This window comes from Nipponia nippon, unplaced genomic scaffold (genome assembly GCF_047370975.1).
Source record: "Nipponia nippon isolate SJK-2023a ecotype South Korea unplaced genomic scaffold, ASM4737097v1 scaffold_13, whole genome shotgun sequence".
In the NCBI taxonomy this organism is placed as follows: domain Eukaryota; kingdom Metazoa; phylum Chordata; class Aves; order Pelecaniformes; family Threskiornithidae; genus Nipponia; species Nipponia nippon.
The window spans coordinates 14,513,519-14,797,107 of NW_028262324.1; the positions used below are offsets into that span (position 1 = coordinate 14,513,519).

General features: G+C 45.5%; 6 protein-coding genes and 1 long non-coding RNA gene across 30 annotated transcripts in view; 4 read left to right on the forward strand and 3 right to left on the reverse strand.

Moving 5' to 3' along the window:
- The window catches only part of LOC148056557 (uncharacterized), an 11,938-nt gene extending 3,076 nt beyond the window's left edge, over positions 1 to 8,862 (reverse strand). The window contains exons 1-2 of the long non-coding RNA XR_015703050.1: positions 8,729 to 8,862; positions 3,045 to 3,118 (exon numbers count right to left, since the gene is read on the reverse strand). This is a non-coding gene — a long non-coding RNA (uncharacterized LOC148056557). The remainder of the gene's footprint in view (positions 1 to 3,044; positions 3,119 to 8,728) is intronic.
- A 53,410-nt stretch (positions 8,863 to 62,272) lies between these two features.
- On the reverse strand, positions 62,273 to 98,526 carry YTHDF1 (YTH N6-methyladenosine RNA binding protein F1). Of its 5 annotated transcripts, XR_015703003.1 has the most exons (6): positions 98,133 to 98,526; positions 97,684 to 97,708; positions 96,031 to 96,110; positions 89,924 to 91,450; positions 84,739 to 84,847; positions 82,212 to 83,696 (listed from the first exon to the last, which is right to left on the reverse strand). XR_015703003.1 is itself a non-coding variant. In XM_087750012.1 (5 exons), exons 1-5 carry the CDS (start codon positions 98,157 to 98,159, stop codon positions 62,506 to 62,508), a joined length of 1,719 nt encoding a protein of 572 aa, XP_087606138.1. In that variant the 5' UTR covers positions 98,160 to 98,526; the 3' UTR covers positions 62,276 to 62,505. The 5 variants fall into 5 exon arrangements, 4 of the variants coding, with proteins under 4 accessions (XP_087606141.1, XP_087606138.1, XP_009471687.1 ...); XM_087750012.1 differs by lacking the exons at positions 82,212 to 83,696; positions 84,739 to 84,847 and adding an exon at positions 62,276 to 62,565; XM_009473412.2 differs by lacking the exon at positions 84,739 to 84,847.
- A 7,820-nt stretch (positions 98,527 to 106,346) lies between these two features.
- On the forward strand, positions 106,347 to 117,106 carry BIRC7 (baculoviral IAP repeat containing 7). 3 transcript variants are annotated; one of them, XM_087749939.1, is made up of 8 exons: positions 106,347 to 106,473; positions 108,851 to 109,379; positions 111,569 to 111,668; positions 112,966 to 113,047; positions 113,149 to 113,194; positions 114,169 to 114,387; positions 115,361 to 115,432; positions 115,930 to 117,106. In XM_087749939.1, exons 2-8 carry the CDS (start codon positions 108,860 to 108,862, stop codon positions 116,130 to 116,132), a joined length of 1,242 nt encoding a protein of 413 aa, XP_087606065.1. In that variant the 5' UTR covers positions 106,347 to 106,473; positions 108,851 to 108,859; the 3' UTR covers positions 116,133 to 117,106. The 3 variants fall into 3 exon arrangements, with proteins under 3 accessions (XP_087606065.1, XP_087606066.1, XP_009471718.1); XM_087749940.1 differs by having other exon boundaries at positions 114,352 to 114,387; XM_009473443.2 differs by lacking the exon at positions 114,169 to 114,387.
- A 2,509-nt stretch (positions 117,107 to 119,615) lies between these two features.
- On the reverse strand, positions 119,616 to 171,876 carry NKAIN4 (sodium/potassium transporting ATPase interacting 4). 4 transcript variants are annotated; one of them, XR_015703071.1, is made up of 8 exons: positions 171,473 to 171,874; positions 145,970 to 146,107; positions 145,387 to 145,467; positions 136,981 to 137,178; positions 129,179 to 129,239; positions 125,954 to 126,038; positions 121,423 to 121,508; positions 119,616 to 120,942 (listed from the first exon to the last, which is right to left on the reverse strand). XR_015703071.1 is itself a non-coding variant. In XM_087750320.1 (7 exons), the coding sequence occupies exons 1-7, from the start codon at positions 171,524 to 171,526 to the stop codon at positions 120,933 to 120,935; spliced, it is 627 nt and encodes a 208-aa protein (XP_087606446.1). In that variant the 5' UTR covers positions 171,527 to 171,873; the 3' UTR covers positions 119,616 to 120,932. The 4 variants fall into 4 exon arrangements, 3 of the variants coding, with proteins under 3 accessions (XP_087606446.1, XP_087606447.1, XP_087606444.1); XM_087750320.1 differs by lacking the exon at positions 121,423 to 121,508 and having other exon boundaries at positions 171,473 to 171,873; XM_087750318.1 differs by lacking the exons at positions 119,616 to 120,942; positions 121,423 to 121,508 and adding an exon at positions 125,556 to 125,860 and having other exon boundaries at positions 171,473 to 171,876.
- Positions 171,877 to 182,645: 10,769 nt separating this feature from the next.
- On the forward strand, positions 182,646 to 206,444 carry ARFGAP1 (ARF GTPase activating protein 1). Of its 8 annotated transcripts, none has more exons than XM_087749857.1 (15): positions 182,646 to 182,785; positions 183,019 to 183,150; positions 186,771 to 186,834; positions 187,763 to 187,872; positions 189,398 to 189,569; positions 190,777 to 190,877; positions 191,644 to 191,733; positions 192,419 to 192,515; positions 195,230 to 195,286; positions 196,311 to 196,343; positions 197,680 to 197,709; positions 199,587 to 199,643; positions 201,681 to 201,740; positions 202,942 to 203,012; positions 203,492 to 206,444. In XM_087749857.1, the coding sequence occupies exons 3-15, from the start codon at positions 186,775 to 186,777 to the stop codon at positions 203,844 to 203,846; spliced, it is 1,293 nt and encodes a 430-aa protein (XP_087605983.1). In that variant the 5' UTR covers positions 182,646 to 182,785; positions 183,019 to 183,150; positions 186,771 to 186,774; the 3' UTR covers positions 203,847 to 206,444. The 8 variants fall into 8 exon arrangements, with proteins under 8 accessions (XP_087605983.1, XP_087605985.1, XP_087605987.1 ...); XM_087749859.1 differs by having other exon boundaries at positions 191,647 to 191,733; XM_087749858.1 differs by having other exon boundaries at positions 182,653 to 182,761.
- Positions 206,445 to 208,156: 1,712 nt separating this feature from the next.
- On the forward strand, positions 208,157 to 237,310 carry LOC104020042 (DEP domain-containing mTOR-interacting protein). Of its 5 annotated transcripts, XM_087749853.1 has the most exons (12): positions 208,157 to 208,676; positions 214,155 to 214,880; positions 215,629 to 215,807; positions 218,650 to 219,077; positions 227,035 to 227,213; positions 230,384 to 230,507; positions 231,777 to 231,955; positions 232,582 to 232,767; positions 233,146 to 233,286; positions 234,216 to 234,286; positions 235,757 to 235,861; positions 237,032 to 237,310. In XM_087749853.1, exons 3-12 carry the CDS (start codon positions 215,760 to 215,762, stop codon positions 237,155 to 237,157), a joined length of 1,587 nt encoding a protein of 528 aa, XP_087605979.1. In that variant the 5' UTR covers positions 208,157 to 208,676; positions 214,155 to 214,880; positions 215,629 to 215,759; the 3' UTR covers positions 237,158 to 237,310. The 5 variants fall into 5 exon arrangements, 4 of the variants coding, with proteins under 4 accessions (XP_087605979.1, XP_087605980.1, XP_009471682.1 ...); XR_015702956.1 differs by lacking the exon at positions 237,032 to 237,310 and having other exon boundaries at positions 208,186 to 208,676; positions 232,610 to 232,767; positions 235,757 to 235,820; XM_087749854.1 differs by lacking the exons at positions 208,157 to 208,676; positions 214,155 to 214,880; positions 215,629 to 215,807 and adding an exon at positions 217,050 to 217,127.
- Positions 237,311 to 239,960: 2,650 nt separating this feature from the next.
- The window catches only part of COL20A1 (collagen type XX alpha 1 chain), a 52,758-nt gene continuing 9,129 nt past the window's right edge, over positions 239,961 to 283,589 (forward strand). For 2 of the 4 annotated variants that reach the window (XM_087749714.1, XM_087749712.1), the window contains exons 1-30: positions 239,961 to 240,093; positions 243,627 to 243,711; positions 246,182 to 246,292; positions 248,014 to 248,157; positions 248,399 to 248,557; positions 249,516 to 249,716; positions 250,963 to 251,118; positions 251,852 to 251,971; positions 252,143 to 252,307; positions 253,855 to 254,019; positions 255,371 to 255,543; positions 256,206 to 256,335; positions 256,841 to 256,986; positions 258,332 to 258,455; positions 258,931 to 259,070; positions 259,286 to 259,415; positions 259,943 to 260,085; positions 261,224 to 261,356; positions 267,571 to 267,713; positions 268,361 to 268,490; positions 268,793 to 268,849; positions 271,627 to 271,665; positions 273,607 to 273,745; positions 275,945 to 276,087; positions 276,463 to 276,572; positions 277,338 to 277,496; positions 279,531 to 279,608; positions 280,236 to 280,322; positions 282,493 to 282,546; positions 283,524 to 283,589. The exon at positions 283,524 to 283,589 is cut by the window's right edge and continues 30 nt beyond it. In XM_087749714.1, the coding sequence (XP_087605840.1) occupies positions 243,639 to 243,711; positions 246,182 to 246,292; positions 248,014 to 248,157; positions 248,399 to 248,557; positions 249,516 to 249,716; positions 250,963 to 251,118; positions 251,852 to 251,971; positions 252,143 to 252,307; positions 253,855 to 254,019; positions 255,371 to 255,543; positions 256,206 to 256,335; positions 256,841 to 256,986; positions 258,332 to 258,455; positions 258,931 to 259,070; positions 259,286 to 259,415; positions 259,943 to 260,085; positions 261,224 to 261,356; positions 267,571 to 267,713; positions 268,361 to 268,490; positions 268,793 to 268,849; positions 271,627 to 271,665; positions 273,607 to 273,745; positions 275,945 to 276,087; positions 276,463 to 276,572; positions 277,338 to 277,496; positions 279,531 to 279,608; positions 280,236 to 280,322; positions 282,493 to 282,546; positions 283,524 to 283,589 (3,618 nt within the window). In that variant the 5' untranslated portion in view covers positions 239,961 to 240,093; positions 243,627 to 243,638. The remainder of the gene's footprint in view (positions 240,094 to 243,626; positions 243,712 to 246,181; positions 246,293 to 248,013; positions 248,158 to 248,398; positions 248,558 to 249,515; positions 249,717 to 250,962; positions 251,119 to 251,851; positions 251,972 to 252,142; positions 252,308 to 253,854; positions 254,020 to 255,370; positions 255,544 to 256,205; positions 256,336 to 256,840; positions 256,987 to 258,331; positions 258,456 to 258,930; positions 259,071 to 259,285; positions 259,416 to 259,942; positions 260,086 to 261,223; positions 261,357 to 267,570; positions 267,714 to 268,360; positions 268,491 to 268,792; positions 268,850 to 271,626; positions 271,666 to 273,606; positions 273,746 to 275,944; positions 276,088 to 276,462; positions 276,573 to 277,337; positions 277,497 to 279,530; positions 279,609 to 280,235; positions 280,323 to 282,492; positions 282,547 to 283,523) is intronic. The other 2 variants (XM_087749715.1, XM_087749716.1) reach the window with 2 other exon arrangements.

Sequence of the window (283,589 nt, forward strand, 5' to 3'; positions counted from 1 at the left end):
CCATGCAGGTGTTAGTGTAAAGTTCAGCGGCACAAAGCATGCCTAAGATCAGTGCAATGCCATTGCCTCACGTTAATGTACTATTCCTGCGATTACTGCAAAGTCAGGATGGTCCCAGTTGTCACTGAAAACATTTTGGGGGGTTCTGCTGTGACAAGCACCATCCTTGCTCTCATTACGGGTCAGTGAAATCATAGGTGTTCCTGTACAATGACCAAAATCAACATAGTACCAACACGACTAATACTGAAACCACCCACAGTAATTAAGATGTCAATTAAAAAAAGCTCTTGTAATCATTACAAATGAAGATGTTGTATTGGCTGGGAGAGGTCGTCCTGGGACAGGTAGAAAAAGAAGCACCTAGCTTTCTGACCCAGCTCCTACCACACACTCACCAACCCCCACGTGCCGAGACCTGCCCAGCACACAACAGAGCCAAAGCTCCCCAGAAACGTCGTGTTGGTCATCATCGCTCCACAGCTCATTTGAAAAAACAAATCCTTCAATGGGTAAGCAAGCAAATAACAAATAAATGAACTGGTGGTGTTTCTGCTTGATTTTTCAAAAATACCTACCGCTGTGGTAGACAACTCAGGTGGGGTCTCCGATGTCTAATAAAGGTGGAAATGTGCAGTTCCCTTCCCTTCTGGGGGAGCAGTGATGGGGTCTCCCCTCTCCCCCACTGCCCATGCTGGAAGACTTGTAGCAATTAAATACCATTGAGACTTCTACCTCTGTCAAAACTGGTAGAAATTAGCTGACAGGCTTGAAAAATATTATGGAAACTGATAGACAGAAACACCTACACACTGCTTGGGATGGCACAGAACTGCTTTCCTGAGAAAACTAGGCTAAAAATGAAAATGGTCAGTCCCTGAGCAGGTCAAGCCGTGGATATGAGCCTGTTGGTAACAGGCTGACAGATTCCCTGTGGAGGCAGACAGCTCTCCCGAGATTCATCAAGCGATGTAAGAGAGAAGGATTTGGTTTAGAGTAAAACGCTAAGCCACGCACAAGGGTTTAAGATGACAATTCTTCCTAAGACTAACCTCAGTCAGCAGTTTCACAGAGTAGCTCTGACCTTGCAATCAGCACGTTGCGGACTCAAGTCCCACGCTTGTGCCCAAAGGTCCAACCTAGAAGCTGAAGCAGCTACTTTTCTACCCATAGTTCTTATCTTACTGGTGTGTAAAGTCAGGATACAACAAAACTTTTAAAAGACACCCTACTAAGAAAGTCATCAACAAACATTACTTTTCATTGATTTAACGACAGCACAGCGTACCACCATAACAATTGGACAAAGGTTTTTTCACAAAAGTTTGCAGAGATTCCTGGGTATTTTTTCAGCTAAGAAAAATCACCAGGAGCTTCCACAAAGGACTTCGAGATGGCAAAGCTGAACATTCATCACCAGCAGATCAGGGAGCAGATGGAAAAACCACGGTAAGGGGTTGCACCGCGTTTGCTGTTTCTTTAAGTCGCTGATGGATTCACACATGATGCAACTAGACATAACACAGCACTTGCATCTTCCTGCATCAGTGATTCTGCAGACATAGATCTTCCCACCCTCCTCTTCCCTGTTCCAAGGCCCAGACATTTTTTTGTCTGCAACTGGATACAATCATGTTCTGCATACAAGCCCAGCAAAACAAAACATCCCATTTTCAGTTCACAGAGCTGCCATGGCAGAAATAAATATTATTTTGTTTGTTGGGTTTTCTTTCTGGTTGCTGACGTTTTGTGTTCCAAAATCGTTGTTCTGCACAACAATTTAACAAAACGTATTCTTCCTGATTCAAGACTTTGCAGCTAGCTGCGTAGTAGCTGGGTTCTCATTGAAAAAGCCAACCCTTCCAAGCCAAAACCCAAACTTCTTTGAAATCTCAACCTCTAGAGAACTTTGTAAATCAGCAAATCTAAGACAAGCACTGGGCCTCCTTCCAGTTTCAGCCGGCAGCCACCAAACACAAGATCCTTGCAGCACTGCCACGGTTTGCAAGAAGAAGATAACACCCTTGGTTTTGCCTTTCTGCTCAGAGCACGCCATGGCTGAGGGAAGGGTGCTGGGCACAGACTAACCCATTCCTTATTCCCACTCTGAACTCTGTCTGCAACTGATAGCAGCATCACTCAGGAGGCACAGTAGCAACTGCCTGTCTGGCTGATGTCCCCAGGAGTTTAGGATAAAACATCCAGCAGCGCAATGGCCTTGCACCGACTACTGTGGCCACCTTGTGTTTTCAGAAGCACGTCACTTGATGTTGCTGGATCAAGTCAGGGGATGAGCCCTCTTTGGAAGAAAAACCTGCCCAAGTTTGGGCTCTATGATCCTGACATAGACTTACCAAGCTCAAGCGCTTGTAAAGGAGCCTGAACTCTGTTGGCAGGGGGCAGCTTCAGGAATTAGCATCTTCTTTTTCCCTCCCTTCTCACTTCAATTGCCTGATCTGGTGGTAATTTTCCTCTCCCTGGTGCCTCCCTCCCCATCCTTTCCTTCTCTTTTCCCACCCTGTCAGCCAATGACAAAAATAGAGATGAGAAAAGACACAATTGCATAAAAGAAGGGATTTTTTCCATCTTTAATCACAGAGGGGGATTGTTTTGCACGCCATCTCACTGCAAAAGCACCGCAGGTTAGGCAGGTAAGATTTGGAGGGAGGCTGTGCAATGCATCGAACCGAGCCTGCCCCTTGACCTCCAGCCCCTGCCTGCTCTGCCTTCAGCTTTATTGAAGGCACCGGGCGTGAAATGGTACCAGTGATGATGCTTTGCGCTTTTCTAAGCAGCCTTTGTGTGGAAGGAGTAGTTATATCAAATCTGCACCCTACGTGGTGTGCTTACCTTTAATGGGCATACCTGGGGAGGAATAGGTCCCTGGTTTTGCATCACTAATAAAAAAAGTACGTTTCTGTGCAGACACGGGCTCTGTAGCTCAGCAGATACAATGCTGCTGTACTCCAAGCTCAGAATCCATTTAAAGAAACCTGAGTTACTGACAACTTAAGAATGAATAAAAAAAATTAATTGATGCTTACCTTGGATTTTGGCTGGTTGGGCTTGGGGGTTTCTTTTTACCTAACAGGGACTCCTTTCACTGGGCTTCTTGTAGCTAGAATAAAAAAAAAAAGAAGAAAAAAATATTGTAAGAACAAATCAAAAGAAGAAATTACATCAGCATGCCACTTAAAAAGCTCTACTCATTTTATGGTTTATTTTGATTTTTGCTTAGTATTACAGCTGATCAGACTAAACTTTGCAAAAAAAATATTCATCATAGGTATATCTTCATTTTTGTTGGAAAACATCAGTGCTCTGATCTCTATTCACTTGAAGGGTGAAGTATTCACCTCTCCTTCCAGCCCCTTCCTTCCTCACCTTTTGCCACATTTGAAACAGAAGCTGGTCCCAGAACAACTGGGACATCTCATTACATTCACCTGGGCACTTTATCACCAGACTCAGTGTATTTCTCTGCTCCCCAACTGGACAATAAAAACCACACAAGGTTAACAAGAGATGAATTTCCAGGTACCATCAAGCACAACTTTCAGGACGATCGCCCATACAAATCAGGGCGATCTCCTCCAGCTCCACCAACACTACGGCAAACCAGACCATTTTCAAACGCAAAGTGAAGGAGCAGAGGTGGGTCCTCTGAGCAGCACGTGCTGCTTTCTCTCGTGAATGGGTGCCCATTGACTTTTACTTCTCCTCTGTGCTGATGTCCAAGCTGAAGGATCCTCTCCTTCACCTCCATGCATCCTACGGTCATTTGTACCAGCACAAACTACATTCAAACCGAAGCACCGAGAGGAAGATACCAAGCCCATGGCACTACCAGCCTAAGGGACAGTGCCACAACGCTCAGTGTTTGATTGTACGTTCCCCATATGAAATTAATTGATCATGTCTTTTCAATGGACCACCTACAGCCCTCAGTTTAACCAGATGGAAGCAGAGAGACTCCAGAGATTTGAATCAACAAAATATGATTACAAAAATAAAATTATTCCCATTATGATTTTTTTTTTAAATGAATACTACTCAGTAGGGCTACATAAATTATTTGCTCTGGAGTACTTTGGTCTGGACTTCTTAAATACATTTGAGAAGTTGCCCAAAACAACTTTTTTTTTAGAAAGATGGATTTATCAAGATTACAAATTTCCCCTGGAAATTCACTGTAAGTATTTTTTTAACCTACTTTTCTTCCTCGCTCCCTCCCCAGGAGCTCTTTGTCTCACATCAGTGCTCTGCCACTCTCAGCTCCTATGACTCCTTCTGCCTCAATGCTTCATGGGATAAAATGATCCTTACCAGCAACTCTGATAAAGCTGGTTTAAAGCAGCCTTTCTTGATTCATGCATTTCACAATTCCTCTCTCCCCTCCACTCTTGCAGCTGTAATTACTGGTGGATTTCATTTTATTACAACCAAACAAAACAACAAACCACAAACACCTAAAAGGCATCGTAAAACCCTCTCCCCCCACAATCTCCATCTCTCCCTGCCAGAAATGACCCCAGTGATCTGTGCTCAGGATGGCAGCAGGGCTGCCCGAGCCAGATGGGAGCTGCTGAAGACCTCAGAGATCAAGCCACCAGCCTTCAATTTTGACATTTGGTCGTGGGTGGCAGATTTCTTCCTTTCACACTTAAAAATGTTGAAAACCACAGTAGCTCTGTTTGAAGGGGAATCGGAGGCTGATTAACCTTATCTTGTTATGTGCAGATGCAGATGTTGAGGAACAATTTCCCACCCACAGCGGTCAGAACCAGTCTTTGGACCATTACCCAACGCACAATATGCCATCCTGAGCCCTAAACCCTCCATATGCTGCACAGACCTCTGATGGGGTTTTGGTGCTGTTCAGCACATGGGAATCAGTGGAGAATAAGGTTTGCTCCTTCCTATGCCACCCTACAACTGCTCTGGAAACCAACCCTGAATATCTCTAAATTTTTAGCATCATTGCAAAACATTTTCCTGATGGGCCAAAAAAGCAGCCCCCTCTCCCATGCCCCGCTCCCCCCAGGGTGCGATGCTGGGCCCGCGGGACCTTTGCTGGTACAGAGGGCAGGAGTGAGGACAACTCTCCCCTTTTTCTTTTTTGAAATAAGGAAGATCCTTCTTCATGTGCTCTTATTAAACCATGTGCCTGCACTGTGAGCTCAAAATGACACTTTTGAATAATTTAAGATAACGATAATAGAAACATTAAAAAAAACTCTCGTAGAGACCAAACCCGATTCCTCTCGCAGCTTGTGAATTAGTTTTTCACTTGTAGCCACTTCTGCTCTATCTTAAGAGCTATAAAAAAAAGCACGATAGAAGGGAATATTAGGAAATCACTAATGCTTTTTTGAAAGCACCTATTGCTCAATCTTCTGCAGTACTATTTCTGGATTCCTGTGCAACTTTCTTCTTTACCCCGAGTGTTTTACAAGACACCTCGCACACTCACAGCCCAGTCCAAAGAGGACAGGTTGATCTTGTGCATTTTCCCCTCCAGCTATTTTGTTCCATTGGAGATGATGCCTCACTAGGTCAGGACTTTTTTTGTTTAAGGAATGAGCATTATTTACAAGACAACATTAACCATTTGGATTTCCCAGCTCCAAAATTCCTTGCAGGCATTCTGAATATATCAGGGTTTTCTTCTTTTAAATTCTATTTTTAAAGCTAGGAATGCTGGGTCTGACACAGCTGGGGGCTTTCCTGCTTTTTCACATTTTGCTTTCAGGAAGGCAGAAACACAAGCTACTCCTAAAACACCGGGATCAGGACATCATCTTTTCCCCAGCAACATCTGGAATATTAACAGACTGGAGCGGGGTTGGAGTTGCGTTGGCTGAACCAATCTCCGGCAGGAGCCTCCCCCCCTCGCAAGAAGGGAAAAGCAGCCGCGAACGTGAGAAGCGGCAGACGCGCTCACCGCTGCCTGACTCCAGTTTCATGCCTGCACTTCTCCATTGATTTACGGGGCAGCTCATTTCCAGACCCACCTCCTTCAGGAGGAGGAACTTCAACTCGATGTGAATAATAGGGTCCTATATCTCTTAAAGCAGTCGCTGCTTCTTTCCACGGTGAGGGGGTGTGTGGAGAATTATGGCGAAGAGAACTATTTCTCCTCCCTTTGGATAGGTCTGGAAATGAACCGCACAGCCAGAGAGCTGGCGCATTTTGCATTATTTAAAAAAAAAAAAAAAAAAAAGATGTAAAGCCCATAACCCAAAACCCAGCTCGAGATGACAAGGAGGAGATCCCACAACCCACTCCTGTTGTTAAAGTCGCACAATAGGAGACACGCACGCCTTCCGCCCATTCAATCTCTCCCTTACATCTATATATCTATATACACATGCCCCACAAAGGCATATTTTCTACGTTAAGCCTATGGATTACTGGCTCAGGCCCTTAGAAAAAAAAAATTAAAAAAAATTGTTGCCAAGGCAACAAGCCAGGGGTTGCTATGGCATCTTGGAGCCGAGCAGCTGGGCCAATCCCCGCTCCCTGCGAGCTGGGAAGGCGCAAAGCCTCTAAATTTAATGTCAGTGCAGAGAGGAAGGGAAGCTGTTGAGGCATGCATGATGCTGAGCGTGCGCTTGCTAAATGCGGACAACATGGCCCCCATGATTAGGACCAGCACACTAATGAATATTCATTGGGCTGATTAAAGCAAAGTCAATTAACTACTTGACTGCTTGATTTTTTGCTGGATTTTAGTAATCTCTTTTAACCATTTTGCCACTGGGGATGCTCTTGTTCTCCCCTTCATCTCCCTCTTTCCTCCTCTATATTTCCTTACACTGGCAATTAGGGTTTAGATTTTTTTTTCTTGTCTTTATGCTTTTCACTGACAAGAACCTATCCTACTCAGATTTTACGGCTCACTTTATTCCACCAGTAAATCATGTTCTTCTAGGGTCACTGTCTTCCGCTACAGTTGTAGGTAAGCCAGAAGGTCACAGATTTCCATCAAGTTTTTAAATCTCACGTGCAATTTAATTCCAAATCCACGGCTAAGCAATAATGCTGATTTTCTACTTCACAGTGGGATTCCCCCCCAACACCACGGCCCTTTGTTTTATAACACAGAGAGTTGCTGTGAGCCAGGTCAAGGGCTGCGGAATATTTTTTTTTTATTCTGATTTGCAAGATCAGGATTCCTTCAGACGGACGACTCAGACCGAATGTTCTAGGAAACCTAAAGGGATCCTAAAATAAAACAACAATTCATTAAAAATGGTTTTCAATTTAGAGAGATGTCTTTCTCCCAGTGCAGTAGTGATGTAATAAGACTGCAAAGAGGACTGCATATTTTATAAAGATCATTTTTCAGAATGTGCCTGCAAACTAAAACATGTGATTAAATTAAAAATAAATGAAAAATTGTTGGCCAAAAAAAAAAAAATCCACAGTTGCGAATTCAGCCCTTACAACTTAACCTGGGAAAATACATTCATTTTCATCATGTTCTTTGGCTTGTTTTGAAAACTCCCTTTCAGGTTCTTGTATTACGTATACAGAACTGTTTCAGGGAAAGATGCAGTTACATGATAGTTATGACTCTCCTGGAGGGGAGTTATTAATAGTTGTAAGTAATATATCTGATGGGTAGAGTGGAAATCCTGAACGTAATCACCCAGCATTTGGGCTCGTGTCTTTGTCAGCAATTGAAGCAAAAAAGATGCAGAAAAAGGCAGAGTCTACAGCGGGGCAGGGACAACGCTGACTTCCAATATTGCATATGCAATTCAGCTACTTGCAAGCAAAAAAAGGGGAAAAAGTAGCAGAAGAGGAATGAAGTGAGACAGAGTACAACTGAGTGGGGAAAGTTTGCGTTGTTTTTAACTGCAAACTAAAAAATAATTAATCTCCATTTTATAAACTCCATGTACATACAGGTTTCTCTATTATTTTGCTGGATAATACACATATTTACTTGTTTGTATAGATATATAGTCATAAAACAGATAGTTGCTTTTCCAGCATGCCACTAAAATGTGGAAAACAAGGAATTACAATGCTTTCCTACGCAAGTTGTATTCTGGGAGCACTACAATTTCCCTGCAAACTCGCTGTGTGTACATCATCCCTCTATTAACACCGTTATCCCAACTTTTAATCTTTTCATTTGCAACCAAACATTTAGCATCTGTTTGGACTCTACAAGTTGTTCGAGTTTCACCCCGCACGGGCTAATGCTGCTGGAAGGATGAAATCGCAGGCACGATTCGGTGTGCGCGTTCCCGGATTGCCGAGATGCCACCCTTCTTTCCAGGGCTTTACATTTCTGCCATCAAAATCAGAAATCTGCATAGCAACACTGAGCTCCGCGGGGTAACACATTTCATTTACCCAAATCTGAAGAAAACCACAACAAATAATTACCTATTTACAAATTACAAGAACAACAAAAGAAAAGAAGAACATGTTAAGAAAAGAAAACATGTTAAGCTGCCACATTCAATCAAAAGAAATATATATTGGGGGCTCTTTTTCAAACTAATACATTTTCATCTATGTACACAGGAAATCTCTTCACAGGGGGGCAATATGCAAACATAGATGTACACACACAAAGAAAAGTAGAATAATTCCATTCTTACAAAAAATTTAGAGAATTGGATTCAAATTTTAACTGGGTCACAAATGAAACGTAGTCAGCAACCTACAGTACAGGGAAAAAAAAGAAAAAAAGACGACAAAAACCCACCCCAGTGCCATGCAACTCAGCAGTCTGCAATTCCTGGTCATGAGAGGCCACAGCATTAGCCAGGCGGGGTGTTGCAGGTCAGGATTAAGACGCATTAACAAATTCATATGGAGGAAGCTTGCCCAGCACCTGCCCACAATTTGCCAATTCTCTTCGTCTCCCTTGCATGTGAATCAAAATCTCTTTTCTACTTGGAGGAGGATCTTTTTTTTTTAAAAATACTGTTATTCTGGGTAAAATTTGCATCCCTGAGCTGTGAAAAGCATTTTAGCTCAAAACCTACACAAGAGTAAGAACTACCCGATTATTGTGCTTATATTGTGAATGATACTGAGATAAAAAAATGCTCCAAGACGTGTGTGTGCACGCAGGCATACACACACATGCAGATAAATGACACTAAACAGCATCTATCCTGGTTCTAAGATATATGACAAATTCTATAAACTATTAAAAAGCAATCGCAAAAATACAAACCCCGAATCTACATCTGCACAATGGAAAATATTCTGACCGCAAACGCATTGCAGGAGCAGTAAATTCAGGGTTAAGTCTCTGGATTTCTGTTTGATACTCTCAGCCTTTCATCATGTCTCTATGAATTTTTATTCCTGCACTCTGGAGTAAATTAAGGCTGATGGTGTCAATACGGAGTTTTGAGCCCTATTTCGACATTTCTTATGTTTCACCTGTTTAATTCAGACCCTTTAAGTTTGATTTTTCAACAATTTAGGAGGAGGGCTCAGGGCTTTCTGATCCACTTTTGAAATGCCATATTTTCCAGGAGGCTATTTCCCATCTAACTCCCCCCCCCCAAGTCGTCCTGTGCACGTTGTGTCAAAGCAGTAGCCATTTTCCCAGGCAGAATAAATTCCTCGTTGTTCACTTCTAGCGACCTGATGGCTGATCAGCCCCCTCCAAACCGCCAAGAGCAGGAGCACCCCAAAGCTGTGGCGATCCTGAACTTTTGCATCTATCTGCTCTTGAAAAACAACCCCCTGAAACCCTTCAGGAAAAGCCTAGTGCGTTTGAGATTAAAAACGTGATGTGCCTGGGATTAAAGCAAAACACGTTTACAGACCTCGCAATGCTAACCAACCAGAAGAGTTATCTAATACGCAATACATGTGATTGCTTGAATAATATTACAGTAGACACCGCATCCCTTCCTTGCTGCGTGCATACCCCTCTCTGCATGCACACACATGGTATTTCTAATAGGATCTCTTCTCCCCTCTCTCTCTCTCCCCCGCTTTCACAATCTGTCGCTCTCCAATCTGCCCACTCTGCTCTATTTTCCCATCCAATATTCCCCCTCTAACACCTTCCCCTCCTCTTCAGCCCCCATCCTTGCTCCCTCCATCTTCCCCCTCCTCCAGGCTCTGTTATCGGCCACGTTAGCCCCAGCGCCGAGTTTCTGGCCCGTGGACATTCAAAGCAGTTAGCAGACAGGTTAAAAAAAAGGATAGGAAAAATTTCTCCCCCTACTACTAGCACTTAAATAACACGGTAACTAACTAGCTCCTCTAACAATTTGGTGCCTAAAATCAATTTTTCATAGCAATGGACTACATTATTAATACTCAATCTTAGTTGGTGCTATTTTATCGGAAACTTTACAAACAAGTTCACTATCGCTATCTCTGCTTTACGGAGGGGAAGAAACAGCAGAGGGAGGAAAAAGGCTTGGTCAGAGCTCCCCAGCAGGCTGGTAGCATAGCCTGAAATAAATTAGGTCTCCTGGGTTCCAGTCCAGTGCTCTACCCATTAGTCTCTGACTAAGAAACAAATGCAGAGAGGCCAGAAAATGCGTAAATTGAAGCAACACTTCACTGTTCCTTGTAGTCTGTAGAATAATTACGAGATGCAGATGTAGCTAGAGATGCCTGAGGCTTTGGTGATCCCAGGGATACATTTATAAGATCTGGCTTTTCCTCCAGATCATCCTGCTGCTCTTCTGCATTGCAGGAACTATTCACTTTGGCTGGAATTTGGCCCTAACTTGAGAAGCGCAGGACACAACCACATCTAAGTGGAGCAATTGGTTTAAGGAGTTCAGGGGAAGCATCAGGCTTTATCTAGGCCTGGAAGGATTAGGGAAATAAGTATTTAATTTCCCAGAAAAGAACAAGCTTGCGGCCAGCTTGAGTGTGCTTATACACGGACACATACATGCACACATGAGAACATGCCGAAAGCTCCACCACAGCACTCAAGAAGAGGGAGAAATAGGTTTTGTGTGGTGTGTAAGGTAGTGGTAGCTCTCACAAAGAAGGGAGACATATATAAATTCACACTCTTAACTTCTAGGACTACCCTTGTGGGTGCTCCTTGCTTCCCGCCATGCTGCACAGCTCATGGGGATGAGGATAACAATGACCCCATGGAGCGGTGGGCATGGCAGCAGCATCAAGTTCCAGCATGGAATGAGGAGATGCAGAGCAAGGACTGATTTAGGATCTAGTAGCATGAGGATCCTAGAAGATTATGATGCTCTTCTCCCCTTTCCAAAAGATAAAAGCACCTACAGCTAGGAAAATGAACGCTGCCACATACAGAAAGCATTAAAACCAGTAAAAAACTGATGCCATTCCTGCAGACCAAGCAAACACTGCATTTAAGAACAGTTTTAAATAGGGGAAAACTCCCAAAGCTCCTTAAAAGTCCAGAAAGCTGAGAGTTAAGTCCTTGTCCCTACTCTAAATTCACATCTACTACACATTATATTTAGACAGAGTAAAACACAGGGTAGCTGATATCATGGACTGTTGCAACGCAATGCCTGTATTGTACAGCAAGAGTGAGGGAGGGACTCACAGCTTTCAGCCAGACCTGTGCGCCACAGAACAAGGAGCTGCTCCAAAAGAGATGTTGTCCAGAAATCTCCTGTGCGGACCATGGTTGTGATGATGATTGCTGGAGGAGCCTCAGCTATTGAAGCTGTTCCCCTGCCTTCATCACTTCAGCACCTGCAGATCAGGCTCCCCAGTACGAAAGAGACATGGACATACTGGAGAAAGTTCAATGAAAGACCAGAAGGGTGATTAATAGACTGGAGCATCTCACATACAAGGAAAGGCTGAGAGCTGGGATTGTTTAGCCTGGAGAAGAGCGGGCTTGCAGGAATCTTACCAATGTATATAAATGCCTGAAGGGAGGGTACAAAGGGGACAGAGCCAGGCTCTTTTCAGTGGTGCCCAGCGACAGGACAAGAGGCAACAGGCACAAACTGAAACATGGGAGGTTCCCTCTAAACATCAGGAAATGATTTTTTTACTGTGAGGGTGACTGAGCACTGGCACAGGTTGCCCAGGGAGGTTGTGGAGTCTCCATCCTTGGAGATACTAAAAATAAATGTCTGGACCCAGTCCTGGACAACTGGTTCCAGGTGGCCCTGCTTGACCAGGGAGGTTGGACCAAATGACTCCATAGGTGCCTTCCAACCTCAGCCATGCTGTAATTGTATGAAATTTGCTTTTTTTTTTTTTAAAAAAAAAAAAAAAATCTTCATTATGAAATTCCAAACAAACATTTTGATGCACACTTTTCAAATATGGCTTTATAGACCATTTCTTTATTACAAAAGCAACAAACAGCTTTCTCAATCTGCAAAATTTCTGGTAAGACGGCTGTTCAGATTTCCTCACAATAGTGGCGCTGATGACTGAGAAACCTGAACAACCAGATCACCCGGGGACATCTCCTGTTCAAAACTTTGACGATCAAGCCTACAGCAAAGATTTTGTGCACATTCAGGCTTCTTTACCAACAGGATGGCCTCCTTGCCTTGGGCAAATGCATCTTTATAGAAGGAATCCAAGAAGAAATCAGCCACAATAAAGGCGTGAAATGTCACAGTAATTTTAAAAAGGGCTCCAAAGCTGAACCCAAGGACTACAGACTTGTAAATACAACTTGCATAGCTAGCAAAAAATATGTGCAATTATGTACACACACACAAATTCCCAAGATCTGTGGTAGATTTGTGAGGTGTGACTAATTCACCCAACACAAAGGCAACACATTGTGACATGACACTTGCATCTCTGAAAAGCTTCTGGCCACTTCCCTCTTCAAAAGCTCTTAAAGAAATGAAACTATTGTGATATAAGAGGGAACATCCCCTTCTAGATTCATAACTGGTTGCAACATGGGAAGCCAAAGACAGGGAGAAAAAGCTTTCACAGTGGGTGAAGTTGCCAGTAGATTGTCCTGAGCATCTTGGAGCTCATCTTGCTCAAGTGACCTGGGGAATGTCACAAACAGCAGGATGACAACGTCTGCAGCTGATGAAAAGTCATTTGAGAACCATTCCTCCTAAAAAAACAGTTGTTATTTATTTCTAAAAGATCTCGCTATACCTGATGGCAGAATAATAAAACAATGTCAGGAAGCAGAGATACAGAAAAAGAATAGCTGTATTTGTCAGGAGGTCACTCCACAGTTGGACAGAGGGTGCTGGACCAGACAAACCCTCACCATGCCTCTTCGGTAACCCTGATACTTTGCATATCCCATTTGGTTGTTTCAGACCTTTTCCACCACCACAGGAGCACAAAGTTCATGTTACATATGACAACCAAGGTCTTCACTTCTAACTTGAAATAAATAGCCAGTGTCCCACAATATTTTTCTGGTATCCGCACTCTACAGGATTCTCAGCAATAAATTTTGTAGTCATCTGGATCTATGATTATGTGGTGGATGATATTTCTCCAATACAGGGTGAATGGAAACTTCATACAAGAGCAGACCTGAGGTCACCTTTGACTCCAGAAGTCTGCTGGACAGCCTGACAAGTTGGAGGCTAGCGAAAATGCAAGTACAGAAGGATTTTCTTGGTTGTCCTGCATATGTCATGCCCTTGCGCATCTCTGTTCTTGTGATTGATGACTACGCTCCAAAATGATGATATAGTGTAGAGCTGAGTCAGTTTTATCTTACAAATCTGTACAACTTCTGCATGCACACGGTCAGGTACTAAGAGCAGTCTGCCCAGAGATGGTGAGAAAAGAACTTTCCTCAGACCTGTCTGAAAAATTCCCGCTCTAGTTGATCCTGAGTAGGGTTTTCAAATCCCTTAAAACAGGCAAAACCAAAAAATTTTCCTGCATGAGAAAAGTGACACTGAGAAAACGTACACTAGGAAAGGACAGAAAGAGGAACTCTTTGAAATCAACTTGAAACCAGTTCCTGCTCTCTTGGGTTTGGTCATGGGTAACAACTTCCCTGTGCTAATACAAACACATTTGAAAATCAGGCTAGGGAGAGTCAAAAGCAGTGCCTCTGGCTTTAAGTAAGGACACAATCTTTTTAGTTCCTGGCGTGCACATGGGTGCCCAAAACCCAGAAGACTTCATGTCCTGCTGTCTTGTCCTGACAGTGGGTGCAAGAGGCTGTGCATTGTCTCACTCAATACTGCAGCCGACAAGACATCAAGACCCACCTAAAACCTCCAAGCCTCAGTGCATAGTTTATCCATGTGGAGACCCCAGCTCCAAGGAAGCCCTGAGATGCACCGCAGGTCAAATGTGCTCAACTTGCACAGACTTTTCAGAATCAGAGTAGCCCATCACCCATGCCAAGTATCTGCCCTTTGATTTCACCCACTCACCCAACAAACGCTTTGTGCTGCTCGGCACTTGCAGGACATGAAGCCACCCCTGCACTGAGCCAACCCCTTTCAACAAGTGCAACTGGGAGGCAGAAGCAGCACACAAGTGCGCTGGTGGAAACTCACCATGGCCCCGGCAGAGCCACGAGCGTGCACGTCACCTCTCCAGGAACTTGTTTGTATTCTTGGGAGAATGTTGAAAAATATCTCTGACCCCCAAACATTTACCTTTTGATCGGAGGTTTCCAATGTTGCTGTAGTGTATTAAAGCTGAGATGCTCATAAAAAAACCCTTTGTGTCAACATAGTAAATGACTCTAATTAGGCTGGTGGTGCAATGAAAATGCTTAATTCATTCTGATGAGGCAGAAGGAAGAGCTAAAATGTTTATAGACAATGGGTGAACAGGGAGATATAATGCTGAGTGCCAGCTTTAAATGCAAATTACCGCAGAAATCTTTCCCTCTCCACCATCCCATTCCTCCCCCTTCCTCTCTCTCTCTGTCGCCAGCACCACACTGTAATCTCCTAGTGCAGTAATTAGAAGTGAAAGGAGCCACATAGAGGGGCCTCTAAAGGCAACACTAAAGAGAATTACAGAAAAAAATACCTGCCTTTAATAGAAGACAGCACCATTTCCCAAAGTGCACCACCATTGCAGCACTTAGCATGGTGGTAGGATCAGAGGTGGTAATTTGGAGGGGTATTACTGAAATGGTATGTAAATTTGTTGCATTCCACCCCCATCTGAACCTGGCTTCATCTATAGTGTCTGTTCACAGGGTTGGGGCCACTTTGCCTTTTGGAAGGATGCCAGGCCAGCACCGACAAGCAAACATTTTGGGGAAGGCAGCTCTCGTGGTGTTTCTTCCCCTCATCAGAAGTATGGAGCTGCAAGTGGACAAGAACTGTAAGCTGGAAAAAACTCAGCCTGGAAATTGTTGAGACACAGTAAAGATGGAAACCTTGCAAGGTCATCCTTAGAAATGTTTCTCATCACACTTGCAGTATCTCAGCTTCTTTTAGAAGAGGAAAAATTATACATTTGGCAAGAAAGAAGAGGTGAGAGAATGGAAGAGGACAAAGAAGGGAGAGAAGGTAGCCAGTGTTTGGTTTGCATATAGGGTATGACACTTTTTTCTTTAGATGTTCTCATTTGAAACCTTTGGAATAGCTTTTCCTTGGGAGTTTAAGTGAAGAAATGCTCCTGCTGCCAACTTGACAGTGTCTCATGTTTTAGGATCTCCAGTATCAGCATGGACACAGCAGTGCACAGCAGCATACAGATGTGTCTCAGAGTTTCACATCTGGAGCCTGAGCTAAAATTGGGTTTTGTTTCATCTTCTGTGAATCAAGTGCTCTCAGTCCTGCTTCAGCACTGAACAGATCCCCTTTTCCTTCCCACACACAGGCACACAAATCACCCCAGTACAGCAGAAGGTCAGAACAGGAGACCAGAAAATCTGTCAGTCCTAGACTACAAGCCAAAAGAACTCCTAGTAAAAAGCTGCTGAAATTACATTTTGGATTGAAATCCTTTAAATAAAAATATTTTCTTTCCTCCTTGCAGTGGTAGTTGAATCTCAAGCTTGAGGAGAACAGGCAGTGCTCCAATGTACACAAGGGGAATAAGGCAGCCCTGGACTTTTGCCACCAGGACCTGAGCAGGGCAGAGGAAAGGGGCAGATATCAGGTAGAATTTTTGTGGGGACTGAATTTTATCATCTTTCCACTCTAACACGGTTGTGTTGTCAGTGGACAAGGTCATGGTCACTGTGTGCACATCATTTAACACCGTGCTCATCTCTCTAAGCAAGCCTGGTGACATGCCCTGCCCTTTTCTGCAGGTGGCCTGACCACAACAGCCAACTGGGCTTGCTTTTACTCAAGGGATATAACACCCTTTAGGAAAGCTGCAGGAGGCTGAGGTGTGCTGCTGGAGGTCAGTGGTCAGACCCCACTGCCAGAACACATTATGTTACCAACTCCCAATCAAGCTGGATTTCCTGACTTAAAATATTTTTATATGCTAAAAATACAAAGATGGTTTTTTTCCCCCTCCCTTAAGACCAGTATGCAGGAGGTCCAGCTACGTCCCAGAGCCTGGCCTAGGCAGAGTCACATTCCTGCAGACATGATGCCACATTTGGACATTGCATAAATACAATGGGGCACCCTCCTCTGCACACCTTCATCTGTGTACACAGGACCACAGAAGCCTGAGACAAAGGTGGACTTGGAAAAAGGCACGGCTTGCTTGTGCCTCTGATTCATTCCCAAGGCTCAGCTCAGCTCATTCATCAAAGATCTCCATCTGACCCGCAGAGCCACCTCAAACCCCTGGCGTGTAGGTGATGCTGGGCTCTCCTCGAGGATGCCCCTGGGCACAGCGCGGCGTGCCAACAGCTCCCTCTCCCCGAGCCGCGAGCTGAAGCATCCCACCGTCTCTTTCTCTCCCTCTCTGTGTTTGCTCAGTGAGACAGAAGCAATACCAGTTTGCAGCACAATAAACCATGTAAAGGAAGCATCAATTAACTAGAATACATGGATATAGTATTTAATTAACTGATAGGCTCACAGTTACCGTATGATGTCATGGAAACCTCGAATCTCCTGGGTGCCGCCTCACACATGCCAACCGGGAATTGGAGCCATCACAAATCCCATGTAAAGTTTGAATCCTGACATTTTTAATTAAAAAAAAAAGATTCTGACTCTCTTAAGTACCTTTTAATTGACATAAATGTGTGCACATCTTTGGTACTGCAGCAGCCCTGGGTGTGATGACTCTTGCAGAATGGAGGCCAGCAGCATTACTCACCCATTCAAGGCCACTGTCATTAACCATGGCTTTGTGTTAAGGAAGTAGAAGAATGAGCCCACAAGGCTCTAAGGAAATAAAAAGAGGGCAAAGTCATACTGGATGGGTTTTCAAGGATATACCAAGATAATACACTGCATTTACATTGCCTTTGACAGGAGGATCTCAAAGCACTTTGCAAAATAAAAATGCAAATATTTAAGGCTGATTTCCTGACTCCTAATACAGCGTGAAAGCATCATTTAAGTCTGTAACTTATTCAGTACCTTTTAGAGAAGCAACCTGTCTCACGTCAAATACAGAATAACGTAACCTCATCAATTTAAAAAGCAAGTGTTATTTTGCAGGATCTACAGCTAAGGAAACAGAAGCAAAAGGAGATTGGAGCCATTTGTCCAAAAGTCAATGGCTGTTGAGTGTCAGAGCAAGGAACAGAGCTGAGACACCCTAGCACATGCCTGTACCGACCGGTCGGGGCCAGGAGTGGTGGAAGAGGGACCAGCACCCTCACAGTACTGCTGTCAATGCCCAAGCACTGCCCCGGGATGTGCCGAGAGCTGCCGAGTATCCCTGCTCGCACCAGGTTTGTTGAGGCCTCTCGCGCTCCAGCAACACTAACTCTGCCTCCTCGAGTAACTGCTAAATAACGCAAAGGGCTAGTTTCCCAAGTCTCAGGCTGCTGTAGTAAGTATTGAAGCTGAATCTTTGCAGCCCATAAAAAAATACCAACAATCAGCCTCAACACTCCAACAGAAGCAATTTTACTTCTCTAGCTGTAAACATTAATACTTTCATTCCACTTACTGCAAGATATTTGTTGCCTGATACTAATTTTGTCCCAACAGCTTAAATTACAGGAAAAGTCCTATGTTAAAAACCATTAGGCTAAGACATATTGTATACCTTCCTTTAGTACTTTGACAATAGAACATTAGACTTAAATACACCGAGACAGGTAAGTACAGTATTATTTTCTGTGAATGAAGGTGCGCGCTCATTATAAGTATCCGTTGTCTCTGTTTATGTGCGAATTAGTTTATGGATTGTTCTTGACAGAGCTACAGCGCCCTCCCTTAAGGGCACTGCTGATATATTACCTTTGAAAGAGAATCACAATTTATTCATTCAAACACAGAGCTAAAGATAGATGTGCACTGGAATATTTTGAAATATTGCATTATATATAAAATGAAATAGGGGGAAGCTAAATTACACAGCTATAATTACTTAGAGTTCAGGTGGCATCGTAAATAATCTATTCACAACTCGCTCAGTGTTTATTATGTCACCAGAGCAATATAATTAACACGGTATAGATGGGAACCATGCAAGGCAGATGCCTAGTGTACCCAGATCAACCACACTATGACATAAGTATAAAAACACACAAACACATACTATGTCATTCAAGAAAACTCATATGAAAGTTGAGGAAAAAGAAAGAGAAAAAAGCAGCAGTTTGACAATTTGACAGTCTAGAGCACAAGTGTTATGAGGAGCAGCTGAGGGAGCTGGGGGTGCTCTGCTTGGAGAAGAGGAGGCTGAGGGGAGCCCTCATCGCTCTCTGCAACTGCCTGAAAGGAGGCTGGAGCCGGGGGGGTCGGTCTCTTCTCCCCAGGAACAAGCGATGGGACGAGAGGGAACGGCCTCAAGCTGCGCCAGGGCAGGTTTGGGTTGGGTATTAGGAAAAACTTCTTCCCCCAAAGGGCTGTCAGGCCCTGGCCCAGGCTGCCCAGGGCAGGGGCTGAGTCCCCATCCCTGGGGGGATTTAAAAGCCGGGGAGATGTGGTGCTTGGGGACATGGTTTAGTGGTGGCCTTGGCAGTGCTGGGTTAGCGGTTGGACTTGATCTTAAAGGTCTTTTCCAACCTAAACAGTTCTATAATCTTGAGACCTTAGTCCTGCTAACACCACCAGCACCTCTTTGGAATAGTCATAGTTAAATTTATAGGAATTCTCCAGTGTTTGCATTACAGGGGCATAGATGGTTTTGCATTGACTGTGTTCATGCTACCTCTGAAATTCTTTCTGTGCTGCTCTAGAATTGGCTTCCTGGCTGTTTGAAGTGTAATTGTTACAAGGAACAAGACGCTGCCAAACAAAACCTGGAATCTGCAAGTCATCATCCAGCCCTGCACCAGAAATGCATGCATTCAGATACCCAAATTGAATCGCTTGGAAATTATAAATAAGGTTTTAGGCAAAAACAAAAAAAAAAAAGATTAAGATCAGAATATATTCAAGGGGAAAGAACCAAAACATCAAAAGTCTCAATACAGTAGTTAAATTTGTAAGAAAACATTTCCTATTTTACCTAGAAATCCCAAAGTTTGTCCAGTCAAGTCCTGTTTCCAAAAATCTCTACTCACATGGTAAAATGTATATATACCTTGGCACTGGAGGAAAGTTTTGAAAACAAGTGAAGGTGCCTTTCACAGGCTCAAAGAAGGAATGAGATAAGCAGGTGGCAAACTTTCCATTAAAGAAACAGAAAGGTTAGAGGAATAGGTTTTCAAGAGAGTTTGCTTGGGGTATGACAGTGTGAGGGACTAGAAAATAACCTGCTTTTCTCCAAGCGCAAGGTGTCCTTAATGTTTCACTTGCTTGAATCATGACAATATTTTTAGGGTCTTTGAAAAGCAATTGGATTGGTGTTACTCCATTTCTGACTCACTCCTTTCCTTCCCATAACATTTTGCTGGTTGTCATTTCCCTATATATTATTTTTTTCCAATTTTGTTCTGTAGCAGGGAAAGCAAAGGGAAGAAATAGAGTGGGGAGCAAACTCCCACCATTTCCCCCCAAATTGGAGGTGAGTCAGAAATCAGATTTTTCCATTTGTACATTCTGCTTTTCACTGCTGTGATAACTATTTGTGGACAGTTTATTACACATTTCCCCATTGAAGAGAGACCCGATACAATATACCAGCAGAGAAACTCTGTACATTTGCTCTTTTACTGCTTTCTTGGTCAAATCTGTTTACTTTAGAGGCAAGAGGACTTTCCTCCCAGCCACCAGCTCTCCACTACTATTAAAAACCCCTCTCCAGACTTAATCGTACCCTCCGAATAGAAACCCGAGCAAGCCCTGGAGGACGCATCCTTGGAAGAGCTGCAGCCCAGCCTCCTGCAGCACTAACTTCAGCCTGAGATTTGAATACATGATTTATACTGTAGACTGGAAGATGCAAAAAAAAAAATCATCATTCCAGCCAGATTCAATGAAATCACAACTTCCTTTTTCCTGCAGTCAAATTACAGGTACAAACGATGTCCTTAAAGAGTTTTGGCCCAGCGCAGAGCTTGTTCTTGTCCTGCCTCGTCGCCTCGCAGCAGAGGTGCGAGCGGGCTGGCTCCCTGCTGCTGCCGGGGAGAAGATTCAGGAGGTTAGATGCAGAGCAGAGGCAAGTGCTGTGTCTTTTATTAAACAGCATCTGCCCTTCTTCTGGATATATTACTTTATGCCAAGTGGTGTGGATGATTTTTTTTAAGTAAAGAATATTTAACATCATATAAAAAGAAAAATGGTCCCTTAAATTATCTGTGGCATGTCCTCTGCGCTGTGGAGGAACAAAGCTCACTCTCCCAATGTGCTACACCAGAGTTCGGGAGCAGTGGTGACAGTCAGGAAAAAATTTATGGTCCCTGGGGAGAGATCTGCTAGGGTCCTGCAGAACAAGATAAAATATTTGAGGGTTGGTTTTTGTTTTTTTTTTCCCTTCTTCTCCACAGGGGTAGCAAAGATGAAAGATGTAAATCCTTTTCCCAGGGATCAAGACCCCACCAAAACACCTTCCCCTGCTGGAAGACGGACTTGGGTTTGCAGAGGGAAGTTAATAATCTGGTTTTGTTTCCATGATGCTCTTTTCTCTGTTCACATCGCAAGAAATTTTTCAGTGTGAACAGGAATTCTGCAAAGGTTAAAAACAAACTCTGGAAAAGGCAAAAGCAGCACACTGGGTTCCCTTCCCCTTGGGCCCCTCACGATTTTTTTCTTTTTTTGAGCATGAGCTCTTTGGGGCATACTTCACGATTAACATGATTCATGAACACTTGCAGAGGGCACTCTGTCCAGGTGTCACCAGGGAAGCCAACAAGCCTCCTGTTTTTAAATGCCTTTCACTGGCTGCTCCCTTGGGGCCAGGCTGAGCTCAGGACTCAGTTGGTGGTCACAGCTGGAGCGCGATGGGGAAGGCTTGGGTTATTTCTCTAGATCCCGCTCTCAAAAGACCAAACCCCCCACAAGCTGTCATTCCCAAGCCCTGCACTGAAAATTGATAAACCCTGCATGTTTGTACCAAAACAGTAACTGTTAGGTTTCCAGTGCTGGGGCAGAACAGCATCACACTTGCTGAACAGCTGCACCATCATTTTAGGTCTTCTACCCTCCCATGAGACAACCTCTTCCAAACTTGCCCAATTTCTTCCTCCAGAGAAGCATCACGGAGTAAAATCCTGCACCCTCACACCCATCCACAACACACACCACTGAAGAAAAAGGGCAGAGCCATTCAGGACCTGTGCTCTGCCACATGCTGGATGGGTGCCCGCTCTCCTCCAGCAGCTCTCTGGCCACCTTAGTGTGGTGCTGGGCTGGAGCCAAAGAACCCTGCTGAGAGCTACAGAAGAGGATATATCAGCAGAGCACATCGGCTTCAGCACCGAGCTGTACAAATGCAGCTGTGCAGCTGAGGGTCCAGAACTGGTTTTGCCCAGGCAGCTCAGAGCACTTGCAAAAAAAATACCAAAGCATGTACTTGCTCCAGCGAGCACCTGCTTGTACTGGGCACCATCGTTTCAGCATCTTGAAAGTGAAGACCAGAGTGCAATTGCAGCCACATCATCTTGGAGACAGGAGTCAGCCTGATCCAAAGTCCCCCCCAAGGAACAGTAGCTTTTCTGTAGGTTCAGTGGTGCTTTGGATCTGGCTTGTAACTCCTGTGTCACCACAACCCTTAGTATTGTCCTCTCATTTGCAAAGTTGTCTCCCTTGTCAGCCAGAACTGCCCAGAACAACTCAAACAGGTAAATTATTTAAAGTGCTGTTCCTGCCTCAAAAATCCACCATGGCTTATCTACTGAGTGCAACCCAAGCACATGGAGCACTGCCTTTAGCAGTCAGCAAGGTTCAAGAGTGACCACCCCAGAGGGACAATCTCTGGCTGATGCAAAGCACCAAAGGTTCATTTACTCCAGTAGTGCCATAGTAATTAATATTAGCTAAAAATCATCGTCTTTTTAAACACATCCTGTGAGCCGATAAATGCCTTCAATATTAAGTTCTTCATCCTGCATCACACTTCGTTTTACTACAGAACAAGGTAATAAACAGGGAGCTGATCGCCAGCATCAATGCTGCTCACACCTACCCACCAAGGAACCCTGCTTCTTGCAGGCTGCTGCAAACTGTATTCGGCACCACCTTGGGAGCAGGGACAAAAAGCCCAAAGTCAAGCCCATGCATAGGCTGGAGGAAAAACATTTGTGTCTCCAGGTGAAAAGGTTAAAAGCTACAAGCAGGTTTGCTGACCACCCAAAGCAAGCACAAGCAGCTACAGAGCATCTCTGGTCTCAGCCCGCTTAACTCCAACAGCACTTTTTTTTCCAAGCCCTCAAACAAAATCCCTCATCAAGGGACTGATTTCTCTGAAAATTAGCACATCAGCAAACTGCACATCCCGCTTTCTAGTAAGAAGATTTCAAAGACGGTTGCAGTCCCCCCTTTCTGCTGCAGGGAAGTGGAACTAATTACACACAGTTTTGAAGCATCACCGGGCCAGTTTTGCCCCCTGAGCTCCCACCGAGGCAGTCACAACACATCGGACAGTCTCTCAGCTACCCGAGCAGCAAGGCACTCCGGACAGAGCGACAACGTCGGTAATAGATTTGATCTTATTATATTCATTTAGAAAGATGTTTATGGCAGGCTGACATGAATTTCAATGCAAACCTCGCTCTCTTCCCATAGCATCTGCAACTCCCAGAACCTGCAAGTGGAAGCAAACATACTGTTCTTTAAAAATTGAAGATGTAGGTCAAAATGAAAAAATTGTTACTAGAGCCCAGCATTATCTGAGCTCTCTACAGTTCCACAGAGGTGTCCTGGTGTCTCAGCTCTCTTAAAAATAAGGGCTAACAATAAAGCCTGGTATTTGTGCATGGCTCATGAAGCTTCTTACAATGCTACAGATATAGAACAATCTCCATTTCACAAAGGACCCAGATCCTCAAATCTATGCAAGTATTTAGGCATTTACTTCTCAAGGCCAGTGAGCTCTAGTACACAAACAGCTGCAAGGCTATCGAGACTGAAAGGGTGAGGAGTCAAACCAGAAATGTTCCCCATCACAGAGCAAACCAAAAGCCTCATCCCCAAACACTGCCCAGGGTCTCCCAGGCCCCAGTCCTCCCCTATCACCCTTAGCTATAGCCAGTTCCCATCGTGGCAGCAGTTCAGATCAAGGCTAATTGTATTTGAATCTACAGGGTACCAATTTTCCAGCGAAGGGGTTTTAATCTAACATGCAGATCTCTTGTCTACATTCACGTCACCCCAGAGACCCATAACATAGGTCATTTGTGCATACACAATCTCGGTAATAGGATGCACAATTTTAAAATGGCTAAATCTGTAGAGAAGAAAAAAATGTTATTACAGGAGGAAAAAGAAAAGATTAGCTCACAGGCTGAGATCATGTTTGCCAAGTTTCCACCCAGAGAATTATTCCAGTACCGAATTCTATGCTACCAAAATAACGGGTTTATACGGCAGGCATTGTGCCAGCTTTTTGGCTATAATTATAGTGTTTTCCTCTCTCAAGTTCTTTATTGATATCTGGAATTTTTTTAAAAAAGGAGGAGGTGGAGAAGTGATTTTATACGTTCAACAAACTACAGCACCACTTGATGCAGTTAAAAACCGGGAAGTTTTAACAACCTGCCAGCCTCCAACTTCACAGGAAATGTCAGTGCCACCATCAGACTTAGAGAAACCCCAGGGATCCATTACTGCGGTTTGAAGATGTCCCTGCACTTCCCTTTTAAGTAAACGCCGGAGCTGCTTGCTTCATTCGGTTGCTGCTGTGCTGCACAATATTCCTTTGAGGAGATGCTTTGCAGTGACAAAATAACTGCTGACAATGTGAATACTGACTTCATTTTAATTTTGTTTTACATTTTCTTTGCTATGTTTTGATCCTAAAAATTTTGAGTGCAATTTTTTTATTATAATAAAGCAACTATTTATACAGTACCACAGAGTCATTTCATCGCTTCTCCCCCCACTCCTTTCCGTTTTTCCCCCCCATCCAAAGGGAGCGGGTTGTGAAGGCATGACGCATCCTCAGCGCGGTTTCGATAAAGAAAAGTGGAAGGGAAGAGAAGCACCCTAGAAAGAACATAAAGATCAGCAGTGACACAAACTAGAGCAACACTTGTTTTTTTGCAAGCTATAAAAACAAACATTGAAGAATGTGATGTCAACATGACTGTTAGGAAATCAAGCCCTTGCGACAGTCATCTCTTGTAGAAGATGCTCGTTTCCCATCCCATCTCCATCCTAAAAGGCAGCTGACAGCAGTAAGTCCCAGTTCAGGAAGCTCTCTTATTCAGGGATGCATTTGACTGAAGTCTCCATAAATTCCCTGAATCCAGGACATCATTATTACTTCTAAAAAACATGGCTCTTTCATCATCTTTTATAATCCTGGGAAACTTCTCCAGCCACCACCACTAAAATTAAAATTCCATCAGCCCTGAACCCAGGAACAATTAGCCCAGCTGAGTGATTCCCAATAGTCTTTCACATATAATAACCAATATCCAATATACCTCAACATTGTGAGGATCTCTGTAAATGAAGTGACATCTCTTGCTGGACAAAGCCTGGAAATGTTATCCTTCGGTGATAGGAATCCTAAGGGGACAACTATTCTCCCTCGTTCGAAAGCTTACTTAATTGTTCCAGTTGCTGGAAATTTTAAACAATTTCCCCACTCACTATGCCAAGTTGTGTTAAGCTCTTTGTCTGGCTGATATGCCAACCAAAGGCACAGGGAGATAAGGAGAGCTGTGGGAATTACACAAACCGACTTACACAGCGAGAGTTCCCTTGCCCAAGCTCCTTCCTTCAGCTTTGCCACTACTTTTACTACTTATTATTATTATCATCACATAACTGAAGCTAGCAGCTCTTTCACCTCCAGCACCTTGGCTACACTTAGACTAGAACGACTCTAAAAAGAGGACACTGCATTTAACAACTTTTTTGTTCATCTCTCTTCTATATTTGCTTTATTTTCCAGTAAAACTATATATATTTATCCTATTTACTTCAGTATTCCAACAGCAGAGTGGGTGTGCCAAAGGACATAGATTTACCTTCTGCATCTGCACTTACTTTCCCGGGTCAGATTTTCAGTGGTATAACAGTGGGAAGAAACTGATTTTCCAAGAACAAGCCAAGCCATAACAAACCAATCCTCTGGATTTTTGAGCAGATGGAAATAGTTTGTGCTCCTCTGATTCCCAAACAGCCCAATGGGTTCTCAGTAAGACCCTGCCCCTGGCTAGATAAACCAAAGGCCCCACATCACTAACATTAAGAAAATATGTTACTTGATGGCATTTATTCCTAGAAATTGTACCTTCTTGCAAAGTATGTCTTTACTGAGCGAAAACATTCTCCTTGCCCATCTCAACCATCTTTGCTGCCATCTGCCTAGACAAAAAGTTGGTGAAACCCTTTTCTAAGGTATCTCCTCCCAGGATCAAACTACAATGCAAAGGCCAGAGCATTTAGTAAGCGATTGTATTTCTGTAGCTCGCAGGTGCAAAGGTTGATCTATATTGGATTTTGGAAAGGGTAAATCTTCTCCAAGAAGCAGTCATAAGAATCATTACATTTAGTCATCTGTTGGGGGTTTTGCACCTTTAAATGGACCTTTCCCATCAGATCAATGAGCAGGTCATTAGCAATGTAGTGCGGGATCCTTCGAAGGGATTGATCTTGGATATGAAATAGGGTTGCACAACTTGCAAGCCTTCCTGGAGCTGGGAGAAGCCACTCTGTCGTCTCAGACCTTTCCCTCCACTCCCATGCACAGTTACTTATAAGCACGATCACACCTCTCCTTTTGCACCCAAATGATAGAGAAGCTGGTCCTTGGCCCGCGAACTCCCCCCTCTAGTTTTGACTGTAGGAAGCTGCCAAAGAGTTTAGCTTCAAGGACAAAACAAACCAATGAGCCAGCTCTTCTTTCCTCATTTGACCTCCTGATGGACTGCTTTTGCACACCACGTGGCTTTAGTTTCATCCCAAACCTTCACGTGACCATTTATATTTGTTTTAACATCACTGAAGTAGAAGCATCCAGTTTCCTGGTACTTTTTAAGCATCACTTCTTTGTGTAAAGCCAGTTCAACTCTGCATGAAGACAAACTTCAGGACAGACCTTCAAAATGGCATGAACTTGGGTCACTTCAGTGCTGACAACATTCCTAAAGGTTTGGAGAGCCAATATAATTGCAATATTGCATTCTGTTATGTTCTAGCTACACACTGTGACAAGAACATTTTCCTTCTCTATATCCCTTTTCCCCGTTATAACAATACCAGGATACAGAAGCACACAGACAGGAGGTGTCCTCTCTCTAAAAATCTTTTTCCTTCCTCCTCCAGGAAAAAAGCCAACAGGACCCAGGAATGACCAGAAGAAATTGCTCTGCACTCTACTAGTCCAAGCTTGTTACTAAGCTAAAAATCAGAATTGATGTCAAGACTGGTACCGGCCCACAAGTGTTTCTCCTCCAGAAAAATGATTTTGTAGAATTTCCTGATTTCCTATCACTTTAAAATGTTTTCAAGACTGAATTTTTTTTAAAAAGTGTTTGGGGGCAACAACTGAAACATTTCAGTTAAAAATAATTGAATTGTAGCTTGAAAAACCCCATAACACCTTTGCAAAAGCTTTTTCTAACAAGTTTTTTCTTTTCCAGAAAATATGAAGAATGTTGTGTACAGGTACTCATTCCACTGAAGAAAAGACATTTTCATTTTAAAAATACCTAAAATTATCTCTTCAGGAAACAGTTTTAAAAACATACTGATTCCCCCCCCTTTTTTTTTTTTTGAGTGACATCAGCAAGGACCAAGCAGGGCTAGCAGGACCTGCCCAGCTACCAGCTATACATGAAGCAGGGCATGTGTCTTCCATTGCAGCTTCAGTAGACAGGACCCCAATGTCCTTAGCCCTATCTATTTCAGCAGCACTACAGTGCTTTACAGCTGCAAACTTGGCCCATAGTCCCTACTCCCAGTCACTTAAAGGTCTGATTTGTCCCCTCCTTAATAAGTGGCTTCCCATAGCGAACAGTCCCACTGGGGACATCCAACCCAGAATCATCTGTAGCATTAGTCTCCTCCATGCCCCCTACAAGGTTTTTCCTGTGAATCAGTAATGCTCATCTCCCGACCTTAAACCGATTTCATGGTAGGATGGAGGCAACCAACAGTCTCCGATGTTGGCCTCCAATACGGTGTCACAAGCTTTGCCACTTCAGCAGGATGGGTGCTTGCCAGCAGGAGCAGGCAGCTCAGAATGCAGCCTATGTTCTTCCTTGAAAAAAAAAAAAATATTAGTTTTAAATGCAAGTCGCAGCTTATAAATGCCAAGAAATTCCTCTTGCCACATGAATGTTTCCAGAATGCTGTGCTGAATTAAATGGATTCAGCTTGCTTTCACATCCATGCATACAAAGAGACAGCTTGAAAGATAAATACGGTTAGGGGTGCAGACAGCTCTGGTCAGTGGACAATTAAGAATAGGAAGACAACCATGCCCGGGTAGCTTCAGATCCAGAGCACAAATTATTCCTGCTAGAGAATTCTGTTAGTAATATTTGCATCTTGCTAATAGAAATCCAATTACTCAGAACAACTCTGAGCACATTATCCATTTTTAGCAAAATTTGCCTTATTCTGCAAAGAGATTTTTGCTTCATCGTCACTTTACTTTTGTTCTCGCGGTCCTCTGGGATGCAGCATCCTTCAAGGACATGTCAGAGGAGCATGCTATCCCGTCATCCTCTCGCTTTGAGGCCTAGCAGCTGAATCACCCCCAGCCCTATTTTCTTTTGCAGTGTTAGATTAGCAAGAGGGCTTATGACCTGCCATCTGTCACTGCAGTCTGCTGACTGTGAGTCTCTGCTCTCTCTGCAACATTGCTGAGGAGGTGGAAGGCTTTGGGGGGGGAGGAGGGCGGGGGAAAGAGCCTTTTCATCCTGCTGCTGCTCCTTGCTCCAAAGCCATCCCTTAAAGCTGTAGCGTGCAAGCCCAACGGAGGATGCACCAGGCTCACCGGGGAGAAGAGAGACCCACCAAGGACTTTTTGTTTTAATGCAGCGACATTTGCTGTCCAGGGGCTTTCACGGCTTGACGACAAATCTAGCAGTACCTCGGAGGCAGCCTGCTCTGAACCTGCGGCTCCCGCATGCTGTTTGATCACACCTGCTGAAGCTTTCCCAGCCTTGCCAGGGAGAGCCAGGCAATGTGACCATGCATCTGGCTTCCTGGCAAGGAGAGGGCTGCCTCTGGCCCCACGCCAGCCCAGTCCATCTCCTCCTGAAAATAGTGCACCATTTAAAAAAAAAGCTGCACACACCCCTGCTTGCACAGACCCAGAGGACAGCTTTGTCACCCACCACGGATGGGAGATCCACGGACAGTGCTACGGGACCGGGAACCAGCCCGCAGGGTTTGGGGAGAAAGCAATACATCGACTGCTGAATTTTCCTGCTTGATTTAAAGTAATCTGGTTGCAAAGCTTCTGCCCTGAAGGAAGGAAGTAACTTTACATTGCAGCAAGGAGTCATAAGACAGCAACTCTCCTTGAAAGCTGAGGGAAAGAGTGTTCCCACCTCCTGTTGGTTTGCTTGAAAAAAAAAAAATCTCTGCATAACTTCTCCAGTATTTTCCACTGAGTCTCAGTATAATTGTACCAGAACCTACCGGCTCCATCCCCGCTAGAGCAGATGGAACTTTTTCAGATCTACTTATTTCTGTCTTAAAAATAAGACAATGTACAACAATGTGAGCAAACACCAAATCAGTCCAGTTGTGGTATCAGACTTCTCCCCACAGCAGATCCTTCAACCTCCTGTTCCTGAGATGGTTTCTACTTAAACATCTGGCCTATTTCAATGCCCAAAACCAAGCTCCCAGTTCCTCTGCTGGGATATGCTCTCAGGTCATTTCCCTGCAGCCTCTGGCAAGTGATCACTATTGCTGTAAAACCACAACATGTAAGGAAAACCCAGCAGCCTGACTATAAAAGACCTGATGTGGGACCTTGTGTGCCCTCACTAAGAGTGAACCTGCCCTGCTGCTTGGGGAGGAGCCCTCCAAACTGGCCTCCAGATACCGTCTGTCAGCATTGGGCTGCTCACATCCTCCTATGCCATATGAGAAGTCTCTGGAGATGTGTTTCTCCGGCTGAGAAAGAAGGACGGACTCAAGAACCAAAGGAAAGGACCAAGTTAAATTATTTCTCCAACCTGACATCCCCTGGGACTGTATCAGCCCAAGCTGATTCCACTTTGGAGATCCAAATAGTCTCAGCCAGACCCCTAGTAACTGGCAGCACAGAAGTTAATGGGATGCTGGGGGTAAGCTTGCCAAAGCATTTCTTTATACGGGGGCCCTTCCGTATCCACAGGTAAGTATGAAAATAAGTCTTGCACGTCATGGTCAGATGCCACGTCCTCCCATCCCTTTCCAAGCAGTGATCCATCCAGCAGATGGTATTGTTGACAAGGAGCCTGTGGAACTGGCACTGCCAGTCCTGCATTCCCCGCGGTGGTCCATGACCTCACCGTAGAGCTGTGTTCTGGATGTTGCTAGGCACATGTGGGTAGTCTGATGTTAGCAGGCAGATATTTCTAGAAATAAGATTATATCCTCCTAATTGATACCAGCAGTAAGTCCCACCAAGCTAGGGCTATCTTGCCCCTGGATGCCCCCATTCATGCCCTCTTTCAGCACATTTTGTCTGGATAGAGTACGGAGATTTTGACCACAGGGGCACCCAGAAACCCCAGACAGGTGGCCCCCGTGCATGCACAGATCATCTCAGTGCATTTGGGTTTGCTGCAAGTGGTCAAGCTATTTTTGCAGCATATGTGCAGCAGGCCTAACACAGCTTGAAAAATCACTGTACATGTGTTACACGGTGTATATGCACATATTTCTGTACAAGAAACCTCAATCAGGAGCATGACACCTTTTTATGATAAGACAGCAGGACCCAAACATCCAACACTGCTCTGAAGCCACGCATACAATTTGTGTGCACAGACACAGCAACAGTGTGCACAGGCATAAAATCAGCCGAGCTGCGTTATCCCCTCCAGCAACTCTGCATTCAGGGATACTGCAAAAACACAATAGCAAAAGAGGACAAAGGAGAAGGATGCGGGTTGTAAAATTTGGCATCAAAGCAGAAGCTGTTCAACTTCAGTTTTTCTAAGACAGTCCGGCCTCTTGCAGCCCAAGGAGTGCACAAGAGGGACCATGCAGAGCTGCCACTGAACGTTGCTGCTGCAAGTGATGCAGGCTAGACCCATGCACATGCTGTAGGACTCACTAAGGTACCTTGGATTTACCATTTCTGGACCCAGCCAGCCTATTTCAAACAACCCATGGAACAGCAATTACACCCAGGTACGTGATCAGGCAAAGCTGCAGGCAGAAGACAGGTTTCCAGCAAAAGCCCAAACTGCTTTGCCTGCCAAACGCAAGGATCATGCCAACACTTCCACATAGAAATGAACTGGTGAAACTTGCTGGGGTCCAAGTCTGGAGGGAAGACGACCATTCAGCCACTCTTCCTCTCCTTGAGGACCCATTACAACCCATTAAGCCATACTGGCTCCTCTTTGCACCAAAACCATAGAAGAAAGCAGCGCTCCAGGTTTTCCTGTGGATGTTTTGCAGCATGAACTGCACACATCAAATTCTTATGCGTTAGACATGCAGAGAAGCTGAAAAGTCATTTGGAAATAAGGAAGTGTATAAGTTACGCTAGCTTGAGGGCTCTAGTAATTTATGCACCGAGAATTTATACAGGTCATGTACCTATTTACTTTGCTGTGCTCTAAAAAAAATGCACAGTTACCTTAGCAACTTTAACATTGCAAGAGAGTACAGAGCTTTCTTAAAGAGACATTGTCAAGAGCAGTCAGCCTGACCAGCCGTTCCCCCGCTTTCCTCTGTGCTAGATCTGCTTTCACATGCATTTTCTTCCCTCAGATCAAATCTATGTTTTGTTATTTTAACAATGAACAACCCATCTCAGAACTCATTGACATCATCTAACAGTAAACAAAAATAAGCCTACCATGCACAAGAATGAGAAAACATCATAAAAAAATAGACAGAATTTACTCATTTCATCATCCTGACATGTTCTGAAAGCTTAAAATAATTTTTCAATTTGTGGAAATTGCCTAGACTCTATAAAAACATAAAGCATGCTAGTTACACCTCGGGGGCTTTCAGATTTTAAAAACACATTGTAGAGGAAATCTAATAAGCTGACTAGGCAATAAGCACCCAACCTCTCAAATTTGTTTTAGTTTAGTCTCCTTTCTCTCCAGGATTTTTCTCTAGATTTGTTCATGGAGAGTTTTTCCCAAAGCCAAATTAAAAGGGATTCTTAGAAAAGGCTGCCCAGTACCCAAAGTGCAGAAGTAACTATTCAGAAGAGAAACACCTTCTCTGCCCATCACAAGAGGACTGATCTGATACAGCGAGGCCCTACCAAGTCTGTTCCCAATCTTTCGTCAGCCCTGGGAAATATGTGAAAAATACCACAAACTAAGGAGAAGTGCTTGATAAATTCCCCACGCTCACAGTCCCAGAGAAGGATGGTGAAGTGTAGAGTCAGGATGTGGAGGAGAGCACGGCCACTCGCTCGGGGAAACAGGCAGCCCTGGCCTTTTTGAATCGAGTGCCCAGAACAAGTACTGACTGGTCCCAAGCACACCCAACACCAGCACAGTTTTCAGTTGGGCTTCAAAAACACAAACTTGCCACCCCGGACAACTCAAGGTGCACTTCATTAGCTAGCAAAAATCCTCCCTCTTCTGCTGCAGCTGTTAAAAGCAGAGTAAAGCAATGACAGGACACACCACAAACCAGGGAGGGACTCTGCTGCAGAAAACAACCATGATTTTGTTACAAAACCCTTAAGACCACAATCAGAAATGCTGCACTGTGGCACTGCTGGAATTTTGGCCCTTCTCTTCCTTCCTACCCACATCTGCAAGTCATTGCAAACTACAAAGCACACAATGAAATATCTTTTTCTCCATACCTAGATAACCACCATCCAGCTTTCAGTAAAAAAAAAAAAAAAAGATTTTTCTCCCAAACAATTCTGATTTTGCAAGCCTTAGAGAGCACACAATAGATTTTAAACAACAGCTTTTTTTTTAACAACTATAAACGTGATATATTTTCTGCAGCATCCTGTGAATATAGGAGGTGCCTCTTTTCTGCACACAAAGGTTGTGCGTGTTAAGCTGGAGTAGGGAGAGCAGGGAGGGAAGCTATAAACCTCCTGTTTTCTGGGCAACCACTTTATTCCTACACTATTAAAAGAGAGTCAAGTTGTGGCTCTTTTCAGTCACAGGGACAAAAAAAGACTTAGATAAGCAAGATGTTGACTCTCCCTGATGAGCAGTATATGCCTCCAATCAAATTCTACAGCAGTAGGCCCATACGGTTATATTTTAGATGGGTCGTGCCCGAGAATTAGGAGAAATATCTACCACAAAACCCAATTTCTTGCATATCTGACTGTCCGTTTTCCCGATAACCATAGAGCAACTTCAGGGCTTTATTTCAGGAAAAGATGTGGGAACAGGTCTCAGAAATCACCTCTGTAAACAGCATGAGTAGACTCCCTCCAAAGCAATAGGGCTGGGAATTCATTACTCTTTCCTCTTGCCCTTAAACACGACCAAACCTCAGTGATTTTCTTTTAGTATTGCACCCAGTTGTCCCATCCACATCCTATTGCCAAGACCGTTCAGAAGAGTCTCAGCAACAGCATCCGAAGGTCTTGTAACATGTTCTGCATCTGCAGACAGCGAGCAACGGGGGCAGCAGGGCAAGGAGCAAATACCCTGTTAACAGCCTCCCTTCACATCACACCCCCGTGGAAACCAACGGAGAGGCCGCATAGAAGATAATGCAACTTTAAGCCATATTGGCTGTTGCAAGGAAATGTCTCCTCTATATCCAACTTACAGACGTGCCGGCAGATCCGCACTGAGGAGCGAGGTCCCCGGGTTTCAGAGCCTCCTACACAAACAGCACGGCTACCATCTAACGCAGCATCCTGCCTGCCTTTCCTACCGAGGCACAAGCCTCGTACCCTCCCTTCTCCCACCGCCCTGGAGCGGAAGGAGTCTGGGAGAAGAGAGGAGGATGGGGAGAGGGTGGTTTGCACAAAGTCGCTCTGCTCCCCATCCTCCACCCCTCGTCCTTCCCTGCAAGCTTTTCTCCATAGAAGGAAGCAATCTGCCTCCTGTGCCCAGGTACCGCAGGCAGCGTGCCACTTTGCCAACGCACTGTCAGATCTGTGCCACGTCAGAACGAGCCCTACCACATTAATTCAACTTGGTGGATTAAAAAAAAAAAAAAATAAAAGAGGAAAGGCAGGACAAGGCATAGCAGATGGCTGAGGACAGATACTGCATCCCATTCTTTCTTGCTCTGCAAGAAAACAGCTTCACTCTCTGCTGTTTATCATGCTGCTCCTAGCTTTTTTTCTTTTTATCTAAAAAAAAAAAAAGCAGAAATTGGTGTCCAAATACCCAAGGTTTCCATGTTTTTGTTGCCCCCACTTAAATTTTGTGGATTTCCATCCCTGTTGCAGTTCTTCAGGCCACATGGCACAATGAGGGTGCGATTGCAATGAGATAATCACACCCTTGGGGTGTTATTAAGCACAAGGCTATGCCTCGTGTCTCTCGCTCTCCAGGGACGTGATTATATCATGATAACCAAACTCCCCAGAGACACCTTATTGCAATTATGACATTTCTTTCAGGTTTATGTATGAATACATTATTCAAGGAAATTACTTTGATCACCAGAAACTTCCACTTAGTGTTCAAATACTTAAACTGGATGGTTTACAGAAATGAAGTTCCTTCCTTACAGTGTTTGACAGGGAAAGAAACAGAGCTTTTAATCTGAGCAGAGCAGTACCAGGGCCTAATCACCCACATACAGAAACATTCTCTCTTACTTAGGATGGCAGTTTCTCAAATAACCAAACTAATCCAAATATTCAAACCACATTTCGGCTACTCCAACACCTGGAGAACTAGTCCAGCAAACCATTTCTCTAAAGAACAGCTTAAGATAAAAAGAATTAAAGATAGAGCTATTACCTTCTGATTTCATATCCACAAAGACCTGGGTGCTTCAAGGATCAGAAAGAAGAAGTAACAGCCTCTCTTACTGACCTTATAAACTCGGCTGCACCACTGAACTTGAGTGGTCCCACCTGTGTAAGGCCCCAGCATCACACCCAGGTGTTTCCAATGACCTCCAGTGGCTGTTTGCAAGGACTGGCCCAAATGCTCCACCAAAACTCGTTAGTTAAATGTGTCCACCTGCCTCCCTTGGTTATGGACATCTCTGCAGCAGCAGGAGCTGCTCGTACAGCTGGTTTTCTACTTCCATTGTGGTGCAAGAAAAAGCAGATCTACAATATCAAAGGGTTAAATAGTTGAGGGGTCACACAGAAGATAGGTCACACGAAAGGCCAGCACGGTGCCGCAGATGGATAGTGTTAGCTGATAAAAGGTGTGGCCAGAAGGTCTCCAAAGCCCATAAGGATTCTTCAGGGACCAACTGAATTAAAACAGAGAAGCAGAAATAACACCTGCACCCCAATAGCAATGAATATTCCCTAGAGACCTATGGACTTAGCAAGAGGGTACTGTGTATCTGTTCCTGTGTTTGTTTTCCTGACCTTGGCTAAGTGTTTATGAAATACATATTGGTTATTGATCACTCTCCCCGTTCCTCACCAGAGAGAACCCAACTGTTAATAGCACAGGTCTGGTGTCAGAGAAACACAGAAAACACACACATAAAAGAGGACACAGTCTAAGTGCTTAGCAGAAGAGATCAGAAAATGTACATCAAAAACTCAGTGGCATCATCCATAGGCTTTTTTTTCATAGTTTCTGTACAGCTGGGCTCTGTTCCCCATAGCGAGAGGGCACGGCAGCTGGGGGGGAAGCAAAGCTGCTTTCCCAGTGCCCAGCAACGCTTTTTGCTCCCTGCTCATAACAGCCCTGCTATCATTGCTGCTCTGAAAGCCAGCAAAAGCCAAATGCCTACACCACCTTATATGGAAACAAACATCAGTCCAAGGGGAGCAAAGAGTATGTATGTAGATTTTCACACTCCCTTTCAAATTAAAAAAAAAAAATTGTACCAGAAAAAGAATTGCTAATTAAACAAATTCTGGCAGTTTGGTTATATATTTTGTTTTTTAAAAAGTCCTGAATGGGATGGGAAATATAACAGGAGCTGAGGGTGCACAGTACAGCTGAACAGCCTACAATGAACGTTGCCTCTCTGGGTACTCAGTTAACATCTTAACGATGTTAGTCCTCCACTTGTGACCAACAGTCAAAGAAGAAACCTCAGCATTACTCCACATTTCCTATGCCAAGCCCGTCTTTCCTATGCAAAGTTTTAGTCCCCGATCGCCTGTCTTCTAAACATAACTGCATCCTGTCATGAGCTTTGATCTCTAAAACAGAGATCATCTCTAAACTTGCCAATGCTTGGGGGCCTCTAACTAGCTAACGCGCTGTAGCAGAGCTTCCTTGCAGAATGGTTTGAAAAAGCAGGTGTTAGGCTGTGGTGGGCTGTAAGGTAGTTCAACCTTTTCTTTGGGATTTGCCATCAAGCTTTAGGAAACAGCACATCTATGAAGCTCCTGACCCCCTTGTTCATGTTGGGTTTGATTTCTGTGGAGCTGCTTATGCTGATGTCTCTTTGGACCCAGGTGGCTGCCAGGAAAAGGTTTCTGCAGATACCAGAGGCCACAGACCATGCACTCATGCTCTTAAGGCCGTTACGTGCTTTGGAAAGCCCTGTCCTGCTGAGGAATAATGCTGTCGTGCACCTAAAAAACAGATTTTGTGATACAGTACCACCAGCAAATGGGAAACGCCAATGCTTCCAGTCTGCGTAAGACCTTCTGATAGCTACTGCGATTCTCCTGTGTCTTCCTCAGTCTTCCCACCACCTTCGGAGCCCATCACGCTCACACCTTTTATTCTGAATTTGAGAAGCAAGTGGAAGCGTCAGAAAATCTGTTACACAGGTGATGCCTCACTTACAACAGCCACGAGAACATTTCTGCCATGGAAGCCAAATATATATATAAAGTGCTAAAGATAATGACAGAGTGTGCATTATCAGCCTCTCATCGCTGTATAGTTATTGGGGATAAATCTGAATCTATGGTGAACTTCATATATCTCGCACCCATTGCTGGCTATCAGTGAAGGTGACTCCAGGCAGGGGCAGCTTATCTCCAATAGTTTACCAAGTTAATTGAAATGAGCTTAAAACCAGCTCAGATGATCAAATTCCTATACACACTACTTTGTTTCTCTCTCTTCTGCAATGTGATGAGTGATCTGCAGAATTACAATGCAACAGAAAGCACGATTGCCAAGAGAGCTGGTCAAACACATTCGAGGAGGGAAAGAACAGTGAGCTTGGTTAAGAAGTACACTTTACTGACAAACAATGCTTGCTACTTGAAAACATTGGATGATGATGATGACTAACAAAAATACTAATGCAAAATAGAACTATTATTAACATTACTGCAAACTAGTATTTACAACATTTGCACTGCTGCTCACCCAGACTTTTTCAAACAGTATTTTTCTTTACACTATGAATTTGAGCCAAAACCAAATGTTTATGTGTTAGCAGGGAAACTGCCTCTCGCTTATCCTGTTATCACAGAACTTACCTGCACGTGGGAAGCGATGCCATGAGGCTGAAGTGGCCAGTCCCACAAAAGACGTGACAAATAGCAGCCACGGTGTTTCCGTGCACCAGGGCTTGCTCGCGGAGACCACTGTGAATAACGAATAGATTCTTTCCCAGCCGAGCTCAGCTCTCTGTATCAATCTTAGTACTCATCCAATCACCAATTCTGCGCCTTTATTTGGCCAAAACCTTCTTTTTTTACACCTATACATTTACTCACGACCCACACTAACCTAGATGTGGTAGTCCATGCTTAAGCAAGGTAAACTGAAGCTGAAGTAGGTGCAGAGAAGGGCTACTTAGATGATGTGGGGAAACAGTCCCTTCTCTTGTAAAAGAGAGCAGGAGAGCCTGCCTTGTTTGGCCTTGCAAAGCTGAGGCCACGGGTGATGCCGGGGACTGTCTCCCCTGGTTTGGAAAGCTGCGAACACACATCACCATCCTGGAAAGCTGCTCAGACCTTTCCTCAAAGTGCCCACTGCCCATGATCATCACGAATGCCAATAATGAATACAATCTGTGTACAAGAAATGATCCTTTGGACAATTAGCAAGAGAAATAATAATTATATTTTTAAAAAGCACCTTCAGGAATCAGATCCTCTGTTTGCAATGGTTATATTGCTCAAGAGAAGATCTTACATCAATGTCTTTCTCAAAGCTAGACAACTCTCCTCATGGCAACAAATAAATGCACTTGTTATGGTGTACTTGGTTCTCATAAGGACAATTACGCAAGGACAGCATCAGTGCTGCCAGAAAATGAAATCAAGAGAGAGGAGTGAGTGGTTGCCAAAGCTGAGCCTGTACCTTATGAAATCTGATTCTCCCCCAAAGACACAACTCCAGCCCGGCAATATTTGCAAAGGTGACACAACTCACACCATGTTCCCGTGTTGTAAAATTCACTGAGGGCAGCAGAAGCCAAAAAAAAAAAAAATTCAAACACTCCAACATTTAAGGACCGGATTTTAAAATAAATGCACAATGAAAGGTTATGCCGTCATTAAAGAAATAACCAACACTTTACAGCACGAGTTAACACAGTGCAGCAGACACTTTGCATTTGCAGCTAATCTGCCAATGATTAAACGAGCTGTTATTGAGCATTTGCCCTGTTGAACTAGGTTTTTCTTATCCTTATTAATCATTCATTTTACACTACAGTAGCCTCCTGTCTTTAAGCAAAACATCTTTTTTTTTCTTTTCTTTTCTTTTTTTTTCAATAAGGCAAATTTAGCTTTTTTTTTTTCCTCTGGTGATGTCCTTTATGATCCCAAGAACAGATAGCTGAACAAAAGCATGAACAAAACCTGGGAGGGCTCTAAAGAGTGTGGGGAAGCAAATTCTTTTTGCACTAAAACTTAGGGAGTTAAAAGTAGAGGACATGGCTGGAGCCACTAAGCTCTGGTGTAAACACAGCCATTTAAGAGGATTTGCATACCATTTATTAACCTTCCGGAAGAACTACGCAGACCCCAGTCAGGGAAAACAACTGTGTACACATGTTGGTTTCATTCTTGTTATCGAAATATAGCTTCTGCCAGCCACCTCCGAGCGTTTTCCGCAGGCAGATAAATACAGGGACTGGGAAAGGGGTGGACAGATCCAGCCTCTTTCCTGTCCCTTTTGGGTTTCATGAAATCTGGAATTCATTTTTTAGCTACATTTCAGGAGGAAAGGTGTGAGCAGCCACCAGCTGTGCCGCAGATATTTGTTAAGGTACAGAAACGAAGGCGGTCCTGCGAGCCGGGCAGCCCCGTAGGGAAGGACCGTGGATGCTGTGTGGATGCGTCTGTGGATGCTGGGCGCTGGCGATGCCTCAGCCACAGCCAAGCACAGATCATCTGCAGTGCCAGGGGCTGTGGCAGAGCCCACAGCTCCTCCACCCATCCTCAGGCTCCTCCACAAGGTCCCAGTCCTGGCCTCATCCTAGTTCAGGATTTCTCCCTGCACCACCACAGTTTATGCTTCAGTTTCTTCAACAGCAAACGGGCACACCAACACCTCCTCTCCTCTGTTGGGCCCCCCAGATCTCTGGTGGCCACATAAGCAATGTGTCTTGCTGTCTTTTTTGTTGTTAACAGTCTATATTTACTACATAAATTTCAAGGTGCCTAATAAAAAATTCTCAACAGTGAATTTCACAACTGTCGGGAAAGAAAATCCTCTCTATATGGACATGTTACTGAGACTTTTTTTTGAGAAACATGGAGAAAATGAAAGCAAAAGACTGTCCCCACCACAGTAAGTACCTTTGTGCCCCCGCAGCCGTTAAGAGTAGACAGCAGGCGCACACACAAGATGGGGTGGGGGGGACGTTGGATGGAGATCTTCAGAAGGCACCAACTGCCCCAGCTTCCACTGCGCTTCAGTTGCACCTTTGCAAAAACTTCCCGCCTGCTTTCTCTTGGGGTAACGGTGCTTCACAGCGAGCAGCCAGATGGAATGGGATCATGCCACGGGTACAAAATACCCCGGGACTTAGGAGATCCAGATCCTCATCTCCATCCTACCACAAATTTGCACAGCTCCAGAGTCCCTCTGATTACATCTGCACTGCTAGCGGACACTTGGCCAGAGCCTTGATCACACAATCTACACATTTTTGGTGACAGTATCTTAAGCTGTGGCTGTTCCTGGTGTACCAGGACTTCATGAAGAAGGATGAAAGCCTCCGTTAAGGTAACAGAAAGGCCCAGATTTCCACCCCCAAGAGTGCTCTGCACCAGCGGTGCTGAGCTGTGCCAGTACGAACAGTGAAGACGTCAGCTGGGCTTGCATCGGGATGTGAGTGGGGATGAAGATCAAACATCATCGTGGACATAGTCAGAGATGTCAGGGAGCCCTTCCCTGCCATACACCCCCCCCTTACCTCAAAATTCAATACAAGGATGCTACCAGCTTAAAAAACAAACAGAAAAGAAACCTCGTTAGAAGACATTTCCCCGCCTTAGTTTCTGCTGGGTTTTCTTTTTTTTTTCACTTTAAACACGTTTCATTCACTTTCCATAAGGAAAATATGCTTCAGTTTAGAAGCTGGATTAACTAATAAATTTTTTTGCTTTCATATAACAGCATGTTGTATGTAATATTTACTTTGAAAGCACTGCATAGGAACAGGTTTAAAATAAAGCTCTATAATTGATTTTTCACTGATTTTTGGTTGAACTACAGGATCCATGCCATTGCTATGGGATTTTATAAAACCCTATTTCTATGTGCTTGTTCTTTGGGTCATAATTTATTTTAACAGTAACTTCTTTGAACTCTTAATGTAATAAAATCCTACTTCATAGTAGCTACACTACCACTAAAAATCTAGCAATGCCTTCCAAAAACCAAGGTGAACATGCAACTGAGGAAGAAAACCTGACATCCAATATGTTAGAGATATGTAGGAAAAGTGTAATTAATGTAAGACAGAAAGCGAAAAAGAAAGTAAGTAAGTTTTGAAATCTCTCCCAGCGATCACATACTTCACAGTGTAGTACAAATGCAGTTCCAACGGTTATTTTTAGCCTGGCACCCACGGGTATATTGTTACCCAGCCTGCTGCTAGAAGTAATTTTAAATATCTTTCTGAACAATCAAAGAAGATGCTATATTCAAGAACAGGCACAGAAGTCATCTTTATCTCACATTCTCCATGAGAACATTTGACCTTCCTGATTTGGGTTCATTTGACAAGAATTTGCTGGCTGCTTAAAGATCTGCATCTCATGTAGAATGATTATAATAAAAGTTCATATCACAAACCCTACACAGAATAGCATTCTCTTTACCTACGAAAAGGTGACATTTTCCAAGCTGTTACCTAGAGAGCAAAGGACAAATGGAAAAGATCAGTCACATAAAAGCAGCATTATCATAACATCCCATGGCAATTTCAGAGTTCTTTGAAGGCCAGATGCTTCTGCTCCATATCTAAATTTCCTATAATAAGAGACTCAATGGAAGCACAAAACATACCTGTGTCGCAAAGTAAAAAATCATGGCTATCCTACAATTTCAAGTAATTTTCTATTTGGAGTTGGACAATTTTTTCAGTGTGAAAGTGGTACAGTTTCCCTAGTGCGCCAGAGAGAGACAACAAAATATCATGGGTGAAGTTGAACAAAACACTATAGACAGATTGGAACCATTGAACTGGCTCAGCTGGACGGGAGCTGTGGCTAAGGAGTTGCAGCTGAGTCTGAATTTCCTCAAAGTGCAGGAATTGTCTGGCAGGATCCCATCTCATCCCTAACAGCTACTTCACAGCAAATGCAAGAAACCCCAGGACTGATAATCCAAACCCAACCTGCCTGTAGGGAAAGCTTCTTGGTGGTCTCTTCCTATGCCAAAGCACACAACTTCCAATGCTTTTTGAAAATGCTTGAGTCTACTGCAATATATTGGGTATATCTGTTGTTGGTGCTCAGCGTCCAGACTTTTGTGAAGCTTCCAAAGTTGGAAAATCAAGGTTTAGAGTGAAAACGAAGAAAAGTCAGTCCTTCGCAGGATCTGAGTGTGGTTTGGGCTCAGCGATGAGCAGCCCCTGGGTACACCCCCAGCAAGCTGACGTATTCCAAACTCTGCGAGCTTGATTTCCTTGCACAGATGGCAACCTTGCATGGAAGGTCCACAGCAAACTCTAAAACTGTCATTTCAACCCAACACTCATGTCGGTCCTGCCTGTCTTAGGGCAAAATCATGCCAGACTATCTGCAGGAGCTGGGGAAAGAGACTGGCTTTGGGAGAGCGTAAACTGACTTCACTGGAACTGCTGCCAAGCCAGGCTGGTGGAAATAAAAGGAAAATCACTGTCCTCCAGTTTTAATTCCCAAAGGAAGCAGAGCCTTTGCACAGCCCTGATTCCCACTTGCTTATCCAAAAGAAAGCAAAAACAATTAAGGAAGGCAGCGGATGTCATCCACAGAATCTAACCAATGCACATATCCACACATATCCACCTGGACTTGCTTTGCTAAATCATCTCAAAATACTAGCCGGTTTCCTTTTCTGGTAGTTGTTATTTTTTTATATATTTTGAAAAAAAAAGACGATTCTTCTATGATTTACAGTGGGGTTAAGGCAAATGTGAAGCCCATGTTAAGGCTGTTCATCTCATGATAAGGCAGCAAAAAGGTCAACAAATTACTCTCTCCCTAATGGTTCATTTGAACCAATGAAAACAGGATATTTTATCCTCCCAGGTCAGGCCTGCTTAGAAATCCTACGTCCCCTTCCCCCCTTCCCTCCTCAACCTCCCCCCATACCTCCTCCCTCTCTCCCACTCCCAGCCCCTTTCTTTTAACTCTCTATCTCTGATCCTCCAAGGTGACCTTTTCTCCCCCTCCTAATACCAAATTTTCTGGCTGAGTGACGCTGAGCGTTGCTGTCGCCCTGGCCGGGGGTGCCTCGGCTCCAGGGGCAGGACTCGAAGCTGCAGCCCCAGCCCGGGACGGGCTGTGCTACTCACTGGTACTGCTGGGCTGAGTGGGAAAAGAAACCAGAGCGAGAAAGATGGAAGGGGTAAAGCCCTACGGTTCCTGTCCTGCTTGGGAGAGGTTTATTTGGCAATCCGAGCCTCATCAGTTATAAACTCGCAGAGGATGAGCTAGGGTTCTTCTGCTTTAGCCGGAGCTGGAGCAGCAAGCGCTAACTGCCGCCTGTTAGGAATAGCTATCACATCTAATTGTTATCCCTGCTGCTGATCGAAGGGGGAAGTGGAGGGATGGGAAGTTCAGCCGGGTGACATGATGCAGTTTTAATGAGTCTCTCTTTTTCTTTTCCTTTTCTTCTTCCATTTCCCCCCCCCTCCCCGGCCTGGCTGTTTTAATATGGAAATATAGTAAATTCTAACAAAATAAGGCTGGCCCTTAGAGTACAGACCGAAGGCAAACCTGCAGGAGTCTTTCAGCAGTTGCAGGGCAGCAATAGCACTACAGAAGCAATTAGTTCCTGAAGTTCTTTAATACAGAGCCTTTGGAGGGGGTGGACACTAGATTAAGCCCTGCTTCATTTGCCTATTTATTCAGCTGTCAGAAAGCTGAAAGGGTTAAATTGTCTGTTGGAGAAGAAAGACTCCACAGAGCCAGCTCCAGGAGTGGCCGTCCCCAGCGAGCAGCCCTGGTGCAGACAACGCCGGCTCCATTGCAGCGCGGCTGGTTGCTGCAGTATGACCTCATGCATGAAATAGTTAAAAATGCACTATTCCCCCCCCCCCCCCAGCAGATGCAGTGTGCTGCATGGTGGGGCGTGCAGCAGAACCTGACTCAGCAAAGGCGCCTGATGTCAGAGCAGCCCCAGCGGTGCTGGAATTCACCCCAGCAGAGGCGGGCAAAGCTCGGGGCAGTCTGCACAGAAAGCCAAAAACACGCTCTGCAAAATTAGCCCAAGTTTAGAAAGAGAGAGTTGCTAAGCCGGGGTACATATCTGAAAAGGGGGAGAGGCTGGCATGCCGCAACGGACTCTCTGTCTCTAAATAACAGAGACTAAGCTCCACATTTGGATATGGTTTGTATTTATTGCCTTGTTTGCTTTTCCTTCCTTGCAGCCATGCGTGCATCTGAGTCGTGTATCTCAATGCTATAAAGAACCGATGCTCCCCTATATACCATATATTCCAGCTTGTATTTTCAACGTTTCACCAGAACTAGATTGGAAAAGTTAACGCTCCCAGTGAAGTTGTTTTGCTTTGTGTGCCTCGACGCACACACTCTGCATCAATTGTGCCTGTACCAGGGAGGGTTTTAATTACAGAATCATGTTTGTGGTGCATGACCGGTTTATTCCTAATATAGGTCACTAATTTGGGTTCTCTTTTGGCTGAAGTATCCCTTAGTGCTGTTTGCTGTAATGTCTGACAGCCTATATCCAATCCCAGAGCATTTGCTCTTTCTCTGCATTATTTGAGATACGAATCTGAGAGAATCTGGTTTCACGATCTAAGAAATGTCTGTGTTTAGTTGGTTGTTGCTCCAGGATTTTTTTCTTGAAGAATTAAAAACGTAACGTGTTCAAAGTGGATTTAGAGAAACAGCTCACATAGGATCGCTCACTCACACCCAGAGAAGGAATGCCAGCGCGTATGGAGTATGATAGCTCAAAACACAGAGATAGCATGTAATGCAATTCTGTTAGAGCATATCATTGAATTTTGTTAATATAATAACCTGAAATAAAGTATTAAGACAGATTGACATGCCTGGGTAGCACAGCTGAGGATTCAAATATTTAAATCTAACATGTTCTAGCTTGTTGCTGTTGAAATCAATGGAAGTTCTCCTTCACAGCTGATTGCAGTGGGGAAAAATGGATCCAGCTTATGTAGAATAATGACAGGAGGGGGAATGGGCAAGTTCAGCTCAGTTTGCAAATGTTGATTTCTTAGCTCTAATTTCTGTTTGGTTTTTTGTGTTTTTTTTTTTTTTTGTTAGAGGAGAAAAAAGGAAGTATTTTCTTCGCCATCCATAAATAAAACGGAAATCATCCCAATGCAAGGAAGGAGAGAGGGAAGAGAGCGAAAAACCTTTTTTACGTGCATCCTCTTTTCAAGCCTTAACGATGTAAATCTTCCTTAGCCTCTCTTTCCTATGTGCCACTTTAGCTACCCAAAGGATAAGACCATACCCTGCTGGAACCCGGGGATTCGCTGAGCCTGCTCACAACTGGCACGGAAACTTCAAAACATTTTTGAGCGCCAAGTCTGAAAACATAAATATAGAAAAAAAAAATTTGTAGCCTCACACTCAATTTCTGTGCGGTCACGTTTTCGTACCACTCCCCGACCTTTGTCAAAAGAGGATCATGAACAGGTATTCGCTCTCTCAGCTGCCTGCTAACATCATTTCTAATTTTTTTTCCAGGACTGCGCAGCTTTACGTTAACAATTTGGGTCTGGGCATTCATCCTCCAAACCGACTTCAAAAGACACTAACAAAAAGGCACTAGTTCCTATTTCCACCGAGACAACAGCGATGCCCCAGTTAATCACAGGAGAAGGAGGCTCCAACCCGGATCTTGGAAAGCTGAAAACTTTCAAAAAAGACTAAACCTGTTTCAAATTGTTTCTACAGAGGGTATTAGCAATTATCCCTCCCTAAGACCTTTTCCTTTGATTGACTTTAAACGTCATGAAAGTTTTGGGAAATATAAGACTTCCACTGTATTAAGAATCATGCAAACACGTTTAAAGCTAATGCAAATTTCCACACTAAAATCACACCACTTCAAAATGTTTTCTCAGATTAAAATCTGATTTTTCAAAAACAAAGCTGTAGCAGCTACAAAAGCAGACTGGAGAATTTTGCTAGAAATAAGCAGGAAACACCTCATTTTTCCTTCAAACAAAAGTAAATCAAATGGATTAATGAAGGGCTAGGAAAATCAACAGGAAGGGTCCTGACATTTCCAATAGGAGCTTTGAAGGGAAAGAAAATGGTAATTCCCAGACCTCCCAAAACAACCCAAAGAAATTCTTTCTGTGACAGATGCCTGGAAAGAGGCAAAATGCATCCTCCAAAATATTGCACCACCACTCAGGGAAGGGCAAGAGAAAACCATTCCACTATTTCCAGTCTCCTGACTGTAAATTCGACCTATCCTCCTCCCCACAGGATTTCAGTATTTTATCTACAAGGTTCCTATGGCTTGTTTAGTTCATGTGGTTTGTGTTTTGGGTTTTTTTTTTGCAATTACACGGGATAAAAATCATAGACCTTTTAGCTGCTGAAAATTTCCTGTACTGTAGCGCTGCTCGCAGCGTTCCTGGGAAGGTTCATCTTTTGTGGGAAACAAAGAGTTAGGGGGGGCAGATGGGAGCAGCCGCCCAGCCCTGCTCTCCCATCCCCGCCAGCATCCAGGGAAGGGAAAAGTCTCTTGCAGGGTGTGACCTTGACCGGGACGCTCCGTTTGCAGCTTCTCGGGAAAGCAAGGTCGCAGCCTCTGCTCTGGACGGCTCTTTCGGTTTCTGCTTTTACATTCACATCAGCCTCGCAGGGCGGCGGGGCTGGACGCTCACCAGCAAGCCACGGGAGAAAGTGTAACTTTGTGTTCCTCAGCTGGAGGAAAACATTGGGAATACAAATTGGAGCCCAAATCGTTTCCTGGTGTTATTTCACTGTAAATTTAAATGGCCCTGGCATTGTGAAGCTCTCTCATTTATTTTAAAAGCAGAAAAGATTTCTTCTACCCAAAAGTCATTCAGAGCGGGATGGAGAACAACCAGGACCTGGTTTGCTGTTTTCCTAACAACAGCCAAAGTCAGGGCTGCTTTTTTGCTAAATTGCAGAGGGGTTTAGGACACTTCTACTTCTCTTCCAAAGTAATCTCAATTTCTTTCTGTATTTCAAGAAGCTGTCCTACGTATCTTCTTCGTACATGACTCCTGGTACTCTGATGGGCCATTTACCCCTTTAAAACCCACCTGGGTTTTAAGTAGCAGTTTTGAGAGCCGTGCCTGTATTTCTTGTACGTGCCAAACATAAAGGTCCATTCAGAGGAATTCAGGATATTTGGGCAAATGTGGGGTCAATCTCCTGGTCACAAATGAAGTGCTCCTGTTGAGGACTATGCTGAGATACAAATAAATACTTAGCATTAACTTCCCTGCTTCTAGAGAAGGAAAAACAGGCTGGGAAAGGAGAAATGACCCAAAGACAAAGAACAGACCTGCCGGGAAGCTGAGCTTATTGCTCATGTTCCTGGCTGGCAGCCTCATCTCCTTACCACTACTCAAGCTCTACATCTTTGCAGGGTATGCAACTGGCATATGGAATTTTTAAAAGCAATTTTGTAAAGATGGTCTTCTATTTCTGTTCATGCCATAGCTTTTAATCCTGAGGCAGAAACAACCAATGCCTGAGTTTTGCATGCATGCATATGCATTACCTGGAAAAGGCAGGCGAATGTCAGTTTTGGGTTCCTACCAAAATCTTTCCTTAGCTGAGTTTTTCTCAGGAACTGGAGAACAGACAGAAGCAGAACCCTTAAAATATGTTTTGGGGATTTAAAATGCAAAATGCAGCCTTCCTGCCTTCCCCGCATATACTCGGGGTGAAATTCAGCACTCTCCATAACTCATAGATCACAGATGGAGCGCGAAGTGGCCAAGATGGACATCGTATCACAGAGGTGAATACCGAATTTGGGTACAAGCTCTTTGTTGGATAAAAAACACGTGCAGAGGGAGGTCGGAGCAACATAAAAGAAGGGACGAGAGATATTCTTGACTGACCTGCAATCATTTGAATACATGGGCTCAGACTTAGCCGTGCAGAAAGGCTCCAGCCCCTAGGCCAGTGCTGGATATTAACGACGCAGAAGAGATTTCAAGCTGTGCCTTCAGGGTTGGTGCTGGACTCTCTTTTGTCATATGTTCATATCTCCTTTGTATGCAACCCATTAGCCTAGGCTTGGCGTAGGGTGTCAGGTGTACGAATATAGCCACGCACATATTGCATCCACATGAGCGTACGGCATCTCTGCATTTTCGTGGATGCTCAGCAATTAGACAGGAATGCCTGTTGTTGGACTCTGTTATACATGGCTGAGAAATTCGGACCATCTGATTCACTTGTTTACTGCCCACTCCAACAGGAACTGGTCCTAAAATCTGGTAAAGCTGTAAACAGCGCTCATTCGATGAACTGAAAGGATGGATGTTTGTTCATATGTGTTCTTTTTGATGTTTATTGGCCTAACTGGCTTTTCATTAACTCAAGAGCTCTGCTATTTATTTTAATATTCTGAGCATTTATGACCTTGTAGCTATATCATCTTATTCTCTCTCTATATCTGTTCTAGGCCATCAACAGTTTGTTTTCATTTTCCTAACACTGGCTTTTAAAACTATTTGACCTGGTCCTACAAATTCCTACAGAGGAATTTTGAAAAATCTTTGAGGCTTGATCTTTTCTGGGCACAGACGCCTCACTGAAATTAGGGTTTGCATATTCAAGTGTAGAAATTAGATTTGTTGAAATCGTGCACAATAAAATAATGTTCTCCCCTTCTTTTAAACAAAGGAGTACTTGGCAAAAAGTCATTGGCTCTATTTGTATTTTTAGAATGTCATGGTTCACTTCCATAGGGTTTTATTCCAGTTCTGCTAAACTTTGGTGTGTGGACAAAGTTTGTCCTTCAGACACAGAGGGGAGAGAAGAAAGAGAAAAAAATAATAATAATTCACCCTTTTGTGAGTGAACGTCTCTTTTCCTTTACTATTTACTCAGATTCCAATCAATCACTTATTTCTTAACCTTTTAGAGGTTTATATCATCAAGATAGAAAAAGGTATTAAAAGCATGGATAACCATCACTTTCCCATTTGTGTCCTGTTTAGAAGCTTCCAGTCTTTGGATCAAACACCCCAGAGATATCGGTGTGGTCCATGTGTCAACCGTGCACCGCTCAGGATTGGGCTCTGCTAATACACAAGTGAATTCTCACACACGCGGAGAACAACAGAATCTGATGGGAAGAAAAAGTCCAAGAATAAAATCAGGCCATAAAACAACGAACTTTCTGCTGGACTAGAACTGTCTTGTCATGGGAAATGAGCAAACTGAAGAGGCTGAAAATTCAACTCGTCTCCCTTCATCAGAAGGTGGTGGGGACACGCAGGGATGCAGAGCTCTGGCGATCCCAGCTAAACCTAACGCAGCTCTTCAGGCACGGAAAACACCCTTCAGACTTTTCACTTCTTTGGTTTTCTTCTCACAATCTTTAGCCTCTCTTCTTTATTTGAGGGGGCGAAAAATCCACTTGGCATTTGCAAATGGCTGTGATCCAATGCAGGGAAGGGTCTCTACCGACGCCAGCCTCTCTGAGCCTTGGGAACTCCTTGTGCCATAATGAAACCACATCTGTTGCCAAGTGGGGAGTCAGTGAAGGATGGACGAGCGGGGAGATGCTTTCTCAGGCAGGCTGGGCTCTACTGCTCCACCAGTTAAACATCCATGTGCTGCACCATCTGGGGTGCGCGTTGGTCCAGTCACCTGCCCCAGACAGAGCGAGAGGATGGATCAGGGTAGTGTGAGGGCCATTTTGCAATGGATCAGCTGTTACAGAATAAGGGTAATGATCCTTTTTCAGCAGCATCTCACAAAAACCAGTATCACAAATGGGTGCCCTGGTTCCAACAAGAGGCTACCCCGGGCTTGGGAAAGCCCCGAGAAGTGGATGTAAAGGCAAACAATGAATCTCGTCACGGATTCATAGTAACAAGAGCCTACAGAAGTAGCACTCTTAACATTTCTTCAAGCTCTTAGAGCATCTTATGAGCAGATCATGGTATCGCTTGCTTTATGGGTCTGTGGAGGATCTGACTGGGTAAGAAATGCACATATTTAAGTTTATGGAAAGCTAAACCTAACACTTAGTGCCCAGCTAGGTACATGTTTAGTTCTTTGCATGATAAGGTATATTTCTGCCATATGGGGCATTTTGGCTGACCAAACCAGAATGAGTTCCCTAATTATTTAATTGCTATAGCAGGATGATACCTGTTATTAATACTATGAATAATAAACAATATGTCCAAAACTATAAACCACAAAAAGCAAGTCAGACAGATGCATGGGAAGAAAAAGAGGGATGTAAAAATCTATCCATCTTTAGTAAAGATGAAACAGTGGCACTGCAGGAGTCAGGGAAGTGGAAATATTGGGGAAAGAACAGTATGGTCCCTGCCTTATGCTGAATCTACGCAAACACACACCATACGAAATGGTCTCTGTCCTGAGGACTTAAAATTCGTGGCTTAGGCTGAGTGAGAAAATGCCTTTACGATGTCTGTCTCTCTCTCTTGTGTCTCACAGAGGGAGGATCTTTAGGGGTAGAAATAGCCAAGCCAGTGGATTTTATCGTCTCCAGCTGGATTTTCACCTCCATGCCCACCGAGAACAGCTTGCTCACAGAAAGGGCTTGCAGAGGGAGAGAGAGCAAGGACTGCCAGAGAGAAATAAAGGAGGAGCAGAGACCAATGCAAGGCAAAGAGAGAGCAAGAAGAGAAAGAAGCAGGACAAGGTCTCTGCTCATCTTTTTTGAGGGAGAATGGAGAGATGCCTTGGGAGGACAGGCAGGGTATGGATGGGCAGGGGGACAGGGTGGGAGAAGCCCAGCAGGGTAAGAGGCAGAGCTGGAAGTGATACAGAAAGGTTTCAGCGCTGGAGAGGGTGACATTCAACTGATCTTTCCCTGCTGGTGCTGCGCCGAGCCTGGACCTGACATCTCTGTGGGCAGGTCCTACACGGGCTCCCTGCCCCGGCCACCTCCCCAGCTGCTCCTTCTCATGTCTGTGTGCAGAGCAAGAGGAGGGACAACATCTATGTTTTATTTTTATGTAACAAAAGAGTGACTTGGATGGAAACCACTCAAGGTCTCCTAAACCACCCCCCAACCCATCTCCTGTCCTAGAAAAACCCTTTTGCCTTTGCTTTTTACCACCTCCACAAAACGAGAAGCAGAGGTCCCCTCGGTGCTGGAGCCTGGTGTGGATCCCCATCCCTCTCCCTACCACCCCCTGCCACCTCCAGCTCTGGAGGCGACGGGCCACATCTCCAGCAGCAAAGCCAGGGAAAGTGCTTTAACCCTCTGGATTTTCCCTGCGTGCCTTGGGAGAGGCTGGGAATTTTGGCAATGAGGAGGGGAAAAGAGGTGATAATAATAATAATAATAATAATAATAATAATAATAATAATAATAATAGTACCCAAACACAGAACTCCAGATGAATGAACTGCTCCAAGGTCACCTGGTAGATGGCATGGAGAGGGGTGGGACACACTTCCCTCCCTCCTCCCTGTCCTCTAATGAAAGATGCACTTTTACGTGCTGATTTACATTTGCACCAAGTTCTTTTAAGCGCAAAACAAATGCAGAAACTCCAGAGATATGCTGCACTGCTGAAAAAAATCTTTACTAAATAATTAGCATAGAGCATCCATTTCTATATGTAGGTTTTGCCAGGTTTACAAAATAATAGTAACAGATCTTGTGTAACAGGTTCAGGGCATTGGGTTTACACCTCATCCATAATTTCATCAAAATTGCCCAGCAAAATACATATTTTTTTATTCTAGTGTGTCGGTGACGACACAAGGAGAAAGAAGAAAGAAATCTCACCAGGGCAGCATGGACAGGAGTGCCTGTTTGTTCTGGACAGAATTGGAAGAAGAAGAAAAGCAATGGATCGCTGCTGTACATTAATTGTACAAGAAATGCAAAATGGCTGAAAATAGAGGAACGGTACTTATAAAGCTGTCTAGTTTTCAAAAGATCAAAGGCAGAGGTAGGGAAATAATCCATTGGACGTGTCTAATTGCAAAGCGTATATTGTAAAAAAAAAAATAATCTCTGGCTGTTTCACTTGCTTGCTGCCGTCTCGCACGGGGCTGTGCAAGCACTCACGGGGGAACGGCCCCAGTGGATGCTGCAGCCTTGCCTGCACCGCGCTGCCCGTGGTGCGGACGCGTGTGTCTCAGAGGGAGGACAAACGTGGAGCGTCTTTGGAGGAGAGAGCCCGGAGCAGGCCACCGGGCCGCTGGCTGTGACACCCCGGGCTGTGGCTCCGGGGACATGCCAGCTAGGTGCCACTTGGTGCTTGCTCAGAGGCAAAAGCCTCTGGGATGTAAATGCCCAAGCGCCTTTTTATGGGTGATGGGGAGAGGCTGGATCTCCTTGAAACCCCAACCTGCCAGCTCGCCTCCTCCTTCCCCCAAATGCTCGCTGGCCGGGTGGGCTCTGCAATTTATCCATCCCAAACTGCACCCACCCTCCCGCCAAATCCACCTACTGCTGTCCCCACTGCCCCGGGGCCCAGGGCAGAGGCCCCAAGCTGAGGGGAGCTCTGCAGGCTGGTGAGGGGACAGGAGCAGGCAGGGCAGGGACAGGCAGGGGCAAGGCAGGGCAGGTACAGGTTGGGACAGCCAGGGCAGGAGCTGGCAAGGCAGGGACAGGCAGGACAAGGCCAGGCACAAACAGGCAGGACAGGGACAGGCAGAGCAAGGACAGGGCAGGGACGAGCAGAACAGGGCAGGGCAGGGGCAGGCAGGGCAAGAATAGGCAGGGCAGAAGTACGCAGAGCAAAGGCAGGGAAGGACAGGCAGCGCAGGAGCACGCAGGGCAGGCAGGAACAGGCAGGGCAGGGACAGGCAGGGGTGGCTCTCGGGGAGCTGGGGCCGGGGGGGAAGGTGTCCCTGCCCCTGTGTTTTGGCAGACGGGCCGTGCCGCGGGCCGGCGGTGGGAGGGGGGCGGCGGAGACCCACCCTCTGCCGGAGGCAGCCGCGGAGGGCGGGGAGGGATGCCCGCAGCCCCGGGGGGGGCGAGGGGAGCCCCGGGGCCGGGACACCCCCCGTGCCCCCCCTCAGCGCTGCCGTCCCCCAGCTGCAAAGGGGCGAGAAAGCCCCTTCCCTCCCCGGTGCCCGGCCCGGCCCCGGGGCCGGTGGTCGCCCCAGGGCTCCCGGGCCCGGCGGCGGGGGCTGCGCGGGGAGCGGGGGGCGCAGCCGGCGGCTCCCCCCCGGGCCCGGGGCTCCGGCGGCCGCCGCCCCCTCACCTCGGAGCGGGCCGGGAGCTGGGGCAGCAGGCTCAAAAGAGCAATTTCACAATCGCATATTAAAATTAGGCTGGGCGGAATTGCATTTCCCCGTCCCTTTAATCCAATAAGTCAGAACTTCTTAACTGATTAATTACAAAATTAATGAGTAAAATGGCAGGGTTTCAGTGAGGTGGGATGGTAAGGGATTTTTTTTTTTCATGTTGTGCTCTTTAAAAAGACTGATGGAAATAAAGTTACCTCAAAGCATCAGGGTGCTTTGATGCCTATAATAGCAATTTAGTTATTACATTAATAGATTTCCTCTTTATTTTTAACTAGGCGTTGTTAAATATGTTCTTGTTTTGTCTGAACGAGGAATATTTGAGCTCGCAGTTTTCATTATACAATTTCTCCCCGCGCAAAGATTTATTTTGCATTATTCCTCCGCCTTAAATCTCAGCATTAAAGCGAGATTATCAGCACATTTCACGGGGAGAGCAGGACTGACAAAACTCCATCACCGTATATCACCCGGCGTTCCGCCAGCCAGCCTTGCAGCAGCAGAGCTGCTGTTTACAAACACGCTCTTCCCTCCAGAAACTACTGCATCAAACTTCGCACAACCAACCCCCGAGACTGAAACCTCTCCCCAGAATCCCAAATAGACGGGACTGATGGTTTGAGATAGCACCAAAGCGTCAGTTCAATGCATGCTGAACATTTGTATCCCCCCCCCCAAAACTCCGCTGGAGAAAATCCGGATCTGATGCTGCAGCAGCAAAGATGCAGTAGTTTTCCCCTCTCATAATGAACTCCGAGGTGCCTTCCTTTCGGCGGATTGTCATGCTTGTCACAGAGGAATCAAAGGCAGAGATGTCTGCCAGAGTGGTATTTGCAGGTATTTACACTTGATTTTTCCCCGGCAAAGCCACAGCGCGGGGCTGGCAGTGATGCTGCGGCTCGGGGGCTGCGGCGGCGGCGGCTCGGACCCGGCGCGGATGCTGCCGGGCTGTTTACGTCCTGCTGAAATTGTTTGGAAAGCTCTCTTTAATCAAACAGGCTTCTGCCTCCATTAGAGACCAATATTTTTAGGGCAAATATTTAAGGAGAGGTGAAACTTGAGGTGAGGGGGAGAGCTTTTTTTCCTTCTCAAAGCACTTCTGGTAAATAAAGGAAGAGGAAAATGGGACGACAGTGATGCCCAGTAAAGCACAAATGCGTGTTTGTCCCTTCAGCAGCTGCTGGGCGAGTGGAGCATCAGGAGCAGGAAGGTGCCTTTCCCCTTTACTGGGACCTTCCTTAGAGAGGTGGGCTGATTTTGTACGGGAGGGTGGAAAACCCACCATGACAACGCTTTTTTTCCCCCCTTTCCTTAGAGTAAAACAATCTCTCCAAAGCCCCCACGGCCAGGAGCACGTTCCTAGGGACGGCTCGGGATAAATGTATTCCCTAAAAGTAAAAAAAATTAAGACATTTGATGAAACGTGATTTTTTTCTAGGAAAAGGGGCTTCCCATCGCCTACCTGGTGGCACTACCTCATGTCACGCTGCTCTCCCAAACGCAGCTCTGAGTGTTGGAGTTACCTCCGGGAAGGGCGCGGGTTTGGAGGGGAGGGGGGTGCCGCGATGCTGCGGCCCGAGTGGGGCTCAGCCCTGCCCGTCCCCGGCTCATTCCCCGCTCCTCGGTGGAGGAATGACCATGCTAAAGCCCCTGCTCAGCTTCCGTGGGGAAAACCGAGGGGTACTACACCGAAATTAAGCGTGAAAGGGGGAAACACGGCTGTGGACACCTCCGACGGGGTTGCCGAGGCAGAGACGTGTCCTCGCGTGTATGGACAGACAGACAGCAGTGCAGACGTACCAGCTTGGTACCCACAGGAGCTATAGGAATTTAAAGATATATTCTGCAAAATATCTCCATAAACTAGATAGATACATATCACACGCACTGAATAAGCCGTGCAAGTTGTACAAACACAGCTGGAAAGATTTGGAGCAGGCAGGGCGTTACAAGCGCACACGGTGTGTAAACACACATGCAGCCTGGCCGTATAAATATACGGGCCACCCCAATTATATATGCATTAGAGAGAGAGAGAGAGAGAGAGATATAAAGCCCAGTGTGTTCGGTATAGCCATGCAAATGGGGGTAGAAAGTGCTGACAAGTGGGCAGCGTTGCACGCGTGGGAGATGGGCTGTGGCTGTGCCCACCGGCGCCGTGGGGACATTTGCTCCCGTTTTGCCCCCCACCCGAGGCAGATCCACGCTCGGCCGCGGGGCTGCCCCGAGCAGGCGTGGGGAGCAGGGCAGGGGTGCGGGGCCTGGGGGGTCAGGGGCTGTGCCGAGGTACAGGAGGGATCCTGAGCACCCCCCTCCTGCAACCCCCTGGCCGGGATAAACATCCACGGCTGGGCTGAGTGGGGGGACGCAGTGAAAGCAAAGCTGGAGGGATGGGGGGGGGAATCGTGGGGGGCTCTTGGAGGCCAGCACCAGCCGGAGGTGTCCCCAGCAAAGGGACAGCCCTTGCACCCTCTGCCCAGCGTTCAGGGCCCGTTCACAGCCACAGCCCCCTCCCACGGCCCTCGGTGCAGGCAGAGCCTGCGCCCGGTTTTCCAGAGCCGTTTACCAATATTTTGCAGAAATCCCATTAAACAAGTGACGAGCGGTATTTAAACATAGCACTGTAATTATTAATTCCCCCCACATCTCCCCGACTCGAATGCGAGGGTTTAATTGGCTCCAAGACGAGGAAGCTACAAGCAGTGTTATAAAATGAACTGACCCCGCGAAATGATGCAACATCTGGAGGCAGGGCAGCCAGGGAGGCAAGAGCATCTCTGCGGAGCATCCCTACGTGCAGGCAGGGCCCTACCGAGCCGCATCCCGGCTCCTGCCTCAGAAACCCCCGGCAGCCCTCAGAAACCCCCGAGCGTGGTAAGAAAGAGAAGCCCCTTGGCGCTTACCTGCCCGCAGCGAGGCACGTCCCCTCAGCACCTGCAGAAGAGGAGCCCTCTCCTTTCAAACAGCCCTAAAAAACTTCCCCTAAGTCCACCCGGGCGATTATTTTTTTAGAGCTAATCAAGGAAATAAAGTTAAAGAGGAGGAGAGTTCCTCTTGTTTGGGGTCTGATTTGGGGGAAGGAGGGGGTGGGGGGAGTTAAAGAGACCAGTTGCTGCCCACTGCTTTGACCAGTGAGGGATTCAACCCTTATTACCATTTTGTTTTTGTCCAGATTTGAAAGTAGGGCCCCCTGCATTCAAATCATCGCCCTCCATCGTTATTGTAAAGGACAGGCCTTAGTGGGCCCCCTTTGGATTGTCCTCCATTAACAATCCCTTCTTTTGTGGAGGTGTTTCTTTTTCTATTCACACACATCGCTGATGGTACTTCAGGCCCAGCTCTTAAAGAAACTGTTTGCAAAATTATACCTTTCCACACGCTACTCCACAAGGAAGCGGGGAACTGTAGTTAGGAAAACATTATTGAGGCTTCTAATTTAATTAAAAATGCTAAAGCTGGCAAAGAGGAAGGGAGAAAGGGAAAAAGAGTGTAAGAGTGCAAAAGCAGGAACCAGGTTTATTTTATTTTTAACCTCCGCGGCAGCACGTCCCGGGCGCTGCCCTGAACATCCAGGGTCTGGGTGTGCAGGGAAGCGCTCGCACTCCTGCCTGTGCACGCACGGCGTGCGCGCCCGCCCGCAGCCTGCCCACGGCTGTTCGTGGGCCCATGCTCCCGCGCCAAGGCACAGATGAGGCACCCAGATACCCTTAAGCGAATAATATTTTTAAAATGTGAATACAGCCTTGGACGTGCGTGGACAGACCCCGAGGGGCACGGCCGTGCAGCGGGCGCCTGCAGCTGCCTGGTGTAGGTGGGGGGGGGTTGCACATGTGCACCCCGTTAGTCTCCTCCTAAAAACCTCTTGCTTTAAGAGTTTAGGCTGAAATAAAGGTGGAGGAGCTGCACCCCGTTCAGCATCCTCACTAGCAGAAAGGCTCAGAAGCACGTCTGCAGCGAGGACGCCCTTCCTTTGGTTATTGTTGTTATCCCCGTCGCCAACAGATCTGTAAATGTTCAAAGAGCAACACGACTTTAAAAAAAATAATAATAATTCAGCTGGCGAAGCAGGGCAGAGCCTGACCTCTGGCTCCATGGATGAGTGCTTTGCTGGGACCCCTGCTGAGCCAATGTGGACCTTCAACATCAACTCAGAAATTGGTGTGATTTGCCTGGGAAACCAGCAGTCATAGAGCAACTGGCCTTGACAAGATGAAGAGGAAATGTATAGAAGACGTTTAATGGGTCGCAAAAGGAGGAGGGGGGAGAAACCCAGCCCGGAGTGCTGCATTTTGTATGTTTGGAGGGGCCCTTCTGCAGGAAGGGAAGAAGCAGGGCTGGGGAGGGGAGGCTTTCCCAAGCTGGGCTTCATTTCCCAGCCATCAGAAGTCATCCGGGAATGCTCTGCCCTGCAAAAGGTTATTTCCCTGTTCCTGGCTGGGACTTGGGCCCGGGCTGGGCTTCCAATAAAAACGGTGATTTCTTTAATGTCAGTGAATAGCTGAAGGCAGGCCGGCTGGTGAAGCTTTGTACATAGACGCACTGGGCTTGGATTATGCATGCCTAATCGCCTAATTTTCTTCGAGTGATCTGGATGCCGTACTCTTGGGCTGTGGAACATTTTATAAATAGCTGTGCTTGGAGTTAATATGATTTACTGGAGAGAGACCGGTTAAGCAATTCCCCACCTAAGTAGAGCAGTAATGAACAGGCTCTGGAGAAGATGCCTTCCCCACCGGCCTCAAGAGGGGGTGGGCAGGGAAGCAGGGATGCAGAGGGGTGATGTTTATTTGTGTGCGTGCACAGAGTGTCATTGATTTTTAATTGTATTAAAAGAATTGCAGTAGCCACAGGCTGCCTCTAGGATTGGACTTTTCCCTTAAATATGTACAGCGAAGCCGTGGCCTCCCCCTCCCGCTAACGCTTGCTGCTGCTGCAAAATCCCAGTGCGGGAGCGAGCGGGGACAGCAGAGCCCTGACCCCACTGCACGCCCCTTCCCCTTCCCTTTTCCCTTCCCCTTCCAGGAAGCCAAACCAAACCAGGAGGTGCCTGCACTGCCCCGGTCCCCATTCCTCCTGACCAGGGAACCTCCAGCTCTGGGGGGGTATCAGCAGAGCCTGGCTGACCCCTGCAGACTGGGAGCATCCCTGGGCCTGTCCCCCTCCACTGGGGAGGGGACAGTGGCTCCAGGCTTGGCCGGGAGAGTCGGCAGTGCCTGGAGACCCAGGGGAGCCGGGGGCACTGAGGGCAGGGACCCCCCCCCCCCCCCACTGAAGCCCTCAGCCAAGCCCTTAACCAAAGACCCTGTGATCTCGGCGAGGACAGCAGTGGGGACTCGGGCACAAGGACCTCTCTCCTCCCCATCTCCAGACAAAACCCACCCTGGGACAACATCCTGGGCCTTGGGGGAGCATTGCTGGGAGCAGGGGGGCTCCCTGGGGAAGGAGGGGGCGAGCAGAGGGTTAGAGACGATGAAAGCGACCTTCTTCACTTAGAAAAAGGAAAGAAGAGAAAATACATAAGCCTCAAAGCAAAAAAGCGGCGGTGGCATGGGGAAATTGTGAAATGCCTGTCCAAGGCTGGCCCTGGCTCTGCACAGCAGCCGGCGGAGGCTGGGGACGGGGATAAGGTGGTCGGGCCCGAGCCCCCAGCCTGGGCAGGCAGGGAGAGGGCAGCAAGCCCTGGCGAGGGGCTGCGTTTCAAGGGGGGAGATGGTGGCTCATTGCCCACATCCCACCCGAGAGGTAGGAGACACCTCGCCCTGCGCAGGGATGGGGAGAGGGTCCCCCATCCCCGCCGGGATGCACCCCTCACCCCAGCTGTGCCACCTCGGCCAGGGAGGGGCCGCGTACCCCCGTTATGCCGCGGCGGGGCGACCCCCAGGCGCAGGCCGGCTCCCCCCACACCGGGGGACGTCGGTCCCCGCTCCCAGCCCCGCTCGCACAAGCACAGCGTCCGTGCTGTACCGCGGGCACACAATAACCAGGAGCCTCCCCCCTCCCCAGCAGCTCCCAGCCCTCAGACGTGCCTTTGCGAGGTGACTGGGAAAAATTAGGCTGGAAACAGTCCTGTTGATTGATACAACCAAATAAACATCTCTAGGGAAAGGAGGGAAGGGGAAAAAAAAAAGCCTTTCTCCAGCGCAGAGCGCTGAGAGGGGAAGCAGGTAATTAGCTATGTGATGGAGCAATCCTCTCCTGCAGAGGAAATTCTTGACACCAGAATTCTGCCCTGCGAAACCATGTGTGACCCAAGTGAGGAATTTCCCCCCCCCCCCCCCTTTTAAAAATTAAGATCATTATATGTTTTTTAAATGTCAAGCCCGGGAACAAGTGGCGGGGGTGGGGGTTGGGGAGCTGTGGGCATTCTTCACTTCAGAAGCTTGAATGTTTCAAAGTTGCTGCTGTGCTGTTAGCTGATGGCTATTGTGTGTGTTTAAGGCTGGGGGGGGGCGCGGGGAGGGGGCTCGGACCCCCCGTCGGTGTGGATTTGCTGTCCAAAGACCGTTAGAAAGAGGCAAGAATGAATGAGATTGAATGGAATTGTAATGCACAAGGCCCTCCTCCTTTCTCAAGGAGCTGGGAGGCCAGGAAAGCGAGTCGTGGGGAGAGCAGGCAGCTTTCCTCCACATAGGAAGAGGCTTTGCAAATCAGCAAATTGTATATTTCTAGGGGAAGAGGGGAGGGAGGGAGGGGGCTTATTTATTTTTTTTATTACAGATCTGGAAAAAAAAAAAAAAAAAAGCCCTGCAGCAGCCAAGAAGACCAAAAGGAGACAGAGAGAGAAAAAGAGGGAGACGAGACTTGATAGAAAAATCTGATTCCCAAGCCTCTTGTAAGTGTAATTCCTTTCTAAGAAAATGAATTGCTTTCTAAGAAAAAGAAAAATATGTAGAATGCCTGAAATTATAGCAGGGACCAAACTCTGTTGGTCTCTTTCCTATGCAGCGAGATTTCTGGGGCAGAAACCAGAGGCCTAGAAGCTGCGAAACCTTTCTCTGAGATTTGAAAGAGACCTGGGCTTCATTTTAAAGAGATTTTGCTTTCTCCACCAGGCTGCGGGTCAGCTCCGAGGCGATGCTCGGGATGGCGACAGGGCACCGGCCGCCGAGCGCCGCTCCGGTACCTGGGCCGCATCCTGGTGGCAAACAAGCAGACAAAGACTGGTTTGTTATTGACTTATTCAGCAGAAATGAGGAGGGCGATGAATTTTTTGGGGTGTTTCGTGAGCGCTCCGCAGCGTGTGCGTGTGTGTGTGTGTACGTGTGTGTCACGCTGGCCGGGACAGGGCTGAGCGTACGTTTTCTACGGTTTGTTGTGCCGCAGTTGATTTCGGGTTCAATCTTGTGTATTTTTCTAATGTGGTCATCTATGCATGGCGGAGTCGGGGTTTGGAAATGGAAGGAAAGTGGAGGCATGTTGCTTGTCTCTGGGATTTCTTTGTTCGGGGAACAGTAGGTGGTAGGTTTAAAAAGGCAGAGAGCGAAAGAGGGGGAGAAGAAGAAAGAAAAGAAAAAGAAAAAAAAAACGGCCCTTTGCAAATCATCTGACTGTTTTCTTCCGGGATGTAGAAATGCTGCATTAGAGAATAAGGAAGGGCCGTGCTTAAGACAAAATGTCTCACTGGAAGTGTTAATAAAATAGCAGCCAGACCTCGGCTTGCTTTTAAAGCCTGCGACTGAGGAAGCGGCTGTGGGGCCGCGGGAGCGGGGGACAAGCCGGTGGGGGGATTTAATGGTAAACTTTAGAGGGGCCGAACTGTTGGTGGGGTTTGTTTTAAAGGAGAAATAAAACCCTGCCGCCAGCCCGCCAAGCAGGAGCGCTCCCCCACTGCCGGCTGACATCGCGAAGGCACCGGCCCGGGGCTTCGCGTTGACAGCAGGGTCAAAATACCCCATCCCCGCGTCCCTCCGCGGGGGGAGAAGTAAAATAAAAACCCGCGGGTGCTCGGGGAGGATTCACGGGGGGAAGAAAGAGGCAGGCGAAGGAGAGCGCTCTGCCGCACGGGTGACAGACAGACAGACAGACCGACCTCCTGCAGGGAGGTGAAGACCTCTCGGGAAGGGGGCACGAAGGAAAACACCTCTTTATGGGGAGAAACAACCACAAACCACCACCACCCCCCCCAGGACTGAACCGTGGGCCCCCGCTCACCGCCGCTGCCGGCTCCGCTCCTTCAATACCATGGACAGCGAAGCCGGGGCCGGGCCGGGCCGGGGCCGGGCCGGGGGCCGGGGCCGGGGGAGGCCGGGGCCGGGGGAGGCCGGGGCCGGGGGGAGGCCGCCCCGCCGCCCCCGCCGCCTCTCCCCGGCGGGCAGCATCCTCCGGGCTGGGCGCCGAGGCCGGCTCCGAGCCTCCCCTGGGGCTGGGCCCCGGGCAAACCCTCGGGATAAGAAGAGCGGTTTCCTCCGTGTTAATTTGTTTAGGTTGTTTTCTTTTAAATCGATAAAAGATTGAGAGCCTTGGACTGTCGGAGTAAATAGGTCAATATGGAATAGGCTCTAAATAAGCAGATTTTTTTTTTTTTTTAAGTTTCAGGAGATGAAAAGCTAAGGGAAAATTCCCTTCACTGCGTAACATCAAATACTGACTTTCCCCGGTTTGGTGCCTATGTCCTGAACTGCAGCGTTATAAAAGAGGAAGAGAAAAACGTCCACAAACAGGGACAGAGCTCACAGTGCTGTGGCTGCCTTTTAAATATGGCTCTTGAGCTCGGAAGGTGATATTTCCCCTCGCTGCAGAGTATTCCTCTTCGTTCGTCGGTAGCCAAACATGGCCCACCAGCTAGTCTTTTTTACAAACGGCTGTTTGGAGGCAGTTTCCCCCTCGGAGCCTGGTCTGGCATGGCACGGCTCTCGGGAAGGGAGACGCCATCCTCAGAACAATTGCTTTGCTGTGGTGGGGAAGGGATAGATCTCTCCCTTCCAGCGGTTATTACCCAGCTGTCCTGGAAATGCTCAGACTGCCGGGGCAGGGAGAGACTTCCAGAGCTGGAGCAAGATGCCTTCCATCACAACAATTGTACCCTGCCTCCCCCCGCCTGACCCCCTTCCTAAGAAGAAGGAAAATGCCACAGTGCATGGAAATACACCCAGGCAAATAAATCCTCGCCTGAAAGCTATTCTAGAGAATACGCATAGCACTGCTGGCCATAAAAGTTACTCTAGAGAGGGAATAAGGGTGTGTAGAAACCCACAGAGCTGCACCTCCCATCACAAAAGTCTGTGTGAGCGTGAGTGTGCGTGTATACACATTTTTTTTTGGGGGGGGGGGGTGTCTGGAGGGGGAGGATGGATAATTAGCAGTGAAGAAGCAGCTTGCTTACCAAAAATTAAACACACGCAAGGCTTCTAAGCAAGACCTCTCCTAGCTGGACATAGCCTGCTTGTTGTTAAACACGTTTTCTCTCCCCAGAGATGAAATTCGGCGGCCTTAGATAAATAAATAAATCCCGGTGCCCATTTCCATTGTAACAGCCGCCCCGTGATGAGGTCTGTAAGTTTAACCGACAAGAGCCGCAGCAAACCCATGTCTGACCGCTTTCCAGCTCGCAAAATGGATGTGGTGGAGGGATGTAGTGAGCCACCAGCGAAACGGGGAGCGCAGGACGCCGAGAGGGCCGGCGCGGCGGGGAGAGCCGCCCGGATGCCACCGCATAGGTCAGAGCAGGTTGAGGGCAGCGAATCTATAGGTGCTTTCGGCGTTTTCCAGGGTGGAAGTCTTAAAAAAAAAAAAAGAAAAAGAAAAAACGTGCTCTCTCAGTTTGTCACTTGGAAGTCAAAGCCATTTCCTTCCAGGTCCTCGCTCCTGTGAGTCTGTGCTCATGTAATATTAAGAAAAATCTAGCATTAAACCCCAAAATATAAAATTCCTATTGTATATTTAAAGGGAACCTCTTACTTTATATAACTCGGGACACATTGTCTCTTCTCAGAGAGAACGGGGGTGAAATCCTACACATTTCTTAAAAAAAAAAAAAAAAAAAAAAAGAAAACACGTTTTAAAATTACATCCATGTCAGCTTTAAAGAAAATTATCGCTGATGTCTTTTTGAGCTTGGAAATATAACTGTAGGATGCAGCTTTCCCCTCCCCCTCTGCCCCTCCACCCCCTCCCTTCCCAACCAAAAAAAAAAAAAAAAGAGAAAAAAAAAAAGAAAAAGCAACAGAATATATAAAGCTCCTCTGATTAACAGTTTAGGTGCAGAACCCTATTTATAGGGTACGCGCTCTCCTATAACGCCTCGATCCTCCAGCCCGTAGCGGTACGTTATTGATGCAGCTGCAAGTGCTCAAAGCTTAAACACTATTTTTCCGAAAGCCCCAGCAGCCTGCCCGGGAGGAAGGTGGGGACGGGCTGGCGATGGAGTCCTGAATGTTACTCCTCCAGTTTCAAGGACATCTTGCTGATGAGGATTTGGTTAATGGAGGAGAACTTATGTCCTAGCGGTGACGTCATTGGGTCCCAATGTAATCCTCTTGTGCTGAACCCAATCAGCAGATGTGCTGAGAGCCGGGATGCGGAGAAGAAGCTCTAATCCCTTAGACTGGATGAGATCAGCTGAAACAGCCAGGACTAGACCCCAAACCCCTCTGCTAGGAAGATCAAGAGAAAAGGGATAAATTGAGAGAGACGCCTCATAACCCCTTTAAAGAGCTTTGGAGAAGAGAAAGATGGGTGGTGCACCAAGTTCATCTTGCTTTTAAAGCCTAGCGGGAGCCTGGTTTTCACTCTGATGAGGTCTTTCTGCATTGTTCCAGGGCAGGAGGAGAGAGGAAAAAAAAAAAAAAAGAGAAAAGGAGAAAAAAAAAAAAAAGAGAGGAAAAAAAGTCTGAAATTCAAAGATAATGAGAGACTAGGCGCCTTTCTTATTCATCTCCAGCTTGCCTACACAAAAACAAGCGTCCTGAGCCACGGGAGGGCGTTTGCACTGGATCTGAGCGAGGCAGCGGAGTTTGTGCCGCCGGAGCCGCCGGGCGCTGCTTCCACCGGAGCGGGTAAATCTGCCCCGGGCTCGCCGAGCCGAGCCGAGCCGAGCCGAGCCGGGCCGGGCCGTGCCGGGCCGAGCCCTGCCGCGGGGTTCGGGCCACAGCGGCGGGAGAGCGACCCAGCTCTACTGCTAACCTGGAAGAGCATCAGGATTTTTTTCTCCCCTTGTGCAAGCAACCTTAATGGGCTTGTGATTTTCTTTTTTTCTCTCTTTTTTTTTTTTAGGTTTTTTTTGGTTTTGGACGAAAAGGAAGGGGAGGGGGGGGGGGGGGGAGGATTTTCAGACGCGGTATATAGAGAAAAATCGTCCTAAATTCATAAGGCGCCTCTAAGTCCGACGGCGATCAACGAAACCGGTTTAATTGCTTTAGCCTTTTCCGATCCCTCTCAATTTTTTTTTATTTATTTTTTTTTTTAAAGTGGAGCGATTATTGTGCCGAGCCGCGGCGGAGCGGAGAGATGGGAAACGCGTGTTTAACCTCCGCCGGTTTCCCTCCGAGAGGAGAGAAATCGGCCCCTTTGCATTGCGAGCAAAGAGAAAAACCACAGGAGCGGGATTTTCATTTTGCCCTGGGGAGGGAGCGGGGGTCCCCCGCCTCCCCCGCAGCCTCCCGGGGGCTCGGACGGCGGCGGCCCGGCGGGGGGACCCCGGGCCCGGGGGGGCTGGGAAGCAGCTCCCGGCGCTTTGCCGCGGCTCCTGCCTCCGTGCCGGGACGCATCGCACCGCACCGCACCGGCAGCCGGAGGTTTGTTGCGAGCTGTCCTCGGCGCTCTCGGCTTTTATTATTATCATTATTAATTATTATTATTATTACCAGCCGCATTTGTAGCGCTAGCAGGGCCGGGATGTGTCCGCCTGTCCGTCCCTCTGCCCGCGGGGCTGCTCCGCGCCCGGCGCTCAGCATCTGGCCGGGTGCGATGCGGCGGGGCGGCTGGCGGAGCCCGGGGGGGGGCCCGGGGGGCGATGCTGACCCCAGCAGGGCGAGGAGAGGGGGGGATGGCACCGGCACCCGGCCGCAAGGCAACCCCCTCCGCCCCCCCGGCCCCGCCGCGCCTCCGCGGCCGCCCCGGCGGCGGGGGGCCCCGGGCGGCGGGGAGGGAGGCCGGCGATCCCGGCGGGGTGGACCCTGCACTGACAGCCTCTCTCTCTCTCTTTCTCTCTCCCCACCCTCTCTCCCGCAAGCCCCGCTCGCCGCCTGCCCCGCTCCGAGCGGGGACAGCCCGAGCCCCTCTCTGCGTGTTCACAGCGGACCTTGATTTAATGTCCATACAATTAAGGCACGCGGTGAATGCCAAGAGAGGAGCCTCACAGCTTCATTTTCATGGAAATTGGGGACATAAACCCTCTAATTACACTTAACAACAGCCACGGAGCGATCTATGGAGCATCCTCGGCCTTTTGACAAATAGGAGTAACAATGCCGGCAGCGGCTGGCGGGGCAGCTGGCTCCTCGCATCGACGGGGGCACGGGGGGAGGCGGGGAGGGAGGCCCCGCTCCGGCAGCGCCGGGGCTTGCGGGGGCTCCCGGCGTACAAAGGGCAGGAGGAGCGGCAGGACAATGCGGGCAGGGCCGGGGGGGCCGCGGGCAGCGCGCGGGCCCGGGAGCGGGGCGGGGGCCGGGGGGGGGCGAGCGGCCCCTCGCTGCAGGGCGAGGGACCCCCCCCTGCAAAGGGACGCCCCCAGAGCCAGGGCCCCCTCTCCCATGCAAAGCGCCCCCCCCCCCTTCATAGCGCTGCACTCCGCAATGCTGTTCAGAAGCTCCCTGAAAAAACACCCGTTGGAGGGCTTTTTTGGGGAGGGGAGGGTGATTTTCGCTTTATTTTTTCGCTTGCCTTTTTTTATCTTTATTTTTGCCGTTGGCCCCTGCAGCCCTGCTCCCGCATCCTGGCCCCGCTCCTCCCTTGCGCGGGGGCTCGGCCACACGGCCCCCGCTGCGCTGCGGGGCCGCAACACGGCTCCGCGGTCCTGTCCTGCCTGACTGCCCTCATAGCCCCTTCGCCACTCAACTATTCACAGAACTAAATTATGAGCCCGCTTTTTTTCCAAAAGCCGGGTAGGTCCGGCAAGGCAAGGGGCTGCAGCACCGCAGCCGCCCCGTGCCACCTCCGGCCCCGTCGGGCTCCGTCACCGCAGCCTGCAAGGTGGGACGCATCCCCTTTCATGGTCTCCAGCGAGACTGCAGTAGCCCACATCGGTTCTTAGGTTAGGCTTTAGACCTCAATAAATCTCTGTTGTAAGACTCGTGTTTTCAGCTTCCTAAAGACACGCCGAGCCCCGAGTTTGAGCCTCCTGAGAGCTCAAGGGAAGATTTAATTATTTGGCTGCAAAAAGCCATATATAGCTGGATTCAGCCGCATACACACAACTCTCTGCACCCCCTCCCCGCTTCATCTCTGCTCCACTTTTATCAGCATTGCGTCTGTCCAAGGAACTGAGTCCATAGACATCTCCATCCTCCATCCCTGCAGCGCTTGACGTGGGACACACGACCTTGTCTGCAATGGAGATGGCAGTAGCAGAGCACCTTCCCTGTTTAGGAGAGGGGGAAAAGAAAAACCTTACTGTACTTTGTGGGATTGCTTGATTTCACGCTCGCCTGTGCAAAGCAGGCACTTTTAGGGAGGGCTCCTGGGGGAAGCGGGACAAGGAAAGGGAAGAAGCAGAGGACGCGGGCCTTGGAGGACGGCAGTGTGGCGTTGAGGAAGGTAGCTGCCCCCGCTCTCGAGGCCGTTCTGCAGCACAGGCATCGCACAACCGAGCAGTTGGGAACGGGTCATGCCTCCAACCCTGGCCAGAGGCAGGAGTGAGGAAGCACGCGATGCCCATACGGCTACATCCAGCGGTGCCGCAACCCGCTCCTCTCCTGCGGACCTGATCCTGAGCATTGCTCCAGCAAGGCCAGGTACCGTGTAACTGCAGAAGCTCACAGGGCAAGAGGCTGCAAGGTGCAGTAGGGCCCAGCTTCATCAGGAGGGCTCTAGAGGCACAGAGATCTTTAAGAGAAGCTGGATTTTTCCCCTCCCTCTTTCCCAGTAGATCAGCGCAAGTACCAAGGTGTCGGAGACCTGCTTGCTCCCACGTCCATCAAGCGCTGCAAGGTCACAGGACACATTTTGACCTCGTTTCCCCCCACCATAAGTCAGGGGCTATGCAGTGACTGCATTCACTGCTGGGGGAAGGGCTATCTGTACCACCCCGATTCTCCTCCATCCAACCCTGCAGGGGCAGATTTCCAGCCACGGGGCAGTTCTGCTCTTGAACAAGTCCTTGGCTCTTTGCAAAGCAGGTAGTGAGGGGTAAGAAGCCGAGTGCAGGGAGCCAGATGCCACTAAACCTAAAGCTGGCATTAAGAGACAGAAGGGAGCAAGTCACTCCAAGGTAATCTGCAGTGCAGCAGGAAAGCTGCTGGCTCCCTCCAGGGGCCACCAAGAGGCCAAGGACAGCTCTGAAGGAACGCAGGTACTGGGGGACTGCATCCTATGGGGTCCGATGGACCAGACCGGGCCTGGTCCCCAGACTGGGGCGCGAAGGGGATTAAGAACCAAGACCGATTGTGCCGAGATGGCGCAAGCCAAATCCTCGTCCTGGACCAGGTCCCCCTCCAGGTTTGCAGAGGAGGGAGTCGCACAGACTCCTCAACAAACAGGACTGCCTCGAATCTCAAACGTTCTCTCCTCCCCTGGGCTTCCAATGTGCCCCCTTCTTAGCCAAGGGGGGATTTAGGCAGTTAGATCACTTAGACGTAACCCTCTTCCCCCACACAAAGGCCCCTCCAACGCAACCACGCGTATTGCTCCAGCCCGCCTGGCGATAGCAGCCCCCAGCCCCGGGCTGCAGCTGGGGCTCTGCAGGAGAACTGCCCCGAGCGCGCTCCCCGCCGCGCGCGCTCGAGCCAACGGCTGCGGCGTGGCCGAGGGGGGCCGGTTCACACACACCCCACCAAGCACAGTCACGGGCCCCCGAGCTCTGGGGCCCCTGCACGGCGATGAGCCTTTCACACCAGTCTGAAATCAAGGGAGACAAGAGCACGAGCCAGCAAGAGTCAGATCAGCTATGGTTGGCGGATGGAAAAGCAAGAAAGGCCGGCGATGGAGCCGGCCATGGTTTCACTTCGCACATTTTCTGCTCCTATACTGACCCCTATTTGTTTAGGTAAGTCAAGGCTCAGTCGCCTGGGAGCGGAGGGTTATTGCACAGAGGCCTACGTATGTCCATAAATGTGCCCCCACCCTGCCTTCCATCAGGTTTTCTGCCCAGTGGTGGGATCCCATGTTCTCAGGGACATCGTCCCACTTCTGTGCCAAAGCCAGCTCTTTAGCCTTGGTTGCCAGTGATCCTACAGTGATTCCCGGCTGGCTCAGAGGCTCTGCTCAGGGTTCAGCTGGGAGCACCTCCTTCAGGAGGTCACACATCCTGCAGGCTGGTTAGATGCCAAAAGCCCCCAGAGCAACACCATCAGTCACACAGCAAGGACAGTACCAACCGCAAGCCACCTCCGATCCCAGGCAACACCTCCTTTTCATTCAGAAGGAGGATTTATCCTGTGCCAGTCATGGCTTTAGTGGAGTCAAATCCATTTTCCTGATGGAAAAGCCTTGGGGAATACAAGCTGGTCTTCGCAACGGTGGGCCTGGATCAGGCTGTTCCACGATGGAGTCACCACAGAGGACAAATTAGCATCTTATTTCCCCTGTACAGTTCCCCCACACTCAGGAGAGCTAAACATTTCCCCCCCCAAGAAAAGCACAGCTGGGTCCAAGCTGGGGGTAAGAAGGAAGATATACCTTCATCCCTCTAAGCACCCTTTCCTTGTAGATGTACATAAAGCACCGGTCTCCACTCCTTATTTACATGACAACTGGTCGGGGAATGGCTTTAAGTATGTCTGCCTCATCCTATAAAAGTCCTGACATCAGTTGTTAAGGACAGGTTAAAAAATATGTAACTTTGCTCTCAAATCACCACAGGGCAGATGGAGCTGTCTTGTCATCCTGCTGCGTGTGCCAGGGAGGCCTCAGGTTTGAGCTACGTCAAGAAATACAGGGACTGCCTGCAAATCGGATAAGGAGAAACAAAGCTGGGCAGAGGCCTGATCTCCAGGGAAGGCTGGATGACATGGGTGGGAAAACCTAAGAAAGAAAGAGGTTAGGGGAAAGAGGGTAACAGCCAAGTGCATAAAAGGCACTTTTATGCCTTTGGTAAGGGGAGGGAACCACCCGATTTCCATAGCTGTGTAGGTAGTCATGGGTCCGACCCACAGCAGGAATGATTCAGGTATTAGGAAAAGAGCTTTCTGGTGGAAAGGATAGAGAAGCACTGGAACAACCTGGGAAGGAGGAGAATATTCCTGCCTAGGGAAGACACTGAAGAAGCACCTAGCAGGAGTGCCAAGGTAGCACTGGTCCCTCCAGCCTTACCCAGGAGGTGCCACAAGCAGAAGGTGGCATCATTCACCTATTTCCTCCAGAGGAATGGAAAAGCCCCCAACCATCTTCACGTCTTTTCCTAAGCCCAAAGCGTTCGTCTGTGTCAGCACAGAGACCTGGAAAGGTACCACTGCTCGAGTGGCAATGACAGAGCGCAGTGCCTATAAAAGCCCAGGCTTGTCATCCTCGTGTAAGAACAAGGTTGAGGCATCCCCATAGAAGTGATCAAATTCAAGGTGTCATTTTTTTCCAGGAAGACAGAAATAGCATGTACCTGCATCAATCCTACGGAAATAATCCTACTTGGGATCACTTCCTCACACGCTTTGTCCCAAGCCAGCTCAAAACCAACTGACAGCATTACCAAGCTGTAATACCCCCAGGTGACATCCCAGAGGGACTGCTATTTTCTTTCACCTCCTAATAGCTCCCTTTCGATGAACTGCACACCTTCCTGGGTATGTCTGCAGAAACAGAGGAAAACAGCAATAATCTGATACGTATAGGATCATATATAGATATTATACAGCTGTACCTGCAGCTTTCTTCTCCCCTTGAAAAAGACATGCCCAGGGGACTTGCAGAGCCAGCCAGGGAAGGATTCAAAGCACTCACCCAAGGACCCTGGACTCTCTCTGCCCTACTCACTAGGGAGGGAAAAGGAGATTTTTTTAGGCTATCGGGACAATTCACCTCACCTGCAGCACAGCTTTCCCAGCCTGGGCTGCCAGAGTTTTGACACCAGAAGGTAAGGGACCCTCAGCAAGACAGCCTCCCGCACCGCAGAGCGCGCCTGGGCTTCAGAGCGGCTTTCCCCGTGCTGTTTGCAGAGTGGCTACGGAACTCGGGGACCGTTTTCACAGGCTGCTCTCCTAACCCTCTAAGTAACCCCATCGTCAGCTGCCGCCCAGCTTAAGCAGCCAATACCTGTTTAAACTTTTATCACCCTTATTACAAAGAGAGAAACAAGATAAAACCAGTTCCTGCAGAAGCAGAAGAAACAATAGCGGGACAAAGCCACGCTCCCTCTTGCAAAGGCCCAGGTGACCGCAGGATGGCACTACTGCCACTTCTCCTTGAGGGACATCAGGGCCTGGGCCAGGGACTGGAATCGGAGCGGAGAGGGCTGCTGCAGGCAGCGCTCCTGCGGATAACCCACCCGGCGTTTGGGCCTCCCAGGTGGTGCTTCTGTCACCTAACCGCCGATGAGCGACTCAGCATCCCGCAGCTCCGCGGGCACCGAGCGACGAATTCGGTTTCAAGACTGTGGCTTGAATTAAATTTCATTCTGAACTGGGGAGGCGATTCTGCCTCTTTCTGCTGGTCCGGCCTCACTCTCTCAGTGGCGAGAGCCACTGTAAATGAGAGCACTGTAAATGCTCTGGCATTTACAGAAAAAACCAGAAGCGATGTTCTACCAGATTCTTTCACCCTCAGCTTTTTAGTCCGTCGTCCCTGTCCCCCACTGGCTTTGCCACTCCGCCTCAGCTCTGCAGCCCTCTCGGCCTTACAGAGGAAAAGCGGCCAGGCGCCCTGCAGCAGCCTCTTACCCATCACCTCTGCTGCTGGTGCCTCCGGTCCCCTCTGCAGAGGGCAGGAGGCTCCTCGGCAAGGGGCAGGCTGCTCTCCCACAGCTTTCCTTCGGGTGGGAGGCATGGCTGCTGCTGTGCACAAGGTGGCACTAGCTCTCCATCTTAGCAAGAGGCTGCAGGGAGCAGCGGGAAAGGAGCTGCCGATGCGAGATGCAAAGCAGGCGTTGGGTTACTCCTCTGCGTCAGGAGATGCGCGCTCCGGCTCCTTCCCTGCACACCCTGGCCCCTCTCTGGATACTCAAAACACCAACCGACCTGCTCACGCGCGGGTCCTTTATCTTACAGGTAAAGATCCAAGACTGGATGCCAGGGCCACCACTTCTACGGATGCGCTGGATGTTGGCCAAGAGCTTGTGTCTAAAATGACAAGGCTGGAAGCGCGCAAGGAACATAACCTTTCCTGCTGGTCTGCAAAGTAGTGCTGCGATAAAGCAGACCGCGTGAAGCCCTTTCTCCCCATAAGGGTGGAAGGTTACGGTCTTCACCTAGCTCACCCTTAGCTGAGTAACTCGTTCTCCCTCCTTTCACTCATTTCCACAGGCTTCCCAACCGAGACACACACGAGCATGTTCCTTCCCTGGCTCCAGAGCCCCAGAGCCAGCCCAAGCCTCCCCTTCCCCAGCCTTGCCCCGCCTGGGTTAACTGGGGTACCCAGCCTCCAGGGAAACTGGATGGTCTTTAACAGTCCAGTGCACAGCGGTAACCTCCGATCTGCCCGCCCCCCTTATTCCAGGAAAGTTTGTATCCCTTCCCATATGGAAATGCCATCTTATTTAGTGATGTTCATGTTTTGTGCAAAGAAGTGATCAAAGGCTTGCCTGTAACTGCTGAGCTTGAGGTTAGCTATTGCATGACCCAGGAAGCTTGCTCCTAGCTCCCTTTTCTCCCAACAGCATCTCTAAATGAGTGAAATTTAAATGAGATCTACAGAAATCATCTGATGTGATGTGTCAAGTCTCTTGCATTCACATGAAAAAAAAAAAAAAAAAGAAGTAGAAGCAGGGGAAAGGAAGGGTATGTGCACATGAGATCATTTGTCAAAAGCTTGTACATCAGCTTGCAGGAGAGAGGTCTTGTATTGCATGCTTGTACACGGGCAGCGGGCAACATCCCTTTCAGAGGGGTTACTTCAGCTTGGCACCCTCCTAACAGTCATCCCACCGGGTCCTGCAGCAAGAAAGGTTGTGCAGTGTTGATGCCAAGGCACGAGGCTGCCAAATCTGGGGGCAACCAAGTTGCAGGCTTGGAGCATAAGGCGTGAGAAGCTGACACCTAAGTGTCTGGAAATAAAATAAGGGGAGGAACTGGGACGTAGCAAAGAAGCACTGGAACCTGGCCAGTGGAAGCGGAAGGACACGGTGGGCTCTTTTACTGTGCTGCCTGGCAGACTTCTGCTGTAGAGACTGTTCGCTGGCAGCACAAGGGTTTGCAGCACCTTGCTGCGTGCTTTGCTGGGGAGCTCTTGCAGCACCTTGGCTTGCAAACCCCAAGCGCCGAAGGCTTCCCCCTTTCCCAGTGCAGCTACCAAGTAATGGCTAGACAAAGTCAGACATTTACACTACCAAAATCCTGATGCAAAACTTTACCTCCCGAGAGCCTGTCATTTTGCAGCTAAATTCAGGTGCGGGCCCCAGAGATCGGAAAGCTTTTGGCATCATTACAGGAAAAGATCTAGAAGTGCTGTAGGAAGTTACATTCCAATTAGCTTCACGTCAATGGTGGGGTAAGCATTACAAAGCATTTAAAAGATCAAATGCAAAAGCACAGCTTGAGTAATAGGGACCAAGGTGGTTTCAGCTAGGAACAGTCGTGGTTAATCTGATGGAGCTCTTTGAGACTGTAACTGCTACAGCAGTCAAAGCGGAGGAAACAGGCAGAGCACAATTAGGTTTGCAGCATGCAGTGGACAAGGCTTTGCAAAAGAAGCTAATGACTGAGATGGGGAGTCCCAGAATAAGTGGATGTGCTGTGGCTTAATGCTCTGGAAATTGCCCAGAAACAAAGATGCAAGCAGGAAGGTATTAATGGAAACCTTTTATGTCAGAAGGAAATGATTCCTGGGATGGAGCAATCCAGCCAGCTTGTCTGGAGCAGGACAAAAGGCGGTAAGGTAAGACAGAGAGCTGCGTTTCGGTTCTGAACATCATGTTCCACGACCCCTCACGCCCCAAACAAACAATTCTCTCCTTTTATCAAACAGAGCTGCTGAAATTCTGCTTTTTGTATTCTCTCCCTCATTTTTCTGCTCTAATGGTGTTGGTTTTGTTTTGTTTTGTTTTTTTAAACAAAACCAGAAACTCCTTTCAGAGCAAACGGTGCCAGCAGCACGCACAGGCCCCATCTACGTGGGGATGGAACAGTCACGTGGCTGCGATCGCATCGCGGGAAGCCCGCGCGTGAGCTAGGCCAGATGGTGCTAACTGGGAGTTACACTCCCCACACCCTTCCCTTCATGCATTCCACAAATCTGCAGACAAACAGGAATGGGAGGTGAGGGACAGAAAGACCTCGTTTTGTACCTATTATCTTTGGTAGGAGTTTTGCAAGTGATGCATATGGGAACAAATTCCAGGCAAATGGCACCTAAAAACCATCTAACTTCATGGGGCTTTGTAACCGGAGAGCAGGGACATAAGAGAAAACTCCAGTCTTTGTCCTGATGGAGTAAAGATGAGTTTTTTAGCTGTAGTCCTTGAATCCTTGAATTGCTTGGCTGTTATACTGATGAGACAGACCGCTTCTCAGCTCTAGGTACATCAATTCCAAGACCCCAGCCAGAGGGGTTCCCTGCCTTCTGGAAGTCATCTTACCGTGGCAGCCAAGATTCAAGTTCATAAATCTGTGAGCTACTATTACCAAGCACGGTATAGGGGCAACTAAAAAGAAGAATTAAAACATGGTTGACTCCTGGAGCATTCAGCACAAGGGAAAAAGAAACGCAATCCTGACCCTAGAGCAGCAGAGGCCGCAGAAGTTCATGAATCCATTTGCCAGAGGAGGATGCGAGGCACCGCGGGAGCTCACCACAAAACTCTGTGACGCACTCAGTTTACTACAAACCAGCTTATTTTCACATGAATTTACTTCTCAATTCAACAGGTGTTAAGAACTCTTGGAACAATTTAGCAGTCATATCACGTCGCCTCAGAGTGATCCATGTATATCTATAAGTTTAAATTAACGCAAAGGCCTTGCCCTGTCACAAACATCTCTACAAAGGCATCCTAAACATGCAGTTGGACGTATGGAAAGAGCCAAAGCACGGACTAGCTCCCGTTGGCTCATCTGAGCTCTGCTGATCGCCACTGACATGGCAACGCCGTTAACTCTATCAGCAGCGACCAAATTAGCACCACCGAGACGATCAGGATCTCTGCAGTAGGATTCTTGGCATGCAGCTTGCTATCGCGTTTTCTCCAGCTTTGCTAATTCTGATCCTGTACCCTGCACTCGCTGTGCAAACTGTGCAGCCTGGGGTGTAAAACCAATCACGGAAACAAGGTACTTTGTTTTTTACCGTTAGGGTTCAATTAAAAAAAAAAAAAAAAAGTATGGGCAGGACTGTAATGGGAAGGGGAGCAGCCCTCAGTGACAGATAGCTGAAGTGTCTTAAGCCAGCTTTACTACTAGAGAAAAGATAATACTGAATAAAATCCTTCTTATCTTATCAGTGCTCTTACATTGTAAAAGAACTACTGAGCTTCGCAAACCCATTGCTTTTTTATTTATCTGCAAGTTCTTGCAGGAAGGAAAACCCCCCTCTCGTGGGTGGGCTGCGATCACCCAACGTGGGATGTGCTTTTCCAGCATGGGCAACTGGGCACCACACCAGACCCCTTCTCTGACAAAAGCATTCTAAAAATGTGAAAAAGGAGTTGGTTTCTCTGCTCTGTATCTCCGAGAACAGCCTCTGAGGGACACTCTGCCTCCTCCCTCCTCTGCGATTTTATTTCCTTTTTAATCATTCCACATTTCTCTTTGTTATCATCATTAATACTTCTAATGCATTTCTTACAAGAAACAGGGCGAGATTGCCAGCTAGTGGAAATCAGCAGTGCCTGGGGCCGTGCCAATTCGCTTCAGCTCAGCCACCCAGCACCAGTTACCACCTTTTCATTCATACGAAGAAAAAGCCAGCACTATTTCTTACTGTACCTCTCTTTGAAGCATACAAATACGTATACACGTATACATATCTATACGTAATATACACACCGATGTACATAAAAGCTACTGTCTAGTGGAGAAATCCCAGCGTTTATTCCAGAGCATGATTTCTTTGAAAAACTAATGGCTTATTGTGTGCAGAATGTTCTTATTCCACTGAGGATGAAAAGTGCCTTGCAGAATCAAGTCTGAGAAAGCTGCAAAACTGCATTGGAAACGATGACATTAGACCACAAAGAAAATCCATTTTAACTCTCCAGGACGGTGGGGCTCCCGTTTGCACAACTTTCCTGCGGGCAGAGGTGTCGGAGAGGTACTGCCTATAAATCCCCTTTCTCTGCGACGAGATGGCGCTTGTAACAAATCTTCCAAACGGACTGAACGTTCGCTGCAGTCACCGGGCAAGAGATGCTTTCTGCCGCTGGACGAATTTCACCAGACTGACTAATGGCACAGCTGGGTTCCTGGGAATAATTCAAATGGCTGCTTTATTGCTATATGAGCAACAACTGAGGCATGCTTTAATAGCCACCAGCCTCTCGGGAAAGCCCATGTGGGCTTCTCACTGCAGGTGTGCTGGTGAAGCTGATGACCACACGTACTACGCATCACCTGTTTTCCCTCCCCTCCTCCTATCTTTCCATTTATCACTAACATAACCACACCCTCACACCTCAAAAAACAACTCGGGACAAAAATCACAGAATTACTCTCACGTTTGCCACCCTGGCCCCCACTTTGCTCAGGTTTAGCCGCCCTGGCCCCCAGCATGCCTTCCTGTTCACACTGCAGAACTGACGGGGAGCCTCTCGTACGCTCCGCTTGCAGAGCAAGCTTTTCTACAGGCTTTTGACTACTCACACCCTCAATGGCCGGAGTAGTTCTGAACAAAAAACTGCGTATGTTCAATGACTGAAAAGCACAAAAGCACTGCTTCATGAATGCCTTGTATCTTTTTACTTACCCTCTTCATTACCTCTACGGGCCACTTACTTTCTAGAGCACCAGTCCATCAGGAGGAGGTGCCAAGAAGGAAAGGGGCTGCGTGCCCTCTCAAGTCGTAACACGGGTCATATTCACCGGAGCAGAGGATAATTCTGTGTATGTTCCCGAGGATGGCTGTGCCTCACAACCCACTCTCTTTTCACCAGGAGGCTTTTGAAATTTAAGAGGAGGAACCTCTGTGCAATTTGTCATCTGCAGGTTCACACCCTCGGTTGTATTTATTATTTAAAATAGACCCTAATGGATTAATAATAATAATAATTAAAAAAACCTGTCTAAAGATCACCCTGTCTGCCAGTCTTTTATGAATACTCTCCTTCTAGGGTTTATCTTCCCCTATCACATGCTTTGAAATAACTGAATTAGCAACATGCAGTTTTTTGCCATCCTCAGCAAGGTCAGCAAGTTAAGGAAAAATCTGAAATGATACCTGGCTCATAAAATCACTCTCCTTCCCCATCTAGTATTTTACTCACTATGGGCAGGTCACATTTCCCATAGGAGCTCATTAGTGCTGCTCTTTGCTCAGCATCAGGAAATCTTTTGGAGTTGTCTTTACTCCCAGCTGGTAAAAATGGCTTTTTGCGTCTTCTCCTGACTTACTGCCCACCACCCCCCCAGTTCTGAAGCGGCATTTTTAGAAAGGCAGAGCTTTTAGACCAAAAAATCCTGCTTCTAACCTTGATGATGACGCATGAACCATCAAGTTATGTGAACCGAGTGTACGGCTAAGGAGCAACGACAGACACCCTTACCAGACTAACGGGTTAAAACTAGGAACTCTTGTTCCTTGTCAGAGCAAACAAGGAATCATTACAGTTTTAACGTTGCGGTTGTAATTTCTGTTTTACAGAGGTCAAATATATAAAACTAGAGGATACAAAGAAGTCTCCCTCGCCTTCGCTTTTAAAATGCCGCACACCTGCTGGAGCGACGCAACACGCTGCTACACCTCCATAATTCTTTCTTTTGTTCCACATTTCTGTTGGCTGATCTAGCATTAATGAAAAAAGCAGAAATCACTACAGCACCCTGGCTCCAAAGCCTGAGCACTGCGAAATAAGCTAGCTTAGTTAAGCAGGTACTACATATAAATCAAGGCGCAACGAAAAAGCACTGAATTTGGCGTGATTGAGTGTATTACTGTCCAACTGCTGCACACAGTTCAGTTTCAGCAGACGACAATTCAGTATTTTGATTTCAAGAGAGATCTCAAAAAAGGTATGCAGCCATTTGCATGGGGACCGAAAAGGGTAAAATATGAAAAAAATTCCCACAACTTGCCAGTGGCTTAAGCCAGAAAACCCACTTTGGTATCTCAGAATCTAATAGCGTCCCAGAAAGGGAGCCCTTACTGGTAACTGCTTCCTTCGTAACATCTCCCCGACAGCAAGCAGCCTCCGTCCTCGGCCTCTTTAGGCTGCTACCCCTGGACACTGCTCTGCCTCGGAGCACCGAAAGGGAACTACAAAATACCTCCTTTAAGGACTAAATCATGCAATCTTTAAGCAGAACAGTTCCAAAGACTCACGGAATGGCACGGTTTTGTTATCTGTCCTACCCCGCACCTGCCTTCCAGGCTTTGTCCCATCTCAAACCCCAGCAGCAGGAACTGGAGGGATCACAGCTTTCATGTATTCCAGAGCCCCAGAAAGGCTTTGCACGAATAAAACAGCAGAACAGAGGTCTAGAAAGTTGACCAAATAGTTGCACTTAACACATTTCTAATTTTTCATGCCAGATAGCGATAAATGCCACTGACGTATTTATGAAATAAGATTATTACAGGCCAAAACATCAAAATACCTTGCCCTTCCACAGAAGCATTTTCGAGGGCTCCTGATAAGCAGCTTATTTAAAAGTGGCCCAAAGCCTCCGCTGACAGTTTTTGAGGTTACAAAAGCACTGGTTTGTTACAGACCTCTGAAGGATTCTTCCCCCTAAAAATCAGACTATCTGCGCTCAAATAATTGTATTCTGTCAGCATTTTACAAACGTATATGAAACAAGATTTACGTTAGAAAAGGATTTCCGTACATACCGATGGGGTAACAAAGCCGGATAGTCTCCATAAATCCCCAGACCTTCCACCATTCACTCTATTTCCTGAACGTGCCGATTATCCAGAAGTTTCACCCCAAAAGGAAGCCACTCTGCCAGCAAGTCTAACTTCAGACTGGCATGTGCGGAGCCTTTAACTGGGCAGTGAATCCCTAGCCAGGTGTAGACACTGATCTGCTTTGCTGCTTCGTTAGCCAAACGACACCCACCTGCCGCACCGTGCCCTCGGAAGCAGGCTGGACACTCCTCCAGCACAGGGCATTCAGTCGCAAGAACCAGCGTGTTCAGCTTCTCTGCCCTCAGTGTTGTCGGCTACCTAAAACGTGCTGCTACAGGAGAGCCAACAGCAGCAAGAACGCTTCCTACAGCAGCGGTTTCTAACTTAAGAGGGTTTACAGACCACTGACTTCCAGGGAGCTGCAGAGCTCTCTCAGAGAGTTAGATGGTATCAATAATCGGCTTGCTGAAGTTACAACTTGTAGATCCACAAGAGCAGAGCACAGAAACCAAAGCCAGGCTGCAGTTTACAATAATGCCATAAATGAGAATATAGCAGTGTAGCAGTACTTTAATGGAGGGACTACACAGAGGATACAAATGATGAAAAAAGCTCCCTAATGATATACATATAGATCGATATATCATTTACTGATAAAGTTTACTTTCTTCCTATTCTCAACCTGCAGAACGGAGGGGGGGATCAAGAAGGTTGTTTGTGATATGGATTACTGTCCAATGCATTGCATTAATAATCTAAAAGTACCTGGAGAACGCAGATTTGGCACAACAAGTATTTACACCTCTTTCACACTGTCTTAATTATTGAAACCACAGCAAAACACCAGATCCCATCGATTTAGCAGCAGTTGGACAACATTAGAAATGCATTTGGTGAAGACGTTACCAACTGTCTGTTGTCATGGGAACATCCCAGGTAAAAATAATTTCTTGAATAACTTATAAACAGACAGATGGCATAAAACCTCCTACGCTCTCCAAATTAAAGGAGAATCAGTAAAAGACAGTGTGGGTGCCAGTTCTACAGTCCTGCGCGTTGAAGAAAGCACGTCTCCGAGGTCTTCCGCACGCTGTCAGTCACTCACCTCGGGGACGCGAGCAGAAGGGAGATCAGGGACATTACAGGAAGGAAGAAGATGATGCAGAAGCCAAGCCTGCGCTCTCTTTATGTAGGATTTCCCAAGGGATTACAAAGGTGCCCTGAAATTACGATCCTACATAAAATAAGGAAATTAATCCAGGATCATACCAGGGAACAAAAGCTGTCCTTGGAATTCCTAAAGCCCTGCCCTGCTTATACTTTTGCTAGGAAATGAAAAATATTACAGATTCATCACATCACATATGCAACGCATCACTGCATATGCAATACGCAAGTCAATTTTAAAGGATTTTCTTCCTCAGAAGTTTTCTGAAGACAGGAAAGCTGTGAAATCAGCGACACTCATACACAAGGCAATCCCATTCACCCTCACGTTAGGTCAAAGCACCAATACCTGTCAACTGGAAGGAGTACTGTGAGAACAATGTCAGCTATCAAACAGTCCCTCCGACTGAACCGCATTACTCGTGAAATCCAAGACCTCCCTCTGCCAAGGCACACCCCAGTTCAGTCATTTCAACATTTTCACTCAACTCCCCTACTTCTAAAAATAGGCTGCACAAGAGCTGTTCGTTCCCAAAGGAACCGTGGACGAGGCAGGCTGCAGCCGAGGCGGTTATCCCAGGAAAAGCCCCAGCGACGCTCACACGACTCTTGGGCAGTATCACAAATTGCCATTAAACCCCTGCACTTTCCCCCAAATAGCCAGAGCTTTTTCCAAGTGAAACAGATTGTTCAACATAAAGAATTCAAAGTAAGAAAGACACCAGGACAAGGAGCATTAGATCAAAGCACACTTTTCCCCCATTAGATACTATTTGTGCTTCATTTTTGCATTTATCTGCTACTTTAAGTAAGCTTCCCTCGCTCCCCCAACTACTCTTCTCAACAGGTGTCCAAGACAAGGGCAGAAACGTTACAACAGTTATTTTGCTTCTGATAGTTTTGTAGTATCTTTGCCTACCAGTTTTTTAATGCCCACATTTACTGGAATTTCCATCTTCCCTGGCCAAATAAAATCGCTCATTATTAAAGAGGAAAAGCAAAGACACGTTCTGTCACAATTTGTCCGTGCTCTCTAATGCACTATGGTCAGTCTAATACTAAGAGACAAATACTACTCTCTTTTTCACTGAGATCTCACTAATATCTTTGAGTAAACCCATTAATATAACTAAGTTCTCCAAACAAAAATCAAATATTTTGTGAAGAAACATTCACATCTTTTAATATCAACAGTCCTTTAGAGGGTGAAAGGAAAGAAAAAAATTAGGGTTTTAAATTTGACATCCCCTATTTCCATCGCCCAAGAACGAGTAAGGCAAAAACCAAAGTCTGACCTTAATTTACGTTGCGTTATGGCAGAGCAGTAATCTTGAACGTGAATTCGTTTCTTTTTGTCTGCCTGTTTCTGTCCTTACATCTCGGTGTAATTTAACTTGATCATTTTCTCTACAAGCTCAAGTCACTTAAAACCATCCACAGCAACAAATATAATCTCCATAAAGATTAAGTACTCAGTACTATTACTTTTGGTGTGACTATCTGCAAATGAACACAGTTTTTTCCCCCTAATGCTGTAACGTTCACAGGTTCAGAGCAGGACGATGTGCTGCCACCCCCGACCGGCAAGCCAACCAGAGAAATCATTTCACTTCATTCTGCAACCAGTACTCGGTGCTGCCTGCTACGTTTGGCTTTGGAGTGGAAGGCAGCAGGGATACTGTCAAACACACACAAATTCTAAAAACATCCAACAAAAGCAACTCATTTAAGGAGGGAATTTAAGCACAAATTCCAAAAGCACACAGGCAAGTCCTTTTAGAATTATTACTTGGATTAAATAAAGAGTAAGACAGACCTGCGACATGAAGTTATTTTACAACTGACACTGGAAGGATGCTGTTTCCCCATTCACGGCATAATTTAAACACGGCAAAACAAAAAAGTGAGGCGTCTCTTTAAATTGAAATGACAGTCGATTAAAAATTAGAACGACCAGCAGTCTGCATTTCAGTTATCTTCGCACTGAACATGGTCATAACGAAAGTGATTTTACCCGCCGTTAGATTTTCTCCCCACTTTAACTCAGAGAGGGCTGTACAAGCCAGCCACGGCGCCGCAGTATCTGTAAGAAATCTCTGCATGCTGAAGCTGTTATGAATTTTTCTGCTCCCCACAAAACCAGATAGCAGGCCGAGACACATCAGAACGGTTCCTAACAATACAGCCAAACCAGTTTCAGCTAAAAGCTCTCAATTTTATTTTTTTTTTTTTTGGGGGGGGGGGGGTGTTTTTTGGATTTTCTAGAAATATTTACCTGAGGTCTATAGGTATATCACAGCAAAGATACTTCCCCCCCCCCCCCATCTAAAAAAAAAAAAAAAAAAGAAATAAAACTTGTGTAACTAACTTTTCTCTTCAGGGTCCAGATGGAGCTGAATTCATTTTGGCTCTGGAATCCCCAGTTGCAAGTGTGCTGACATAACAACTGAGACTAGCAGCAGGTGCTTTTATTAGATGGTAACATGTTTATAAAATGCAGTACTGCTTCAAAAAGTCAGTTAAAAAAAAAAATCATTACTGAAGTTGGAGTTGGGAAATACAGCCAACTGCTGTAAAAGAAATGGCTCAGAGCTTTACTTCTAGTTGGAAAGCTCTTTTCTCCTCCCGGTGACCCACGTCTGCCTCCTGAAGGCTACAGGACAACTTCCAATTCCTTCTTCGGCTTCTCTACCATACAAGGAGAAAGGAAAGTACAAGTGACAGCCACTGCACACGCGCATATCTCCTCTGAGGAACGGCAACATTCAGAGCAGCTCAGATCTCCTCTGCAGAGTCCTGTGAAACCCTTCTGCAATTATCAGGTATGCTGATAGCAAACATCTAAGTCAGTCAATCAAAACACTTCTCAAATCAGATTTAACTCACAAGTTGGCATCAAGGGTGATTATAACATCGGAAGAGAACTGAAAGTAGGGAAAAAAATGAAAATGACATCAAACTTGCTAAATATGTATTGTTTATTAAGGCTTGTATTCTCCTAGAGGAAAAAGTTAATCTGATGCTGTCCATTACCCCTTACAGGCAGTAACAGTCCAGAGACAGAGTTATACGTTCTAAATACAAGTCTAAATGATACAGATTAAACTTTATTTAAATTGGAGGTCCTTTTGGAGTAAATAGTATTCAGAAGATACTTGCTTTCTAATATAATAAAAGATCCTCTACAATAAACACGTGCAGATTCAGTGTGCTAGAGCAGCGGACATGAGCACCATTTCCATGCTTAATTGGAACTCCAGTTGGTGACAGGTTCTCCGACGGTCCCCTCACTCCACAAAAACATGACAGCAAATTCAGTTTCTTAAAACAGGTTTTTTTACTCATCCAACAGAAAAAAATTAGACATACACACTGTCAATTTTAAACATCTGAGGCATAATCCATCATATTATCCATACTATTAGTTCCTACGTTAAAGCTCAGCATTATTGGTATAAAAACTTTAAATGGCATTAGGATTTGAGGGCTGGGAGGGAGTAATGAAGGGAAGGATTAAAAATGATCTGCAATTAACTAATAACACCTGAAAGCTGAAACAGGTTTAAACACATTGTCCAAAACTCCTGCAATGTTGATAGCATCACATTATTATTTAATTAAGCTACAAAAACCGTAAAGCAGAATTATGGCTGAGAGAAAGCATCTCGCTCACTCTCGGCAGGATATGGTATAACGAATGCACACTGAAGCACTGGTTAACAGAATGTGAAAGGGAAGTATTTTCCAGAGAAACAATTTCACTGACAGTTTGATTTTCTACTAGACAGAAAAAACCAACATGGCGCATTAGCAATTTTAAAAGTGTAATTGTACAGATAAATAAAGAGGCATAGCAGCTGCACAAAGTGATCAGAAATTTAGATTTTTCATTTCAAAATTCTGAAGTGCAGTATCTTAAAAGTTTTTTAAATGACAGAAATCAATGCATGGTTTCTTACTTCCGCCATGAAGAAAAAGGGTTTGGGAGGAGGGTACAGGAAGATTTGTGATGTATTCTCCATAATCTCTATATCTGGCTAGGAACATAATTTGTGCCAAAATAAAGTCTTTGGGAAGCTTTGACACTTTAGTATGCTCATGTATAGGTCCACATTAGGTTAATATAACTGTTTACCAACTTAAAAAAATAAAAAGACACACCTTTATTAATGATTTCTACAGAATTTTACATACAAAAAAAAGATACAAATTAATGCAGACCCACTTGGGCAAAAATAAACTACAATGTACTTAAAGATGCGACAACTTAATTTCCCCTGCACGAGAAGATATATCGGAGCTGAAAGCTTTAGTTTGTCCTGATGCCAGGATACAGCACCAGTATACTTAAATTTTGTTTCTCATAGTCGAATTTAATATCAGTTCTAGTATATATATCAAACTGTATATGTTTATTCTTATTGTTTGTTTCGATTCTGACGTTCCTGCAAAGAGAAAAAAGTTAAAGGTTAAGAAAGATTTTAGTCAAATGAACAAACAAAAAGTTCTTAGTAATATAACAGCACTAATGTGATCCCAATTGTACACTTTGTTAAAACACTGCTGCTACATTTTATAAATATATTGTGTATACCCCACAAGCCCAAGGACTTGATAAATATCAAGCACAGCTTTAAGTGGAACAGCTGAATGAATACCTGCACAGTCACTTCAAACTGACAGCAGAGGAAGGTCACAATAAGAAAGGTATGGAATATCAACATTCCCAAGCAGAAACACGACCTGCAATATTCTACTTTCTGGATTATTTTAGCTACTGCAGTAGTAGCACAAGCAATGCAAGAGCAGAAAGGGGATGGCAGATTAGCGAACTCCACAGAACCGGTACAATTTTGAAGCACTCAAGTGACTTCGGAGTTTAGTCACATTCAGTAACAGTAGGATTTGAGCTCTCTAGAAAGTCTGTTCCTAATGCTCCCTATGCGGTCAGCTCTTCTGGGAGGCACCGTGAAATACGTGACAAGTCGGGGAGCAGGGAAACATCATCAGGTGGAAGAAAAGTTATGTGCTTTTGCATGGTCTGACAAAAACCAGCACGGCTAGACCGAACAACCCAAGAATTTCTAAAAGCGTCCTAGTACAGAAGCCAGTAGGCTCTTTGAAGTTTCTCTCAAAAGTTTCTGCTAACCACAAACACTGAAAAGAGATAATCTAAGGAATACCTGCAGGCATTCCTCAACTGCTGTAAGTCTTCATCTAACTTGTGCTCTCCCAGCGGTAAAAACAGTCATGCCTCTGCTCCGACTTAGAGCAGAGGCTCTGCACAGGGCTTACACAGACAAGCCGGGCAACGCAAGAACCAAAAAGGGGGGACTTGTTCATTAATCGTTTCAGGTGCCCCTTAAGTTACAAAACATGCAGGAGACAGCAAGGCACGCTGAATAAAATCTGCTGCTGTATCTTTAGGCCAGCACATTTTTCCAGCTAAGACACCATGGAGTTTGAATAGGAAGGGTTCAGCCTTACTGTTTTCCGTTCCGTCCTAGTGGTGTTTACAACAGGCTGTATACTGCAGCACAGGCACGTAAAAGCTCTTTGTGTACTGTACTTGAATGCGTTAATATGGCACCAAATCCTGTTTCAAGCAAGAAGATTGCAAAATAGCCTAAGCATAAACAACAGTCAACTCCTAAACTAACGCCTTCATATTTTACCTGTTTTGTGGAATCTTTCTGTATAAAATTAATCTCGGAATTGTTTCTGTTGCAATGTAAAGCTTATTTGCAAATACACCAAACATTATAAATGTTAACAGTCTGCATTTGCTGCTTCAGTTGGTCACAGCATAAAATCAGAAGAGTTTTTTTTAAATGGAATATATTGATTTCTGCCACCAGGCAGAATATTAATATTTCCATTTTCATAATAAAATTAAGTCAATGAAGTCTAGTATAAATTCTTAATCTCTGATTTGAGACAGGAGATAGCAAAATTATTTTACCAAGTCAACAAAACAGACCATATAAAGTGGTGTAATTTTTTTTAAATCTATATTCCTCCTATCTTTAACTGCTGACTTACAATGAGCTGTCAGTGAAAGTCATTTTAAGCGGTACAGTCTCAGAACATATCAGGTGTTGTACGTTCTTAATGCAAAGAACTTTGGGCTGCCTGACATTTCAAACAAAAGGTGGTTAGAAAGAATCTGAAACCGAATCATATCAACCCCATTTTCAGCCTTCCAAAAAAGTAATTGTTCCATCCTACTTCCACTTCTAAGGTGGCAAATCTCCTTTACTCTGCTTCGCTGCCCTACCATGCTCATCGGCCCGTTCTTTCCCATTGCCACCTTACATAACTTTTAGTTTTCTATGTAGTCATCCACTGACCCTCATAATCCCACTTTCTTTAAAAGTCGAAGTCTTCCATTCTAATGGACTAGTCCCACATAACCAGAAGACAGGCTAGCACCTGAGACTTCTACCTGGTCCCTAGAAAGGATGCTCACCGCATTCAGAGACTCAGCTCAGGCTTTATAATTCAGTAAAAAGTGCTATTTATTGAGCAAGTTATTAAGCAGTTCCTCCTACCCTGCTGCTTGCTTTCTCTCTCAACTCTAATTCGAGTTTTCCTTTTACAAAGTGTCTGAAACCATATAAACTGATGGGGAGGAAACTGATGCAACAGCTCTTCATGCTCTTGACAATGGCTGCTTTTTAGAAGCTCTAACTCTCAAATTCTCTTCCTTACTGCTATTTAGCACTACCGCAAGCAAGAACAAGCAGTTTTGTAAGCAACTAACAAAGCTTTGTTCGTTTTGGTTCTGAAGATCCATCCGGAGCCTTCATAGTTTCCCTTCTCCAGGGGAATTCTCAGGTATCTCACGGGGGAGCTACTGTTGCATACTTCTCCTTCATGACATTAATATGAATGGTCTTCAGACACAGGAAAAACAGGTTTTCACAAAACCTGCAGCAGCTTCCATTTCAGAGACACTCATCCCTGTCAAACTTCTGTTCCCTTCATCTCAGTCTGAAGTAGCTGTCAACTTTCCTACTAAACTTTATTCATTAAGGTCAGTGGCATGAAAGCATTCATCTTCTGACACAAAAATCTAAGGGTTATCTTTATATGCAGAAACACAATTAGTATTAATCTTCAAATAAAAAATTTTTTTTTAACTAGTTTTGGACGAAGGACAATATTCCATCCTTAAAAGTTCTGCGTCAATGAATGTGTTCACAGAAAGCATACTGAAAGGAAATACTTATACAATGCTAGAAGAAAATGAGTATTTCTCAGTGCCAATATGCACTAGCCAACACTGTGCAATATTTAATCACCCAAAAGGAGAAACGGTAAGCTTGGTGATTCAGGAGCTTTCCGAGATAAGACTACTCAGCTCTTCCAGCACAACACCAAGGTGCAGACCTTGGAAGAGCCAAGTGCCTTGACACAGACGAGAGGTGACAGCACAGCAGTCCAGCAGAGTAACTACAACCATCTAGTTAAATACAGATCTATGAAGACAAACTGCTGACAGTAGATCAACCGACCTGTCCTACCACATGAAAGGCAAATAAAAATACCAAAATCTGCAACAAGTTTATTTTCTTTACAAGCTTTTGAACTTTGGAAGGCAATTTTTTAAGACTATGCAAGCATATTTCTAGGGAATGTTAATAACTAATGCCACATTATACTGTATTTTCTTTTTAAAGATGTTCTTTCACCCACGTTGCAACTTTTTTATGTTTTAAGAGCATGAGCTTTGATCACAGAAGCTGCTCTCTTTTAGTGGCCCTGGAAACTGCCTGAGAAATGCTCGGAGGGTCAGGGGAAATTTCGTACCTCTCACTTCCTTGCTGTTTCATTCCAGACACCAATATCCTTCTATCGCTCCTTTCCCAGGTTCTGGGTCACCAGACTGGGCTTAAATAGTTTATTACTATGGCAAATCAAAAGCTGTACTTACATCCCAGCACGAACAAATCCTCCCTCAGTTCTAGATAATGACACAGTCCTTAAGCAGTGCTGGTAACACTGATGAATCTTTGGCACTTCAGTGTATTTCATCCAGTGTTACATCTGCCCAATCCACACTTGATGATCTGGTGCTTACAGAGAGGTTCCTAGATCAGTTAAACTCAGAGAGCACACAGTGGAGCTTCCTCTGCACACATTCGTTACGGAAACACTGGCTAGCAACAAACTGTAACTATCTAAAGAACACAACTGAAATGCTAGTGGCTTGCATTGTAAAGATTACATGAAGTTATTCTTCCCTACTAAATATTTATGTATAAATGAAAAAGCATTCAAGCCCTCCATGGGGAGATTTTTAAGAATTCTGGCCTTTTGTAATCACAACAGTGGTGAAACAGAAGCACAAAATTTCAACAAGTAATTTTACTGCTAAACAGAGTATAATGAATAAAAAACATAGCAACTTGAAAATCAATTAAGACGATACATATACAGCCAACCATCTGAAAATGTCAATTAGGTCATAAGATACCTTAACTGGCAATAAGAGGCTTCAAAAATTATTGTCATAGGAAGGTTAACTTTCCGTAACAGGAAGGCTTCAACTTCAATAGCACAAACCTCCCAACAGTAAGAGCATACATATCCCACAAAGAAACCCTTCTAGTAATCAGCTGGACTTCTAAAATCCATTTAGTCAATGAAGGGGAAAATATTAACTTTCCAGACAATAGTTTTATAGAATGCAACCCAACAAGCAGTATCCTATTTTTCATTCCCTCGCTGTTCATCTGCTTTACCTCTCTAGCACTACTATATTCCTCAGTGTACTTCAGTTGTCTGTACATTGTCCTATTTTCTAAGCTATTTGGAGGAACCTAAGAAATGTTTAATTAGACTTCAGAGTTTATTTTCTGAATGCGTCATACAAGCTAGAGCCTCAGTTTTGAATGAGGAAGAAAAAATGCATTATTTTGAAAAACTGATCCTGTTACAAAGCAGTGACTTCAGTAAGAATATTGTATCATTACGTGAACGGAACGTGGGAAATAGCTGTGTATATGAAAACAACCCAAAGCGAGATCAGCCCAACAGTTGAGCATCAGCCCCCTGAGCTACAACGAAGAAAAGGAAGTGTGGCGTTCAGCATGCCGCCATCTGGATCCTCCTCAGGCCAGTAAGTTAACTGTTCAAGAAGACTGGATCTCCTATCACTTTCCCAGTACTCTCACTCCTCAAACACGCACACTGTTCTCCCCGCCAGACTGGGCAGCAAATCACAGGGAGACTCAGCATTAAAAAACCCAAAACAATCACCCCCCATACACTGTAAACACTGGACAAAGGAACCCAGACCTTCTGACTTATTCAAGATTCTCACCTACATAAGGGAACACCTCTCTTCAAGATACAGGTTGCATTAAATATTGAATTGCTAATTGTCTACTGAAGGAATGAAATGTTGAAGTAAAGGCTTTTAGGTTTTAGCTTGTGGAACCCCACAGGGAGTACACAAGAAAAACTTCAAATCTGAAGCTCTCCTTCCCTGCTGTGTTATGTATGCTATGCACATCGTACCTGATGGCTAGGAAAAGTTGAGCTAAAAAGTTCTTAAGACACTGATCTCCTTTTCTCTCATCAATTAATAAGGGTACACTCCGTGAAGACAGTTTAAAGCAATTTTATCTGCACTTTTAAATGCCAATAAAACCTTTAAAACGGCAACTTCAATTTAAGCTCCAGGAATATGCATTAAGTCTGTGCTTCAAAAACATCTTGAAGCAAGCGTGAGCTGCACTAAACTAGCCTGTCAAATAAATGCTTTATTTGAAACGCCATACAAAAAAAGTCTATGAAACACTATCAATATCAAGCAACTTTTAGTGTTACTTAGCTAGTAACTACACATCCCAGCACCTATTATTTTGTCAGTCCGTTACTTCTCGACTGTCTAATTAAAGGCAACTGAGGTCACGGGATGGATAGGGACAGATGTCTCTCGCGGTGGACTTAGAGCCATGAAAGCGTATGTAAGTTTTTACTACGCTCCCCCAGTTACTGCCCACATTTCTCTTGCTGCATCTTCACTCAAAACTTCTTTTCAAGAATTAGTAGACAGATTAGACCTGAGAGCTGAAAACCTTTATTTACCCAAATAAGAATACATGTGACTTCAGCAGCAGAAATGCAATCTTTCTAGCACTATTCAGCAATTTTATGCAACTCTTTCTTTTCCAGAGAGATCAACTGAAGAAACAAGATCAAGCTTCTTGCTCTTAAAGGTGATGTACAAATTTCAAATGCCAGCACAGGTATCAATTTTGATAGCCCAGTTCCAGCCAAGCAGTGGGAAAACACCTCATATTTGTAAGGCAAAAAACTTAAGTGGCAATCATTGGCAGAATCCAATTCTGAAACAGAAACTAATTTCTAGTTTATTAATGATTTTAAGACAAAAAATAAATCAAACTCCAAAAAACTGGACATAATGTCCTTTGCCTGCATTATTGCTTAACTTTCTGCTTTGAAACCCATTAGCTATGGAATTGTCACAGACAAATAAGCATAGGTTTGTTTTTTTGTGTTGCTAAACACACATAAAACCATCAAGCTGAGATGTATTAAAAACATTTTGAATTCCTACTTACATTTTTTCCACCATAGCAGCCTCCACATTTCATTTTCCCCATATCTGTGTATAAAATAAATTTTTTAATAAGTTTACCTTCCGCACCACCTCCTCCTCTTCTTGGCGCTTTTCATAATGAGAAAAGTCATCAAAGATGGAGGTCGTGTGCTTGTAAGTAGCAATAATTTTAAGCACTTGTTTTGCTTTTTCTAAGGGCACCTCCTGTGTATCACGGGAGTTTGTAACAGGTTTGTTGTCATTGTTCTCCAGCCTGATGTGTCGGAGCTGGTTGTTGGGCACATCCTTCACAAAGATCCACTTGACATCAAATTTCCCCTTCCACTTGTCCTGAGACCAGACACCTGCACTGGTGCCATAGTCCACAGGTGATTTCATCTCTGCTACTCCACAGAAGTGTCCACTGCCATTGACGCTGAATAGCAAGTAGACCGGACCCTTGCTATTCATGGACCGAAAAGCACTGTCCAGGCGTTTGTTGCCATGTTCCGTACTACACCAAATAGAATACTTAATGGAACGATGAATATCATCCTCAGAATAGCTCTTTATTATGAACACACGTCCATTTTTAAGGTTCCATTCAAAATCTTTAGGGTTATAGCTGTGAGCAGCTTTCAGTTTTTCAAGGACAGGATGGGACTCGCCAGTTGGAACGGGGTTAGGCTGGGTACTGCCAGCTGAGCTGCTGTCGTTACCAGTTCCTCCACTTTGGCCAAAAGCTGCGTTTCTGTTGCGAGGAGCTACCCAGCGATTTTGGGGTGGCTGCTGAGGGGTCTGATACTGCGGCTGAGTCAATGGAGGAGGTTGAGTTGGAATAGGCTGAACAATTTGTTGCTGTGGCTGTGGGACAGACTGAGGAGAAGGTATCTGTTGGGGGACAGGAACTTTTGCCACAGGACCCTTATTGTCCCAAGTACCTATGTCCATATTATGCTTTATAGGGGGAGGAGGCAACGCTCCTCCAATTACAGGTCCAGTTTTTGTTTTCATTTTAGGCTGTGGTTTTGCAGGCTTGCTAGCTATAGCAGCCCAAGAAGTTGGTTTAGACACTGGCAAGTTTACATTAGATCCACCGTTACCAGAGAGGGCACCTGTCATCCCAGCGCTGTTGACAACAGAACCTACTGTTTTCACCGCAGAAGTTGTAACATCTCCACCAATCTTCAGTCCAACCATTCCCTGTTCAATACTGTTCATTCCAGGAGCTTTATTTAATGTGTCATTATGAAATCCTGTTTGTCCATCCACAATGGTACCTCCCAGGGAACTAGGCGGGTAGCTGTAACTGCTCCCATATGCTGAACTTTGAGTCTGCTGTCCTTGGGATCCGCTTGTTCCCCAAGCTGAGAAGGCAGGATTTTCAGGGAAGAAGTTAAACCGGTGTTGATAGATATTATTTCCCAGACCCCCAGGCTGTCCAAAAACAGCATCGTGCATAAAATGATGATCTCCATTACTGAGCTGTCCATAGGTGGTGAGATACGGGATAGGAGGATCTCCTCCTGTAGACCATGGTGCTTCACTGAGAGAATAAGGGAACCCAATAGATGGTGGATAATAACTGGACAGATAAGGATCAGTCATTGATGGATAGCTACTGTTCTGTTAAAGAGAAAAAAAAAGGTAACTTCAGATATAAAAAAAACCCTTCATTTATAAATAGCCACAACACTGCTCATCACCAAATAGAAAAGAACAACAGAGACAAGGTAATTTAATTTCTAATTACAGATCTTAGTTCACACTCCAAAAAAGATCTAGGGCTAAAATGCAGTATCTGGGGATTTATAATACACCCCAGGACTAGTGGCTCACAATGAGGTTAGTACTTGAGATTTTGAAACCATGTAAAAACTTATTTACATTACTAAGGGTATTTCATGGCTTCTTCTAGAATTATTTAATCTACCAATACCCCAAAATGTTTCAAGGAACTTATATAACAATATATTTTGTGTCTCACAGAACTAAGGATATTTAGTATTTCTGGATCGCTACCCGGGAGAAGTTTTAGATGAAATTACTTTCATATGACAGCACATTAAGAGAAAATATGATTAGTCCTCATTATGGAACTGTTTTGAGGGTCAACAGTCCCCAACAAGCAAAACATACCTGAAGCAGTAAAACATGCAAAGGCTACTTCTGACATAGGACCACAGTGTGATCACACGCTAAGAAGCGTGCCAAGTTTGCTTTAAGTAGACCTAACAACTACAAACTGAAATTAAGGTGACTGGTATATCAGAGACAAATATATGCAAATATGGCACGTGACATAAGCCATCCAAACTGTTTGAGAAAGACCCTATTCGGCCTTTTGCAAGTCTCTTCCTCCCTCAGTAGTAAAATTACAAATGTGCAAGACTGTTTCTGACTGTCCTTCCAAACAGGCCATCTTTTCCACTCTATGAAATGAGAGACTGACCGGCTATAAACCAGCAGATCCCCTTTGAAACTGTAGTGTTTCCTCCCTTTCAACTGCATCTTAGACCAAGCTGAGAAGCCTTTCCTTCCACTCTAAATCTGCTGACACCTGATTTTGAAGTGTTCCGTATGTTTGTCATATTCAACAATGCAAAAGAACAAATACAGAATATTCTAAAATAGGTTTTACTCCTCTTTAAATAAACTTGAAGCACAGATATTGGAGACCTTCCAAACTGACACTCTAACTGTAATTACCAGCGAGGGGGAGGGAAGATCAACATCTCCTGTTAATGAGTCAGACAGTAGCTAGCCTTTCCTTACTCATGGAGAAAGATTATTTTAAAAAGAGGAACTAAGATTTCTTTCAAACTGTAAGATTTCAAACTTGAGAAAAAAATTATATCTGCAAAATCCGCAAAACTGCACTGGAACTTCAGTCATTTTTCTAAAAATCGGATTATTTCTCAGCTCATTCAAAAAATGAAGTAAAAAAACCCAAACAACTCCTTGCTGAAGGTAAGCATAATACCCAACTGATACACGGAGTCATTTGTGTTGCTCATTTTTAAATTACTCCCTTCCATGACACCCCAAAGCCGGAGTAATTCAATATCCTTACTTTCCATATACGGAATGATACTATAAAACACCTCCAAGACTTACATACAGTACTGCAACCACTTCTGAGATTTAAACAGCCTAAATTCAGTGTTATTGATTCAAAAGAAATAATCTCTGCCGCTGTTCACGCTGCCTTTATTTACGTGCAAATTCTATCATTAACAAGGGGTACACAATCCACCTTCCTATGAGAAGATCTTCTAAAGTGCATTAAATTTTCTGAGACTCCCAAGCTAAAATAATCAATATTTAGCATATGAAAACATCATTTTTCTGAAAGACTTCACTTTGAGATTGCTATGTGTTACATCTCAGAGTGTTAATATGAAGAAAAATGTAAAAACAAATGCAGATGAAAGGGAGGACACACAAACAGTTCTTCGGAGATACTTATGTTCATATATTCTACAGATTCAGAATTTATTAAGACCAAAAAGAATAAGCCTAGAGAAAGCAGGTGTTTTGTCCTAAAATACTCCTGCTAAAGGATTCTAGACAATTCCCGAGACTGTCACCTCCTGTCACACAGCCTGTAAAGTTTCCACAAGGATTCTAACAAGATTAAAGGAAAATTTCAGCAGACATCCTTACAAAACATTCAATCTGTTTTGACTGGCTTTATGCCAGAATGTGTAAAAGAAACCCTGACAGAAGTCCTTCACAGCAGTACATTTATTTCAATAAACTTATCCTTGACCTTTCTGCACCCTTCCATATTTTTTAATTAATTAAAAAAAAAACCCCAAGCCCCAACCACTCTGTTAATTAGGAAAGGAATCCTTCTTTCTCCCAAAGTATGCTGCTTACTAGGAATTCCCTGGTACTTACGAACAATCTTTTGGTTCTGGATGACATTACATGGGGGAGGGATGCCTTTCCTGCTTTGAGTACAACTCTGTATATGAATACTCCACTTCACTCAGTTCTCTTTAAAAGTACTTTTAGCGTGCTTTATAACAAAAAGCTATCGCATCTCAAATTTGATCTGTATTAACTACTGCTACTTGGATACTAGAACCTCTATGGAAAGAAAGAAGGCACCACTACTTAGGAGCAGTTTTCAACAGAAAGATGGAAGTCATTTATATTTTATTTGAATATATAACATACTCAATTCTCATTTTAAAGAATAATTTGTATTTTTTAAAAAACGAAACTACATTTGATCTTTGATGTCAAATATATTGTTGTATCAGCTGGGGTTTTAATTTCTTCAAGTATTTTAAAATATCCAGTTGGTTTCAAATCTGTTTTTGTAAGTCACTTTATTTTACAGTAATTTTAAAGGGCTGAATAAATCTGACTGAATAACTAGATAATAAGGCTTTGTTCGGAAACATGGTTGTCTTCAGTACAAAACCTCACAGTCCTAATTAATGCTACTGTCACTTTGCACTTAAAATTGTAAGATGACCCACACAATTGTTTCTTGCAGCATGCCAATGTCTCACTGCAGCATAAATAAATCGGTCAATGGAGCTACACTTCCATATAAGAAAACTTTATTAGAATTATGGAAATTCTAACAGTCATAGCAATTTGTTCATTTCAACCTAATAATTGGGCTTGTTGGCAGCTAAGATGAATTTCCTAGAATTAAACTATAATAGATGGTTCTACATTTTTTCTGTATGAAGTCTAATGCTCAGTATATTTCACATTAGAAAAACATATCTTGGTCTCAAGTAACTAAAAATTGCATACAAATGTGATGAAGTAGAACTTAAAAAAATAGAGAAAGGTGAAAACCTCAATTTCTTTCAAAATCAATTTTGCATTAAAAAAAGAATATTTTACTTCCTTTTTCCACAAATTTCCTGCTTTTATCCCTGCTACAGTACATTAATTCCAGAGAAGGGGGAATGCTTCCCAGTAAATCATTTTAACTTTGTATGGAGAACACATCTGTGCTGCAGAGGACCATGAAGCTTAGCTTGGGAGCCAGAACCTACACAGTGCAGAGCTCAGAAGACAATTCGTGTTGTCATACGTACACTTGTCCTGACTTCTGCAGTGGTGCGTCTTGATGGCTTCCAGGATGGAAACGGGATCAAGCATATCTACATCGTGCTGAAGTTTGCACCCTTCCCAAAAGCTGCTATGATCCAAAACAAACTTGCAACATAGTTCCATCTATCTGACTGCCCTAACAAAAATGTTTAACAGAAACTGTTTGCTCTAGCGTTCAAGATTAAATCACAATTCCCACAAACGTAACAGAACAGCACATTATATGCTACCTTTTTTTTAGCATGTAGAATAATTTTCGGTTGCAAGTTCAGTGATGTCACTAATATTAACAGTGGCATCTATCCGTTTCAGGCTGAATTATAAATTTCCCTTTTAAAACATAACACTTAGTCTTTCTGCCAAGAAATAACAATGTACCTCAGTAGGTCTCTCTCTGAAATGGTATATTTGTGAAAGAAAACTTTTTGCGTCTCCAGTTTCCATACATTTTGTTCACTTTAAAGATTTGAATGTTAAGTAAAAAGTTACTTCAATTAAAAGATATTTTCAATTATAATGGTATTTAAGTAACGGATGTTGATTTAACATACATTATAATGAATTGGATTATACTGAGAGTTTATAGTGCCTTACTCTTAAAATAACACATTTTTAATACTTAAGATATTTCAGAGGACATGAAAGAAGAACAATATTAGCTGAAGTGCAAAAAGCAAGTGGGACAGCTCTACAAGCTATCTATAAAGCATTGAAACCAGATTTCAACTACACTAGTTTCTACAATTACACAAATTATACAAATCAGGAGAGCCCAAAAGCAGAACCTTCAGACTCCCACAGGCAACTCATCTACCAAAGAACTGTAAAATCAAATAGTCTGTCACAGTCCAAGTGTACCAACGACCTGCAGTTTGAGGAGCAATCAGCAGATACTAGTTGGAGCATTAACTTCATTTTCACTTGTGGCCATCTGGATATGCAGAGTAATATTAGCTTTGTGAGCACAAATGCTAGTTGTATTACCAAGTAACACAATATGCTAGTCATTTCTTTTCCCATTTCTATGTCAAGAATTTGCTCCCTCAACACAATCCTATGAATCGAGTACCAACAGCATGCCTAAGAAAAAAAAGAAAAAACTAAGTTAAAAATACACTAACCTGATTTGACTGCCCAGAAAGGTAAGGTTCAAAATCGTTGTCGTGAACTGTATCCTTCTGATGTAACGAACCATTTTGTACTAGAAGAAAAAGGTTACAACATATCATAATACTGCTCAGTAGCACTTCAGTAAAGAATTCTACCCTATGTTATTTTATGAAAATCTGTATTTCTTCTTCAAAGCATGAAGACTCATAAAAAGACCAAGGGATGACATTTTTCCCCCAAACGGTTTCTCTTTATATTATTGCTTATAAAACTAAATTTGAGTAAATTTAAAAAATAAAACAAAAAAAAAATTCTAGTCAAAAGTGAATAGACAACTCATGTGAATTGCATCTGAACAAAAACATAATTATTGACAAGAATTTTGTGAAAAATATTGGGAAACAACATCTATTGTTCTGGTCCATAATTAGAGCTCTCAGAAACGAATTCACAGATCTCCCAGCATGTGTTATTCACTGCTTGCTGAAGTTAAGGTGGCTAAAATAAGATGAGGTGAGGTTACATTTAGTTATGAAATAATGACGGCTAAGTGCCTTGATATCCTGACATTTTCAGGAAAATTTAAGCCTCAACTTTTTCACGTGTAACAGGGAGATAACTGCCATAATCAAAGGCCTACTTAAGTATAAAATAATGCATGAAAAGCATTCAAAACCCATTCCTGAAAGATACACAAAACCAAAACTGTTATTAGGTCACTTCAAATAATTTCATTTGTTTGCTTTAAATTTAAGAAAACAAGGTCAAACGCCTTATGTGATGGTTGCTTTCTTTACCTATTTCATAGAACAGCTAAACTAAACATAAGGCTACACCAAACAGGATGTTTAGCAAACAAGTTTGGGAATTTACCAGAATATTTCTGCAAAGTTTGTCAGGGAGAGTAAAGGTAAGAGAATATTTACAAACATAGGAAATAGTGTCAAACTTTCTGTAACTAGAAATAGCAAACATAGGAAATAGTGTCAGACTTTGTGTAACTAGAAGTAGCTGGACTTTTAAGGCAGGTTAAGTTATATTAAAAAGCAGTTATGAGTTTAATATTGTTAGTTTCTAAGCCTAAACAGTTACACGCTTGTTAGCAACCAAAGTAATAATCAAGGTATTTTCTTAGATGACTTGCTATTAAATTTAATTTCAAATGAAGCACAGGAGTTACTATAAAAAGCTTATTACCTCAGCAGAAGTTAATTATTTAAGTAATTTTAAATGAAAAATATTTAAGTTTGTAGGCTTATATATGACAGCTAGAACATATACCAGACAACAGCAGACCAGTAATACAATTGCACTCATATAGCAGGAAGAGACTATGCAAAAGTATGTAAAAATACATATTGAATAGGCATATCCTTGTGACTTTATGTAGAAATTTGCTTTATTTTAAGGAAATGAAGAGCATTATTACATTTAGTACTAACAGATAGTCCTTCCCACTGTAACCTCAGTAGCATTAAGTGGGATGCAAGCAAGCTTGTATGAATAACGGTTTATGTTGTTTTTGAAACAAAGCACGACTTCCTTTGTTCCTGACGTTATCCATACGGACTAAAAGCAACACCTTTCTGCTCACCTACAGGTACCTGCATAGTTCAGCTGTTACAGTAACAATTTAATCGACCAGATCTCAGCATGATCCTCACCTTTATTATCCTGTCCTTTCGGTCTCTGGGAAGAGATGGCATATGAGAGGGTAAAGGAAAAGAAAAAAAAAAAAAAGAGAGGGGAAATAAAAAAGTTAGTTTTAGAAAAAAAGCTTATATTGTCACTGCAAAACACACGGCTTTTGAGGAGGGATAAGAGGCTCATAAAAATGGCTAACAACTTATCAGGGCTTGTTTAAACTGGGGTTGAGGAGCGCGTTTCACGCATCATTCAGCACTGGCCTTCCTTAGAAATGGCCACGGCTCTCGAAAGGCAGTGGGAACGTGCTGTGCCCACGGGGGAAGTTAACCAGAAAGATTAACCTTCAAAGAAGCCGCGAGGGAGAGGAAAAGCCTCTCCCGGGCCAGAGGCAGGCACCGGCCTGCAGGGAAAACCCCCCGCCCCCGGCTGGGGAGGCGCAGGCCCCGCGCTCCGCTTCGCCGCTTACCTGAGGGTCAACGCTTGTGGCAGACATAATTCATGTACAGGGCCGCCGTGGTTCAGCAGAGAGGGCCGGCGGAGAAGGCAGGGCCGCTCGGCGCGGAGCTCCGGGGCCTGGCGGAGGGGCGGCGGCGCCTCTCCCCTCAGGCGGCGGCCGGGGAGGGGAAGGGGCCGGGGCCGAGGGGGAGGGAAAGGGGCCGCTGGCGCGCGCGCCGCCGTTCGGCGTCTCCTCAGGGCGCCCAGGGGACGGTAGGCCGGCGCCGGACCCGCGCCTCGCCTCGCCTCGCCCTGCAGGCCCCGTCTCTTCACATGCCGCGCCGCCCGGGCCTGCCCGCCGCCGTCGGGGCCGCAGCGAGGGACGGAACCGGAGCCTCCAACTCCAATGGCGGCGGGCGCCGGGCTGCGGTGACGTCAACGCCGAGCGCGCGCGGGGCACGCCGGGAAAGCACGGCCGGGCGCGGGCGGGGAGGGGGAGGCGCGCGGAGCGTGAGCGCGTGCGCGGGCGGGCGGCGGGGCCGCGTCCGCGCTCCTTTCGCGGCCCCTCGCCTCCCTCGCCCGGCCGCTGCCGGCCCCCATCGGCCCCCGTACCGGCCCCGTACCGGCCCCGTACCGGCCCCGTACCGGCCCCTTGCCCCTGGGCTCGGCCCTGCAGGCTCACGCGTGGCCCGTGGCGCTGAGGGGGGCCGGTCTCCCCTCACAGCAGCCCGCAGGCGGCGCGGAGCCGGCCCTTGGGCCCGCGGTGGCTGCGGCTGGGATCCTCTGGCAGAGGGTGACAACCAGCCTGGCTGCTGGCTGCAGCTGCTCACACCACGGGGTTTTATCAGGTTAATGCACTTTATTTTCCTTCCAGTTGCAGAACCTGCGTGAAATCTTGTGCCCCTCGGCATAGCTTATATTGATTTCATCAGGGCCAAGAAGGAGTCGGTGGTTTTAGGGAGACTCAGCATTTACCTATGGACGCGTCCGAGCGAGGGTGAGGACATGAGGCAGTGTCGAACAAGATGCCTGAAGTGTAAACGTTCAGTGCTGCTTTATGCCAAAGTTGAACCTCTGTAATTGTAGGGAAGGCTGGCTTAAGGAGAAATCAGATTAAATGAAAGCAATGGCCTTTTATTTCTAGTATTTCGTTCTACCTCATTAATGATTGTAGTTCTGCTTCTTTTACATAGTGGGTTGGGTTTTGTTTGTTTGTTTTTTCTGAATGGGTGGAATAGCTAATGACCAGAACTGTTGCTACTTCCTAATAGTTTTTAGGTCCTGCTTGGGATCCCTTGGTCAAGGTGGAGTTTGCAGGTGCTTCACAGAACAAAGAGGCAGTTCCTGCCCTCCCCAAGGTCCTGCAGGTCGTAGTGTATTACATATACTGATCATCATACAGAAACTTGTGTGACAACCTGCCTCAAATCTATTTGAGTTCTGATGACCAAGTCATAAACGTTTTGTGATGAAACAGAAAGCACCATGGTTTTGCTTTCTCATTATTTGTATATTATGGGAACACCCAGAGGCCTTGCTGTCCTGCTGACTTACAAGCGTAGTAAATGATGGTTCACTCAGTGCCCGATGAGAGTGTGGTGGACTGGGAGCCTCTTATGCCACAACAAAAGAAAATATCATTGTAGTGCTTCTAAACAATGCCGGTACCCGATGATAGCAACTAAATGAGATTTGTAGAATATAATTTCTTTTGACTTCTTTGGAAACAGGTGTAGTAAAAGGATTTGTAACAATTTTCATTGATTAACAATATGTCACTGGGATTATCTTTTAACATGTTATATAGGTGTCTGACATCTGTTTGGAGAATGGAAATAATTGTCTTTAGATTGGCCAGAAACCTGTTTTTTTTTTTTGTTTCTGGTAGGTATCAAAATACCTGCAGAGATTTAGTTTGATAAGTCTCTTTTGGCTTTGAACATACCTCTTGTATAGGTTTCTTGACACAAACATGCACTGTTTACAGTTTCTAGGTATGAGCAATATAAGAACATATTTGAGAGAAAGGCGAATCAAAATCAGGCCTTCAACATGTGTATCATATATTGTGTTATTGCCTGAGGTAATAACTTGAGGCCCAAACTGGGCCTGGTACCAACTTGTGTGCCGCTTGTATCCAGTCCCATTACCACTGTTCACAAGTAGCTAGAGCTCTGACCAAAGTAGTTAAGACTCTGCCGTACCAGACAGTAGTTCCAGAAGTTACAAAGTCTTACTTGTAACATCTCCATGCTTAATTTTGGGGGTAAAAGCGGCAAATTCTACTTCTCGTGAAAGATACTAAACAATGCAATCATCCTTTCCTTTACATACAGTTAAAACCAGAGTCTTCCCTGTGTTCACATTTGGAAATTGTTAGTTTGAGTTTGTATTTATTATTCTAATAAAACATCTGAAATTAATAGTCCACTTTCTTTTGTCCTTTTTCTGATCAGTCATCCAGGGATAAGGAAGAAGGAGTAGTGCATTAATCCTCAGCAGCTGGAGATGCTTTGGGTTCTTTGTTTGGCTTAGGTAGCAAGTAAAAATTGGCATGTTTTATCTTAATTCTGTTTGCCGTACATTATAGCTATGGGCAAAGTCAGTAAGCCTGTCCTTGAGAGTCCCTGGATGAGCTGGAAAGGCTGTCTAAAGAGCAGTGTTCAAAAACGAATGTGAGAAAGAAGTGAGCAGCATGGCTAGGGCGTGGAACATCTGTCTGGAAAAAAAAAGGGAAAGGCTTGTCCTGGCTACTTGGGTGGTGGGCACTGCTCTGAAGTCCATGTGATTGTGTATGTTCGCTAGTCTTGATATAGAAACTCCGTGACTATGAATCATCGTAGCCATGAGTGTATGTAGGCAGAATGTTAGAGCTGTATTTGCTTCAGCATCCTAAGGTACAGGCGACTGAAGCTGTTAGGCTATACCTGTGATTTTAGATTCAAAGACAGAGCATGTTGGGCATATATATATACGTATGTGCCTAAGTCCATGTTTGTGTGAACATTTATTTTTAATTTTGCATTAGGAAAATGTAGGTTATTGCTTCTTCCTGGTAACTTTAAGAATGATCTTGTCTATCCATTGAGAAGTACACAATCTTCTAGAAACAAAACCAGTCAGACAAGAAGTCGTACTTGAAGCATATAGATGAGGCAATATGCAGAATTATATCAACTCAGGATACTCTTGGAGTGTAACACTGTCACCTAGGGGGTAACACACAGGTTTTTGTTTGGTTTTGGCTTTGTTGAGAGAAACATGGTGGAATGTTCTTCTAGTATAAGAAAAAGTTACAGATATCTTTTTCTTCCTTTGCTAACGCTCTCTGAAATCTCAGAAGAGTTCATGTATAAACTACAGAATACTTTTTTTTTCTCAATTTTAGATTTTACAGGGATTTTCTGCAGCCCTGTCTGCTGTGAGCAGGGGGATGAAATCAAACATTGCCATGTTGGAATCACCTCCCTCCTGCACCCCACGCCCCTGTGGGGTGTAACCAAAGCAAGGCTCCAGTTTTAATTGCCATCATTTTAGGGTGAAAAATAAAAGCAGACACGCAGAAAAATAGTATCTGTTCCCCTCTCCTGTTTTTCATATCACTGACACATTGTTTGTGGAAACATGAGAAGGGAAATCATATGCAAAGAGTGTGGCCCGTGAAGAGGTATCATCTGACATCATCATTGCACGTGCTGTTCTTTGCAAGACAACTTCACTGAAAAGCTGTAGCAAGGAGCTCGACTGAGCAACGCCTGATCACAAGGACTCACCCATGTCTCCCTCTTGATCTTCATCATCGGCAGCTCTTTGTTGCCGTTGTCATGTAGCTTCCATTAAATTGTAAGGTCAGTCTGTCTTTGCTTACTTATTAGAAAACGGTGAGCCATTTTTCACTTCAGCTTTTTGCAGTGCCCTTCAGGTTGGTCTTTTGTCTTTCTTCCTCATCTTTCAATCTTGCTATTGATTATTGTTACAGGAAGAAAATAAACCTATTCCGAGCCAATTTGCATAGAGAAAACCAGATGATTGCCAGTGCGAATAGCTCAAGAATAGACCTCTCTGCCTCTTGTCCAAGCAATATTCAGGCAGCTAGGCACATCTCTTTACAATAAAAACACATTCCAAACTGTAGCAGAATTTAATTGGAAAATCAGATGTTCCATGTTCCTTGATGGCTGATTTTCCACTAATGAAAAAGTAGGATGAGCTCCATTAGAGTCATAACAATGCCTAACAAATCCTTCTTTAAAGGTAATTAACGGCCGAATGGTGGAACGTACATTAATCAGAAGCTGATAGCAATCTCTTCTGAAGAGTTGTTAGTTTTATTTGTGAACGATTTGGAGTCGCAATGCCACCCAGTTTACGTGGGGCTGCATGTCCTCTGTTCCTGTACCTCCTGCCAGGCTTCGGGTAGGTAGAGGGAACAGGGACAAGTGTGAGGCTCCTCCGTGTCAGCATCCGGAGGAATCGGGAAATGATCGGAGTCAGTGAGAGGGAGAGAGGCAGGAATAGAGAGGAAGGAGAAGCACAACTGATCTTTGGGGAAACCAGCCAGATCCGACTCACAAAGGGAGAAAGAAAACAATATCATTCACGTTTTCCATGCTCACTGTGGCAGTTGTACTTGGCTATCCAGTTCTCTCCTGAAACTGTGATTCGTATTCCTAATCCTTGTGCTGCTGCTCAGCCCTCTAAGCACGCTGCTTGCTCTTTGGTTATCACATTGACCTGCTGAAAACTGAAAACAGTTCATTCAACTTGGGGCAGCATTGAATTTTTACAGATTTTTCTAAGTATTCAGAACGTTGTGGGAAGCAAAAAAACAAGTAATGGGTGGGTTTTGGTTTTGTCCTTTCTTCCTTTTCCCCCCCCCTGATGTTTTGTGTTCACTGGCAAAGGCAAGAAGGGGTAAAAAACCAAATAAAGAGAAAAAAACACTCTTGAAAAAGAAACTCTCAAAATGTTCAGCTTCAAAAGCCATTTAGAAAAATAAAAAAGAAACTGTTTTCTACAACCAGTTACTTTCTGAAAAAGCATCCAACAGTTTTCAACCCACTCCATCTTCTCTAGCAGAAATACTTTTTATGATAGGCTGGGCACTGAAATCATGAAGTTATGAAACAATGTAAGACATAGTAATGGCTTGTGGCAGAAACACTTTGATTTTCCTCGTTCCAAGGAAGTAGCATGTTAGTTTGCTTTTCTTTCAAATCACAGTCGGATTTTAAGGGCAGTTCCTCTATCGATTTTTTTACTATCTGCTGTGCTTTGGAGATTTTTCTTTTGATATGTACTGTGTTCTGTTCCTGTGGGCTGGTACATTAATAGTATTTGAATTTAAGCACTTTCATGTATAGCAGTCCTTGTTGTGGTAAAAGAAAGAACCTTGAGCTGGATGAAAAAGCAAAGTGAGACGTCTGAGCTTTGCCCTAGGGGAATGGCTTTGTGTTTGTCTCTGGTGTGACCGGTCACTTTTCAGTGTGTCCTGTCATTATGCACTGGGTTGGATCATGCTGCCTGTCCAGAGCGGATTTGTTTTATGGATGCCTTGGAGATTTTACCTTTGCAGGAAACATAGTGCCAGCAACTCTTAGGAGAGCAGCAGAGCGCAGGCATTTTGCTGCAGGATGATACCAGCTGGCCATGCAGCGTGAAGGAAGATGAAGGACAACAGACAAGGAAAAGGCAGCCAGGAGAGGAAAAGCGAGGCCCTAAATGGAGAAATAGCAGCAGTCACCTACTTCTATGGCTACAAATTTAATGATTTTTTTCTACTTTGCTTCAGGCTGGAAAGCAGTTATATCAGAAAGTCTGAACGTTGTGTTCTGAAAAATGGATCCTTGTCTTCGTAGAGCGGTTAACAGCGGTTCTGAGCAAGTGGGAACAGGAATTATGCCATAAATTTTCTTGATATCCAGCCCCCTTACACATCAGTTGCAGTGGGAAGCTATGGCATCTCTCTTCGTGTTCCCAGCCTCTTTGCTTCTTCAATAATGACAGCCACAGAACAGCTTCATCCACTTACGGCTGTGTAGAACCTGGAGGTCAGAGATGCCGAACTCCGCTGGAGTTTTTCCAGGCGTTCCAGTCACTTCAGCCCTTTCGAGCTCTTTATCATGCTGCCTCTGGCTATACTCCGGCCCTTGTATTTATTGACTGCTTTCCTTCCAAATCAGGCTGGTATTAGCAAACATATTTTGATTAATTATGTTTACTTTCCTTTCTTCTTAGAGTATTTCAAATCGCTGTCTACTATTGGTTTCCAGTTATGCTTGGAATGAGCTCAGCAATGTAGAAGTTACTACGTTTCTCATCCTGGTTGATGCTCACTGATTCCCGCATTTGTTTGTCGTTAGCTCATCACGCTTTGTTTTAAGAAGCATTTGGAAGTTCAGCGGGACATCTTAATTCTCTGGAAAGGAACAAAAAATGTATGGGAATTGCTAAAAAAGATCAATATTAGTTGCATACAACACATTTCTGAATATGTTATTTGCTTTCAAAATTTTAGTGTGCTAAAATAAAACCCCATCATTTATCCATGGTGACTTATTTTTAATTGCTGTCAGCGCCAGACTTGGTGTCACTTCATCTTCTTCTGCTGCAGTCCTCTCACTAGTCCTGAGCTTCCCTTTCTTGGTGAAACGTTCTCCCCAAAATCGCGTAAGTGTATCCCCACAGAAAACCAACCTTACACCTGTCTTTAAGCTTGCATGAAGAAAGAATGTTATGTGAACAAAAACCCCCCTAATAATCACTGCCAGAATCAGGCAAATTGCGTAAATTGACTTAGAAGCTGCCTTTCAGCTCCTCTGCGCTTTCATACAGCTTTTCCCCCTGTAACAGTCACCCTGGGGCTCCCCTAGAGCAAGGGGAATTGGGCAGGCTGGGCAATTCGCTGCACCTTTGCCACCACGCTATGGTGCATCAGGGCTACCCTGTGCCACTGGCAGATTGTTTAAGCATTTTAACTCTGTATCTTATATTTTTAGGATACATTCTTCAAAAATCAATATGGACTTATAAAGAACAGGATCTGTGGAGCAGAAGATAACGTGCAATTATATCTAAATTCATTACGGACAAAAAAAAAGAGAACCACATTCGCTTGTTGCAAGATTCTGTAAATTCTGTATATAGGCACTGCCCTCTACTGCTCAGGGGTTTTCATTAACGTGTATTTAATTAAAAAAAAAAAAGTTTCAACACTGTTCTTTTTAATTAAAATGTTTGTATAGGCTTGCCTGTAGGAAAAGGGCTCTGGATCTTTTTTCTTAAAAGAAAAATCGTAACTTATCATTTTGTACAAACATAAAGCACCCGTGTTCTTATGTTCACGTGGAGAACTTATGTTTTGTCAAGCACACAGTTTAGAATAAGCTGCATGCATCTTCCCAGGCAGAAAAGAGGTAGAGGAAAACACATTTTCAAGTAATTGCACCTTTCAAAACTAGCCGTAAAATCCTTCATTCTGCATTGTGACCACAGCAAGGCAGAAGAATAGAAAGATTTCAAATCGTGAAGATGCAGTAGTAGCAAAAGAGTCAGTGTTTATTCCCAAAGTAAAGGCAACGTGATGCATTCAAGCTGTCTTGAGTAAATTCTTGTTGCTATTGTCTGTTAATCTTATAGTGCATTTTCTTGGAAATTGTAAGGCGCAAAGCATACACGTGTGAGAGCAAGCTGAGGGAGACACAGTAATACTGTTAATACAGAGTCACAGCATGGCTGCAAGGGCTAAGAGGGCTATCGCCCTCTTCACGGGGAACTGCTCTCACGCCCCTGTGTGACATACCCCGGCGTATTTGACATATGTCATAACTTATATCTGCACAGTCTCTTCTTTTAGAAGATGATTATGTTCCTTTCTGGTTTTGTATCAATAGAAATTAAAGAAAAAATCATGGCTGCAGTAGCAAAGGTACTATAGCAAAACAGGAGGATTGCAATCAGTATGTCACAGGAGCCAAGACGTCAGAAGCAGTACTGTGCGAGGTTTTAACAAGATCACAAGGCTTGGCTATTATTTCTTTTTTTTTTTTTTTTAAGGGCCCAAACAGTTGTTTTTGGGAGGAAGTTTGAGCTTAACTTTCTATCTTTCCCTGGTGATTCCCACTTACAAAGATGAAATTTGGACTGTTCATTCAGCCACTAGAGAATTTCAGCACACACCCAACCAATCGGGGAAAACGAAGCATTAGAAATGGCCTCTGTGTCAGGTGGGATCGCTTATGCCTTGGCAGGTTTCTGTTTTGTGAAAGGCCTCTGTGTTGCCTAGAGGAGAAGAGAGTAGCTTGAAGCTTGTGAGAGTCTTAGTTCTTGGGAGTGTTTTGTTTTATTTTGTTTTGGTTTTAAGAATCTTGCAGGTAAATTTCTCTCTCTCTTTTGTTTTTTTTTTTGTTTGTTTAGTTTTGTGCTAATCGTAGGGAATTGTTGATATTAGCTGTAATGTTGCTTTGGAAGTGTATTAATCTGTAGGTGTAAGTAGTGGATTGTGGGAGAATATTGGCTTTTAGTGGTGTTGTAGCTATTTAAAATATCAATTTGGTTTGCAGAGCCTTGTTAGCCAGGTTAATGGATCTTCTGCAGAGCCTATAAATGTCTTTAATGCAGGTAAACCACAATAGGTTTCTTCATAAACAAAACATAAGTATATTTGTTCTCCTATGACACATCTCTTACTTAAAAAAAGCTTGATTCAGCTGTTAAGCTTTTGGGCGGAAAAACTCCTTTTCTTTCTTTGTGTTGTGAAGCTTGCTCTGATGTGCACTTCTTAAGTGGAAGTAGGCTAAGATAACTTGGTCACCTTCTAGGTGGAAAACAGCGTTCCTCATAGTTTAAGAATAGCTTTCGTTAGGGCTAAAGACGAGAGAAACACTGGTATTGTGGAGCTGTGCCTGATGAACAAGTCTCTCTGTTGCTTCTCTGTGTTCTGAGAGCAAAATCTGCTGCGTAGGCTAAAAAATTGCATGCTCGTAAGTTTGCTTAGCTTGCAAATTCTGCTGTGTATCAGTGACTAATAGGTGTTTTTTTTTTTTTTCTTTCTGTATGGATTTTTCTTTAAACCAGCAACATAGTGCTTGAGTAACTACTTTATTGTATTAAATAAAGCACAGTTTCTAAAACAAACTTTTAGAGCCTTCTTTTTCCTACAACTCTCGTTTCTGTGACTATGATTATAGAAGAAAATTCTGGTTGCTGATGAACTTTCTCTTCCTTGCTGGCTTTCACTGTGAGAGGCATGTGGTTGAGCAAGCTTGCTTTTGCTTTTAAAATTTCACTAAATGTGTAATACCTGTAAAAGATGGGTTTGTTAATGCTGGCTACAGGTCTTGCAAATAAAATGCCCCTTAAGTTGTTGTTTTGTTTTTGTTTTTTTTTCCCCTGAATGTACTGCAGCACTTAACTAAGAGGAAGAGTCCTTCAGAGATGCCGGTGGCCTGAGTGCCTCTTAACCATCTCGGTGACTGTGTTTACTGCAGAGTAGCTGCTATCCTGGTGGTCTCCCCTTGACTGATTTTTACAGTGCCTATCCAAAAGAGTGCACTGCAGTGGTTATCTATTATCTTAATAATCTGGTGAACCAGCTTGGAAACACCATATCTTTTTAGGGGGTGTGTGTATATATATTTTCTTCTAACTTAGTATTTGCCTGTGTGATGTTTTGTCCGTGTGCTTGTAATGCTTAGCTCTGATAACCAGTAGTTAGCGCTTCCTTGGGATGAATTGACCTACCGAGTTAGGTGGTGGAGGGATTTTCAGGGCACTTAATTTAAAAAATGGATTTGATTGCACCTACCACTTAGCCACGTGTGTAGTGACTTCGCTCTAAGGAATTCCTTTGGAGCGATTAGTTAAATTGGTCCTGATTCTCAGTTGTGTAATTGTATGACCTTTTGAAAGTGTATTTGCCAGCCATATAGAAAGCATTAGAAGCAGTAGCTGGGTTGCAGTTTAGCTTACTCGCGCAGGGAAGGGCTGTTACCCGAAGTAGGATGAGGGCTTGGATAATCGGGCACTCATAACTTCTTTAATTTCACTTTTCCTCTTGCACAGAACTACCACAGGCAAAAAATGTCTTATCTTTGATTTAAGGGCACCCCCCTATAGAAACTGGACCTATCTTTTTTTATAGAGATTTTTTTTTTATAGAGAAACTTTTATATATTCACTGTTTAATTAGCATAATAAGGTTATGAAAAATCGACTGATATTCTGTGTAGTGTTTGGCTCTAAACTGAACATTACGAGACAATAGTTGTTTGGGTGTGGCTGTTCTCTGCTTTGTTATGGCACGCCTTCTTAAATCTGTTTTTAGGGGGGAAAAAAAAAAAGAGAGTCTCTCTAATGTTAATTTAAAGGCTGAGCAAAATAACTGGGGATTTATCATGCAGATCAGATGCCAAACGCTGGATTGGTCCAGCGAGGGAGGCAGGATAGGTTTTGCCCTCCCCCTCTGCTATCTGTTCCCGCAAGCAACTCTGCTGTAAATTGGCAGCGGGGCTCCGAAAGTGCTGGTCCCCTCCCTTCAGACACGAGTGGGGACTCAGCAAAAGTTTGACAGCAAAGTACAGCAGCACCAGATCTCTGATTGGGCTGCAGTTCTGAAACAAGCTCAGCTTTGTCAAGACCAGGAGCTTTCTGGAATATGCGTGGGGATGAGGAACAAATAACGCAGGGTGAGTGCTGCCTGACGCCGGGAATCCAGCTGACCGCTCTGGGTTATCTCCTCCTCTCTTTCAGAACGCGACCATGGGGGACGTGACACCAGCAGAGGAGACTGGGCTCAGGGCTGCTTGCTGCCAGTTGTTTGAATCCAGCATGAGGAGCGAAGCAAGAAGACTGAGGACTTTTCGGCAGTGGCCAGGCACCTCACCTGTGTCTGCCCGAGATTTGGTCAAGGCTGGCTTTTTCTTTGTGGGTCCAAGAGATGAAGTGCAGTGTTTCTGCTGCGGTGGTGTCCTGAAGGACTGGGGACCTGGTGACTGCCCAGTGGCAGAGCACCTGAAGTTCTTCCCTTCCTGTAAATTCATTTGTGGTGAGGATGTTGGGAACCAAGAGATGCTTCCTCTTCAGGAAATCTTTGACACTGTGGATGGGCAGTTCCTCAGTCTGTTGCAGGGGCTAGACAGTGAGGAGACAGCCCTGCCCAACGAACCAGAATACCCAGAGATGGTAACAGAGGAGATGAGACTATCTACATTTCAGAACTGGCCGCAATATACTGACATGCATCCTGAGCAACTGGCTAGGGCAGGATTCTTTTACACAGGTAGGTACTCAGGGAAATGTTTTTAAGTCTTATTCAAGTTGGCTTTTGAAGGTGTCACTATGTTTTATTGCTTTCCCAAATACTTGCAAGTATGTGTAGTGTAGTTAAAACCACATCCTTCCTTCAGCCTGTGCTGTTGCACTTGCTGCTTGTGCAGAATTCACTGCTAGGTTAACCCCTCTTTGGGTACTGAGGGGTCCACTAGTGAGTCAATTCCTTTACCAGCAAGAGTGGAAGAAGTGACATGTTTTAAACAGATGTTTTACTGGCAGAGAAGTGTGTGCTTCAAGATCCATTGAGCCTATTTATTACTTGCACTTCTAAAAGGACTTGAGGCACTTACTTGGCACGTCATGTTTTCTATAAACTCTGTCTTGCACTGAAGTCTTCTCTTCTCATAAAACTGAATCTGAGTGAAACCTGAGGTAGTCAGCCCGTTTGGCTGTCTGTTGCTTGTTGCTGTAAGGACCCTGGACTTGTAATACAGAAATAAAAAAAAAAAAAGATACTTTTTGTTTTGAGGAAAATAGGCAATATTTGTTATTATCATATGCATGTGAGTATCAATATAACATCATTGTTTCCCCTTGAGAAGGCTTTGCTGGTTAGATAATAGATATGAATAAGTACTCCTCCCTGGATGGACCAGTCAGAATTTACAGTATGTTAATGCTTGACTGTAATTAAATATTGGGGAGATCCTTCTGGTTTTTGAAAGCTAGTAATGTAGTGATATTTCTGTCTGTTGCAAGTGTGACTTCTTCTATGCAAAGGGATCAATTTGTTTTGTATTTGCACATCAAACAGAGACATGGAAAGAAGCAACAGGCAGGATCCATAAACCAAAGCTCCCTTAGCAGAAACAAACCTGTGCGTCCCAAATGCCTCACGCTCTCATTGTTGAAGTAAAATTGAATTGCCCCTTTCTCCACTTATTTAAGTACTATTTGTTGGTAAAGATGGGAATTGGGGAAAAACCAGCCTTAAATGTTGTGATAGCTGGAAAAATCTGAGCTGCAACGTGGTGAATAACATGCATGTAGGAAAGTATGTCTAAATAACTGAACCTTCTGTTCCTTTAGCTTGAGTTATGGGAAGTGACTGGTTAGTTTGCTAGTATGTCTCTCTACTTCTGCAAGATTTTCACTCAAACTGCATAACCTGGATCTTGCTATAAATCCAGTTAATACTAAGAATCTGTACCTGTCTGCTTAGAGCACAGTAGCAGGGGTGAAACAGCATGCATGCCTAAATGGAAGAGCATTATAGGCATATTAGCTTATCTGCTGCTTTTGTCTTTTTATTAATTTTTAAGGCACACAAAAGACCAGCATGGCCAGGAACAGAGAATAAAATATAAAGCAGTGTCTGCAGCTAAAAAAACCCTGTGTTTTGTGTTGGACTTGATTTATCACTTGCAGAGCAGCTGTTTGAGAGCCCAGCACAGAGACTTACTTTGGGGACTCATTAGGCAGCAGCCGCCTGACATGGCACTTCCCTGCGGTCACTTGAGCAGGAGCACGCTGGAACCGAGCCCTCAAGTTAAGCCAAACTGCTCTAACACGAGAGTGTTTGGAAGATTGTGTCTGTGATCCCAACTTGCTGGCAGCCTTTACTGATGTTGCTTCGTTGTCCTTAGGGCAGGGCATTTGTCGGCAGTTCTTCTTAACTGTGTTTGGCTTTAAGTTTTTTTCCCTTGTGATTTCTGCAAAGAGAAGCCCAGTAGCAGGGCGGGTGACCTAGGACCGCGTTGTGACAAATTATTATGCCCGTGAGATGGAAGCTATGTACATCGTCTGACACTGCCTGCTGCTGGTTATGGCAGATTGTGCTTAGGAAACAAAGTGTGTTTATAAGTATAATTAATTACAGCTTTACTCTAAATGCAGGCAAGAGGCGATTGGATGGGTATGTGCGTACATGGGAGCGATGGTGCTCACATGCATGCTGCCTCTTAGCTTGTGACCCAGTTCTGGAATCGTCTCAACCACCCGCTGCTCTGGGAGTTCAAACTCTCATCGGATTTCCTGCGCAACTATACAACTTGCATAGCGTTGGTAAATTGTCATGTGCTCGTCTCTTCTGTCTGGTAGCCTGTGTTTTGTGCTGAATCTGTCCCCAGGTTCTCTTCCAGGGCTAGTAAAGCATAGTGTCTCAGATGTCAAATAATCTCTTGGTGTCTTTTTCAGGACAAGATGATGTAGTGAGGTGTTTTTACTGTGATGGAGGTGTGAGGAACTGGTCGTTAGGAGATGATCCTTGGAGGGAACATGCCAAATGGTATCCGGGGTAAGTCAGTCTTGGTTGGCAAATGTCTCTTGTAGTAAGACCAAAAGATATGCTGTGCATTCCACACCAATTTCTTCTTTTGTAAGACAGAGGTACCCCCACTTGAGACACAAATGAGTCACAGGTGTACTGGTAATAAGCGCTGCTTCCAGGCTCTGTTATTAGCTTAGTCCAAGATTTTTCTACCTAGCTAGAGCAGGTGAAAAGCTAGTCAGGTATGTTCAATCATGTTCAACTGCATAAACTGTTGCAATAGTTTATAACCTGCTGGAAATCCCTGAAATCTCAAGAGACGGGTTCTGAATCCTCAAAGTTGAAGTTGTCCAGCAAGGGACCCTCTTCAGATCCTAGTAGTGGGTCAAGATAGAAAATTTGTTTCTAGGTCAGCCACTTAGTCTGTACAGTCTTCCAAAAGTGCCTTCGTCCTATTTTCCCTTCACATGGGGAAGAACCAAAGATTGGCCTGAAAACCTAACCATCATATCTTCAGCTGCCTCTCCTCTCCTGTTTCTCCCTTTCCACCCTCCCCAAAAAGTAGTTGATGTGTCTGGTGTCTCTCCACATATGTCACCCCTTTACAATAATTCGCTGACCTCCAGCACAGTCGGCTTCAGTCCCTTTAGGCTTCATCTCAGGCATTGCTACATCTTCTATTCCAAAGGCTGATTTATCGCTGGAGTGTTCTGTGTTAATGATGAAACCTACTAGATGATGGTTGTCTAAGCTGTAACTAGTTTTTTAAAAAGAACTGTGCAAGTAGAAGTGACAAAGCCTAAATATTTAGACCCTCTTACTTTAAAAGCAAAATCAAATTTTCAAGCTCAGGTGGAATGACACAGTGCAGACCTCAGATTTTCTAATTTGACCTAGAATTCACCATCTTGAAGTTCAATTCAAATCACTTTGTTTGACATCAAAGAAAGCTTTGGTTTCTACTACTCTGAGATTCAAAAAGAAAGATATTGTAAATCTTGTTTTTCTGTAGCAGTTCTTGTGTTTTCCTGTGAACTGGTCTATTATCACATTTTCTGTGATCTGTTCCAAAGGACATTGCGACTGAGCTCGTCTTGGGCCAAACATGAAGACTGAATTAAGGGCAGGATCATGAGTCTCTTACTGTTGACCTTCATACAAGGAGGGGGGGGGGAAAAAAAGACCATGATACTCCCTCGTCTTTAATGAATATAGCAGTTTGCTCATAACCTGATAGCAGCCTTTGCTTCTAAAATTCAAACTACTACTGCTCCTTTCACTTGAGATATCGTGTACTAATGTATTTAAATCTTTCTGCTTATAGGTGTGAATTTTTATTGCGGTCCAGGGGGAGAGAATTTGTTGGCAGTGTTCAGGAGTCCTTTTCTAGCACCCTGATATCTCCAGTGAGTCATGAATATTTTGTGTAGAGTGGATGGGGGTTTGGTAGATGGGGGGAGTTTTGAACACATGCTTCTCTTTTGTGACTATCTTGTGACATTTTCAGAGAGATTCCTGGGATCAGACCGAGCAAGATTCCTTTGCTTCCCAAGGTCAGTGCTATAATTACTTGGTGTTTTGTCTTGTTAAGAGTGGTGTAGTCTTAGTTCTGCCTCACCTAAGCTACTGCGCACTCTGCAGACATGGTGTTCGAGAGATGTCTTGATATTCTAGAAGATGTTTCTCTTTATTTTTAGGAAATGGTCTCTAGCACAAGAAGCAAAATTGCTTCCTCTTGTGAGAGCTCTTAGTCTAAGGCCAGAAATATTTAGCTAGTCTGGATAATCATGTGACTTTTGGGTCCTTGCCTGACTTTCCTTTGACTTGTCCGTGCTCTTGATGTTGTCGTCTGTCTGTAGAGTCTTTCAGACTACAGCATTTTAAACATACTTGATAGGAGACCAGAGAACAGCTAGAGGGTCCAGGTGTTCATGAAAGTGTCGATCCTGTGGATCTATTCCCATTCATGAGCTGCTCCTTGAAATTTAAGTAGGTGAAATTCGGCTCCCGTAACTGTGGAAAACTGATTTTTCGCAATCTCTTGAAAAGCCTATCTGATAAGATGAGCTTAAGAAAGATTTAAGCCTTTCAAGGGGCTGCCAGCTGAATTTCCCATTTCTGTCTTTACTGATGAATGGTTGAGCTAGATTATGAGGAGAGACTTCAGTTGGGATGTTCCACTTGATCTTCACGAAAGCTGTTTCAAGACTTCTGTTCTGGGATGTGAAAACAAAGATAAGGATTCTGGACTGGGGCCAAACATGGGAGGCTTGGTTCACTGATACTGTAGAATAAACCATCCAAAATCAGTCTCTTGGCTTTTATGAAATTGCTTTTGATCACTTTCTTGTGAATTATGATTGGAAGTAAAAACTGTAAATCTGGATGTTGATCTAACAATATATATAGTTTGAGGAAAGTTCTAGAATATATTAGTGCCATTTTATATATGACAGCTTTAGGGAGTGGCATACTTTTGGCCCAAAGTTCTGCCTTTTTGGTAAAGTATCTGCTCACTGCTTTACAGATCCTGTGAGGAACTGGGAATTTTGGGCTCCTCCTTCTCTGGATCAGTTTACCATAGTGCAGAATGTCCTGCAGATGGGCTTTGACCCCACCTGTGTAGCTAACCTGGTAGAGAATAAATACATACTGACTGGGACTCTCTACCTTTCTGAGTCTGAGCTGATTTCTGATCTGCTTCAGCCAGACTGGGAAGAGAGCAGCAGTGCGGAGGAACGCAGAGGTATGCCTGACTTGCACGCCCACGTTCTTGGTGGATATTTAACATCTTATTCACTTCATCTTGAGCACTGTTGTGAGTGTCTTGCGGGTCTGCCTTCTCTCTTGCTAGGCTGGAATTAAGAGTAGTGATGTACCCAAGCCTGCCTTTCTTTGAAAGGCTGAAGAATGAGGTTCTGCTTTAAAGAAACCTGGAGGAGCTGTGATTACTGGGCTATCAATAACTATATCTGCCTCTAATAGCCTATGGTGTAGATATCCTTGATATTTTCTGCTGCCCTTAGACCCGCAGTAGCGGGCAGCTGCACGATGAGGAGCACAAAATCTGATGCAGACAGACAGAAGCAGTTGTCTGAAGCAAGGCTTCTAGAATGGATGAGTACTCCAAGCCTATTCAAAATTGAATCAATGGCTTGATCAGAAATAGCCGTACTTCTTGTTTGTTTGGATAATATATATTCTCCTTAACTTATCTATGTCTGTCTTGTGTTATCTGTTTTGTGGAGTCTGTTTGCCAAGTGACATTTATTTGAAGATGCAGTTCCACACAGGCTTTCTCTGGTAGCAAGCCTGCTTTCCAAAGCTCCTCTCTCCATATCGCTATCTGCCATCTCTTTAGCTGAGCCAAAAAAAAAAAAAAAAAAAGATTTCCACAAAACCAAAAGTGTGACTAAATAGTAGCACAGGAGCAGGAATGAGTGGCTGATGGCTCCTGTTGTCTGATGGATAAACCAACTTTGCTGAGGATACAATGTGATGTGGACATGTCTTGGTAGGGAGGTTAACATACATAGCGACTGAAGCACCCCGGAGAACATCAGCTTCACCAGGCTGAGTGTGTGAAGGTAACAGTGGAGTAAAGACTTGTTTAATCTAAGGCTACTGAAAGCGAGGATATTTCATCTTTTTAAACAGTGCTGTTTGAAGAGGGAGGAAAGGGGTAGCATTTAATGCCATCTTCTTTCCTGGTTATACAGATGCTGTTCAGAGAGAGGCTGAGACATCAAGTTCAAGAGAAGAAATGCAATCTGTGCAACAAAAGGAATCAGGTGCACTGGGCTGACAGTGGTGGTGAAATTGAGCCTAGGTGTAATTGGGATGATTTTTTATAGTAATGGTATTAGTGGTCATTGTATTCATTCATTTTTTAATCCTGAAGGGGAATGTGTGCTAGCTTGAATGGTAACTGAACACAGACAGCCTTATTCAGGAATTAGAGTTCCACTGTGAAGCAGATGGTTAAACCAAACATTTTTGTGTATCGGGATAATTTACATTGTATGGTAAAAAGATGCTGATCTCTGTCCCTGCTCAGTCCAGCATGTGTAGATATGCTGAAGCTTGTGTAGATAAGCCAGAGTCTGTAATAGCTGTAGTTTTTCACCTTAAATGAAATTTGCCTGAGAGGTACTTTTGCCATCTTCACACTCAGTCTCTGAACAAAATGATGAGCAAGTTGCAGTGTGACTTCCTAAGATGACAGGACTGGCACTCTGGAGCTGTTATAATACTAACAGTTTGGGCTTTTTTTTCTTTTTTGGTAAAGATGAGTCTCAGATGAGCACAGAAGAGCAGCTCCGACGCCTGCAAGAGGAAAGGATGTGCAAAGTGTGCATGGACAGAGATGTGTCTGTTGTGTTTGTTCCTTGTGGCCACCTGGTAGCTTGTGGAGAATGTGCCCTCAATTTGAGATTGTGTCCTATCTGCAGAGCGGTCATCCGGGGAAGCGTGAGGACTTTCATGTCCTGAACCACGATGTGCCTAAGGGGAAAGATAAGTCTATACAACTCATTCATAACACAGCAGAGGAAGAAAATAAGTAAATAGTTTGACTGATGCTGGAGCAATCTTATTTGCAGGGTAGCTTGGCATAAGTGTAAAAACTTACTAGAAGTGCCTTCTAGTAAGAGTTGCTGGCTTGCTTGCTCTACTCTTGCTGATCTTGCTGTAGGACTGCTCCAGAAAAACTCTGCTCACTTCTTCTGTCCTCCAAAAAGATGCTTTTGTCAACAGAGACTCTCCTTCTCCAAATTCTCTCATTCTCAAATGAATCCCTGCTCTGTGTTGAAATCGAGGGCTGTTTTCAGTACACTGTCTCTGGTTCTCTTTCTCTCCTTTAGCAGTTTAGATTATTCTGCTGGGGTTGATGACTTCCTTCAGTAAGTCTGAGTCAAAATGGGAGTATTTTTATGCAAAATGCATTCTGTTGAGACTAGAATACTCGGCAGCAGTGTATTGTGGGGGAGGGAGAATCTAGCTTTGTCTTCTGAGCTCTTTCCTCTCTTCCCAGTGCCCCCCGCCTTGTTGCGTTGTCAACAATTGACGGAATGTTTCAGTAATACTCAAATCCACATAACTAAGTGAAAAGCCTGGCCTGTTGTAGACTCTCCAACCTCTTTCCTCTCAGCTGACCTCCCTAGACAGAAGGGGAAAGGCTCTTTGATGGTCAGGGTCACTAGATGATCTCATGGAAGCTTCGTACAGAGCCTCTTCCCTGGCTGTTGGGTACTATCCTACTAGAAGATAGCTATGGAAACTTGCTATTTCAGACCTTCTGTTTGCTGGCTAAACTGATGGTTCTTATTTTAATGGAACATTCTATCATGTAGCCAAAAAGAGAAAGTTTTGTCAATACTATAGCTTGTTAACTGCAGGGGAAAGGAAATATGTTTTTTAAAATTAGCTGTTCTTTTTCACTGAATAAAAAGCTTCTCTTTTGTTTATCTTACAGAGGTCTGAGTATCTGATTCTAGTATAATGCCCTACTGGGGGAGGGGGTGCGGTGGTGTCCTAAGATGATGGGGCAGCATCAGGTTGTAGATCACTTGAGCCGCTGTCCTTCAGCGCTACAAGGGCATGAATGAGAGAAGCAACTGTTCTTACCATCCATTGGCTTCCTTCTGGAATTCACAAGATGGCATGTGGGTCCTCCAGACTCTCTTAGCCACAAAAGAAGGTGTAAGTACGCAGGAGGATAAGGACCTGATACGGGAAGCTGTGTAACTGGGGAATAATTCTGCATCTGAACTCGATGCAGAGTTTTGGCACATGGCTCTTAAACACATCTGCAGAGACTGGAGCACAGGCTTGTGGAGTTGCTTCTGTTTGGTTCCAGCCCTGGATACTGAACAGGGTTATAGGCTTGTCTCTGAGTAACTTTAAGGTGTCAGTTATCCCTGGGCCATGGGGGAGAGCAGATCTCTTCATCCTTGCCTTCAGAAGGTGATATTAATGCAGCTCTTGGAAAAGATGAGAGAAATTACTGATTGAGCGGTTTAAACTCTCCAACTCTTGGAGGAATTTGTGGGTCTTTGCCAGACAGCAGCTTTCATAGGGAACAGAATTGTACCACCATGCCAAATTAGGTGTTGTGTCTGGGTTCAGGCTATCATTGGCTTTATTTTGCCTCCATAAATAACAGCAAAAGCTTACAGTTTAAGTAGGTGTGCTAATCTGAGAAGGGAAAACAAAACCAGCTCAGTGTTGGAATAGTGTTATTTCCTCCTAAATTTCAGCTCAGTGTGGCTGGAACCTTGCCTGAGCATCAACAGGACTACAAGGCTGTGAATATACAAACTATTTCTGGGGCTTCTTTTATTTAACACTTGGAAAATTGTGGCTTTTCCACACCTGGAAGGGTGGAGCCGTTTTTTCTATGGGAAGATATCCCTTCAGAAACAGGTACACGTTGTTTGTTTTCTTTTTTTTTTTTTTTGACTAGCAGCCTCTCCAGTGATGCCTGTCCCCAACAGAGGGCACTCCTAACCTGGCGATAAGGGAACCCACTGGAGCAAACCTTCAGCTGCTCCTTGCTCTTCCAGCACGCTGGAGAGGCAAGCGACCGGGAGTCCCTGCCCTAACAGAACAGGGTCATTGCATGACCTCGCAGTCCTTAGAGCAGGTCTAGCACAAGCAGAGGCAGTCATCCTTCATACTCCTGGTCTGCTAATGAAAGCTAGAGGAGGTAATTAAGTGTGGAACATGATCCTTGGTAGCTTGTCTTATTTTCTTTCTTCTCAGACTGATTTTTGTGATGATTTGTGGCAGTCATTGATACCAAATACTACAGGGTTACCTGAACCTTTATTTTACTTCTATTAAAAGATACTTAATTACCTGTGTTCATCATAACATAGGGTGGTAGTTATGGAGCTCCTCGGTCATCACACTTGTATTTATTTAATTGATCTTTACCGGTGTGTATTACAGTCAGGAGGCATGCCATTAAGTGCACGGTTTGATGCTTAGTCTCTTTAGAGTACTTGGCAAGTATTTTTGATCAGTTTTCTTAGTACATGTGGCATCAAAGCTTGGTCAGTTGGAGATGTCTGCATGTTTTTAACTCTATACCTCAAAATAATTCAGGGAGTTCCTTCTGACTTCATACGACCATCTAGAAGAATTTCTTCCTGAAACTACTAGTGAAATGTTTCAGCTGTTCAAAGCTGAAGCTGCTTTCTCCACCATCTGTGCTGAATTTTGGTTGCTCTCAAACAAGGCCAATAAAGAATGCTGCTGTCTGATGGACAACATTTCTGTCGCAGGAAAAGAAATCGTATTAAACCAAAAAGTGTAAAGTCAGTGCTTTCTGGTGAGGAAAGGGAAGGCTAATTTCAAAAGCCCCAAATAAATGAAGCCTTTCATGGATCAGTCTCATTGACTAGAGGATATGTATTCTTCCATTCCTTTTTCTGCCTCTCTAGGGAACATCAGGTGGGCGAGTAGGAATGAGCATAATACAGAAATGAACTGAATCAAAGAAGGGGTGGAGAAAGCGCTAAGAAATTGCGTATGCACACAGCTATGTGTGCTGTCTAAATGGAGAAGCTTGTGTTCCACTGGTATTTTTTTTTAACTTGGTAGTGGCACAGTATTGACTAATATGGGAAGTAGTTATGTTTTCTCAGGCAGAGCTGTTTTAAAGAGGGTTGAGTGTTTTCTTCCTCAACTGATGAAACTAGTATCACACCAGCAACTGTCAGCTGTCTGTTCTGCTCAGTCAGCAGCCTAGGCTTCTGCTGGCTAAAAGAAGGAAAAATACCTATAGAAGACAACATTTTTACTCACAGTTGCACCTGATCAGAACTCAGGATATTGCCGTGGGTATCTGGAATGGAAGCTGCGCAGAAACAAAAAATGTTCTCTTAGTGCTTATACTTTTTAGACTTATAGAAGAGGGTTTTGCTTCCTGGGCCCTTTGGAAGGGGACAAAGAAAGATGCATCATTCTGTCTTGACTCAGCACTTAATGTTTTTATTTCTTTTAATTCTTCCCTCACATTTCCCCTCCCTGGCATGGCTTCTAGCTTGACTCTTCTGAAAAGCATTACTCAAAAATGCCAAGTAATCTCAAACAGATTAGGCAAGACAATAAAGAACTACAGCCACACTTGGAACGTGCCACGGCTGGCTGACAAGCGCTCTTTCTCTGCTTGACGCTTAACATGCTGGGAGATGTAGGTAACAAAACTGACACTGGTTTTTGCTTGTTTTTTAATTAATTGCTGCAGCTCATTAATGCAACTTTAATTACACTTATATTCCCCCTTTTCTTCAGCCCATTCCCTCCCCTCAAAATTATCCTGTCACAAAAAGCCCCTTCCATCAGGATGTTGCCAGGCTTGTGCCTGGAATAAGTGTGGCCGCTTGGTGAGGAAGGCAGGTACAAAACCATCGGTGATCCATGAAGAACTAGGCATTTTCCAGTGTCCTGCAGCAGGCTTCAGCTGTGTATATGGCTACACCAGTGTTAATTTAATGTAGATGGATGAACCCAGAGTAAGCTACAGCTGCTCTGAGAATGGCTTGGCATGTTGAAATGGGGCTAGGCTCCATGCTGAGTAAAGATCTGGTGCTTGTACTAGTTTTTAGCTGTTCAGCATGATAGGAGTTAGGTCACAGAACACTGAAATCCAGGACAAATGCCTACTGCTAAGGTGCTGACCCTGTCTAAAGAATAGAGAATGAGGAAGGGAGTCCTGGATGGGCAGGGAGGGAAGAAGGGAAGAGCTCTCATCTATAACTTAAAAAAAAAAAAAAAAAAGCCTAAATAACTCAAATGTAAATAGCCCCCACCTAGTTCTATACAGGCAGGGAGGAGATGAATTTGTGTTAGGGGATTTAGGCCCTTTTCAGAACAAGGGGAAGAGGATAACTACAAAACATATGAAATGTCCTGGGGTGTTATGCAGTGCTTCCTTCTTTATGGATCCATGGCACAAGGATGCAGCTCCGACTTCAACTGTATCTCGAGAGGCTCTCGATGAACTTGTTCTGCCTGAGGTCTTTAGGCCTGTGCTGTTTATTGGCCAGTACCACCAGACTATGGTAGGAATGGTTTGTCAGGGCACTTGGAGAATTAAAAACCAACCACGTGGCCATTCTTCAACGTACATTCATTGCATTTGAAAAGAAAACAAGGAACAAAAAATGGAATGGAGTTCACCATCCTGCATTTCCTCTGCCAAAGATCCAGGCCATGGGGGATTGTTTCCTGCAGCACCTTTGATGGTGGAGTGCAAGGTTCATCCATCCTCTGGCTCTTCTTTATTTACGCAGGCCTGTAGCGAGGAAAAAAAGTGAAGGCAGGGCATCAATGTGGAGCAAGTACTAAGTTGCTTCCTGAAGATAACAGAAATGGCGTGGAAATAATGAGGACAAACTTACAAACTTTTTTTTTTCTCCTGTTCTGGGTTTTTAAATATGATTGACTACAGATGAAGAATAGGATTGAGAGCTCAGAGGTAATGTGGTTAAGTAGTCTTCAAGTCTGGAAAGAATGTTATGCGTATTCCAGACCTGAATACACTGCAGTTAGACTAAGGACTAGATATGAGCCAAAGTGTTAGATCTATGTATTCTCAGCATCCGGAGCTGCATAAAATTTGGTTAGGAATTTTAAAAGCTAGGGGCCATCTCTAGAATAAAGTAGCTTCTTGACACTGTGGTGATGTGCTTTGTGTGTAGATGCAGCAGTATAAGCAGATCTACTGTTGTAGCCAGCAGTAAAGATGAGTGAATGGTTTCAGCTGAGACATCACCTCTCAAACATGCAGCTTCAGGTTGATCAAAAGTTTGCAAATTCCTGTTGATATTCAGCAAATTGTTTGTTTGGGGAAAAGTCTACCTAGAAAGAAAAGCAGAAGCATTTTGTTTTGTGGGTTTTTTTTCTCTCAAAACAAAGTGGGATTTTTTTCCTGTTAAGTAAATGTTTCCTTTGTGAAGTATTCTGGTCATCAAGCCAAGTTTGGAGAGGGTGGGGGGGAAAACAATCCTAAAGGAGTTTAGTTTCTTCCCCCTTTCCTCTCCCCCATTGTTTCAGTCTGGATTTTGATTTTTTTCAATTGAAGAATGTTAGTTGTGTATTTGTACCTATCAGTTGTCGGTTGATCTACTGAAGAACCTACTTTCAACCTGTAAGTGGGTGACTGTTACATGGGGTCGAGTCCTTTAATGCTGCATGCTCACAGCTGCTTCATGCCTATGGCCAGCAGACAGACTGCACCACAAAAGAATGGATTAGGGAATGTTAAAGTGAGCCATCGCCAGCTGGAGCCTTAGATCATTCAATTCACCAATGCCTCCTGTTGCTACCCTGTCAATGCTGAAGTCTGCATCTGATAAAAGTCACACCCTGTGTTACCCTATGGTCCCTTCCACTGGTAGATGTGGGGAAAGCAGTCAGTGAAATCTGGCTACGCAACTAAAATCAAATTAAGGCTCTCAAGCCATAAATGTAATGTAGTACTTGAGGTCTCAGATCCCAGTCAGTTAGGGACAGGAGCCTCACAACTGCAATTCATTGCTTGGCCTCATGAATACAGTCTTAAAAGGCAGGGAGATCTATTGCCCATCTCTCCACCTTTTAAAGAAATAGAGACTCCCTCCTGCATCCGGCGGGTTCTTGATTTAGCACTAAATCATGTACAAAATCATGCTTTGGGACTATTCTGCTTTATAATTGAGATTGCACAGTGCTTCTGTCTGAAACAAATTCCGAGAGTGGTATCAAAAGACTGAATGGATGCAGCGGGATTGTGATGCTCTGGGCCTCCTGCTGTCTCGGCAGTATTGCAGGGTGCTTGGAGATAGCAGCTTTAGTCAAAAACTTCAAAGCTGTCTTGGTTAACCCTTCCACAGCTATCTGTGCAAGAGTGCTTCCTTGCCTCAAAGGGTGAGAATTCTGTTACTACAAGTGAACAAGAAGAAAAGCGACGCAGAGGTGATGTCCTGTGCAGCCCAGGAGGAGACAGTGGTGCAAGCAGGCATGGCCTGAATTTGAGCTTTAGCTAAGGAGGGGTAAGAGCTCAGCCTTTCCTTCCTGAAAACTCATTGGAAATGTTCCCTTTTGGCCTCAGGAGAATAACTTTGGTTTTCAATAAGTGATGTATTATCCTTTGGCTAAGTACTTTGACCCAGAAACTCATGCACTGAAAGCTTTAGCATATCTTCTATCAAAATTCCTAATAAATTATTATTAAATAATTAGTGCAGTGCCTTGATTGGTAAGCAGCAGTGAGATTAAGGGTAATTCTATTACACAGTAAAACTTCCAGAACAATTTTTTCATGATAATTTGAGTCTCTCTTAATTAAGCTTGTGGCTTGAAATAGGAACTACCACAACCAAACCCCCCCTGGAGTCAATGAAATGTAGAACAGAAGCAGTCATGGAACCTGAAATAGAAATAACTGTATTTATAAAATTTCATTGTTGCTGTGTGAGTGTTGGAGGTGCTAATTAAGATAAAGCACGCTTAAATCCTGCCTTTGTAAGCAACAGTACAAAACTGTTGGTTGGGGATTTTTTTGTTGTTGTTGGCTTGTTTTTAAAAAGAAAAAATAACACCTGGCTGTTGATAACTTGTGAGGTTTTCCGCTAACTGGAGACTTGCAACTGAAGTCAAGGAGGTCGGTAGATTACCATGATAAAGCGAGGCGATAACTGGATTGTGGTCTGGAAGTACCGATTCTCAGTAATAGTCTGGGGAGATGTTTTTTCCTCCTAGTAGGAGGCAAAGGTATTTAAGAACTTTTTTCAGTGCAGTGGATGGAAGCTGAAGGCCAGAAGTTGCGTGTACATTTTGAATACTGAATTTAGCAGCTGATAACCACTGAAGCAGGCTGCCAAGGAACACAGCAGTCTCCCTTTAATATCTTTGAACTGTGACAGCATATTTCAAAGTTATCTAACTCATAGGCTCCGTGCTTGATACAGAGGTTATGGGGGCTGGTCCTGGACTTAACCTGTGCACATCAGTCTAGGTCAATGTCATTGTTCTGTGGGGCCTTCAGATCTATGAAAATTCATAAATTTGGAGAGATGAAGATGAGAGACTAGGGAAAAATGCAAGCCAGGACAAGGGAAACAGCACATTGGGAGGAGAGGAAAGAGTGTGATCTCATCAGAAAAGGACAGATAAAACTGGAGTGAATAGGAAAATTCCATTAGGAAATGAAGGAAAGTGATCCTATTAGAGAGTTGTGGAAACAGGGCGAGTGCGTTGTCAGGAGAGCAGCTAACTAGTGATAATCGGGTGATGCCATCCTAAAATGAAAGTTCGTGGTTGCAGTTAGCTCTAAGCCAGTAGCTGTAGAATAGATTTGGTTTCATTCAGCATTTCCTTCAACAAAAAGGACTTAAAACCAGAAAGTCCATGTTCCTGACCCCTAGATGTTCTATAAATTTAAACTTGAAAGAAGTTGGATGTATTTGTTGTTTTGCATCTTCCTGAACAGGATATAAAAAAAGAAAATGCCTTCAGTCATCATGAAATGATTTCCACAGCAGGACAAGGGCATCTGGCACTCAGTGCCCCAGACTGCAAAACTCCATCGCATCAGTAGTTGGGAATCAAGTATCCGTTCTTCCTCTCATTCCCATTCATACATGTGGAAGAAAGGCAAGAGCTAGGCTGAAACAAATAAATGAAAATTGCTATTTGGTGGCTGCTGTGAAATCTGTAGAGGATCAGCTTATCTACTGCTCAGCAGCTGTTTTCATCTCCCATTGGCCAGAAAATAATATTATATTGTGCTGGCAGAAGCTATCAATTGATAAGTGATGGGGTGAAGAATGGAACTGAAGAACAACAAGGTTATCTGTGTACTTCATTAGTAGCTTACCATCTTACTGAGACCGTTGTAAGGACGTTTTGCGTTCCTAGCTTCTGTTCATATTACAATCTCCCCATATAGAAACTTCATTTATAAGTACTAGCTTCTTTCACAAGCAGAATTTGTCATTTTAAGAAAAAACCAGCCCAAGCCCCATACTGGCAAAGTGTGATGTTTCTTCAGCACGCTGCTGTATCAAGCTAGTAAATCAGGGAGCTGCTTAAAGATCCACAGCTTCTGCAGACTACGGAAAATTCCATCCCACTGTGACAAAATGAGAGGGAAATCAATATTTAATCTCCTGTAGCATCCCTTCTAATAATGCTATTGCACCCCAAAGTTACAGGGAATTTAACTGCTTTGCAAAAATGACTTGTTCTCCTGGTCTTGTGCTGCAGTGACAAAGTGGGTAGTAAGTCCATACTACATTAGAGGGGCACATCTATAAATCTATTTGGGGGCAGTTTTTCTTCCCTCAGCCCCACTTTTCTCCCCCATCCTCACATCCTTCTTTTGGCAGGACTCTCTGGTAACATTATTCCCAAAAACCACCTCCCTTAGCAGCTGCTTGAAAAAATTTCTGTGCGTTGAACTGCCTTCTTGCAGCTCGATTTAAGGAGTATCGAAAATTCAGATCTTATTGCTGCTTTAAACAGAGAATACTGGCCTTTATGTTTGAGAATCTCATTATGAACCAGCTTTTAAGTGGACTGTATGAAAGTGTGATCTTGTGCCTTCAGCAGTGGGAAGGGGATCATCAGAGGGCAGAAGCTGGAATTCAACAATGGATCTCTATTAGTGGTATGAGAGGAGCTGCTGTGGACAAGTCCCCTCTCTGCTCCCTGCTCTCAGCTGAACTCTTGGGATGCCCCACACATAGAAGCCTCTGTTCTTGTAGGCAACAGAATTTAAAATAAGAAATGAAACCTTAAGAGCAAACCTGTGCCATCCTGCGTACAAACCACCCAATGCTTGGTTTAATTTAATTCACTGGTGTGTTAGCTTTGTATCCTACACGTTCCTTAGAAGTACAAGCAGATACAGGGAGACCTCATACCCAAGACAGAGTCAAATTTTGTGGTGCTACCATGAGAAGATTATTGGAGGATGACAAAGACATGGCCAGTGATCAAAATTGCATGGATGTATAGGTCAGAGTTCAGTTATGACTGTCCACAGAGCTAAAATACAGCTTAAATAACTAGATGTTGCATAAATTTTATGAAACAGCGCTGCCATAAGCCAAGTATGGCAACACCAGCTTCACCCTGGCAACCTGGGGCTAAGGAGAGGCAGTTTCACCCCTTCTGGTGTCCACTTGTTCATTCCTTCCATGCCTGAAAAGCCTACTGGAGAAATCAACCTGCAAGGAGGAAAAAACCCAAACCTGTGGCACCCTTGAGCCATCGAACTAAAGAGGCATGCATAGCCTCTTAGCACAGGAGATGATACTTACAGGTATGTCTGCTTGAACAAAAGGTTGGTGGGTTTTTCATTGACATGGTAGAGAGGAAATGGATCAAATCCACCAATGAAATCAACTGAAAAAAAATCAAAACTCAAATAAATAAACAAACATGGCCAGAAAGTTGAAAGGAAATGAAAGAGAAAGTTGGTGCATGTCATGGCATAACACAAAAATTAGTGAGAGAACAGAAAAATGATTTTTCAGGTATGGATTGCCTGGTGGAAATCTCTGCTTGTACAGACCTCTTTTCCAGGATCTCCTAGGATGGGCAAGTGTGCCAAGGAGGAGATTCAGCCAGCACAAGACTTAAAGCGGAGAGCTAACAAAGGACTCCAGAAAAACAAGAGGGCCTCCCTCAGCCTCCTTGGATATCGCCACCATGCTGTGACTTCACAGGAGAACTGAGCTGACAAAGCCTCAGCCATTCAGCGATGTGCTGAAAGAAGGACGCTGGGGAATGGCTCGCGAGTGAATGCCAGCGGAGAAGTTGGCAGCACAGCAGTCCCTGTCAAGGTTATATAGCGAAGTGGGAATTTTCTTGCCCCACTTGTCTTTCCTGCCAGACAGACAACAGCAGCTCTGGAAAACTGCAAATACCTCTGATATTTTTCACGTCTCCTCTGCCAACTCAATTTCTTTTAATTGTGTACAAATAGTAACAACGCTTCCCTTCTCCAGTATTCACATAAGGGCAATGTAACTAAACAAGGAAAGTTCTAAGTGACAATTCCCTTAGTAACCATAGAAGAATTTTCCAAGTCTCTCTTAGTTCCCCTGAAATTAGGCCAAGTCTGTATTACTGAGCTGGCCAACGCAGCCAGGTCAGTAGGGGTAGGATGTGGTGTGATTTGTGACTGACCTAGCAGACCTTGCAAAAACCTTTAAAATAGATTCAGCTTAGACCACTTTTTGGCGCCAAGTTGGTACATTTTGTTTGGAAGTGTGAAAGCTATCCGGTTCAAATGCCATTTAAAAAATAACTGGAGAGTCTTATTAACTATATAAATGCCTGTTTACTTTTCTTTCCTGAAGGTGGCACTATTATTTTAAATTTTAGCTGAAGAGTTTTGGTATTTTTTTAATGAAAAAACAATAGAAGAAATATTTACTAAAAATATTGGAAGTGAAAAAAAAACTCTTCAAATATATTTAGAAACCCAAAGACAACATATTCTCGCAAATTCCATCTTAATGGATAGCTTCCTGCTGATCCTGTGACTTTGGAACAACTGTCAGTTAAGGGGCAAATTCTGTAGAGGTTCTAAGTTAACTGGCGGGATAACTCCCAGCAGTTCCAGTGAGAATTGACCTTTTCTCAGCCACTTTTGAAAATGTTCGAGTATTCTAAAATCAAGACAGTCTGCAGTTTTAAGAAACAGATACTAACTATATTACCTCAGTTGTGGAATGTTTAAATTAGGAAACCTTAAAGAATTGCAATTTTCAGTAACTGTTTAGTACCTGGAACAAACCAAAGTCCTATCATCTGAGCACCCAAGTCACTTAAAAAAAAAAAATCTTAATTCTGGTTCATTGTTGCAATATATTACAGTGCATTAGCACACGTAAAATATTCTTGCCCACAGTTCAGCGTGAGTAGATCCCTACTGCTGTGTTTTCTCATGAAAATCACGTTAGTATGAGCTTCCTGATTAATGTGCCTCAGCACTTATAATTACTTCATGCTGCATATCAAAGCCACGTTTAAAGGAAACCACAAATGGAAGAGAAAATTAAAATGCAGGTCAAATTTGTTCAGGTCACTGGAAGGATCTACCACTGTGAGTGTGAAATATTGATGGTTTGTCATTGTTAATTATTCAAGCTGGCATTTTAACTCCAAGCTGGGAAACTGGGAGGGAAAAAGAATTTGTTGGTGGAAAAAAAAATATGTATCTTGAAATTAACAGCTCTGCCTTTCTAGATAATGCTTCCTTCCATGTGGTTGCCGCTTCTAACAGATCCCTACTATAAAAATGAGCTCTGTCAAGTTATTACTATATTCAAAAGGGGCTCAGAACTCAAGCTATTCAGCTAATAGAAGAGCTATAGGGTAATTTTTAAAATATTACTTATGATGTAGCACTTCCGCTAAGTGCACTGCCAAGCTCTAAACAAATGATCAATACAGTCGGTAGAATGAGTTCAGCCACAGAGGAAGCAACAGAAAAACAGGAGGACAAGTCAGATAAGCAAATGCATCTCATCTCACTCCTGTGAAATCAACATTCTTCACATACTTTCAAATATTCAGTTCAAAGCTGTTGTTTTTCAGCTAAAATCCAGAGACAGCTGCTCTTTAAAACAACAAAGCTACTTGCACAAACCTAATGAATGTCTTAAAGAAGTGATACTTGGATATAAATCCTTCAGATCAGATCCTTACCTGGAGTAAACTGTCCTAGAGCCATTGATTTCAGCAAGACTTTACTGATTCAAACATGCTGAGAATTCAAACGCAGAAAGGCAACGCATTGCCAAAGAAATCAGACTTCACATTGATGTGAACCCTGTGCGTCCATTCTTTTGTTTGCAAAATTACTGTTCTCAAAGGGAGTTTTAGAAGGGCAAGGAAATCCAGGACCACGTTATAGATATCTGGATAGATCCCACAGACCCAGCCACCCGTGTGACTCCTCCGAGTCTTTGCTCTTCTCTGACATAGGCCATGACTCTTAAGATATTTGTATACCAAACATGAGAGAGTCAGCTCCTTCCTCCTTCTTGTAATTCAGATACAGCACTTCCTCTGCTTTTAAATTAAGTGGTCAGGTTGGTTCTTGGCAAGAAATCTCACGCTCTGCTTCATCCTCGGCTTGTGGCATACGATACTTAGCAGGTGGCCTACTTGAGTATCGGATTGTATTCTTTGTTGTAGGTACTCCTAATTACAATGGTAATATTTCGGTGGTATTAAGCTTTACAAACTTGAGAACAGAGGAAGCTGCCCAGCTTCTCTAAAGCCTAGCCTGAGTGAGTAGCCAACAACAAGCTTTTTTGGGCTGAAAGCAGAATTACAGCATCTAGCACATGGTGACGTGGGGGAAAAAACCTCACAGTAAAAATAGCTGATCCTCGAAAGGTAGGCAGTGCCATATCACATAGATGGAGAGATAGAAGTCTGATGGCAACTCAGTCCTGATAGACAAACATCTGAGAGAGAAATAAAATTTAATAAAACCTTTGCCAGGGGATCTGTTGATAAATACTTACAGCTGTCTTCTTCTTCTGTAAAAACACTAACAACGTAACAGGCGTAGACAAAGCCCACCAGCTGGAAAACAGAGAGAATAAATCATTTTAGTATCAATGTTGTGAGACTGGTCAAAACCCACTTGGCACAACTTCAAGAGCCAACATTGACTGTCAACTCGGCAGCATTGCTGTAATGGTGAGGCCAAGTCATATTTGCTGTGAGGCAGGGGGTGCAGGTGTAGGCTTAAGGGAAGACACTGCTGGCAGCATACTCAAAGGTCCAAACTAAAAACTTGCAAGACCCATCCTCACCTTCAGAGTAGCAGCCTGCTGTTGCCAGAACGATTGGCAAGAACACGGGCTCGCTTCGTTGACATTGAAGCTCTGTGCTAAGTTTACTCTCTCTAAGAAGTGATGAGGATGCAGGAGAGTGCCTTACGTAACATTTTAGACAGACGACTAGGTACAGGACAGACACACAGACATACAGGGGTAGGTTTTATTAACAGAGGTCCAGGGACAAGAACTCATCAGCTCTGTATTGCTGTCAGAAGGGGCATGCAAAGGAAGAGAAATGACTTTGGTGTAGGAGCCACTGACAAGATGTGAGTAGTTTTTATGCAGATGAGAGAGAAAATTAACCATAAAAACGGTGATGTACTGGCAGAAATGTTCAGAGCCACTGAAATCTTTAGTAACTTAGGCTTGGAGATCAAACATTCATTGGAAAGAAATCCCAGTCTTAATCTAGCTCTACAATTTCTAAGGTTCTTTCCATCGTTGGAGAATAAACACTTCTGCGTGGGCTAATCAAGCATTGGGCCTGCAAAGTAGATGGGCCAGAGCATGGTGAGAAACAGACAAGACGATAGCAGTGCTCTTAATTCAGAGATTGCATAGGCGAGCAGTAAATTGCCCCCTCCTGGGAACCAGATAGAAGCAGGGAAGGAGCAGTGAAATAAGGTGCCTCTCAAATAACAGCTGTCCTGGCGTGGTGTGGCCCTCGTGTCAACCCATTGCTCAGAGCAGTCTTTACAGCAGAAAACGAGAGTGAACATTAAAAAAGCAATTTAAAGTAGCCTGGCGGGTCTGGCCTTAGTTGGTAGTTTGTAGAAGCCCTGAAACATCAGAACTGCCTCATTCCGTTTCAGTAGCAAGTTGTTACTCAGCCTGAACAAGGAAACAAACTCCTGGTACTATGGGAGTTAAGCATTCTCCATCCAGCAGGGTTTTATTTTGCTTTGCCTTCTTCCTGTTAATCAAATATCCTCTCCGTCCTTCATTTTACATCTTTACCTAACACCCCACTTAGCGAGATCGTGGTTGACAGTAACTGTATTAGTAAAGTTATTGTGAGACATAATTGTTTTCCACTGTGAACTCAATTCTTTTGAACAAGGGTTGGAATGTAACACACAGTGACTCACTCCAAGGGAAGACAGAATGATGCATGGTAGGCCTTGAAAAGTAGAGTCCATTCATTTTTAATATGACAGAAAAATACATCACACCAGAAAACAAAAGGCAAGATAATGAGATTTTTACTGGGGAGTTAAGGCATTCGTGATTTCTCAAGCTCTCCCCGACAAAACACACCTTGTTGGAAGGAAACGGAATGTTTTGTAGCATCACTAAGCCTTGTCTTTCCTTTACAATTTTCTGTAATCGTCTGAAAGACAAGCCATCTCTCTCCTTTCTTCTTGGGTGAGCCCTGTGGAAACGTGTCCCAGTACCTCTGTGGAGGAGAGGTCGCTCTGTGCACTCACTCATTCCCCTGCTCTGCATTTTTGAAACCGGGGCTGCTTCATACTAAGTTTCTATGAGCTACAGAGGACTAAATACAGAAAAAAAAAAAAAATTATATCTCTCTCTCTCCTTCTGGGCATGATGGTAACCGCAAAGCCACACACAATGCCCAATCTAATTTTACCTACTGACTTTTAGAATTGCCTCTGAGTAGAACCATTGCTTTTTAAAGGCAGACCAAAAAAAAAAAAACAAACAAAAAACAACCAAAACCAATAACAAACACACACCCCAAAAATCAGAATAATCAGAGATTTTTCTTCTCTTCTATTACTTGTAGTGTGCTAACAGAAAACCCGGGGAATTTTTTTTTTTCTTTCCGAAGTTTGGGGCAGTTGGGGGGCAGCTGGGGGCAGCTCGGGGGGCTGCGGCCCCGGCCCGGGAACTGGCCGTGGTGCTGACGCAGCCCCCGCGGCTGCTCCCGTTGCCTTGCGCCACGGGCCGGCCGGGCTGCGACAGCCGCAGTCAGCGCTCCTCAGCCGGGCTGTGGCAGCTAACGGCGTGAACACTGATGGATGCTCTCGGAAAACCAGAGTGCTTCAGCTCCAAGCCGTCCCAGCATTCACTGAGATGCCTAACCGCCCGTCCGCACGCTCTGGTCGCCGCCGTAAGGGCGTTTGTTCTCACCCTAGGATCAAATTAGGAGTGTGGTTACACACATTCTTTGCACTTGCTCTAGCATTTTTATAGTTTGAAGATCCAGCCTTTTACAGGATATAGGGTCAAATCATGCAATTTACATACACACAAATATCCAAGCAGGAAAGATGTATCATGAACGCGTGCCCTGATTCCAAGGGAACTCTAGGATGGTTTTCTCTTTCCCCAGGTTTTCCATCATGCCGCAGAGTAGGAACTGTGGGTTAGCAGCCATACAAAGTGGCAGCCCTAAATCCATTCACTGTTACTATACTCCATAACACGTGCACACAAACCTTATGTGATACCTGTGTCAGGGAACTCCTGTTAGTATTACCAGTAAACATGACTTACCTGGGCAGAGTGCATGAGCGATATCAGCTATACTGTCACAGGGAACCTATTAAACCTCTGAAAACTGTTCACAGTTCAGAAGCACCAAGCAGTAAGATTGACTTGGGAAGTTTGTTTTGCACAGAAATTAATGCCTTATAACCCTCAACCAATCATTCCTCTCACCCCGTACGTTTTTCCTTTTATGACTAAGGTGACCTTTCACATTCAGAAAAACAAACAAACCAACCGAAAGCTAGTGAATTAAGTGAACTTCCCTAAATCCCTAATTCCAGCTCCACTGGAGTGGGGGGTTTTCTTTTTTATTTCTTCCATCTCCTGGCTTTGTTTCAAAATTACCTGCTTAGTGTTTAAAGTTTACTTTTTATTGACTTTATAATCCTTTCCTTCTTTACATGAATTTCATCAATAAAAAAAATTGTTTATTTAATGACACTTTTTATTCAAAGAAGTTTTGCTGGTCTTCTGACCTGGCCAGAACAGGAGAGTTTCAGTAGCAAGGAGGGAAGAGACGTACAACATAAACATGAATTGCATTTTTATATGGGCTGACCTAAACTATAATCAAAGATATCACCTCAGGGATTAAATGAACTCCTGGGACTCCCCATGTCTCACCTTCTGCATGAATTACGAATGAAATACAGCTGCAGAGGAGAAATGCCACTCCTGTTGTCCAGTTCTTTTCACTGGAAGAGTCTGCAAGTGTGTGGGATGAGCAGACTCCAGGAGACACCAGCGGTTCCCTTCTGACTGCATCCTTGATGAAGATGTATCAAGCTCCCAAACATCACCAAGTTTAGCAGCAATTAACATAGAACAGGAAGCTTCACAGAGGCCAAGAATTTGGAAGTAATTTCACTCTTGCTCAAAGTGCCATTTTGGTTGCTGATTTCAATACAAAAGAGGGCTTTAAGCTCTACTATCCCAGGGAAATAGCAGTAATTCCTAGATCTTTGCAAATTATGTAGGGGAGGTGGAAGAGGAGGGAAAACGTCACTGATGTAAAATGACACTAAGCTACTGCTCTAATTCCCCAAAGAATGTTCTTGGGCTTTAGCCTCTGCTGCTGTTTCTCTGCTTGTTCTGCATGTTCAGTACCAGCTTCCTCCAGGCTGCAGAAGTATCCAATTAAGCTTTTTATTAGGAACACATGTTGTAGGCAGGTGTGTTCAGTCAGCCTGTCAGACAGCCTGGGAATGCACATGCTGCCCAACAACAGAGGATGGAGCTGGGATGTCCCAAGCATTCTGCAGGCAAATGAACAGAGCAGGAAAGACGGGAAGAGACAAGTGTGCCCAAAGGGAAAGAGGAAAACGTAAGTCTGTACATCCCTCTGCTCCTCCGTCATCTGAAGTTAACTTTTTAATAGCGAGTTGAAAAGTGTTCACCAAAACAGCAGCATTGAACTAAAGTGCTGGAGCCAGAAAGACTGAACTACAGCAAGAGCTACAGAAAGGGACCAGCTGGCTGTGAGCATGCAAAATCCGGGAAGGATGGGAAGGCAAATTTTAGGAGGTGTTACTGTTGCTTGTGTAGAATCTTAGTTTTCGTCTACATCTGTCCTAGTGAAGATTCTGGGCTCTTCGACTCTTCTCTCAATAGAAAAACTTGCCATTGGTTTTTCCACCACAGAGAATTGTGCAGAGCCTCCTCCTTCAGGGCAGATGGATTCTAGGTTTCACTTCAGAGCTAATGAAGTGTATATGCTCTCATCAGTGCGAGAGGGGGTGAATGAGACATCTCTGCTACAAGAAAGCAAAAAGCCAGCTCGTGAAAGAGTTATTGTGACCAGATAGCCAAAAAGAGGCAATCAAAATCCTTTGATTCCTTGACCTGCTTTATTCTTTGGATGCAATTATGACCACTGAAAATCTAGCTTCTGCCAACAGCAAAGCATCTCTTGTGCGTTGCTTCTCACATAACATCTGCTGTCAAGGCGTGCATTGCCGCCTTCCTGGGAACCTTCCAACCTGTCAGTCTGAGCGAAAACAGCAGACAGGCAGGCAATGAGTTCTCTCGGTTGGGGTTCCAATTTCCATCCCATTCAATGGAGCCTCAGGAAAAGCCTAACCCTCCCCACTCCCAAAACTACCATATGGACAGCCCAGAGCTATGCCAGGTATTTCAAAACTAGAAATCAGTCCTCTCCCTGCTGGCTGGCAAGTTGGGGAGATGCAGGATGAATCCTTGCTAAGAAAAAACCAAAGCAGATTTCTTTTCTTGACAAACTAGTTGCTGTTGCATTTCCTAATTGGGTTGGTAGGATTAGTTTTATAGTGACATTTCTACAACAATACAGACTTTAAGATGTTGTTACAATAAGGTTTTTCCTCCAATGTGTTCTGTGCTAAAGCATTGAGAAAGATGCTTTACTGGGCCCTACAGCTACTTGTATCATGCATGGTGACTGATATGCCCAAGTTTGATCATGCTCCAGATTAAAGGAGTTGCTTTTGCCTTCAAGGAGTACAGACAAGCTCTGAGCAAAAGCAGACTGAGACGTTATGTATCTTCAAATGTATGCCCAGGAGCAGGCTAATATAGTCAGCAGGAGTCAGGATGACAGCCAACACTGCACTCACCATATGGGTTCAGGTTTGCTTTCCCTCTCCTTTGGCATGCAAGATCGAATTCAGTGAGCCTTACCCCAAGTACACAATACGGCACACGACAGTTCCTCAACAGCCTGAAGGAACTGGCATTTCCAGAGAACAACCAAGATTTCCACAGCTGGGTACTGCATAGTTAAAGAACATGGATATCACACTGCCCTATCTGGAATAAAAAAACCAAAATACAACCCCCCCACCCCACAACTTCCAAAAACCACTAGGCAGAACAAAAAACTACAGAAAGCACAATTTTGCCTGTCCCTTGCCCTTCTTCACAGGGAACTGACTATTCCGGTCTCAAACGCGCAGCGGACAAGGAGGGAACTAGGTCACATCCCTTGCTGCAACCCCTGAGCCTTCAAGTTCCTAGTCATGTTTTTGTACTATCGATCTAGTCTCCCTGCCCGTCTGCAGCACAGTACCTGCCAGGCGCTCTGGGAAGGACAGCAGCCTGTAACAAAATCTGCCTTCAAATGAGATAAAAAGAATAGAAAAAGATACTGGCAGGGATCAAAGAGTTTGACCCTCAGAGACTAAAGAGGGGGAGAACTGGCTGACTGTTTTCAGGCAAGGTCTGAGTGAGAAAGTGAAAAGGTTTGCTTTCTGCCTTACCTCAGCAAAGCCGAGAGGAAAAGCTCCATTTCTCCCACCATGTGACAAAATTATATGAGCATTTCTGAGCCAGCAGGAGTTACAGGCCTGGGGCTTCAATACAAGTATTTTAGCCTCATTTCCAAGGTTTAGGATTCAAAAAATCCACTGCAACTTAAGTCTCAGGGAGCAGGAAAGAGAAAATATTTACCTGAATCCTATTTTATCTTATAGTTCCCTCCTCTGTCTCCCCATCTGGCCCTTTGTGGTGTTTTGCAGATGCACAGAGAATACTGTCATGTGCTTTTGGGAAGAAGCAAAGGAGAAAACACTCCCAGAGACACCGACTCCTATATGTCGGTGTGATCACTTAGCTCGGGGCCACGTGCCTAAGTCAGTAAGCTGCCATAAAACAAAAGTCTGTTCCAAACAAACTCAGGACCGTCTGTGGGCTGAACCTCCAGCCTGGGGCACAGGGGCTCGTGCCAGCTCAGGCGTTCAGGAAGGATGCTAACACACTGACATACTTCTGCACTTTAAAAGTCAGGGATGTTCTGACTTCAAAGTCTGTCAGTTGTTTCACCAAACTCAGGAACAGCACCAGCTCAGCAGCATCAATCCTGTTCCAGCTAACAGTCCTTTATAAAAGACAACAGGCTCTATTCTTCTGGATACATAGGTTTGCCTCTCTCATACACTTGCATCGAAGCAGCTCTCAGACAGTTTAAGGCAGATCATTTTCCCTGAAGGAGAACTAACCACGTATTAACAGCCAGCACACACGCCAGGGAGTCCACCCAACTCAGGAAACAGGAGCTTCTCCTTCTGCCTCTTTTTTGTGACAGGGCAAGAAGGGGGTCCGAGTCTCCCCCACCCCGTGGTTCACTGGGTCACACAGATCCTCCCAGCTAATAGGAAATGCAGGATCAAGACAGTGGAAAGTTGTACCAAAAACGTGCGGAGAAGTCCTTGGCACTCCAGAAGCTTGGAGTTTCTCTATTTGTTATCCTTTAACATTTAAGCATGGCAAGTTACCCTTATTTTTTAAGCCAAAACTGAAAGCTGAAATGGAAACGTTTCACAAGTCCACGTCCATTTGTGCTTAAAGCCATTAACCACAAAGTAACAACCAAAGCAGATTAGAAAGATGCGGGCTGCTAACTCTAATGTGGCTACAAAATGCAAGAGTACTGATGAAGTAAGGGGGACAATGGACATTTTGTTTCAGTTAATTTCACAGAGAAGTGAGAAACAATTAATTAACAGTGAACATGACTGCAGAGTACTTTAAAAAGCCTGGGGAAGACTCCAGTGAGGAAAGAGTTGATGAAAACATTTAGTGCATATATCTTAGGTGTCAGCAGAAAGAAAATTAGCTGCTTTCTGCTTCCTTAAAGTTTCTTTCATGTTCTGGAGATAAGGGTCTTCTCCCATTTATTTCTTCACAACAAATGTCACATACGTGCTCCGTCACCCATCACTAAGTCACGTGGAATAAGAGAAATCCTTCTTCAGAAGGGTCTCTGTCCTTGCCAAAACATGAATTTCCACACCCCAACAGGGATTCAGAGTGATTTGTTATTGTGCGGTTGCATGTGATGCATTACTTCAGATGTTAGGTTGCTGGCATCTATTTCCAATTCTTTCAAGTAATATTGTTCATAAGAGAACAGGAGAACAAACGAACACGTACAGAGATTTTTGCAATCAGTTGATACAAAACGGGGTGGAAAATTTCTGCCTGGAAAAAAAATGAAACCAAACAGCGTCTCCTCAATGCTTGCTACCCCGCAGCGCTCTCAGCGATGTACTCACCGCGATCAGGATCTGGAAGGAGCTGTGCATGACCTCGATGTACCGATACTCCAGGGCACAGCCTATGACAGAGACGTAGGAATGGCTATCCAGCCCTTTGATGCCAGACATTGAAGCCTCCTTTCGTACACAGCCAGGACCATTTTCACTCCACCATGACTGGTGCCGCGAGATGTTGAATGTCAAGAGTTCGCTGTCCTAAAGAGAAAAGTTGCCAAGAGATCTCCATTTACTACAAGAGTGTCTGATATGCTGTCAGATGGAGGTCATATTAAAATCAATGGAAAAACTAAAGTTTCTAAGATTCCCACCCTCAAGAAACGATAGCACAGATCAAAATGCATTGGCTTTATGTTCCTTCTAAGTTTTTCTGTGGTGGGAACCATTTCTGAGGCAGTCCTGCAGCACTCCACAAAGCTCTTTCACCATCATGTAGCACACTTCAGAAGCAGGACTGAGCAGCTTCTAAATCAGAAAGACTGAGAAATATGAACTTCGTAACCCTAAAGTGAGTTTCAAAACCCAACAGATCTTCCTCTGTTCCTAGCTTTTAACACATCTAACAAGTTCCCTTACCATTTCTGTCCGATTTCCTTCCACACTCTTTACATATGGTGCTTCCATGTCTTCTGTTGACCCGACACACTGCCAGCCTCGGTCAGATAACCCAGCTGAGCTGACCTCACAGTGATGATTGCAGCTTCTTGCAAACACTTCCCCAGCAATTCCTTATCATCTCTACCCCAAGAGAGGCTTTTTGTTTTGCTATTCTCATCTTTGCTAGTTCAATAGCTTAAACCATGCCACTGTGGGGGTTACATAGTGAAATGCCACACAAGTAGTGCAGGAGTTTTAAATGAGCACCTGGTTGCATACCAGAATGACAACACTTTCCTCGCACTTGAGAAAAGAGCGGTACTTGCTGGAGTACCCGGGAGAGCTTTGGGATTTTGAGCTTAAAGGACACGGCAAAGCCTCCCTGCAGACGGTAAAAGACAAACTCGGGACTGGCTGAATAGATCAGCTGCACCACTTCACGGATGAGTGCTAAGTGCTGGGTGCCCCAGCAGCCCTCTCAGGTCACTTTGATGTGGAATCAACAACCCCTTTTGACCACAAAACAAGGCGAGGGGTTGGAAGTTTTATTCTGAAGGACAGACTATAAAATTCTCAGGCAGAGACTCTATGTCTCTCTACAGAGTAGAAATGGGTACTGGATATACACACCCCACCTAACCATTACTAAAAGCTTTAGCACCTATCCACATGCTACTTCACACTGCTCATGCCAGGGCCCTACAGAGTCCCTGTAGGAAAGGTGGTCACACTTCCTAACGTGGGAAACCTCGCGTGGCAGCTCCTTTGCCTCAGCTCCCTGTAGAGTCAAGAGGGAAAAACAGATTCAGAGCAGCTAATCCAAGCTCCTGCTCTGAATTACCCTCTGGAGGAAGGACTTGTTTCCACTGCCAACCCAGGGAGCCTAGCCAGGTAGTCCTGCAGATACACTTTTCTGTGTTCGTGATTGTATCCAGGGGCAAATTTGAGTTACAAGAGCAGAAAATTTGAATGCCAGCCAGAAAGCCTGTGAATAGAAACCAAGTGCCCCACTACACACATTGTGTAGGTACCCTCCACTCCACCACAGATACTGAAAAACAGTTTGCAGAGCTGTTATTAAAATATGCTGCACAAAGCACATGTTAAGAAATGTGGACAATTAAGTGAGAAGACAGCTGCCAAACTCCTGACATAATCACCACAACAGATGGGATGTGTTTTACAGTAGATGGAAGAAGGCACGGAGATGAAGTATGGCACCAGTGCAAAAGCAGCCTGAATAGCAAAGACAATAGGGAAAACTCTATTAACAGTTGGAAGTTTAAAGGCAGCTGTCTGCATTTTAAAGGCGATGGGGAGTAATTATTAGATTGGCAGCTCCAGGATAACGCACACAGTGCAAGGTGCTGTGCTATTTACATTTCTACAGAGTTTTCTCTTCCAGCTTCTCACAATTTTGGCACAAGAGTCCTTGGCTTGCTCCCTCTGCTGGGCATTGCTCTTCAGTGGCCCACAGATATATCCATCAAATCACATCTTTTCTGCAAAGCTTGTTCTTTCTCTCCCAAGTTTGCATGTTCTGAGACACATGGATCTTTCCCAGCAAAAGCTTTTCCTCCTGGAGACAGCCAGCCCTCCAAGCTGCTCTGCTCTTCTCCCTCTCACAAGCCACTTGCCACTTTGGGTAGGGAAGGAAAGAATGATCTTTCTCCAGAAAAGGACTCAATTCCTGTTTCTTTGCCTGGGGCTTCCCCCAGTTAGCACAGAAACAAAGCTGTTCCACAGGGCACCACAGGATCTACTCTTAACCTCGGTCCCCAGGGCTTCCCTCTCCCGGCTCACAGATGGTGCCTTCCCAAACCTTCTGCCTCACTGATGCAAAGAGCCCCTTCAGCACCTTCTCTACTCCTTACAGAAGTGTCTATGTGTATTTGGCAAAGTAAGAAACAGGCTGCTTTCCTTCTTGAATCTCCCTCTTGTCAGTCCTTATAGAATTGGGTCTGGCTTAACTTTGCTGCAGAAGCTGCACTTGCTTGTGAATTAAGGCTGAAAAAGCAGAACAGGAGCTGGGCTGGAGGTGGGCAGGTGGAGGAACAGTAGGTCCTAAACAGCACTCACTGCTTTTTGCCTACAATCATGCTCCAGCTCCATAAAAAAAAAAAAATCTCAGTTAAGAACAGATTGGAAAAACTGAGCACATATGGATTCTAAAAGCACCACAACGACTCGCACACATGAGCCATCCATCTCACAGATGTAAAATGAATACTGATTGCACACTGGGATTGTGGATGCCCTTGCATTCACACAGACACTGTTCTGAATAAGCATCTGTCTGGAGCACTGCAGGGCACGAGGACAGCATGAATGAAAGGGTCTCAACATCCAAAGCAATGCCGTTCCTTTGCTGGTGGCCCTGGCTGAGTGTCCTCGGAGGATACCTGCACAATAAAAGAGCAGTCAAGAAAATCACGTAATTGACTTCCAGTTGCTCAGTGCTTGCTGGGAGACCGGGGAAAAAAAAAAAAAATCCCAGGATGTCTCCTGCAGTTTGCCAGCTTCATTTGCTAGGAGAGGACTGAAGAGCAGGGAAACTATGAAATAGGAACAGCACACTAAAATCAGGAGAAAAGAACCAGTTGCAATAAAGTTTAGGAAACAGCTGTTTCCCAAAACCTTTCTGCAATGCATTTGAAGTCTGAAAACACTGAAATACTCCCAAAAGTGGTATGCAGGTTGGAAGATGTTAATGAGTCCCAGAAGCGAGCAAGCCTTGCTGTAGGGAGAGAGAGAGAAAGAGAAATCTGCGTGTAACTGCGCTCCCCTGTTTCTTGGCAGGCTGCTATTTGAAGGGCTATCGCTTCCTCTTTAACCTTCAGCCCGAAGAGAAATATGAGCAAAGAGCGATACGAGCTCCTTCTCGGGAGCACGTTGAAGGCCAGCCCAAAAAAAAAAAAAAAACAAACCCTCACATCTCACTCTGAACTGTTGTAGCACCTGGTTGCCATCAGCATGATAAGGAGGACAACAGCACTAAAACTGTAGTACCTACATTTCCCAGAGTCTATTTTCCGCTCCCAGCCTCACCCCGCTGTGTCCCATGGGGAAACTCACACCTACCTCCGACACCCACAGAGCCAGCTGTGTTCATTTTCTAAAATAGTTTTCTGAAGGCTGTTCTGAAATTATTTTCTAAGGGACACTATCAGAGATGGTTTTATTTCTTGTTAACAGCCTTCCAAACCGCCTCCCCCCAGATTTCCTTAATTATCAGGCAAGCCATCACTATAATGGCTCTGGAAACAAATTGAACCCTGTATGGGAGCCCCCAGAGCTGGAGAGCAGAATCATTTTAAATCTTTTCAGTTGGAAACATTTCTTATCAAAATAGGAAATATAATGTTTATCTTTTAGTCATGCATGCTGAATAGCTGTATCACCCCCAGACGAGAGAGAAGCACGCTCATTGTCTCTCAGCAGGCTTGTTGACAATGCCACAGCATTTAAAGGCCAAATCCCAGCCTTCCAGTTTCTAAATTTAGATGGAGTTGAGGGACAGTTGTAATTACGCATGCATTTACCCATCCTCCTCACAGTATTTTCTCCAGGTACAAAGTCATCCCAAGTTGCTGTCCAGATTGTCTGGAATACAAATAAACCCCCGTTTGACTAATAAGGCCTGCTTCCACGTCAAGAGGAGATTTAGACCACCACCACGGCTCTGGATTCAGATCAAAGCACTGGGTAGACAAGAAAGAATATAAAGAAAGGGTAAAAAAATTCACCATTCCAAGATTAATAATTCCAGAGGGAAAAGACAAAGGAATACATTGAAATACACAACACCAATTCCTCAAACCTCTCTGAATGTTTCTCAAGTACATGATGAAGAGTCAATCAGCACGGCAGCTGGACAGACAGATGCTCATATGTCTTAACAGCAGGATTTTAATAATTAACTCAGAGGAGGGGGTTGCAGGAGGGACTGTGTTTCACACTCGAGGAGACAGGGAGAAGCTTAACATGTTATTTCAAGCACAGCCTAGAAACTTCAGAGATCGCTTCCAACAATTCACCTAACCAAACGGCCAGATGGACAAAGAGAAAAGAGGGAGATGGAACAGGAACAGACCCGAGGAGGAGGAACAGCAATCTGGAAATTCGGCTGCGAGCCCCACCACAGAGCAGTGGGACAGCACTTTGAGAGGCTGCGTTTCCCCCAGATGCTGCAAGCATGCTCAGAACTGCGAGCAGAGCAAGTCAGCAAGGCAATGCTGCCAAGAGCCACTCAGAGGCACATCACCACCTCACTGCCGGTGCCGAGAAGCAACCCTTCGAACCCAGATTGCTGTATCTCTTGCCTGCTCCTTGGCAAAGCACTTGCAGGAAAGCTGGCATAGGCTACACACTTAGGAAAGCCCTTGCGGCAACAAGGGAAGTGCTTTCTTAGACACTTCTGCTGATCCATTTGTGTCTGGCCACCTAATGAAGTTCTGCTGTGCCATATTTCACACTCTTACTCCTACTAAGAAAAGATTGCAAGATTAAAAAAAATGACAGGATAGAAATACAGAAATCAGGCCAGTTTAGTTCTTCCAAGAAGTAGAGAATAGATTCACAGAGCAGGAAAGAACATCTTCCTTTTGGAAAAAAAAATAATCCAGGGTAGTTAGAACTAGTGGTTAGGAGGCAGATGGTTAGTAAATAGTTATAACGCAATTGCTTGGTAAGGAAAGCAAACAGCCAGCCCCCAAATTGCAGTTTAACACCCATGCACCTACCGGCCCATATTCCACTGATGAGTTTGTAACTAAGAGATAGTTTCTTAAGCCCTTTGCCAGATTGCTCATGGGCTGCCATGGGACCCCACCTCACAGACCCCACAGCCGTGGTGCCCCTGGTTTCTGTTCTTTGGATCAGCTGGGCACCCAGAGCAAGGAGGGCACAAGAACAAGCGTCTGTGCTCACCTCAGCCCTGGACCACGCCGCACCTCCCTGCTCCATCCTGCACTCCCTCACCACCGTGAAATCAGATCTAGGCACCAGAGCACAAAGAGTTATTTGCAATAAGTGCACATAACCATTTCCTCATTTTTTCAATTCTTCAGGCTCTTCCTAAACTTGTTAGAGCAGAAACAGTTGGATCCTTTCCCCCCTTTCTCACCCCACCTGAGTTATCACCTGTCTCAGTTGCACCGGGCTGTCATTACCAGCCACCAAGTTCACAAACTCCCTTCTTTCTAGCTCACTGCCCTTTCTGCATTTTGTCATTACAAATTAGCTAGCTGCTGACAGAGATCTCCCTGGCAGGCTGCCCTTGTCAGAAATACAGAGGGGCGAGCACGGTGCTGGCAGGAACGCTACTCTCCCACTCCCCCAGCTCTCTCCCACAGGCTCACCAGGAATCACAGATGAAACAGCACCTGAAGACCTTCCTCAGAGCTGTCAGCCCCTTAAGGGACTTGCACAGGGAGACAGCCCTGCCTGAAACACCCCCCAGCACATTCATGCTTAGTCTAGTAGTTAATGAGTTAGTATTTACCTGGCCAGCTCCATCAGCCTCACTCCACCAAAAGCTCTTCTTCTAATATTTGCAATCTACCTGCTTACTGCCCGGCTAATTATAAGCTTTGACTTCTGATTAGGAACTAAAGGACAGCTTCCTCCCAAGGCCGCTGCGGGCACACAGAGGTACCTGCTCCTCCGCAGCACCGCTGCTGTAACCCCTGGCTGATACCGCCCTGCCCTTGCCCCTGCCAAGGGCCTGTTCAACACACGTTCATCCAAGCCCAGGTGTCCTTCTGGGGTCTGATCCCAAGACTACAGAGATCAATAAGACTCTGCAGATGTCGGCTGGCTTTGGATCAGGTTTCTAGAGATGCAGCAGGAGAGCAACACTGCTCTTTAGTCCAGCCTGCAAATGCCACACTGTCCTACAGAAACCTGCTCTCCTGTTTCAAGTGTATCTTTTGTCCTCATGTGGAAGTCAGGGCTTTGTCTTGCCATTACAAAGACCCAAATAACTTCAGTTAGAGGGGAGAAGGAGGAAAGCAGGCAGCATCATGAGTTTTTCTTACAAGACAGCCTTTTTAAATGAAAATAACTCATTAAGAACAGAGGCAAGGCTGTAAAGGATTTTACCACCAAATGAGCACAAATACTCTCTTGTTCTTGCCAGTTGCCACCAAACTAACAGCATGAGTTTCTCATTGGGGCTCTAGAGGGAAGTCCACTAAGTCAATAACAACTTATACTGCAGCCCAATTCTATAATAAAGTCCCCAATCACAAGAATCATCCTGGAGGCTAAATAGAGGTTCCCTGTGTGCTGGCCTTGCTAAAACGAGCTGCAGCACAGAGCAAGGTTATCAGATGAAGCTCCTCTGTAGTGGAGAAAGTGGAGTTTGCTGTGCTGTTTGAATTGCAGACCAGAACCTGACGCATCGCAGGGCGGGTTGGGATTAGTGAACACAAGTAATCAGCTGGCTGGAAGCAAACACCGGCTGTCAGAGAAGCTCCCAGAGCAGTTTATCAAGCCAATATTTCCTCCGCAGAGGGAGCGTTTAAATAGTTACATGAAATTCTTTTTTAGTTGGTCACAGCCAACACCGAGATCATCTCAGGCTGAGCTTTCAGACCATGAGTAATCACTGTTTTGGGCAAGAACTCTCTCAAAGTTTCTGTGGATAATTGAGAGGGGGAATGGAGATTAACTGAGGAATTAGGAAGCTACATTTTCTTATCTGCAAAGGATTTATACTGTCACTCATGACTTGCTGTAGGCCTGATAAAAAAAACATAGCGCGGTTCCAATTATGACTGCAACTTAGATGTATGACCTGGGAATTTAGGCCAGACATAGAGTGCTCCAAAATGAACCTGCGTCCTATAATCACTCTGAGTCTGCTAAGCTACAGCAACACTTAGTAATTCATTGCTTACAGCTCAGGTTTAATTTAGGGCCTGCTTCCCATTTTTATTACTTCTGACCCACCCCTCATTAAGCAGACAGCAATACTTGGCTTATCTAGCCTTCAAAGAGCTTCACTTATTAACTCACAACACCCCTGGCCAAGAGCCATGAATAACTACCACTGTATTTAAGAAGGAAGAATTAAGACAGGGAAGCCACCAGCCTCCCCAGCATCCCTCCAGTTTGTTCTCTGTTCAGCAGAGAGAAGAATTTCTCCCAAAAGGTGCAATGGGAAATATTTTGCCTGGTGTGGCAACAACCCTTGCTGCTGAATTGCACTAGGTCTTCAGCAGGACTGGGAGGCAAAAAACCATCAAGATCTGGTCAGGTATGGAGGTACAGCAAAGTCCTGGGTCCAAACCAGCCCAGCCAGGCTGAGTCCCTGCTGCAGCTCTGCCCTGGGCCAGGCTGGCAGAGAGAGCACGCTCGCTGCTGCAGGAGAGCCTTCCCCTCCGAGTCACACACCTTCTTCCCAAGGTGTTACCAGATCACAAGAGGATCAGCTGTAATCCAGTTAGCTCATAGCCTTCCTCAGCCACCTCTGCAGCATGGCTGGGAATTAGCCCTCAAACCCCATCTCCCCCCAGGACAGCTCTGCTGCCAGGCTTGCTCTCACCCTTAAAAAGCAAATGCACTTTATCTCCTATGAGGGCAGGGCTTCTTCCAGCCACCACCTGCACTCACCAGCAAAGGACTCCAGAAATCAGTACTGGCTCCCCATTTTTGCCACACAATAAGCCGTACTCCTCCCCCTCCCCCTCCCCCCCCCCCAGCAAGGCAGCCCCCTGCCACCGCCACCCCCTCCCTTACCTGGCAGCTAAGCTCCATCCCCCATGATGCAAAGCCTGGGCACTCACCCATAAAGCTCCTACTCACCTTTGAGAGCCCTCCCACTTCTAAGTAAAAGCAGATGATGAAGATGTTCCAGGTGACCCAAATTGCAGTCCAGATGGCATACTAGAAAGGAATGGGGGGGGAGAGAGAGAAGCAATAAACATTAGGAAGTCACTGGAATTAGTTTATATATATGTGATGTAGCTGGGGGCAGTTCAATGCCCTGAGTCAGCACTGCGATTGTTTTCTCTTCCTCCGTTTGTTTCCCGTATGCAGACGGTTCTTGCCCGATTAGAGACACAGGGGCAGAAGTTTGGTGGGAGTGGAAGAGCTTCTGCCATGCCTTTGTCCATCTAGTTCTCCCTGTCTGTTGTGCAGTATCTCGGTGTTACTTTGGTACCAGTAACAGTCCTCTGATATCTTCCAAGTTTGGAGTAAGTACAGTAAAAGTGCAGCACACTGAACAATGTGTTCCTAAGCACAGCAACGCCTGCTAAAATTGTTTATAACGCTCATGCCTGATTTCCCAAGGGCTTTACTCAGTTCCTCATCACTTGCCATATCTCACCAGAGCAGAGGCTGTGAAAGGCTTTGAATGGCTCTGAACAAAACGAACATTACTTACCACCACTATGTAGCGAGGTCTGTACTGAATAGTGCCGAACAGGCCAAGGATAACGATGATGATGTGGAGGAAGTTGGCGAGGATGGGGGCCCACTGGTAGCCCAGGAAATCGAACACTTGCCTCTCTAATGCAGCAAGCTGGAAGGGAGGAGGAAAAGGAGAGTTACAGCTTCTGCGTTCGTGATGTTTATCCTCAAGGTTTTGACAGGCTCCCTGAGCAAATCACTGCAGCAGCTGAAGATGTTACTCCATTCCCAACGCAATTTACTGCCTATGAACCAGGTCAGTAGGACAGAAGATGTGTCTACACGCTCCCTCTTCCACTTTGTATTCATCCCATCTCCTCCGATGACTAAGCTAATGCAGACCAGTGAGCTCCAGTGCCTGTGTGGGGGCACGTCCTCTGTTCTGTGCACTTTGTGATGGGGAGGTGGCCCTGGCAGGGGGCAGAGGGGAGCAGCGGGACGGTAACATCTTAAATGGCTGGAGCAGGACTTTCCGGAGCTCATTTGTCAGAGCCTTCAGCATCACTCCGTCATTCCTGACACCTCTCATGTTTCTGCTCTCCAGCACACATCCATCAAAGTGAGAGAGAGGAGGAAACTCTCTCCTCACCTTCGCCCCACAGAAAATGCTGCCACCCAGCACAGAAATTCTGCAAACACATCGGTTTTCCAGGAGGACAGACGGTGTTCCTCTTCTGCACTAATAACATGGTTCAAGGCTAGTACTAAGTTCTAGAAATAACACTCCATTACTGTTGAAGTGCTGGGCCTGATTTTGAGTTCAGATTTGCATAAAGATGTGTATTTCTCTGTAGCCATCATCTGTGTAGCAGCAACAACTGGTCACCTGGATCTGAACAGCTGTGTTACGCATGCAGCTGAAAGAGCACAATAAACATGCAATTGCACATTAGCCTTTACATCCCCCCAGCCTTTAAATGCTATGTCTATAGGTGAAACAGTGAGTGGAGGGGGCAAAACGGTTCCTGCAGGACTTTCCCCAGTGCCCAGCCCTATGCAGAGATCTCCTCTTTGCTTGCCTGTGCTAACGCAGTGCAACCAACCTCCCTCCATTGACCAGTGACTTTGCTAGTGCCGAGGCACAGCAGGAGATTGCCCTGTCAGGGTAAGATTTCAAAGTCTGTTTAATTATCATAGTAGTATGCTGGGATTGCATTATTGCATTTCTTATTTATTTTCACTTAAATAAATAATTACAATTTACCATTGATAGTTAATTTAACTACTAATCAGACATTAACCATGGATGATCCTCGTCCACTGTGTGTAATCAGCTATGTGACATCTTTTCCTGGCTTGGCTTTTAAATGGCAGCTGGGGACCAAGCACTGGAGCGTCTGTAATGGCTTAAAGCATTTAAGGATGTGAGTGGTTGCAGGTCCCAGTCAAGCCGCACGATGAGGGAAGCCACATCTATCAAATGACCACGTTCCCTCCTTCTTCCCGCATCAGTGGGGAAATCACCTTCACACCTCTCTTGGGCTAGGAAAGGTATTGCAATTCTCAGCACCACCTTGGAAGCTCAACAAACCCCTGTATTTCAAAGAAATCTGTAGCAGCCCTGGCTAAGGGAGATCAGGCAGCGTGGTGATAAGCAGGTTTCCCTCTCTGACATCTCTCTTCACTGGCAAAGGGGCGCAGAGAGAGTGGGGAGGGAACAGAGGCAGTCTCCAAAACTGTCTCTCCTGCAAAATAATCAGTCTTCCCTTCAAAGCAACGCACACTGCCCCATTCCGATCAATGCGAACCGCCTGGGAGATGCCATGAGATGTGCTGCACGGCCACGCGCGGGGCTCCGGGGCTGGAACAGGGCAAATGCTGCTCATTTCACCATTCAGCCTGCTCTCCTCCCGAGCACAGCAGATTTTCTGTATCTCATCAGAAACAGCAGTAATAGGTTAAACGCTTAATCTTTTAGGAGGGGATTAACGCACGTACCTTAACGATATTGGGAAATTTTGAATCCTGACTGGTTGGCAAGGGGTCACTTGACTGTGACTGCTTCATCCAATCAGGCATTTAATTGGCTTTGTGTGTTACGTTAACGCGGGAGTGTGTGCCGCACAGCGCATCAGTTAGCCAGGGGCCACAAAGCGGGGTGTTCTGCAGAGATAACGCCCTGCTCAGCTTCGCCTCGTGCCTTCGGGCCCTGAAAAGGGTATAAAGACAGATCCTTCCCACCCACGCCTTCTGCCATGAGTTTTCCCACTCTAGAATCAGGGCATCCACGTCTGGAAAAGTGTTTTCTTCTCACAAATGACCATTTGCCATTAGGGCTGTATAAAAGGGGAAAGCTTGTCCTTCCACAGCTTTGTGATTTTTCCTGCTTGTTTGGACCAGGGAAAATATTGGTCTGTGCAGTGAGAGGTACCCAACCCTCCTGGAGACGGACCTGCCGATCTGCCCTGACTTCAGATTGGGGCACAGCTCCTGGAGAGGCCTCCAGTCCTGGCCACTCTGAATTTTTCCCCATGATCCTAGAAGTTAGCTTCATGTCTTACTTCCCTCTTCCTCACTGGGATTGCCCTTGTCTCCAGGTTGTTTCTGTCCTGATTTACATTCCCTTGCCACTTTCCCTGCATTTTTTTATGTTTTTGTGTCCCTGCGAGCTGCGGGCGTGACGCAGCTGGTACGGAGATCGGCTGTGCCTGCCTGCTGGCTCAGCGAAGGGGAGCGGGAGCCGGGCCGGTACGCTTCTGCGTGATGTGCGAGCTCAGGCAAGCTGTTTCCTCACTTATAAAAAATAACAGCAATTTTCTGTAAGATGTGTGTTGATGACAAGCACAAATGCTGCTGTTGAAACTCTAACACTGTATTACTGACATGCAGGTAGTGAGCCTGTGCTGCAATCCAGCATCAGAAATGCAGCCTGGAGTTACCCTGGACTTGTCCCTGTTCCCCCAGGAACCTAGCATAATTAAGAAAATATTTGCTAAAAACAAATAGATAAACAGCCATTTCACTCATTACACTTCAGGTCTGTGTGCAAAGCTTACCCACTAAATGCTGCTGAGATTTGCAGGTAAACAGGGCTGATGTTTGTGCTAAGCTGGCCTTGATGTGCGGTTGGGATGTAACGAATGTCGTGGTACCCTTCAGTCCTGCCTTTCAGCCTGGCTCAGAAATGGCAGGGTGCCTACGGGTGCCGATGTATCTGCTCCCTCCTACCGAACCTCTCTTGATCCCTCTGGCTGAGCAGGGGCAATGCCATCTTTCTCTGCTGCTGCCAAGTTTCTGCAGAGTAATATCCTTGCTGTAGCGTCCTTTACGATGATTCACACTATGCTATCAAGAAAACCTATTATATTCTAGAGATATTGGTTGTAAAGAGAAATTTCACACATTGTGGCACAGGTTTCAACCCATTCAAAGCTGACAGGACCTTTTCATCAGGGAGGACGGATTTTTCTTCTTTATGACTATTCTTATTAAAAATAGGATTCCTTCTGCTCCTTTTGCATCTCTAGCCCATAGAACATTTTTACCTTTCGTTCTTTAAATTAAATGATTTGTTGCGGTACTAAAATCAGCATAGTTGTGGCAGACTTTTCTCTCCTGAAATAAACCACATTTCTGCTGATCTGAGTGAAACTGGAATCGCAAATAACCGTGTGAAGCAATTGTTAGCCAGGCAAACAAAACAAGCCAAAGCTCTCTGTTGGGCTATCATTCATTTATACAGCCGGGAAAGATAAGGAAGGCAGAGAAGATGTTCTGCAGTTTACCGAGAGCCCTATCGCCTGGCTCACCCAGAGTGAGCGCAGAGAGGCTCTGGGAGCCAAGCACCATGCTCAAGGGCTTTACACCATTAAAACTTCACCAGAGAGGGAAGCTGTACCGGAGCTGGAGGGGAGCGCTGCCGGAGGGAGCCCACTGCAGCACAGGAAAACGGTCTTAGAAAACATCTCAAAATGCGGAACAGTTTCTTGTTGGGGGGTTCAAAGCGTTCCAGTTGCGTTTCCCATGGCTCTGGCAGGACAGTGTCACTGGCAGATGTCGATGCCAGCGGGACACTCCGAGCCGATTCAACATGGGCTGGGGGTGCTTGTTTGTATTCCGGTCCCTCAAATCTTTTCTATCCCCTCATCTTTGTCTTCTGTTGCTCCAGTCATGCTGATAAGCTGGAGGGTTCAACCTGTTCCCGTGGTGCCTCCATGCCAAGGACGAAGGGGTGCTGATGAACCACTCAGTTACCTGTAATTCTTTAACTCCCTGTCCTTTATAGGCTACTATCAAGGCCATGTTATCAGCTAGCTTTGCTCTTCTAAGTTTATTAAGCTTTTAAAGCCTTTAATCTTATTTGGTTTGGCTCTATGTCTTTCACCGCATTTCTGAAATCAGTTGGGACACAAAATAACAAATATCACTTTCCAGATGTTGACATGACTCGTACAGATGCAGGCAAGATGCTCAGAAAGGCCACTGCCAGGTACAGACACACAGAGAGGGTGCCCTGCCTACACACACGCACGTGTCCATACGTATCCGTTCCTGCAAGCAAACCTGCTTTTACACTTTCCAAGTTCAGCTTTAATAAGAGATTTCTTTTTAAAATTAAATGTTGGATATAAATTTACAAGCATGCAATAAATGGAGCAAATGGGAAAGGCTGATCCTACTGCTATGGGCCAGCCAGCAATTAAGGGAGATACTCCTGCAAAAAAGAAGAAAAAATGTTTTGCCCAGCAACCTAGACGATTTGCCACTTGGCCTATAAAACAGCAACTTGAAAACTCTTTTGCTGCTCCTCATCTTTCACTGCCGTAAGGACACACGGCCGCACAGACTGCTCCAGCTCCTGCCCTGCCCTTGCTCGGTGCTGTACGCAGCCACCCAGGACCCCTGCGTGCGTATCCACAGCTTCAACACAGCCAACATTTGCGACTTAAACCCCTCTGTTTGCTTTCTCCCTAGCCTGAACTGAGAAAGAGCCTCACCGCAGCCCTGGGTCGCCGCCGCGCCCCTGCGATGCTCAGGGCTGCCTGGCTGCCTCCCGAGGCCTTGATTCAGCATTTGATTCCCTGCCAACTGGCTCTGCTTTTTAAGAAGATGCTCTTTGTTTGTCTACTGTGCAAACACCATCGGAGCGGCCAAGACTTTCACTGAAAAAGGTCACGGGTCTTTTCTTGAGGAAAAACTCGCGCTGATTTCCTGAGGTATTTTGGCTATGCAGTGGCTGATGGCCTGAGTTCAGGACAAAGTCACAGTACTGCTATCCCTATGAGACATCATATAAGGATGAAAATTTAAGCCCAGCTAGCTGAAACAGCAGGAAGAAATTAAAAAGTCTCAAATGTATAATTTAAAAATATATCTATTTAGGTTTTGAACACAAATATCTTTATTTTTGTTTCCTTCAAGCACTTTAAGTTTGGCAATACTAAACACCTGTCTGCTCTGTTTATTATTATTATTGTATTGGTATTATTGTTATTATTATGATATATTATTATACATAGTCTTTCTATACAATTGGTTTGTGTTTGTAAATGGTGAAACAATGCTTGATCTAAAGAATCTTAAAGCCAAGCTGCAGTGTGGTGAAACTATCAGCAGTGAGCAGAAAATTCCCGTCTGTGTGCCAGTGCTTATTCAAGGCGGAGAAGATTTTGTGGGCAGAAAAATTATTAAACGGTAAGCCTGCTTTTACCACAGTGGCTGCATTTCTAAATAAATATTAATGGTTGTAATAGCTGTTTAATTAAGTTTATCTGAAAAAGCAGTTCACTGAGCCACTACTTCACATCTCCCTAATCGAGGGGCTCGTTCTGCTAGGTGCCGCGTCCTTGTCTCTCCTAAAGTCAGCCTCTCACGTGCTAATACATGCTGCATTCGTGAAATCTCATTTTTCTTCAGTAAGTGTTGTCAAGGAAACCTTCCTTGGGGCCTTGTGATCCACAGCTCCATTCCCAGCATCCCTCGTTGAACTACAGAGGTCAAGAGACTAATTGCACAGGAGGTCTCTGTTTGTCACTTTGTCTCTCAGACATCTTTGGTCGCTCTGGCCACTGGATACAATAAACCTCATTCTCTGCTCGGTTTGGTCCGTTTTCTCCCCAGAAGCTGCTGAAACCCCCTCTCTTCACACAGATATTAGAGAGGCCTCCAATAGCAAACCGTATATCTTTAAATTGTTTCTGTTTCAGAAGCAAACCCCGGTCACTGCGGTGGCCTGGAAGACCAGTGCCTGCCAAAGATACCCGCAAGGCAGCTGGAGAGGTCCCCGTCGCTGGCGTGAGCCCCACACCAGGTCGCTGCCCTGCAGCAGGGACTGCCCGCTCCTGGGGTGTTAGACTCCAGCAAACACAGCTTTCAGACTGCATCATGCCAGAGCTGAGGATCAGGACCTCTCCCACCCCAGTACCATCCTGTGCGGAGCCTGGGCAGACTCAACCCCTCGGTGTGGTTCAGCACAACTTCCCTGCCGAAGGCCGGAGCATCCTGCTGTTAAACAGCCCGGCACTGAGTCCTCACCTCCTCCTTCCCCCTGGTCTGGCACCTTTGTGCTCTGGATTCTCCCCTCCCGGCGTCATTTTGTGTGTTGGCAACGATGCTCTCAGGAGTGCCACTGCTTTGACCTTGATCCCTACGCTTTCTGCTGCCAATGCCTTTCAGAAACATCCTGGCTGCAAAGATAAGTCATTATGCAGTCCCACACGCCCGAATGCTGCTTAGCATTCCAGAAAAGGCACAATCCTTGCTAAACGTAAGGGATGAGACTGGCACTGAAGCAGTGCAGAAGCCCGTTCGTTTGTGTCTGGAGTTGAGGCTCCAGCTTCAGAAGGACTGAGGTTTCCTCGTACCTCACGTATAGCCACCAGCCTTGCTCGGCTGAAAACATGGGCTATGCACAAGCATTCATGCACACAAACCTCTTAAACCTTTTTTCCCCAAGTGTTGGGTTGGGCCGCGTAGTGGGCAAAACAGCAGGGGTATGTGCAGGGAGGGAGAAGGCGCTGGGCTGTAAGGCGGTAGCTGGCAGTAATTTTTCTAGCAAGACCAGGCAGTCCACGGTCCCCCCCAAGCGGCACATGCCCAGGTGCAGTGCGAGCGTGGCAGCCCCCTCCTGCTCCGCCGCCCTCTGAGCACGGTGAGCAGCAGTACGGTGAATGAGCTGGCTCTTGCACATAACGTTGCAGAGGAGAGGCTGCCCAGCACTGACTTTCTGAATGGTGCTCAGAATACAGCTCCCAGGAAAAAGACTGCTTCCTAGGAGGAATGTTTCAGTAAAATTATTGCCCTTATTACCTAAACTTCTTCCAAATCGGGGTCAGTTACGTCCCTGGTGAGGCTTGTGCTCTGTACGGCCCACGCAGCCTCTGGCCCCTTTGGTTTTCCTGGACCACGTCTCGCCTCGGGGCTCAGTCAGACCTCAGGGATGCAGAGAGGTGTCTGTGCGGCAGCATCAGATACCCGAGCTGCTCTGTTCCCTTCGCTCCTGCTTGTGTCTCCTGATAGCATCTAAAGTACTGCGTGCTGCTGTGATTGCTGATTGCCAGGATTAGCAATCAGGCTAAATTAATAGGCAGGTGCCTTTGTGATCCAGGCAAAAAAGCACTCTGGCAAGAATGACAAACTTGGTTTATTTGTAACCTACGTCAACACTCAAACCTAAGTTTCCCAAACATAATTAAATTAATCTGTTGTGCCCACAATGCTCCCCTCCCCCGAGCTTTTTTCTCCTCCCTCAGTTTCATAGCTCAGCTTTGGCTCTCCAGCTTTGCAGCAGAGAGAGGGGGCACTGGAACGAAGGGGACGTGACTGTATTTGCAACAGACATAAAAAATAATGAGTTTCTTCAACAAGTGCCTGACATTTTTGTCAGCCAGATGCTCCGTAAGGCACAGCCTTATCCCAGGCTCAGGCTCCACACTTGTGGCAGTCCTGGCTTTCCCTCGCCTCCTGGAGGCCTTGCAGTCTATCTTAGCCCACCCCGTACTGACGAACCTGGGCAAGCATCCCTGCTGCTCCCCACAAACAGCATCCTGGCGTGGCAGACAGCTTTAGCACTGGGGGGCCGCCTTCTCCCACCAGTAGCACAAATTTCCCTGTTGAGTGAAGTACGTTAAAGATGTGGCATTAACTCACCAGCCATTTCCCTCGGGAGATCTGCTGCCATTTATGAAGCCATCTAAACACTATAAATGCTGTGAGGCAGAGCAGTGTTGGAGATCAGCAGGAATTTAATTTTCTAATAGCAAGATTTATTTCCTACCAACAGGGCATTGCATTCTGTGATCCCTGCCTCAGCCAGGAAGGCTAGCCGAAGTCTGGGCTCGTTCACATGACAGGGATGCAGGAAAAAAGTGAAAATACTTAAAAATTAGCTAAGGGGTTGTTTGGTATGGGGCATATACCCTATATTCTCTGGAGCTGCTATCCTAAGCATTGTCTGCTTAGCTAAAAGAGCCCTGCTGCTGGAGGGAGAGAGCAAACACATCGACAGTCCTGGGGGTATTTAAAAGCCGGGCAGACGTGGTGCTTAGGGACATGGTTTAGTGGTGGACTTGGCAGCGCTGGGTTAACGGTTGGACTCAATGACCTTAAGGGTCTTTTCCAACCTTAACAATTCTACAATTCTATGACTCTATGACTTGCACAGAAGGTACAAGACCGTCCTGAAGCACTGTTTGGGCCAGGATTGCCCAGCCTGTCTCCTAATGATGCAGGTCTCTGGAGTCTCCTGGATGTGGGAGCAGCAGTTTGGGAACAGCTCAGAGATCCCCACGAGCTCTCAAGTGCACTAGAAAGACTTAAAATCATTCAGGAATTGGACCAAAACTCACAGGGTGTATAAAGCCCCTGAGATACCAGCTGGGCTCACCCAGTTCAGACAAAATTATGGCTATCTTTGCTATTTTATAGGCACTTATTGCAAACTGCAATTTTATTTTGCCTCTGGTTACCCCAAAGTTGAATTATGACCTTAAATATACTACTGGCAGTTTCCCAAAGGAGGAAGAAACTCTTGCTTCAGGCTCGAAAAGCCAAGCTCAGCTTTTCCTCTGTCCTGTCCACACACAGCCCAAGAAAGACTCGCTGTGTCCGAGGGACGCTGAGAACATCCCCTGCCTTTAGCTTTATGAACACAAGTGACCCCGGCGAGCCTCAGTCGTGCTGGCACCTGTAGCACTTCCTCCTCAGGAAGGGGCAGCTGTAGCCTGAGCTACAGAAATGCCTCTCTGAAGGCAAAGCACCTGCAGAAAGCCATCTGAAGCTGTTTTTCTTGACCAGGGGAACATGAGGATGAGAGGTTCTTGGTGTCCGTGTAGCATGGGCAGCAAAGCCCCACTTTTTGTGTAGCTCTGTGGGTCAGAGCGCTCCTGAACTCAGCAGGATGCTCCCCAGCACCTGTGGACAAATGGTCCCTGCATCACTCATCTTTTTTGGAAACCCCCCAGGGCCTTGCTAGGTAAAGCTCCCCTCTCTCCTCTTTGCTTGACGGTCCCTCTCCCTCTGCTGCGCACCTTCCACCCGCCCCGTCCTGCTCCGGCCGGCTCAGCGGCCGCTCTCCCCCCAGCTCCATGCTGCGCATCGCACTGGGAGCTCTGGCAGCTGATCCTCTTAATTAGGTCACGACTAGATCACGCGTAAAACACTTGCACCAGCCAGATCCTCTGAAGGAAAAACATGCAAGCTCTGCAACCGGGGTAAAAGCTCGAGAGAGGAAGGATGCCAAAGCTGAAATAACTCTTCAAAACTTTGTCCATAGGAACCTTGTTTCAGTTTCTGCTCAACAGCTGGGTCCCTGCTCCCTGACACTGTAGCTAAGTGCTAGTGTTGCTTTAATTTCCACTTGCTCCCGCTGCAATGCCAGATTGCTTGGATATTCGTAAACAGAAGGAGTTTAATGAAAATTATAATTAGAGCCCTGCGGTGCTCTTGCAGGTCGCTTTTACACTGGGCTGCCTATTTACATTACAAATCAGGCTGGTGTCACTGCGGAGTCTACAGCAAGAGAAGAGAATTCATTAAAAGGGAAGCGCAGGGTGGGTGAGAAATAGGGGAGAAATAAAATGATATTGTTATTATTAATAATCTAGGAAATTGGGATGATGCCATGATCTTGCTGCAACTTTGCTCCTAGAAGGAAAGCCAATTTGTGATCATCCTGCAGCGGGAGGGGAGAGAGCACAGCCACCCAGAAACTTCCACTGGCAATTACTGTACAAACGGACCCTTTTTCATAGAGCAAGACTTTCTCTCCCCCACCAGGACACAGAGAAGTGCTCTTAGCACTTCTGCTTCCTAATACCTCGCTGTGAAGTGGGGGGGTCAGGGAGACACATGTGAAGCCGAAGGGATGCGTTCCCCATGATTTTACAGCTTTCCCTTCCTGCCTGCCAGCAGCCCCATATGATGCTTTTTGCCCCTCTGTAACGCCAGGAGCAGCAGCTCCTTGAGGAAGACAGAAGCCCTCATTCAGTGAAGCGCTGGAGCATCTGCTGACTTGAGGCACAGCGTCTGCCCAGCTGCAGTCGTGTGCTGACGGGCTCTCTAAAATCGGGGCCTGGCAGAGCAGGAGAGAAGATTCCATGGGAACAGCACGGAGGCATCGGGGTGTCGATGCACTGGCACCCAGCCCGGCTCCCGCACCGGGCAGCACAAACCGGTGTTACCCCAAATACAGATCAATCACCTGGCTTTGATTCTGCTCCTGCTGCCTCCACCAAAGCCCTCCAGCACGGTTGTTAACTGTCAGCTTTCCTATCTATGCAGTGGAATTAGAAATGACACCTTCATTTTACACAGAGGATAGCTGGAGACTTAGGTTGTATTTGTAAAAAGCTTCTTTAATATTTCATACTAATCATCCTGCATCAGCAGAAACCGCACCATCATTGCAATAGTGTTTTTATTGGATGCCTGCCTGCCCATAAAAAGAGGTGGCATTGTAGGTTGGGGACCTCCCCGTGATGATCACAGCACCAGCCCCCTCACCTTTCCCATCAGTCACTTTCTCAAACCAGAGGTAAACTCACCCCGCTCCCCTGCCTGCATCCCCCCAAATTCAGCCCCGTTGATGCTCCAACCAAATCCCAGCAATGCCCAGTAAAGGACGCCCCATCAGTCCATCTGCCAGGCTCCCCACTGCTGCTCATCTCAGCTATTAATCTTACCTCGCCCTCCGCGGCCGGAGGACGTAACTTTAGTCTAATAAACAGCTGGGAAGTCAGGACAGAGCAGATGAGCTAATACTGCAGAAGTGATTGGGTTTATATATCAAAACCGACCCAGGAGACTTTCCCCTCGGCACGTTATGGCAATATGCAGAAAGTTTTCAGACAAATTAGAAGCTGGAGGTATTTTAGGAGCTTGGCTGCAAATGGGCCAAGCCATTTGCTTGCACTTCATGCACGCTATCGTCAGGATAAAATGACCCATACTGCGACAGCTGAGTTTTAACCATCACTAGTAACACTCTGTTGCTTGTGCTTTGCCAAAAAACAACCTAACACAAAAACGTGCTTGTTTCAGTTAAAAAAAAACGACAAAAGAAAAATTTCCCTCGAAAAACTATAGCTGAAAAAACACGTGGCCATTTTTTCAGCTGAAAAATAACTGTCAGTGAAGAAATACTGACCAACTCTCCCCTAATGAATGTACTAGCAAACTTCCAGGCCTGTCATCAAAGCATGAAATGAGAAAGAACTGAGAAGAAAAGAGTATTTTGGACATGAAAAACATTTAGTGGTGCAGCTTCTGGTTCCAGTAAAATGCTTCTGACAGGAAGGGTTTTAAATTGGAACAAACAGGCAAACAACTATTTTGTCACAAATAGGGACTGTCAGAGGCTTTTGGGGTATTGCAGGGATTTTCCAATAACCACAATCCCCACAAACAACTTCCCTTCTAGAAAGTGGCTAGAAAATGAATCAATCACTATTGACTTTCATCTTCTGATTGCTTCACTGGAAGAAAACCAGTCGTACTTAAATAATTGATTAATTACCTTAGTAATTACAGGTAACAAATCTACCTTCCCTTGCCTCCCTCAAGACATGTCAAGGGATATTTCAGTTTTCCAGCCACTTTAGGAGGCAAAGCCAATTTTGTGCGACCCAAGATGACTTCCCAGGCGTTGCCGGGACCTCGCTCGGAGACAAGGAAGGGTGACCACCTCTTGGGTTCCTTCCTTGGCTGTAGCCTCCCTACGAGCGTCACAGGCTGGGAAGCGGAGATCCAGCTCGCTTTTTCTTAGGTCAATAAAAGCAAGAAACTGAACTGCTCAAACAGATTAAGCAAGTAAATACGTAAGGATGGAGACGGCGGAAAGTTTAGACACGGATTTGAGGCTGAAGTTCAGCCTCTCTCTTTCACGGGTTGAGGAAGCAGCTTGGGAAGCGCAGCCTCCTCTGGGTAGTCATTAAAGGTGAAGAGCGCATCTCTGCTACAAGATTGAGTGCTGGAAGTGCGTGCCTCGGGGTGGAGAGTCCGGGTTCAAAGCGTGAGAGTGAGCCGTGGTGGAAGGCACTAAGCCCGTGTTTTTCTCATGCTCGCCATTCCCTGCACCGCTGTGTTTTCCTGCTATACTTGAGAGGAGTTCAACGAAACAAAAGATTCTCATCGGGGATTTATTAGCAATACAGTATCATGCTAAAAAAAAAAAAAAAAAAAGCAAAGGTTTAACAAGTTCTCCCACTTGCATTCATGGCATTGACCGTATCACTTTTTGTGCACCATCCCCTTTGTTTTTGCTCTTCAGTCCAAGCAGATGATGAAATGAGAGCCGTGATGTTCACTTTGATGGAGGCGAGCTGCTGGCTTTCCAACAGTGTAAATAAGGATGCAGTGCCTTTTAAAAAGCATTACTTTTAAAGGAAAGCCCTTCTGAGTGAGGGCTAGAATGGGATTATTTTCCACATGACCAAGCGTCAAAAGGAAAGCGGCAGCCCAGTCCATGCTCTTATCGCCCTCCCCGAGTCACCCATTGGATAGATTTGTCACAAGGTGAAACAGGAGCAAGTCCTCAATTTATTATCGTTTTCTACTTGTCCTCCTTAATGCAGTTCCTGCCAGGATGAGTTTGCTGTGGGAAAGTGGAATGAAACCAGGCCTTTCAGTTTGCTGCTAAATGGGACTGGAGGGAGGCTTTCAGGGGGGAGGGAAAACCTCCCTCATTATGAAGGGAAAATGTGCAACGCAGAGTTTTCATCGGATGCTGCCCAGCCTCCCAATTAGGATGGCTGAGACAAACAGTGGCGTTATTATATTTAACTGTTTATCCAGTGTCACTCAGCCATTGTTTATTTTATGAGCATAATTTATCTCTTCTGTTGTGCTACCCAATTTGTTTGCATTTTCAGTCCAGTTGAGTGTCTCTCTTTTATTGTATACATCTTTTGGCCTCCCACCAACCGACTCTCCAATTAAGTTTCCAAGAGTTTCGCACAATGGCCAGGCTCCTCCTGCGCTTCATTTTTCGCATGGCGTTTGCGTCCCCTTCATTTCTGCGCTGCCCCTACCCCTCCCCTGCTGACTCGCAGCTCCTCAATGGCTCATGGTTTATTCAACAGCAAAGCTGAATTTCTCTTTTCCTTCTTTTTTTTCCCTTCCTCCCCTCTTTTAAAATAGAGGCTGGTCAATAGATGCCACTGCTCTGGAGAACAAAGTTCATTTGCAGCAAATCTTTAGCGGTTCTGCCTCCGCAGTGCAAGAGTTTGGTGACCTTGCAGGGACTGAACCCCGAACTGCGGGCAGCTCAGATGTGGGGCACCCATGAACTCTTGTGTCTCCTCCGGCCACGAAAGCGGACAAAGACTTGCCCTCTATTAGCATGTGTTACCAAAGCTTCACCCGCACATGGCCCTGCCTCCTTGCTTGGTCCCCTTGGAGGTGCGAGGCGATTCCTCATCCTTGGAACGACGGCATCTTTGGCTTGTCCCTACTCCAAACTTTCTGACCATATTTTTCAAGTCTTTTCATCTTCTTGCTTGCAGCTCTGTCTGCAAGGATTAGCTAAAATAGAAAAGTGCCAATCCACGTTATGGAAATTCAAATCCTTGCCGCTACATTAAGTAATTTCAAGGAAGTTTAATCTGGCAAGACTCCGAGGTGAACTCCAGAACAGCGATAACAGTATCTGTGCATCGCCTCTTCCACCAGCGTGACGACACTGCAGCGGTAAGAAGCAGCTTTGTCCTCCTTATCATAGCAGGCTGCGGACCGCCGCTGTTTCTGATGGCGTCTAGCAAAATCCCGCTGAGCTCTCAGCCCTGGGTTACAGGTGAACAAGGCCTTTACTGCGGCATTCCCACGGAGTCTGCCAGGACTGGGTTTCCAGGATTTCTCCTAGAAAATCTGTACAGTGTCTCACCACCGAACACTGGAGCTCCAGCTGAAACGCCCTTTGTTTGCAGGTCAGTGTCCAAAATGGGGAGTGAGGAACTTTACATGGCCATGGCAGCCACCACGAGGGAAAAACATGGCAGCCGCGAAACCTGGGTTACAACCCATGCAAGGAAAGCATCCTTTATCTAAGTGATCTGCAAAGGAGTTTACTGCCCCTCCACCTCCTGTCACTACGAGCTGCTTCAGAAATTCATCGTACTTTAAATGATTCACTCAAGTATCCATTCAGTCCCAGTTCATAGATTGCAGAGCCTTTATTACAGAGCCATATATTTAGCACTGGAATAGTTCTCAGCAGTTGTAACAGCCCTGTCATCTAAGGAATAAAACAAAGAGCCATTATTCATCAGAAAGGAGACACAGTCTGAAGCCATGGCAGAGTTTTTATATCACCCTATCTATTCTTTCAGGCTGTCACACAACTCAGTTTTAAGCTGCTTCAGTGGCAGCCCTGGAAGCCTGCACGCTTCTGTAGCTTCTCATAGCTAACTTCCCAGCTAATGTTGTTTTAAACTGACAGCAGGACTGATCCTGAGCACACTGCGTCTGGCCAGTGACTTAAGAGCAGGAAGGTTAACCTCGTCAGAAAAGCTTGAGGTAGATGTCAGTCTCTGGCTAGGTCAGGAATAAATGCCGGCAGGGTTATTTAAAGACACAAGGAAGCACGGCTACAAGGAGCGACGGATGAATGTGCACTTTGGGCACTGATTATATCCAGAAGATCTGGGTTTGGGCTCTGGTCTGATGGCAGAGCTTTGTGTAGGACCCAAGAACACACCGAGGAGTGCATGCCAGCGGTCCCGACCTCACACTGGTGTGGATCCTGCAGCCCTCCCGTACGTGCCATGGTTTGCTTGGTGGGTGTATGTCCAGCACGGACCTGGAGGAACCAGCCTGGTTCTGTGGATCTAGACACCTGGGGATTAGTACCTTGAGATGTACTCAGCATGAACCACCCTCCACCCTGCCTAGCAGCTGCCCGACTTCCTCTGCATCCCTGGGAAGAGCAGGTCAGATTTGGGGCCAGCAGACCGCTTCTAACATGCGCTTCTCTGGTGCAAATGAGCCCATTAAATGCAAACGAAGCAGCACCATTCACAGAACCAACCACCATCAGGTCTCCTCGGGCTTCTGTGAGCATTTGAGAATCTGCCTGTGTCAGCACAAAGGCAGGATAAAGAGCCCGCAGAGCAGATACCTCTGAGAAGGTGTCGTGCAGGGGCCCTCGCCAGCTGTTTGCACAGCGAGGCAGACCCATCCTTCCCTTGAATGTCTCCTCTCAGAATAATGAGATGGGAAACTGGAAGGCCCAGAATCCTAAAAAGTGGCAGACATTTGAAAAAGAATTGCCCTTTCCCAGCTTTGTAATTTGTTTTAAGGCTGGCAATCACATCTCCAAACCCCCATGCTCACTTTTCTCCACATGCTTGGCAAGCAAAGGGCACATCGCAGGCTGTGAACTCCCGTTATGCTTCTCCCAACACCCCGCTCTCCTCCCTGTCGAACAGCCAGCAATCTCCCAGGCTAATTAGCCAAACTGTATTCTGCACATATTTAGCATTTCTGAGTAATTAGGATAATCAGATTTCTCCCCTAATTCTGTACATATACAATATAAGCAGGTGTATTGCCTTTCCCACAATGATATCACAAAAAGTGCGTTGTCTGCCGGAGCGAGGGATGCCAGCCGCCTGTCAGAGCCCATTCTCATCTCACACATGGAAATCTGCTGCTAACGGATTACCAGTAGCCATGGGAAATTAGGAACTGGGTTTGATTTGGCTAAGTAGCCAGTCGTGCAAGCTATCTAAATGCACAGAGTCTTCAAATCTGGCCAGAGTCTTGGCTGTTCTCGTCATCGTCCTCCAGGGAAGAGCTGCAGGAGAAGCTCTTCTGCGCTGCAGCTGGACAGGAGGTGTTTGGCCCAGAACCTCAAAGGTGTTTTGGGTTCTGGGGAAGTGCAATAGTCCACCCAAGTCTGAGGACTCAGGTCTTGGTCATCCTCCACAAAGTTAATCAGCCTATGGACCTAGACCTTGTCTCTGTGGACTTGTTAGCTGGTAAACACATACATGCGGTCTCTGCTGCTTTCAAGGCCTCTAAATAAAGAGGTCAGCTCTGTCTTGTCCTGGTTAGGGAGGGTCTTTGGTTCAGGAGGAGTTTTTCTCCAGTCAGCTTCACTCAATAATTCCTTCTCAGGGAAGCAGAAAAGCTTTTTTAAGTGCCCATGACTACATCCTGGTTCTTGGAACATTTGGATGTGGTGCTTCTACTAAAGTGGGACTATTTCCCTCTTGGTAGAGTATCAAGGGTCCAGCATCTCTGAAAGGAGGAAAGGACGCTCCCAAGCCTCATAGCCTGGAGTTAGGCACTCCTGAGTATCTGGAACATAGCAGTAATATTAAGGAAAGATCCTGCCACATACCCTCCACAAAAAGACCATCTATCTGCTGAGCTTCATGTAGGGGAAAAGTTTGCTTGTAGACCTCAGAGTACAACCCCATATACTCCCAACACAAAGAAACCATTTCTAATGTGCAGGGCAATGGTCTTATTGTAGTACTGTAGAAATAACGTCCAAACCTCGTAAATATGAACAAATCCAAGTAAGGCCAGGATTTAGATTCCTCCTGATCTCCAGGTAGGTTAACCGTCCTGGTACTGAGGTTGAGCTCTGGTTACTACAGAGGTAATTTTCAGGTGGAGCTGAAGATAGACAGTGACAAACTGTTAATTGTGGTGAGGCTGTTTATCTGTGATGGATGAACACACCATACAGAGCACTCCATGCGAGGTTACGGTCAATATTTTATAAGTTCTGTGTAGGTAATAAAATGCTCCCTCCCCTTCTGTAGTGTCCTCTATCTCACCTTCTCTGTTCAGATGAAACGGTGTTTACGGATGAACTATCTCTAGAGAATAGCGCTTGGGAAATATAATTCAGCACCAGACGCTTTAATGGGTCCAAGGCTGTTGTCAGAGTCACCACAGACACAGGACAGGTCCCCGTTCCCCGGAGAAGGGTCACAGGGGGCTTCTTCCCAGGCTTGGTATGTTCACTGTGACTGTATTCATCTGAGCACCAGGATTCATTTTTTATTAAGCGTACTTAGCTCTTGAGGAGAAGAGCAACTCAACTACCCTGAGTAATATTCAATTCTTGTTCTTTCGTATCTTTGACCAGGTGACTGGTTGCCCAAGTGCTCGGTAATGAAGGAGAGAGTCTGTCCTGTATCATTCGGACCTACCTCCCTTAGGTCAGTGATGTCGCAGGTCACTCGGGGATGGCACAATGACGGGGAAAGAGACTTGGAGGACCATGCTGAGCAAAGAAATCCTATTGCGGAGTGATGTCCTCCTAGACCTGGGAGACCGAACTTATGGGCAGCTCTGTGGGATGTGGGATGGAGCGAGGCAGGATGAGGAGCCTGGCTCACCCCTCTCCAGGCATCCCATCCCCCAGGATCTCATCAGGGAGATCCTCAGCTGCTTTCTTGTCTCCTCTGAGGGCAGCGCAAGGGGGAGCAAGTCTGCGTGGTGAGGGGCTGCCCCAAAGTGCAGGTAGGCCACGAAGGCTGGATCCCCCCCCGACTCAGCCCTCCCGCCCCGCCGCTGTCCAGCGGGACTGCCTGCTGCCCTAACGGGGTGGCACCTTGTGCTCCCACGCTTCTGAAAACCAGGACCTGGGTGGACATCTGTGTGCTTGCTCCATTGGTACAGGAAAAATATGATGATGGTCCTCGTTTTCTAGAGTTTTGAGCGTTGGATGAAAAAACTGGATTAAAAAAAGAGAGGGAAGAAAGCAGATATTTTCCTGGCCTGAGAGAGCCTGGAGAGCAGGTGGGAAGCTGCCTGCAGGGCCGGCCAGTCGCTGAAAGGTGGCAAAGGAAGCTGGCACAGCGACTCCTGACGTCTGCCTTCTCCAAGCAGGTGATGAAGACAAGCTGTTGCCTTGATTCCCACAGTATATTTTCATTAAGCAGTGGCAGATGGCAGCGGAGGTCACCGCTTCCACACCATCATCCTTTCAGCCGAAAGGTGTCAGGGAATCTGACACCTCAATTACCAAACCTAGATTCGCCCAAACAACATCCAGGATGAAGGGGGGAGGGGATCAGAAAAGCTGCTCTCCTAATTTCCATGAATCCTCACCTTTGAGAGAAAATCTGGGACGTGAGCTTCCCTGATAAACAACATATTTGTGTCTACCGTCCTGACACAGAAGCAGCTGTGCTGAGAACAAGCCACAGACACCAGGAAAATGGCAATTAAGTCCTTGTGGAAATGAGACCAAAAAGCATCCCTCGGAAAAGAGGGTTGGTGTTAACGAGCTACAGCGAAGTCAAGGGAGGATCTATTGATCTTGCCCCAGCAGAGAACTGCTGCTCGCTCCTCTCCAGCCTGTGAAACCTCGGAACGGAACATGAAGCAAAATAAAACTTCTGTTCCTCGCTTCACAAGGACTTTCAGATGCGGGCCCAGGGCTCAGCTAACCCAGGGATAAGCCAGAGCAACATCACCATTGACTTTTCTAAGTTCAGTGTGAAACACAGAGGTGCTGGTGAGAAGCAGCACTTTTGTTGAAACCCCATCTCAAAGATTTCTGCCAGATATTTCAGTCATTCCAGTCTTTCTCATCCCTACTATTAATACCTACTTTCCTATTATTACTTTACTACTGATTCCCTGCATTTACTGCTATTAATCCTCGCTTTCGTAATCCCTATTATCATCTCTGGCAAGAAAGATGAAATAAGATTCTGACCCTTATCAGAGCTCAACAAACAAGTGAAGCAGAAGTCATTTATTCTTATTCTGAAATCCCATGAACTTTAATGTAATATTGTGATTCTGGAATGATTATGAAATATCTCAGATTGACAGTTCTGCAGCGCGTTTATTCATTGGGTTTCCTTCTACAACGAAAATACCAAAACCCATTGGCCTATGAGTAGATAATGAGTCAACTCAGCAAGCCACTACCCTGCAGGAATGCCCAAGCCTGTACTTTCTCTTTGAGGCCTTCTCCCCTTAAACCCCAACCCAAGTTGGGGGAGACACGATGATGTCAAAAATATTTGGAAGATGAAAACTTCCGGAGTGCACAACTGCAAAGGAAAAAACCCAACAGAACACCAAACCGACTTCTTTTTAGTGAGACTTCTCAACTTTTTTACAGAAGCTTGAAAACACTTCTGAAACGTTCAAAATATTTGGGGTTTGGCACAATAAACCCTCCCCATCATTTTCAGCAAACACTGCTAAATGCCAGAGCATTTTCATTTTTTTGCCCAGAAATGTCCTTTTTTCCCTCCTCATATTCTGGTGAGGGGGAATGGGAGAAGAACGCATTACTTCTGAGAGAAAAGTTTCCACTTCGTTGAAAACTCTCTGTCTACCAAACTTAAACACAGAGAGACAACCTATGCAGGTAGGTGTGCTGCTCACATCTACTGCAGCCCAGGAGGAGAGGGGGCAAAGGGAACACGGCAAGCATAAGGACATTAAATCACAAATTATCTCTGTTGTTTTGGTTTTTTTTATATAAGAAAGAAAGGTTTAGTTCTACTGACCTCAAGCTGAATGCTTTGTTAATGGGAAAAGGGAATGCTACAGCTGGGGCGCTTACTGCTCGCTAGATCATATGCATTTTCTTAAGTGCTCGAAAAGCTAGGGGCTATTCCAGGGTTTTCCTGGAGGAAAAGCGATCACAATCTGGCCTTTGTTATTCAGTTTATTCTCCAAAAGTTCCTACTTGAGGGCCCCTGGAGCAGCTTCTTGGAAGAGCTCCATTTTGCACCCCGGCCAAAATGATCCGAGTTTCCGTATATTATTAGCACACAATGGAGCAACGTCAGCTCGGGGCTGGCAGGCGCAGCGCTCCCTTAACCCCGCACCGGCCACGGGGAGAGGTTCCCCACCGGGGGAAAACTGCCTCCTTCTCTTCTCGCATGGCCCCGGTGCTCGGAGAGAGGAAAAAAGGGAAGGCACAGGAGCAGAGAGTGGCCGGGAGAAATCAGAGAGCGGTCAGGCAAACATACCGCGTCAGCTGAAATACAGCCCTGGTTCTCCAAGAAGAAGAGTTGACCTCAATACCACCCTGCCCTCAGCTGTTTTTTGGCTTGGCCTTTGCCAAATTTCATTCCTGGTCTGAAAGCGCGAGATGGGTTTGGTTAGGGGACACGAAGAATTGTGGTTCCTGTGAGTCATTCGCCATCGCCGCCACCGCTCTGGGAAACGCGGATGTGGGCTGCCAGGCAAGGTGCAATCTGCAACGGGCACATCTGAAACAGCCCCCCCAAACCCCTCTTCCCTTGTGCTGCTCAGAAGCTTTTGGGCTTAGACCACTGCGCTACAGCGGTACCGACTTCAGCTGCTCAGGAAAGAAGAAAAAGAAAAAAAAAAGAAAAATCTCCTCATGCAAAAATTCAACTTTTTGTAAGAAAAGCTCCACAACTCCAAAATGAAAAATGTTTGCCAGCACAGCAAACATTTGCCAGCACATTTTTGATTTTTTGCCAAAATATTCTGGCCAAAACTTGGGAGAAAAACTCAGAATTGTCTATGGAAAGCAGATACTTCTCATGAAAATATTCATTTAGTCAAATTCCCAGGTTTCTACTGAAAGTCAGCTTCAGTGGAAAATGCTGACGAGCTCTATTATTGGCACAGCTTTAATTTTCCTTTGTCTGGAACAGACACGGAGAAGACAGCATCTGTCAAACGTAGTCTTTAGACTTACGTTATTATTTAGCCTGGAGTATTGTTCAAGGACTTCAGGAAAGGTTCAAGCCATCATGGTGCTAGGTGCTGTGCATATGCACGAAAGATAGAGGGATTATAATTTAAGCACAAAACATGGAGGAGATAAACAGCTGGGGAGAGCACACGGTAATTTTGGAGCGGTCCTGAGCGGCGCGATGAGCGAAGGGATGCTGCGCTTCCCCTCGCACCTGCTCTCGCCTCGAGCGCTTTGTGCTCAGCTGGGTGAGCTCAGACCTCCCCCAGGAGATGCGTCAAACCGCCCCAGCTCCGGGGGCAGCCGCAGAGCGGGGAAGGACGGGTCCTGCTCTCCCCACCCTGCCTCCAGTTCCAAATGTCCCTGGGATGGAGAGGAGAAAGCCAAGAAAGGCATCTGCACAACCCCCAAGGTGCAGATGCTGCAATCCTGTAGCTCCTTCCCTTGGGTAGGAAGATGCTCCACCACGCTCCCTCTTGCAGCCCACGCGTGCCGATCCCATCAAGCCCACCTATTTTAACTCATGCTTTTTTTTTTTGCCCAGATCCTGCCTCGCCGAGCAATCCCACCGCCTGTCTGCCACACTCCCCTTCTGCCCTCACTCCCTGCATGCTCTTCATCGCTTTACGCCTCGATCAGACTGCCACGACCGCTTTAGTTACAGGAGAGCAGTTAGAGAAGGATCTGTGCTGGTTTCAAATAGTTTCCAGAACTGGTCACCCCCTTCTGTAAGAGATTAAAAAGGCATCGCTGAGAAGGGAGCGAGGGAGAAAGAGAGCATGAGAAAATAAATAAATAAAGGTATATAGTTACTTTTGGTGAGTCTCAATATGCAGTCCCGTCCCAGGGTGCCTTGTTCTGTGCTCATTTGAAGTATTAGTCACTTTTTCCATTAGAAGCTCTTATTCTAGGGGGATTTATAATGTATCTGTAAAATTGTCTCCAGGCTTTGCTTGGCATCTGAGCTCTCCATCCGCAGACAGAATGTAAAGAAACTACAGTTGTTTGATTTATTGGGACAGGGCACGGGGAGGGAGGGAATTTTTCCATGCTCGGTGGAAATAAATTCACATAGTGCCTTCAGCGCACAATCACTTACTGCTCCAGAAAATACAGTTTGGGTGCAATCTCACGCTGGCAGAGAGGAAAGAAGCAAATCAATGATTTTTTTAATATCTCCCTGCCTGAGACCCAGCCCTCATTTGCGGTTTCTCACCATGACCCACCCGGCCCGCAGCCCTGCTGGGTGCGACAGTCTCTGTTGTACCGCTCGGGATCAGAAATCCTGCCCTAGACAAGCCTTTTTCAACCCTAATTTCTACAAGGGACATTTCTTAACCCTCTGCGAAGGCTCTCTTACAGAGTCCTGACTTTTTTCCTGGGAGGCCAAAGCCTCCTTTAAGTTTTGCTCGTGTTTCTTAATAAGCAGCTGCCCAAAGGCTGGGAGGGATGAGCAAGGGCTGCCCAGCTGCTGTAGGTAACATCGGCACCGGAACAGCAGATGATGCGCTTGGGCAAAGCAAGAACTGGGAGGTGACAACGCCTTGGGGATGCACAAACTCTGGGCTACAAACACCCTGTCACCTTGCTGACGGTCCTCCTCCATGCCATGGCTGAGGGTAAGGTCATCTGCAGGGTGGCCCCGACCTGAGCCAGTGTCCCCCCAAACTCCTGCTGAAGACAGGGGTGGATCGGGAAGAAGGGAAGGATTAGGAACAGCGACACAGACCGGGATCAGGGGGAGGGAGAGCCAGAACCTTCCCGCAGCCTCCCTGCAGCACTGATCGGCAAAGCAAGAGCCCAACATGGACGTTTCAAGGAAACAATAACCTAAAATTGGAACATGGCAAATTATTTATTCAAACTACAGCCTTCCCTCCCCCCTTGATTAGCAAACCGCTGGGGAGTCAGCCCTGATTTTCTTCAGACAGACGCATACGGCTCTCCTCCTCCCTCCGCGCCACGAGCGCTCAGCCCGTGGGGGGCTGAAGATCTAGTTGGTATTCGCGTTGTGTAGCAGCTCCTTGAATTCACACGTTGTTCTGCTCTCCGACTGGATCACAAACTTTTTCTTTGGGAGCATACGCTGCAACGATGAATATGTTTGTTTTCTGCCTTTTTTTTCCAGGGAAACATTTAGGCTGCAGCGTGCAAACACTTCCCCACACACTCACTCAACTACTTGCACCTAATAATAAAACAATCTCTACGAAGCATTGCAACTCAAATTCATAATTTGATTTTTTTTTTTGGCGGGGGGTTGGTTGTTTCGTGAAGGCAAAGCATCCACTGACCATAGATGAGCCAGGATTTCACCCCTGGGACTTTGGTAGTGGGAGGCACGGTGCTTGGCAGCATACAGGGAAGACTGGGAAGGGTTCAAAGTATCGAATGAAGCCGAGCAGAGACATGAGGGGAACAAAGGAAGTTCATGTCATTATAATTTATTGATGATCTTGGCCTGATCGCCTCGGTGTTTTGTCTTAGCAGAACCCACCCTGAGCAGCAGCGAGTCCTGCAGATCACTTGGCTGGACTGCTATGGAAGTGATGTGACGATTTACAAAGTTTGCTTAAAAAAATAATAAAAAAGCACCAGTCTGGACCTCACCCTCACCCAGGCACTTGCTGGGAACCGGCCAGGATCTCCTGACCTCACCCCCATCGGAGCGCAGCTCCAGGAATTCCCTCACCATAGTTCACATTTTTCCAGCTCTACCAATTCACCCAGCAAGTGCCATGGGAAATCACCACGGCCAAGGCATCCGAACTTGCTTAAGAATGAGCCAAACTGATTCTTTTCTTCGAGGAGGAGGGTCTTAAGGAAAATAAAATGCTGGGGGTTCTTTGTCCCTGTATCTTGGATACGAGAAAACTCCCACGCTTGTCAGAAATAAGAACAGCACCAGTAGCTCATGGCTTTTTCTCTTTCTTATCCTTTTCTCTTTTTTTCCTCCAGTGTGTGTGAGTGTGTGCTTTAAAGCAGGATGACACAGTGACGGGTTTAAGAGACAGTGAGTGTCGAGGTGCCAATTTCTAATGTAACACAGGGTACAGCTTCTTTCTTCTGTGATCATGGGTGAAAAATCAAAAGAAATAATCCGGGAGACTAAATACACTCCCCAGCCATTCAGCTCGCTCATAAATATGCCTAGCGAGACGCTTTGTGCAAGAAACCCCCGCCACTTCTATTCTGTATTTTGTTTAACTACGAGTCAAATCTTCCATCCGCATCTTCCCATTGTGCTGGTCGGAGTTAACAGGGTTGCATTCTCACCCCCTTCCCCTTCAGTTTTAGCCTGACGGTTTACATGTACGAACTAGCAGGTTTCTACTCCTGAGAGGTTCTCTCCCACCTTCAGCGAAGCGCTCGCTCACCGTCCCTTCGCAGAAAACACACTGCTGTCACAGCAAGCAACTCCAAAACAAAGAGTTTTAACTAGACTCATCCCTTGGCGCTGCCTTGCTATTCAAGAGAACTTAGCAGGAAGCCTGCCCTTTCCTGCACGCCCCTAATGCTCCAAAATAAAGCAAATTTGGAAGAAGTAAATGAAATTAAATACGTAGATGCTGTCATTTCCTTTTTAAGGCTCGAGGAGCCCTGGAGCCCATTAGCTATTGACAAGAAGGGGACCCTCCGGATCCGGGCTGGATGCACAGACACTCGGGGAACAGCCAGACCTTTGTTTATCGCGGCTCGCCCTGACATGTAGGCAGATGTCGTGAGGACGGGGACCCCTGCCCACCAGGGACCTCGCTTGCCGCACACCGGGAAGTTTACTCCTAAATAAATACACGTATATTTCTAAGCACATTCTATCTAAGCGCTTCATCCCGAGGAGGTTTGAAATAATTCCTTCCGAGCCAGCACCGTGCGGGCGAGCGGGGTGGGACGCGGGCGAGCGGGGTGGGACGCGGGCGAGCCCTCCCTTGCCGCTGGGCGTGCAAGAGGCTGAAGGTACCGGTGGGCTTCAGCACGGATGAAGTTTGCTTTGCCTTGCTTTGCTTTGCAACACCGCCGCCGAGCCCGCCGGGACTCCTTTGACAGACTGATTTTTTTGTCCTGGGTCTATCTTATAAGCACGAACTTATGAATTGAGAACTTATTTAAAAAAAAAACACAACACGTTTCTTCGAGTTTTAGGCATCGGTAAATTCCCCCCCTGCGCAGCAAAGCGTCCCCGGAGCGCAGCCTGCCATCCCTCCACCTCCCTCCTCCTCCGAGACGAAGTTGCGGAGGGACCGGAGCCTCTCCCGGCCCCGGGGGCAGCGGGCACCGAGGCGCGGGGGGGGCTTTTGTCCCCGTCCCCGTCCCGGGGAGCCGAACCCCCCGTTCTCCACCGTCCCGTGTCCCCCCCCCCCCTTCTCCCGGAGCGCCTCCACTTACCAGCTGCAAAGTGCAGAGGAAAATGAGGGTGCAGCGCCCGGTGCAGCATCCCATGGTCCCCGAGCAGCGGGGGCAGGGGCAGCCCGGCTCGCTGCGGCCCCGCCGCCGCCCTGGGGCTCTCCGCGCCCCGGCCCGCAGCTGCCGCTCGCCGCCGGGAGCGGGGAGGGAGGGAAGGAGGGAAGGAGGGAGGGAAGGAGGGAGGGAGGGAGGTCGCGGCGGCTGCCGGAGCCCCTCCGGGAGCCGGGGGGGAGGCAGCGGGACCACAGCTTAAAAGGGCAATGCCCCGCCGGCGGCTGCCGTCCCGGAGGCGGGCAGGGCTGGCGGGGCGGGGGCTCGCTGCTGCCGCCGCCGGGATGCGGCCCCGGAGCCCCGCGGGATGCTCCCGGCCCCCGGGGGATGCTCCCGGGCCCCGGGCAGAGCCCTCCCCCGCGGGGCCGAGCCGGGCGGAGCCGCGCAGCCGGGGGCAGCTCCCTTCCCCCTCGGCGAGGGCTGGCGGGGCAGCGCCGGGTGGTTTTTCCCTTGATGGGACCCTTTTCCCCGGGCGGTGCTGGCTCCGGCGCTGGCCGGGGGTGCCCGGTCTGTGCCGGGGCACAGGGGTGCGCTGGACAGGCAAGCTGTGTGTGCAGGACACAGAGCCCCTAGGACATCCCAGGGGACGGGAATCGGGAGCTCCTCTCCCCCTTCCACATATGCCCATCACCTTCCTCCCGTGCAGGTGCTGGTGTGCTCGCCCTAAAAATCATGCAGCCCAGAATTAACCTAAAATACAACTGTTCTTCCCATAAAATTTGTCAGCGAGAGCACACATGGAAGACAAACTCAGAAAGGGGGAGAAGACAAGGAATTCTTTAAAATGTATGTTTGTGGGTACTTTAAGGTATATACCCAGGCTTGTGTATGAACCACAGCTGACTAGCAGCAGAGGGAGGTAGGGGAGCATCTCTCTTTCCAAGAAGAACTGCCTGAGCACCATCTATGAGCCACTCGCCATACCCTGCATCTGTAGAAAACCAAGTCAGTCTACTTCAATTGCAAATAGTAGAGCAAATCCACGAGCACACAACCACCCCCTTAACGTGCCCGAGTCCTGCACGTTGCCTCCTCTCCAGGAGAAGCAGGGTCCAGAAGACACGGGACCACGTCAGCCCTCCCTGCCGTACACGCCTCTGGTCAGAGCGAGGAGCAGGTCAGACACCAGGCACTGGGACTGGGACAGATTTGTTGCTAAGCTCAACCCAACAGGATAAGAAGCTTTGGGAGAGACTCATGCGACGACAATGTCGTCTCTTTGCAATCGCCAGTGACTCCAATGGCTGCACGACAGTTTGCTCCGTTACTCTCAGGCTGTTCCTTCTTCACCTGAAGCAAGTCAGGGTTTTGCTTCTGCCTCCAAAGCAGGGTGCGACTTCGTACCGTGGGCGACCAGTTCCGCTTTCCTTTTAAATAAGCGTGCCATGCTGCTTATTCCAGGGCTGTGAGAAGGAGATGGTAGCTGAAATGTTAGAGGCTCTATCATTTTACTCGAGGAAAGCATTGCCTGTCTATACCCCAAGGAAGCAGGATTAGTCCTAAAGTGCTATGAATGTTAAAAGCCTTATATTAACAACACTATTGTTATTCAAATCAGCCACAGGGAGAAACAGAACAAACAAACAAGCAAACTCTGAATACCTAAGATTAGGAAACAGACTCTGAACTGATCACAAATCCTACTGGTTTTAAATGGTAAAGTATATTGATTGTCTGACCTGTGCACCACACATAACCAGGGCATCAATTAATGCAGTCAGATACAATAAAACACATTTTATTATAGGTGAGAGGAATACACCCAGAGAAGAAACCAATTTACTTCACCCAGAAAGCTGTCGACTGAAGAAGCTTTGGCAGTATTTGTATGCCCAGGAAGATGGTTTTTGGATGGCGGAGGCAATAGGAACAAAGACCAATTTATTTTTTAATGAATGACGATGAAACATTCCTTACAAACTGCATCGAAACTGCACTGTCGGGTCAGGCAACCCAACATCAGACTTAAAACAGGAGCTCAAGAGCGCTGAGAGCAGGCTGGGGTCGGGCTGGTTTGTGTTACGTGCTCTGGGAACTGCTGGGAACAGCACGGGGAAGGCTGGCTGGCAGCCGTGCAGGTTAGTGCCTGGCCCTTCTGCCATTTCTTAAGGTTTCCCACATTTCTTGTACTGCCTCCTGCTTTGAAAACCCTCCCACAAGCACAGCTATTTTCCAACTCTGTTGTACTAGAAAGGAGACGTCGTGTGAAACAGCGAAAGGCATTGCTGCTGAAATACTCAGTTTGACATAAACAGGATTTTTTCCGCCTGCACTTTTATCTTGATAAGCTAAGTAAAAGGCAACCATGTGTTGGCTGGGACTCCACGTGCATCTGAAAGAAAACACACTGACTCTCCTTAGCTTATTAAGAAGGGTGAAACTACAGGGATAATGTAACCTGTATTTCAGAGAGAGACTTAAAACTCTCAGAGCCTGATCTTATAATCTTCATTTGTATGATTTCTTATCCGCGCTGGTATAGCAGGAGGCCTGGACACAGAGGGGATCTGCCTTTAAGCACCCAAATAGCCTCACCGGTTTTAGTGGGGCTACTCACATGCCGAAAGTAGGACGCTTGCTTCGGTACCGTGGTCTCCAGCCTCTTTCGATTACAGACACCAGTGGAGGTGCAATGAGTTTGAATCTCCTGACAACAGGTTTGGTTTTTTGGTTGCTCTTTGCAGGCCAATTAAAAAGTCTCCTGCAGACCTCCAGAAAATCCCTTATTTCCATGAGATGAAATATTAACTTAGCTGAGTTTGGACCTAAGCGAATAAAACACATAGTACTTAGATCCTAATTACGTTTATTTAATTAGCAGATGGATTAACAAGGCACCATTGGAGGAGGCAGCGCACAGGCTGCCAAACCACCGTGCCATCCCCGATGCGCAGTACGCCGCCAGTGATCCCCCCGCGCCACTGCGCAGCGGCGCTCGGCTTGGCATGGCCACAGCAGCCGCCAGCATCTCCTAAAAATTGTGCGAAGTCCTGGCCATCCGAATTCCTGCCTGAGTGCTGCAGGGACACACATCTACCCTGAGAGTTTAACTCATAAAACCAACTACGACTTTAAATTAGCAAACAAGAAATAAAGCCAAAATTGCTCAGTATGCTGAATTTTTTGCTGCCTGGAGTATAACCTCATCCTCAGCTTCTGATGGGGAAAATGTTGCTGTGAGAGTCCAGTGTGGATGTCATGAAGCATTTCTCCCGATGAAGGGATTTTGGATGGGGTCTGAGGAATTCTCAGCAGGGCTACTGATCCCTGATGTGTGGCCACAGAGCAAGGCAATCGCAGGCAGCTCCAGCCCTCTCCATCGGACAGCCATTATTGCAGTCCTCTCCAAACGCTGTGCCACAGGTATGTTAAGAGATCCTAGTTGTTTCTTTTTTCCTCCTTTAATTCCTGAGGATGCTCCTTCACTTTAAGGTCCTGATGCACATGCTGGTCACATCCTGACTCCATGGAGGCAATGAAATCCAGCTGGGAATCAGCCTCAAGTTCAACTGATGCTCCAGAGACCGAATGTCCCTGTTCTCAGCCAGTGCTTGAATCAGGAACCTCTTCCCATCCAAACCTGTCGTGCTGAGGAGGTTGCATGGATCCAGCTGCCCTGCTAGGGGAGATGAACCTGCCACAACGGGACCTTGTTATCACTTGTTCCTGGCTGATTACATCCAAATTACTCCAAGAAGTCACAGATTTACTTCAGAAGAACTCAAGAAGCAAAGTTAGCAAGCTTGAAACAAAGCAGCAGTACCTTAGCACAGCTTGTTATCTCTCATATCTGCAGCCTCCTTGCTCTGACAGATCAAGATGAGCAATAGAGGCTAAAAGTATTAGCTGGGGACACATCTCTTCACAGCCCAAACCCTGTAATTGTCACAGCTGCTGAAAGCTATAGATGGTCTTACATCCCACGATACACGTGGGGTGCATTATTCTGCTCAGTTCATTTACATTCACCTCCTCTCCATTTTAATAACCTCATCTGGGCCACAGTGCCTTTACAGATGTCTGATCAAACACAGTGGAGTCAGAGTACTCCAACCTTATCAATGCCACATCCAAAAGGCAAAACATGCCTGTCCCAGTGCTTTATGGCCTTAGGAGCTAATCAGCCAGCCCGCTCCCCTCCTCCAGGGCAGACAGCAGCCTTCCCAAGGTGGCATGTCACATCGTATTTCTCTATCGCAAATTAGAAGTAAAACCCGCTGCCAGTCGTCTGACTGATGGCAGCTTTCCACTGTGCACAGCAATTTTTCGCAGGGGACACATTCAAAACGATCAATTGGAAAGTCTTCACGTGAGAGCTGGGTGAGCTGTGAAGCTTCCTGCCACAGGACACTCTGGATGCTTAAAATGTCTACGGGTACAAATGGCTTAGGATAAATCCTCGTCCTGGGTGGGAGGAGGAAAGGGCACCAGCCTCTGCCCTGTCTCTGCAAAAGAGTAATGTTGGATGCAGTGACAGGACCTAACTGCTGGTGACCAGAGGTTGCCACCGCTCACCTCGGGCGGTCAGGTCTGGCTAAAAGAACTGGACTCTGATATTCCCACGTGTCTTTCTGAAGACTTTTTACATAGAAAAGGATTACTGAACCAGCTAGAAAGAGAGAGAGATCATGAAAAAAGGGCACAGACTTTTGACCTTCTCATTTTAAACTTGTAATTTTTTAAACCTCCCATTGCCCTGGGTTAATAACTAGAGAGTTGTTACAGAGCAAAGCTGCTCTGAGACTGAAGCCAGCTGAAGCCAAGACTACCAAAGTGGAAGACCTAGAGGAGGTGGCAATAGCACGGACATGCCCTTCTTCTCTCCAGAGGGACCAGAGAGGCAGAGGAGCCCAAACTGAGCAGCACCGCAGTGGCAGACCCTCCGCAGGCGATGTCCAAAGGGACCACGCTCTGCTCTTCCCCTCCTTTTGCAGCTTGGTGAACACATTGCAGAGAAAAACAGCCCCGTGAGAGCAAAGCACAATGCTTTAAAAATTGTTCTCAGCGCTACACAAGAAAGGAAACAATCTCAATGACTTTTATGCTTTGAAATGGTTCCCCGGCTGCCCAGGGCAATCTGTAAAATTTATCAGAACTGGTGTGTGAAATCTGTCGTTTTCTCTCTGATCCCTGTGAAGTCTTGGATGTTGGGGGGGTGGGCAGCTCCTAATCAGGCTTTTCGGCATTTCTACACCACCATCATCTACATTCCGCATTTGTAATTCCCTAATATTAACTTGCTGAGCTGCACAACAAATTCTCATCACTCTTTGATGAGCAAGTGGAAGATGGCAGAGGTGGAAGGCAGATTCGCTAAGCTCTCCGGTATGTCAGAATAATAGCAAGGTGAACAATTTGTCCACATCTAGCTGATACAGCTGCCTCGTTTGTATGATCAAGGGCTTGTGCAAAGGAAACCTGACTGGTATCCTTCCTCCCCTGGATCAAACACATAGGCACCCATTTACCGCTACCGTGGAGTCAAGGTTCAAATTCACTCTTTTATAGCTTTAATAAGATGCCTTGACAATTCTGCCATAACAGCCCACAAGCAGCCTTTCAAATAACTCTTCTTCTACTTCTCCATGACTGTAAAGGAAAAATATAGAGACAGAAACACCCTGGAACTTGCCAGCATTTTGGTTAGCCCGAGGGGGTGCCTTGTGCCACGGACCATCACCTCACCTGAGCAGCAGCACCATGGAGCCTCCCTCGTTCACTGACATTCCCAGTCTGTCTTATTTACAACCTGGAGACCGAGAACATGAAACGACGACTGAACTACTTTGGGAAGAAGCTGCTCAAATTAGGGTCATAGCAGCTCTGGGGACTGCATGTCAGCGTTCCCGGGTTAACGACGCAGGTGCTTCCATAGGCACGGCCTCGAGCGGAGAGGAGGGAGTGCCCAAAGGGTTAATTCACGCAGGAAAAGCAAGCTGTCACAGCTGACATCCCAGCATCTCAGCCCATGCAATCCGAGTAGCTGGCATGATTGCAGCCACATTTCCAGCTGCAATTTCACTAGGCAGTGTGACCAAGAAGTAATTCAGTGCAGCTGCCAAGGTCCCTGGGTATCGATACCAAGTGATTATTCAAGGTTTCCATGCAACAGTTGCATTTCTCAAATGATATGACAAAAAAAGAGCCTGGAGGGTGAGAGCAGTCTCCGATTTTGGGCAGCGGCTTAGGGCGCTCTCATTGAGACAAGCTGCTTCCCCATTTGCTTAGGAATCATTTTCTCCTCTCAGTTGATTACGAACTTCCCCAAGCCAATTTAACAAGTCTCATGTGACACGATGGAGAAGAAATCAAAAAAGAAGTTTCTTTCAGAGTGTCTTTTGAAGGACATCTACAGCAGTGTGTGCACGAGCGTACAGTGTCAGGAGCTGGCGTGTACGAGTACTGCCCCGAGGCAGGTATGAGACGTGCAGTCAGAAGCTGTTCAAACACATGCAGGCATAAACCGGCGCGACTTTTCTGCCATGTTTTCAGTGATATTCTTTCCAATCCCAGCCAGTGAGAGCTAATATGTATTAAGAAGTCAGCAGTGTCAGGTGCCACCAGGCTGAAGGAGCATTTTTTACACACATTTACTTTAGAAAGAATTAATTGCCTTGGAAATAAGCCACTTGAACCAGCCTCCCAAAGTTCATTCTGAATACCCACAGAGCAGACACAGGCAGCTAGCAGCACTTCCAGGCTTTTTCATCCTGCCCGGACCATGCTAGGTGGCCACGTCGGTAGCTTTGATTGACGATGATACAAACTGGGATGTGACGCACACATATGTGACACTACTGCAAAATTAAAGCTGCATGTAGTAATAGCTGCTTGTTAAATAAAAGCTTTTGCTTTTCTGTTTGCTGTTTTAATATCAGAGGTGAGGCTTCCTGCTATCCCATATGAAGACTTTCCAAATTTTTGCCTCATCCCTGAAATGACAAAAATGTGCACAGGCAGAAGGTCTGACGGGGGTCTCTAAATACAAGTAGCTGCTTAAGCTTTTCTTCAGCTCTAGCTATGAAGTGGAAAAACATAATGAAAGGATGTCTTACTAACCTGATTGATAGTAGAAACGCACACATTAAAATGCACTCCCAGCTGCATGGAGGAGCGGGCACGGTGAGCTCAAATCAGAAGTGAGTTTCCTATAAATATGCAGGGAAAGGATGGGCGTTGATTACTCTCCTGATCTTGTCTGTGCTTTGAAGAGCTAGACATGAAATTCAGCGCCGGAGGCTGTGGCGTGTGATCCATAGTGTAGGCAGGACTCCTCGTTTTAGCTGTAGGACCAAACTCTGCCTTCTCTTGCCTGACCACCAGTAGGGCCGTACTGGTCATTAGATGTAGTTACAGGTTTTGCCAGCGTCAAGTTAACCGAGGAAATGTATCAGAAAAGCCCTTAAACACGAGTTTCTCAGCTGAAAAGGAAGGACAAAGTAATGTTCCCTTGCACATTGAGAGGGAAGTGATTATTTTATTAAGTGCATGTGGCATTTCTATAACCTAATGGCAATATTCATTGTAGCTGGGTAAGGTTGCTATGCTGTGGCTGCCAAATGCAATGAATATCAATAGCCCTGAATGCTATAATTAATAATAAATAAAGTTTATTTATTCAGCATAATAAATAATAATAATAAGTAAACATTTAGTAACAACTGGGCTGATGTTTCATCCCGTGGCAGAAAATATTTCACACATTATTTTTCTAATATTTTTTGTTAGGGGACATAAAGTTATTAGGAATGAGCTTCTGTCAAGATTTACAAAAATAAGACACCTCCTGAAGTCACTCTAAGTTCTCAAGCCTCTTAAGTTAAAAATGAGATTAAGTCTTTGGTGACAACCTGCTTACCGTTCACAGGGTGCTATCAGAGCATGCAACACGCGGAAGTACCAAAAAACCCCCCAAGAAAAGGACGTTATCACATTCCCATCAATTAATGAGAGCACTCATGGAGCTAAAAGGGCTGAGTTCGGGGTTTTCTTATTATTCGCACAGTTATAGTTACAGAAGTCACACGTAGTGACAACGCAGAACTTGAATGGTGACATTTATCATGCAAACAGGTCTACTCCTTGCTCCTCGCTCTTCAGATTTATTAAATAGATTTATCTAACAAGGGTATCTCCCTTGCTTTTTGTTCCCCCTCAATTTAAGCGTTGTGACATCCTGCACATTACTCTGATATAGTGGCTCATCTCAGGTGTGTTGGGAGGGAAAAAGGCAATAAAAATCTACGGCTTCTCAGCCCACGACAAGCGCTGCTAGTACCGAGTGTTGTATTCAGCCCACATAGGTGTTAATAAACAAGTCAAAACAGGGTTTTGTTGTTTCTCTTTTTCCTTTAATATTTGAAGCTCATGCTGTCAGCTATTCTAGAAGAGAATTCCTCAGGTATTTTTGTGCAATTTAAACGGCGTGGTAATGCCACTTCATTTATTGCAATATTTAATAGCCAAAATCAAGTCTTATTAACAGATTAGAAAGGGTTTGGGAATCTGTAAAAGAGGAAAAACTGAAAATGAATGCTCTATGGTTTAAATCCTGTTCCAGAGAATTTTTTTTTTTTACCTGAGAAGTTTCAGAGCCATCATTCAAAATCATTAGCTTAGAAGCAAAATTGCACACTAGGTAGGTTATCTTAATAAGCTTTCACTGGCTCTTAGTCTTCTTCACTGCAATTATGACACACGTATTCATGAAATCTTTGCAGAACTGGGCTCTCGTTGTTTTCTGTGCTCTCAAATCAGACTACCCTTTACATGTTTGAGTATTATCCTTTCGTAGCCAAGTAAAATTATTTCTATCTGAAGAATCTCCACATGGAAAACAGCTCAAAGGGACTGTGCCTGCCTCGTATTTTATTGTTTTATCCCGTAATTTGTTCCTTATCATCACATTTCATATGTGCTTTGCAGTGGGCATAACAATTGTAACAATGGCAATTGTGCTAAAAATATTTGTAATTTAGTTTCAAGCTAGAATCAATTCATAACGAGAAAGGGAAGAAGTAGGGCATACAATGCAGGATGCCTTTTTAAATGTTTCTTGTTGGCATTATCTATTATCTTAGAATAGGAATTCGTCACATGTTGCAGAGATGGGAAGAGAGCTATGCACCCACCCCAAATTCCGGGAACGGAGCAAACTGGACTTGCCAGGGAATGGCGTGCATTTATTTGCTTGCTAAGAAAGGCAAATGTTTGTGGCTTCCCTTCATGCCTACTGAAAACCAGATAGTCCCACCCTGCAGCCTTCACTCCTGTCGGTAAGTCTTTGCTGCTCACTGTACATCGCGGGTTAAAGATGACTCCTGGTTCAGGGCAAACTGCAATATTATTACTATAGTGAACACAGAAGCACTAATTTGTGAGCCTTTGGTAATAGCAATTCTGATCCCAGAAAGAAAAAGCTGCCACTGCAAGAGTTTGCTGCCCAGACAGCGCGTGAACATGCATGTTTGGTAAATTAAGACTACGGGAGGCATGGGTCTCCTAGCCCTGCACCACAACGGATGAAAAACGTTGCCCAACACTGCTCCCCTGAGGCTGTGAGCACAAGGGTTGGATGTGCAACGTGCGCCCTTCCAGACCCGCTGCAGAACCACCGCCAACACCAATCGCTGGACTATCTACCAATTATAGGGAACAAAGATTAATATTCTCATTAGACCCTATAATACAGCACCTGTATAACGGGAACCTCATTGCCCACTAGTTCATGTTTATCAGAAAATAATGGTGCTTATCAGAAGAGACCACTTTCTCCTTAACTGGAAGAGCAAATTAAGGCGAATTTGCTTTGTATTTCGTACCCCTCCCTCTGTCATTCATACGCATGCACATTTAAGGGCCCATTATCTTCTTGTGGATGCAAGGGGGTTATGTATGTAGCTACCATTAATGGTAATGAAAATGGCTCTTTTAATCTCCCATGCACTGATAGTAAGATAACAGCCTACTTATTAAGTACGAAGGCCAGACTAGGAGTTGCACTGAAAACCAGCAGCGTATTGTCTCTGTGGGATTCATATGCAAATGCTAAAGCATTGCTCCGGAGTGTCTAGAGTTGATTATTAAAGAGAAATCAGTGATAGCATAACTGCGCTCTCCTGGCACATGCTTCCAACCACCACAGAGCAGTTCCAGGTCCTCTTTCCATCCCACACACCCTCACCTTTGGAGAGTTATCTTTAGAGAGCAATGGATGGAAATTGTCCTCTGAGAGCAGGCGAGGCGAGGGCTGTGCTTTCAGACCAGCCCCTCAACCTGCTCTCCCGGCCTAGGAGCAATGCGCGGCCTCAGCTGCAACCCCCCCTGCCCAGTTCACAAAAACTACTGGGAAAAAAAATAAAATGACTGGTGAAGGGTCTGGAGCACAAGGCTGGGGAGGAGCGGCTGGGGGAGCTGGGGGGGCTCAGCCTGGAGAAGAGGAGGCTGAGGGGAGCCCTCATCGCTCTCTGCAACTGCCTGAAAGGAGGCTGGAGCCGGGGGGGTCGGTCTCTTCTCCCCAGGAACAAGCGATGGGACGAGAGGGAACGGCCTCAAGCTGCGCCAGGGCAGGTTTGGGTTGGGTATTGGGAAAAACTTCTTCCCCAAAGGGCTGTCAGGCCCTGGCCCAGGCTGCCCAGGGCAGGGGCTGAGTCCCCATCCCTGGGGGGATTTAAAAGCCGGGGAGATGTGGTGCTTGGGGACGTGGGTTAGTGGTGGCCTTGGCAGGTTAACGGTTGGACTTGATGATCTTAAAAGTCTTAAAACCTAAACGGTTCTATAATTTGATTTAATTCAACCTTAGGGGCAACCTCCCCTCAGAGCTAAACCACCGAGTGTTGTTTTTTTATCAGCCTGGAACCGAAGCGAGCGCAGTGCACGCAGACCTTCGCTGCCAAGCTTTATTTCGCTTTCGCTTGGTTGAAACAAACCCATTTCTTCTCCCTTTAAAAAAAAAAAAAAAAAATGAAGTTTGATAATTCAATATTCTGTTGGTTCAGGCGTAATCTCATGGGGGCCGGGGTTTCGGCCGAGGCCCCGGGGCCGGGTACCCCGGCCCCGGGGCCTCGGCCGAAACCCCGGCCCCGCTCCGCTGCCTTCCCCGCCGGGGCCGGGCCGCAGCGGGTTAAGGCGGGCACCCACAATGCCTTGCGGCCCTGCAACGTCGCCGGCTTCGGCTCGGGTAGCGACTGCGCCGTGAGGCGCCGGGCGGGACCGGGACCGGTGGGTGCCGCGTCAGGACAGGCGGTGGGTTACCCGCTCCCCTTCATCTCCCCCGGGCTGCGGACAGGTCTCGGTGGCGGTGCCTCAGCGCCGGCTCCCTGCCCTTTCCCTCCTGTCACACAGGACGGCCCCTGAGGGAAGGCAGGAGGTGCCGGTGCCCGGCTGGCGTGGAGGGGAGGAGGCCGGAACTTCTCACGACGGCCTTTCCCTCCTCCCGCTATTTTATCTATCTCTTTATTTTATTTTTTTCTTCCTAGAAAGGGGAGGCCGGTGTGCTCGCCGGGAATCCGGCCATGTTTTGAGGGAGGCCTCCGGGACTCAGCTTGGATCCGGATACCGCAGGTGTGCGTGAAGAAATTGCCCTCCTCGCATCCCCTGTGAAGCTCTTGGTAAGCTGGCCGCGCTTCTTAGGACACAAAACTGCACGGCTTTAAAAGTCTGCAACAGTCTTTGATATATATATTTGAAAGCGAACCTTGCCGGCCCCATGGAGATGGGTGGCAGCGTTTGGTTCAAAGCATTTCTTCAGCTGACGAGGCCTCTGTGGCCTTTTTGCCCTGGTGAGACCCGTAGGGAGCCTTCAGGACCATGAAGTCATGCAGACCACGTCACCCGCTTAATCTTCGTGTACCGGATTGCAAAGCTCTTTACAGGTCGGCTGTGTGAATTTGCTGCTACATCAGAGGAGCAAAGTCCTATTCCAGCTCATTTCCACCTAAAAGTGTCTAGTGCCACTTCTGCCTTTTTGCTCGCTTTTAACAAGCTAAAGTTTCCTAACATGGAAACTCATATGGTGCACGTCTGGTTTTTGCTTTGGAAGCAGATTGTTTGGGAAATAAGAGTGTGAGATTGGTCTGTCTGAAGCTGTCTATTTCCACCCTTAGTCCAAAATATTTACATTCTTCAATGAAAACTTTTTCCTAAACTAAACATTTTCTTTACTGCTTGTGTCTATTTACATCGGATCAAAACAATGCATGTTTGTTTAAGGTGTCTGGACAGTTGTTACTTCAGTATTTACTCCTGAAACTTAAACAGCACAGTGGCTATGTGCCCAGTCAGCTACTAGGGCTCAGCTTTTGGGTGTTAAACAATGATAATTTGATCATTTACAACTTTGTGGGCAAACATAGTTGAAAATAGACTAGGCACCTCTGAAGATGTTACCTATTAGAAAGCTTAGAGTGTGACCCTTTTTCCTTGTCCCCCTTTCCTTCATTTCCCAGTGATTTGGTGGAGGAGAGAACGGTGAGAAGCTGGTGGCCTTAGTTACCGCCTCCTTTTCTTGGATGACGTGGTGTGGATGAAGCTCTGCCTTCTCACCAGGCAGACGTGGTGGTTTGGTCAGGGAACTTGGTGCTTCTGGAATGGGCATGTGTTCAGATTGCAGTTGGCTGAAGTCTTGCTTTTAAAAAGTTTTCATCAAAAAAAGCAGTTTTGGCAGACCCAAAGGCAATTGCTTCCTCTGTCAGCGTAGAGTCAGAGATCTGAAACTCGTACTGTATGTGAACACTGGAATGGTGTGGATATTGGCTGTGGTAGGATGGATGTCTCTGTCTGCCCTGTAGAAAATTCCTGGCTCATGGGGAATTGGAGTGGGAAAAGGCTTTCCTGTTCCACTCCAGCAGTGATCGTTTGCCACTGAGGCTGGAAGGCCTTTGCACGTAGTCTGCCTCTCTTTGTTACTCTGAATGAAACCCTGCTTTAACAACCTGGGAAAAAGGAGGAAAAAAAATGGTAAAGGAAGGACAGCAGTGAGGGGAACGAGCGGCCAGCCAAAGAGAGGGACTTTGTAACTTGTTGGTAGCATACAAGAAGTCTCTCAGAAATACAGCCCTGAGGAAGGGGAGCTGGCATGCAAAGAGAATATAAGAAAAATGGCGAAGAGGAGGGCCCAAAGGATGCACAATTGTCTGTCTGGCTGTTACTGCTAAGTTATTTGCTTCATTTCTGTACTGCAGAGGGAGAATTTTCTCTTATCTTGCCAGTGACAAATACTAGAGTTGAAGACGTGGACTTCGATTCATGTGAATGTGTTTATGGTCTCTGTTTAAGATATGAGCAAGCATGTTTTATGTGTAGTGCTATCTCCCTCCTCACATGCGCATGAGTAAGTTACATAAAATTAAAGATTGTTATTGGAATGTTTTTGGAGAGTTTCATTATACAAGGGGTCGCTTGCCACACTTTTGTTTCCCTTCTCTGAAAGTTACGCAGTTTCCATTTGATTATTGATGAAAATAACTCTGTTCAGTTTTAATTCGATGCAGGATGACTAGAAGCTTTTACTCACCATTAACTACAGTAACCTTTTTGGTCTAAACCACTTTTTTTTCACAACTTACCTGTTTTTGTCTAATACAAATTATTCTAAACATCAGTGAAGACACTGTCCCTTAAATTACAGAGAATTAAGTGCTTGTCAACAAGATGTTTGCGAAGGAATAAGTGCTTTAGATAAAAGGCTGTGAGCTGTGCCACAGATAACTTCTGCTTTTAACCGTGATAATACGTAGGTACAACGTGGAGCTTATTTCTTTATGAATCATGTTGTCTTAGCTGGTGGTGCGTGTAATTGTATTATCTATTGTACCGCTGTGGTTGCAGTTCACAGGAAGGCTGTTCTGCTTCAGAGATGTCTAAGAAATTGACATTGTCAAAATCATACAAATTTAACGTTTTCTTACCTGTAGCATTTTCCTTTATATAGGAAATAGCCTTCCTTTTCTAATTAAAGATGTGTTCTCCCTCCATCCCCTACTGGGTTGCGGCAATTGTATATAATGCTTTATCATTTACCTTCTAAAATTATTGCAAGGTTGTTAATCCTATCGATAATTTAAGGAGTTAAGACTGTTTAGTCAAATAGCACAGTGAACAAGTGTCAAAGACTTGCATTAAGGCGTTTCTGCCTCTCAGACCAGTATGTGATGAAAACATGGAACTGCTATTTTTCGCTTCATATCTTGACTGACCAATAAGCTTGACATTTAGTAGTTGGTGCTGTTTCTAGTCAGCTTGGTGACTTCTCTGTCTTTTATTATGTCTTAGAAGTTTGTTTTCTGGAGTAGAAATGAAAAAGGTGGACTGGAAGTAAAAAGGAAGAAGAGATATTATTTATTTAAAGTTAATTTAAATATCGTACTACCAAATTAGTTGGAAATGTGAATTCATTTTTTATCTAAATTGCAGTCTTATGCTGCACCCTACACTGTATTTCTTTTAATCATGAGTGTTTTGTGTACTCTCAGTTTTTCCCGGCTGTGTGCTGTGTGTGAGTCACATTTGTTTTTTTCTTTATGTGAGTTTTATCTGTAGCTTGACACTGCTCCCTGCTGCTGCGTTTCATGCTTCCTAAAAATTAGAGTAAGATAATGTGGTCTGCCAGACATGACTGTCGGAATTAGAATTCTATTTTGTGTAAAACGTCCCAATAATTGCCTTATTTTCTTAGAATTCAATTGATAAGCAAATTTCTGGAAAATCACAATTTTTTTGTGTCTTCCAGTAAAGCACTCTCTTAGCAATGTGTTCAGCACTCCTAAGTGTAAGAGTTTCTGCTATTTTTTGCTCAGGTCTGTTTGGTTGTATGCATGTGATCCCGTGTAATCATGCATGATTATAAAGTGCTTTCAGAACGGGTAGGGGATGGGTCTGGGGGCAGCATCAAGTAAGAGTCTGTTTTGATAGAACACATGCCATAGATGAGTTTCCGTGCTTGTCACCCCCTGCCCCCTTTTCAGCTACGGCTGAGTTGCACCTTCCCAATGAATGAATTAAGATGACTTAAGTCCCCCAAAATGTACAAAGTAAATGGAAAAGTAAGGTTGTGGGGTTTATGGTGCTTTGTTTAGTTTGTTTGTTTGTTTTTCCCCTGCACTTGGTTGTGATTCAGTGGTTTAGATTGCAAGCTCTTTTTCAAAGAGAGATGCTTGTGAGGTACTGAACGTCTTACCAATATCAAATCCTTGAATATGACTTGTTTTTTGTTCTTTTTCTCCCTTTGTAGAATCATGGCAAGTCCAAGAACAAGGAAAGTTCTCAAGGAAGTGAGAGCACAGGATGAGAACAATGTGAGAAAATTATAATCTTCTTTAGAGTAGTTTTGTAGAATTGAATTTTCTTTTTACCTATTCCAGAGGTATGTGGCGGTCTGCTACAGCTGTCGTCTTTATAGCACTGGTGTGGCTAACTAATGGTAACATAGAAATTTGGATGTCTGATATCTGTGTTAGTTCCAGTAACTTTTATTCATATATGTATTATAATACATTGCTGCGTATTTGGCACAAGTCTTTCAGAAGTTCTAGTAATGCTGTAACCCCTGGAGTCTGCTGAACAAGTGATGTTTTGGGCACAGCTTAATTAAAATGATCTATTTCAAGTAGCTTGATTATATGCTACCTTAAATGTGATAGCCCGTGGACAGGTTCAGTTTTATTTATATCAATGCATTAAACCTTGAATGGTGATTCTAATCATAAGAACTTAAGTTGTTGCACTGTATGAGCAATAAAGCTATTTTTAAGAACAACCTCTGTTTAAATCTGCTATCATTTACTGCCAGACTGTAGTATGACTGAATAAATGTTCCAAACTTTAAATGTTGCATCTTTATTTTGCCAAGGAAACCTCAAGAATTCAGTTTGGTTACTTTCTCCTCCTTCAAGACAATATGGAAGTGAAATCAAGTTGAATTCTTTGCTCATTAATTTCCATTTGCTCATCTGTATTTCCTCACTGCTTTTGGTAGTCGGTACAGTAATTTGTACAATCCAGGTCAGGCAAGTTAATGAGTATTTCTTTCCATGCAGCATAAATAAATATTTGAAGGCAGCTTATGCTGTCAGGGAAGGTGTTTCCAAACACTAAGAACTCTCCCTTCTGAAATTATTTTCTGCATGTAACGTTTTCATGATTTGACTTTTTGAGCTGTGCTGTAACAACTTCACATGGACAAGTGATGACTGAGTGTTAGAGATAATTGTTTTTCTCTCGCAGGTCTGTTTTGAATGTGGTGCGTTTAACCCCCAGTGGGTGAGTGTGACCTATGGAATTTGGATCTGTCTTGAGTGCTCAGGAAAACACCGAGGCTTGGGAGTTCACCTCAGGTCAGCCTTTCAAGCAGACGATGGACTGAGTTGGGTTACCTCAGGGTGCACTGTGGCTGTGAGCAGAATGTATTGTTTCAGAAGGGTATAGAATGCCTCAATTCCAACATTTCCCTGGCAGTTATGCTTCGTGCTTCTCTCCAAAGTGAGCTCTACTCTCTGTGCCCTGTCTGTAATTAGTTGGGGCGTGTGCTGCACCAGGGCAGCTATGTTATGCCCAGTTGTGGAAAGTAATGTCTCTAGCTGCATCTTGAGGTTGTGCAGTGGCGTTTGATAACACTGCACTAGTCCTTGTACTCTATTCTTTTAATATTGTATAATCTTTATCGATTAAAACTGAAGTAGTGCTAGAGCAGCTTGCGAGATGAGCAAAAAAAGTCACAGTATGCTTACAGAATGCTTCTGTAGTGTACGCAAGTGTATAAAACAGTTTTATTCCATTCAGGAGATATTTTTTCTGGTAATATAAATGATAGTTTTTGTTTTTTCCAAGAAACATACTCAACTGAGATGGGAATCTGTGGGATAAGAACTGTTATGTGTTCTGGAGACTCACAGTATATGTGTGTATAATAGGGGCAGAGCATGGGATAGTGACTCAAATGAGGAAGGGAGAGAAAGTCCAGGAGGGAAGTCACCAAAGCAAGGAGGCCGTCCAGAAGTATGTGCTTTGCTTTTCAAGGGGTGATGTGAAGCTCATTAGTGAGTAGAAATTGCATAGGAAGTGAGAGTTTGGAACTATTCCATATGTTACATGAAAGGAAAAATGAAATTACTGAGATGAGGATATGATGAACGGTATATCTTTAGGGACAAAAAGAAAGAAATCGGCCAAGATACAAGTTTTAAAAAGCCTTCTTGAGGATGATGTCTCACTTTTTTCCCCCCTGTGACCCTGTATTTAAGAACAGGGCACTGTTTGGGTTTTTTCTCGTTTTTGGGGTTTTTTTGTTTGGTTGGTTTGTTTTTTAATATAGTTTAATGAACAGTAGCAAGAATTTATGGCTCAAAGCAGCGTTGAGATGCTAACTGCAGTCATGGATGGGGATGAGGTCCGGTTATAGGGTAGGCTATTTTAAACAGTTGAGCTGTCAGTACTTGATGGTCGTTAGGAGCAGAAGCATGGAGTGGGACAGGAGGTGTCCTCACAGGTCACTTAAGTGTAACTGTGAAAAGAGACAGGAAAAGAAAATTTCAGAGTGAAGAAGTATGGGAAAAGTTTCTTCTATATAGTGAGGTAGATTAATTTCTGGGCTTGAAGAAAATTGCTTTTTCTGTCACTTGCCTTCTGTTGACTGTCTTCTTTTAAGTGTCAGTAAATGGCAGGATTTTAGCTTATTTCAGTGAGGCTCTGACCACCTTCTTAGGATGATCTATCTTTCTGTACTTGGAGAGTGTTCTCTAACATGTTTATACTCCCAACTTTTGAGATAGGTTGTAATAACCTTTTTTTTTTGTCCTTGCTGATAGAGCAGGAAATTAATAATAAGCTGTGATTTTAATTTTTTTACAAACTGCTTTTCAGTTTTGTACGTTCTGTAACCATGGACAAATGGAAGGATATTGAGCTGGAGAAAATGAAGGCTGGAGGTAATAGCAAATTTCGAGAGTTCTTGGAATCTCAAGATGACTATGATCCCTGCTGGTCAATGCAAGAGAAGTACAACAGCAAAGCCGCAGCTCTTTTTAGAGATCAGGTGAGTTCAGTTGTGTGTGTGTCCTCTTCCCTTACCATCTGAAAATACCAAAGTACTTTGTAAGCACTTGTTTTTGAAGCGGGAGGGAGGGAAAGTAGCAACCTTTTGAACCTCTGCAATCGTTCTTGAAAGCGTAGGTCTTAGAGTGCTTCTTCCTAACTCTTGCAAGAATTTTCTTTAGAAACTTTCTTTTCTGCATTTAGCTGAGGTGGCTCGGATTTTCACTGCTGCAGTTTGTTGCAATTAGTTAGTGGAGCTGTCCCAATCCGCAGTAGACAGTTTACTACTTCAGCAGTACAGCTTTATCCAAAGTGGTTGTTAATAAATCTGTTGTGTATGTAGTAACAAAATGGTAAATCAATTTGCCAAACACTGGCAGGCCTATAAACAAATAAGTTAATAATTGTAATGGCATTATCATTTCGTGGAGGCTTGGAATTTCCAAAAATGAAATGACAAACAAGTTGAACTCGTGAGCTTAGAGACTTACAAAGATACTGTATTTTCCTGCTGACCCTGCTACGGGAATGGTAAAAAGGTACATGCTGTACTCACTGGGATGTCCACGCAGCTTTGAAGTTTGTTGCGTGTGTTGTCTCTTTGCACCTTTAGAAGTTGCTAGGAATAGGAGGCGGTTGGCTGAAGTGGAGTATCTTGATGAAAGCAAAGAAGTTCTGTGCTGTAGGCCTTTTAGTGTGTGAAATGGGGAACTCTAGAGTTTCTGTGGCAAGGCTTTGGAAATTTTATATTAACTTGCTGAAGTAATGACTTGGATTGGAGGAGCGGTATGGCGTGAAGAGATGAACTTCACGTCCTTTGTTTGAAGGAGGGAGAGAGAACATTTAAATTCTGTGTATCTGTTTTAGCTGCCCTATGCTAGAGTATAAATCCACCTCTTTCTGTTCCTCCATTATTCTGTGGTTAGTGCTTACATCTCTTTATTTACGTAGTCTTTCCTCTTCAAACCAAATTTGCCTGTGTGAAGAAGTTGCCTAAAAATCAGTTGCCTGAAATAAAATCAGTGTTCAATTCAACATTACTAGCCTGGGATTCAGAAAAAAATCGTTTTCTTGTGAAAACAAGTTAATTGATCTATGCAGCTGGCAGCAAATTGGAAAAATGACTTGTCCTCACTTTACAGGACCGGTGTGTAACTTGTATGAAAACTTTGACCTAGCGTTCTTGATTGTTTTCCTACCTCTTCTAGGTAGCTACAGTAGCTGAAGGCAAGGAGTGGTCCATTGAAACGTCTCCTGCCAGGAACTGGACCCCACCTCAGCCTAAAATGTCTCTCTCTTCCACTCATCGGTATGTATTCTTGTTATCGAATGTTGATGTAGCTGCAGCAGGATCAAAACCCGATGTTTGAATGTCTGCTGGTTTTATTCTGTTGATGGTGGTGTCTGAACAAGCATTTCTTTTGCTGAAGTTAAGGAATATGAGGTAGCAGGGCTTTAATGTCTGTAATAATTCCCACCTCCTCCACCTGAACCTTAAACCATGGCAGAGAAAAGTGAGCAAGAGCAGAGGAGAAGCCATGCTGGCTTTATCTTGGCTTGTAATGCACCTGAGACTAGTCACTGTGTCAGTCACACGTAGCGCGTCCCAGCCTTGCCCTAACTGCAGTGCTGTTCCAGTTCGCGGTTGAATGCCAGGGAAGAACCATCAGACTTTTTCCTTATGGTGCTAATTACTGACGGGAGCATCAAAGCTGGACCGCGGCAGTTGTGTTTTTCTGCTTTTGCATGTAGTGTTTGTTGTTCTTTGCACTAAAGAATCAAGTTAACTGAAAAAGCGGTTGTAAATCAAGCGAAGAAGCGCTTCGTGCCTGGCCATCATCCGGCAAGTTCAGGGGCTAGCTGTAGTCTGAGTAGCATTGTCTGTGTCTGGGTCTACTGTTGCTTTATTCATTCAATACTCCCGTGGCTTTTAGTGGTTGCATTAGAGTTCCCTACTTGATAGAGGAAAGAAAGAATCAATTTTGCACCTGTGTTATGGTGATACATGTCAAGCTGCACTGCTGAGCTAGCGGTTTTTGCTTTACACAGTTTGATTCTTAAATCTTTCATTTCAGTAGTTCTGCTGGACAATCGCAGACTGCAACTGCCTCTTCTGACAAGGCTTTTGAAGAGTGGTTAAATGATGATGTCAGCTCCTACCAAGGGTAATGCAATGTTTATTAACTTTTTGAGTGCCTGGCCCTCTAGCATAACAAAGACTCGGATGTTATACTACAGCTACACAGCTGTGATCCTGATTCAGCAGTTAACAGTTACGTCTTGTTTACTATTAAAAATATGCTGATAATATATGATAAAGGGTAAGAGGAAGGAAAAGTGCCTCAACGCATTTGTATAACAAAAATGTTTGAATAGAATTGAACAAAGAGCTTGTAACTCTAAATGTTAATGTGGTGGGCTCCAAACTAGGGAATTTTTAGTGTATACAGTATCTTATAGTGATTTGAGTTAAACAGGGGTATTTATAAAGCTAACAACGTTTTCTTCTTTCTTTCCTTTTTGCATTTTCATGTATCACTTTATTACGATTTACTCAGACTTCTGATATCGGTGATCTGTTAAACCTGGAGAGTCACTAAGACCACATTAGCTTGCATAGGGGACACTCTAATTTGAAAGGATTCACCAGTGGATCCTTGTTGGTGTTATGTCTTTATGAAGTGAGTGGTTTTCTATTTAGGGTGCTAGGTGCTTCAGGACTTTTTTTTTCCAGGTGTATTTTAAAGTCTGTTAAACAATTGTCATTCTTTCATGCTTTCCAGTTTTTGTTTAATGGTTTTAATGAAAGCACGCTAATACAGATACTGTTTATTCATTTTCTTATGGTAGTGGCCAAGAGAATCGCTATGTGGGGTTTGGAAACACAGTAAACCCTCCAAAAAAAGAGGATGACTTCCTGAATAATGCTATGTCTTCATTGTACTCGGTAAGGAAATGCCTGAAGCCTTCTGTGACCTGAATTACTATATTCTTCTATTTTATCCCCTATTATGGGATAATATAAATGGAGAAGAGAAACTAAAGACTGCAAGTAGATACAGAGAGAGGTAGAGTATTGGTTGTATTCTCAGGGTGAAGAAGATGCTGGTGGACTTTAAAAGGCAAAATGAAGGGAGAAACTTGAGCAAAACTTAAGAATTATGTCTGGTATCAGTTCATAGCAATAAGGAAATGAGGATATAGCAATGGCTTAAGAACTAATACTCAACAGGGCTTGGAGAGAAAAAAAAAAAAAAAGTAATTACCTGTTGGGAATAGCAGTTAGGCTGGTAATGCTCTGAACAGCTTAACCATATTAGGTGTGTACAGTGGAGGATGACTGAAATGTGTGTGTACGTGGCTGCCAGAAGCCCTGAGCAGTGATGAAAACATTTGAAATGCTTGTGACAGGGTGTGAAGAGATAACAGCATGTGGTTGAACAGTTGTCACGATTAAAGTAGAGATAGTGAAAAATGCATTGTTGAAGGAAAATGAGAATAAAGTCGGAGGCAGTCAGGGACATATTGGTGCTTTGATAGGCTGCAGCATTACGGTGCTGAACAGTATTTGGGATTCAGAGTCACTTTGAAGTAGAGTAAGGTTTTCTACCAGGGTTAGCGGCTAGTAGTCTTTTGTAGAGCCTCATCGTATCATCGGTCTAAATATCCATACCAGGTTCCATTGTTTTGGGGTTTTTTTTGTTTTTGTTTTTTTCCAAAAGATACAATAATTTCACTAGAACATAATAGAAAAAGGTAATGCCTGAGCCTTTGAACGGTATCCCAGGTGATCCCACAGGGCGTTTAGTATAGCTCTGCTGAGTATTTTCTAGGTGTGTTGTAGATTGTAGGCCAGAGAGTTCAGAAGCCACATCTGTAATGTATTGCAGATGTGCTAAGACAGCAACGGAGAGATGACACTGTGCTGTTCAAGTTACTGTCAACCGTTACTTGAATACATGATCTCATTGAAACTTATGATTAAAATGCCCTCTTGTGACCACAGATACACACTACAGCGCAATTTTAAGTCGTTTATTACAGTGAGACTGAATATTTGCATGCATAGTCATCCTCGTGAGGAAACCAGTTTTCCTTCCACTGCATATGATTGATTGTTTTTCCCCACACATGCTACATTTTTCTTTATACATTATTTTCTGCTGTTACTTATCAGAAGGAGCATTTTCTGTAGAACTCACGCTGACTACGCTATCCAACTCGTTCTGTAAAGAGCAGATGTAATTGCAGTTTAGGTTTGTCTTGAGTCCCTTGAGACTCTGCTTAACATAAAAACTACAAGACACATCACTTTGCCTTTTGTGCAATTGGCGACATGATTATATTTCCTGTGTCAGCATAGGACAAGAAGGACAATTAACAAAGAGACTTCAAAAGGATAGGCAAAAAATATTTTTTGCTGCTTTTTTTAACAGTCATTCCCTCAATCTAAATATGTGGCATAGTCAAATTAAATAGAAGGGGTAGTGAGAAAAAGATTCTACTATTTACGACCTTTGTATGGAAATTACCCAAAAGGCAATACGTTACCAAAGCGTCCACACTCTAAATGAGACATGCACACTTTGATGGAAATCAAATTGATAAAAGGCAGTGGTAGACTTGGATGTTAACCTTGCATTCGTAGCGCCGTGTTTAAAAGATTCTGTAGAACAGCTTAAAATTAGGTGGTGATGATCTGCAAAGAAAAAAAAAACTTATATCTGTGTCTTCATTCATTATCATATACAAGGACAACCACAGACATGTTAAAGTTGTTTCTGGTTTTTATGCATTCAGGTATGGTGGGGTTTTTTCCACTTGTTTTACTGGGCAGATTCTGGATGAATGAGTTACTAACAATACCGAAATCTAAAAAAACTGAGGAGTGATTTTTCATGATTTTGTTAAAAATCATTAGAATAACTCTCCCACTCCACTTTCTTTTACCTGGTTTCTTAATCAGAATCTGACAATCAGTAGTTAGAAGAAAGCTTTTCTGATTCGTTACAGAAAAGTCTTTTAAGAAATGGCCAGTGGTTTTCAGGTCTTCCAAGAACCAATGAGGCAAAATAAAGCTTTGGTTTTTGTTTTTGAAGATAAAATTTGCCGGAAACAAGCAGTTCGAAGCTTTATTATGAAACGGAAAATTGCTGAATAGGCATTTTATGAATTGCTGCCTCATGTTTTTGAGCACTGATTCTTGTTTGCTCTTCAGCTGTTTCCAGGCATACATTTTGGCTGCTCCTTGATTTTTTTGGGTTTTTTTTTGTTTTGTTTTGTTTTGTTTTTTTCCATGCAATGTTTACTTGTTGAAGATGCAATCTCTGTTTACTAAGGTTTTAATGTCTTCTTTTGTTCTCTTACTTTTCTTGGGGGGTGGGGAGGAATTTTTTTTCATGTAGCCTTTTTCAGTAGAATAACATCTGAAACACTCAGATTTGTTGAAATTGCAGCTGTTTTGACATAGATAATGGAAGTTCATCACTATATTACAGTTAAGTGAGAGACTATAATCTTCGCTCTTACTAGCGAGTAGTTCTTATGACTACAGGACAAGCTGTATTGGAGAACATTTCGACTTAATTAACATGTAATAGTGAACACTTGGTTATTCACTATTATTATTCACACATAGCTTACGACACTCTCTCTTTTAAGGGATGGAGCAGTTTTACGACTGGAGCAAGCAAAATTGCCTCGGCTGCTAAAGAGGGTGTAAGTAAACAAAATGTATTTCAGTGTCATTCTTGTAAACTCAGAGATTCTGTTCGTATTGTAACAGGAATGTATCTTTAAAAGTATTACCAAGACAAACTAAACTCTGCTTTTTGTATGTCTTTGCCTGTGACGTATAAAATAGATGCACATCAAATGCACATCTCCACCTTAACTATTTCACATGTTTCTGGCTGGACATTTTTGTAAATTTGTCCACTGGATGTGAGCATCAACAAAGAACGCAGCTGCCATTTTTATACTCCCTTGAGAAACAAACAAAAAAAATTACTTATAAAGCAGAAATTTTGATTTATGCCAAATAAGGCCGAATTGCATTCTTCAGCAGGAATTTAATACCAAGTTACAAATTGCTGATGGTTTTATATTTTTTTCCCTTCCTTTGACTTCTCTCTAACTACAGCATTTTTTGTCAGTTGAAGTAGAAAGCCTGTTGGGCAGAGGTTGTGCCTGGAGGGGACGCTTTGGGAAAAACTGAGGCACGGTCTTCAGGCTCTGCATGTTCTGCAAATTCACACACTTAGGTGACAATCATTCAACTAACTGTAGACTAAAACCAGAGGAAATAAAAATTTATTACATTTTACATAGCTGATGGTGGAAAAAGATTAAATGTTTTTTTGTGAAAATAGTGCCTTACAACTTTTTTCAGTTTTGCTTAGTATTCTTCCAAACTTTCATGAGCATAACAGTTATCTCTTAAGAAAAATACTTTGGGTGACATTATGAGAAACAAAAATATTGCTACTCATCTGCATTGGCTCACCAAGGTCTAGTCTGTGTTGAAGACCCTTCCTCTCCCCTGTTGTAAGTTGAGAAAGACCAGTGCTTTCCCACAGCAATCTGGGATACCAGAGGTGGTGATACAGATACTGTTTGCTGCGAAATTCTGCCAAAGGTCCATTCATCTGGGAGAGGATCATGTAACATTTCTAAATGGCTGTGTTTACTAGGAATAAAGCCTTTGATTTTTAAACTTGAATGTATTTGCTTCTTTTCACAGGCTACCAGATTTGGATCTCAAGCAAGTCAAAAGGTGATTATAGATTTAGCTCTGTCTTATTGACTGTAATTGGCTTTAAATATCATGTATTTGCCTGCAGCAATTGATTTAGACTTGATCATCAGCAGACCAGTGTGTGTTTTTTCCTTCATAGTGCACAGTAATTTTTAGGTTTTAGCTTTTATTTCCATGGGAATTGCAATCAACTGCAGTGATCAAATTAAGCAAGAAATAAACAGTGATACTCTGCTGTGTGTAACTGTCGGGTGTATTGGAGAGGCAGTAGAATGAAATGCTTTAATTCATGCTCGCAAACTTGAAATACCCTTATTTTATTTTTGTGAACCTTAAATGCGGTCTATCTGGAAGTAGTTTTCTTGGTGATACAATATCATGCAAGCCATCTTTCCGTTGTTAAAGCCTAATAAGATATTACAAATGTGAACTGCTTAATATTGTTATTAAATTAACTTGCTTGTGTGTATTTAAAAAAGTAGCAATTACAGAAGCGTTTCCTCTTTCAAACTAGGGTTAAAACAGAGACAGTCAGACCTCAGTTACACAGAGCTCTGACATAAGCAAGATCTGTTTGCATGGTAAAGTTTTAAATACAAATGTAAAAACACGTAAAAGCTAGGATCCTTAATGTGCCAAAGTTCTGAGTGAGAGAAGGCTTGCATATATTCATATATGATATAGGGGGAGGTTTACTTTAAACAATAACTCTGCTTATATGTGTAGCGTTAGCCTGGCATGCTTTCTGATATGCATAGGATGCTGGTGCTCAAAACGAAGGCAAAACTGCAGGTATCGGTGTTGAAACACGTATGCAGTGGGACATTAATACTCCACATCGCAAGCCAAACTTGTGCGTGTTTTGCAACAAAAATGTCTTGTTAAAGCACCCAAACTTGATACTTAGAAGCTTTAAAGTATTTGCTGCTTGGCTTACCTAAGAAAAACTAAGTGTTCTACAAGTCTTCCTCTTTTACTGCTTCTGGCAGTTTCTGTTTTAGAAAACTGTTCTTTCTTTAGTATTATCCGCAAGTGTAAATATAATATTAAGTGTAAAAGCTCATCACATCTACTGACAAGGACCGCAGCAACATGGTGCTCTAAAGTCTAAGCTGTTACTGAAGCTTAAATTTTATTCCTGAAACATCTGATCTTTTGCTCTGTAGAACAGATTTAGCATCTTTTTGATGTAATATACTGTTTAAAAGTATATTTGGTGTCCAGTGACCAAACATATTCACTGTCTGTCTTGTCAGTAGATGTTAAAGTTGGAAAAGGTTCGTGCTACTTAACTTGCCTTGCTAAAAGCTGCTTCTACCTTCCTTGCTCTTTCTCTTTTGCTGTCTGGGTAAAGTTTTGGGGCTACAAGCAGCAGCCAGAGCCGGTAATGCCCTCACGTGTATTCTTGTGCATGGACTCCTTGTCACTGTTCGTGCTGAATATGTGCATTTGCTCTTGAGCTGTCTTTTTTCTTTTTTTTTGCCTTCAGTCAAATCTGTTTAGAATAATGTTGTGTGTTTCATATGGTAATGTTTCTTCAAACCTATTTAAAATACGTTAAATTGGATAGAGATATCCAAGCTCTGCACTCTCAGAAAACATGCTGTACTTTTGTCCATGCTCTTCATAAAGACAGATGACTTCAGGATTTCCGTTTGCATGTCTGATCCAGGAATGCAGTATACCAAGAACTACGCTGGGGTGTTGGTTGAAGGCAGATTCTTTAATAAATGCCCCATTATGTAGTGTTTTAATGGTGGTTAGGATGCTATCCTAAATTCAACAACAGTAAAGGTGAAAAAGCGATTCAGATGGAAACGCAATTGTATCCAAATCTTCCCTTTCTGTATTTACAGAATGAGGTGGTTGAGTAAATGGGATAATATAAGAATTCTTCCTCATTCTAGCAATGACTTCACTTAGCATACCTGAACTTCTAGTGTATTACACTCTTTATTATATAACATAAACAGTTTGCCAGGTTTAATAGACTCTGAAGGATTTTTCAAAGATGAAAAATCCCCTTTCTTGTTTTTCTTAAACACTTTCTAGCCTCACTTCCAATGGAAGCAAGCCTCTGTGATTCACGTTCACGTTTCTTACTAGGTGGAACTGGGGTTACCTTTTGCCTTTGTCTTCTCAAATAACTTTTGAACTGGTAAGAAGTAGAAGTATTGGAGATAGTGGTGGTTGGGTAGTGGGGAGATCCTAGTAGTGCTGTGGCTAAGGGAGAGGCTTTTTAGACACCTGGGAATCTGTGACGCTCAAGGTGCTCCATCCCCAGGAAGAACATGAATGAAGGCTCACACCCTAACCGATGTTAGCGATAAGATATAAACCCCTAGGAAATGAAACTTCATTAGACTCTGCTAATGTTCAGGACTAATGTTTGTCTCCAAGCACATTGGCCCTTTTGGATTAATTGGGCTAATTCAGAAGGTAATCAGTTTAATACGGCAATTCTGAGGAAAAGTTTAAATCAGTCAAAGGCTTATTCTGGTAGTAGGGGAGGGAATGATTTCAAACGAAACATTTGCAAACCCTGCTGTCTGTGTCAATATCGTCTTATGAAAGTAATTTTGTGACTTACACTGTGGGCTTACATTTTTGTAAGATGCCTCTGAAGTACAATATCCTTGCACTTGTTCTGGATTGCAATAGATTTCTGAAGTTCATTGCTTTCTCTCCCTGCAAACCTGGAGCAGTAAAAAAGATTACAAAAATCTTCTGTCACAGCTTTGCCTCTTGTGTATTGCTTGGAAACAATTAGGCGGTTATTAATAGATGACAATTGCAGCACTACAGGACAGAAGAATTGGTGAAAAATTGGCCCAAAAGATCTAATTCTACAAGTAATTCCATTAGTAAGGAAAAATAAGGGTGGATGAGGTCAGTTCCTCCAAATATTCAGCTGCAGGCATTAGCAGGGGGCCCATCTTCTAGGCTGTTGCTGGTTGAACCATTGCTTCTGCTTCCAGTGCAAGGTCAGACTTTGCTTGGGCTCTGGGCATCTCCAACAACCTATTGCCGTGTGCATCTGTTTGTAATTTATTTTCTTTTAATGTTTTCTGCAGCACTGTACTGTGTGTGCTTTTCAGCTCATTCTGCTTGTATGAATCAAAGCTTAAGGCTTCCCGTGTTTTTGGAGATACTGCTGAGAAATTAGCCTGCAGAAGATGTTGGCTGTGGTTTTTGGTTTGGTTGTTTTTTTTTTTTTAAAGAAAATATAACTGACTTTGTTTTTGTTTTGCTTTTAAATAGGCATCAGAGTTAGGTCAGACATTAAATGAAAATGTTCTCAAACCTGCACAGGAAAAGGTAACTTTGGAACTAGTAAATTACTTGCAGAACGTGGTTATGCTGACTTTGGGAGTGATTGTTTCCTCCTGCCACAACTGCCCAGTTTGTCAGTGCGTCCTTCTGTTTTTTCATATGCTAGCCCAGGAGCAAGGGGGAAACATCAGATAATTCAAAGCTAGTATGTTAGCAAAGAAAGGTTAACGAGGGGAATTTCCCTCTGCAGATCTTTCTCCTGTCCACGAGAGTCTTACATTCTTCCCCATTAGATACTATTTTATAGATTTCATGCTTTCAGTAATGGAAGATGGGACAAGATGAAAGTGCACCCTAAATGGATATCGAAATATTAAAAAAAAACCCTATTAGTAGTAACTTTGAGTGTTAAGTTCATAGCGTCTTACCCATCTGCCTGCCAGCGTTGTTTTAATTCAACTAAGCACCTTTGAGCCACTGTAGTTCATCTGCTGCCTCATTGGGGGCAGCAGAATTTGGGGCAGTGTATATGTTTAAGATGAATGGCGACAGTTTATCGATAGCAGTGACGTGTTCTTGCAACCTTTACTTGGCATTTGTTCAGAATATTCTGCTAGTCAGCTAAAACCAAGTTTTGCATGCATTCATACACAAAGTGTGGTCTAAAATAACATTTTGATTAGCAGTTCCAGTAACTGTGTTGTTTCTGGGAAACTACTTTGAAGCAGATTTTCATCTTCCCTTTACAATTGTTTGTGACCAAAAGCATGTGGCTAATGGCACTTCCAACAGCAGTTGGAAGAAAACACACATGCTGACCTGAGGAAATACAAATAGTCACTAGTGGGCGTGTAAAAAAAAAAAAAAAAATAAAAAAAAAAGGAAAAAAAGGAAAGCTGTCCTCATAAGTGACTAGTGATCACTGATACCACAAATTTCAGTCAGAGATTCTCCCTAGTGTCAAACGTTGCCTTCCTGTTTCATATGTTTAAAAAAATGTACTTTTACGTCTTTTCCGTTTGGCATGCATTTGTTCTGTGCTTCCAGAATTTTGGATCAGCTCCAAAATTTTGATGAAGTCTTTTCTGAGAATGTGGTGCTCTACTTACCTATGTACCTTTTCCCAAAATACACTGGTTTTGGTAAAGCAGACTAATTTTGCTCTCGTAAGAGAAGCAGTGCCACCACTTTGGGATATGGATTAATTTTCAATTTGAAAAGAATGGTTTAATCACATTCCAAAATAATTTCTCTTGCATTACCTTTATTAATTCAACATTCTTTACATAGTATTTCAAATCACAGGAGAAGACTGTTAATTGGTTTCCTATTCCCTAGAATTATCCACAACTTACTTCAGAGTGCTTAGATGTGTTATTTTCAGGGATTGTTTTAGGGTGCATTTCCTTGATCTGACTTCTATTTTGTAGGACAATTTAACGAAGAATGTTGCATTCTATATTAAAAAAAAAGTCTGTTTCCCTTAGGATGTTGTGCTGTTAATTCTAAATAAGCGTTACTTTCTGAAGTGAGTATTCAGTGATCGCTGCCTGGCACATAGGTGGCTATATGAAGTCACTTGCTTTGGAACAGCTGCCATATATTAATTGGTGAAAGGCACCATTTGTATTCTGGTTGACCAAAGTTTGAAGCCCTTTTAATATTTAAGGAAGCATGTATAGAAGATAGAGAATACAATGGATCTGATTAGGGTTTTGATCTCTCCCAACCAAATCTTTTTATATAGTAAAATATACTTATAAAATGTCACGTTTGCAGATTTTTTTTGTACTGGTGTTTTTATGCTCAGCATTAGTGTAATGGTGCCTTCCTCAAACTGTATGTCTGTCAGTAGAAAAATCCCACAAACCTCAAGGGACTGAGGTTCACTCCATTATAGATCAATGGGCTTTATATCTCATTTTCTTAACTTTGCTAGTTTTGACTTAAGTATATTTTGATTCCCTTTCAGTTTGGAATTTCTTTTACAGTTTTTGGTTTTAGCTGCTAAGCACAAGTAAGTTTGTCTTAAGGTTTCAATAATACTTTATCACTAATTACCAATACTTTTGATTCACGTAGGTGAAAGAGGGGAAAATATTTGAGGAGGTCACCGTGGGGGTGTCACAGTTGGCCAGCAAGGTATGAAGTGGCCTGCCTGCCTTTAAGGAGGCCAAACCGTAAGCCAGTCTCCATATTCTTATGAAAAGTTTGTGGTGAAGCAAAACCACAATGCAGCTTTAGTCTCTGCTTGTGTTGAATACAGAAATTTTGAAAGTGTCATTTTCAGTATGCAGTACTTCTGTTGGGGTGTTAAAAAGCTATACGGGTATGATGTAGTCCTCGTAATAGTTTCATGATGTAGAGTTACAAGACAGGCAGTGTCCCAAACACAAAAAGAAAATGTCTGCTAGAGAATATGGAGACAGCTTGCGTTACATTTGTACAGTTAAACTTACTAATGATCTGTACCTTTTTTCTTTGTTGTCTTTTGCTATCGTTACTTGGTAATGTGGTAAGTGTTCTCTGCAACTGCTAAGCACAGACGTCCTGCACAATCTAATACCTGTTTTGATAACTTGTACAGTGTTACCTAGGAGGGTTGGTCTTTCTAGCGCCGTGAAAGTCAGCACTGGAAGCTCTATCCTGTACCAGCTTAGTGCCTTAAGTGTTGGGAATATTTGAATAAAATAAGCGATGTTACCTGTTCTGTTTGGAGCCTGGCAACTTTAAGTCTGAATTCTGGGATTCATCCTCCGTATCTGTAACTTAGAATAGTAACTTCCATGGGTGCCACTTCAGAATTTGTGTTTCTAATCCAACGCCAGTCCATTATAATGACCCCCAAAGGATTCTCCTGGCAGTCACGTTTATTCTAGAACTCAACTTTTGGCCTGTTTTACATGGCCAGTGAAATAATACTACTGCAATGGAGTGAAAGTAGTTTTGTGGAACGGTAAAAATATAAATACTAGTTACATGAACCGTAACATCAAAACATCAGTGCTGCCATTAAATTTAATTTTATGTAAGGAGTAATTCCAGCATGTTTGTCAAGGAAGTCTAGGAGAGAATTCAAAAGCTATTATTGACAATGATGGGTGAAAAAGCTTAACTTGACCTAGTTTTCACATCTTCCAGTAGCACGATGCTGTCTGTATGTTCTTTGCATCAACCACGTAACTACCCATCAAAAGTATTAATAAGTTGTGAGTGAAATTTTCTGATGAAATGTCTTCTCTTTATCTGAACAAGTGGAGGAATGTGTTACGGCTTTTGCTGTTGGACTTGGAAGAGGTGTTGGTTCAGTCCAAATGAATGGAGTGTGGTTTTTTTTCTCTAGGTTCAGGGAGTTGGAAGTAAGGGATGGCGAGATGTCACCACTTTTTTTTCTGGCAAATCAGATTCTGAAAGGTATTTTTTTGTTATTATTTTCTCTGTCTCTTTAAACACATAATTTTATCTCCTGTATGTTCTCTGCAGTATAGTAATAGCAGGTAATTTTGAAGTATGAAGAGATTATTCTGTCTTTGCTAGTAGTCCTCCTGTGTGTAATATGGGAGGAATTCAATCTAGATATTTGTTTATGACAGTTGTTAAACTGAGAACAAAATAGTGCACGGCACCTTGGTTTTAAAATTATTCCAAATGCGTATCCCCTCGCCCTGGGCCTGTTAGCGCTTAAGGCTGTTAGCAAAGATCTGTGAATTAGAATACAAGCTTATGCCATTCAAGGCAATATATTTAGTTCTTCTGCCTTTATCCTCAGTTTTTGTTTAAGCAAAGGGCAGCAGCGTTACGGTTTTCTTTGGTTTTGGTCATTTATTATTATGTGTGTCATAACTAATTTATTTCTACCTTCTTTTTTTTTTTTTTTTTTCCCCCCATAAAAGACCAGCTGAGGGAGACAGCTACCAGAACAGTGGAGGGGAGGGCTACCAGAACAATGCTGTAGATCAAAGCTTCTGGGAGACCTTTGGCAACTCAGATCCACCAAAAGCTCATAAATCTCCAAGCAGTGAGAGCTGGACCTATGTGGACAATTCCACAGAGAAGAAGAGCTCTGATAGCTGGGACGTGTGGGGCTCAGGAACAGTCTCCAACAACAAGAACAGTAACAGCGACAGTTGGGAAAATTGGGAGACCAACTGGGAAAACACAGGAGGGGAGAGCAAGACCAAAAAACCTCCTAAGGCAACAAAAAAGGCATCTTCAGCTGATGATGGGTGGGATAACCAGAACTGGTAGAACTGTGTTAACCCTGTTTTGCACAGCTAGGAAAGGGAGGCTATGCTGGCTGATTGAGGGGAGAAAGTTTTACACGCAGCTGGAGTATCTTGGTTGACCTTACTGATCTGTTACTTTCGTGCTTCCCGTTCATTCTCCTTTCTTCTGTCTCAGTTTAGGGAAAAAAAAAAAAAGTATCTGAATCTTTTATTACATAAAGGTGGCTCTCCCTTTTTTAAGGATAGTGATAACTATATTCGCCTTGCACTATTGAAGCTGGATACAGTGACTTTCTTAACACGAATGTTCAAAGGAAAAAAATCAGTGCAACCACACTTTCATGGCACAGCCTTGCATGTGTAGGTTAATAGGTATTCATCCAGTCCTCGTATAATTTGAGATGACCTGAGGTATTTAACGCAAACGCAGGACAGGGTGTGTCTTGAAAAGATAGCCGTTAAATAGGCAAACTGCAGTTGAACAGATCTAGTCCAAATGCCTTATGGATTGCTCTGACCATACTAAGTCTGGCAATTCAAGATGGTCTTTAAGATACTTTTTATTGGAGCTTTGTTTTTAAACTTTATTAGGTTTTTTTTTAGTCTTTTAAAACTTTTTTTCTCCCTTTTGAATTAATAAGGACTCTAGAGCTAGATAGTTATTTGTGTCAACTCACAGTTTTGACCTGAGCTATCAAGGGATATCCAGAATGGCTCTACTTGCCCTTCTTGCTCAATGCATTAAGAGTTTGCACAGTGCAGCTCTCCTACGCAGATAAAATGCAAAGCTGTGGTCTTCTCCTTCCTTACCTACACTCTTGCCCCAGTTTGAGTATTTTATATAATCTGTTTTTTCTCTGTCTTTCTTCCTTCTACCCATCTATTTTATCTGTTCTGATAAAAATGCAGTCTTTCTGCTGCTTATGGCCTTTTGGACATCTGTTTGGCAACATGGCAGTGAAACAAATTTATAAAAAAGATTCCAGTAAGAAAAAATGGGTGGAAAATATGAGAACATTGAGGAGAGAGGCGAGCTGCAAGCCCCTTTCAAGATGAGCAGATGTCTGGGTTTAATAGTAAAATGTAAGTTAAGCAGATGTTTTCCACATTAATTTTTAGTATGTCAAACTATATCTCTGTTTCTATCATGTATTTCTCTACATTTTCTTCCTGGATCTTGTTAAAGAAACACTATTTTGGAAACTTTAGAAACTCCTTGTCAGCATTAAGGAATGGAATAGAAGATTCAGTTATGTCTCAGTTTTGACCCAACAAATTGCTTTGCATGACACAGACCATAACTTCTACAGAAGAGTTGTGACTTTAACGACAAAGGCGTCCTATGTACCCCATTCTGGTTTGTAAATGTACGATCAGCCCCAAAACAGTCAGCTCACTTGAAAACTTCAAATCATGATGTCGTTGCATAGTCTGCTTTACTACCAGCATGGAGTTCTTTACTGTGGACCCTGTAAATCTTAATACATACCTAAAAAGCCTTTTCTTTTCAAAATTAGTTAATTTGTTCAAGCAACCAACCAGCCTAAGTTGTCAAAGTTACCTTAAATACTGCTTCATTTCTTTTTCTCTTCACAGAGGTTTTTGAGCTTATAGTTATAGCAAGAGGTTAAAAAGGAAGGAAAATCATGAATCCCCTCAAAAGTAGCAGATTTTAAAGGCTTAAGTCTAAGTAGAAGTAGCTCTATTTATAGTCTGATTCTGTATTTATATTAGTAGGATCTTTCGATGGTGAACAAAATATTTTTCTAGTCTTCTCTAGCCCTGTCCTGCAAGAGCCGGGATTTCTTTTTTTTCCCCTCGCTTCTCCTGATAGCGCGGTCTCTGAAGCTCATGCAGCAGGACGCAGTGCTGCTCACGGCCCGAGCGCTGCTCGAGGCTGAGCCGCGCGAGGTGCCCGAGGCGTTCTTGCTGACACGCTGACCCTTTGGAAGTGCCGAAGGCACGAGAGATCTCGGTTTACAGTGCTGCTTGTGGTACCCTTGGCAGATGTTTACAGCCTGACCGTATAACGAGGATTTTGTTCTGCTTTTTCTCCAGTTCCAAATATGCCTTTGTCATAGCTTAATTGCATGTCAAATGTAACTTTGTATTTTTATGCATACGCCTCTGTTACCTACTTGTCCTTTGTCTGCTGCCCAGTACGAAGCTGTAATGCATGTACTCCGACGGCGGTGCTGTGTAATGTATGTGAAGTGGCACTGCCCAGTCCTCGACTGACGGTCAGTCCTCGTGAGGTCTTGCAGTAGCGGTGACGGCAAAATGCATCCGATGGGTTGCGCTGTCTGACTGCTGGTGTCTGTCTGGAGTGATGTGAAGCTGATTCAGCTTCCTGTGTACAAATTTATTACAGCTTCTCTTTCATAAACCTCCTGAAATAGCTCGTAGCAGGATAAGCTTTATTTCAGTCGGTTCAATCAACGGTATTGTGATGTGTATGCGTACATTCTCCTCAGCTGTGTGGTTTGCCTAGGAGAAAACCGGTTTATTTATATATCACTTGCAGCTACGATTGGCATGAGCCATTTGTTTTTCTTCTGTTTTTATTTTTGTATCTCTTGCAACTTTATGTTCTAAATTAAACTAAACAGGCAGAGCCCTACTCAGGCAGAAGCTTTGGGTGATGATTTTTCTTCCAGCTGAGGAGACAGCGACAGAACAGTTGCTGTCTCTTTTTGCAGTGCTATAGAGAGGCAACAAAATGCTACAACTCCCAGAAAGGTGTTAATGGAAGATACTAAAAAGAACAATAGAATGGCAGAAAGTGTAACTGCAGCTACAAAACTAGTGTACCAACTGGTCTCAGTTTGCCAGGCAAATCGGTATTTTTTTATGACTTGTCTGAATCTGAAAGTTTTACCTTGTCTTCCAGAGGAGAGGATGAAATGAGGGCATTTTCTTTTGCAAAGCCTCTGTTTTATTGGATTTTACTTTTTTTAGTGTAGATGGCTGGGAATTTTCTGTAGTTTGGCGGAATGCATTCAGTCAAGGTGCCTGTGTGGAGTGAGTGGAGTGGAGTTATGAATTAGACTTTTTTTTTTTTTTTTTTATCCCCCCTCCTCTCCCCAAATCCTCTTTTTTTGGCCTGATTGTGAGCACTGTAAAGAGGGGCATTGAGTGCAGCCTGCTGGAGCTGAGGCCGCCTGTCTACGTGAAGATACGGCCATTGAATCTGAGCGAGCGTGTGGACCGGCAAGGCTTTACTGTCACTGTGTACTTCGTCTCTTCGGGGGATGAAGAGGGCTCCACTTTTTCCTTTCAGTTCCACACTGTGTGTTAACAATTTTAAGCCGTACAAGCAAATCGCCAGGAGAGAGCGCAGAAGGTGAAATGCCTCCTGCAACAATGGGCCATTGCAATGTTTGGTTTAAATCTCCTAGTGTTTCAAACTGGTTTATTCCTTTGTATGGCTTCAACTTTGGAAAATACAGAGCAGCTGGATTCCTACCGGTAGTCTGAAATAAGAAAAACTTCAAGACATTCAAACTAAGTGCCACTTGCAAAAGAGTGAAAGTCTTGGAGAATGTTCCTGAACCAGGAACCTAATCCTAGGAGTTAGGGATTATTTTAAAATGTTTCATTTGTGTCTTGAAACCTGTTAATACTTATAATACTTTCAAAAACTGCTTGGGCAGCTCTCCCTCATAGCTGAGACCTCAAGGATAATGCTGCTGCTTTTATTTTCCAGGCCAGACTGTATAACATTCCATGGGTTCATAATGTATTTATCAGTGTAATGATCTGTGCAATAATTTAACAAGTGTAGGTGAAACCTTTGTTGTTTAATCCAGGATACATTTAAAGATACAGTGGTCCTCTTGGAGAGTAGCAGTCTACCAAGGTATTCCAGTTCTCACCTTACTTTGGCAATATTAAATTTCAGTAACCCTGTCAAGAAAGGCTTGAGCAATCAGTGATTTAAACAGAAACCAAGAAACATTTCGATGTCCACTATTAGAGTCTGATTGTAACGGCTCAGTGACCTCTAGTTGTAGAGCCCTCTTTCATTTCCATGCCAGCAGAATCTTGGTCAGTATGGAGTACTGTATCTTTAATTTTCCTGACGTGTTTTTTGTGAAGTTCACAGGAATGGCAATTTCAGTGAACGCTACTCGTCGTTCTGTAGAGTGGTACCGGACTTGAACTGCAGTGTCATCTTTTAAAGAGCATTACAATAAAGCAAAGAGATATGGAGCAGAATGGTGTTCAGCCCTTTTTCAGGAGACTTCAGTTAATTTTAACCCCATGTGCATTAGTACAGCTTATGGGGCCTTTTGAATGAATTAAATTAGTTCTTAGTATGGTTAGCATCACAGAGTAAACTCGAAATGCTTTGTAACGAAGAAAGTAGGAAAGTATTGTTACAATATGAGTTTAAAATTGTCTTGTTGGAGGAGAGTAGCTGACCTTAACAGCACGAACGTGTGTCCTGATGTGCTGGTGTCGGCGTGTTCTCCGCTGCCAGTAATGGGGGAGCAAGGAAGCTGCCAGTGCTGATGACAGAGCCAGGGCCAGGTGCTTCATCTTTGTATTTCATTGGAGTTTCATAGTCTAACTTTAAATGCTAATTTAAGATCTCTCTGAATTAGGAACAGTTTTAAGACATTGGTTGCCTCCTTTATTTAAAGAGAACTAAAAAATAGAAATTAAGGTGGTTGCAAGTAGATTTATGTACTGAGATTTTATTAGCTTGTCTGCAAGGGCACTTATCGCAGGAGAAAAGGTAACTTGTAAAGCAGTTTTTCTTTCCGAGAAGTGAGATTCCACTGACGAATCCTCCAGCTGGTGGTGATGCTTCACAGATTCCAGTTTCCTTCGTTAGCCAAATAGCCACGTGAGTACTCCAGATGATTCATGACTGCACCGAGCTTTATGTAAATTTAAAATATCTTTTATTATGTTCTTGGTCAGCAGGACCGAATCCTACTTGCCTTATAGAAGTAAATGTATTCATTTTTTACACAAAAAAGCGGACATTTGGGTTGGGTAACGGCACTGGTGTTACTCCACTGATAGGCTGTGTCCGTTCTTGCCGTAACGTCCTGCGTTAAGGGCTGCTCTGTGGGTTGGATGCCAAGTTTTCAGCTGGGATTACTTGGAGTAAACGGGATATGCGGGTTCAGGAGGGAGGCTTCTGGCCATCTGTTCTGATAGTGTATGGAGGCCGGTGACCTAAGGACGTACAAAATACCATGGAAAGCAATAATGTGTATTCTGAATTTCAAGCTGAGCACAATCAGCAAAAGCTGATAGAAAAAGCGGAGTCTGTAGACCAGAAAATACAGTAGTTACTGACTTGAGGGCGAACAGATCACTGCTGCAGTTACGCTGTCCAGCTCGCTTCTGCTGGGTGAATGTTTTTGTCCCTTCACGGCTGTCATCTTTGTGCTCTGGTCCCAGTAACGTCAGCACGTTCAGTTTAAGCTGTTATACCATTATACAGCGGTTCATGTATGCTTTCATAGCAGATGCAGGCTGAGAAGATGACTGCCTGGGTTTCCTGGGGTTCACAGCTCCCTGATGGTAAGGACCCAAATATTTGTGCCCTCTGAGGTGTCCGAGAGCCGGCAGCGGGGCTGTGTCCTGGTTTCCCTTCTCGCCCACTCTCCCCATTCCAGTCGGTCCATCAACAGGCGCTCTTCCTTTTGCAACAGGCTTTTGGCTCGCTCAGGAGCTGGCTGACCACCGTTACCTTCCCCAAACTCCACAGGCTTAGACCAGTCCACAGGCACCCCAGTACAAAACAGGCACTGGGACAGGGCGAAGGCTGTTCCCCTCTCCACTGCTTTGACAAAGGTTTGCAGGACGCGGCCAGTGGGTGAAAACTGAAAGTGCCGCAAGGAAAGTGAAGTGCAGCGGGGTTGTCCTGTTGGGAAGCTGTAAAACCCAAAGCTCTGACGTACGTGCGGCGCGATCGTTCATCATCTGTTAAGTCACTGATTTGCAAGGAGGCTAAGACACGTTGCCGGTCTGTCTGGGCTCCAGCTGTTTGTGCTCTGTCAGCAAGAAGCTGCATCTCATCGGTGACACGGGGGAAGAAAGGTTACCCTCCCCTTCTGAGCAAGTCGCTGATCTTTGGTTTAGGGGAGATGAAACTTCACCAGGTTTTTCTGTCCTCAAACGATGCTCTGCCGAGCTCTCGATTTCATCCACGCTGCCACAATGGCAATGTTTGAACTGGCTAAAAATGGAAAAGATGAAATAAATACTGAAAAAAAAACCCTCCTAGGAGAAGCCTGCTTGTACTTGCAGTCACCGAGGGCAAGTGGGAAAGACGGAGTCTCTCCGGCAGGGCTGGTTAGAAGGACTGCCAACAATACAGTTGTGTTGTACCTCACCGAGATCGGGATCGCTGCTCAAGCAGGAAAATCCGGTGCTATCAGCTCTTCACAGTTTGTAAACCAGTTTTTGTCTGTCCCTTTAAGCTCTGCCAAAGCGTGCTCCCTCCGAGAGGCTGTTCAGCTTTGCTGAGGCTGTCGAATTTTACAATAGATAAATCCGCTTCTGCTGGGAAACACAGAAAGGCTGGAGTGTGAAAAAAAATTTCCCCACTTCAGATTAAAGTGCTACTGCTTACTGTCAGCAGTTTTTCACTGGATTACTCAAGTTGCCTTAAATATAACAGTGTTTGACCACCTAGGGCAAAACCCACTTGTATACTTTTTTTTTCCTGCTCCGCTGACATGGACGGTTAATGTACGTAAACTGATGTGCCAGGCTATATAAAGGCTGTTGTGATCAAGGTCAAACTAGGAATTTTCTTCTTTACAGAAACCTTTCTGTGTGTTGTTATTGCATAAAGCTTGTTACCGTTCAAGAGTGAATTGCTCTTTTAACTCTGTGTTCACAAATTTCCTTTTGACTCCAGCCATCAGCTGTCACTTTTGGGGTGTATCTCAATGCGATACACTGGACTTGAATTGCGAATTTAGTCTACCTGGACAGGGCTTAACCGTTCAGCTTAGGCTCCCCTGTGTTACTGCAGTACAGGCAAGAATAGAGAGAGTCTGAATCTAAAACCACTCGTGAGTCTCTTAAACTTCTTGCCCACACCGAGGTGTGTCTCTAAGCTGGTCATAGAGTTTGGTGTGGAGTACAAAGCATATCAAAGTAGCGGAATAAATACTTCTTGTGTAGCCTAGGCTGCTAGTGATATCCAAGCTAGTTAAATTACACCTCTGCAGAATACTTCCCTGCCTCCACGTCTGTTAAATGCCTGTCCTCTCTGATGGTTGTTATGAAAGGCTTTTTTTCACCCGTAAAAGGCCACGCACACGCTGGGCTCTGCCAGCGGTGCAGTCCAGAGGCCGACCTGCCTTCCTCCGTTCATGGCCCATCTCCTTCCAGAGCTCGCGAGGCGTCGGGGCTGAAATGGCTGAGCCGTGCCTGGCCGCCGCTGCCAGCGGGACAGGCGGTGTGCAAGAAAACTGAAGCTGATGTGTTCAGATGAATTACGCCTGCCTGTCGGTGCCAGTGGGAAACACTCGCGCTGTGAGTAGCTGCTGCATGGCACCAGCTCAGGACCAGTAAATCTTCCTTGGGCTGTTGTCCGTTTGCTTGTGTAGCCTTAACACGAGCTAGGCTCTGCAGGGTGTGCTCCTTGGGCTGAAACTCCTCAGGATCGGTCCCAGTGGAAACCCTCTCTTGCACTGGTTATGATGATGGACTGGAGCAATGTCCCAGCTCACACGGACGATGCTGCTTTCAGAGCTCGTGGTCAGCGGGACGCTGCTGGTGAAGAGCCTCACTTCTCCCTCCTTCCTCTAGAGGGGATGGCGTTACTGTGCATGGCTGTTGAAGGAGCCTAGCTTACAGGAGGTTGGAATAGCTGGATGCAGGGTTAGAAATGTGTTCCTACTGTGTATCTGCTTATCCGCAGCCCCGTCCTGTCCTCTGCCTTTGACTTTCATGCTGCGTTAAGCCTACACGATGCGAATTCCTCTCCCCCAACCACACACACTCCTTCGATTTTACTTGCTACCTTAGGATTTGGCTCTCCCTTCTCTCTGGCTGAGTGCACCAGGCTGGATGGAGGCAGTTTAAAGCTCAGGCTTTAACGAATACCAGGTTCCAGGCTGTTACGTTAACCCCTGTTATCCCAGCCCTTTGGTTTTAAACCAGCGTACCAGCCCTTTCTTTATGAAGAAGCAGCTGCCTTGTGGTACGGAGCCAGGACAGGGCTGTCCTCTCCATCGCTCCTGATACAGGTGTGGCACAGCAATAGCCAACAGTTCTCTTCAAGGGATCGTAACAGGGTGACACTTACCCTGCCAGGAGCCATTCCTTCGGCTGCGTTCAGTGCAGGCTAACTGAAACGTAACGAGCACACTCCCCTTACGGCATGAGACCGGAGACTTTCCCACCTCCGAAGCTTGAGGGTTTCTTCTCTGGGAGAAGCGTGGGGCCAAGATCAGCCCCTGCATGTGCTGTGCAACATCTGGCGCGGCCCTGACCCAGGTTAGGGTTTCCAGACCGTGCTGGAGAGCTGCGGGTGCAGCTCTGCAGTCTGCTCCTCCCGGGGAGGCTTTTCTGGAGCTAGAGCAGCAGAGGTGCAGCTCGCGACCCCAGCCCCCATGGCCCCGTCACAGTGGTCTGCAATTCCTGACTGTGATCTCAAAAAACACATTGAAGAGCCTCACCCATAGGGTGAATGGAGGGAATTAAACTCATCTGGCCTGCTTCGGAGTCTCACACCTGAGCACTGGCACGGGAGGCTGAAAGTTAAGGACTATGGAAAGTTTTTAATGTTTCTTCTAATAGCTGTTGAGGAATGGGGAAGTGAAGATGACGCAGGTCTGGTTGCATAAGAGCGTTTCTTTTGTTGTTGTTGTTCCTTGTTCTTTGTTTTTTTCCAATGAAAACTTTTATTAGTTCATTATGAAGGTAAGTATTTGGTGGTGTTTTCATTAAAGCTGCAGGTCCTGAAGCAATGCAATTGTGGGAGAATTTCATTTTGTCAGAGTCGTTTTTTTGTTGTTGTTTTTTGTTTGTTTGTTTGTTTTTTCCAAGCTAAAGTTCTGTTCTTTGTAGTTTTGGAGAACCATGACTGAGCTGTATTTTAAGGGAAACAAAGATCCCTATATTTGCTGTTTTGAAGCCAGCCAGATTATTTTGACTTATATTTGATTGCTTGGGGTTAGCAGCCCTTCTTTTCCATGGAAAGAAGCAATATATATCACTCTAACATCCAAATTTATTTTCTGGAACAAAACGAAGGTCGCTCAATGACATGAGAGCTCCAGCTTAGATTTATAACTGGCTAATGAGAAATCGCTGAATAATGTGCTCATTTTCTGCCAGTTAGAAGGTAATAAATCTTCCCAAACTTCTCGAGCTCGAAGAACGCTGCTGTCCAGTCTCGTTATCAGCTTCCAACACAGAAACGAAGGAGTTTCCATGGTGCAACGCGCTTCCCCAGTGCACAGCGATCTCAAGGCTGGCTTTAATGGCTACGAGACCGTTCCCCTGGGTGCTGTTGGATAGAGATCTCCATGAAAGATGCTCCCAGTATTGTTGATTTGCTATTTTAACTGGTTTTCTATGGAGGTGTTTGCTGTGAGGTGGCCTCCAGAATTTGTTGCGGCACTGACATCAGGGAGTTAAGCAGCAAATAGCCCCAGGGTGGATGGTGAGCTTTACAGCCAAATATAAACTTCTTGTCTGAATGCAGCAGGGAGAGCCTGGCTCCCAAACAATGCTGTGCTCTCTGCTGCCCGGCCCAGCTGGTGGGGCTCCAGCCCAGGGGAGCACACCTTGCTGGGGACAAGGAGTTTCCCCCGGGAAAATAGTCTCTGGCAAGAACAGCTCGCTGTCAGCTGGCGTGGGGCAGTCTTTCTCACTCACAGGAAACGCAGGCCCTGCAAAATCAGGGATTTTATTGTGTTGGCGCTGGCTGTGAATTCTTTTTTGCTAAGCTGCATCAAAATCAGTGTGTGGGGCGAGAAGCGATGGCTGATTGCCCGCTGCAGGCTGCTGGCATTGTATGTGCCGGCTCGGAGCAGGAAAAATCCGAATCTCAGGCTGCTGCCAGGCTCTCCTGCCCTGCACGGGAGATTTCTGCAGTTCTCTGCTTGCCTGCTTGAAATTCAGAGCCTGGGCTGCTGTGGGGAAGACAAAATTTAGGCAAAGGACTAAGGCAAACATTGCAGTGGTTGACAAGGATGACGGTGACAGCTTGTGGTGTCCTCTGTGCTCACCCCGACTTGCTGCTGCAGAAAAGGAATGATTTACAAATAGTTTTTTATCTTTCAATAACTTGTGCACTTATAATTTAAAAATAAACTCATCTAATTCCCTCCTGTCTTTTCTTCAGGCCTGCTTGGGAAAAAGAAGGAAAAAAAAAAAAAAAAAAGAGAGATTGGGTGCTAAACCTTCTACTTGACGTGGTAACAATGTTGGGAGCTGAAAACCAAGAGAACTGGCTGTGTCCAGAGGTGCCGCTATCTTTTCTGAACACTTAATGACTCAAACAACTCACTGATCTATTGAAACAGAAAAACCCAGACACTACAGTTCCTCTGGAGAGGAAACCTAGACGAAGTGACTGCGGTGCTGTATATATATTCATTGTAGCCTTGGACTCCAAAGCCATGCTATGAATAGCACCTTTCATCTGTAGATCTGGCAATAACTAATTACATCTCATTAATCCCTGCATGTATGGGGAGCGGGGAATTCACAGCTAGGGCTATGTCGGCCCTGAAATGCTGTCACCTCCAGGGTGGAGTTAACAGCAGCTTGCCCGGTGTGTATTCCCTTCAGCGATGCAAAATCCTTTGGGGGAAAGGTGTCAAATCTGCAAAGGACGCTCCCGAGGTTAAATAAGAGCTCGGTGCTGTGAGCACGGGCTGCCTGGTTTCGGTTTAACATCCCTTTTCTCCTGAGTTGATGAGATACTTTTCCCTCTAAATGCCAGTGTAAAAACCCAAGGTCGTGACATTCGGGATGCTGGGCTGAGCAGAGCAGAAGTTCCTCCAGGCCTGGATCCTTGCTCTGCTGTGGACCAGTAGCAGATGCCAGGGAAAGAGGAGGAGAACCGGTGAGTAGCCTCTCCACTAACGTATTCACGCAGCTTCCAGCAATGAAGACAGAAGTAAGCATCTGGATTACCATGTTCGATACCAAGACCTGTCCTGCATGAATTTGCCTAATCCCTTTTCTTAATCCATTTAGAGTTTGAGCCTTAATATCCAGTGGTGAGAAATTGCACAATTTAATTTTATGCTGGTGAAGGGGGAAAAATCCTATAGTTTGTCTCAAGCCTGTTGACCCATTTTATGAGCTTGGCCCTGGTCCTTGTTGGGAGAACAACTACTCCATGGTCACCGTCTCTATAGCAGGTGTAATTTTACAGTGGCCCTCTGTCCTCTCATGAGAAGCGTTAGTCCATCTGGCTGCCCATCGTCCCCACGGGCAGCTTCTGAAGCACGGCTCCGCCGGCCTCCGCAGACCTGGACGTCACTGCCTGCCGTGCCCTCCTGCTGCTCCCTTGACTGAGTCCTCTGAGGGCTTCAGAAGAGGAGATAATATAATTTTAGTAGCTTCTCTTCCTTGTTCTTGTGGCTTAAGTAGAAACATTAATGTCTAATTTAAAGGGTACATTTTACAAGGTGATTTATGGAAGCAATAAGCTTTTTTCCTTCTGTGTTTTTCATGAAAGAAGCTGGCAAGAGCTGAAATCCTTTACCTTGTTACTATAACAGCAAAATATTCACTCTCGGGCTCGGAGCTTCGCTTTAAATAGTCTCTCCTTTTTCTTTTTTTTTTTTTTTTTTTTTTTTTTTTAGGAAGACATTTAATATCCAATGAATAAAACAGCAGTTTCTCCCTAGTTGAAGTGAAGAATACCAGACCCAGAAAGAAAGCAAAGGAGGAACCCCTGGTCTCTTGTGCACCTCCATGGTGAGAGGACACACTCATGGGACCGGCCAGAGCAGCAGGCGAACCCTCTCAACCCATTCTGCCGGTAATGAGGTGGCATTAACCTTAGACCATTCTGTTTTTAGCTCCATGCTATCGTTTCTATCATCGAAAGCAGCCCTGTGCATGCAGTGGATGCAGGAAAGCAGCTGTCTGCAGGCGCTGCTATTTGGCAAACTCCAAAGTAGCCATGGGCTAGGAGAAGGAACGGGGTCTGTGGTGGCTCTGCAGGTTGGACGGCCTGGGGAGCGATGGATGAGAGCCAGACTTCAGCTTTGAGGATGAACACGGTGCTCTGCTGCGTTGGGCAGGGTGCTGGCTGCCCGTGTTGTGGTGGGGGAGCGATGGGATGGGCAGGTTCGGGGGAGCGCTCCCCACGGCACGCGTTCGTGCTACGAGCGAAGGATGGTGCAGCGCTGGGCAGGGACGAGCCCTGCCTGCCCTGGGAGCACCGTACGGGCCCTTTTGCTGAGCCTGGAACAGACACGCCAGCATCAGCGACGTCGGAGCGGACTCCAGGAGACAGCCTGAGAGCTGCTGGCTGAGCCTGCCTGTGCGCACAAGGGGAGCCTGTTTTCCTGCGTTTATGGCATGGCGTGATCAGCAGGACATGGGGGAGAGTATCCAGGCTCTCCTGGAGCATAGAAGGAGCCTTGTTGGTGCAGCCCATCGCTGCTCCTCTCCACGCAGCCAGGCTGCAGCGGCTGTTTCACTTGGACGGGAGCACTGAGACTGAGATTTGTTCAGCCCCGCTAGCTACACCTCTGCTGCTCCTTCATCAGCAGAGAGCCAGGGTGATGCTGGCCAGAGGAAGACCAGCGTATCTCCAGCTACAGGGGTGCCTTTACCCTGTGTCACCTCTTCTTTCTTGCTCTGCCCCCATCTCTGCATGTGCAGAAACATGCAGAAACCTCCTCCCCTCTGCTCAGACTATGCTTGTACCTGGCTGTCTGGCAATGGGCAGCGCACCCCCCGAATGCTTGCACAGGAGTACTGCCATCTCTCCTGGTGCCAGCTGCCTGTCCCATCCAGGTGGGCAGCGGTACCCTCTGTGGGACACCTCTGCTTGCACCCTGATCCACAGAAAGGATACGGACATGGTGGAACCACTCGTGCAAATCAGTGAAAGCCTGATGGGGCAGAAAACCTAGAGGGTACCAGATGAAGTCAACCAAGTTTGCAGCCATGCACGCAGGGAGAAGGCGGCTGCCAGGTGAGCGATCAACAGCACCTACAGCTCTCAGCAAAGTGATTCTGCAAACTGCACCCTGAGGAACGAGCTGCATGGCGTGTACTCAGCCCTTGTAAAGACGTGCCCTGGCACCTACAGAACAGCAGACCCAAGAGCTGGGTCTCTCCTGGAGTGGTATGAAAATCCCCTCCTGACTTGGCAATAATTAGCAGTATTTGTCAGTGACTGTATCGACAGCTGGGCATCACTGGGCTCTGCACCCCAGCCTGGACACTGAAGAGCTTGCAAAGCATCTGTCCTCCCCTCTGAAATGTTTCAGCATCCACCTCTTAGGAATCCAGGAGCCCAGCTATCACCACCTAAAGCCTCACTTCTTAGGACTTGGCGACAAAAGCATTTCAATGATTTGCTTTTGGGAGAAAGGTCACAGATGTAAGAAAGACACTGGAAGCACAGACAGCCCAGGGCCAGCTTAGCCAGCATGGCAGGCGGTCTGTAAAAGCTGGTCCTCCTCTGGTCGCCTGCCGTCCTACAACCACAGGCGGCGAGGGGTGTTTTAGGACACCAAGCTCGTTCGGGAGTGCCAAGGCTGCGTGGTCCCACGTGCCGGCTCGCTGCTCCTCCGGGCAGGAGGCAGACAGGTCTCCCTTTGATTTCGGACCCTGGCCCTGGCCGCTGCGTGCTGTGCTTCTTGAACCGCTAACCCGAGTTTGTTTGATTTAGCGATATTAGAGCGTAGGGCGAAGGTAAGCCTGGCAGGGTCTGCTTGTGCCGATGGAGATATTGGCTAACTAGCTGCTGGCTGATGAATTGCTGCTATAGGTGATCTAATTAAAGACAGTGTTTAGTTTACTGCTGCTTTATTAGGCTTCAAATTGAAGCAGAATTGCCTTAGCTAATACAATTTACAATCACAATTTTAGCTAATGCGCCCTTAGACATATGGTGTGATTTTTGGGGTTGTCCTATGCAGGAACAGGAGTTGGACTCGATGATCCTTGTGGGTCCCTTCCAACTCAGGCATTCTATGATTCCATGAGTCCCTTCCCTTCCCTCACCCCCATCTTCTCCAGATTCTCTTTTGGTAGGTTTCCTCCCTCTTTTGTGTTTCTGAGATTTGGTCCTTTATGACAGCCAGTATTTTTCACTTCTACTTTAACTAATGGAAATATAATTGCACATGCATCTGATGGTAATGATGGATGTAATTAACCATCTCCACATCCCAGTTCCTCTGCCTGTTTGTTTGCTGAACACTATCTCTTTCAGGTCAGCTCTGGCCTGCAGAAAATATCTCAAATAATGGCGATGACTGGTAGTAGCTGAGGCAGGTACCAGTGCCTGGAGGTAGATTTTAAAGGCTGTAGCACCATACAGGCAAACGGCTTGGCACCGGAGGAGTGCCAGAGTCGTCAGTGCCAGCTCTTGCCAATTACAGCCTGTGCTTCTCCATCCAGCCTCTGTGGTGGCTGCTACCATGAGGAAGGGCTCAAGCTGCTCTGAGCCCACTTTTTAGCAAGTGTTGGATGCAGCCCACTCTGGGGAGAGGTGGAAAGCAGGGGAAGGGAAGAGGCTGGGAGCAAGCCACATGGCTTGCATCGGGGAATAGCACATCTTGAACCCTTCGTAGGAAAGTGACAGCATAAGGAAGTGCTTTGTCCATCTTATTGCTAATCAAACCACACTCATCCCACAGCCTGTGTGTGCCCGGAGCCTGCTGGGATCATCTACACAGAGCAAGCAGGCAGGACACTGTCCCCAGCCTGCTGGCAAGCAGACCTGCCACCGTCCCGGCTCTCTGGGCTGGAGGGAGCCGGTGAGAAGCCAGCAAAGCCAGGATCCGATTGCAGCAGGCTCCTCCTCCAGGGACTACAGAGAGGGAAGGAGAGGCGGGGAGCTGGAGCCAGCAGCTTCAGGCTGCCTACCTGCACCTTGCCAGCCGGGCTGGGGACCGGGCTGGGGACCAGCATCTTCGCCACCCGCATCCCATGGGGTGTGCGGGGCCGCCCCGGGAGCATCTCCCCGCCTCCAGCCCGGCATGGAGAGCCTGAGCAGCAGCCTGAAGAAGAAAGCCACAGAGCAGCACTACAGGGCAGAGGCGATGATTGCTGGAGAGCAACTGAGGTAGGAGGGGATGGGGCCCTTCCCCAGGCTGGGGCAGGGCTGTGCCCAGGGTTACCCCTGGGGCTCTGGACTGTACCCCATTAGCAGGAGGCTCAAAGCTTTATCCTTGAGCAAGTGCTTTTCCCCCAGCTGCTGGTGTCTCCCCCTCCCCAGTATCTGCTGATCCTTCCTTCGCCCACCAAACCAGTGGTGAACCAGATCCTTTCCCATATTACCTTCTCCTGCTGCTCCTCTCTGGGCATGTCCTGCCTTTATCTCCAGGTGCCAGGGGACTGGCAGGTGGGTTTAGATGCCAACAGATTTTTCTAATCCCTTTGCATCCTCCCCTAAACCCAGAGCCTGATGTGGTGACACCAAGCAGCCTCCCCAAGGTCCCTGGTCCCTGGCTGGATGGGGACAGCATCGCCTCCGGGGGCGTTCGGACTTTCGGGGGTGATTTGGGAGTTCGTCCCATGGGTGCCATGCACCTGAACTGTTTGGCACAGCAGCATTAGGGTCTTCCCTCTCTTGAAAGTCACTTTTGGGAACTTCTGCTGGTTTGTAGTCCCAGTTCTTGGGCAACTTCTCAGGTTTTTTTTCTTATGAAGACAGAAATACATTCTCCTATGCAAGAAAACCTGTGTCGCTGAGAAAACCTGTTCCTTGTGCAGCTGGGGTCAGAACCACCCCTGCCCCCCCCCCCCCCCCCCCCTTCCTTCTAAGCAGGCGACTGTAGGCTTTTCTAGCTCTTAAGATGAATTTGCTTGTTTGTATCTGGAGTCGTCCTGTTTTGCTTTGAAATGTGGGTGGAAAATAGGAAATATATCCTTGAATAATGTAAAGAGCCCAGAGCCCAAGTTTGCTAGCATCAGATTCCTAAAATTAGCTCTGTGTTGCTATGTTGTTCATTCTCAGTGAGTCACGTTAGCTTTAGCTTTATTATTTGTATTGTATCAAGGATTGATAACTTCCAACTAAGGATTACTGCCCTATCTTGAAAACACAGCCGATGTCCAAAGTGGCTGGATTATTAAATATGTGGTGATGGTTACCCACATTTCCAGTCTATTGTCCTTCACAAATATTACTGTCCTAGCTCCAGAAATTAAATCTTTTCCGTAGCTAGTGACTGGGAGAGCTGCCGTTGGGGGTGGAGGCTGCATCAACCTTTCTGCCTTTGCGGTGTTTGCAGTCCGTGTTGTAAGCAAGGCTTTGAAAACAAGCTTAACTCTCTTATAGGGAAAAGCAGCAGCTGATCTTGCCTCATTTCAATAACCCAGTGCAAGAGACATAAAGTTATGACTTCTTCCATCTTCTGGGCAGGGCGGGCTTATTCATATTTGTATTTCCAGTATTTTATTCCTCTGGAGTGACTGAGGTTTAAAATGAGTCCTGTAGCCTGGGCCAAAGGAGGAGGTCAGGTATTCAGAGAGAAAATAAAATAATCAAGATGTGTTAAACCTGATCAGTGTGGGTGCAAGGGGAACGATGTGGCTTCCTTGCACCTTTTGCGGGACAGGAGCGTGTCGGATCCCGGACCATCTGGCGGTTGTGACTGTAAGGAGGAGAAGGGGATTCAATAAATCTGGTTGTGAACAGAGCTCTTCTAGTATACTGCACGCTGTGCTAGTTCGTATAAGCAAGGTAAAGGCATAGTACAAATGTTACACTCTTCTGAAAATCAATAATGCCAACTCATTTTTTCCTCCCAACATTTGTCTGGAAACTTCACTCTTTATTGCCAGCATGAATGTACCCTGAGCCTTTAAAAAGGATGTTAAAAGCCTGAAGGGAGGCCAAGTTTGTGCAGGGAGGGAATATCTTTCCACTAGCGTGACTGGAATAAAGTTGAATAGAAAACCCAAAATATATGTACTTTTTAGGGCACCCATATTCCCCCCCACCCCCCATAGCTGGAGTGCCTTGGAGTTTCCTGGTTAGGGAGCTCCCAAAATCTGACAGTTTTCAGACCAAGCCCATTGCAGCAGGTTGCAATCTTGAACTGCTTGCTCCTGTTCAGTTTGCTACCCCAGGGTGAACCTGATGCAGGTTATCTCTGCTGGAAGGGGTGACAGGAGGAGTACGAAGCACGTGTGAGTGGAGAGAAGAGGCGAGAGCTCTCCCCTCGCAGCCTGGCAGACGCTAAAACCGCGCTGCTGGGAGACACGTGCTGTTTTGCAAACACCGCAGCGCGGGGAGCAGACCCGATCCGCCTGTAGGCAGCCTTGGCTGCTTCACGCCCCTGACCTGCTCTTGAAAGGCTCAAGCTCTTTGTTGCATGGAGAAGAGCGGGTGGGTTTCACCCAGCAGGACTGCGCTCTTCTTCAGCTGTGTTCGTGAGTAACGGGTTTAAGTGCCAAGGAAGGACCCCGGAGTACTCAGCGCTCACAGTGATGGAGAGGTGGGTCCTTTTGGTGGTGGCTTGGCACACAGCAGTCACATCCTTCTGCTTTGGTCGGGGCAGGAGCCTGTTCCCAGTGCAGAAAGACTGGAAGGAGCTGCTGGCCAGCACAGGATGTAAAACCCGGGGAGGAGGGCAAAGAGATGGACACCAACCTGCAGCTGGTCCCCTCCTTCCCCTGCAGCTCGTCTGGCTGAAAGGAGAATTGAGTGATGCAGAGCAGAGCACCCTGAGCGCTCGAGTCTGTCTCTTGTATTTTGAGGATCTTACAGCCTGGCAAGTAAGGAGCTAGTGATATGAATCTTCCTGGGAACGGGATATCCAATAGGTAGCAATGGGGAAACTGAGGCAGAGAGGTTGGATGATGCCTCAGGCAACAGCAGATGGGGGGAAGCTGAATCTCTGCATTGTGCTCCCCTGCTTTCCCCCAGGTAAGGGATCAAGAAGTATCTAAAGGAGCCTCGTGGTCTGCCCTAACTCTGTAAACCTCGATTAGCAAATAATCATAGAATCATCGAATGGTTTGGGTTGGAATGGACCTTAAAGATCACCTTGTTCCAACCCCCTGCCATGGGCAGGGACACCTTCCACCAGCCCAGGCTGCTCAAAGCCCCATCCAACCTGGCCTTGAGCACTTCCAGGGATGGGGCATCCACAGCTTCTCTGGGCAACCAGATACAACGCTGTTGTATCTACATAAAATCTCAAACATTTGTTTTTCCCTGTTCTCCGCTTCCTGCCCTGCCTCCCCGCTATTGTATTTAACCAAATAAACCTTTGCTTCATCTTTACAGTTCTTTGGCTTCCCAGCAAGTTTGCAAATCCCTCTGAGTTTGGTTTGGCCGGAGGGCTGAGTCTGTTCAGTGTCAGGATGCGTTTCCCAGCCAGAAATAGCTGCACAAGCGAGGGGTGAGGGAATGCTTCGTGGGGATGGCCGGGAACAAAACAGATCCTAAAGGAATCGAGGGGAGAGTGGATTCTGTGCTTCAGGCTGTCTGCCAGGGTCCCTTCGCTTCCACGGGGACGCTGCTTTCTACTCCATCAAGGGGGAAGAGGAGTTTTGAGTCTTGAGTCTCTCCCCATCAAAAAGATGATGATAATTTACCCTGATATTTTGGTCTCGGATTTGACAGGGCTGCTATCTCAGACTTGTTCCTCACATCTCCCGCTGTCGGTCTTTTTGTTTCAGACATATAAACTTGCATAAAACTTACACTGGTTTAGCTGGGCATTGCATGTTCCTGGGTGGTATTCTCCGAGAGGCCCAATTAGTCACTTCTAATTGCAACAAATGGCTTATCTGCACAGAGATATTCTGGAACAGCTACAGTGCTTTGAATTCACACCCTGCTGTAATCTGAGTTTCTCAAGTATAGACAAGTCCTTGTGCACTCTCTTCTGGGTATTCCTCATGGTCAAATGAACCAGCTGTTCTCTAATAACTCTGTTAAGCTGTGTTAACCACTCTTAAATGTAAAATGTACTTGGTAAATTTATGTCTTGGACAAAAAAAGTGAGAGGAGAAGGAAGGTTTTCTCCTATGAAGAAGAAAACTGTGATTTCAGCCACTGTCCAAAATTTTCAAAGGCGCCGAGTGTTTTATTTGGATATTCAAACTTCAGATGATGTTAAATAAAGTGCTCATACCTTGATGCTCTGGAAATTGGGCTCACTTCAAGGTGTGTAGCTGAACATGCCAAAGTTGGTGTTCCTGGCCAAAATCTTGTGTCCACAGGAGGTTTGGTGGTTTTCTGTTGAACTCTGATCTTTTGAAGTGGGGATGTCTTCCTGGAGGAATCGTGGGACACTGCTTGATGTGGTGGTCACCAGGTGAACGCCTCTGGGCTCCGTTATTCAAAAGACCAGACTTCATGATCAGAATGACCTTAAAAAGCCTATCATTAAACTTTCAGCACTGCTGGAAGTGAGGACTGAGAAGTAGACTTGTGCTTGCCGGGATTTCTTTTTGAGATTTAAATCCTATTTTCCTATATGTACATTTAAATACAAGCAGGAAAATAAAACCTCTCTGTACCACTTTAGCCAGGCTGCCACAGGCATGCAAAGCTCTCCCCTCTCCCCTGGAATGTACTGGTGCTTTTGCAGACTGGGAGTGCAGCAAACTGGGTTTTGCTGAGCCTGTTTGCAGTGGTCGTTTTGCCTGCATGTGCCTCTCCAGCAGCTATTTTGCAGATATGCTGTTGTAGCTGTTGCTGCCTTTTACTGAGCACTTAGTTGTTTGCTTGTTTGGGTTGTTTTTTGTGGGATTTTTTTGTGTTTTTTCTTTGGTTTTGCTTGTTTTTTTTTTCTGTAAAGATAGGAACAGAAAAGATCCTTTGGATGATGCATCTTTCCAGGGCCATTCATTTGTTCTTAACTGCTGTGGGAATGCAAACCAGAGTTAACATCCTTGAAAGATCCACCTTGGCATTTGAGATGCTCAAGGTCTGTTTACATGGGTAGGAGGTGATGGAGAGCGCCGCAGGGAGACGTTCCCTCTTCATGCGGGCACGTGCGAGTTCTTGGTGCAGAGTATCTATCGCTTCAGGGATTGCTCTGGCTGTGCAACTACGACACAGTAAAAGCAGCACCTTTTCCAACACAAGAAAGCCCTTTGCTTGGGAGTAAGCCCCTGATTTAGAATCTCACTTCTGAAATTGTGTGAAATGTGAACACACAGAAGTAATCAAGAGAGGAGCTCCTGGGGTTGCTCTCCAGCAGTGGACATCCGTAACGCTGCTGGGAAAATGCTGGCCTGCCAGAGGAGCAGGGAACTTGTGTTTGTAACTGCTGAAGTGACTTAAACTCTTGATTCCCTAGAGGTTTGTATGTGTTTCTCTTTTCTTTCTCTTCTATTTACACTGCTGCGGATGTCCCTTTCAACAAGGTTACACAGGATGAATAATGATGTCTTTGTAGTGACCTTGACAAAGAAACAATTTGCTTACCCAACGCAGCCTACCCAAAGCAAACGCACGTGAAAGCGCAGCGACTGCCAAGCCAGGAGTGTTTCATAAGAGTCCGCTCTCATGTTCCAGCAAGTATTTTCTCCTTGTCTTATTCTGCTTTTTTTTTTTTTTTCCTTTTGAAGAAGTAATATGTACATGGGGTAGGTTTTGGCATCTAGAAAACTCATTATATTGCATTATACATCCTTCCCTAAGATTTTTTTATCTGGAAGCATGATTGTAAACTACTCATAGTTTCACTGGCTTTGTTTTTGCAACATCGTACATGGACTGGTTTCTAGAGAGCGTCAGCTGAACTGTTCAAAGACACAGTTGGTATTACGTCCTTCTGTGTCTGAAGGACAGAATTTGTCGTCTCATGGTTGATGGGAAACTGTAAACAAGAGGAAAGCGAAAAGGCCACAAGGACACTCGAGCTGTGCATCTTCCACTGCCCTGGCTTTGCGGGCAAGAGGGCAAACTTGTCACAAACTTAAAAAAAAAGAAGGTCCAAGAGACTGCTGCTCCAGAGGCACTTAAATACCACTTAATTCCTATCCTGGCAGTTGCTCCCAATAGAATAGTTTCAGAATAAGTGTATTTTTCATTTTTTTTTTTAAATCCTAGGTTTTAGTAGTATTATTTGCTGAAAATCTTTTTTCTTCTCTTTTTTTCCCCTACAAGATCTGTGTGTTTTCTGCAGTAATCTGAAATGTGATAAAAAAAGACCTATAGGGGAAATAGTATTCTCCCAACCAGTTTCTATTCAGGTGTTGTGTGATTATGGTCTATGTGTTATTGTGGGTGAAGATGTGTGTGTGTGTGTCTATATGCATGTGTGTGTATATATAGTCTTTATAGACTCCTGCAGACTCTTGATAGCAATAGAGTTCTCTCGGTTAAACATTTCTTATCTCTACCAAACATGCCTCTAAAGTGGCATCCCACTTGCTGATTACTAAGGAAAGCAAGCATATAAAAAATGACTGCTTGTCTTCTCCCACAGCAGCGGGATGTCGGGGTGGGGAGCCTCTCTGTTTGCAGTTGCTGCTGCCTGGGTCTGATTGCATTTTGACAGCGGACCGTGAAATAAAGGAAAAAGCTAAAAACTCTAAAAATAGCAGGCAGCTGTCTGTTGTAGGGTGGATTGCTCTGTTTGGGTAAAATCCACATGCGGAATGACTGCTGGTCACTTGTGGGAATGAATCTTCCAGGTAGACAGAGTAAAATACTGAATATAGACTTCAGTGTTTGAGGGAGGCCAGTCAAAGGCAAGACCAGGAGCTGGTTCTGCATGAATCTTTGGTTTAGTTTTTTAGTTACCTGGATGGTCTGAAACTATATAGAATTATTTTGACTCATAGTAGCCTGAGCATTAATTACGTCAATCAGTTACTAAATCTTCATTCAACAAAAGTTTTTATCTTAAGACTTTTGAGACCCTAGTATTTGTAAGTCCTACAATATAGGATAATCCATTATTATCTGATAGATTTTTAGGATATTTAAAGCTTCTCATATGGTGCCTGAAACTATTGTCCAACATGATGTGGTATACACAGAACTTCTTCAAAAAGAACAAAAGAATGTGAGGCATTAAATTAAAAAAGGCTGCAGTGATTAATACCTTTGTAAAATACACTGGCCTGGGGCAAAACTGTGAATTGAAATGAATAATTTGAAACCAGCAACATCCTGGAGTTACAGAGCAGATATTAATTAAACATCTCCCCTCTGAGTCTGCTGCGTGCACTGGGCATTTTCCAGGGTTAGTATTTTGGGAACGGTTATGACTACAGGGCAAAAGTTTGGCTCCTGGACACATCTCCTGCCAAGCTGGGTTGGCTTTGGCTTGAACACACAGGATCTCTGTGCCCTGTGGCTTGCTCAGTTGTTAAGGTCTTTTTAAAAGTCAAAGCCATACTCACCTGAGTAACCTTCACCCATATATATCTTTCCATTGGAGTCACCGACTAGCCATAACGTCAGGGTTTTCAGGATAGGATGCTTGTTGTTCTTGTAAACTCTGTCCCAGTCTATCCCAGTTTGAAACAGAAAATGTCAGGACTGTTGCTGTGGATTAGGTGGGTATGTGGATTAGGAGGTAGTGCATGGGGTCCGCCTGGCACTCGTCTCTTAGACACACGCAGGAGAAACGAGTGCTCCCGTTACCGCTCCCAGCCTGAGCTATGACTAAGACTTTGTCCTGGAGGCAGCTACGTTCCTGCTTTCATGGTTATGGGGAAGGAGAACTAGACACAGAATTGTGGCAAGATGACAAATATAAGTACTATTATTTTTTTCTGTGTTTTGACCCATCTTCACAAACTCCAGTTAGCTGCTGTGTATTTTTTAGAGGCTTGTTTAGAACAAAAAGACACGTATGGGTCAGGCTATGTCTGGTGCAGGGAATTCTATAACCTGTGTAGTGATAGTAGGAGAGAAGGGGACGATGAAGGGAGGCTCCTTAGGATTGACTGATGCAGTCTTGCAAAGCAAAGAGGTTTGGTTGAATTTATGTCGATGGGTGCTTGCCAGAAGTCCCAAATCATCAGTGATTTCTCCAGGCTGGGCAGATGCAAATTCCCCTGTAATACCAGCTATGCTCAATGGCTGCCTTTCTTTCTAGGCTTCGCCTCCACGATGGGAAGCTCATTAAGGACAGACGTTACCACCTCCGAACATACCCAAACTGCTTCGTGGCAAAGGAGCTCACAGACTGGCTGATTGACCACAAAGAAGCACCGGACCGAGAGACGGGCATCCGCCTCATGCAGAAGCTGATGGACCATTACATCATTCATCACGGTGTGTGGGTTTCACTGCTACCTGCTGAGCCTCCCCAGGGAGGTGGCTGTCTTTCGGGTCACCACGTGTGTCCGTCAGCCCAGGATATGGAAGCATGGTCAGGTTCATGACCCTCCTATGGGTGAGGGCTCCTGGAGAAGCTGGGAGATGATGGGCAGGCACGAGGCTGTATGGGGTTGGATCTGTGCAAAGCTGCGTTGTTTTGGGGGATGTGGCAGTTCCCTGCCCCACAGAAAAGGGACGTGGGCTGTGCACTGGTAAAACAGTGTCTGAAGTGGCTTTTAATTGAAAGCAAGTTCAGTAATGCCTGACCTATATTGCCCTACAGCAATTGCGTTGGCAGCCGGTGGTGGATGTTTTTACAGAAGCTGGTCTAACTCATGTTTATGTCGTGCAGAAGAGGAAGCTGAATGATAACACATGCTTCACATCTGCAGGAAAGTTCATTTTTTTTACCATAAGAGCCCAGCGTTCCTCAGTTTTCCCCATCCATGCTGGGGTGGGACAAGTAGGGGTGTGGAGTCAACACCACTCAAAGCAAAAAATCAGCTGGTACCTGTAAACCTGGGGCTGAAGCAATCCTGTAGGAATGCCTCCCTTGGGAATTAAGTGTGTGATGCCATTTCAAGGGCTTGCCTGTGGAACCTGTTAAAAGAAAGAAAAAAAAAAAGGGGGGGGGGGGGGAAGAAGAGGGGAAAAAAGCAGCTTGGTGCTCAAGCCCAGCTCTTAGTATTCAGGCTTTGCTCTTTTTAAAAATTCTTTGGAACTTCCAACAGTTTTGGATTAACTCAGGTCATGTACTGTGGTCTCTGCCTGTCCCCGAGCTGCAGAGGAATCCCCAAGGTCCAGCCCTTGGTCCCGATATAACAATGGGAAACAAGCGCTTCATGTTAGCGAAGAGCCGTTTCTCTCCATGTGATTTTCAGGCCCAATCAGGAACAAAAGTCCTGGATTTTCAAACAGGCCTGGGAGACCAGGGCCCTCGATGGGAAGGGTTGTGGCTGAGCTGCTGACTCTTGGCTGAGCCCTCTTGCTTCCAAGTCTTTGGGACACGAGCTATGGTGACCTGGAGTTGGTGGTAGTTTGCCACAAGAGGATGAAGCTGAGGAGGCAGAAGCAGATGACAGCCATACCAAACTCAGCCTTCTCTTCCCCCTTCTTCTCTAGGGTCCAGAAATAGCTGCCTTGGACTACTTCAATGCAAACACTCTTTGTTGCCATCTCTACTTGCTGAGGTTAATGCCCTTTGCATTAAGCTACCTTAAATAAAAATAAACTGCCTCTGTGCTTTATCACAAAAGCATAAAGCCGAAACAGTGAGTTCTCAGTAACCATTAATGCTTAAAACTGATTATTTTTCCATCTCTCCAGCTGACAGTTTCAAATAAATCCATTAGTTAATTAAACCTGTGCAGCACTGGGTACCAGTGCTGTTTTGATTGCTTATCGCGGACGGGTCCCTCCTGCTTCTGTGATAATTCCTGGCAGGACGCAGAAGTTGACTTTCCAACTTGCCTTATGACTGTTAATTTTCATTAGTCCTATGGAAACAGGGCTGCCTGCTAACCACAGCGCTGTGCTAAGTGCTTTGCAATTGGCTGTCTAAACTGTTTGCCCTCTTCTCCGCTGGGATCCAGAAGACAATAATTATCTCATGAAGATCCTTGTCTGTGCTGCCTCTTAATGGTCTGATGTGGTTTGAGCTGTTATTCTATTACATGCTGGAAACGCGTTGAAATTGGTCTTCAAATAGCAAAAGTGCTTTGGTTTTCTATGGGCGCAGTCCTGTGAGGTTTTATGTTCAATTCCCAGTTGCAATGATATCCGAATTGTTGCTCCTTGCAGTTGTTAAGATGCAAACTTTCATCTTTTAAAACAACCTTCTTCACTTGCCTTCTTGCTTGATGAGTCACGGGCTTTAGTGTCCTGATTTCACACCAAGACAACTGCGCAGGAGGAATGATGACCTCCAGATAATCTGATAGTTTTTAACACTGAGCTGCTCACCAAAAGGGGAATGAAGTTTTGCCAGTCTGCTCAGAAGAATGAACAAGTGTTAAAATTTTCACAAGAAATGTCTTGCATCTTTTGAATTTCACTCTAGTGGATTGTGTTACTTTAGCGAGGAAATGTTCGTGGGGTTTTTTTTCTCCTTTGACTAATTTGCTTTGTTTTCCAGGCATATTCTTTACTCTGTTTTTTTTACTGCTGAGGTTTCTCCTTCTTGATTCAGATGGGTGGACCTGAAGAAAGGCAGGCTGACTGATTTAAGAGCTGGACTGTGATTTTTTGGGCAAAATTTTTTTTTTTTTTTTTTTGACTTCTAGTCTAGGAATCTGTTGCAGGCAATTTTTTCTCAAAGCTGCATCCCAAATATTTGCCTGCTAAATGTTGCGTGCACTTAACAGCCATGCATTTACAGATTGTGTGCTCATCCCCAAGATAAAACAGGCTTTTTATACAGATTTGATTATTCCAGTTACCTGCACCTAGCTTTGAAGAAAAATGTCTCTCCTGAGATCAGTTTGCCATGCAAATGAATTGGGCAGCGTTGGCACAAAATGGTGTGGAAAAGTTAGTGGTGGTATACATTTTAGCTTGCAAGTATTCTTGACAGGGACAGAGGTGATTTTATGGGGTTTTGGATGCAGTGTAGTTTTTTTTTTTTCTTTCCTCCTGTCCTCCAAGTTTACTTACATGTGGCAGTAGCTTTCTAAAAAAAGCTGATTGAGACAATTCTCCTTATTTTCTTTTAGTCTAAACCAAAACATCAACATTTAAATTTAAAAACTAAAAACAAACCAAAAACCCAAAAACCACCACCAACAAAACCCCCCCAAAACTTCCCAGTTTGTTCTAAGGAACATCTTAGTGTCTGGATCAAAATGTAGACTCAAACTCAAGCTTTCCCAAGGTCCGTTCAGTGGAACTGACCTCTCCCACCAGCACGGGCTGCAGGCATTTGTAAGCACCTCATCTGGGGACCGAAGGCTCAGATGCTGGTTGCTGCATGGTATGAGGAGCATAGAGAAGGACATCGCATGCAGCCCCCATAGCTTTTAACCTGGAGATAACACCCTGCTGAGTCTGTGCTCTGTGCAGCTCTGTCTGTCCCTTACGGACTGACAGACGCCTGCAGCACTGACGTTCCTGCTCTGAACTCCTTTCAGTCTGCGACGAGCACTCGGACTACAAGGATGCCAAGCTGCTGTACCGCTTCCGCAAGGATGACGGGACCTTCCCTCTCAGTAAGGACGTGAAGGTCTTCATGAGAGGGCAGAGCCTTTACGAGAAGTACGTGAGTCCTTCCCCTGCAAAATAACTCTCAGCCAGGGGCATTGGGAGTGCGGTCTGCTGGCTGCGCTTGCTGATGATGCTCTACAGCTGGAAGCCACAGCTACAGCCGGCTTTTCCTTCTCTGTACTCTGTGCTATAGTGTTGGGAAATGCTCTTTCCTGAGCCCTGTTGCAGCCACAGGACAACTGATCCCTTTGGGGCTGGGACAGGAGCTGTACTCTGAACTCATGGATGCTTTCAAGGGCTCCAACCCAAGTGCAGGTTCTGGGATCTGGTACAGGGCAGTGCTAGGGTCCAGGCTGCAGTTGGAGCGCTCCTGGGATGGGCATGTCCAGTGGCTGTTCCCAGCACTCCCCCAGCCTCCCTGGGTGAGCTGCTTCCACCAACACTATTAGGACTTGTGTCCCACCAGAATCAGCAGGGTACAGGATCTTCAGGGCCCTCATGGGCCTGGATCCCTGCACCTCGCTTAGCCTATTTGCAAAGTTTGTAATGGAAGAACTAATTCTCAGACAGCAAAGAAAACTCCCTCCACCTCCAAGTGTTTAGTTTTCTTTGTGTGGATTGTTTCTGGTTCTAAATCCAAGCCATCTTCCCAGGCACCTCACGAGTCATTTTGTTAGTCTGGGTTCAACCCCAGACCACCCTCTGGACCCATTCCCTTTAACAGCTTCTTCACATCTTCTCCATCCTCAAACCCTGGCAATCAGATTCACAAACTGGCACTGAGGGAGAAGTCTTCAGCCAGGTGGGCAGTGATTTCGGCTGTCTCCGTGACCCTCTGGCAGATGTGCCTCGCTCGTACTTCGCTTTTGTTTGGCCATGGTGGCCGTGGGACCGGGGAGAGCATCCAGCACATCTCATGGCTGAGCCCGCTGCACCCTCTCGTGGAGGCACTGGATTTAGCTCTCGCATATGCTGCAAACTGAATATGTGTTTACTGAAATGCACCTTCTCCATCAATTTGGACTATGCCGTTTGTTGTGTGCATTCAATTGCTTGCTTGGCTTTCCCCTGCGGTCTTTAGCTGAGGCCGCAGCTGAACTGATTCTGCTGAAGCTGCTTCCTCTGCTGTGATGAAGATTTACAGAGCTGCCTGACTGCAGCTCTGCATTTCTCCGTCCCTTCCCGCTGCTCCCAGACAGCAATGTTTTGGCTGTAACGCTTTGTCCGCTTCTCTTGGCCTTTCTTTGGCTGGCTGCAGCTCCCGCGTGGGACAGCAGGGCTGTACAGCATCACGGGAGCCTTGTCCCACCTCTGTGCCAGGCTGGTGAGCGTGGAAGAGTCAATTCTGAAGGTGAGAGAGGAGAACTCAGTGAAGTACCAGAGGACTTTTCTGGGCTGCGAGATGATTGACTGGCTCGTTCAGGAGGGAGAAGCAGAGAACCGAAAGGAAGCGGTGGAGCTGGGACGGGCGCTGCTGGAGCATGGGATCATTCAGCATGGTGAGTGAAGGCCTGGCTGGAGCTGGGATGGAAAGCAAGAGATGAGCATAGTTGTCAAGGCTGCGCTAGGAACAAATCCCCATTCATGTCATGCAACAAGTGCTGGTCAACTGCCCACTTGGAGATGGCAATAGGGCCTTTTAGTTCTATGTTTGGAGCTGGTGACCTTTGAAATCGGAGCAATCTTCCACCACCCACAAAGGCTTTGAGTTGAAATCTGAGCTATTGCTCTTCAGTTCTTCAAAGCCTCCGGCTGCAGGACTGGGATTCACCCCTGGGTTTGGAGGGCCGGGTTGTGAGGATGTAATGCTCAGCTCTGCTTGGCTGGAGATCATAACCATCTGCAGGGATTAAACTTTCAATTCAGAAGGCAGGGAATCCTCTGAGCGTCTTAGGACAGCAGCAGGTGGAGGGCTGTGACTCGGTGGTGCATCCCTGTGAGATGGCATCTGCTGGGGAGGTGGTCCTGCTGTTTCTCCTTCCCTGCAGGTAGCATTTTCAAACAGTCAGAAAAACTGCAGTAGAACACAGAGGCATTAAAAGCAATTCATCTGGGTCCCTCGGTATATTTGCTATATATTTTTTGCACCCCCTCAGCCTCTCCCTCCTCCCTTGTTCTCTCCTAGTCTCCAATAGGCATCACTTCTTTGACAGTGACATCCTCTACCAATTCTGGATCAACTTTCGACGGAGGCGTCGTCTCACAGAGTTACTCAACGAGAACTCTTCTCGCGCCCTCTCTGAGAGCCCAGACAGCCCCTTCTGTCTTCGCAAGCTCAACCCGGACCCTGGCAACACCAGCTTTCTCTCTGGTAACTGGATGCGTTTGTGGAAGGGTCTGAAAGCAAGCATTATTTTACTAAAGTATCCCAGAGCTGAAGGTGTTGCTCCAGCAGAGCGTAGGGTGTTCTTCCAGGCATCCCATGAAGTGGCCACCCATGCCACTGGTTTGGGGTGGATGTCACGATGCAGTGGCAGTCTCTATCACAGCTCCCCGTCCCAGGAAAATAACTCAACTCACCATCAACTCAGCTCTTAATCTTCGAAGCTAGTTTTAGTCTTTCTAAGCAAAAATGCCATCTTCAGTGCATGCTTACCTTTCAGATGCGGGTCAGGCTGGTGGGGCAAGTTTGTTATTTTAAACTGGTCTGTTCCTTCCTTTGAGTAACTGTGATTTCTGCCTCTTTCAGTCCAGACCAACAAGGAGATCAAAATTGTCTCAGCAGTTCGAAGGAGCAGCATCACTTCCCTTGCTGGAAACTCCAACCCCTATTTCAGCACTACTCCTACGTTGGTATTCCCTCCTGTGGCTGAGTGCAACCCCAAATCAGGTCTGGGCTTCTGCATTGCCCTGTCGTTGCACAGGAGACATCTGTTCCTTCAGGGCATGGGCTAGCTCAGGCCTCGGGTCCAAACACATCCACTGTCAGCTTGGTGACTTGCAGGAGGAGAGGGTCAGCCTCACCTCTGAGTCTTGATTTGAGAAGTTGTGCAAGTGATTTGAAAAACATTGAGATGAATGCAAAGACTTCTGTGTACAGTAACTATGACTGGTTCTAACATCTTGTATCAGGAATAGTGTGGCCAGCAGGACCGGGGCAGTGATCATCCCCCTGTGCTGGGCACTGGTGAGGCCGCCCCTCAAGTGCTGTGCTCAGCGCTGGGCCCCTCACCCCACGAAGGCCACGGAGGGGCTGGAGCGTGGCCAGAGCAGGGCAGCGAGGCTGGGGCAGGGGCTGGAGCCCAAGGCTGGGGAGGAGCGGCTGGGGGAGCTGGGGGGGCTCAGCCTGGAGAAGAGGAGGCTGAGGGGAGCCCTCATCGCTCTCTGCAACTGCCTGAAAGGAGGCTGGAGCCGGGGGGGTCGGTCTCTTCTCCCCAGGAACAAGCGATGGGACGAGAGGGAACAGCCTCAAGCTGCGCCAGGGCAGGTTTGGGTTGGGTATTGGGAAAAGCTTCTTCCCCCAAAGGGCTGTCAGGCCCTGGCCCAGGCTGCCCAGGGCAGGGGCTGAGTCCCCATCCCTGGGGGGATTTAAAAGCTGTGTAGATGTGGTGCTTGGGGACATGGCTTAGTGGTGGGCTTGGCAGTGCTGGGTTAACAGTTGGACTTGGTGATCTTAAAGGTCTTTTCCAACCTAAACGATTCTATGATTATGATTCTGTGATCTGTTCTCCAGCCCGTGGTAATCCCCAGGCTTCCTTGTTAGAGGTTTCACTGTATGAAACCATTGATTCTGACAGGATCTGTCACCTTCTGCTCTAGTGTTAAAGAGACCCGTCACCAATGAAGAGCTCCTGTCCCCTGGGGCCCCCTACATCAAGAAAACACTAACTGTAAGTGACCATAGCGAATGGTGTTGCTAACCCAACAGTATTGAGCTCTCTGACTGCTCTTTGATAGCTGTCTGCTGCTCTGACCTCTGTATGTTGAAACTTTGATTGCATCTCACATCATCATGGCTCTTTCTTGGTGAGTCTCAGTGGGTCAATGCCTGCAGATATTCTTGTGGGTGGAAATGTGTGCAGCCTCTGCTTTAGTTTAACGCATATTAAAAGGGTAGATCAGGAAAGAGAATGTTTCCTGGACAGAAAAACGCCGGCTTATGTTTCATCCAGCTCCATACAAACTATAGAATCAGTCAAGTCTTGTGACAGTTGAGACTCTGACACCCATCCTCTGTCACACAGATATCACCTTTATGCACAGCTTTATGCATCTTTCGGGTTCCTGCTGCAGATCAGGTGTGTTGATATGATCCATCAGCATCTGACGGAGCAGCACTAAAGGGGGAGCATCCGAGGGTCGCTCTTGCCTTTCTTATGATGAGCTTTTTTCACGGACAAAATAAACACCCTGCAAAATCTCCAGGATGCTGCAGGCAACCTGAGTTTTGGGGTTTTGCTTTTCTAGTTATTTCTAAAGCTGTAGGACCAGTCAAGGCACGGCTGGAGAGTGCTGGGTGTGAATGTTGCAAGACAGTTCCTGCCCTGCGGATCCTATCGTGCTTGTTTATTTTTGTGTAAAACTTCTCAGCCCTTTCCTGCCTGCCTTTGAAAGGGGGAATCTCACAGTGGCCAGTTTAGGAAGCGTGAGGGCTGTCTTGCCATACTGGTTTGACACAAGTGGGGTTACAGAGAAGCTGTCGATCAGGTTCCCAAATTAACTGTGCTGTAGAAATTGTTGGGAAGGAGCAAGAAAAATAAAGCTGGTGATTAGTGTGGCATGTATGAGGACGTGCCATTCCCCTGAATGCTCTTGCCCTGCCCTTCAACCCTGCCAGCCTGGGCATTTCATGGCTTATTTCCTTCTGCTTAGCTGTGCAGTTGCTCTTATTTATTTATATGGATAATGTGCAAAGTCCTTTGGAAATTCCTTTTCTCTTTTAGTCACATCAGATGGCCACAGTATTACAGCAAACTGCTCTGACAGACTGAGATCAGAGTGGGTAAAAATTAAGGGTGGCTACTTCCACCCTGGAAATGCTCTCCTGTGCCAAGGAAAAGGCACCCCATGCGTGCTCTGGAAATGTTCTCCACGTGCTCTTGGTGCATGCCTTGCGCTTCAGCTTCGTGCTGCCTGTGCTTCACTCTTCTGCACTGGCTGGCAGGGAATATTAATTGGAAAGCAGCTTTGCAGAGAGCAGTTAATCTGTGGTTCTGCGTCTCAGTTGGTGCACAGCCCTTTCTCGCCCACCCATGACTGTTTAGGATCATGAGCAGAGCTCTCCATTTCACTAGGAACTGTTGTATCTCCTCTATCCAGCCCTCTCCTTGGTTTTTAAAACCCTTTTGTTTTGCTTGTAGATTGTGGGGGATGCGGTGGGCTGGGGGTTCGTGGTTCGAGGAGGAAGACCTTGCCACATCCAGGCAGTGGACCCAGGAGGACCCGCTGCTGCTGCAGGGATGAAGGTATTTCTTACTCATGGTAACTTAATAGGAGGCAGGACTTATGTCCTCTTTGAGCTTTTCAGGCTGAACACATCCTCCGTGATAATCCCTGCAGTGGAGATCAGTCGGATGGAGTCGGCACGTGGAGCTCCGGCAGTGCTGTGAGCGGCGGAGGGAAGGATGCTCTCCGCAGGCAAAGCGCACCGCGTGTGGCTGCACGGCGGCGGATTTGCCTTTTGCCAGGGCAGCACCGGGGCTGTGGGCAGCTAAAACTGGAAAACTCTGTCAAAACTAAGCTGTCCCTGTGGTAGACTTTGGAGCTGTTGAAACTGTTGGAGCTGCTAAAAACAAAGCAGTGAATTCCCAGTTCAGCTCTGGTAACTGTATATAACCCCAGTGAAGCAGGGAAGGAGCAGAGCTGTATCCTGAATCACCTGCTCTCACAGCTCCTGAGATGTAACGCATTTTGCGTTTCTCTGCTATTAACAACGTAGTTCCACGTGGAACTATTTTCCATATACATGAAAGCTTAATAACCTTAGACTGATGCCCTGATTTGATTCATCAAGTAACTTTCAGTATTTCCAGCTCAGGTGAAATGAACTGAGGTCTTGAAACTCATTTTAGACCCAGGCATGTATGGGTTTTGTGTGTAGAGTTTTAGGCATGAATGAAAGAAATGTTGAGTTTCACCGTTCCCTATAAAAACCCCAGCAACGAGGGATTAATTTCTACAAGCTGATATGAGTCTAAAGTCACATGGATATTTGATATAATGGGATTCTTCAGAGGCAGAGTGTGACTCCTTGTTTGCTTCAGGCAGGATTGGAAGGATTGAATTTGTTTCGTTTACTCAAGAGCCCAGTTAATTTCTCCTTCCCTAATCTCATTTGCTACCAAATTTCTAGGTGTTAATGGTGTGCCTCATTTCCATCTGTGAAATGAACCACTGCTCATAAATGAGTCTTTTTCTCTCTGTTAGCTCACAGTCTAAATCTCTTTGGTCCCTTTTTTATGATATTGTGATCGTAGCATAGTGGTTATTAGTGTAACTTATGGAGTGGTAATGCCTTAGGGTTTGCAGGATCTTGTGCAAGTTGTTTGCATTGCAGCTTCTGGCTCTAGTCAGTCATAGGCAGAAGTTGCCATGAAGGCATTGGCTGGAGGTAACTTGCCCTTCTCTCCTTGCAGGTGTGCCAGTTTGTTTTCTCAGTGAATGGTATGTACGTTTTGCATCTGGACTATCAGACCATCAGCAGCCTCATCATGACAGGACCACGAACTCTCGTGATGGAAGTCATGGAAGCCATTGAATGAGTGAAGGAGTCTCATCCCACCGCTGTTTGGAAAGGCAGGACACTCCACTAAGCAAGGATGGACTGTGGAGAGGGACCAAGCTTGACCATTCACTGTGAAATGTTAGTCAGTCATTTTAATTATATTTTCAAATAAATACATTCTAATGGACAAGTCTCGGATTTTGATGTTGAAATATTTGGCTCTACCTGTTCTTGAGAGGGTCTAAGCTCTTGCAGGTCCTTTTTAATGCCAGTGGGAGAGTTCAGCACATCACAAAATCAAGCCTTAGGACAAGCCATTCACCCAGCCAAGCTGCAAGGCAGGTGGTACAAGCTGGTAAGCAGCAAGACGTTTGATGTCAAGCAAGTGAGTACGTCTGAGCTCCCCTGAGTTGTCTGTGCAGTCTACCGAGAACACAATGTGCTTTCCAGATGGCCCGATAAGCTGTGCCATCAACTCTGTCAAGAAAATAAGGAAATGAATACAGCGATGTATGCTTCCTTGTACAGAAAGTCTAAGGCTCCTGCTACTCTCTTGGCTTAGCTACGCTCAAAGTCAGGACTGGTTGCTCTTTCCAGCTGTTTCTTGAACAGGTGAGACTTCCATGATTGTGCTTTTTAAGCATTATTAGGGGGTGGGGGCACAAATTCATTAACCAGCTTCACCTTGGCATGGAGCCAGGCAGAGGTCCCAAACATCACAGGCTGCTACCAACCTAGTGACGGGAGGCAGTGGGGGAAAGGAGAGACCCTAAACAGCACCTGTCCCCAAGGGAATGTGTCATAGTCGAAGGTTGACTCTGGAAGGGAACAGAAATGAGTTAAAGCCACCAAAATCCAGCCCCCCCAGGCCCTGTTGCTCCCAGGATGACTGCATTTGCAGGCGATGCAGAAAATATTCACATGCAGATTACCCTGGAAGTGAACTAAATACAGAATAACAGGTAATAACAAGAAACCGGGGAGGTTGCTTGCTTTCCAGTTCGCAGAGCATCCTGCTTGTGATCAGCCTGCAATGCTGTGGGTACAGCAGGATAATTTCCAGCACTCTTGCTTAGGGCAGGTCCCTCAGTGCAGCTCTTTTGGCCACCAACCAAGTCTTAAAAAAAAAAACCAAACCAACCAACCAAACAAAAAAACCCAAAAAAAAACCAAACCAAAAGAAATAGTCATTTTGATTTGTGTTAAAGTAGGAGCTGACTTTCTTGGAAAATCCAGTGTCAGCTGTATATTAGGTATTGTATTACTTCTGGCTGCCTTTTTTTCCTTGGTATAAAGGGATATGTGCTCCCCCAGCGCTGGTGCGGAGGTAACAGGACTACTTGGAGCACAGCGTTCCTGGAACATGGTCCAAGCGAGATGTTTGCGTTGATAATCCACTGGGGTCCTTCCAGCCCCTAAGTGAAACCAGACAATCTATTAAGCCATTTGTCAATGTACTCACAGTTGTTACTTCCAGCCATTCAGCGCACAAGCAAAGCAGCATCCATCTGCCTTCTTGCTTTTTAAATTCTGGTTTGTGTTGCTGGTCAGGGAGGGCTTGGGTGTCTGAGGTGGCCCCGAGTTTTAATCCAGAGTGCTGGGCTTGAACTACAATCAAAGCCAGGAGACCACAGCGTTTTGTGGGCACCTCGGGAAAGGCAGGCCAGAAAGCAAGAGCCCGAGCACAAGCATGGGAAGCAGCTCCAGATTCTTCTGACACAAGCAGAGCACAAATTTTAGCTCTGGATCTGAATTCCCTGAAAGTGAAGTGCGGGTCTGTGGTCTTTCCTTTCTCGCCTCCTCCTAGTTTTAAAGGAAACTGTGGCAAAGCTGAGCAACTACTGAAATCCAGTAGAAATTACAGAGGAGGTAATTTGTGGTATTTATGGGTAGGGCAGTGACAGCTCTCTCTCCCCAGGCTACCAAATGCTCCATGTTTTCTCTTAACAAGATTGAAGTGATTCCTTTTGGTGTTATCCTTTGGCCTGTATATTGTGATGCTTTTAAATACTTACTAGATTATAAAGCAAAACAACAATGAACTTCCAAATGTTTCTTTAGTGTGCACAAATACTTTACAACTCCTTTTTTTTTTTTCCCTACCTGAGCTGACACTTTCCAAGGTGCCTGTGTTTCCTATAGAACGGCCATTGAGAGTTTCTTGCAGCTCGCTCTGTTGCAATGAGAGACTGATGCCGACAGTCCCCCGAGATGCAGCTGAAAATCTGGCCTCTGTTTGTAATGAGAAATGCCACTGTCAGTTGTTCCATTCCTGGCAACGAGGACAAAATCTTGCCAAAAAAGTTTTGGTGCGGAGCTGGGCAGCTCTCCCAGGCACGGTGGGGGCTGGGGACCCCATGCTGGTGGAGGTCAGGGCTGTATCCCACAGCTGGGAAGCCTGCAGCACCATCGAGCTCCAGTTCATGATTCAGCCTCTGGCCTTGCAAAACTTACAGATGTGCTTAATTTCCTTAAACAAATGCAATGCAATTTGCCTTCAGTGCAAACGCTGGGCTCTCAAAAATATTTAATGGGATGTGAATGGGATGCGAATGACTTCATCCCTGGGAGTCTGACAGTGGGCGGGAGCCACGACTTGTTGCTGCGCTCTAGGAAATCAGTGTGCAGCTTCCTAGACATATATTTAGTATTTAGTTAGCAAAACCACTAAAAGCTGTTTACTGTTTTTCATAGAAGCAGTCTCTCGCTTTTCGTGCAGGCTTTATTTAGCTGCACGTAGGGGCCAAGCAGTGCTCTCTGCTGCGTGGCGAGGGGGAGGTGGGGGAATCGCTGTCCTTCTCCCCCTGCTCTCCCTCCCCTTCCTTATTCCTCCTGACGTCTGGGACTTGAAATCTCTAATCACGCCGAGGAGCAGATGAGGCGCCAGGGCTGCTTCTCCCACAATTTAAGAATGTAGCTGGATTCGTTGCGCCTCCCGGCTGACTCCAGGGAAAGCTGCGTCGCTCCACAGAGGTCTGTGGCTCATTCCCCTTTGGGGCTCAGATCGCAGGGATGCCAAGGAGGGGCTGTGTCGTTTTGTGGCGTGTGTGGGTATCGGCAGAGCAGGGAACTTCTGCAGGGTTTTGGTGTCTGGGAAACTTGGAGCTGGTGCAGCTCAGCTCAGGGCAGCGCTGCCGATGCTGCACAGCGGTGGCAGGTCTCATCCTCTTCTGGTGAAGTAGCTTCAAGACTTGCATTCACTGCAGGTTTGGTCTAAATATAGTGCCAGGACTGCTTTAGCAATTCTTTTGGAGTGATGGCTGTGAGAAATGCGCTTGGTTTGTGTTTTTTTTTTTTTCCTTCTATTTTGTGGTTAATAGTATAAAACCCGCAGGAAATTGCTGCCAGAGAGGACAGCACTTGGAAGGGTTTGTTAGCAATAGCAGTTGCCTGGGTGGGTTTTTCCCATCTGGAGGTGTGGTGTGGGTCTGCATCAAGCCGATGTTACTAAGCCTGCCTGGGCTGTGGGGAGCTGCAAAGGCTCAGCCTAGAAGTGAAACTTGTGCCTGACTTTTTTGAGACTGGCGCTGGGATAATTGAGGATTTTTGTTCAATAGTGGAACTGAAATACAGGAGATTTCCATGACAAAACAGAAAAGGGTTGATGAATGTGGGTTTTTTAATCTGCTCCTTTAATTAGCAAAGCACTTGGGGAGCGTGGGACAGATTTGCTCCCTGCAGCTGGCTGCCTCGGGCAGGTTGCGGGTCTCTGCTGCAGGGCTGTCCCTGGCGCTGTCCGTGTGTCCGGCAGTGAGCGGGCCATGAGGGGACACTGCTGCTGCCAGCGCTGCTGTGCAGAGGCGGCGATGCCCTCGGGGATGAGGAATGATGGAAATGTCCCCAGACTGCACCTGTGGAGGGTGGAAATAATTCACAGTGCCCCCCGATCCCCACTTTTAGTTGTGCTGATTTAAACATGTGGCAGGGATTTTTTGCATAGAAATTTTTTTCTTTAATTAAGGCAAATACTTTTAAAATTTCCTGTACAAATAAGGGGATCTCTGACTGTCTTAACCTCCAAATCCCCTCTGAGCACACAGCTGGGGCAAGCGGGAAGTGCTGTGTCCCCCCCACGTCCATTTTCCAGGCCCTGGAAATGCCACATGCTCCATGTGTTGCTGTCTTCAAATTCCTTCCCTGGGTGAGCAACGGGAGAGCGGCATCGGCGTGCGGAGGCAGGCTGATGTCACTGCGGTCCCCTCGGTCCCAGGGTCTGCAGCTCAGCCTGGCTGGATGGTGGCACCAGTCAGGGCAAAATTGGATGGGAAGGGACCATGGAGACCCGGTGGGGGCTTGGGGAGCCGCAGGTAACCTGCGGAGAGGGAGCTCTGCAGGGCGGGGAAGAGAGAGCTCCTCCAGCCGTGTGTCTTCCACCATCTCAAACAGGAGCATTTGTTATTCCTGCTTTGCAGGTAGGAAAACGAATGTTGGCAAAGAGGCAAAATAGCGGTGGGTTTGCCTCTGAGCTAGGAAGAAGAGATGAAGTCCCTGCTCCTTGCTTTAGTCCCAGTAAAGTGCCACACCCTGGGGACTTACTGGATCCAGCCTGGGTTAATATTGAACTCATCCTTACTGGCACATCAGGGTAGAAGCTCCTGGCTGAATCGCACACCGCAGTAAGCCCAGTTCAGGGCAGGCTGGAGAAGCCCCTGTGCTTATTTCACTGGACTGCAGATCCCGTACAACTCTGGTTAACATGAAAAGACCATACACAGTCAAGTGCTTTTGCCAGAGTTTGGCATCCCGTTTGCCAGCAGAGCCACAAGGAAGCTGCAAGGAAATCAGGAGCGGCTTGGTGGCATTGCAAAATGGCACAAATGACCTTTTGATTCAGGGAATTTGTCAAAAATTCAGGCTTCTTGCTGCTGTTTGGCACATGTACCTCTGCAGCCAGGGCAGACTTTGCTCTGCTTGAGATGACAGATTCCTGAAACCCACTTTTAAAATGTTTGCTGTTTTTTATAAGCAATGACTTCATTTTATTAGCTGGAAAAAAAAAAAAAAAACAACAAACAAGTGTTTCCCATGGCTAAGGGCTTCAGTTACACTGCAGTTGTTCTGTATAACCTGATCTTCAATCAAAAAAAAAAAAAAAAATCACAGACTGAGTAGAGTGGTTAACATCTCCCTGTTATAACTTGTATATTTTTCCATTGATTCTTACAGCAATTTAGAACTTATTTAAACACCAGGAGATCATGGCTGGGTCACTCACATGCATATTTATTTTTCCTTGAAATCTCTAAAAAGCTGAAGTATTTGAGGGGAAATAGGCATTTGCCAGGAGCCTTTAAATACCTGTCCATCAAAATGAACAGAAGTGAAATGTTACTGCAGACGGCGGTGGAGGAAACTTGTGTATGGTCTGGTTCTGCCAAAAGCAATAAGGCTGAAATGTGCAGCACAAAAATGACAGATGCCAATGATGCGTTGCAAAAGGCCAACAGCATATGTTTCAAACCTGGTATATTGAGAATGAGATGAGGGGGAGGCACTGTTTCCATTAGGGTGGTTTTATGCTGACCTGACATTTCTGACCCAAACTGAATAAAACTGAAATCCAGGCCAGCAAAGATAACTGAAGGTGCTCGAGGCCTGTGGGCTGTAGGCTGGCTGTCCTTAGCCAGCCAGCTTTGTCAATGCTGCAGAGGTTACTTCTAAGTCAAACTGATCCTCTGCCATGATTACGTCTGTGACTGCATCTGTTTTCGGTCTTGTTCAGGTGAACAAGTTAAAACAAGACTATCCCAACAAGTCCCGAATGTAACTTCTCAGGAACTGCGCCACAAAATCAGAAATAAAACCCTTGTTTCTAAACTGCTGACATATAAAGTCAGCCAGGTCTGTGGTATCCCTCCTGCTGCATAATTGCTTTATCACAGCGACTGCAGGGTCGTTAAATCTGTGGTGTGAGGAGCTTGTCTGTCAAAGAGTGCTCTTCTAAATGCTTTTCCCCTTATGATCAGTGCATGCATTGCAGGGACATGAGAAAGATGCTGTGTGTTTGTATACCTGTGTTGGTTTTGGCCATGATAATTGGAAATAATTACTTATGTAGTATTTAAAACAGAAGTTGTTCTGGAATCTGTGTCTGTCCAGTGATTTGGCCGATGTTGCTTATTGCTGTGATCAGAGCAGAACCCAGCACGTACTGTACCACTGTTGAGATCGTCCTACCAAGAGGGCAGTGCCCATCTCCAGGACCAAGCAGGCTGAGAGGAGTACTGGGTCAAAGCCTGCTCCCCATCAGATGTATAAACTCCATTTAGTACTGGCCCAAGGCATTGAACAGCTGTATTGGAGAGACCAAGAATGTTAAATAGTGTATACGAATTGCAGGAAAATTCAGTATGTGCTTCTCCATCCACACTTTCAGCGCTGTCAGTGGTGTATAGAGTTGTAGATCTCAGCTTGTGGTCCCTTAACTGAGGACTGCAAAAAGACTGGGTATTGTCATGGTGAAATGTAACTTTTAATTCTCCTGCCTGATGTTTGCCTTCTCGTAGGTCCTGGTCACCATGCTGATTCGTACTTGTTTCTTTTTTGCCTGCCTGCCTGTGGCGAGCCATGTCTGGGGACGAGCGGGCCAAGGTAAGGAGCCGTCCTGCCCTTGCTCTGGGCAATTCCCTATGGTTTGGCTATCACCTGGGTTAATTTGCTCAGCCTGAGCCCTTCCCGCTGGGACATTCCCAATCACACGCAGGATTTCAGGGGGCTGCTGTGCTCTGGTGTCTGGTGGTGAAGCTCCAAACAGCCCGTTCGCACACGTGAAGAACACCAGGAGATGAGGGGGCCCATTTGGGGAGAGTATGTCCATCCCTCCCCACCCTGCAAAGCCTGTCCTCATCACTGGCAGCAGTTCAGCATGCCGCTCCCTCGCACCAGGAATGCATTTCAGCCTATATAAGCAATGAAGGGTGCTTACGCGATCTGCAAATGAAGCTTGAGAAATAGGAAGAAAAAGCGGTGTTGCTTTTGTTAGTCACTGCGTCTGTCCTGTACTCTGAAACTATTGCTTTGGGGGTATATGGTGATATGTGGTGCAACGTCTGGATAAGAAAGCACGTGAGGTGCATTCCTCCTGTAACATATAGGGCTCCCATAGTACCATAAATGATCAGAAAATACCTATAGCACCTCACCATAGTCTTTCTGATGTTGAAGATCCACCTTTATTTTATGTTTGAACCTTCAGTGGAAGTGGTCAGCACAAAGGTTTCTCGAGAGGCAAGGGCATTTCAGAGTATCTTCCAGACCAGCCTGTGCAGTTAAGTCTGGGCTTAACTCCCTGTCAGCCGGAGACCAAGGTTACAGCATCAAATAATGCACATCCAACACAGGGCAGGGAGACAGTGGAGCCTTCATGGCGCTGGGATTCATTTGCATCCAGCACATAATGGCGCTTTAGAGGATGCTGTCTTTTCTGGTTTGTCTGGGGACATTCTTGCCTTTTTAGCTTCCCGGCTCCTAGAGTGATGGCCGAGGAGCTGGACCACACTTGGCCAAAAGAAGACAGCTCCATGTTTAATCTAACTATGAATTCCCCTCATTGTTCCCTGATCTTTTTACCACTTCTCTTAGGCGTGATTCTGGGATTTTATTTTGCCCCTCACCCCTCTTCCCCATGTTTTCTTTCTTCCCCTTCAGATTTGCCTGGGGTGAGATGTGAATCTGAGCTTTGTTTCCCCAAAATAGTTATCTGCTTGTTGGGCAGCCTGCAGGAAGTCTCTACAAGGAAAGGTTAAGGCACAGATGTTGGGCTGAGATAAGCAAGTCCTCACTGCCAGCTCTCACTGCTTTCCTGGGCTGTGACTTCATGGCAAAGATGCCAGGAGATGTCTGGATGTGATGCAAGACCAGATTAGGGACTTGAGGAGTCCTATCCAACACACAGCTTGCCAGCACTGAGCAGGACACTCCAGGTCACCCTAAGCTTTTTTTTATGAGTAATGGTCAAGGGAAAGACATTGGTAACAACTGCAGATGAGGGTGGGCATTTGAGTGCAGATGCTTGTAGGGCACAGGCAAAGGATGCGCTCACTCATTGCAAATTAGGGCAGCCTGCTGGAAAGGCAGCTGTAGGCACGGTGTCAGGCAGGAGGGGAGATAAATCTGCTGAGTTGCCATCCTGTATCCAATCAAGCGAAAAAGTTTCATATGGTGACATTTGTACGACAGTACAGCTGTGTTTAACCAAGGAATCATTGATTCAAAGAGTGACACATGAGTTCAGACATCTAGCTGGGGTTTAAAAGATATCGGTGAAATCTGGAGATGATAAGGGAATGTGCTCTTTCTTCTTTTTACCTCCTTGTCTGATATGATTTTTTTCCTAAGGATTTGTCATTTAGTTTGCTGCTCCCTGCAGCAAACTGATACAAGCTGGTGCCCATGAGTTATGGTCCTGCCAGGAACTGTTATTTACACTTTATCAGGTTTTCTTTCTTCTTTTCTTCTTTTTTTTTTTTTTTTTTTCTTTTTCTTTCTAAACCCAGTTGGTCCTTGGAGCTGCCTCTGAAATTATCTTTCTGCAGAAGTATGGGATCCATCACCTGGGGAATTTCTGTATTTCTCGGCAGCCCAAGCCTATCGAGGAGCTTCATTGAGCCCTTTTATCTCTTTCCTGCCCTCCCATTTCAGATGTTTGCACTAAACACACTTGCTGAAACAAAACGTCCTGCATGAAACATCCTGGGAGATGAGCCTCCAAGATGTCAGGGGTGTGGAGAAAGCCCTCACTTCTGTGGGAGGCTGTTTTCCCTGTTTGCAGCAGTATATATTGAGGCTTCATTCGAGGCATGAGAAACTCCTCTTTGCATAGGGTGGAGGCTACAGAATTGCAGTGGCTCGTGGCAGGTTGCCTGGCAGAGGTGCAGGGGGACTGCAGGAGTTGCTGTGCAGCGTCAGAGGATGCTGAGGACTTGCATGGGATGGTGAAGGTTTCCTCTGTGCTGCGACTGTTCCCGTGTCCATAGAGGAGATGGCATATGTGGTGTTTTGTGTGTGCATGTGCAGAGGGAGGAATTGCACCCCTAACAGCATGGACACATCTCCTTCCCAGGGTCAGGCCGGCTGAAACTCACTGTCCTTTCAGAAGACAGGCTCCAAATGAAATGGAAAGAGACCGAAGGGAACATCAACGGTTACAAAGTTCGGGTAAAGCCCATGGCAGGTATGTGCTAATGCATTGGACATCAGACCCAGCAGAGACTTGTGTATGAGTGAGGGACTGTGCTCCACTTTTTGACTGGTGGACAACAGGATTGAAGTAAGACCATTATTTAGACCTTAAGGTGATAGAGGCAAGGCAGAGGGAATTATCTGCTGGTTGTTCTGGTTTCAAGTGTTGATTACCTAGATCAAAACTTTCCACTGGTCTGTACACACAGTACGGACAAGAAACTTTTCTGGCCATCACGAGAGCAGTCTGTAGTGCCATGTCAGTGCAGGCACAGTCCCTCTATCACTCATTCACAAGAGAGAGATGAAATTCAGCTCTCTTCATCCTAGGGGAAAGGCTTAGCCAGAAAGCTTTGCTCTTTGGGACTGTGTGAGAAAAAAGATGAGGAAAGGTTCACTGTCTGGTTCTTCTGTTGGAGCTCCCAGCTGTGCCCCCACCTCCAGGGACATGGGATGGGAAGTTCTTGGGGGGCTCAGAACCCCAGCTCCCTACATCAGCCAAGCTCCAGCTCTCCCTGACTTCGGATGCTGAACCTGGTGGTGTTGGAAGGACACGATGTCCCTCAGCAGGGAGCAATGGTTGGAGGCAACCTTAGGCTTGGCTGGCATTTGGGTTTCAGTTGCTGCCACTCTCCCAGCAAGCCAGAGAAGGGAGCTGCCAGGCAGGAGTGTGTGTGGCAGAGCTCTTGTGATCACCCCCCCGCTTTTAGCTCAGCCCCCACCTGTTTCCCAAGCTGAGGCAGGAGGTTTCTCATTCCTTCCCTGCCCTGCGCCTCCCTGGGCCTCAGCTCAGCAGGGAGCGATGAGCATCCCGGGAATGCAGGGAATCCCCACCGACACATGCCTGAGGCTTTCCCTCTGTGTAGGCTGGGGACCTCCAGCCCCAGGATGGCGGGGTCAGAAACACATCCATCCTCATAATTTAAAGCTTGTAGACCTTTCTTAATCAGAGGATTTTAGGGAGCTAGTTTGCCTCTCTCCCTTTGTTTTGTGTGGCACAGAGACCATGGTGCAGCATTTGGCTGCTGCGTTGCAGAGCTGCCTCGCTCCATCTGCTCACTGCTGTGCCCGTGCAGAAATGCCCCAGTTCTTGACTGGTGAAGGCATCACAGCCCCAGGACAGGTCCCAACACTGTTGGGCATGGCTGGAGTGGTCTGGAGGCAGTGCTGGGCCAGAAATGAGCTGTCTCCCTGCAGAGAGCAGCTGCCCTTGGAGAGAGAAGGGGCTTGCAGAGACAGCACAGCGAGAGTGGCTGGGATAAGTCAGATGAGTCCCAAGTGCCAGTGGTGACCTCCAGAGACACCAAGCCACTTCCTCATTTTGTCACGTTCCTCAAGCACATCCATTGGTTGGATGTTTTCACAAGCCGTATTTACTAGCAATTGCCCAGTCTTTACCCTCTGAAGACTGGTTTTTCATTCAGCAACTCCCTGAGAAGTTGGTGAGAGTTGCACTAATGCTGGGTGGGAACTGGTTTTCCATTTTGGGCACATATCAGGGATTTAAAAAATAAATAACAAACTAAACATTCTCAACTCTGGATTGGGAAAAAGAGCAAAAATCAGAGATCCATAAAATTAAAAAAAAAAGAAATAGGAGTTGACTGTGGTCCCTAGGCAGACATTCCCTGCATTTCGGCTCTGCATTTCAGCTACTGTCAGCTTAAATTTAAGCTTTAACAGTCTCTGAACTGTGGCTTCATCCCACCTCAGGGGACTCGGAGCAAGAAGTTATGCTGAAAACCAAGACTCCCAAAGCCACAGTGGGGGGGCTGAGCCCTACCAAGGAATACACGCTGCAGGTCTACGTGCTCAATGGCTCCCAGGAAGCCCTGTTTGCCAAAAGGAAATTTGTGAGTAAGTAGAGAGTGATACCTTTTACCATTCAGAGAGCTCTGAGGCTCTTGGAGATGTGGCTTCTCAGAGCTCATCCTCTGGCATATGCCCAATAGACTATGCAGCAATCACAGAGCCTGTTACTGTTTTGGCTGGAAGGTTGAAAAGGGGGGGTGGTGAAGACCCAGGGGATGAGGGATGGACTGTGACTCACAGACCTGTCTAGATTGACTCTCCCTCTCTGTTTTTGGTCATCTTACAGTAGAGGAACTGAAAAATGCATCCCAGACTAGAAATAACCGAAGAAACTTAGGAGCTGCATCAGGAAAGAACCTCACCTCTTTGGGGAGCTCAGCAGCTGAGCACAGTGGGGTGGCAGAGGCCACCCCACCACCCCTGAACACCGCCTTGACACAGCCAGGTGGGTGCACTGACTGTCTGGAGTCACATTGGATTGATTTTGAGCCACGGCCTCTGCCATGCTACCATGGTTGGAGCATTAAGTACAGCTGTCCCTAAAACCACTCCCACCCACTACCTGCAACCCCTACTTCATCAGGGACATTCATTCAGTGAGACATGTTATCCCAGTCTCATCTCTTGCGTGCAGTTCTTAACTACAAAAACACAGTAAGCAACCTAAAAATATTTGCCCCTCATGCTAGCCAACCTGAAAAAGCACATCCATGCATTCCTGGGGCTGACAGGTATTCAGATTCAGCAGATACAGTCATATCCTTCAACTGAGAGCGGATCCTTTGAGAACAAGCTGCTTCCTAAGCATTGGGGCTAATGGTGCTTGATTTCCTAAGCTGCATCCCAAGGTTGGCTGCAGATGGGCTACAAGAAGGTGAGAGCCCTCCCCTATGGCTGAGGACTGTATGTAACTGCATAGATTCTCATGTATCTGGCAAGAAGGTTTTCATGAGTTCAAAAGGCAATGTGTTGATGGAAGAAAGATCCATCAGAGCCATTTTACAGAAAGACTTGCACTAGCTCAGGATGTTTCAGAGTCACAGATTGCTGAGGTCTGGAGAGTACACCGGGTATCAGGTGCCATGGTATGTTTTGCTGGTTTATACTTTATAAACATGCATTATATTTTTATCATCAAAGATAATGGGAAGCACACACTTTTGATGTGACCCACTGCTAACATTATTATTAACTCATGAGCCCATGTGCAGCCCTCTCAGAAAGGCATGAATGAAGACGGTCTCCTTTATCTAGTTACCTATCTGCACAAAGCTTGTAGGACTTTTATCCTCTCCAAGCCCCCACACCTCTGTCAGATGTGGCTTCAATCAGCCGATGAGTGGAGCAGGTTGCATGGGGATAACACAGCTAGGGACAATGGGATTTTTCTCTTTGGAGCACAGCAAAGGGCAGAGCTGAAAAGAAAAGACAGAAGGGGATTCAGCCAAAGGGCTCAGGAGAAACGACAAGAAACCAGCCCATTGTGGAGGCCAGTGTGACAGAAGCAACACCAACAACCACAAAATCATCACAGCGCACTCGTGCAAAGCCAGAGCAAGAGTCTCTAGGAAAAGAAAAACCCACAAAGGATTCATTGAGGCGAGGTGAGAGGGGTTTCAAACATATCTTGCTCTTTCTTCCCTACTGTTTTCCCTAACACTCATTGAATACAAGCTTTCCATCCCACCCTCTGTCACCAAGATTTTCAGGAGTACAGTGCTGCTGATAGTGCTTTCAATTGCTAGGTCATACTTTGGGGAACTGTCAGGGATCACTGGAGAAATTTCGAGTTCTGTAGAATATCACAGATTTTAAGGCAAACTGGAGCTAGGCCAAAAATTCCTTCCAGATGATTTAATTTATTGATTTGTCACTATTCTCTCTCTTCGTGTTGCCACCTCCCCCTTCTGACAGATCCATGCAAGAGTTTGTATTCTTCAACAGACCCCCCAAGCCATGGACCTTTCCAAGCCTTCAGAAGGGGAGGGGCGCGTCAGTGATGTCCCTTACCCAACCTGCTCCACCCCCTGGACTCGTTCTTCGTGTTTCACAGATAACTGATCCATGATGATCCTTCAGATTCGTCAGTTGAGACTATGGCAGGGCAGATGGCTCACAGCACTGTTGAAGTGGTGGGAATGGGATTGGCCAGAGCATCCTCATTTGGTCCCTTGAGACCAGTAGGAATCCATGACTGTGAAAAGAGATAGAAGAGTAACCTCCTTGCAGCCCACTGAACCTTGGTGGGATCATCTATTTCCCTCCACCAAAGATGGAAAACCTCCCATCCAAAAAAATGTTTGGGGAAGATGCATTTGATCAGCAACATGCCCTATCTTATCCTCTGTTAAGCTGCAGGCCTGGTGTGGGGAGAGAGGCGGGGCCTGAATATCTGTGATGCCAGCAGGTTTTTACGGAGAGATTGGATTTAATGTAAAGCCACGAAATAATTATAGCCCACGGGATCTCATGATGGAATGGAATTAAGCAATCACCTGCAGTTCTTGGAGACTTAGGCTAGATAAAAGGGAAGCACAGGGCTGGGTTTGAGACTTAACGGAGCTGACAGCTTGCAGAGAGCAGTGCTTGGGTTAGGCACACACTTCCTGACAGCTTTAACCCATTCTTTGCAGAAATGCAGCTGCGCACCACTCAGTTTCTTGGTACTGAGATGGGTTACCCTGAGCCATGTGGTTTTCCCAAGAAGCTGGGATGTGTCAGGCTGGCAGATGGTCCAATCCACCATCCAGACAAGGCCTTACACTGCAGATTTGCTTTTTATCGTAAGACTGATGCAGTTTTTCCTCCTTTACAATTGCTTCTCTCAATATCAAACCTTATCCCTCTCAGGTTCCCAGTTTCAATGCGACATATCTGCAATGACTGATATCATCCTGCTTGTGGATGGATCCTGGAGCATCGGACGCAACAATTTCAAGCTCATTAAGGAGTTTCTGAGCAATTTGATTTCCCCATTCAGTATTGCCCAAGACAAGATAAGAGTAGGTAGGACACTTTCCTGTTTCCTGACCTTGGGAAGTCCGTGTTCCAAGGGGCCTTGGTGGTTCCTGTGGTTATGTGCTCCTTTGAGGAGCTTTTATTCCTTTAGGATGGGGTCCTGCTTGTTGCTCTTGACAGCCTTTCCCATCTGGTAGCAAGCTCTGGCCTCTAGCGGCTGTAAGAAATAGTTGCACAGTGAACAGAAGCATCTTCTGGGCAGCACCACATCAGGCATTGATGCTGAGACACATTTGGGATTTGCTGCCTACCTCTGATGAGGTGCTCAGCCTCCACAGCACTGCTCAGGCAGATATGGTGGCAATGCTGCATTGGAGCTGCTTTGGGTTCAGCTAAGAATGGTGCTGCTTCCAGTTCAGAGTGATGCTAACCCCAGCAGATGACACTGGCCACGTTGTGCATGAAACAGGACAGTGTAAATCCTTCCCACTCCTTACAGCCGACTAGTTTGACCCCGATTAACACTGAGACCTTATCAAATACTTCAGAGCATCACCACAGGGGTAAGTGTACCCAGTGGGGTCTGAGGCATCACCTTGCTGCCTGCATGACAAGGACCATGCAGAGAAGAGGAGCTAGAAACCACATCTGCTCACCCCCAGTCCCATTCATTATTTTGTATCATCCTCCCATGGCAAGCCTGATGCTGCCTCCCCAAAATGAATCTGCTCTTGCAGCTTAACTTGGCTTTCATGATGCAAATAGCTCTCGCCTTCCCCAGGGCTGTCGCAGTACAGCAGTGATCCCCGCACAGAGTGGGATCTGAGCGCTTACTCTACGAGGGACCAGGTGCTGGAGGCCGTGAAGAATTTGCGGTACAAGGGCGGCAACACCTTTACAGGTAACTCCAGCTCTCAGGTCTCTGCTAAATGATCTGTGCGGCTGCAGAGGGGAAAGACGTTCCCATGGGATGACCTCCATGGGGACCAAAGCCATGGGGGCAGAGAAAAGAGTAAAAACAGGGGGGTTGTCGCAAGGCTGTAGCACACCATCCATCTCTGCTCCTCCCCAGGTCTGGCACTGACCCACGTCCTGGAGCAGAATCTGAAAACAGATGCTGGTGCCCGGCTGGAGGCTGAGAAGCTGGTAATACTCCTGACTGATGGAAAATCCCAGGATGACGCCAACCTGGCTGCTCAGACATTGAAAAACCTGGGCATAGAGATATTTGCCATTGGTAAGATCACAGCCATTGATAAACAGTAGAACAAAGTCAACCTACTTTTGATCTTCTTCAAACTGAATGTTATGTTCCCTGAACTTTGATAGAAGCATCCTGATGCTTTAACACTAAGGTGATGGGTAAGACCTCATTACATTCTGGCTAAGATGAAAATTAACTCATTTATTCAGCACAGGCAGTGTCTTCAAAAGGGACTTTGTTTGTTTAGAAAAAACTCTCATTCACAGGAGATATTTCACACCTCCCATCCATAAAGACCTTTGTGATCCTCAGAGACCTGTGCCATGAGAACAATATTCTCAGCTGAGCAAATAGGCGAGAGAACACTGTATTGGGGAGGGCTGGAGACCTCCTTTATAATTGCTGCCACTCATAACTTTCTATTTCTCTGAATAATAACTTTATCTGTTCTTTGCTATCCAGCAGCAATAATGAGACATGAAATGGCCTTGACCAGCCCTGTCTTGATGACTAAACAAGTCTGCTCGACTAATACACGGGCAATAAAGTTACATAGAAAACTCACCTAAAATTGCAATCTCCAAAACTTTAAGTGCTAATTTCTGTTGGGAAGACACAAGCAAGGGTGTATTGCATAGGGTTATGTAGCTAAGTGGCTGGCACTGTGATTTCTTTCATGGACTGAGTGAAGCTGCTGAGCCTCAGCTGTATGTTGTGCAGCACAACAGACTAACAACTGTGTACCTGAAATCACTTGGGGATCTGTTCCTGGCTGGTGTCTTTGCCTTTCCACTCTCGTTAGAGGAAGATCACATTCTTTGGTCCTTGAACATCAGGACCTGAGTGCAAGAGCAAGCAAGAAAAAGGCTAGCAAAGCTGTTAAGGTAATGGTCTTGGACTTGAGAAACCAGGTGAGATCCCTATCTGGCAATGGTACCGCTTGGGCAATGCTAAGGTGACCTTGAGCCTAGCACTGGGAAGCAAAATAAATTGTATGCTGTGGGGCTTGGTCTGTAGAGGGTTAATGAGGATGCAGAGCAGAAGGATAGGGATGGAGGATGCTGTGATAGTGAAATTCTGCTAAATAAATGGTCTGCTTTTTGCTCATCTGTGACACTCTTGAAATCCAGTGTGATGTTCTGATGAACAACAGACTCTCTGTGGGGAGTGCTGGCACCTGATAAATATAAAATTGTTGTTTATTCATTCACTTATTCCCCCATTTATGCCAACTTCCTCTTAGCATGAAAAATATCTGCCTTCCTGGTAGCAAAGCCTGCAAGCGATGAGGAGGCAGGAAAACAGAAGAAGGATTCACTAGACTGTCTCCAGGCCACGAAAGACCTTCTGAGCCCACAGAGTTGAAAGTCCTTCCCAGGCTGGACTGAGGCTGTTGCTGCAGGAAAGCCCAAGGCCATTCTCAGATACTACCATCCCACTGGAATGACTGGGAGGCTCTGCTTGGAGAACAGGATGACAGTGGACCCATCCTGCCCCTGAACAAAAAACACAGAAGCAGGAGGCAGAAGCTGCTCCTCTCTGGGGATTTTTTTCAGTCTCGTTCTCTGCTCTGGTTGCAGGGGTGAAGAACGCGGATGAAGCAGAGCTGAAGCAGGTGGCCTCGGAGCCGCTGGAGCTCACGGTGTACAACGTGCTGGATTTCCCACTGCTGAGCTCTCTGGTTGGCAGGCTCACCCGAGTCTTGTGCACCAGGATCAAAGAGAAGAGCAACAAGGAAAATGCAGGTGAAGTGAAACCTCCTCAGTGAGGGCTGAGCTTCCTTCTGCTCACCATCCACCTTCCTTGCCATCAGAATTAACCCTTTCTCATACTTTTCCCTCCATGAGCTCCACCACCCTGTCAGCACCACCTAACTCTTCTCCTCCAGTGCTGATCTCCTTGCTCAGCTCTCTTGCTGCCTGACAATGGTCCTTGCCACATCAATGTGCTGGCCAGTTTCTTCTGTGATCATTGCCTTCTACAAGACCCTCTGGATGCAGTTCTTCCACTCTCACTCCACTGAAGGCTCCCTGCTGTCTCTAACAAGTCACAGACAGACGTTACCATGTTGATGTTTCCATTCTGATGCTCTTGGTTTAGCTCTCTGCTTTTGGCCTGTGAGCCAATAAAGCCATTCCTACCAGGGGTTTGGATAACTCTTCGTGGATATAGTCACCTAATAACAATAACTACCACTGTAGGGAAGAGGGGACTTTTCTCACTTCCATTAACATATGGTGTGATAAATGTGTTGTAACCATCTCCCTTTCTGAGTTTCTTCCAAGCAGGAGGAGGCAGAAAAAGCAAAAAAGCTAATTTGAGAATATAGTAGGGAGAGTGTACAGAGGAAATGTGGAGGTAGGAAGAGGAGATGATAAAACATCTAAACACATTTTTTTTCTCCACACTTTTTACTTTAAATGATGGTTCTCCAAGGCATTTTCAAGTTAAAACCAAACAGCCTATTTCTTTCCTTTGCTGGAGAGCAGCTTGTATGATGAACAAGAGAGTGAAAAACCACTCCAGATGTTAGCTTAGATCCTCAGGAGAAATATCGTGTACATATTTCCATCTCTCTCTGCTCTAAGATTGCCTAAGGAGAATGGGAAAGTCTGACTTTCAAGCATACTTTTATTTTAATGCTTTGGAGATTCATATAAATACATTGATTCATCCTTATTAATTTGTACTTGTTTGATAAAATTAGACATTTTTCAAAGGTGCAGATTATGCTAAAGAAAGATGGGCTGCTCAAAAAAGAAACTAAAATAACTTCTACTTGTTCATTTTGACAAATTTTCATGACCGAGGAAAGCTGGGTCATCTTTTGGATACAAGCAAAAATGCAGACTTGTGTTAAAAAAATATTCCCAGCACCCAGCAAAATACACAGCCTGTTCTCTATGGAGTATTTATGTTCTCTGTATGCCCAGTTTTAAAATATTTATTTCAGAGCAGTTTGGAACAGTTTCTATACTCTATAGGGAAGGAGACTGTAACTTTATTTGAAAAACGTCACTCATATTTATGAGCTGAAAAGTACATTTGGCATGAGAAGTCTGAACATAAGAAAGTAAATGTGTTTTTAATTCCTAGGCAGCACTGTGAAAGATATCCCTGTGAACACGGGTCCCCAGCTGAGCCCAACTGACCTTAAAATATCAGCTGTGACCTCTAAGAGCATGCACTTGACCTGGAGTCCTCCTGTGAGACCACCAAAGAAATATCGGATTGTGTATTATCCATCTAAGGGTGGTATCCCCAAAGAGGTGAGAGACCTTTCTCTGGACATCTGAGACTGCAGTATCTTCCAGATGGTGGCTGGGAAGTTACATAGACTTGAGTAGACAAAGAGAGGAAAGTAGAGGCGCAGTTCTTGTGGGACATCAGCTAAAGCCAGAGATGAAATTAAATGCATACTGAGTGTAAATGTGATCAGCTGATAGGATGACAAGATAGGAGAGGACATCAGATAAATATCGTCTTGCTAGAAATACTGCAAGCCATGCCGATGCCAATTTTTCTCTTATGCAGTGTTATCCCCTTCCTAAAACATCTGTTTTGACTCAAAGAGGACACACAGGTACACAGAGCTGTCCAAGGATGCTCATCTGTGATGGATATGACTTAGAAAAACAAATCCAAATTGTTGATGGGTTTCCATTGATTTCAGTGAGAGCACGATTAGTCTTGTGCTTGGTGTTTGCACAGATCCCAACCTTAGAGGACAGGAAAGCTTATTGCCTCTTACCTCTCTGTTTTGGGGAGATGCTAGCTTCCACAAAATTCAGAGGGCAACTGGACTTCATGTTTCTGGGCACAGATCTGCCACAAAGAAGCCACACTTGCTAGGGATGACCAGTTCAGCCGTTCCTTTGCTAAAGAGTGGCCAGCACCTCCCTGTCTTGACAGCCCTCCTTTGTGCTTTCAGGTGGTTTTAGATGGAGCAGTCTCCTCTTTGCGGCTTTCCAATTTGACCTCACACACGGAGTATTTGGTGTCGGTGTTTCCTATTTATGACACATTTGTTGGGGATGGGCTGAGAGGCGTCACCTCCACATGTAGGTCGTGAGTAGAGAGAATTATGCTAATGCATGGTTATGATAGGTGAACAAAGCTCGCTCTTTGTCACCATCTCAGAGTGGAGCCTGACATTGTATTTTTTCCCCCCTTCCTCAAGTTCAGTCTGTCTACAGCTATCTCCATCTGTGGAGATGTTCAGAACTTGACCAGACAAGACCCTAACCAACCTGCTCTTTGAGCAGAAGGTTGGACCAGAGACCTTCAAGGGTCCCTTTTCACCTACGTCTTTCTGCAAAGGTGACCACTGATGTTGCAGTAACACACCATGCCAGAAATATCTTGCAAACCCTTGCAGCTTTTTTATCCTTGGGCTCCAAGTGAATTAAACCTATTCTCTGTAAAGTGGCTGCTGCACTGTGTTAGATGTGGAGTAGATGTCCACCAGCTTGCAGTAGCCGTCGCAAAGCCAGGTCTGCTCTGGGGTTTGAGCTGTCGCAGACCTCATACACTGAAGATATCTTTCCGCCTTGTTTTTCCCTTCAGTACCTTTGTCTTCCCCTCGCTCCCTGCGCGTCTCTGAGCTGAGTCACAACAGTATCAGGCTGAGCTGGAAGGCAGCCCAGGGAGCCACACAGTACCTGGTGCTTTGCTCCGCAGCCCCCGATGGAGCAGAGGACTATACGACAGAGGTAGAGTTCATGAGAATAATGACAACATCGTTTTTTCTCTGCCTGGGCTGAGTTTAGTTCCAACTCTAACCTTTGTGAATTGCTATCATGTGTTTGGGAAAAAAAAAAACAAAACCCACGAAGCGTCAGCATTATTGCTAGCAACATCTTTCATGGAAGATTTTTCTTTTAATGGTGTATCTCAAGGTGATTTATAACTGTGAAGGTTTCATGTGGGAAATTAAGGTGTAGGGAGAGAACTGACTGCCTCATGGGGCCCTGGAAACCCAGGCACTGAACTCATTTCTCTACAGCCCTAAGTGTAATTGCTGTATCCTTGAGGCTGGACATAAATGTCTTTGCTTTGCTTATCTTAAAACGTTAATTGAAAGTTTGTTAGGGCAGTCTTCGCTGACCTCCAGAAACAGACCTATGACACTGCATAAGAATAAAACAACGCTCAATGAATGGAAAATTGCTTAAAACATCTAAGATCCCTTTGTAATGTGTGCATTTTAATGAGTTCTCTGTAGTACCTGTAGGTTGAGGATATGAATTAAAAAAAAAAAAAAAGAGGAGTGAGGGGAGCATGTATTGCCTCTTTGACTCAGATTCCCCCCCCCCCCCGAATGCACAGCAATAGGAGAAATTGCACAATGGTTTTCAAAACAGAGCAATTAATGCTTATATTCTGCTTTCAGTGCATAACTGTGGTTTTTTAAGGTTCAGAATGTTTGAAGAGAGACAGACATTTAAAATTGTATTTTAGCATATTAGAACATTTCTGCAGTTACCTGACCTACACACTGCAAGAGTGCAATGCTCTAAGGCTGTGGGATGTCTGCAAAACCAGCATTAAAATGTTCCCAGCCTTTCATAAAACTGTGCTCCGTTGTGTGCAGGCTCCTGAAAGTCTCTGGAGCACGTTTCTGCAGCGAGCAGGCTGTAGGAGGAGAGCTGTGGCCGTGCTGTGCTAGCGGCAGGTGGCAGCAACCCAGTCTGCTTGCAGCAGGCAGCTCTTCTGCAAGAGCTTTCCATGTGTCTGAGCAAAGTGGGATCACATCTTTCACATGCCCCTTGATCCCACCCAGAACAGCAGCCAGCATCGTCTCTGTATGAGGGGCTTACGCCTCTGCAGACCAGAGCAGGAGAGGGTGATGTGTACCCACAACGTCCTTGGTGTCCCTTGGGAAAAGAGGCAGAGCATTGACCACTGTAGAGCACCTACCCAAGTGGTGAAGTGCCAAAGTGGAGAAGCCCCCTTAGTAGAACCAAAGGGACCTTGACCTGTGTCTCTGTAAGATCTTGCTCTGTTGGTGGGTACCCCAGAACTGAAGGGTACCCTGAAGCATCTCTCTGTTGACAGGTGAAGGTGGCCCAGCCTGAGGTCTTGCTGGATGGGCTGTCGCCCAGCACGGAGTACTCTGTCGCGGTGTACGCGATGTATGGGGAAGATGCGAGTGATCCAGCCAGCATCCAGGAAACCACCCGTAAGTGCTGCTGCTGCTTACTGAGTTGTTATTAAACACTTAAGGCAGGAGAGACATGTTAAATGAGGTGCTTCCCATATTGTGCATGTGGCTTGTAAACACACTGCCTCTTCCCTGCCTGATCTCAAGTGAATATTGGTCCCCAAGGGGATCTCTAATTACATGGTGAGCTGTGAAAAAGGAGTGATTTTTCCCCTGGTAAAAAAGGACTCCTAAAAGAGCTGTTCCCTGAGGTCTTTGTTGTCTGGGGAGAAAAAGGGAATTATTTGTCTGTTTCTTCACCTAAAGCCCAGGTAGCCTTTCAAGACATCCCAGAGGCATGTATGGTAGTGACATAAAGAGAATATTTCCCCACATGGTGAATGAGTCTCTTAGTTCAAGGTGGGGTCATCTAAGAGCAGCAGGAGGCAACTGGTGGCATTGTCATTGTGCAGCCTATGAAACCTTGGCGTGCTGTCACTAACTGTTGTTGCAGTGGCCTTGAGTCCTCCCAGGTACCTGAGCTTCTCTGAGCTCAGCCACGCATCCGTTCGAGTCAGCTGGGAGGCTGCGTCTCCGGCAGTGAAAGCCCACCGCGTCACCTATGTTTCTGGCAGAGGGAGCAACACTGGGGAGGTGAGTCCTCAAGGGGTTGGTAGAAGGAAAAGAGATTTGGGAGGTCAGATGCTGCCCTGTTCTCCTTCAGCTGCATGGGTCAGGGAGGGCTTACCTGCTGGCAGTGTTTTAACTCTGAAATGGGCACTTTGGATGCAGTTGCTACCCATGTGCTAACCCCTCTGCAGCTGTCCCCATGCTCCTCTCCTAATACTCATACAACTCCTCCACTGCAGGTGGAGGTTCCTGGCACTGCAACATCCACTGTCCTGAGACCTTTGTCCTCCCTCACCCAATACTTCATCAGTGTCCGATCTACGTATGATGAAGGGGACTCCTTTCCAATTACCGGCAATGTTACCACCTGTAAGTAGGGAATGGAAACACTTTTGGTCCCAGTAACAGGTGACAAAACTGGCTTGTGTGTATTTGAACCGGGATGCTTTGAAGATTGGTCCCAGCAGCTTATGGCCAAAACCCTTGCACAAAACCCAGATGACTGTTGTTCTTTGTGTGTGAATACATCCAACTGCATTATGTTTTAAATGAGTTGGAAGGAATAGAGAAAGGAAGCAAATGAAGAAAAAGCATGATATATCATTAACCTCTGTGTCCTTGTGAGCCTTCCTAGCCTTCTCCCCTTTACAATACCAGCGTCGTATGTGTCCTCTCCACAAATGAGATAATCCTCCTTAATTAGGGTTTTAAAAATAATTTACCCCTTTCTGTCCTGATGGCTGTTGTCATATGGGTCTGAAGAAGTGAAAGACAGGCTGGTCTCAGACATCTGCCTGGTTGATGTTTTGCTCCCCAACCATCTGCTCCCCACCTTGGCTCTGACAAGGCGCTGTCAGCACCTGCGCTTCAGCTGGTTTTCCTTCTGCATCCCTCAGTAAAGGTCCCCCCGCCGCGGGCACTGAAGGTTACCGAGCTCTCCGGGAACAGCCTCCGACTGCAGTGGGAAGCTGTCGCTGCCTCCGATGTGGTTGTCTATCAGATCAAATGGAGCACAGTCGGTGGAGAGAAGCCTCAGGAGGTACAGACCCATGCACAGCTGCGGGGAGGCTGGGTTGGCTTTGTGCCTACTTGATGGCTCTGAACTCACCTGCAAGAGTGGCATAGGGAGGTGCAAAACTATTCAGATTCATGCACTCAAGAAATTAAACAATTCAGCACCCAGCTGAAGGAGCCTATGGCATAAGGCAGGGTCTGTCCTGCATCTGGCTCTGTTCAATGGAGCTGTCACCTTGAGTGCTGGAAGTGGGACAGACAGCGGGATGGCAGGGCCAGAGTCCTACAGGCTCTGGGAAGATGGCAGAAGTGTTCTGGAAAATCTCAAGGATGAAATTCAATAGGTACAAGCAGAAAGTATTAAGCTTAGGCAGGAATAATTAACTACAGGTATACAGGATGTAGAACAAATTGCTAAGAAGCAATTCAGTAGAAAAAGATCTGGGGTTGCAGAGAATCACCAGCCCACAATGTCAAGTTGTTGTGGAAAAGACAAAGATAATACTCAAGTATTTCTAGCTAGAGGTATCGCCTCTAAGACAGGTGAAGCAACTTTTGCTTTCCTCAGTGCTACTAAGCACCGACTACTTTTTGGGATACTGCTCTTCAAGAAGGATGAGGTCCAACTGAGGAGCACACAGAGGGGAATGACCAGGGACAGAGCTGGTGCAGGAGGGGCAGGGATGGACCGGGTGACCTCTTCCATCTCAAGCCCCTATTTTCAGTCTGAGTGCAAACAGCAGTTGAAGTGGGTTAAATACACAAGTCTCTCATACAGTGCTTCACACTTGGGCTGGAATAGGGGCATACTGGGGCTTCTGTCCCCAGCGCATCTGGAAACTGGTTGCAAGCTGGAAACCGAGCAAAGGGATTTTATGCTCAGGGCAGGCTGACTGCCTTGTGTCAGAGCACTGCATCACGATACTGAAGTAGCTGCTGACTATAACTGGGCAGCAATACACGGGCATCTCCTCTGCATTCATCAGGGCTGGAGTTTTGCTTTTGCTTAGATGTGTGCAACTCACAACAGTAGACTTTGTCCCCAAAGCCCAGTGCTAACTCATTTGTGCCTACGGGCAATCTGTGAGACAGACACTTGGATGGCATGAACTAGCTTGGGGATGCCTGGGAACTCGACTGACTCATTTCTTCCCCTGCTGCAGCTCTCCATCGCTGGAAATGTGGCAACTGCTGTCCTGCCAGGCTTGCAGAAGAACACTGACTATAAAATATCCATCTGGGCCTATTACAAAGATGGTGCTCGAAGTGACACAGTTTCTGTTCAGCACAGGACCAGTAAGTGATCAGTGCTTGGTATCCACAGCCTAGGGATACTAAACAGGGCACGGGATGCCTCAGAACCCATCGCAGACCAGCAGCTCAGATCTGGTCATCTCCAGCTCTGAAAACCCAAACCTGAATGTCTGAAAGTGGCTAGAGGTATTTAGCCTTCTGTCTTAGTGTTCTGAATTTGTCCTGAGAAAAATAGGCTGGGCAAACACAAGCAGGCTGGTGCATCTTATAAGCATCTGACACCCTTGCAATGTGTTTCATGTAGAATACTTTGCTTTCCCCTCCTGCTTCTGTAGAGTGTATTGATGCAAATGAATTGCCTTTCTGTAGGGTGTTCAGCTGAACGTATCACTATGCTGCCTAATGGATGTTTCTTGTTAGTAAAATATCGTCTGTAAAGGAGGGTGAGGATTTCTTCAGCTACGTCATTGCTGAGCTGTGCTTCATCTGAAGGCACTTACAAAAATGAGAGAGAATCCTGCAGGCAGACTCTGCCTGGAAGCATTATCTAAATCTTGCTTTGTACAGGCAGGATAGGAGGTTAAAAAGTGGCACTCCCAGAGGTCCTCTTAATTAATATTGCTTGTATAATGGCTTTGTTGGCAGTGAATGGAATACAATTCATTCAACTGCAGCAGTCCTCTCCTCCATCTCTCAGCTCTCAACCTGCTTTGCAGAATGAACTCATTTAGGCTGGTGCTGAGCTGATGAATCTCAGAGTAAATGGCAACCTTGGAATAAGAAAGTCAGGTTTTATTAATAATGAGTAATAATAACATTTGTTTATATAAAGCCACCTCAGGCAAGTACCTAGGAGCTGCATACTGACAAGAAAAAAAAGTAAATGAAAGCATCCTACAGGTATATAATGATAAAGGGACAATTAGAGCTGTTTAGAGGCTTTGGAAAATGAATGGCTACGTTTTAAGGCATGAATTACAAAATGTCAGAGAAGCTCCCTCAGCCCACCACAAATGGTATGCGATGGTGCCCTTCAAGGCATATTCGAACAAGCTGGTCCCTGCTGGCGTTGGCACCCTGGTGGGACATGGAAGGCAATTTGACTTCTGCTTGTCAGCTGCTGTCCTTGTTCAGGATCGAGGATGCCTTCAGGATGGTAGACTTTGCCTTGCTGCATGAAGAAAGTAAAGCAGTCAAAGAAATCAGGTGTGCCGCCGGGCAGCCAAACCAGAGTCTCAGTGGCTGGGTGCTGCTGGTCAGTTTGCATGAGGAGTCAGGACAGTGCCACACACTTCTTGGGGCCGCTATTTACATGTGCAATCAATGTCTTTGATGGTGCTTCTTTCTTTTTAATATTTAAAGTAAGAAATGCCCACAGGGGAGAAGTGGCACAGGAGAAGGGATGGGTGATGGTTTCCAGGAGGCAGTGCTGATCTTGGGCAGTTCAGAGGAAACTTGTGGATGCCAGCAAATTGAATAAGGCTTGTGTAATGGATGTGTGGGAAGATGTGGCAGTAGGCGGGACTCTGGGAAATTCTAGGATATGGTTATTCTTCAAACCTTCACTGCTTCAAGCAAAAGGTACCATGTTGTACTGTGCAATTATGAGTGGTTAGGATGTCTAACAGGGTCAATCTACATGTCAGAGCTGGTGGATAGTAACTCATTCAGCTAGAGCATGGCAATCTCTTATGTTATCTGGAAAACCCCAAACCCTTGGTTTGATTTTTATCAGTCCTCTCCACCCTAATTTTAATCATAAAATGAAATTCTGGGGGCTGAAACACTAACAAAAGCTACCTAGTTCTCCTCAGGATGGCAGACTTTGTGTTGCAACCTGGTGAATAGCAGTGATCAGGCTGTACGAAACAGAAACAAAAGTACGCGTTAGAGTAGGTTGAGAAACCACTCTTCCTTTCATCATTGCTTTTCTCTTTTCCTCCCTTGGCAGCATCCCCTTATATAGGAATAGGTCAAGTCACGAAGTTTCTCTTAAAAATGTCTCAGTAGAATTTGCAAGAAACACTGAAGTTTAAGGGCAGTGGCTGAAGTGAAACTCAGCAGGAAGCACTGGTAACACAAGCTTCTCTCCCCGACCTTCATCCTCCCCAGAATACTTTCTTCTTTAAAGGTTAAGGGAAAAAAATGCCAGGTCAGAGCGATGCTCTCTGCATGCTGGTTTTGTGAAATGGAACCACGTTCCTCCCCTGGGGGTGAGGTGAGAACGCCAAGTTCATTTTATTCAGGACCACTAATCCCTCTCGCCCCACCTGAAACACCCATTTCAAGGCCAAGGGACCCTGCAGACACCAGTCCCTCACAGACGATAAGTCATCAGAAACATCACCCTCTCTTATAAAATCCAAAACCATGCATCACTGTGGTGTGTCATTTGGTAAGCTTGGGATGAGGTTTCTCTTCTTCCTGGCAGGCAGAAAATTTTTTTCAAAGTTATGGCTTGATACTTATCCTCAAATGTTTAGGAAATCAACTTAAAATAGTTGAATAGCTTTAGCTGGAAAAGGAACAAAAGTTGGAGACAGTGATATGGTGCAGGTCCCCTCTTACCTAGCTCAGCACTCAGTGTTTAAGTAAGTTGTAATGGTGTAATTAAATATTCAGAGAGAGCAAGAGGAAGTAAAAATTACTTTTGGAGTTAAGATGTGTAGCTGGAAAAACTCAGATCCTTGGTCTTTTAAAAAAAACTATTATTATTTATTTGAATATTTGACTATTTACATGAAGTGAGATCATTGCAGCATAAATAACTGAGATAGATACCTTAATTTCATTCCCACCACCAGTGCCAGGTGGTCTGGGCATCCTTCTGCTTGGAGGGCACCTCCCCACAGTGGCTGCACTAGCAAGGGTAGGCTGACAACCACCTCTCTCCTTCCATGAGTCCAGTCCCTCTCTGCCATCGCCTTACTTTTATATGAGCCTGAAACCCAAGCAAAAACCTGGTGCCAAAGGGAGTGCATTAGTTGTCGCAAAATGCATGGAGCAAGTGGATTTTTTCAATTCTTAGTCTTGAGTAGGGAAAAAAAGTAGTAGTTTAGGATTATTTTTCAGTAACCCAGTTAAGCAAACCTTTCTCTGCAGACTTACCAAGAGGCAGAGCAGGAACAAAAGCACACTGATGTATTTCCCACGGATCACAAAATTGTTACCGTGTGCTTATCCACAGAACTGATGCTTCTGCTTGTCTCTCTGTTATATTTAGACTGAAGTCTCATTTGGGTTAAGAGCTCTTCTTTCAGTACATTACTATAAATTGTCAAGTGTAACAAAGTCCTCATCCTTGATCAAAGGCTCTGCGTAGTGATCATTTGTCATATTAATAAACAACTTTAGTGGTACTTCAAACATATATAAACCTATAACTGCAAGCTAGTGGGAGTGCAGAAGATGCTCTTTGGGAGAGGAAGTTACTGGGACACAGAGGTGTTGCTGAGTGGTGATCCTTGGAAGATGCTGGAAGGGGTGGCTTTTGATCCTGCTGAGAAGCAGACAGGGACCTCTTTTTTTGTACTGAGAGGAATTTCTTTCATCCAGGCTAAGGAAAAGGGGCTTGAACAAAGTAAGAGTCACCTGTTTGTTCTGAAGGACAAGGATATCAGGATCTCTTTCTGGCAGAGGGTTTCAGGATTGAGGCTCTGAGGCAGCAGTGATGAGAATGAGCATCAGAGGACATGTTAGCAGTCCGTGGTGGCACAGGGACTGTCCCCACAGCAAAAGGGCTGTGACATGACTTGGGAACCTGGATGCAAGGTCTACTGTATATGTAACTGAATTTCAGCAGTATAACAAGTTATTCAACCAATTCAGTCAAATTATGCTGCCACCATCCTTGCCCAGCTTAGCTCAAATCCTACCTAGAAGTTTAAAGTGAAGTTGCGTTGTGTCCCAGGCTCAGTGGAGGAATGGTTACATGCTAAGCCACCATATCCCAACTGTGTTTCTGAATCTTAGTTGTTTGCTAACACGGGCTTTTCCAGGCAGAGGGACAAATGGACCAGTCTGCAATAGGGCAGCCCACGTAGTACATCAGACTAAGAACCACAGAGGTGGGGCCATGAAAGAAGTCCCTCAGCTTAGGCAAGATGAGACAAAAATTAGTAAATATGGACTTGGGAAGAGCTTCTTCACAAATTTGGTAATGTTACCCCTCCCCATCCTCCCCATCTGCTCAGAAAGTGTCTCTTGGAAGTTTCTGCCACCAGGGTAGAGCACGCAAGTGTGTTGTCTCCTCTTCTGTGTGAAGAAGGAGAGAGCAGTTTGGATGGGAACTGCTGCTGAAGCTGGGCTGAGACACCCTGGATGACTTTGCACTGAAGTGGATTACAAAGTGCTTATGTGCCCCATTCCTCTAGCTAAGCTGTGCCAGAAGCATCTCCAGAAGAAATGTCTTCACGTTCTTTATCCAGCTCCTCAATGAGCTCTTCCTACCAGAGCATACATAGCAAATAAAAGGGATTGAAAGTGGGGAAGAAGCTTCAACCTGTGGCAGTGAGGGGAAAAACCATGACCTATATAATCATTGCAGACGAGTATTCTGATGGACTGAACTCCAAGGTTTTACTCTTATTTGAAAATGTGCCTGTGGTGCTGGTTAGACCCAAGAGCAAGCAGCCTGGGATTCCTCCTGTGGAGGAGCAGAAGTTCAAGAGGTATTCAAAGGCACAGATGGTGTCCTCTGTGTCAGAGATGCTTCTTTCCTCCTGGGCAGCTTTGGGAGGTGACCTTTCCCCTGGCTGTCAGATCCATGCCATCAAATTCTGCTGGGCCTGGGGGCTTTCCAGAATAAACCCAACTCAGAAGACTTCCCCTAACTTTTCCTTTGTTCACTTAAACAGTCTCCACTTACCTCAGTTTAAGGAAATAGCCAATGCAGCCAGCAAAGATGCAGACGTACAGCACAGCACTAATAATAGTGCTGTTGAAATGACTTTACCTCCCACACTTGTTTTCTTCTCCGCTTTACCTTGCGGTGATGCACAGCAACAGCCTCCAGTCTGATTCAGCTGCCAGCAAACTTGGTTCAGCTTCAGTAGAATAAGCTCATTTTATACAGAAAAGGGAAGGAGGATCAATGAAGATGCAAACGATCTTCATTCAACCTGTGCTCTAAGGTCACCCTAGACTTTGCTGGGTGGGCAGAAGAGCCTTACAGGTAAAACTGCAGAATAGAAATCTCATAGCCTGGGTGTGTGTCCTTGACTGCCTTTAGGGCTCACCTATAATTTTTAGTCTCTTCTGAATAAAATGTCCAAGACTTCTGCGTCTCCGCACCAGCATGGGTTCAGGGCCAGGCACATGCATTTACGCAGAACAAGACGCTGGTTGGAAACAAGCTCCAGGAGCCGATGACCCCACGCTCTCGAGCCCCTTGTTTAAACAGTGCATGGATTTAGCTCCTTCTGCCTTTCTCTTACTAACTCTCAGCCCCTGCTCAGATAAATCACTCCAGCATAACAGCCTCTGTCGCCAGGTACAGTTTGCTACACAGCAGGACCCCAGAGAAAGAAATGCATTTACATAATTAAAAATTGCTCAGATTTGGTCTCTGGCAAACCCTTTTCTGGCTGACTGTGGCTCAGCCCATCACCTGTTTGGGATACATCCATACATCGCAGTGCAGGGCCAGAAAAGGGAGAGTAGCTCAGGCACCGTATGTGATCCCCTCCTCGAGGCTGTGGGTGTTGGTGTGAGAAGTGCTAGACAAAACTGTTGTGTGCTGGCTGCTCTGGGTTTTTTGAGAATAATTTTATAACAGAAAGAAAAAGCTGGAAAATGTTAGAAATTATGATGGGTTAACTTTGAAGTGTGATCCAGGTTTAACAAGCAATCAAGATGTTTGTCCAGTGTGTCTCCAGATCTTTGACGAAACTCAGTTGCAATTTGGGCCTTTATGAAGGGTGTTCTTTGGTGTTTGTCTCCGATGTATGCAAAGGATCTCTTGTCCTTGTGCTTCCAGGACTCTCCTGTCCTTCCAAGATTTATTTCCAGGTCCTAGGGTTTGAATTTTTGGATGCTTGAGCTGTACGGTGTTGTACTCCGACAATCCTCGTCCCTCCAGGATCTCTTTTCTCTCTTCCTTGGTCCCCAAGGTGACTGCTGCTGCTCCGAGTGCTGGTTAACAGCACAGCAGAGCACTGAACCATTCAGAAATGTGCTTGGAAGCAAGTGCTGCTGGCCTCATTTATAGACATTACTACCTGCCTTTTATGCTGTTCATCTTCAATCCCTGCCACAGATTCCCGGAGCCCACCCACCAACCTCTTCATTGACTCCGAGACCCCCACCAGCCTCCAGGTCCACTGGACCCCCCCCGACGGCCGCATACAGCACTACAAAATCACCTACAACCCTGTTTCTGATGCTGGTGCTCAGCAAACAGTAAGTCTCCGGCTCCTTTGTAGGTGACAGGCACTGGACCAGAGGGACATGGGGACAATTTCATGCCCAGGGGAGCTCTGCTCACTCCAGTAGGGTTTACCATAAGGATAGCTGGTTCACAGGAGTACAAAAACAAATCTCTTCCTCTGGCTTGTTGGTGTGTTGCTTTGTGAAGGGGAGCTCCAGGCTTGGTTGTGATTAAGATATTTGTCTCTATTAAAGCTGCTAATAATGCAGCTTTCTCCTCTCCCTGAACTGGGGTGGGGAATTCTTGGAGGCAGAGGGGTTAAGGATAAACCTACTGCCCCTCTGACTTAGGGAGGTTAAACATTAACCTTTTAAAACCCAGTTTTTCTGCTCAAACCCAGACTGGTTACCATGTTATAAGGCACTTCTGACACATTTGCATGGGGAATATGGGGGTCTTTACATAGGGAAATACTTGGACATGGCCGGTCTGATGGGAGTGCATAGCCAGGCTTCCTTGGCTTGCTTTCACCATTCCCTGAACTAAGCAGGGACACTGCCCCGAGCCCTGTTGTCCCAGGATTCGCCGCTAGAACCCCTCCATGTAGCTCTGGGGTGTAAGTAAGAGCTATAACGGGAAGCCTGCCCAAATGTTGGGCTCTTTTTCCACCCCGCTGTAGATCATGGCTTCTGGCAAAAGCAGCAGCGTGACCCTGCAGCCACTGCTGCCTGATCGAGCCTACAAGGTGATTGTTTCTGCCATCCACTACACAGGAGAGAGCGAGAGCACGTCCACAACAGGACGGACAGGTAAGCATTTCAGTTGGCATGTGCGTGTTCTTCATAACCTTCCATCCATCAGTCTTGAGGCAATCTCTATTGGGGCAGCGATGTCCGTCCTTGCACTGGGCTATGGCCAAGGGCAGGGTTTTGCTCAGCAGGGCAGACTACTAGTCTTGAAAAGGGAAACTCCTGCGTCAACTTCTGCACTCCTCCCGTACATTATTTGCAATTCCAGAATGACCGGGAAGGGCTGGTGACCATCCGGGTCTCGAGCCGGGCATCGTCATCCTGAATAACAAAGCTCACGCTTGCATTGCTTTCTCTTTCAGCTCCTGTGTTGTCTAAATTCCCTTCAATACGAGGATTTGTTCCATCAAAAACAGAGGGTAAATCACTTCCTATAAAGTCTTGCTTTGTTTTTTGTTTTTTTTTTTTTTTTTTTCAGTAACAAATCGCAGAGGTGTGGGCTCTGCAGGGCAGGCAGGAGTGGGTATGCCATTTCTTGACAGATGCCTCTGGGGACCACCCAAGGGCAGCCAGAAACCACATAACTTCTTAAAATCAGACTCACTTAGTAAAGGGACTGATAGTATTCTTAGAGGATTTCTGCACAACTTGACCAAAATGGAGCAAAGGGAATGGTGACATGATTTAAATTAAAGTTCCCTGTAAAGTCCCTTATTAAATTTAATGAGCATATGTTCTCATATGCTGATATAAAGCAAACTGAAACGGATTAGCAAGAAATGTTGAATTAACAGGGCTATAAAAAGTTGTTAAGAAGCAAATATTAGAATACAGATATTGTGGCAGTAATGCCTTTTCCTGTCGGTTTGAAATAAATTCTAAACAAAACTTCAGTTTTAAAATGTATTGGGGGAAGCCACGAAGGAAGAATGAAGCAGATTAGATGAGAAAATTTTAGTTTGTACCCAACAAAGAAGACCAGGTTTTCAGGTGGCTTATTGAGGAAATCTACAGGTGTTCAGAGCACAGTGGAAAAGTTCTGTGAACTTTGAAGCAGAAAACAATCCTCCCATAAGGTTGATGAGTCACCTTGTAGAATTTAATATAGGTGTTTGGCTATGATAGCTGAAAAGACAATAGGAGAAATATTAAATTCTGTATGTTTTATAAAGTAACGTTTTTTAAGAAGCGGAGATGATATGTAATAATGCTGGGAAAACTGTTTGATGTGCAGTAAAAGCCTCATATATTGACGTGTAACCAAATTATTGACAGAAATGGTCTGACGTTGCAGGAGTGAATGTTTATTGTATAGTGAATAACTGCATTTGGCTGGGACTTGGGGAGAACAACAAAAAACAAAGAGAACAACAAGACAGCAGGAGTCCTAGGCTGGAAAGGCTAGCAAAAATCTTCAAAGCAGAACTGCACACTGTCAGTGTCAGGGATCCTTACCCTGACTCTGATATGCTTTGTTGAAGCTGAGCATTGCCAGATCAAAGAACCGTGAGCAACCCAAGTGCCTTCAGCCTGGGAAGGAGGTGAGGATTGCCAGGGATGTCAGCAAGAGGGACCCTGGGGTCTGGGCAAGGGTCAGAAAGAACTCCCTGACTCCCAAGCAAGAAAGTCAGATACCTGGTAAATGGGCAAGTTTATAGCCTGCTTATAGGCAGAATTTCTTTTTTTTTCTTAATCATGCTTCAATTCTGAGCAATGCTTTGCCTTTGGAAAGCTGGCTGGTTTCTGGAAGGGGAAGGGAAAGAGCAGTGTATAGCTTGTAGACGTAAGTCAGATCATCCTGGATGTAGGACATTGCTCCACAACCAGGGGCTGGTAAAGCTCAAAGAGATGGTTTTGAGGCTCAAGTTTCAGTAGCTGATTTCTTGACTGATTTCCATAGATGCCTTCAATAGTTTTATATCCAGTTCTGCAGGGATTATGGTATGGAAGTATGCATCAGGTTGAATAATGGAGGTCATGGCAACTTGTAAGTCTTTGTGGTTTAACTCCTTCAGCAGTCCCATGACCATCAAAGCCATAGGTTTGGGTGCCCTTTCTTTGATGTATGTCTTGGTCATGAAGCATGGCATTGAGACTCCTATAGAGTTAGGAAAGCCAGGTGCCTTGGGGAGGGTAAGTCACCCCCTTTAATTTTTTTACACATTTTACAAAAGTTAGGTATGGAGAATTGGAAGCCCTGCTTTTCTGATGAGGTATGAAATGGCATTGATGCAAGAATAGCAATAACAAGGCTATGACGAAGTCTCAATATAATGATCTGCTCGATTCTATTATACTGATAACCTAGAAAACCATTTATGAAATAGCCCATCTTGTCAAGTGTCCTTGATTTTCAGGGACATTTCTCATTTTGCGTCAAGCATTCCCTTTGTCCCAGCTCCATCTGGCATCCATGGCCTGGGATTTACATGGCAGCAGATAATTGAAAGTAGCATTCGTGCACTGTTTTCTAAAACACCCCCTTACCTGAGCCTTTTAAATGGAGAGTGCTCGTACCCATGGGGCCTCGTGTTCCAGCTTCACGTCCCAGTATTTTCTCCTCTGGTTTTGCTTTGTGTCCTTTGGTATCTTAGAGGATTCATCAAGGGAAATTCTGTAAGGCAAACTGCAAAACTTTGCCAAAACTCTTCGTGTTTCCCTAAAGAGTTCAAAAGCCAAACTCTCAGGTTGAGATATATATTTTTGCTGTGTGTATTTTGAATTTCAGGTACAAACTTTGGAAGTGCAGATATCTTTATTTTACAACACCATTAAGGCGCACGTTGCAGTGAAAGTGCTGGTTAAAAAAAGAAAAAAATCAGTGTTTTGATGTCTATTTTTAAAGAGAAACTTGCAGAACATGATGCTCCCTTGTATTTCATATTGTAAGGTGCCAGGTGACTTAGGCAAAAGAAAGCAATCATCAAGATGTTTGATGATGAAAGACAGTATTTTTATTTTTGTGATGGGCAAGCCAAGGAACAACCTTTATGTTTGCATAAACACAGTTTCTCTCTCTCTCTCAATATATACAGACAAGGGTAAAGGCCAGGCTCTGAATTAAGCTGTAGAATATTCTAAATTTTGCTGTGTTTTTCCATTGCTCTGCCTAGAGGAACTGTGCGTATTTTGCTTCCATAATCTCCTACTGTCTTTTTTTCCCTAATAGTTTTTCCCTTTTATTTTCTTCTCACAGCCTGCCCCACCATCAGCTCTACCGAAGACTCCGTACGAGGTACAGTAGCATATCAAACCCCAGTGGTGCTGGGCCGTGAATACACTACCTCATCTTCTCTTTTGATGAATACGCAAGAACTGAGGAGGGGGAAAATGGTTTCCCTGTCCTGAGGGAAAGGGGAGAAGTCTGAGAACTGAAATAGGAAAATATTCTCTATCAGGTAGAAGAATATTCTGCACTAACTGAATTGGTATGCTCCTGCTGTTCCACCAGCTCTGCTCTCAGCTGTTAGTGGTTAATGCCGGGATTTTCACTGGCCTTAAGGAAGCTAGGCTTCAAACGGCTGTTGAATTTCAAGAGGATTTCAATTCCTAACTCATACAGGTTCCTTAAGAAAAACTCTGTCTGTCACTGAGATCACCTTTGCATCCTCTAGAGATGGTATGGATACCCAAAGAGTTCTCTGCAGTCAGGCTGTATGGACTTTGCTAGGGTAGCAAGTTCCCATTTCTCCTGTCTATGCTGTAACCCCAGTTCATGCTGTTGGGGTTGCTGTATGTGTTTGTTACTTAGAATTAGTTCTGCTTATAAAGTGATATCACCTCCTTCCCAGAGAGCTTTGTGATATGGGTGAGACTGAGAAACTGGCTTCAGTTCTCAGCTCTGCTGTTATTCCGTGACTGAGCCACTTCACCTTCGCTCTGCTCCCACCCCTGACACTTGCAGCTCATGGGGATGTGCATCCCTGCCCGGGAGGCTCTTGGCACTGTTGCCCTGCCTATGAATGCAGAAGCCAAAGCAATCAAATCATAAAGCCACAACAAATGTCGACCTCTCCTTCTCTTCCTTGACAAAGGTGGCAGGAGCAGCCCATTTCCTTAGCAGCTCACTGAAACCTTTACATGGCAGATTCACGATATGATAATGATATGATTATATTACAATATGTTTATAATTGTGACTCAAGCCTTATTTTCAGTCTTTAGACTACAATATTTCCTGCCTGTTTTAAAGGAAGTTCCTGTGCCAGAAGCTCCATATCAGAGATAAATGGCTCTCAAGTAGGTAATTTCTTTTGGCAAACTCCCTAGTGCTGTTGGAAGATTAAAAAAAAGCACCCTGGACCAACCCCCAGGCAAAATAAAAATTCAAGCCAAGAAACTGCAGAAGATTGTAAACGGTGAAGGGGTGAGGGAAACCAGACTGAAAGCACCGCGTTGTAATGAATTTGTAGCCTTTCCATTTGCTAAAGAATGAGCTATCTCCTTCATCCCAGCCTGCTGCAAACTCAGATAAACTAAAAAAAGAAGCCCAACTGCAAGATCTTGTCTTACTGAACAAAGAACTGAAATGAGAAAATGACTGGGAGCTTTAATGATGAGCTGGGAGAGTGGGATGAAGCTGCACGAGCCAGGGAGGCGATGTCAGAGATGTCAGGGGAGAATCTCTGTAGAGCGCATAAGGCAGGTCACCCCGGGTGTCTCATGAAAACAGAGAGAAAGGGAAATGCTTATATTTTAAAGTTCTTTCCTAATTTTTCTGACTCTTACATATAAGGCATTTCAGAGCAGAAATAATTCTCTCTCCCTGGTAGCAATTACTGGACTGATTCCATGTCTTTTGAAGATAATATTTTTGCATCTAGTTGAAAAGGAGAAATTGTTGGAGTAACTTCTTTCTCATTTGTTTCTCATTCTGGAGATTTGAAGCCACAAGTGCGAAAGCCTCCATCTTCAGTCTACTCTTCTCCAAGAGGAGAAGATTACAGCAAATGTGTGCAGAGGGTACAGACACAAACCATTTTCTTTGGCTGTGACTTGTGGAGTACACTCGAGGTTTCTAGTGCGTTTGCACAGCCTTGCTGGTGGCTGTGTTGCTATGGTGTTTTCTCCTATTGCCTTCTCCATGCTAGCTAGAGGCTAATTCTACCCGCTCCGCAATCACACTTCTTTTGCACTCTTTTCTAACCACTTATTTGTTTGTTTTTGTCTCTTCCAGGGTTTGATATGATGGAAGCTTTTGGCTTAGTAGAGAAGGAATATGCCTCCATTAAAGGCGTAGCTATGGAGCCATTCGTGTTCAGCGGTTCCCGTACCTTCACCCTGTTCAGAGACACTCAGCTCACCCTGAGGACCAGGTGGGAGAGAAGCTGTGACCGGTGTCATCCTCATCGTCGGTCTCATGCATACGCATTAGCTATGCGCACAGCAAAGGAAGATTGCTGATTTGTGGGTGAATGATGCAGCCCCACTGGCAACTTCAAAACGAAATGATAAAGATGATGAGCTAAATCAAACCATAGGTAGACTGAAAAGAATGACAGAGTATTTTTCCTTAACAAGGAAATTAAGAAATTAATCTCTGACTTTCTTCAAGATGAGTATGGCATATGTCACACAGAAGTTAAGAGGACACAATAGGGGCATTCATTATATTTTTTTTTTTTTTTGTGCAGCCAAACATTTTCACAGTGAGTTTTTTTCTTTTCACAAAATCACTTTTTCCAGCAGTGTCAGTTACTGTGATGGACATAAGGATCATGTCATGTATGGACACTGCACGATTCTTCAGGCATTCTGTCCACAACCACGTACACTTTGGTGATGGCAGTTTGAGGTCACATTTTCATCTTCAATCCCTTCTCCCACCATCTCTGGTTTGGAGACAGATCTTTGCTTTAGAAAATACTTGTCTCATAGCTTCTCTCTGCAGCTTGGTCCTTACTGATGAGAGGGAATAACCACTGACTCCGAGTTGTGACTTGACCCTGTTTCATTGCATACAAGGCTTCTCTGCAGGGTCCCAAGTGGGCCAGGCAGCTCCCATGACCTCACTCATTTTTTACAACTATAAATCAGGAATTATCTGACTCCTGATGTTCAGTGCTGCTTTGTTTAAATCCTAATTACGGAGGCAATGGCTCAGTTTAATCTTAGTTAAAGAAGCAAAGCTTCTTAGAGTAAACAGAGTGAGGGAGATTCAGAGAACTCTTTGGTTTAAATACTCAGAAAGTTATGGGCAAATCCTTTTGTTCAGCTGGTACAGATGCCTTTCAAGGACATTGCTCCTTCAGAAACAGAGAAAGAAATAAGAACCTGACATTACTTATGAATCAGTCCTGAAAAGCTGCTTGATGAGTTGTGTATATGCCCATGCAAATGTGTCCTGTTTCAGATTACAGAGGTATTTCAGGCATAACCAATTTGACCTTCCTCATTGCCTTGTATCCTCTCACTGCTGCTCCTGCCCAGTGTGCTCTGGTGGGTTTGGCAGCAGCTGCGGAGGGAGCTGGGTCGTGCCAGCAGCTGCTGACGGGCATTGCTGCGTGGTCATGGCGTCCAGCTCTGAGCCCAAATCTTGCAGTTGGGACGTGGGGACCCGGAGGGGCGTTTCTGTGGGCTCTATGCTTATCCCCGCAGGACACTTCTATAGATTTCTGCCAAGGCTTAAAGATTTACCCTATGCTACATAATGACCATTCCTCCTCCTTGAAGAGGAGAGTTGGGGGAGTGTTTGGGAGCCTGGCAGGGATGTTTTGTAAGCTACTGCTGGGCTCTATTTTGAAAAGCATTAAGGCTGCACTTGCTGTGTCTTAGCATTCATAGAATCACAGAATCATAGAATAGTTTGGGTTGGAAGGAACCTTTAAATGTCATCTAGTCCAACCCCCCTGCAACGATCAGGGACATCTACAACCAAATCAGGTTGCTCAGAGGCCCGTCCAGCCTGGCCTTGAATGTTTCCAGGGATGGGGCATCTACCACCTCTGTGGGCAACGTGTTCCTGTGTTTCACTACCCTTATAGCAAAAAATTTCTTCTTTATGCCTAGTCTAAATCTACCCTCTTTCAGTTTAAAACCATTAGCCCCTTGTCTTATCGCAACAGGTCCTCCTAAAAAGTTTGTCCCCATCTTTCTTATAAGCCCTCTTTAAGTACTGAAAAGCTGCAGTAAGGTCTTCCCGGAGCCTTCTCTTCTCCAGGCTGAACAACCCCAATTCTCTCAGCCTTTCTTCACAGGAGAGGTGCTCCAGCCCTCTGAGCATTCCCTGAGGCAGCTCTGGCATGGATGGACTGACAGCAACTGCTCCACCTGGGTGTCCCCCACAGCACGAGGGGAAAGCCCTCGAGGGCTCATCGCTCAGCACAGGCTTCAGCAGCCTGAGAGGGATGAACAAAACATAGGGACCAGGCTCTCTCCTGACATATCATGTTCAGCTCCCGGGAGTGAAGCTTTTCCAGGCCACCCTGCCCAAGAAACACGATGTCTGTAGGATGTTGCCTGCTGGCTCTCGCTGCTTGAAGCTATTGATGCTTGCTTGGCTTGTCTCGTTCCAGCGATGTCCACCTCTTTGCAATCCCACCTGAGCACACCATCAGCATCCTCCTGCGCCTCCTGCCTGAGACCCCCAAGGAGCCCTTCGCTGTGTGGCAAATAACAGACGAGGACTTCCAGCCTCTCCTTGGTGTCAACCTTGACCGTAAGGTTTCTTGTTGAATACATTAAATTCAGGTATTTGCTTACATTTCTGCAAGCAGAATGGTATTCACTTGGAAAGTTTTAATATTTTTCTCTACACAGCAGCAGTTTTTGGGAAGCTTTGTTGTTGCTGCCAACATTACATTTTAAATACTGCCTGGTGCAATTAAAAGATATATTTTTGTTTTTAGTCTACTTGTAACATATTCTTTATTTCTATGTATTATTTTTCTTTTGCATTGTTTAGAAATATTTGATTATAACATATGAAGTCTTTCACCGTGTTTAAGCCTATTTATTTACTGTTGTTCAGTATGTGGGTGAAATCAATTTCTCTTTTAATTCTAAGCTGTTATTTGTCCTACTTTCCCTGTAGCCAGTAAGAAATCCTTGACCTATTTCAATCACGACTACAAGGCTGACTTACAGGAAGTCTCCTTTGACCAGCAGGAAGTGAAGAAGATATTCTATGGGAGCTTTCATAAGGTCCTTATCAAGAGAGGGAGAAATGTAGTTCACAAGCTCACTCCAGTCTGAGAGTGTTATGCCATCAATGTGTATTGTTCAAAGTGAGGAATGCTTATACAAATGCTTTGCATCCAGATTGCTAGGGAACTGGCGAACCTATTTGACATGCTGAAGTTTATGAATGTGAAGAATTAAGGTTCATCCCATGTTCAAAATACGATTTCCACGTGTTGATTTCTTTTCTTCCCAGCCAGAAACTCCAAAGCTGAGGATTTTTTAGGTCTTAATAATCAGGAAAAATTGAAAAATCAAACTTTTTTTAATTTGGGATTTTGGTGACCATTTAGTGCTGGAAGGAACGAAAAAACAAAACCTACCCTTGTGAGAAAGCCACCCTATCACTCATAACAGGGGTTTTTTTTTGGCCATCTATGTCCTCAGAGCAAAGGTCCACCCAAATGAGCAATGGGCACTTTCTATCAGTATCTGTAGGCAGTTTCATTATTCAGCTAGTTCTGAAAACAGAATTATTTAATACTACAACTCCAGAAAGCCTTCTCCCAAGGAGAGGTGAGGGAACATCAGGGAAAAGTGCAGTGTTGCATAGCAGACACAGCATATACTGAAACTTATTCCTGAGCCCCCTTGGTCCATTTGGTCATTAGAAAAACACCACTAGTAACAGCAGTAATCTGGGAATTGGGCAGAAGGCATTACTGTCTTTAAAAGACTCCCCCATCTCGTCGCGGAGCTCCAACCCGCCTCTTTCCACCTGCTGCCCAGGTGCACGTGGCCGTGAGCCACTTCAAGATCAAACTCTATCTGGACTGTAAGAAAATAGCAGAGAAACCTATCAACACCATCGGCAGCATCTCCACCGCTGGCTTCATCATGCTGGGAAAAGTGACAAGGACCAGAGGACCCAGGAGCGGGTCTGCATCGGTGAGTCCCCAGCGGTGCGTGCTGTTGGAGAGTGGGGAGGCTTAAATTTGGAGCTGGCTGGGGTAGGCAGATGGAGAGGAGTGCCATCTCACATCATTCTCGCTCTGAATGCCTCCAAATGCTGCTGTGACGCATGACCGTGTCCTGATCCCGCTGATCTCTGCGATTTTAATGAGCTTTACTAGCGTGGTGTTTCTCCCCCTCGCCTCCTACCTCTGAGGTCTGTGATCAGAGGCAGCAGCATGACCGTGTCCTGGAGGTGCTTTCAGCTGGCTGCGTCATCTGGGGACTGGAAAAACACAGATCCTGTGCTAAGATGCTGAAGCAGACAGGAGGCTTTGGGAATTGCTTCAGCAAGGGAAGGTTGTGCACATCAGCCCCCACCGAGTGATATCGGGAAATGCTGGTGACTGAAGGCAACAGGGCTGGATGTGCCTCAGTCTCCAGCGTGTTTGGGCTTGCCTATCTGCATGCAAATGATAGGAAAACAATCGTCAGTATAGAGGCTCTTTGTCAGCTGTTACTTGAAAAAAAAAAAAACCAACCCAAACACTTGGTGCCAGCCTGCGGGTATGTCCTTACTGCATCGCACAGCACTGCAGAGAGCCCGCTCCCTACAAGAGGAAAGAATAAGGGAAAGTGTGGACTCGGTGTCATGCCCTGTGACAGCCCGGTGCACAGCCCTAAGGGCAAAAACACCCATGCATGCCATTGCCTGGCAGTCTGTTGCCATACTTACTCCACAAAATTGGAATGTTAAGTATGTGCAGAATAAGGGGCAAGTTCATCACTCACAATGTGCTAGTGGGACTGTAGAAAATCATTCACGACTTGTGTGAAGCTTTTACTCCTTGGCTCTGCTTTTAGTTCTAGGAGTCCAGGGGAAAACAGCGCATCAGTTGATTTACAACTTCCCTTGCCTCAAAGCAGCACAGTAAAAACAGTTTGTCCCATATGCCTCCCCAACTGCAGAGAGAAGCAGAGGTCTGGAATATACCAGGGAAAAAGTAGACATTGGAATTGCCTGTAAGATATGGGGTCAGCTGTGTAACAAACCAGGGGACAGTGGTATTCAAACAGTATTTACTTATTTCCTAAATCAATTCTGTGGCAATTTGATCACAAGCCTGTGGCCAACAAGGCAGCAACCTGTGCTTTCCTTGTCCCTCCCAAACTCTCCCTGCTAGCAGCTTAGCTAGACAGATCCAGCTAAATAATGAACAGTTTCGTGCTGCCCCTACTCCCATTGCCTTTCAAGCCCAGCAAAGCTTCACGTCTTCCACGGCTCCTCTGCCCTTGAGAAGACAGAGTGTCTCATTACTGGTTATCATGGAACCTTATTTAATTTAAGATATCTTTAAATGTCGCTTGACCTACAAGGCTCGTCTATATCTGTATACTGCATGTCACAGTCCTTGGGCTGTACAGCTTGCTCATTGTTAAATGCATGGAGTGAAAGAAAAAAAAAGATGAGAAATGGTGTCAAGGAAAGAAAAAAAATCTCTGCCTCGTTATTTTGGTTTGGCTTTGTGCAGTGTGTGCTCCTTTGTTAATCAGATTGGGAAGATGTGTCAGTTGTGAAGGATGTGATGAGAGACAGATTGGGGTTTCTTGGGAGGGGATCACATCTGTCCTGGGAAATGCTGCTGCCACGTTTACTCTTACCTCTGTGCCCCTAAGGGGAGCAAAGCAAAGTTTGCGTTCACATTTTGGTGATGCTGAAGCCCAATTACTTGAGAACCTGCCCACTGTTGCAAGATTGTGAGTAAATTGGACGCTTGGCTTTTGCTGGTGTGAAGCTGCTTGTTGACTTGCTTAGCAAGACACGGAGACCTGAGGGCTTGTAAAACACTCAGTGGCCAGGGGTGCTTTTCATGTTGTGGCTTTTTGGGGCACAATTATAGTTGGGACCATATGGAGGAGTCCTGTTAAATCATCACCAAATATTATTTTTAGCTCTTGAATGTCATGAGATTTGGTGATGGACAGTGTGTGCCAATGCTACTTTCTTGTCAAACTCGCTTTTTTCCACAGTTCCAGCTGCAGTCTTTGCAGATCGTGTGCAGCAGCGTAGGGGCAGAGGAAGACAGATGCTGTGATCTCCCTGCACTGGTAAGACAAGAGGGACCCTCTGCTAATTGACATGAAGCTGGGGATGATGAACAAGTCCATGGCACTGAGGTGACACCACAAATGACTTTGATAGACTCAAGAGGGAAAGAATTTTTTTTTCCTCTCTTCTCTTGGGAATAATATCTGTGTGTTTCTTGGTGAAGTGAACAAAACTGTGTTTGCTTCAAAACGAAAGAAAACTCCAAATCCCAGTGCCGTGTATATCCCTCCTGTCATGAACTCATTTGTGACAGCAGCCCTGACAGTCCTATGGCTTTGCTGCCACCTCAGCCCTGAGTTACATCATCCTCCTCCTCTTCCTTTCAAGTTTTCTTCTCAACACAGAGAGCTGCTTTGTGGGCTGTATAAATACTTAGCAAGGAGAAAATTATCTTCCAGTATGCAGTATGCAAATTTCAGGCAGGACTAGTTCATGGTTTTTTTGTCTAAACTTGTTATTTGACAGAAAAATAAAACACTCGTTGTTCACAAAAATCTCTCAGTGGAATAGACAAAATTTCTGCTTTTCACCAACTGAATTTTGAAACACTGAAAATGTTACCATACCCATCCATCCCGCTCTTGCTACGCAGCTGCTCATGCCACTTTGCTTTGTTTTCATTTCAGAGGGACGAGGAGACCTGCCCTACCTTAGCTCCTGCCTGCTCTTGTACTTCTGGCCGCCCGGGCCTGCCAGGACCTCCAGGGCCCCCTGTAAGTTTACCCTTCCATGAGATCCTTGAAAGCAGTATATTGCATGCACTGGTGTTGCTTCATGTTTTTTTGGGCACAAGGATAATGCTCCTGGGGCTCCACGAGGTTTTAGAATTATAAAATCATTTAGGTTGGAAAAGACCCTTAAGATCATTGAGTCCAACCGTTAACACTACCGAGTCCACCATTAAGCCATGTCCCTAAGCGTCACATCTACACATCTTTTAAACACCTCCAGGGATGGGGACTCAACCCCTTCCCTGGGCAGCCTGTGCCAGTGCCTGACTACCCTTTCGGTGAAGAAATTTTTCCTAATATCCAACCTAAACCTGCCCTGGTGCAACTTGAGGCCATTTCCTCTTGTCCTATTTCAGGGAGCTTTGATGTCCTCCTCGTGCCAGGGCAAGGCTGAGAGGTGTCCTTGAGGTTTCAGATACTGCTGAAATGGGGAGACGGGGAGTTGGCAGTGCAACGGCTCCAGCTGGGCACAGGCTGAGCAGTTCCTGGTGCCACGTTCATCCTCTTAGGAGAGGAGGACGGGTCACCCTCGGTGCCTGCAGAGATTTCATGCACCAGAGGCTCTGAAATTCTTTGTAAATGAAAAAGAACCACCACAAAACCTTCCTATCTGATTTCTGTGTTAAGTGGGAGCCTTATACGTGTCTGTGTGGGTGGGCAGTTTGAGGAGAAAGGGGAGACTGCAATTCTGTCTATCCCCAAAGCTCTCTCTCTTTACAGCTAACATGACCTGCAAGAAAACCTTGAAAGAAATGGGGGCAAAGCGATAACAGTCATTAAGTATGTAACATAAAGGGATAAAGGGAAAATGCAATATTTTGCCCTATCCATTATGGATGCAGGACAGTCACCATGGGCTTAAACTGCAGGAGGAAATATTGCAGTTAAAAACTAGGAAGCAGCTATCAAAAAGTTTGCATTTTGGAAGTTTGAGGAAAAACATTTTATTTGCACAAGGCAGCTGAAACCTGACAACTTGTCCAGAGCACCCCACTCTGGGTGCTTTTCTCTTGGAAAATAACCATTAAAAAAACATTGGCGTCCTTGCTCATGTGAAAAGGTTTCAGATCACCCCTTGCATTACTATGGTTTAACTGTCAATTCAGTTCCACGCTTTGCAAGGAACAGCGCCTCATTGCAGAGTAATTACGTGCTCATTGCGGTGGAAGTTTAATTACACAGCACACTCCACTATCACAGTTTGCTTCAATATCCTAAGTGCATAATTACCAGCTTGCATTGCCCTGTGGTTTAAACATCTCCGCAGTACAACTCTTTAAAGAGCAAGACTCTTTTAAGCATTAGAGAAAATACAGTTTTGACACATAACCTTATCCTCACACCCTTAAACCCTTGGTAATTTGCTGCAGTTCCAAGAGCACTCGTTGCTATTTTTAAAACTCCAGTGAGCAAGACTATGTCCCACCTTGTATTTATCACTGTCCTTAATGAGTGTTTTTGACCAGGTCCAGCTGACTTCTGAAATGAGCTTCTGGGAACTTCTGAAAGCACCTTTCCCAAAGCTCCCTGCCTGTACTTCTTAATCCAAATTCATTGTTTTTTTTGGAGTCAAGAATAGAAACTTTCAGATTAAGATGTCAAAAGTTCACATGCTAGTGGTTCATGCCAGAAGATTGGTTTCTGTTCTCTGTCCAGCAGTTACGCAGGTGCAGAGCTAAACCAGGTCTCCCTAGAGCTGGTTGCTGTCCCTGATTTCAGCATGTGTCCTCTCAGGATGATATTATTAAAACCAACATAGTCCCAAAGGGTTGAAGACATGAGCACCTCTTCTTTTTCTTCTCAAGTGTGTTCCCATGTTCATATGTGAACCCTTCTCCATTTATTGTCTCAGCATGGATTTGCTGGGGGAGTTGGAGGGAGGAGGTTGAACAGGTTGGAAGTTCATCTCTCCCCACTGGTAGTGAGTGCAGCGTACCCACTGCCTGCCATGGAAGGGCTGTGCTGTCCTCTCTTCTCCCCTTTTCCACATTTGCTGGGTGACTTGATTCATTTTCTTCTTGTCTCCATTTGCTGCAAGCTCTCTGGGGCAGGAAACATCTTTCACTGTGCACAGCAAAGTGCATCAACTTCTTGGTTACACTGCAATAAGGATTATGATATTCATAACAGCAGCTTTGTGTCCTACTGGCAGGGCAGCCCTGGGAGGAGAGGACCGCAAGGGGAGCAGGGGGAGCCAGGACCCAAGGTGAGTCCTGATACTCAGCGCTACCACTGGCTATGTTTGCTTCAGGCTGTGTTGGAGGCATGACACAGGAATGCGGGCTCCTCAGTTAGTGCAGCTGGATGTGTTCGTTCCTGGTCTGAGCTGGACTCCTTAGACTTGGGACTGTCTCACTGCACCATGCAGAACCCAAACACAGCTTTAAGGACTGACGCATTGAGGATGGGTTCACTTATTATTAATTAAATGCTCAGTTGGGCTTTGGAAATTGAGATGATGAGCCTGATTGCATTGAGTTAATGCAATGTACGTGGTCAGCAATGTTCTCTGAAAGCAGCCTTGCTGGAAAATGGTCAGTCTTTGTGCTGTGCTTGTTCTGGCTGCCAAGCCTTCAAATCAGACAGATTGGTACTGCTCTGGGGCAGAGCAGCATGAGGAGCAAAGCAGAGCAAGAACCACACAAAGCCTTCAGGAGCAGCCCTGAGATGAGCATAAGGAACGGCCGGGTCTGAATCCCCAAACCCTGGGGATTGGAGCAAGCCCTGGTGCAAGTGTCCACTGATCAACACAAAGCAGAGCCAGACCAGCCCATTGGTTGCCCCTTTTTTGGGATAACATCGGGAAAGCAGCATGGTTATAGGGGAAAGATTTTGAGGAAGGACTGAGAATGGATGCAGATCTCGGCAATGGGTTAAGGAACATTTCCCTTTGTTTTCTGGCCACCTTGAATAACAGGAATGACCCGCTGCTTGGGAAGGTGAATTGTGCTTTGCAAAGCACCATCTGCAGCTTTGCTGTCTTCTCCCATGGAAGATGCACCAAACCCTTGGACCTAAAAGGCAAAGGCAGCTGAGGTTACTAGAGACCCCCTCACGGTCCTGACTTCATCTTGAATCCCGTAGACAGTTCATGCTGACCCAGGTTGTGCAGTGCAGCATATGTGGAGAGCAGGCACTAATTGCTTTTTTTCCTTATATTTGATTTCATGTCTTCGGCTTTAGGGTGAACCAGGCCCACCTGGACAAGTAGGGCCAGAGGGTCCTAGTGGCCAACAAGGCTCTCCAGGT

What these genes read in the sequence shown, in the direction of transcription:
- YTHDF1 (XM_087750012.1), bottom strand. Translation starts at nt 98,159, where the DNA reads ATGTCTGCCACAAGCGTTGACCCTCAG. An exon ending in CCACAAGCGTTGACCCTCAG is followed by an intron (nt 97,709 to 98,132) that starts GTAAGCGGCGAA and finishes ATCTCTTCCCAG; the next exon opens with AGACCGAAAGGACAGGATAA. An exon ending in AGGAGGAGGTGGTGCGGAAG is followed by an intron (nt 62,566 to 89,923) that starts GTAAACTTATTA and finishes TTTTTTTTTAAG; the next exon opens with ACTTCCACCCTGGAAAACGC.
- BIRC7 (XM_087749939.1), top strand. Translation starts at nt 108,860, where the DNA reads ATGGGGGACGTGACACCAGCAGAGGAGACTGGGCTCAGGGCTGCTTGC. An exon ending in CTAGCACCCTGATATCTCCA is followed by an intron (nt 113,048 to 113,148) that starts GTGAGTCATGAA and finishes TGACATTTTCAG; the next exon opens with AGAGATTCCTGGGATCAGAC. An exon ending in AGATTCCTTTGCTTCCCAAG is followed by an intron (nt 113,195 to 114,168) that starts GTCAGTGCTATA and finishes ACTGCTTTACAG; the next exon opens with ATCCTGTGAGGAACTGGGAA.
- NKAIN4 (XM_087750318.1), bottom strand. Translation starts at nt 171,526, where the DNA reads ATGGGATGCTGCACCGGGCGCTGCACCCTCATTTTCCTCTGCACTTTG. An exon ending in TCCTCTGCACTTTGCAGCTG is followed by an intron (nt 146,108 to 171,472) that starts GTAAGTGGAGGC and finishes CCTCCCTTCCAG; the next exon opens with CTTGCTGCATTAGAGAGGCA. An exon ending in CCTTCCAGATCCTGATCGCG is followed by an intron (nt 129,240 to 136,980) that starts GTGAGTACATCG and finishes TCTGTTTTCCAG; the next exon opens with CTGGTGGGCTTTGTCTACGC.
- ARFGAP1 (XM_087749857.1), top strand. Translation starts at nt 186,775, where the DNA reads ATGGCAAGTCCAAGAACAAGGAAAGTTCTCAAGGAAGTGAGAGCACAG. An exon ending in GATGTCAGCTCCTACCAAGG is followed by an intron (nt 191,734 to 192,418) that starts GTAATGCAATGT and finishes TTCTTATGGTAG; the next exon opens with TGGCCAAGAGAATCGCTATG. An exon ending in GATCTCAAGCAAGTCAAAAG is followed by an intron (nt 196,344 to 197,679) that starts GTGATTATAGAT and finishes GTCTGGGTAAAG; the next exon opens with TTTTGGGGCTACAAGCAGCA.
- LOC104020042 (XM_087749853.1), top strand. Translation starts at nt 215,760, where the DNA reads ATGGGACCGGCCAGAGCAGCAGGCGAACCCTCTCAACCCATTCTGCCG. An exon ending in GCATGGGATCATTCAGCATG is followed by an intron (nt 231,956 to 232,581) that starts GTGAGTGAAGGC and finishes GTTCTCTCCTAG; the next exon opens with TCTCCAATAGGCATCACTTC. An exon ending in CTGCTGCTGCAGGGATGAAG is followed by an intron (nt 235,862 to 237,031) that starts GTATTTCTTACT and finishes CTCTCCTTGCAG; the next exon opens with GTGTGCCAGTTTGTTTTCTC.